The sequence below is a fragment of the Diabrotica virgifera genome, chromosome 5, assembly GCF_917563875.1.
Source record: "Diabrotica virgifera virgifera chromosome 5, PGI_DIABVI_V3a".
Taxonomy (NCBI): domain Eukaryota; kingdom Metazoa; phylum Arthropoda; class Insecta; order Coleoptera; family Chrysomelidae; genus Diabrotica; species Diabrotica virgifera.
Genome location: NC_065447.1, coordinates 55408499 through 55696856, shown reverse-complemented (window position 1 = coordinate 55696856; position 288358 = coordinate 55408499). Strand labels below are relative to the sequence as shown.

The 288358-nt window shown below is 33.8% G+C and overlaps 2 protein-coding genes across 2 annotated transcripts; one reads left to right on the top strand and one right to left on the bottom strand.

Moving 5' to 3' along the window:
* The first annotated feature begins 132776 nt into the window (after positions 1-132776).
* LOC114339127 (pre-mRNA splicing regulator USH1G) lies at positions 132777-232289 on the top strand. Its single transcript, XM_028289761.2, has 7 exons — positions 132777-132993; positions 187829-187972; positions 209241-209520; positions 212593-212856; positions 221637-221950; positions 229940-230052; positions 231912-232289. The coding sequence occupies exons 1-7, from the start codon at positions 132971-132973 to the stop codon at positions 232160-232162; spliced, it is 1389 nt and encodes a 462-aa protein (XP_028145562.2). The 5' UTR covers positions 132777-132970; the 3' UTR covers positions 232163-232289.
* A 7457-nt stretch (positions 232290-239746) lies between these two features.
* LOC114339117 (eukaryotic translation initiation factor 3 subunit D) lies at positions 239747-276318 on the bottom strand. The gene is made up of 9 exons (XM_028289751.2): positions 276006-276318; positions 274530-274792; positions 263194-263305; positions 257973-258082; positions 255483-255621; positions 249309-249469; positions 245835-245966; positions 242952-243319; positions 239747-240229 (listed from the first exon to the last, which is right to left on the bottom strand). Exons 1-9 carry the CDS (start codon positions 276205-276207, stop codon positions 240031-240033), a joined length of 1686 nt encoding a protein of 561 aa, XP_028145552.1. The 5' UTR covers positions 276208-276318; the 3' UTR covers positions 239747-240030.
* Positions 276319-288358: the final 12040 nt, after the last annotated feature.

The window sequence follows — 288358 nt, the reverse complement described above, 5'->3', positions numbered from 1 at the left end:
TAAAAAAAAAATGTCAGGAGGGGGGGGTGGGGTGGGGAGGCCAACCCCCTTTTTCACTTAGATTGGTCGTACTAACTCAGGAAGCTTCAGGGGTTCATGTACAGTAATTTTGCTTATTAAGGTGAATCATAATATTTATGATCAAATGTTCATAAGTTCTATGCATAATTCTATAAAATACATACAGATTTTTTTATATTGTCTCGTATAAATAATAAAAACGTGGTATTATAAAAATAAATATTTTTCAAAAACAAAAAGAATTTTCCGCGCCAGGATTTGAACCCCGATCTCCTGAGTGAAAGGTAGGCGCCAAGTAAGCAAGTCCATTAAATGTTCTGAGTAACGTATATAAATATTTGACATTTAAGCTGTAGCGTTGGTCCATCAACTTTCATGTTTTACCTTTTCTTGCCTAAAATCCCCGGTTTTGGGCCAGCTGACACATCATTTGTTAATAAGCTTTGGAGCACCTACCTAAATAATAAGAAACCAGCCATGCTAAAATGCTCCGGTCAAATTTGACACTACCTCCCTGGCTATTATTAAAGGTTAAACCTAGTTAAACTCTAGGTGCCAATAATTCTGAAAAAGTTAATCCTCCTAGGTGAGTTGTTTTCTATGTCAGAGGGCGCTAGACTGAGTCCTTCTAGGAATTTTAGTCGTTTCCAGAACAGTCTAAGCAGTTCTATAGTATATTTTCTGCCGTTTCTTTTTTCTTGTCACAGAAATGACAGTTCTCACTGATTTGCCCATTTTTGTAGATGATATCTCAGCGGGCAGTACCAGTGAGAAGGCCAGTGACCATTTTTATATCTTTTTTACTCATTTCGAGAAGGCGGTGTGTTGCACTAGGCGACACCTTTATGAGCCTTTTTGCTTGCCTTTGTCCTGGTGTGTTAAGGCTGTATGACACTATACATTTTCTTGTATCATTTCTAATATCGTTTCTGATATGTCAAAAAAATGCATAGTGTCATACACAGATACAAGAAACGATATCAGAAACGATACAAGAATTTGTGTCAGGCACAGATTATTGTACAAGAACTGCGCCAATTTCTGCGCAAAGAGCAAAAACGTAAAACCTGCTGGTAAAACATCTAAAATGTCATAATTACTTACTCATAATGGCGGCTGAAATGAAAATGGGATAATGTATTGATGAATTTATTTGTGTTTTTGTAGGTATTATTTATAAATATTTTATTGATACTTAATATACCGTTTGGTATGGACTACTGTTCTACTAATAACCATATATTATTTAGCTCCTAGTAAAGTTTAAACATGTATAACTTTGGGTTTCATGTTGCATAATTTTTTAATAGAGGAAAATACAATAGTTCCTAATTTGGATCAAACTGAAGATAATTCTAATGCAAATATTTTAGCACAAATATCAAAACAAAATAAAAACACAAATAATCAACCTCAGTCAACGTAAAATTCTGGTTAACATTAAAATGTTAATTATATAAAAGTTTATAAATTTTATAAAATATTTAAAATCAGCTGTGTCTGTAGATGCAGTACTACCATAACGTGACACAGGGTGAAAAACAAAATTTCGACCAATCACGTGCCGAATTTCATACAATTTTCGATACAAGAACTTGCATAGTGTCATGCAGGGCACAAATGTACGTACAAGAAATGATACAAGAAAATGTATACAAGAAACGATATCAGAAACGATATTAGAAATGATACAAGAAAATGCATAGTGTCATACAGCCTTTAGACCAACATAGTTTTAGTTTTGGGTTCCCAGGTCCGGAGTTTCTTTCTGATGTGGCGTTTTGATGGTCCACAGAAGGGTTCTGGACCTTGGAATGGAGTATTAGCCACATATGTTGCTAGATCAGCTTCATCATTTCCTGCAATTCCCTTGTCACCTGGCACCTACATCTAAAGTTACAAATGTTGCGTTCCAACAGCTTCTTGAGGGATTGTTTAGAGTCCCAAACCAACTTTTACTCACGACTAAATGACTTTAGAGCCTTTAGGCTGCTTGATAAAATAAAGACTTTTGCCCTACGAGTGTCTCGGTTGAGACAGTCTTGGACACTAATGTCTATAGCATGTATTTCTGCCAGAAAGATAGTTGAGGCGCTTCCAAGAGGACTGGATAGATTGAAATTGAGCCCAGTAACTCCTACTCCTGCTCTTTTATGAGTGAATCTTCTTCTAGCTTCGGTTTAACTTCTTCGTCATCTGGGTGATTTTTTATGGTCACTTCATAAGGTGTTTTAAAGTCGAATTTGACTGGGCCTGTCAGCTTGATCTGTCAGCCTGTCCTTCGAATCCAATGGAATTTCTTTCAAGATTTTTAGATGGCCCACTAGATCTCCAATTTTCATTATTTTTGTCTGTCGTAGCTTTAAAGCGGTGGTTACTGAATCCCTCCTTATAGAGAACTGCAAAAAAGGACGGTTCGCGAATTTACAAAAGCTATACTAATTCAGTTATGGGGGCGACTGAATTCGAGTAGTTTTTGTATGCAGAATATTAGTTACATATTCTAATCTATTTCGGTCCAGAAATTAACTGTATTGGTGTAGGATTTGTAAGCGAAATTTTTGATTATTATTGAGTAAATGTCTATACTGTTTCAGTTATGTAAGTAAAACTAATCAAGTATTTAGTTAAGTGGATTTATTATTGTATCATAAAATTTAGATATGTTTTGAACATTAAAATGAATAATATATTTGGATATGAATAAAAATTAAAAACAAATGAATAACTACTAATGTACGAGTATATACATGTCCCTGTAAGTTGAAACCCTATGGAAAACTTTTTTATTATTGATTTAACGAAAAAACGATATTCTTCATAAAAAGTTCTGCATGGTCTAAAACCTAAGATGCAATCATCTGATTTTTTCCGATATATCGAAAACTATTAGAGATTTTTTGGCATTCTTATAGCAGGAACATTTTAAAAATAAATTATAGTTAAATTTGTGCACCCCATAAAAATTTTATGGGGGTTTTGTTCCCTTAAACTCACCCACACTTTTTGTACGTTCCAATTAAATTATTATTGTGGTACCCTTAGTTAAACACAATGTTTTTAAAACTTTTTTGCCTCTTAATATTTTTTCGATAAACCAGTTTTAATCGAGATAGACTTCTTTTTTAATATGTTAACATAAAAATTTAATGGGGGTTCTGTGCCTTTAAACCCCCCAAATGTTTGTGTACGTTCCAATTAAACTATTATTGCGGTACCATTAGTTAAACAGGATGTTTTTAAAAATTTTTTGCCTCCTAGTATTTTTCCGATGAGGCACCTTTTATCGAGATGTGGCTTCTTTTCTAATATGTTTTAAAATATACCTCAAACTGTAATTTATAAAAAAAATTTCATATCATTACCAGGTCTCTACAATCGTACGTAACAGTATACAAATATGTGGTGGATTTGACAAATATTCAAAATATCTCAAAAAAACTAGCTTTTCCAAAAAGTTATAAGAGGCAAAAAAGTTTTAAAAACGTGTTTAACTAATAGTACCACAATAATAATTTAATTGGAACGTACAAAAAAGTTTGGGGGGTTTAAGGGAACAAAACCCCACAAAATTTTTATGGGGTGCACAAATGTAACTATAATTTATTTTTAAAATGTTCCTGCCGTAAGAATACCACGTATCCATTTTCATTAAAAAATCTTTAATAGTTTTTGATATATCGGAAAAAATCGATTTTTATCTTGTAACTTCAAAGGGCTGTAACTTTTTTTGTATGGTCATTTGGACTAAGGTAAGTTAGGTTCAATCGAACTATTTTTGGTCCCAGAATATGTAATTTAATTTATGACCTGTATTTTTGTTACACCCTGTATATTATTCATTTTAATTTTCAAAATATACCTAAATTTTATGATATAGGTAATAATAACTCCACTTAAGTAAATACTTGATTAGTTTTACTTACATGACTGAAACAGTATAGACATTTACTCAATAAATAATAATCCTACATCAATACAGTTAATTTCTGAACCTAAATAGAATAGAATATGTAACTAATATTCTGCATACAAAACCTACTCGAATTCAGTCGCCCCAATGACTGAATTAGTATAGCTTTTGTAAATTCGCGGACGGCGAAGCATCGTTTCTAGAGTTGCAATGTTGACATTGCCCCTGTGATTCCCAGACAAGCTAGCGGCTGCACTTGTTGCAGCTTGGCTTTAGCTGTTGTTTGTTGTGTTTTTGGTCACCATAATAGTGATTTTTTTTAAATCTATATGATGCCGAAAGGCGCTGTTACCATGGGGGTGGTTGCCACCCCATCTTGGGGGTGGAAATTTTTTATTATATTTTGACCGCAAAAGTTGATAAAAACATTCATTCTAAGCAAAAAATGTTCCATACATTTTTTTTATAAAATTAATAGTTTTCGATTTATTCGCTATCGAAAGTGTTACTTTTATATCGAAAAAATCAATGTTTTTATTTACGAATCACTCAATTTTTGTCGTAGAAAAATTTTTTTCAAACCAAGTGCTTGTGAATTAAATAACCTACAATTTCATATTTAAACACTTTTTCGTATTTCTGATGCTAATCTTTATATTTTGAAGAAAATGGCATTTTTTACTAAACTACAAAAATTCGTTATTCGCTTTTAACTCCAGTTTTTTTAAAACTAATGATTCTAAGCCAGACAAACATCTAGAATCTATTAGTAATACATAAATAAAGAAGAATGAATAAGGCCAATGACTAAAAACACAGCTAACTTACATTATTATGCTTCCAATTCGATTTCTCCTTTGTTTTTTTCAAAAGAATATATTGATTTTTTAGCCGTAACTATTTTATTTTTTATCTTAGAAAGCTTGGTAAACAAGAATTTTGTAGGTTTTTACAAGATCTATAAGCCTATTAATATTAAATCTTTTCAAAATCCTCAGTCGCAAAAAGAGGTGACTTTGAAAGGGTTGGTAAAGGTGGCTTTTGCATGTTATTACAAGTTTTAATTGTTAATAGCTCACTTAATTTTTGCCGTAGAAAATATTTTAGCAAACCAGCTGCTTGGGAATTAAATAAGCTACAATTTCATAATTAAACTAAATTAAATTTTTTCGTATCTCTGATGCTAATCTTTCGATTCTGAAGAAAAAGCCTTTTTCCAAACTACAAAAATTCGTTATTCGCTTTTAACTCCATTTTTTTAAACTAATCGGTATAAGCCGGTCAAACTTCTAGAACCTATTAAAAATACATAAATAAAGAAAACCAAATAAGGTCAATGACTAATTTTAATTAGGGTGGTGATTAGGAGGTTGCTTCCGATCACTTTTTCGATTAAAAAAATAGGGACTGACATTCTTTTCAATATAATTCACTTAATGTTTAAGCTAGAGACTGTTTTATTTTTGTAAATAGATATTTTTAAATACTTTCAAATTATCATACAGAAGTAAAAAACTTCTTTTGTACAATGGTATAAAAAAGTTTATTAAAAACCATTAAAAGTCACCCAAAAGGATTCGCAAAACGTTTTCGATCTTGATCAGATCATCTTCAGTGCGTTCTGCTTAGTAAATGAAACTAGCAACTTGTTGGTTGGTCTGTGTCCATTAAACTGGCAAGAACCACAAGTTCTTATCGAGCAAGAAACCATGTTGCCTTTTGAGCACTCCTAACACATTCAATCTTTTAACATCGACTTGGAGTCGCTATAAATATCGTATAAGTATCATGTAAACCATATTTCTCGATGTTACCAATTTCATAAGGTTGCTAGTTTCATGTACTAAGCAGAACGCACTGAAGATGATCTGATCTAGATCGAAAACGTTTTGCGAATCCTTTTGGGTGACTTTTAATGGTTTTTAATAAACTTTTTTTATACCATTGTACAAACGAAGTTTTTTACTTGTGTATGATTTTTTAATTACGGTATACAGCCAGCTACTGGGATTTTCCCATTGATTTTACTTTAAAATTAGTTTGAACAAGGTATCCTCGAAAAATGCATAGTTTTCCCGTCTTTTGACTTTGAAACTACAATATTTAATATTTGACGAAGAAGAGCTAACATATAATATAGTATAGCTCGATTACTATTGGTTTTAAAGAAAATAAAAAAAAACGGTTTTGTTTATTTTTTCAAAAGGTACATTTTTGCCAAGTAAAGTTGTTTTGATAAAATGAAAACTTTTGGAGTTAATAGCAGAATACTTATTAAAAACATCGATTTTTTTATATAAAACTAACACTTTCGATAGCGAATAAATCGAAAACTATTAATATTATCAAAAAAATGTATAGAGCGTTTTTTGTTTAAAATGAATGTTTTTATCAACATTTGCGGTTAAATATAATAAAAAATTTCCACCCCCAAGATGGGATGGCAACCACCCCCATGGTAAAAGCGCCTTTCGGCATCATATAGATTTTAATCCTTAGACAATCCTCTACTTGTTCTCAAATTTTCAAGCAAATCTATCCATTCTATTAAAATTGCGAGGTTCTGTCCTATTTTAAGTTTCATTACTTGGACTATATGTAGTTTTGCATTTTCTGTCTATTTTTACAGCAATATTAGAAAAATTAATATCAATCTTATATATTTTTGTCAAATTTTTAAGATAAATTAATTAAGATATTTGCAGTTTGGTACATTTTACGAAGTGTTTGTATTCTTACTCTTATATGAATATAAGAAGTAAGAAATAGATACAGCCCACTATTCCTTTTAATGATTTAGGAAAATAAAAGAGAAAATTTTAAAAATAAAATAAAAAACCAAAGATTCTAAAAAATAAATGTCATTATAAAAAGTATTATTAGCACCGCTCGGTATTACAAACCATTTTGTTCATTTTTGGATACATACCTACTTACATAAATTCATTTTGATATTCATAGGTTTTCACGATTTCACGTGTATGTTTTAAAATATTTTGTCGGATTTCTTAAGTAATGCATCTCAACTTTTAGTTCATCTATTTGCTGGATACTCAATCGTACCTCTTCTTCAAATATATCTTTTGTCCTTGTATTGATTCTAGTCGCAAGTTTAAGGTGGTGCTGTTCCAACTTTCTGTATTCATATCCTTTTATCATGTAAATCCGGACCCAACTGACTTGAATATAAACTAGTTTTTTTTGAAAGCTAAGTTCTTGGATTGCTGTACATAGTCTAAACCTACACCTCTATCAATGCCTGTTTAAAATCCATGAACTTCTGATGAAGCACACGATCAAACTCCCAGCACTTTGCCGTTATCTGGTCAATGTGATTATCTGGTCAATGGTAGAGCCACTCGGATATCTACCCACTAGAGCCACTAGAATCCACATTGATAATCTCCAACGTTTTCATCTGTAAAAAATAGAAAATTCCTTTTTAAAAGTTATATTTAAAAAATCTCTAAAAGGGGTTACATCACAGAACAGAACGTTCTCGGAATACTAATTCCATCATCAGTGTTTAATTCTTAAAAATAAGTATAACCTATTTAATTAAGACAAACGTGAATTCATATTTTGACTAAGGTTGAAAAATTGCAAAATGGTTATACTTACAGTAATATAGGTACATGTAGACCTGGATCCCGCGTACCAACAAAAAAGTTGATAATAGCAAGCTGAAAATTTGTTAAGCGCTGGTTTCCTCGAAAGCGGTGCCGACAAACTACGACCGTAACACTGCGATGAATGACGTCATAAAAAACTGTACCATGCAAAATAATAGCGGTGGTTTCTAAGGATGCGTTGAAAGCCACCGCTTGCTGAGTTTGCACATTCCATTGCCGCAGTGAAGAACCTTGAATTTTTCACCGTAATCTGACGTAATTCATCGCATGAATGACGTAAACCAGCGCTTTAATAGCTTAACGGTGTCCAGTCGGACAAACTTTGATGTACCGGAACACTGGAACAGGGGAAGTTTTAATTGTGGAACAATATAAAAATTTGGAGCGTCAGATTACGAAATCGTCCCATGTATTTTGTCGGACAGAACTTCCAATTGATTTGTTACCATTTCATTAAACTCTAATGTAAAAAATCAGACTGGTGTTTATCACCGACTGGGCATTTTAATGAGTAGAACACGAAGAACATGTCAAATGACAGGAATTATGTTGGTTACTAATAGCAATCTGATTTTTGCATGAGAGTTTAATGAAAGGGTAACAAATCAATTGGTTGTTCTGTCCGACAAAATACATGGGACGTTTTCGTAATCTGACGTTCCAAATTTTTAAACTGTTCCACAATTAATACTTTCTCTGTTCCAGTATTCCCGTATATCAAAGTTTGTCCGACTAGACACCGTTAAGCTATTAACAAATTTTCAGCTTGCTATTAATCAACTTTTTTTTGGTACGCGGGATCCAGGTCTAATGCCTGAGCCACCAAAATGTTTGGGTAAAAACCCTTTAAATGCTATAAAGTTTTAAAATGTGTTACATAATGTTATTAAAAAGATGTGATGTTGAAAATATTCCTGGATTTAACCTGGTGAACCTCACATAATGGACTCGAATATTGGCCACTAAATTTCAAGGAATTTTTAAATGGTGTCAAAAACAGACTGTCGATGTACCATGAGAAACTGTAATTTTATGTATTGTTACTTCAGCAAAAAATAGCCTTACACCTAAAGGTAGAAAGGCTTAGGACTAAGTAAGTAAGTAAGTACTTCAGCAGAAAAATTTAAAATTTATAGTAATTTCTAAATTAATAACAGTATCAAATATCCATATGTTGGGGTTAAAATTATTCTACCCTAAATATACACGATGTAAAATGTTTTCATCAGTGTATGTTTGGTTCTTTCTAGCAGGATATTTATTTGCAAGGACTTTGGAAGTGGTATTTAGGAGAGTTATTTTTGTGAATTGGTACAATAACCCTTTCTTTCCATTCATCTGGCATCATTTTTTCTCGCCAAATACCTTGAATTAACTTGTATCTAGATCTGTACAACGCTTCTCATCGGTGTTTTAAGCACTCTGCGAGTACACCATATTTTTATGTTTTTTAATTGCTTGGTGCAACGCTAAACTCGGCTTTGGAAAAGAAAGACAGACAAAGTTAGTATGCAATTTGAAAGAAAGTGAAGAAAGTATAGAATATAGAAGAAGGAAGGAAGAAGAATAGAATAGAGCACTGGCTAAGTAGCTCGAGAAACAAGAGACTAAAAAGAAGGTGGGATTCGAGGGCCAGAAAAAGGAATAAAATTAAAACAGATTTCTTTCTGAAATAACTTGGGCGTGAAAGAAGGAGAGCTGGAAGAATAAAACAGAAATAAGATCAATAAAACCAGACAGAGATCCTGAACAAACTAAAATGGAGGGCGCCAGACTTAATCTTCAGCAAATTAACAAATATATAGATTAACTAAACTTTCCTAATATAAAATTTATGTTGTTTCATCCTAAACCAACTACCCTTTTGAAGTAAAACTGGAAAGAGATATGTAATAAGCAAAAACGAATTCTACTAAATTATTTATTGTAATTTTCACAAATATAGTACAATTTACAAAAGAAAATATACAATGTTACAATGTGATACATATTATAGTTAGTAAATAATTGAAAATAAAAAGCCCTAGTGAGATATGATGGTTAAAAAATAGAATAACCTATCAGTTTTTATGTTTGTACTGTTCATTGAAATTTAAATAAACCCAAAAAATAACATACAGGAATATTTGAGATATATATTTTACCGCTTTTGACAAGTAGCGATAGAAAATCCTGGATAAAGTCTCCCTGAAGACCTAAGTTGGCTAAAATTCACATCAGCGATCACCACACCGTGGTAGAGAGAAGTTCAATGGAACGTGACCCATAAATTCACGTCCGATAGAAGGAAACCATTCGATTTTCGGAAACGTCTAACCATAGACCATTTCAGACAGCCTCCAACCAGAAAGTAAGCCTATTTACTTTGCAGAAACGGAAAGTTTCCAGGTACGGAAAATGTGTAGAAAATCCAATAAAAACCAAAACCAAAAACCATAAGACCAAACTCTAAAATCTGAACTCCAAAATCCAAAATCAAAATCCAAACGGAAACCAAAATCCAAACGGAAACCAAAATCCAAACGGAAACCCTGAAACAATAGAATATTGTTTAGGATTTAGAAAACTAAAGTGACAATTTTTTACCGGGATAGAAAAAGAAATGAAAGAATTATTACCTTGTACAATGGATCTTCTCACAAACCACTGCTTGCCACGACAGCTAAATGAAGACAAATCAGACATTAGTGGTCTTTCAAAAACGAACTTTACAAAAACTAAACGACGTATAGAGGTGGGGACGGATATATTTTTGGTAGAGGCTTTGTAACTGTAGCATTCATTAGGTTACTTCTTCGTATGTCGGTTATTGGTCTTTTATTTCAGCTGTATGCACTTCTATGTTTGACCGTTTGACGTATTTCTGCTAGATTTGTCGTTTAAGAATTGATAAAAGTATTCCTTCCAGGTTTTTAGTATTTCCTTGTCATCAATAATAAGCTGTTCGCTGTCGTTCTGCCAAATATGTTACCTAAGAATAAAAATGTTCTGCAATTTGAAAGTAAAGTATTAAGAGGAACGTGTCAAATCAAAATTGAAAATAAAATTACTATACCTCTTAAAATACCGAAAATAATAAATTTTGCGCAAAGAATGATTGAGTAGTCTCGAATAAGCTTTGATGAGAAATAGTGAGATGTCATGATTGTTACACAATAGAGGTTTGTTTATTTATAAAGCAATTTCCGTCGACAATTACGAACGGCTCCTAAACAAAGGCACGATTGTACAAACAACAAACAATTATTAATTTCAAACAACTAATAAATAATATTGTCTTCTCTATTTGTTATCAATTTCTGAAAGTTAAACCGATTAACATGAACTCTTGTAATAAGCCATTGAGAACGTTTATTAATTATAATCCAGTCAATCGGTCCTTAAAAAAATACCAACAAGACATTTTTGGAAATCAGTCAATCTTGTTTGGTTGGTTCAACCTGATGGTGAATCTGAGTTTCAAATAAAGTCTACTCTCTATTGTTCTATATAACAGCACTGCAGGCCTCAGGGACCCATGGCTTGAAATTTTTCAACTATTTTTCTCCACTTTACTCTGTCCAGGGCAACTGTCTTCCAATTTACAATGCCATCCCTTTGTAGATCCTCTTTGGCTGCTTCCAGCTACTTTTTTCGCGGTCGACCCTTCCTTCTTATTCCTTCACCTCTTAACTGACATCCTTTCCACATGTCCCAGTCAGCGAAGTCTTCTAGTTTTAACCAGGTTACTGGCTTCCCAAATATTTCTTGAACTTCCGCATTCGTCCGTCTTCTCCATTCGTTTTCTCCCACTTTCACATTACCGAAAATCTTCCTCAGCACGCTCCTTTCCCATATTTCCAATGCATTTTCTTCTCTCTTATTCATAACCCAACACTCACTACTATACAGTACTGTAGTATCACCATACTATATAACCGCAATTTTGCTGCTCTTGAGATAAGACTACTTTTTAAAAGTTTGCACAATGCCCCAACTGCTCGTCTTCCCTTCGCAATTCTTTTTTCAATTTCTGGAACTTCATATCCTTTCTCTGTTGCAGTCATCCCTGGATATTCAAATTCTTTCACTTTCTCGAAACAATATTCTTTTCCATCGTTATTTATTCTAATTTTCAAAACCTGTTCTTCATTTAGTGTATCTCCCATTTCCATAAATTTTGTTTTGTGTTCGTTAATAGTCAGACCGTACTGCTTAGCTTTTCTTTCAAAAAGGTAAAATACTCTTAGCAGTTCTCTTTTTCTTCTTGTTATCAATACTATGTCGTCTGCATATGCAAGTACCTGAGTTCTTCTATCATGGATCGTACATTGTGTTCTGATCCCGCTTTCCCTGAATATTGCCTCTAATACACAATTGAAAAGGACAGTTAACAGAGGGTCTCCCTGCTTCAAACCCCTTCGTACTTTGAAATTTTCTGAGAGGCTACCCTCCAGTGCTACTCGATTTTCTGTTCTCTTCAGTGTCATTTTCACTAGTTTGACCAACTTCTCCGGTATCCCAATTAACCGAAGTGCATGATACAAGACTTTTCCTTACGACTGTATCTCTATTGTTCTACAGCTATTTTATTATGGAATTTTATTATTATTTATTATTCTTATGGGGATTAATAGTCCTGTCGCCAGGGGGGGTACAACGGCCTCCTGTATTCAGATGGACTTACCCAAGTTTTTTTATGTATTTTGACCTGTAGAACACGAATTTTTTGGGTAACAGTTGATCCGGATGTCGATAAGATTGTTATAAACCAAGAAGTTGAGGAATCACATAACAGCAATTTCTCGCAAAACAAAACATTTTTTTGTATTTTTTGGGCCATTCTAACCAAAAAATGTTCCTACAAATTTTTTCGTAGGATGCATAGTTTTCGAGATAAAGGCGGTTGAACTTTCAAAAAATCGAAAAATTGCAATTTTTGAACCCGAATAACTTTTGATTAAAAAATAAAATAGCAATTCTGCTTACCGCATTTGAAAGTTCAAGTCAAATTATATCGGTTTTAATTATTTGTATTGCTAAAAATGTATTATTTTATTGTTAAAAAAAGCTATAAACACCTAGTGCTTCAGTGATGTTTTTAATGATTTCTCATTTAAAATCGAACGAGTAGGTAGAAGAGGTAAAAGTGCAAGCGAGGCTATTTCTACGTAGCATGCATAAAACGCATGTATTAGGCACGGGAAAAACTATGTGTTTATAGCTTTTTTTAACAATCAAAAAATAAATTTTTAGCAATGCAAATATTCAAAACATATATAATTTGACTCAAACTTTTAAAGGCGGTAAGCAGAATTGCTATTTTATTTCTTGTTCAAAGGTTATTCGGGTTCAAAAATTGCAATTTTTCGATTTTTTGAAAGTTCAACCGCGTTTATCTCGAAAACTATGCATCCTAAGAAAAAACTTGTAGGAACATTTTTTGGTTAGAATGACCCAAAAAATACAAAAAAATGTTTTGTTTTGCGAGAAATCGCTGTTATGTAATTCCTCAACTTCTTTGTTTATAACAATCTTATCGACATCCGGATCAACTGTTACCCAAAAAATTCGTGTTCTACGGGCCAAAATACATAAAAAAACTTGGGTAAGTCCATCTGAATTACGAAGGCCGTTGTACCCCCCCTGGCGACAGGACTATAATCACAATTTCCGTTTAAAACACCTACGTTAATTTTGACGTTTCGATTTCCAAATGCAAAGAGGATTTGCGCCATCTTAGACTTGGTCTACGGACATAATCCTGAGGCCTACTACAATGACTTTAGAATTATATCTAATTTATACTATAAACAACGAGCAAAAGTACGTGTTAACGATCAGCTATCAGAGGAAATTGAAATCAGACGTGGAGTGAGACAGTGATGCGTGTTGTTGCCAATTCTTTTTAATGCCTACTCGGAAGAGATCTTGAAAAAAGCTCTTGATGCTGAAACAGCTGTAATGAAGGTAAATGGAGTTCCCATTAACAACATTAGATATGCGGATGACACTGTCATCTTAGCTGAAAATAGTGGGGATCTTCAGATGCTGGTGACCAGAATAGCGGAGTTTGGACAAGAATACGGTTTAACAATGAACGCCAAGAAGACAAAGCTTATGAGAATATCAAAAACTTAAAGAAATAATGAGAATCTCTTCATAAACGGATCCAATATCAAACGAGTCAACCAATATGCATACCTTGGAACAATGATCAACTCCACAGGAGATTCAAAATACAGGAAATCAAAATCAGAATAGAAAAGGCTAGAGCAAATTTTAACAAAATGAGAAAAGTGCTCTGGACAAGAGATTTGAAGTTGGAGCTAAGAGTTAGGTTGGATAGGTGCTACGTTTTCTCGACTTTGTTTTATGGAATGGAAGCTTAGACCTTTAATGCTGCATCAATGAAAAAACTAGAATCATTCGAGCTGTGGGTTTACAGAAGAATTCTGAAAATATCGTGGACAGACAAAGAGGTTCTGAAAAAGATGAATAAAGAAATGGAAATCTCAAATACCATCAAAACAAGAAAATTGGAATATCTCGGACATATTACACGTGGAGAGAGATACAACTTGCTCCAACTGATTATGCAGGGAAAGATTCAAGGAAAAATAAGCATAGGAAGAATGGTACGGATGTACATCAAATGAACTTTTCAGAGCAGCCGTCTTTAAGATCCGAATAGCTATGATGATTGCCGACCTCCCTCGCGGAGATGGCACTTAAAGAAGAAGGCTTGGTCTCCGAAATAGACGGGAGAGTGTACGTCAAGTAGAATATGATTTATTTACAGCTAGAGGAAGAGAACTCTCAAGAAGAACAGTTATTCAAAGATTACTTGGAATGGGACTGAGAGCTTACCGTCCGCTTCGGGTGTTACCTTTGACACCACAGCGTAAGGCTCGATCCTTAGAATGGTGTATAGCTCGGCAAAACTGGAATGGCCAATGGAATTTTGTCTGCTTCAGTGATGAATCTAGGTTTGTTTGGTTGGCTCTGATGGGCACCTAAGGAACGCCCTTACTTTCGAGGTGAGTAACAAAATATAGACTTGATTGTTGAACGTCATACAGCAAGACAACAAAGCACTATGGTCTGGGGTGCTATATATTCGGGAAGTAGATCCTCTCTAGTTCCAATTAACAGTAATCTGACAACTCGAGAATATATTGGTTAAGTACTGCAACCGGTTTTACATATTTACCTACAAACCATTCCAAATGCGATCTTTCGACAGGAAAACGCAAAATCTCATATTGCCCGTGAAACCGTGGAATAGATACATCAATCTGGTATAGAGAATTTGGAGTGGCTATCAAGATCAGCTGATTTTTCACCCATTAAACATGTGTGCGATATGGTAGGTCGAAACCTAAATGGATTGCCACGTCCTCCAGCCAACTTAGAAGACCGGTAGTATGCCATAAGAAGCTTCTGGATGAGTACTCCACAATATGATATAGAGCACTTAATACGATCAATTCCCCATAGTGTAACTCACTGCCCCATAGTGGAAATCAAGGGGGAGCCACTCATTATTAATTTTTCGACGAAATTGGCCTTGCAAATTTGGTTATTTTTATCAAATAATAAATAATAAGAATATTATAATGTATACGTCCATAAATAAATATTTAAAAAATATATGGATCTTCTTCCTTTTTGTATGAAGGCTTTAAAGCCTGTTTCTTCTTCAATATTAGCCTCCTAAATTGTGTAAGTTTTCGCACCACCTTTTTCTTGATCTGCCAATACTTCTTCGTCGATTTGGTGACTTATCTCGTGCTATTCGTACTATCCTATCCTCTCCCATTATACTAATGTGTTCGTTCCACTCCTGTTTCCGTTTTGTCACCCATCCATTTATTTCTTCTACATTGCATGATATTCGTATGTTTTCGCTTCTCTCCCTATCCAACAGACTTTTCCCTGATATTCGTCGGATTATTTTCATCTCTGTTGTTTCTAGTAGTCGTCTCGTTTTAGATGTGTCAGGTCTTTTCTCCGCCGTGTATGTCAATATAGGTCTAATTACTGCTTTATAGATTCTTGCTTTTGTGTCTTGTGTTAGGTGTTTGTTCTTCCAGATTGTCTCATTAAGAGATCCCGCCACTTACTTGCTTTATTATTTTCCCATCAATTTCGATTTTACTTCGTAGTGGGTATTAACATACATACATGGGTCATATATGGGTCATACACAGTGGCGGAATTAACAGGTCGGCAAAAGCGCGCTTGCCGACTGGGCCCCCCCCGACGAAAGGCTTTCAGGGCCTCTCTTGCTGAAAAATACACCTTCGATTTCTTTTTGTTATTTTTTTGTTGAAAAAATGTTTCGATGAGTCCCTTGTGAACAGCACAAGTTCAATTTTCAATCAGGGGACCCCTGTTATCAGAATAATTGCCTGATAAATATCGTAAATTAAATATAAAATAAAATAACTTTTGTAATCAATCAATTATTTAAAACGTCTACGATTTTCTCAAAGTTTGTTGAATATTTCTGACTTTTCAAAAACGTTCTAGTGGGGCCCCCGGGTGCCCCCGCGCATCTAAATTCAGTTGACAGTCAACTGACCATCACTTTCGAAAGTTGGAATTGCCGCGACCAATCATGAGAATTCACCGAGCATGCGCGGGAACTATCACTATAGTTACTGCAAGTTACTGTAGTACTGGATGAGTAATTTCTACGACTTCTGTCGAGTTCCGTGTCAATCGAGTTCGTTTATCATTTATCCAGTGTTTATGGACAAGTGCCACAGTGGTTTTCAATGTAAATTGTGAATTTATTCGATAAAAAAACCTGATTCCAGATACTCTAGGTATGTACATTAATAATTGCTGCGTGTGAGAATTTTGCTTACTATAACTATAACATAACCTAGTAATTTATATTTTTCCATGGTAGATCTGATTCTACTATATATTTTGTTTAAAACTTTTCTTTCATAGTGATCTGTGCGTACATCATTCAATTACATGATGCATTTTAGAATAAAAAATAAAAACAATGAAAAATATAGTTGTAGAAAGCAGAAAATTCGTAATTCCAGTTTTGTTCTTCAAGAAAATTTTTATGGAGAGATATCCGATTTTTTTTATTCCCCAGAGCTGACGTTATTTTTAAGCGAAATTTCATAAAAGTTATATATTTATTAGCATAAAATTACTTTAAACCAAGCTTTTTAGTATAATTTTGTTAAATTAGATGTTATGAATGGATAAATGAAAAACAAATTATCAGATATCATGTATGTATGTCATTTAAATATTTTTAAATTTTTATTTTAATAAAATCAAAATTTCCAGAGTTTCAGCAAACAGTTGTTCTTTTATAATTCAAAAATTGTCTATTAATGGTTTTAGATGACATGGAAAAAACAAAAGAAAAAAGTGGATTTGAAAAGAGAAAAAAGAAAATTGGAAAATGTTGGAATTGACCCTAAGCAGACTAAAGTCAGTAACTTCTTTCCAACTTCAACACCAAAGTCGACATCAGTTGAAGTTCAAAACAACGATGAACAAAACTCCACGGAAATCGGATTTCTTTCAACAGAACAAGAATTCCTATCCGCCAGTTCATCTACCAAAAGTCATACCGAATCAAGCAATGAAACATCATCTACAAAATCACCGCTCATCCACCCAGAAATTTATATATAATGACGAAGGTATGGTATAATTCATACAAATAGTATAAAATAGTATATTCATACAAATTTTTGGTCCTTATTTCGAAATGTTTATTGAATATGAAATTTAGAGCTGTGAAATCTTGAAAAATGCTACTTCATTTAATATATAAGTTTACATTAGTACGAACATTGGAGTAGAATTTGAATGTAGACTTTTTTTCAATTTCTACAAAAACAATTTAAACATTTTCATAAAGCCTCTACGATTTAGTATGATCACAGATTCCGTACTACATCAGATAACTGTTTTTTAATTTTGTTTTTTTTTACTGTTACAGAAAACAAGCAGGAGAACAAGAAAATGAAGAGCGGATACAATGAACCGATAAAAACTGGACCTGAGACTAGTGTTAGTCGAGTAAAATCCTCCGTTGACAGAAGTGTTAATGACCAATCGTTTTTTAATAATGAACAAAAAGATAACTTCGCACTCACTGATTCATTTGATAAAGAACCAATGTCCGAATCTGAACTATTCCTTTCTGCGAATGCACCGCCAACAGTTTCAAAATTCAACAATGACAAAGGAATTTATAAAAATCAGATTTTAAACGAAGATCAGAAAATAATGCTTTTACTTGCTGGCCCTTGTCAACCTACAGAAGCTGATATGCCCACTGGCCAATTCAAACTCACAGGAAATGGGCGCCATTTTAACTCGCAGTATTATTATAAACGTACGCACAAGCCTTTCGAAGAAAATGATCTTAGCCCTTGGTTGTCATACTCGCCGACTCTACATCATGCTTATTGCCATTATTGCTGGCTATTTGGAAATGAGGATACGAAAAAAAGTATATGGTGCACTGGTTACACGGATTGGAAACATGTTCAGAAATCCATTTCAATACACAGTTTGAGCAAGACTCATCTCCAGAATGCAGTTGCAGCAGCAAGTTTTCTCAAGAAAGCTGATATCAGTCATCAACTAAATCAGCAAATTAGCGAAGAAGCGAAAAAATGGCGTTACGTCCTGAACATTTTTTTTTGATACCATAAGAACTTTGTCTGGCTTAGGTGTCGCGTTTCGAGGTCATCGTGAAAAAATGGATGAAGAAAATCCTGGTATATATTTGTCTATCATCAAACTCATCTCCCGACATAACTCGACTCTACATGATCACATCGAATCCTCGAATCGGATAAAGTACTTGAGCAAAACGATTACATTCGAATTATTGAATATCTTGGCTGATCAAACGCGAAATTTTATTATTAATGAATGCAAAGAAGCAAAATTTTTCACACTGATCGCTGACTCAACAACTGATGTTGCTCACTTGGACCAAATGGCTATATTGGTGCGATATGTTACAATCCAAAAAAATGAGACAGGAGCCAAGATACTATGCATCAAAGAACGTTTTTTATGTTTCATTCGAATCAAAAAAGGGGATGCTGTCTCGATTTCTCATAACATTATTTGGGTCTTGTTTGAAAAATATCTATTCGAAAAAATTTATCTATGTGGTCAAGCTTTCGATGGTGCGCCCGTTATGTCAGGAGAGCTGAATGGATTACAAGCGCTTATCAGGAGATATGTTAAAGAGAAGGCCTTCGTTCCGTACATCCATTGTACAGCGCATCAACTCAACCTGGTTTTATCTCATGCAGCTGAAAGATTCGCCAGCCCTTCAATCAAACTCTTTTTCGCAACACTACAGCGAATTTTCAACTACTTCTCGCAGTCTCATCGGCGATGGGAAAACCTTTTGGAAGAAAGCAAAAATCTGTCTCAAAATACAACATCTTTCGGCATCCAACTTCTGGAAGAATTAAAACTAGAACTTTTTGAGACCAACTCTGACTGTCGAAGAGAAACACAAGAAGAACAGTGTGCTGTGCCATCAGAAGATATCGAAAGCGAAGCGCTGTCACAGAAACGAAGACTGCACATCAAAGGCTTGAGTGCTACTCGTTGGTCTGCACGGCTGAAAGCAGTAGAAGCAATTATCCAAAATCTTTACTGTGTTGTCAACTGTTTAGAACGAGAAACATCGAGAGATAAGGCTACTGGAGAAGATATAATGGACGCAAATTCTCTACTTTCGGCGATCAATTGCTATTTTTACTAAACCTGACATAGTGGCATTCAGTCCTATCATTCATTGACATTGCTGAAGTGCAATTACAGAAAAAAGAAGTTGATCTTTTGATGGCTCAAAATTGGCTCGAAAATGTAATGAAGAACTTGCAAAACTTGCGTGAGGAGAGCAAGTATGATTCTTTCGTTTTGAAAGCTAAATCTCAGTGGGAGAAGATGGGATGGAAGAATCCGGATTTTCCGATCATTAGACAACGACGAACGAAAAAAATGCCAGAGTTTCCCGGAGTGCTGCAGTTTATTGCGTTTATTCTTGACCCTTCCCGTCAGCACTGCCAGCGCTGAACGAACAATGAGTTCATTGAAGAGAGTCAAAGATCGTCAACGTTCTACAATGAGTGCAGAAGCATTGGACGATTTCAGCATACTTTTCATCGAACAGCAAGTCGCCAATCAAATTGATCTGGATGCAACCATCGAAGTTTTCGCGGAGAAAAAAGCGAGAAGAGGATTCAAAAATAAATAAATTTTCTCGATGTAAAAAAGAATACAACTTTTATAATGCTCGATGAATAAATGAAAAATTTTTTATATTCATTAAATTCTTAAAACATATATCTTTCCATGGAACACCTGACACAACATAATTTTCTAGGGGGGGGGCCTGAAGAAATTTTGCCGACTGGGCTTTTTTCTTTAAATCCGCCACTGGTCATACATTTCGTTTTTTCTGCTGATATCATATTGTATTTCTTGGCTGTTGCATAACATAATATTTGGATTTCTTTGTTTGCCATTCTGTAACCAGGTTTCAGGTGAGAACTGAAAGTCCGTGGTGTACAGACGTGTTTACAATTGCTCTCTAAAATATATAGTTTCGTGCCATTGATTGTTTTTAATTAATCAAACAGTAAGTCTTTTTTGGATCTACTACATACATTAGTTTAATTAACAACTTCAAAAAAACATAAACCTGCACCTCATTAGAAGAATGTCTTCAAAATCTCTGTGCTTATATTGCAATAATTTGTTAATGGAGATCGATAGCCAGGTCTCTTGTCTAAGTTGCAACAAATTATGCCATAAAATATGTGCTCGATCAGAATTAAATGGTTGCAATGAAACATCCGTATCATTTGAGAACTGGCATTGTAATACCTGTAGACCCTCTCCGAATAACATTACTCTTCAGAATGAACCATCTATGTCTTCAGCCTCGCTACTCAGCAACCATCAGTTTGATTTACTTATGGACAAATTATCCATTCTCACAAATTCTGTGACAGAATTAAATAACAAGTTTTCTACACAATCACAAATGCTTGAAAACTGCATGAAGGATGTATCCGCTCTTCGTGATGAAAATAATCTTCTTCGTGAAAAAGTTAGTTCCTTGGAAAAACTAGTGAACTCTCCAACTCCGTCACAAGATGATATATATTACGAAACTACTCAGCGTTTGAAGCGGGAAAAGAACGTCCTACTCCTAGGAGTTCCTGAAAGATCACCCGAAGATGACGCTCGCATAATTAAAGAAGTAATTACGCACTTATCTCCGAATTCTGCGAATTGTATCCAGTCCGGCTATCGTCTTGGAAAAAATACTAATAATAACAAACCTCGTCTTTATCGTGTTATTTTTGGGACTCCTAAGGCTGCATTGGACGTTTTGAGAAACAAGAAGAATATTTCTCGTAATTTATATCCTTCAGTTAAGATAATCTCTGATATGACACCTAAACAGCGTCAACATCTAAATGATTTACGTGCAGAACTAGAGTTACGATTAAAAACTGAAACAAATCTCACTATTAAATATGTTTATGGAGTTCCGCAAATCGTTCAAATACTATCCAACAAAAGAGTTCGCGAGGAAGAGTCTTCACCTAACCGAGAGTCTGGCCTAAAAGTTGTAAAACCTGCCTCCTCGAAATCTGAATAGCAATCAGTACACATTGTTTTTTGGAACTCACAAGGAATTAATAGTGTTAATGACTTTTTAAGTGATTTCAATGATATACCCATTCTTTGTTTATCGGAAACATGGGTTATTACCGAAAATATAAAATTTTCAAATTATTTATCTACTTACTCATGTGCCAGTTCAGTTGCCATAAAAGAAAAATCCTTGGGTAGGGCTAGCGGTGGTCTATCAATTTTTTGTAATCCCAACCTTTCTTCTGTTTGTATTGATAAATCACCTTGGTGGATCTTTTGTTTAATATCTAGCAATAATTATAAATTTGTAGTCTGTAACGTTTATTTTAAACCTAGTCTAAGTATTGAATATTTATTGTCACTATTTCAGGAGGTGTTATCTAATATTTTAGAGAAATTTAATGATACACCTATAATTATTGGAGGAGACTTTAACTCCCGTGTTTCAGACAATGACGTATCCCCTCCTGAAATATTTGAAAACACAAATTTTTTTGACGAGAGACAAAGTTTAGATACTGTAATTAATGCAAAAGGTAGATGCCTTCTTGATTTCATGAATTTTAACGGGTTCTGTCTGTTAAATGGTAGGTGTATTTCTGATCGGCCTGCAAAATTTACTTTCGTCGGCCCTATGGGCAAGAGTACAATAGATTTAGTTTGGGTAAATAACTCACATTTGCACTTTGTTAATGATGTTTACGTAAATACAACGTGTACTTTATCAGACCACTTTCCTGTTTCATGCTTTATAACTCAAACGTATCTCTCACCTATGAAAGAAACTATAATAAAAAATAAAACTATTTTTAAGTTAAATGAATCTTTAGTTTTGTCTTATAAACTAAACATGCAAAATTCGGCGGGGGTGCACATAATTCATGATGTCGAAATGGCAAACAAAAACCTGTTGGATAATATTTATAAAACAGCTGATAATCTTGGGCTGTCAAAAAGTATAATCGCTCCTAACAGACCTAATAAACACAAACCGTGGTATGATTGTCAATGTAGAGATCTAAAGAAATCAGTTAAAAGTAAACTCAAAATTTGTCAACAAAACAATTTCTCAAATCAAACTAAAAACGAATACTTAATTATTAAAGCAGAGTATAAAAAATTATTAAAAGTAAAAAAAACTGAATTTCAACAAAATATTATTGGTAATATTTCCAACTCTACTGATTCAAAAACTTTTTGGTTTCATATTAAAAGAGCTCGAAATATTTCAAATAGTTACATATCTTTACCTGCTGCAACATGGGAAACATTCTACTCTGAAATTATGGGAGCCGGGATAGTGGACACAACCCTCTATTTCGATGCGAGGAATCCGTATTTTGATAATCCTATTACCACCAATGAAATTTACTTAGCTTTAAATTCCTGTCAAAACAACAAAGCTCCAGGATCTGATAATATTCCCTATGAGTTTTACAAATACTTACCAAATAACTGGATCTTATACCTTAACTCATTTTTCAATACTATCTTCAACACTTCCACTTTTCCTAATAGTTGGTCGAAAATTACTCTAAAAATGCTCCACAAAAAAGGTCCCTCTAACGATCCTTCCAATTACAGGGGAATTGCTTTAGTAAACTGCATTACTAAAGTATTCATGCAAATTATTTTGAACCGTTTAGTCAATTGGGTAGAATCGTTTAATATACTTCCCGAATCCCAATCTGGTTTTCGTAAAGAACGTGGTTGTTACGATAATGTCTATACTCTTACATCCATCATTCAATTTCGTCTCCGATTTAAAAAGCGCAAGCTATTTGTATTGTTTGTTGACTTTAAGCGGGCTTTTGATTGCATTAACCACGCGTTGCTCTGGTCTAAACTTTTTGCTTTGGGTATTAGCTCTAAAATTGTACTTCTACTTAAATCTTTCTATTCTAATGCTACCTTTAGGGTTAATGCTGACGAGCAATATACTAAATCGTTTAACATTTGTGAGGGCGTGTTACAGGGAGAAGTCCTCAGTCCCTTGTTATTTGCGTTATTTCTTGCAGACATCGAAGATTTTTTTAAAAGCCGCGGAGCAGAAGGCATCAATGTTAATAACGTAAATGAAACTCTTATGCTTTTATACGCTGACGATTTGGTAATATTAGGTCACTCGGAGATCGATATATCAAAAAAATTAAAAATGTTGGAGGATTACTGCAAACAAAACAAACTTACTGTCAATACTGCTAAAACTAAAATTATGTGTTTCTCTAGGGGTCCTTATAACTTAAAAAATAATATTAAATTCACTTTCAATCAATATCCCATTCTATTAACTAACACCTATAATTACCTTGGAGTGACTTTTGCCTCTTCGTCTCTATTCCGTGAAATGGCAGATGTGAGTAATGCGAAAGCTAAACAAGCAACTGGAGCACTTATACCTGTTCTAGCTAAACTTAAAATTGACTGCATGCAAACGAGGCTACAACTTTTTGATGCATTAGTAACAAGTACAATCTCCAATTGTATTTCTGTATGGGCACTCCGTTATGTAGATGTTCTCGAACAAGTTCAAGTACAATTCCTAAAACGAATTCTTATGCTTCCCATATCCACACCCGGTTACATAGTCAGAGTGGAATGCGGCAGAGTCAAACTCTTGTATAATATATTCAAGTGGACACTAAACTGGTTAAAGAAAATTTATATGATGGACGATTCCCGTTACCCCAAAATGTGCTTTTTTCGTCAACTACAACTGATGGAGACCGATAGCAGGTATAACTGGGCAGCGCAGGTAAAATCACTTTTTACTTTTATTGATGCTGAACCTATTTGGAATAATCTCTCCCTTCATTCCCTACAACTGAATAGAAAAGCCTTGTTAATCAAATTTAAAAATAAGCTCTCAGAATTAGATATTTCTCTTTGTCAGCAATCCAATTTTCTCCCCTTATATAAACACCTAGCTCTTTCCGAATTAAGTCAAAAATACTTATGCCTAAAAATGCCCATCCAGATTACAAGAACTATTGCACAGCTTCGATTATGTAATTCATTCTGCTTAACGTTCACTTATAAGGATTCTACATATAAAATTAATCCTAATGAAATCTGTACTATTTGTAACAATAAGGAGTTAGAAACAATTGAACATATACTTTTTGATTGTCCAATATATTCTTGTATGAAACAATCATCCATTAATTATATAGCCGATATTGATACTGTAACTCATACCTTAAATAACATTACAGTGTATTCAGCTAAAATAATAGCTGGCTATATCTGGAATGTTCTAAAACTTAGGTCTTTCATCATAAATGAATAGTTAAATACGTAAATTATACTTTGTATCTTTAATTAATTCTTATATAACTCGTTGTTTTTTTTTTTTTTTTTATTTATTTCTTTCTTTTGTTTATCCCTAAAATAAACATATTGTGTGTTTCTTGGGATGAAAGAAAAAAAAGGGAAAAAAAAGAAAAAAAAAAAAAGGAACGAAATATTTGTTCTCACCCTTTCCATAAAATTGTAAAATTTTAAAAGGAAATAAATGTATCTATCTATCTATCTATCAACCATTTTTTTTATTGATCTTTGTCTGTATTCAATTATGAAAGTAGATGTTTTCGATGGTTTGTATAATATTGATTGGTAGGTACCCGCGGTAGCGGGTAGGTACCTCTCTATGATCCCGATAGAGAGCATACTTACTTCAGGGATTTAGCGCCCCTGCCCACGCGAACTCCTGGTTTTTTCCTCCATTTCCTATTTAGAGGTAACCAGGCCCCAACCTCAGTATTATCCTATCCAAACCCCAAATTCCTTCCCTAATATCCCCTCCCACCCACCAACCCGTCTGGCCAGCGTGGTGGGTTATGGCCAAAACCTCCACAAAACAAAAATGTCGGTTTCAACAGATATACGGAAGATACCCCAGGTGGGTAGGAAGTTTATTCCACAGTCCCACACCGATATAACGGTCTGCCTCGAGGATTCTGGGGGAGGCAAGTCGACATTGAAAAAGAAGAACAACAAGCAACTCCATATAGCAACTTACAACATCCGTTCCATGGCAAAAGACGAAAAACTCTACGAACTAGAAGAGGAATTAGGGAATATGAATTGGGATATAATGGGACTATCAGAAGTTAAAAGAAGGGGTGAAGGATATGTGGACTTACATTCAGGCAACAGGCTCTATTATAAAGGCAATGAAGACTATACATACGGTGGAGTAGGTTTCTTAATCAACAAGAAGAGAAAATCACAAATTCAAATAATTGACAGCATCTCAGACAGGGTTACATACATGATTTTAAAACTAAATCCAAAAACCAAATTAAAGATTGTGCAAGTTTATGCTCCAACTGAAAAGGCAACTGATGAAGAAATAAATACTTTTTACGAAGATCTTAAAACAGCTATAGACACCAACAGAGAATCCAAAATAATAATAATGGGAGATTTTAACGCCAACATTGGAAGTAAGATTGAAGACTCTGAAAGCAAGATTGGAAATTTTGGATTCGGCACAAGAAACACCAGGGGAGAAAAACTTATGGAATTCCTGGAACAAGAAAACATGTATGTTATGAATACCTTCTACAAAAAGAAACCAAACAGAAAGTGGACATGGGTTGCACCTAACGGAACCACCAAAAATGAAATAGACTATTTTCTCTCAAACAACAAAAGAATATTTGAAGACGTAACAACAATCAACAACGTAACAACGGGTAGTGACCATCGTATAGTTAGAGCAAAAATAAATATTAACATGAAAGAAGAGAGAAAAAGAATATTTAAAAAAACAACGCGAATAGATGCCTTTAAATTAAAAACAAATGAAGAGCAATTCCGAGAGGTCTTAGCGGATAAGTTCAAATATGATCCTTCACATAATCAAGATGAAATTGACGAAATTAACAAAAACATCAATAAGAACCTTCTCGAAGCCGGACTAAAGGTCGCAAAGAAAACAAGTACTAAAGAAGACAAAATAAGCAACGAAACTAAACAACTAATGACGGAAAGACGACAACTACTAACGCAAAACAAATGCCATACTCAAGAATACATAGAACTTAATAAAACAATTAGAAAAGAACTAAAACGCGACTTACAAAAATGGAACGAGAACTTAATAGAGCGAGTCATTGAAAACAACAGAGGCTTAAAATGTCTAAGACCGGCACTGGGTGTTCAAAAAATCATCAAAATTAAAGACGCCAATAGTAAGGAAGAGAAGGACAAATATAAAATTACAAAAATAGTCGAAGACTTCTACAAAAGCTTGTACAGCTCCCAAAGCCAGCCTAATGAATCAACAAAGGTGAACATCAAAAGAAAAATAAAAAACGTGGGATCAGAAGTACTACCAAATATAAAGGAATTCGAAATAGAAAGAGCTTTAAAAGAACTAAAAAATAATAAAGCTCCAGGACAGGACGGTATAATTGCTGAGCTCTTGAAAACAAGCAAAACAGTAACAATCCCTATACTAACAGAGCTATTTAATAAATGTCTTCATAATAGCAAGATCCCTAAAGACTGGAACGAAAGTCTAGTAATACTTTTACACAAAAAAGGGGACAAATGTGACCTACAGAATTATAGACCGATATCGTTGCTCAGTCAAGTATACAAACTATTCATGAGAATTATTAACAAGCGGTTGACCTACAAAATGGACAATTACCAACCAGTGGAACAGGCTGGCTTCCGCAAAGGATATAGTACATCAGACCATCTGCTGACAATGAGAACATTGATAGAGAAGGCAAATGAATACCAACTACCCGTATTTCTTGCCTTCGTAGACTATGAAAAGGCGTTTGATAGTATCGAGATGTGGGCCATAGAACAAGCTATTAATAATTGTAGAATAGATTCGAGATATAGACAACTAATACATAATATATATGAAAATGCAACTATGATAGTACAACTAGACGAAAATACAAATCCCATCCCTATTAAGAGAGGCGTGAGACAAGGAGACGTAATATCGCCAAAGCTTTTCAACCTAGCACTAGAAGACGTCTTCAAAACGACAAATTGGTCAACCTATGGCATTAACGTTAATGGCAAGAAGCTAAACCACCTCAGATTCGCTGACGACATTGTGATTATAGCGAGCTCATTCGAGGAACTGCAAATTATGATGGAGGAACTCGCAGGCAGCTCCCAATACGTCGGCCTGAAAATGAACATGAAGAAAACAAAAATAATGACAAACACAGATGACCCCAGATGCATAACTATAAATGGCAGTGAGATAGAAAAAATCCAGGAATATATCTACCTAGGCCAAATCCTGAAACTAGACAAAGAAAACCAAAGTGCGGAAATTAATAGAAGAGCAAGACTAGCATGGGCAGGATTTGGAAAACTTGGTTGGATACTTAAGAACCGCAAAATACCTCAATATTTGAGAACCAAAGTGTTCAACCAGTGCATCCTTCCTATCATGACATATGGGTGTCAAACCTGGACCCTAACCAAGGCAAATATGAATAAACTAGCCACAACACAAAGAGCTATGGAAAGAGCAATGTTAGGTATACGACTGTCAGATAAAAAGAGGAACGACTGGGTAAGATCAAAAACAAAAGTCGAGGACATAACAACAAAAGTTGCCAAACTTAAATGGAGCTTCGCAGGCCACACTGTTAGACAAAAAGACCAACGTTGGAATGCAACGATACAACATTGGAGACCTTACCAAAGTAAACGACCGAGAGGAAGACCACAGATGAGATGGGTTGATGATATTAAAAGAGTAGCCGGAACGAATTGGAAATATGTTGCTCAGGATAGAGACCGATGGAAGGAGTTGGGAGAGGCCTATGTCCAAACGTGGACGATAGAAGGCTAAGAAGATGTTTCTTCTATACAGTAAATATAGGACGTCTTCGACTTGAATGCGATCGAAAGCCTTTGTCAGGTCTATACGGCATATATATGCTGGTTTATTGTACTCTATGGCCTTTTCTGAAATTCAAAATTTCTGAAAAATTTATGAATTTATAAATCAAGAATGGTGGTCAGAGAATATGCAAACGTTAGTAAACAGGAAAAACTGCTTATCAAAAATGGATGTCAACGAGAAAGAAGAAAGATCACAAGAGATATACAAAATTAAATCGAGATGTAAAAAGAGAAGTAGTGAAAAGTAAAAATGAGATGTGGAATCGAAGATGTTCGAAGATGATTTGCTACCGCAAATATGTACAAAAATGCAAGAAGTGTCGTTAATGAAGGAAACTTTATATCTGACTCATTTCCAATAACAAAAGGGCTTAAACAAGGATGTTGTCTATCTCCGACCTTATTTAAAGTATATATTCAATCATCGCTAGAGCAGTGGAGGAAACGAGTATCCGAAATGGGAATAAACATAGGCAGTGGTAAATGTCTAACAACTTTATTTTTCGCAGACGATCAGGTAGTCGTAGCGAATGATGAGGAAGATATGGACTACATGTTTAGAAAACTAAAGAAAGAATATGGAAAATGGGGCCTCAATATAAAGATCTCAAAGACAGAGTATTTTAAAATGGGAGATGATTCAGAGTTAGAAATTAAAACCACAAAAAATGTAAAGAATATAAATATCTCGAATCTATAATATCTAAAGAAGGCAGTACCAAAAGAGACATCGAAAACAGAACGCAGCAGAAAAAAAAAACGGTAAACATTCTAAGCTCTCTACTATGGTCTAAAGACATTAGACAAACAACGAAATTTACAATCTATCTAATCTTGTTAGAGCCTATTATGACTTATGTGGCAGAAGTTTGGCAGATCACGAAAAGAGATTGAAAAAGAATAGAAGTAGTAGAAATGGATTATCTAAGGAGAGCGTGTGGTATATCCAAAAATATCACATCAGGAATGAAGATATTAGGAAGACAAATACTGTATATGCCAGTGTAGATAGAATTGAAATGAGACAACTAGTGTGGTATGGTCACGCGAAACGAATGAATGAAAATAGATGGCCAAATAAAGCTTTAAATTACATACCACAACAAAGTTGAAGAAGAGAAAGGTCTTCAGTTGCCTGGGAATAAAATGTACGGCACATAATGAGAGATAGAGCCATCAAAGAAGACGAATGTATGGACAGAAAACGACGGCGGTCGAAATGCTAGAAGCAGCAGAAGCTGTAGGAATATTTTCTTCTAAAAGTGCCTATCTTCTGAAGATGTTGGCGACCACATTGGCCCATCTTATTCTATTTACGGCAGCTCGAAATAGATCAGTTGACGTTAGACCAGTCCACTTTCTAAGATTGGCCAGCCAGGATATACGTCTACGTACAGGGTCTCTCCTGCCCTCAATCTTGTCTTGTAGAATCAACTGCAGCAGTCGGTATTTTTCATTAAGCATAATGTGGCCGAAGTAAGCCAATTTTCTGTTCTTTACGGTGTTAATTATTTCTTCGTCTTTTCTTAGCCTCTGGAGAATAGTTATATTAGTTGTGTGGTGTATATATGAGACCCTCAACATACGTCGGTAGCACCACACTTTCAAACTCCTCTAACCGTTTTATGCCATCTTCTGTCAGGCTCCAGCTTTTAACTCCGTATAGGAGAACACTAAAGACGTAACATCTAAGAATTCTTATGCGTATATTGACACTTAAAGACAAGTTGCACAGAATTTTCCTAAGACTGTTAAAAGAGCTTCTGGTTTTTTCAATACGAGTTTTTATTTCGTAGCTATGATCCCAAGTATCCTTAATGTTGCAGCCCAGATAGCATATTTTCTGTACTCTCTCTATGGGTGTTTTGTTTAGTGTAATTTGGGCGTTTATGTTGGTGTTTTTACTAATGATCATTATTTTTGTCTCCTTACAGTTTAGTTTTAGGCCGTATTTGTTTCTACATGCTTCTACAACATTATCCATGATCCTTTGGAGCTCCTGCGCACTATCTGCCAGGAATACTGTATCGTCTGCATATCTAATATTATTTATAAGTTGTCAATTTACTGCAATACCATCTTCTGATTCGTCCAAGGCCTCTGTAAAGATGTTTTCGGAGTATATGTTAAATAATGCTGGTGACAGTATGCAACCCTGTCTGACTCCTTTTTCGACTGTGAAGATTTCGGACAGTTCAGTTTCGAATCGAACTGTGGCTTTTTGTTGGAGATATAAGTTTGAAACGAGTCTTATATCCTTACCATCGAGTTCTGATGTTTTTAGGATATCGATTAGTTTTCCACGTGGGACTTTATCAAATGCCTTCTCGAAATCTATGAAACATGCATACACATCGCAGTGGACATCCCTGGCTCTCTGTATTAGAACTTGCAAGCTGAAAAGCGCTTCCCTCGTTCCGGGTCCTGCTCTGAATTCAAATTGAACTTCACTCAGCTGTTCTTCTAATTTGGTCTATATGCGCGAGTGAATGATAGTAAGGAGTACTTTAAGTACATGGCTCATCAAACTAATTAATCTATGTTCTTCACATTTTCTAGCGTGGGCTTTTTTGGGAAGTGGAATGAATATTGATAGTAGCCAGTCTTTTGGTAAGTAACCAGTCTCGTATATATTGTTGAATAACTTCGTAAGAGCTGTTATTTGTTGTGCCTCTAATAGCTTTAAAATTTCACCATGCACCTCATCAAGTCCTGGTGATTTCCCATCTTTAATCCGCTTAATGGCCATAGTTACTTCTTCGTTTGTTATTTCTGGGCCGTAGGATTGTCTATTTCATACGGACTTTGTGCAACATCTTCGAATAACTCTTGCATATATTCTTTCCATCTGCTTAATTTATTTTCAATTGTAGTCAAAATCTGACCTTCGACGTCTACGACTATGCCTGTATTGCGTTGTTTTCTGATGTTCTGTACTTCTTTAATCTTTTTGTGCATATGGAAATCGTCATGTTTGCGTTGTAGTGTTTCAATTTCTGTACATTTCTCCATCAGCCATGCTTCTTTTGCCCCTTTTATTTCTCTTAGTATACTCTTATGCAACTTTTTGTATTCATTGTCATTTCTACCTTTTAATTTCCTTGGCTCTTCCATTATCTGCAATAGTTTATCTGTCATCCATTCTTGCTTCTTTTCTCTTTTTGATTTAAGATATTCATGCGAAAGCGTGTTAATAGATGTCTTCATTTCGTTCCAATGTTCTTCTATGCCACTAGGAGCGTCTTCAACTATTTTCGCAAAATTCTTATTAATCTCTGTTTTTACTTTTTCCTGGATGTTATTTTCTTTCAGTAGTTTTATATCTATCTAGGAACCTCGCTTAATGCTTATAGATAGAAAAAAACATTTGTTCGTCTACATAGGTATTGCATTTTTTTGTTTAAATTATTTATTCTTAATAACTGAATGAACTAATTTTAGTAAAATTGTGGATTTACTGCACTATTATTGATATTTCCGCGGCGTTTCCCACAAACAAACAAAAAAATCACAATTATTACATTTATAATGACTTAATTATGAAATTGAAAACTGTAAAACATAAAATTTCATTGTTAATTGTACAAGAGCACGCACTAATTCTATTTTGTGAAACTTTGTCGGCATCGTAGCTATTATCAATATCTTCTTCGTGGTTCGCCGACGTTCACCTTTTGATAACAGCCATTTCAATTCAATTGAATACTTTGTTTTGTTTTATTGCGTTTCCGGTTGTAATATTTCTTGTTTTTTTTTTGTTTCATTCATTATCACCACAGCTGATTGTTTTAAAAGGTTCATTAAGTCATTATGTATTTGATAAACTTTATTCCCTTTCGTAGGGTCATGCAAAAATGATCGCCCTATTTTTTATATAAAGTTCTCGATTCGATAAAATAACGTTCAATGGGATAATAGGTCTCGATTTTATTTCGGTCAAAGGAATTTTTTAAAAACTTTAGATTAGAAAGCCAACATTTGTATAGTTTAACGAATAACTCGGCAGATGATAAGGACTGCTTTATTAAAAGATGTGATATACTTTTAAAATGACATAAAGTAAAATACAGTTGCAATAAACTAATTAAAACAAGATCCAATACGATAAGATACAATAAGATGCTTTCTGCATCTTTTTTTCTTCTGCTTTAAGTTCCATTATCTGTTGAAAGTTGAGCTCTACGAGTTAGGAAGGTAGGATACATTGTTTAGTATTACGAAGGCAGAATATTTTTTACCTTCCCACATTTCATCTGAACTGTGCTTTCTCTTCACATGTCCCATTATCATTACACAAAATTTTCACCTTTTGATGGTCATTTATATTTCTGGATCAGTTCCCATCCTCTTAATTATTTCTACATTTGGTGCTTTTTCTATTCATGATCTTCATAATATGATTTCTGTTCTCCTTCTTCAAGAGACCTCTCCGCGACAAAGGTCCACAATTAACAGCGTTACTCTAAAAAATTAATTTGATTTGCATCCACTGGCGGATCCAGGGGGGATGTCACGGGGTCATGACCCCCCCCCCCCCAAATTGTAAACTCACTTATCCTAGGGTTGGTAAGACTAAGTGACCTTGCATCAGAGAAATGTAATTAAACCACCATCAAGACCCATGACCCTCCCCAAAAAAAATTTCTAGATCCGCCACTGTTTGCATCCATACCATTCTCTCAGTATCCGTACCATACTTTTCTCTTTCCTTCAACCTTTTCCTGTATAATCAACTGAAGCAAGGTGTATTTTTGTCTATGTCTACCTATTTAAAATTTAGATTTTTTTTTATTCGTCGTTCTCGAAACCTCTTTGTTTATGACGTGTTCTGTCCACGATATTTTTAGAATTCTGCTATACGCCCACAACTAAAGTGATTCCATGTTTTCATTGATGTGGCATTTCTTCTTCTTCTTCTTTTTGTATAGACATGACTCTGTGGGTTTTTTCAATGTGCCTTTAGTAAGTTGTCGTTCCATCGTTTTCGTGGTCTTCCCACTGATCGTCTTCCTATTGGGGAACCTACTCTCGCTGTCCTTACTACTCTATTTGTTGTCATTCAGCTTATGTGGTCATTCCATTCTATTCTTCTGTTTCTTATCCAGTTATTAATGATGTCCAATTTGCATCTCCGTCGTATATCTGTACTTCTATTAGAGTCTTACCCTCGATTTTTCGAAGGGTTTTCATCTCCGCTGTTTCGAGCAATCTTTTTGTCCTCTCTGTGTCGGGTCGTGTTTCTACCGCGTATGTCATTATTGGTCTGATAACTGTTTTGTAAATTCTGCCTTTCGTTTCTTTTCCGATGTCTTTATTTCTCCATATTGTGTCGTTCAGGCAACCTGCTGCTCTGTTTGCTCTATTCACTTGATCTTCTACTTCTATTTCGAGCCTTCCGTAGCTAGATAGTGTGATGACAGATTGACAGAAAATATCAATTTGATTTAATACAGACACTCTATAGAGATGGTAGATAAATTTATCAACCGCCCTTGACTGATGGTCGATCTCAAATAATGTTTTAAGTTTCAGTTTATAAAAAGATCACTCAGCAGTGGCTCAGATATGGGGAGAGTGAGCAGAATGCGAAGAGCTATTGCTAAATTTGAGTAAACTGCAGTAAATTCGTTTAAAAATATAAATTTCAAAATTTACAAACATTATTTAACTCTAATAATAAAACACTGAAAACGTTTGTTTTCTATACTTCCACAGAATTTATTATAACTAAGTGACTACAGCTGTTTCGGCAGAGTGCCTTTCTCAAGTGATATAGTTTACAATGTGTTTGCCTTTTTAAGTTTTCAACTGAAGAGGTTGAGGAGTGTGGAGCTGTTTGTCTCGAGTTGGTCATTCAGAATTATATCTGTATTTTTCAGTTTATTAATTTCCATAGATTCTAAAAAAGATAGCTTAAGGCCTTTATTTTGAATATGCAGAATCTGAAACTCTTTATTGAAAGAATGATTATGATCTAGAAGGTGAAGTGCGTATGTAGAAGTGTCTGTTTTTCTATTGTTGAATGCCCTTTTGTGTTCTGCTATCCGTTTGTCAAAAGTTCTGCCAGTTTGACCGATGTACGTTTTCGGACAGTCACCACACGTTAGTTTGTACACACCACTCTGTAGTTGCTTTCTCTTTCGGCTTTTATTGTTCTTAATATATTTATCCTAACGTGTGGTGACTGTCCGAAAACGTACATCGGTCAAACTGGCAGAACTTTTGACAAACGGATAGCAGAACACAAAAGGGCATTCAACAATAGAAAAACAGACACTTCTACATACGCACTTCACCTTCTAGATCATAATCATTCTTTCAATGAAGAGTTTCAAATTCTGCATATTCAAAATAAATGCCTTAAGCTATCTTTTTTAGAATCTATGGAAATTAATAAACTGAAAAATACAGATATAATTCTGAATGACCAACTCGAGACAAACAGCTCCCCACTCCTCAACCTCTTCAGTTGAAGACTTAAAAAGGCAAACACATTGTAAACTATATCACTTGAGAAAGGCACTCTGCCGAAACAGCTGTAGTCACTTAGTTATAATAAATTCTGTGGAAGTATAGAAAACAAACGTTTTCAGTGTTTTATTATTAGATAAAATGAACTTCCATCAAGTAACGGTCGAATCCATAAATTATTTAACTCTTTTAACAAAGGCTGAAGCTGTATAATTTCTTCAATTAAATCATCTCCCCCTATATCTAGGTGATTATTAAGTCTCATTTTTTTACAAATTTCTACACAAAAGTTTTCATTGTGGGTGTTCTGTACTGTCGGTTAAATTATATAAAAATTTGAAAGAATCAACAATATTTTCCAATATGGAAAATCTTTCATTTACTGAAATTAGTGCTTGGTTGAGAACACAATAAAAGAAATGAACTTTGTATGACATTTTAGGATATAAAATCGGTTCGTCTTTATATTCGTAATCGTACTGTTTGGTTTTATTCCGACGCCGAACTGTTAGACCTGGATCCCGCGTACCAAAAAAAAAGTTGATTAATAGCAAGCTGAAAATTTGTTAATAGCTTACCGGTGTCTAGTCGGACAAACTTTAATGTACGGGAACACTGGAACAGGGGAAGTTTTAATTGTGGAACAGTTTAAAAATTTGGAAAGTCAGATTACGAAAACATTCCATGTATTTTGTCGGACAGAACTTCCAATTAATTTGTTACCATTTCATTAAACTCTCGTGCAAAAATCAGACTGGTGTTTATCACCAACTGAGCATTTTAATGAGTGGAACACGAAGAACATATCAAAGGACAAGAATCATGTTGGTTAGTAATAGCAGTCTGATTTTTGCAAGAGAGTGTAATTAAAGGGTAACAAATTAATTGGATGTTCTGTCCGACAAAATACATGGAACGTTTTCGTAATCTGAAGTTCCAAATTTTTAAACTGTTCCACAATTAAAACTACCCCTGTTCCAGTGTTCCCATACATCAAAGTTTTTCCGACTAGACACCGATAAGCTATTAACAAATTTTCAGCTTGCTATTAATCAACTTTTTTTGGTACGCGGAATCCAGGTCTATGTGTGCCTGGTTGAAAAGTAGGGCTCCACGTCCAGTTTCTTTGCAGTTAGCAAGAATTGTTTTAAGAGCGTAGGCGCAAAATTTCGCGCAAAATTGTTTTTAAATGAATTCATTTTTTTGGAACTCTAAGAAAACTAATAAGAATTTTTTAAAAATTTAAACGCGAAATGAAAGATTAAATTATTACCGAGTGCAGAAAGTCCCTTAGAATAACCAAAAATTGAGATATTTGAAATTAAAAATCACACTAATTTTTTTTACTCCTGTAACTTAATAAAATATAGGTCTAGATCCCGCACAAGAAAAAAAAGTTGATTAATAGCAAGCTGAAAATTTGTTAATAGCTTAACGGTGTCTAGTCGGACAAACTTTGATATATGGGAACACTGGAACAGGGGAAGCTTTAATGGTGGAACAGGTTAAATATTTGGAACGTCAGACTACGAAAACGTCAGATGTATTTTGTCGGACAGAACATCCAATTGATTTGTTGCCCTTTTATTAAACTCTCATGCTTTAATATGAGTGGTGTCTATCACCAACTGGGCAGTTTAATGAGTGGAACACGAAGAACATGTCAAATGATAGGAATTATGTTGGTTAGTAAAAGCAGTTTGATTTTTGCATGAGAGTTTAATGAAAGGGTAACAAATTGGAAGTTCTGTCGGACAAAATACATCTGACGTTTTCGGAGCCTGACGTTCCAAATTTTTAATCTGTTCCACAATAAAAATTTCCCCTGTTCCAATGTTCCAATATATCAAAGTTTGTCCGAGTAGACACCCTTAAGCTATTAACAAATCAAATTTTCAGCTTGCTTTAATCAACTTTTTTTTGGTACGCGGGATCCAGACCTAATAAACATTATAGTTTTCATAGACTTACGGCCCTCGGTAATAATGCAATATTCATTCTAGGTTTAAATTTTTCAAAAAAACTTATTAGTTTTTTCAGAATTTGAAAAAAACATAAATGAATTTAAAACACATTGGCGCAAAATTTTGCGCTTATGTGCTTAACTCTTCTAAAGCATTTAAGGTAGGCTACATATTCATTTTTTTTATTGTAATTTGCTAACGAAGTTAACACTAATTATATTTAAATAGGGTTGTAATTAATATGAATATTTAATAATTTAGTATTCACCATATCGTTAGAGTCACTTAACTTACAATTAACTTATAAAAAAACCGTTGTATTTCGAGAACTGACATAATTCAAAATGTTGATTTGTTTTCTTTGTTAAATCAGATATCACTGTTTTTGTGGTTTTGCTTGTTAGGTACACAATTAGAAACATTCACTTATCGATATTCTTCGTTTTTAATTTATAAACCGTTTAAAAGTTACAGTTAAATAAAAAACTCAAAAATCAATTTTTGTCTCTCCTGAAAAAAGTTGTATTTTTAGTTGTGACACTTTTCATCTCGATGAGCGATATAATAGTTTAGAAAATCTCATTCTAAAGAGAAAGTATTTTCAAGAAAGTCGTATGTTGAACGTTTTCATCTACAATGCGTCGTTTTTTCGCGATATTGAAAATAATGAAAAAGTCGTTGTTTTGCTAAAAAAAATCATTGTAAAGATTATGTTTGCAAAAATAATAAATAATCTTAATTAGGATAATACGCCTTATTTTATATTAAATTTGCGCGCATGTGTAACCTGTCTCATTCGTTACAGTACATAAAATCATAAAATATGCTTTCTTCTAATTATTTCCACTAATAATTGATTCTTTAATAATTTAGTATTCACCATATCGTTAGGGTCAATTGACTTACAATTTTTCCTTTTAAATAGATTGCCTTTTCAACGTAACACTATAACATTTCTATCATCCACAAGGAAAAGAAAGAATTTTCCCGTAGCTGGTTGTATACCATCAATAAAATTTCTATCATATTCGACATCAATTATCATCCTCATCATCAGTGGTATCACAGCTCTTTATGAGCCAAAGTCTTCGTCAGAACAATCCTTATTCACCACTGTCTCTGGATACCCTTCAGCATGTTCTAATTCCAGTAGATTTTGGATTGTCCTCTAAGTTGCCTTGATATCTAAGTTTTGCTCTTCCTCTGACTCGTTGTCCAATCGACCCTTTTTGGTCACTTTTTTTACTGATGCATCTTACTCTCACCTGATAACATGCCCTATCCATCTAAAGCTACGTGTCCATTTACGACAAAATAGTCTCGAGAGCAATCTCGAAACTGCATTCACAAATGAGCGGTGTAAAATCAAAGGCGGCAATCTCCACTTTTCCTTCTTTTGAGTTAGGGACGCCATCTTATGAGCCTTAGTAGGGAGTACTTTTCCCCTCTCATTATGTGGCCTAGATATTCCAGTTTTCTCGTTTTTATTGTTTTTATAACTTCCCATTCCTTCCCCATCTTCAGCAAAACATCTTGATTTGTTACTCTATCTGTCCACGGTATTTTCCACATTCTCCACATTCTCTGGTCTGGTCATTAATATCAGTGAACCAAACCCCTAAATTATATTATTGTTCAATATCAAAATATATTTTTCTTTACTAAGTAGCCGGCACAATGATGTTTTATTAGTTTCAAAACCGGCAATGTCCTTATATATCATTTTAATATCTGTCAATCTCCAAGCATTGCAAACAAAAACGGCAATCTCCAAACTAAAATATTAAAAAAAAAGGAAAAGAAATTATTTATTAAGCCCCTCTTTCTGGACATCCGATCACAAACCAAATTGTATGTGATTGTTTATCAGTTTTATTTTTCTAATTTCATTTTGTTAGTTTCTACAGTTTTTCGCGGTTTCCCAAAATTATGAAAATGGGAGATTGCCGACTTTGATTTTACACCCCTCAAATGACAGCTGTGAGTTGAGACATGCTGTGACTTATCGCCGAGACTCTACTTGTCACAAGTGGACATGCTTATTTATGATCTCGAGATCTAAGGGGCCGTCCATTAATCACGTGTTGTTTTTTTTGGCATTTTTTAACCCCCCGCCCCCTATATCACGTGAATTTTTTAGAATATACAAAAAATCTATTTTTTAATATCTATAAAATACACGTATAGTAGGTAGATAAGTAACATCTAATTTTTTTTATAAAAAATTAAAGACTAAAATAATAACGTTTAGAGGTAGACAGAAAAGTTGCAGGTTGTTTTTGACTGACAAAAATAATGAAATAAATACGAAAATAGTATATTGTGCAACAAGTGCAGAAAGGTACTAATTTCTCACGAGTTTGAAAAGTTGCGGTACGAGCGCAAGCGAGTGCCGCAATTCAAGCGAGTGAGAAATTACCTTTCTGCACGTGTTTCACACTATACTTTTTCTACAAGCACAGTTTTTCCTAAAAATAAAAATCACAATTTCCAAACGACGATTAATTATAATAGGTACCTATGTGATAAATTTTAAACTGTATTTAATTAATACCTACTAATCAATTTAAATTCCTTATACCTAAATAAATTGCACAGAAATCAGTTAAAAAATTAATGCACTGCCTTAATTTGTTTAAATTTAAACAATTATTACACATTATTGACATTATATTTATGCAGTCACGGATTTACACAAAACGTACTTCATTCGACGTCTCTTGCACAGGTTGCTAAATCCTTATTGGTTATTTGATAATTATAAAATGTTTAATAAGAATAAAATTGTAAAATAAAACAGTTGTAACATCCATAATTTAGTTTCTATGCTATAGTTAAATATAATAATTGTCTTATAGGTTATATATTTGTCTAAAGTTTAACCACGGATGTAAACAGAATATAACGTTACTCAGAATGAGGTAGTCAACTGTGCAGAAAAGAACTTTGCGGCACAGAAACGTCACTTTTCTGCACACTAATGTCAAATATCTTATACTGTGAGAAAATATCAAGTTTGCTAACATAAAACCGTGCAGAAAAGTGCACTTTAAATAGTGGTTGTAGAAAAACATTTTTGTACTAAATTAGTATTAAATACTAAATGTATTATACATAAACATTATTTAATGTACGGTATCCTCGGATCACTAATGAGCAACATTTTCTGCAACACCAATAACTGGATAAGCATCTAGCAAGTCAGTTGTTGGCACAGTGCTTTGTTGAAGATCAACATCGGTTTCATCAAGCCACTTGGCGTCATTATTTTCGCGCACTACGCAGAGAATCTCTTTCGATCTACCGTTCGATTGTCGCTTGAGGATGCAGGAAGGACGAACATTGTGCATCTCTAGAGTGTTATTGCTCAGTTGCTTGTGACAAGTATTCACAGGCGCTTTAGCCTTTTTCTTTATACAGAAGTCCAGTGCACACCGCTGACATGTCCTTTCAAAAGTATCTGATGATTCTTCTGCAGGCTAGGGCAATACAGGTCATAAATCAATTTGCCGAAGCCTTCATACATTGGAGTAATTTCGAGAGACCGTCGCAGAAGAAATGGAGCATGATGGATCTTGTCATCATGCTCTTGAGGCTCTGGAATATATAGGCCACCGGACGACTGCAAAATTGGGTAAGGAGGTATAACGAAGCGTTCCGAGAACTCCGCATATTATATACCTAAAGCAAATATTGATTGACTTTCTCACACATGCTCGCTATACCACTGCTGGGAAGACAAAATCTGGAATAAAACGTTCAACAATGTTATCTGGCTTGACATACTGCTATGACGCCATGGCCGTCAATAACCATATTACTCCATACTTCTGAGAGAACTTCACCAGCCTTCTGAAAGTTATTTTTTCAAGGTCATGATCTTTTGTTCCCCCTTGTTCATCCAAATGGGTTCCATAAGAATCATGCGAAAGTGTAAGTCCAGATAATTCCCGGCTGAAAGGCGCCGTTCTTCTCTCAACGCGATTGAACGCGCTTATACCAGGTGCATTTGTAAAGATAAATATTGCTCTAGCTCTAGATTCTAGATCATGCTTGACAAAGTTGTGTAGGGCATGAAGTATTTATACATGAGCTAAAATATTGAGTTTGTTAATAGAATAGTATAATATTTTGATCACCCCGTACAAAATTTTGTAACAATAAACATATGTTTGAATATGTCAAATACTCTAGAGTTAAGATCCAAGAAGAAGCGTGCCTCCGATTCTTAGATAGATTCCTAGATATTCAGTGCCAAAACAACAGAATAACTCTCACCACTTTACCAATTTATCAGATAGTAGGTATAAAAGCCCATATCGAAGACGGCAGAGTCCTGACGTTTCAGCACCTGCAGTCTGAAAACGAGGGGTACTCATCCTCATCCATGGACGAGAAAGATGGCTTCAAACAGCCTAAGAGCAGCGACAAGAGGAAGAAGAGGGAAAAGAAGAAAAAGAGCGAGGAAGAAACAAGGAAAGAAGAGAAGAAAAAAGAGGAGCCCATGGAAGACGAGATAGCAGAAACCAACAGAGGTACCACCAAGCGTGGAAAAGAAAGCGACGGTGAGGCAGAGGTTATGTCGGAGAAAATAACCAAGACGAACCAAGACGGCGATTTGAGGAAACTCCTGGACGAAGTGACGGCACAGAGAGACCAACAAATGACAGTTATAAACGGAATGAATACCGAGATGGCCAGGATGTCCGAAGAGATTAGACAATTGAGGGGAGAATTGACAGCCCAAAGAATATTCTTCGAGGACCTCCTCGCACACGCACGGAGCCAAATTCCAGTAGTTTCCCAGCCAGTTACCGACACTACTCAACAGAGGACAATCGCTGAAACCCAACAGAAGCCAGTTTCTGAAACTCAGCAGCCGATCCCTGAAGCCAAAAAGCCGTCAGCGGGCGAGAGGATCCAAAAAATCAGAGGCCAAACTCCAAAGAACAGAGAGGAATTCCCACCACTCCCAGAAGACGAGAAGAGAACATGGGAAGATAAAGCCAAATCCGCCATGAGTGCCGCTTCACCAAAAGCGCAAAATTCCTATAATCTGCCCCGAGGACCACCCCCCATCCACCCAACTACAAGCACAAGTGGAGATGCGCCTGCCGCACGGCACCCCAGTGTTACAGAGACGAACATGGAGACAAACCAAGAAGAAGAAAACACCGCGTTGCCTGAACAACAGGTAACCCGCACAAGAAAACCGCCTGTAATAAAATTACAGAGCGTCAGCGAAACAGGGGCTATCCTCAAAATAGCCCAATCACAAAAAGTGATCACTACCAACAGGATCTCCAGGAGCGGACGAGAAACCCTCATCCAGGCGAATAGCCCAGATGATTACAGAAAGATGACGCATATCATCGAAGAATATGCAAAGTCACTGAAAGACAGGAGACTCCAGTGGATAGCCTTCCCATTCGAAGAGGAAGTCAAGCCAAAAATGGTAATAAGAGGGCTACCCACCAACACGACAGAAGAGGAGATCAAAAACGACATAGCAGTGCAGTACAACATCGACTGCCAAGCTGCAAAAAACATGTCGACGAGATCAGGTCCAAGACGACAACTTCCAATGTTCGTCATAACCCTGAACAAGGAGGACGTCGAGGCGGCGAGGCGCATCACCAACTTGTGCCATATGAAGGTCGTGGTAGAAGACCTTCGAAAATCGACAGGACCAACGCAGTGCTTCAACTGCCAGGGATACCACCACGCCCAGAACGCGTGCCACAAGGACCCTAAGTGCGTCAAATGCGGTGAGGACCACCCCACGAAACAATGCAAGAGGGCCAGAGAAGTCAAAGCCACTTGTGCCAATTGTCAAGGCAGCCACCCGGCCAGCTACAGAGGATGCCCCAGATGCCCTACATGGGGAAGACCCCCACCAAGGAGGCCACAACAACAGCCACAAGCAAGAAGACCGCAAGCCACCGGGATATCCTACGCCCAGGCCGCGCAGAACGCACAACAACAACAAACAGCGATCCCTGACGAGGACTACTTAGTCAGAATAGTGACTAGGGTAGTCAAAGAGGTCATATTAAGCACCAGGGAGGCACAGAAGTAATGCTGACAGACAGGGGATACTTGAGGATAGGCTCCTGGAATCCAGGAGGAATATCAACAAACCAGAACATCATGGATGAAATCGCAAGTAGATACGAGATGGACATCGTAGCAATCCAGGAAACCAAGTTAACTAACAACTTTAACTTAAAATTCCCTGGATACGATGTATACAGGAACGACCACACCAGAAGATCAGGAGGAACGGCCATCTTAGTAAAAAAGGGAATCAGACACACCAGTTTCACGACTCCACCACTGGTCAACATGGAGGCTACAACAGTAGAAGTGAAAATGAGGCAAGGAGCAGTAAGAATCACATCAGCTTACGTAAGACCACAAGACCCTTTAATGGACGATGACCTAGATGCGTTCCTAAACATCGCCGAATCATCCATCATAATAGGAGACCTGAATGCAAGATCCCCCATCTGGAACGACAGAGCTACGAACCGAAACGGACGACTACTAAATAGATACATAGAAAACAATGAAGACACAATAGCAATGGGCCCAGAAGAACCTACCCACTACCCAGGAAATGGACTTCCAACCCATATCGACATAGTTGTGGCCAAAAACCTAGGACTGCAATCAGAATTAATTACGCTGAACGAAGGATCAACTGACCACCACCCCATCCTACTAGAGATCGGAACATGGGAAGAGACAAACCCACCAAAAAGAACAAAAAAGAAAATAAAGTGGACAAACTACAAAAGACTAGTAAGTGAAGGAATAAATATAGTGCCAGTGATAAACAATCCAGAAGAAATAGAAGGAAAAGTCCTAGAGCTCGAAAACATCATACAAGAGGCAATCAGAAGCAGCACAACAGAGGAAGAAGTCGAGATCTACATGGGAAGGTTCAAAGATATTCCACAAGAAACACAAGATTTGATAAGGGAAAAAAATAGAGCAAAACAAACAGCAAGAAGAACAAGAAATCGAGTAGACAAATCCTGGGCAAATATTTTAAACAGAGAGGTCAAAACGGCCCTACAACTCCACCGTAGTAAAAAATGGGACAACTTTGTACAAGAAACGGAAGAACAAGACTCAAACATGAAAAATGTGTGGAAACTCCAGAAAATGTTGAGAAGCGACAGAAAACCCATCCCCCCACTACATGGAAGACACGGTATGGTATACACCATAGAGGATAAAGCAGAGGCGATGAGAGCTACACTCGAAAGGGAATGCGACCTAAACTACCACCAAGATGAAGACGACGACTTCCTGGAAGAAGTTGAAGAACAAGAAGAAGGACCAGAAGACCCAGAGGACTTCATTCTCCCAACATCACCGGAAGAAATCAACGAACACATCAAAAACAGTTCGCCGAGAAAAGCGCCTGGCTTAGACGAAATAACAAACAGAGCCCTAAAATATTTGCCCAGAAAAGCTATAGTGTACTTCACAAACATAGTGAACGCGATACTAAGATACAAGATATTCCCAAACAGATGGAAAGAGGCCCATGTCATCATGATCCCAAAACCTGGCAAGAACCACACATTCCCGCAGAACTACAGGCCAATCAGCTTACTTCCAGCGATCAGCAAGATAGTGGAAAGAATCATTCTAAGCAGACTGCAAGCGGAAACGAACAGGCTAAATATCATCCCAGAAGCTCAATTCGGATTCAGAGCAGAGCACTCCAGCGAGCTACAAGTACTCAGACTAACCGAGTACATAGCAGCTGATTTCAACGACAAGCAGTACACTGGAGCAGCGTTCCTGGACGTAAGTAAAGCGTTCGATAGAGTCTGGCACAAGGGGCTCTTATACAAAATGCGTGATTACGGGTACAGCGGGGCGATGACGAGACTAATCTCGTCGTACTTGGGCGGCCGGACTTTCAGGATTCGGATAGGACAAGTACTGTCCGAGCTCGGAAACCCGGAAGCTGGAGTACCCCAGGGAGCGGTCCTGTCACCCCTGCTGTACACGATATACACCGCTGATGTACCTAGAACACCAGGTACCCTCATGAGCCTCTACGCCGACGACACAGCGATAGCGGCCAAACATAGAAATGTAGATATAGCAGTGACCAACCTGCAAACAGCGTTAGAAGAAATAGAAGAATGGAGTATAAAATGGAAGATAGCCATCAACTCAGATAAAACGCAAGCGGTTCTATACAAGAAAGGAAGACAACAGCCAGAGGAACAGCTGACGGTGCAGAACAGACCCATCGAGTGGAAAAACGAAGCTAAATACCTAGGAGTCATCATGGACAAAGGATTAACCTTCCAAAAACACGTAGAAGCCACAGTCCGGAAGGCCAACATAGCAAAAGCAACACTAAGAGGACTCACAGGCAGGAAAAGCAAACTAAGACTGAAAACAAGGTTAAGACTGATCAATAGTATAATCCTACCGGTATTAACATACGCGTCTCTCGCATGGGGACATGTAAGTAACACACACAAGAAGAAGATCCAAGCAGCCCACAACAACAGCTTAAGGGAGGCCGCCAGAGTCCCAAGATATCTAGCTGAAAGATTCCTGTTCAGAGAACTCCAACAGGTGAGAGTCACCGAAATCATAACAGATAAGGCAAGGACCAAATTCGCGGAACTGGAGCACCACCCAAATTACATACTGCGAGAGACGCTAAGGTATGATGAGTTCCACCGATGGAAGCACAGACGTCCGAAGCAACAAATAGTGGGATAAGAGTACAAAAGTGATAAGTGATAGTAGTGAGTTCGTAGCTCGAAAACAAGTGCCGAAGACAGCGTTACATACGAAGATCAAGTACCACGACCGCCTCTAAGGTAAGTGAATTTTAGAAAATTACAGAAGGGCATAAGCCCCCAAAAAAATATAAATAAAATAAAAAAATGGCGAAAGCCCCCAAAAAAATTATAAAAAACCATAAAACACATACAAACTCGAGCAACGAGTCATCGGGCGGAGCCCACTAGGGCTCAGCACGATGACTCGGGGCCCAAGCAAGCAATTTTTAGTTCCGCGGATAAGTAAGAAAGAAGATAAAGGCATAGAGCGCATCACGCTGGCCTAGTTTTTTGCATTCGATTAGGGTACCACAATGGAATCTTATTACCCAGGATTCCATTGTGAAGAGCATTTGGCTACGATAGTTGTGCCCTCATCGCGCATCAGCGTGCTATGGGGGGGGGGGGAAGGGATGGCCTGGGGCATTGGAGCGAGGTGGGGTGATCCCTGTTTACACTCGGGTCAAAACACCTCGCCCCAATGAATTGTTACACCCGAATGTACTCCTTCGAGAGGGTGGACATTCCCACAGGTCGGGTTAAATCAAATTGCTTGCTTGCTTGCTTGCTTGCTTGCAGAGTCCTGACCAGTATTTCTAAGTGGAAACATCTGGTGGTGCATTCAAAACAAAAGAGTTCGTAAGAGTCCTTTCTAATCTTAGGCACTTAAAATAATAATTACCATGTAAAGTATCCCGTGTCGCTACAGAAATTTGGGTGAAACCAAAGAAAATTAACGTGTTGTTGGTTTATATAATATTAGAATTAGAAATGATTTTTTTATCAGTCACACCAATGCCAATGCCACTTTCGATTTTTGTGTGCATTTGACGAAAAAATAAATACATGTAACGCAACTTTTCAGTTGAGTGCATTTTCCTTAAAAAATAAATACACGTGATATTATTACTAGACCCCCCCCCTTGTGATGTTTCGTGATTTTTTATAGAACCCTCCCCCCCCCTTTCGAGCCTCACGTGATTAATGGAAAGCCCCTAATCTCCTGTCTTCTGTCTATGCCAGAAGAGTTGAGACTAGTCTCAGGTTGGTTTTTAGTGAAAAAGTAAATATTGACTTGCTAAAAAATGAGTGTGCGATATTGGACCGATGATGAAATTTTGCAATTAGTTTTTAGGAATAGAAAGAATTTTTATGAAAAGTTATCCACAAATTATACAGAAACCGCAAAAAATGAGTTTGATGAGTTTTCAATAAAATTTAAGAATTATGAATCAAACGAAATAAAATGAAAGTTAAACAATTTAAGTTTATATTCTCGAAAATCGGCGGTTTTACTAAATCTAAAAGCAGTGCAGCCTGCTCAGTAGACATTCAAATACAATTTTTGAATTTCTTTTTATCTTCCAACCGCATCTCATTTATACCCTATTCCACGAACATACGACTGCTTAGGATTATCTCGACAACGAATATTTTAGTGTGCAAATTATGAAGAACGAAAGTAAATTGCAAAATACATTCTTGTTTATTGGAACAATTATTAGAGCCATTAACTTTCGCACTTCTTATGTTGCACACTAAAATATTCGTTGTCGCGTTAATCCAAGACATTCGTATATTCGTGGAATAGCCCATACGAGAGCTTAACCAGCTCTCAAGTCAATTCGATGATCCACCCATTTTCTCACCCAACACTTCTTTTTTTTTCTCGCTATTTTTTTTGTTTTTGCACAATCGTATACGCAATTATAAATTTCGGCAAGATTACCTGCCGAAACGTTGATTTTTAAATGGAAATATAAAATCTAGTTCCGATTTTAACCTTAATCATTGAACCTAAACCCAAGAAACACTATTATAATAATTTAGAAATTCTTATTCTAAAGATAAGTATTTTCAAGAAAGTCTTATTTTGAACGTTTTAATCTACAATGCGTAGTTTTTTCACAATATTGAAATGAATGATAAAAGGTCGCTTTTTGCTTAAAAAAAAGCCATTGTAAAGGTTGTGTTTGCAAAAATAATAAATAATCTTAATTAGAATAATACACTTTATTGTATATTAAATTTGCGCGCATGTGTAACCTGTCTCATTCGTTACAGTACATAAAATCATAAAATATGCTATTTCCACTAATTATATATTTAAATAGTGTTGTAATTAGTATGATTCTTTAATAATCTAGCATTCACCATATCGTTAGAGTCAATTAACTTACAATTTTTCCTTTTAAATAGATTGCCTTTTCAACGTAGCTCTGACTATAACATTTCTATCATGTTCCACGTCAAATATAATGAACCAAATTCTGTATATTTCCTGATTAACATATTCCGCTCCTTCCAAAATGATAACCTCTTTTTATGATGTATTTTAAATTTCCTATGATTATGAGTGTTATATATCACCTGGTCCGCTTTATTAATACGCGGTGTATTATAGGAGGCAGTCTTCGCTGGTTGCCATCATTATAATTAAATTTTTGGCTGCGGTTCAATAAAATTATTCAGGTAAATACAATATAAACTCTGCATATTACAAAATGAACAGGTGCGGACTCCTTTTTTTATATCTTGTTACTGTTACACATAAAAGAAAACACTTGAAAGAGATACCTTCTTTATGCGCCGCCTTCTACAGCCTAAGGTTGGCGACCATCAAAACGATGGGTTTCTCTGTTTTGTGTCGCTTGTTATTTGGAACCATTCTCTTAAGTTTCCCAGCCAGAAATATTTCTTTCTGTCCACACCTCATCCTCCTTTAGATTCGGTTAGATTATGTGAGGTCGTTGAGGCCATGCAGCCTCTCAGCAATTCGACCTATGAATACCTTAATATAGTTAAACTCTAGGATGCCAATACTGCTGATGAAGTTGATGAGCCTCCTAGCTGACTTATTTCCTGTGTCAGAGCCAGTGGCGTAGCTAGGGTGGGGCGGAGAGGGCGCTCTCCGCCACGGGTGTCACTCGTTCGGGGGTGACACCGAGACACCGGGTGAGTCCCAATCACAAAGCATGAATAATTTGTAACTTTACTCACTTTACAATCAAAATACAATTGGATATTATTTTGTGAACAGACGAAACCGAGAAAAGTCGAGGTCAAAGAGGCATTTCTTGGATTTTTTACGTTAAAAGCAAAAAACCAATTGATCTAAGAAACGAAATTGTCAAGAAGCTTGAAATTGGTGGTTTAAATATTATGAAGTACCGTTCACAGGCATACGATAATGCAGCTGTTATGAGCAGCGTGCATGGAGGAATACAACTTATTATTAAAGAAAAAACAAAAAGGCTATTTACGTTGGATGTATTGATCATTTAATTAATTTATGTGGCCAGCACTATTTTGCACACAATAAACAATAAACACAGCAAAGCATCTGTTAAGCGACTATCCACAACGCGTTGGTGTGCTCGCTATGCTGCAGTTAAAAGTTAAAGTATTGGCCAGAACCCAGAACATTTTGATAGTGTTGTTGCTGCAATTGAGGAATTATATCATCATCAAGAAAATTTAGACACTAGAGGTGTTGTACATAACCTTATGCCCGCCGTGTGTAAGTTCACATTTCTTTGTTATTTTTTAAAATAATTAAAAGCATAACCGTTGATCAATCAGCGATCAAAATAGGAGTACTTCGTCTTTATATTGAAGAAAAACGTGGTCATATAGATGAAGCAATAGATTTTGCCACAAAAAGATATGAGGACGAAGACATTCCCACCGAAAAACGAATTCGACATCAAAAACGAATGGATGGTGAGTTAGCTACCGATACAGGACTCACACTTCATGCCGAATTTCAAAAGGATGTGTTGGAATGTTTTAACCTATCCAATGTTAAACTCGAAACCAGATCAAAGTCCATTCATGATGTAGCTTCATTGTTCGAATTTGTGCAGACATACACTTTGCTTTTCACGAACAGTGAACAGTTAAAATTAGCTGTTTCAATATTTTGCGACTTTTACCATGAAGAAGTATTAGAAGCAGACCTTTTCCTGCTAGAAATATCAAGGTTCAGAAGACATTTACAAGCGGCCAATATTACAGCCTCTAAATGGTCAGCTGTAGACTTTTTAAAATTCATTGTGGAATGGAATCCCTTTCTTATTTAGTGGTCGAATTAAAATTGTTTATGACCATTGGTGTATCAGTTGCTTCATGTGAGAGAAGTTTTAGTAAGCTAAAATTAATCAAGATTTACACGGGAACAACAATAACGCAAACAAGGCTAAATGAGGAGCTTTTTTGCAAAACTGCATAAATCCACTTTTCAAAAATTTTCAGGAGACGTAAAAACGTGTTGCAGCTGTTGTACTAAAACTTAATTAACTAAACGTTAATTATCATTATTTTTATTGATTTGCATTAACAAAATATAGCCATGTATCTGTTGGAGATATGGCGTTTTGTAAAAAAAAGATGGGCACAGCGTGGCATGGCGTGGCTACGCTACACACTGTCAGTGCGACCCGTGAATAGTTTTAGAACTAACGAATATTATATTTTGTTTCACGAATCAACATCTAATTCTAGAGGATACTTTTAAAACCAAACAAAAATAGTAGAGGGATATTTCTGCAGACCGGAGGATTTATGCAGTTTTGTAACACAAAAACTAATTTTAATGGTTAGCTAAAGAAGGAGATGTTAAGTTTTGTATAGAAAAAGAGTGGACATGCGGTAAAGGATTTTGAGTGGATTAATTAAGTTTTGTGGAAGAAACGTGATTGTTAGGCTCATTTTAAGTGGAAAATATTAACTTTTAACACATGAGACTTATACACAAGATCTAGGGCGGGCCAAACTCTCGAAATTCAACAAAACATATATTTTAGCCGGAAATGGATTTATGCAGTTTTGTAAAGAATCTCCTCAAATAACATCGGTGCAATTTCATTAACTATAATTCTTTTTTTTTTTTTCGTTATTCAAAACATACGTTTATCGGATTGTCGTTGACTTTCACAATCTATATTTTTAGAATTTGGGGTGACACCATCCATTACCGCCCTGGGTGTCACCCATGCTAGTACGCCACTAGTCAGAGGCCCTAGACAGACCTCTTCCAGAAATTTTAGTCGCTTGCAGAACAATGCTACGCAGTTGCATAGTATGTATAGTTATAATGTTCTGCAGTTTCTTTTTCCATTTTCGTTTTGTCCATATTTTGAGATGATATCTCAGAGGGCAGTGACCAATGAGAAGGCCCGTGACCATTTTAATACCTTTTTTACTCATTTCGAGAAGGCGGTTTGTTGAAGTAGGTGACACTTTTATGAGCCTATTTGCTTGCCTTTGTTCTGATGTGTTATCCAATATAATTGTAGTTGATTGAGTTCCCAGGTCCGGAGTTCCTCTCTGATGTGGCTTTTTGATAGTCCACAGAAGGATTCTAGACCTTGGAATGAGGTATTAGCCCCTTCTTCTAATAGGCTGTCAGTTTCCTCATTTCCTGCAATTTTATTGTGACCTGACATCCACATCAAAGTTACTTTGTTGCGTTTCGCCAGCTCCTTGAGGGATTATTTACATTCCCATACCAACTTTGACTCACAAATAAATAACTTAAGAGGTTTTAGAGTAGCTTGGCTGTCTGATAAAATAAAGACTTTTGCCCTATGAATGTGTTGGTTGAGACATTCATGTATTTCTGCCTGAAAGAGAGTTGGGCCGTTTTCAAGAGATTTGGATAACCTAAAATTGGGCCCAGTAACTCTCAGTCCTCCCCATTCATCTATCTTAGTTCCATCCATATCTTATATACCATATGAGTGAACCTTCTTCCAGTTTCGATTCAACTTCTTGAACCATTTGGTGGTTTTTTATGACCACTTCAAAGGGTGTTTCCATTCGAATTTGACTGGCATGTCATCTGTCGGCCTGTCCTTAGAATCCAATGAAATTTTTTCCAAGATTTGTATGTGGTCCACTAGATCTCCAGGTTTCCTTTCCAAGGGAGGAAGGCTCAGCATCGCCTCTAGAGCTGCAGTGGGGCATGTTGACATTGTTGTTTGTTGTGTTTTTGGCCACCATGCAATTGATGCGTATGACCATGGTCCTATTAATCGTTTTATATGACCAGAGGCTCTGGAGAAGATTTTTTCAATATGACTATTCCAGGTGAGTTTTTGATAGTACTCTCCAGATATTTTACTTCTTTGGAATAAATAATGGTGATGCTATTCATAATTGGATCCTGTAAATTGTATTTACATCTCCTTGTGAATCGTGTCAGAGTCGTTTTGCTGGGATTGACATTTAAGCCCTCCTTCGAGCACTAACTTTTAATTTCGTTAAGAGCAGTTTGTATGAGACTAGATATAGTTGCCCCTAACGCTTGCCCCTAATTGTAATAACTAAATCATCTGCGTAACATTGGTAAACCAGAATCATAAAATTTAGTAAGGAAGGCATCCGTGACCAGAAACCACGGCTGGAGCAATAGTACCCCCCCTTGAGGGCACCCATTTACTTACTTTTGTCACAGTCACGGATTCTCCCCCAATACTAGCTGTGATGATTCTGGTTTTTAGCTACTTATGAGAGTTATATATCACTTGGTCCATTTATATTAATACGCGGTGTATTATAGGAGGCAGTTTTCGCTGGTTGCCATCATTATAATTAAAGTTTTGGCTGAGCTTCAATATAAAAATAAAAGATAACTACAATATAAACTCTGCATATTACAAAATAAACAGGTGTGGACTCTGGAATTTTTTTATGATATCTCTTTACTGTTACACATAAAAGCAAATACTTGAAAATGACATCCTTCTTCTTTATGTGCGGTCTTCTACAGCCTATTTGTCGACCATCAAATCATCATTTAGCTTAGCGACCATCAAACGATAGGTTTCTCTGTTTTGTGTAAAAGTATTATGTTTGCTGCTTCTGGTATTTGGAACCATTCTCTTAAGTTTCTCAACCAGATTTTTCTTTCTGTCCAAACCTCTTCTACCTTCATTCTTGCCTTCCACTACAACTTGTTGCAGATTGTACTTATCATTACGGAACACATGTTCCGGATATGGCACTGTTTTCCTTTTAACAGTTGGTAATAATTCCATCACCTTACTTATTCGTATCAATACCTCTATGTTCGTAATTCGATCGGGGAGATAAGACGGAGAACAGGAGTGACGGATGCCAGAGAAATAATTATGACTCTAAAGTGGAACTGGGCTCAATACATAGCTAGAATGTCGGATAACAGATGGACACAGCGAATAATACACTGGAGACCAAGACAAGAAGCATATCGACGTAGAAGTCGTCCGCCAACCAGATGGTCTGATGACATAAACCGGATCGACAAAAATTTGATGCAAACAGCACAAAACAGAAATGCATGGAAAAGACTGAAGGAGACCTATATCCAGCAGTGGATAGATTCGGGTTGAATGATGATGATGATCAATACCTTTGTATTGGTCACTGTAACGGTCCAAGGTATTCTCAGTATGAGCCAATACAGGCACATTTTTTGAGCCTCTAACTTTTTATGAATTTAGATCTTGCTAATTCAATTCGGATCTTAATATCTACGTCTGGGTCCCACTCACCATTTATTGTGTATTATCCCATATATTTTAATGCTCTTTTTAATAATCACCATACCTTTAGTTTTCTTGCTGTTCCAAATTGGCTGCCTGTAATATTTATGCTGCACTATAACAGCATCTGCATATCGAAAATTACGTATGAGTACTTATGAGTATAACATTGAGTACGGGTACTTACGAGTACCCATTATTATTGATGCTCATAAAAAGCAATGGCGAAAGAATTCAGCCGTGTCTATGTGTCTAATCCAGCGTTTCCCAACCGGTGTAGTGGGTCGCGGACAGGTTTCAGGTGGGTCGCGGCTTGTGTCTTACAGTAGCTGAATAACGTAGATATATATCATCATGGGTGAGGGATGGGTCGAGAATATGAAAAAATATCAGAAGGTGGGTCGCCAGACATAAAAGGTTGGGAACCACTGGTCTAATCCATTCAACCTTTCAGAGCTGACGAAATATGCCTAACTCGACCTGAGTGCTGACTCGATTTTTCGCTGTATTTACATTGTATTGTTTTGGTCGAGCTGGCCCTGGAATATTATTAATCTAAACTAACGTTATAAACACTATTTTATCTACATACTCAATAGAAAAACAACTTGTTTCAGTCAAAGTCAAACAATACTAACCTACTACTCTAAACGAATGTTGTGCAAATCTGCATAATACGCCTGAAGCCGTCATGCGCACCTGTCAGTTGTAACGGTATGACGTCTTTAGGCGTCATCGACATTCAAAATTCAAAGGATTAAGAAATGATTGTGCTTTGACTCACCATAATCTGGATACTTTATATTCCAATACAGATTTTTTTTATACAAATACAGATCCAATACAGATTTTTAATAATCTAGATGTACTTAGTGACAAGTCCTGAAAGATGTAATGGTTCTATTGGTTTGTCATGTTTGTCATGTTTTTTAGTGTCGAACGCTTTCTTATACTCGATAAAGCGGGCGTTAACATATTTTTGTCGTTAACATATTTTTGTTGATCCAAGCATTTTTAATTTAAGACTTGCATTGCAAATATATATCTATACTAAATTCAAAATCAAGATGCAGTAGGAATAAACAAACCAAGACACGTTAAATGCTACTAGGAGCACTTCCGAATCATAATTTACAATGTATAAACTTTGAAATGGTATTTCCCATGTAGTCCAGAGAAATAAGATTTTTCTCGTGACACATCCCCCTCCAGGCCGAAACCAATTTTTTTGAGTAGTATGGACATCTATATTAATAACCCTTATGCTTCCTGCAGCCGATTTTGATGATATACATAGTTATAAACAAATGAAGATCAAAAATCGGTAAATTTTCGCTTTTTTCGTCTATAACCAAAAAGTTAAGCATTTTAAACAAATTAGAGGAGAGTAAGAAACTCATAAATCGTCTAAAAAATTTCAATATGGCGCTCGCTGAATATGTCTATCTTTATTGGTTGCTTGGAAAATTGCAAAATAAATCATAAATTTTGAGTTTTTATAAATATTCATAACTTATGTAAAAATTAACTTAGAACCTTCTTATTACACGAATTGCTGAGACTTCTTGTGCTTAAATTACATTTTAACTTTCAAAGCAATTGGTCAAATATGTAGTTTAAAAGTTATTTAATTTGTTTATCCCAAATTCATTTTTTTGCAACACTGTAAGTCAGAAAATTATGAGGTTACAATAAGACTTCTGACAGTTTATAGAAAACGAACATTTATACTATTGACTTAATTTAAAAAAAAAATGACAAAAAGTAATTAATTTTAAACAGTGTAAAAATATTTTGCAAAAACACGTTGATTTTTTGCTTACTTACGTATAAACAATTAAAATAACTTTTTAACCGTTACCCGTAGAAAACTTATTATTCATTTTTAGAAAGATTGAAGTTTTATACACATTTAGAAATAAAAATAATTGTTCTAAGGCAATTAGGGACGAAGTTAGTCACCCCCCCCTTTTTTTAATTCACATGTTTTGCAAAATAATTCTGCAGTATTTAGAATTATTTTTTGCCATTTCTTTTTAAATAAATTAATAGTATAGATCTTCTTCTATCATAAACTATCCAAAGTATTAGTGTAACTTCATCATTTTCTGACTTATAGCGTTGCAAAAAAAATAATTTGGGAAAAACAAATTAAATACCTTTTAAACTATTTGACCAATCGCTTTGAAATTTAGGGTATGATTTAAGCATCAGAAGTTTCAGGATTTCATGTAATAAGAACTTTCTAAGTTAATTTTTACATAAGTTATGAATATTTATAAAAACTCAAAATTTATGATTTATTTTGCAATTTTCTAAGCAACCAATAAGGATTGACATGTTCAGCGAACACCCTATTGAAGTTTTTTATACGATTTATGAGTTTCTCACTCTCAAATTTGTTTAAAATACTTAACTTTTTTGTTATAAACGAAAAAAGCAAAAATTTACCGTTTTTTGATCTTTATTTGTTTATAACTATGTATATCATCAAAATCGGCTGCAGGACACATATAGGTTATTAATATAGATGTCCATAATACTCAAAAAATTTGGTTTCGACCTGGAGGGGGTTGTGTTACCAACAGGATATTTTTTCCCTTATTTCTCTGAACTAATGATCCAGATCATGATTTGGGATTTACAATGTATATACATTGTAAATTATGATTCAGGGGTGCTCCTAGTAGCATTTAACGTGTCTTGGTTTATTTATTTCTACTGCATCTTGATTGTAAATTTAGTATAGACCCAGCAAGACCAAGTAAATGTCATTGGCACATATCTACTACGCTTAATTTGTTTGTATTCTCCTTCTTACTCGGTTCTACTGCTGCCGATAATGATGATATTTAATTTATGATCTTCCTTACTCAAAAAGTCAAGAAATGGCCTTAGTGGTAGCCATTATGATCGTTGTGCCAATTTAAACTTAAAAAAGGAGACGCATTTTTCAGTTTAAAATATTTACTGTAAATGTAATTGTTTTGTTGTTCAAGTATTTTGCTTTTGTTTAAGAGGGATATTCCCATGAAAAGTGGGACAGATTTCCGTCTCTGAGTCCTATAATGAGCATATTTTTACCATTGCCTTAAAGATTTGGTATGTAGTTTTGCTTGTAATATCGCTGCTCCATATAATCGAGTGTAATTGTCGTTTCATTCTTTATTTTGCTTATTATATTCGTTCTGGGTTGTTTTCTCCTACTTTTATTCTACATTAATTTTCTTCGCAAAGGGATTTTACACTAGTAAAAGTATTTATAAAGGTGTTTTCTACTTCTTGATTTTCCATTGCTTTCCACAGATTGATGATTGGGACACTGTCATAGGTCTTTCGGAGATCCACAAGTACCTACATGCAATGTGCAATTCCAAAAAATGGTGGTCCCAAAAAATTACAGTGTGGTATACCTACACGATGGACAGACAAAGTCAAAATAATCGCTTTGAATTGACTGCAGGAAGCTCAAGATAGACATAACTTCAATAAAGGTAGGCCAATTTCTCTTTGAGTACTGAGCATCATTCAAAGTTTTAAAAAATTTTTCTTCCCACTATCACACCTTTTTCTGAATGTCGAAGATTTTTTATTTGATAATTAAATTAAAGAAGACAAGTAATCACTGTTTTAAATACAATTACACATTTATTTTATATAAACCAATGTACAATTTACAATCGGTCACGGTATGGAGTTATCTCTTTAGACCGGTACTGAATATAAACAGTGCGTTAAACAAAAATAATGAATAATTTTCGTATGAAGCAGGTGAATGACGGCTATAAATTAAAAAGTAATTAATTTTGAGGACGTTAACTGCAAACTCCACACCCAGTTTTACCTGAACGAACAGTGGGCGATTCAAATTTTGAAAAATAGGTTCCAGGCGCGATATACCATGCCCAACAGATGATCAATTTCTTCATTTGGATGCTCCACTACACAGTGCGTGGTCAAAAGGTGCGAATGATAGACTTTTGATAACTTAATTTGTAATTTATTAGTTGAATAATGGACTTTGATGCATACTAAAAGATAAAAAATTTGAATATGAAATTATTATATATTATATTAGACAAAAATCCAAAAAATTTACATATTAGTCTCCAAGATAATTGACAGGAAATAGAGAAATTAAAATAAATAGTATATAAGTATGGAGAACGGTAAGGGTTTTATACCGATCGAAGACAATTGTTTGGAGGAGGAGCGGAGCGACGACTCCAATTATTGTCTGAGATCGGTTATCCTTAACGTTCGACATGCTTATAACGTTTTTTGCAAGATTGATACCATTATAAATTATAAAAAGTATATAAAACTTCGTCCATTACAAGTAAAATCAAATCATTTCTTCTTAAGATACGCCAAAGGAAAATGTTGTGCTCAAGTAATAGGGAAAGGGGGTTTGAGACCAGACATGGTATATTGGACTTATAACATGGTGGTAAAAGCCACAATTACATATGCATCAGTGGTATGGTGGCCAAAAGTGCAGCAAAAAAGTGCCATCATCAAATTAAGCAAGCTGCAAAGACTTGCTTGTCTCTGGATTACGGGGGCTATGAGGGGCACACCTACGGCAGCTATGGAGGCACTACTGGATCTCCCTCCTTTACATATAACAATAAGAGGTGAGGCGAGAATGGGCTATTATAGACTGCGAGAAAACCTGAGCAACGTACCAGATAAATCAGGACATAGTAAAATAATGAATGAAATTAATGATGCCGAATGGATGATGATTTCTGACCATATGACATCAAGATATATGCCTGAAGTACCTTTTCAAGTGGACATTTGTCCACGAGACGAATGGGACAGAGGAAACTCTCGACACAGACTGCAGGGTTGCACCTGGTATACGGACGGGTCTAAAACTGCAGACGGTTCGGGCGCAGGAATATTCTATAGTGGTGGAAATTTCAACATTTCTATTCCACTGGGGGAATGTACCTCCGTATTTCAGGCAGAGATTTTTGCAATCTTGCAGTGTGCAAGAGAAAACAACCTGAGGGAATTCGAACTGCAGCGGGTTAACATATGCACAGATAGCCAAGCAGCCATTGGGGCTCTTATAAGCCCTAAGGTGAACTCTAGGCTGGTGTGGGAATGTCGACAAGAACTTGATAGACTGGCACAACATAACAGTGTTATACTGGTATGGGTTCCAGGTCATCGGGGCATATACGGCAATGAAAGAACTGATGCACTTGCCAAGAGAGCATCAGCTACAAAATACCTGGGTCCAGAGCCGGCCGTGGGAGTGCCAAAAAGCACCGTCCGCGAACGAAAAAAAGCCTGAATCCGAAGCCAACACAACTCACACTGGGAGAGTGTACCCGGTCAAACACATGGAAAAATGTATATCGGACGGACATGTGCTAGTAGAGCTGAGTTACTGCTGAAAACAAGCAGGAATCAGCTCAGAGTCATAACAGGTTTCCTCACTGGACATGCGCCAGTTAAGGGTCACCTACATACAATGGGGCTGTTTCATGGAGACTTGAGCTGCAGACTCTGTAACAGAGAACCTGAAACAGTCAACCATATCTTGCATGACTGTGAGGCATTGGATCGGAGGCGGCAAACACTTTTCGGAGACATCGAAATGACTCCAAATTTATATGGCACCCACCCACTAGACCTGTACAAGCTGGTACAGGGTTCCAGAATTCTGGAATGGGTTTCATAAACAATGGAAGATGTACAATAAGCCAAGTGGCTGCAGTACAACCGGTTCACAACAGACGGCTTCCAGGTGAAAAAAATAGGGAAAGGGGCAATCGGGGGCTGGCCTTCTCAAATTGCCAAATTCTTAAATTTGCCTAATCCCGAGAACTATACTGGCCATTAGTTCAGGACATCAGAAACGCTTTCGGCTAATAAAGGTGTTGATGTCCTCGGATTAAAGCGTCATAGAGGTTGGCGTTCATCGACAGTGGCAGAAAGCTATGTAGAAGATTCTCTTCAAAATAAAATAGATTTTGCCGAAAAAATATTGTGCAATACTAGTAATACTACTAATGTATGCGATTCTGCAGGAGTTTCTGTTAGAAGTGAAACCACAGCCCAAACAAGTGGGATTTCATTAAATAATTTAACAAATTGTACCATAAGTTTCAATATTAATAAATAATTCGTTAGTTTTCTTTATTCTTTCAAAAAATAAATTAAAATTAAAAGATTTTTTAACTCGACGGTAAGTGAATTACTTACCGTCGAGTTGGAGTACTTACCGTCGAGTTGCTAGTAAATGTCACCTACTGACGTAAAATCTGTCACGGTAAACAGTCAAAAATGATCAATCGTGCAAAAAATTATTTTAATTCTTAACGTCAAAGTATGAAATAACTGTTATAATACAGTAGACTATCTCTATAACGAACACGGGTGTTACGAGGTTTCGCTTATAACGAGGTACACTAGATGTCCCATGAAATTCCTATTGAACTATAACACCTCTATACCGAGGCATATTTGGTTATAACGAGGAAAAATGAAATCGATGAATATGTTTCTTTACCTGTTTTTGGCGTGGTGATGGCTGTAAATAAATACCCCAACTACCAGGAATGAGCAACATCTGTGTACTTATCGAGGGCAGTGCTGTAATAAACCCCACCGTCTGTAATAAACTTCTTCCTTCCTGTTTATCTATCGACCGATTTTGAATATTTCAGGTTTACAATTTATGATGGCCAAGTTTCATTGTTGAGATATACCATCGACACCTAATAAACTACGTAAGAGGCATCGAAATACATATTTCAGTAGTGGTGGTATGCACAATATTATTGTTGTCTGATATAACGATATCCCCTTATAACGAGGTAATTAGTCCGCCATTTCAGTCTCCCCGTCAGGGAGTCTACGTATAATATAAAGTGGTGGTAGAACGATGAAATGCAACAGAAGGTTAGAGAGCAGAAAGAGGCTAGAAAGAGGTATCCTAGGTCTAAAAGAGAGGAAGACAGGATGTAGCAAAGAGGAAACACAGCATTTCTAAAGCAAGGTACAAGTTATCAAAGGACTTAACTCACGTGCGGCAGATTAAGTATACGGATAGGGTAGTATTAAGATCCGACGTTAGAATTAAGCAAAGATGTTCAGTATTTAAATCAAACTTACCAAACATTTTAAAGGCAAAAACGGTCGATCAGTACGTGTTGCCATTTCTGACATACGGAACTGAAACTTGGGCTTTCAACAACAGCATAGTCCACAAACCTCAAGTGACTCAGAGAGCTGTGGAACGGAGAATGCTCAACATTAACCTGAGTGATCGCAAGTCCAATGAAGAGATAAGAAGACGATCAAAATTAACAGATATGATCTAGAAGGTTGCCATATTGAAATGTAACTGGGCAAGACACATAGGAAGAATGGATGCAAACAGATATGAATGAACACATCTAAGAGCGGTTTACATCCGACGATGGATGAAATAGCTGTTGATGATGATGATGAAAGATGGTCTGAGTTCTTTGAAAAGCTGCTAAATAAAGACTACCAGAGGAAAGACAGAGGATACAGTGCTCCAAATAAGAATGTAATACCGGGAAGAACGAGAGATGAGATTGTCGAGGCATTAAATAGGATAAAGATTGGTAAGGCAGTATGATCTGAAGGAATACCTTTGGAGGTTTAAAAGGCTCTAGGAGAGGAAGGGGTTGATGTTTTGTGGCGAATGATAAGCAGGTTATATATGAGGAAGAAAGGATACCCAATGCATGCAGGGAGAGAGAGAGTGATGGTATAACTGTAAGAATTATAAGAAATATAGAGGGATAAAGATAATGTTACATACAATGAAACTAAAGTAAGCGAAATTTTTTTAAAGCGGAATTTAAGGAGAGCAATATGAATACTAGAACAGTTTGGGTCTATGATGCCATGAAGGACGACAATGTCTTGTTTGCTTAGTTAATAGATACATACGAGGAGACATTTGGTATTTATAGATCTTGAGAAGGCGTAAGGCACAATTCCTAAATAAGAGCTATGGATGTATGACAGAGAATAACGTAAAACTCGTGAAGGATATGTATGAGGAAGCATACACGAAAACAAGGACTTATGTCGAATTGACCAAAAGATTTTCATTAATGCTTGGTTTGCATTAAGGATTTTAATTGAAAGAAAAGAGAGGATGGTTTAGATTTAATCAACTTTCGATTTTAATTGAGTCCCTACATGTTTAATCTCGTTATGTATGTAAGTACTGACAGAGAAGGTAAGGGAGGAGGCTCCTTAATCAATGATATTTGCTGATGATATCATGTTAGAATAGAAGAGCAAAGTAATGTTGGAGGAGAAGTGGAAGGGTAGGAGGCGGCTATTGAAGTGAAGGGTTTAAAGTTTAAAGAGACGACCTAGAACTGGAAGGTGTCTACACCACCCGTGTTGAGCTGCCCCCCCCCTCACTTGCAAAAATTAAAAAACAAATAGCCCTGATTTATGAGCTATTTATGAGCTTTCATATTCCGCAAACTAAAAATTTTGAGCTCGTTCCACTGAGCAGGAATTTAATACTTTAGTGGGGGGGCTGAGTCAGCCCCCCCCCTCACTACTTAAAAATAGGAATATTGAATCGGTTTTTGAGGCAGAATTACGAGCTATTTATGAGCTCTTGAAATTATATAGTTTCGATTTTTGAGCTCATCCCCTTCACCCCCAAACAACCCTTTAATTTATTTAACTTAAGAGAAAAATGCTGAGAAAACTTAAAATATATCGTATTGCGGATATAATTCCTATAGCTTATATACTCTAAGAATAAACTATTAAATCACGTGCATTTCGATTATTGAGCTACAACCCCTTCGCAAGAAAACCACCCTATCTTCCCGGCTTAAGAGGAAGTTGTACTTAAATGCATTAAATTAATTATTTGGCGACTACATATCATTTAATAATTTATAAGTTTCCACATTACGCGCATTTAGATCAGTAAATTGCAATTTATTTTGTATAGTGCAGTCACTGAAGGTAAAAATCAACGATTATCTTCAATTTCGGTGAACCTTCATCGATTTTCACGAAAATTGGTCAGTGGTTAGAGAATACCTCAAGAAACAAAGGTGACATGGTACCACCTTGCGCCTTTACCCTGAGGGTGGATACCGCCCCTTCTCGTGGTTGAAAATTATTTTATAAAAAATAACTGCACAAATCCATCAAAGAACAAATTATAAGCAAAATTTATTATATAAAGTTATTAAAATAAGTCAATACTTTTAAAGTTATTAAAGATCAAAAATTTTAATTATTCGTGAAAAAAATGCATGTTTTGAAGCGGTTTTTCGTAAATCACTGAAAAACTGTAAGTTTTTACAAAATAGTTAATAGTACTTTAATTCGTATAGCTTATATTCTAAGAATAAACTCTTAAATCACGCGCCTTTCGATTATTGAGCTACAACCCCTTCGCAAGAAAACCATCCCATATTCCCGGCTTAAGAGAGAGTTGTACTTAAAATAATTTAAATTAATTATTTGGCGACTATATATCGTTTAAACATTTATGAGCTCGCAAAATATACGCATCTCAATTATTGAATTGCCAGTTTCTTTCTATAGTGCAGTCACTGAAGGTAAAAATCAACTATGACCTTCAATTTCGGTAAATCTCCATTCATTTTCACGAAAATTGGTGAGCGGATTTTGATGCTATCAACTTTTTCTGGAGCTCTTTTTGATAGGTATTTCTAAGTACTTTGACAAGTATTTAGTACCTAAGTGTTATAAAATGCATCTCTTTCCCGTTATTTAAGCTTGAATCCTTAGATTTGAACAGTCGCAGAAAAAATATACATTTAATTCCCAATAACTTACTTTAAATTAACATTAAAGGGTTTTTCAAGTAAGCAATTTATTATATTTTTTATTAGCTTCAATTTTAGTGATGAAAACTTTTTTGTAAAAACTTACAATTTTTGAGTTACTTATGAAAAATCGCTTTAAAGCATGGATTTTCTTTCACAAAAATTTAAATATTTGATCTTTAATAACTCAAAAAGTATTGATTTATTAATAACATTATATAACAAATTTTGCTTACACTTTGTCCCTCTCTCGATTTGTGGAGTTATTTTTAATAAAGTAATTTTCACCCCCGAGAAAGGGTGACATATACCACAGGCTAAAACCGCAAGTTGTTATTGTCAATTCGTGAAAATGAATGAAGATTTACCGAAATCGAAGGTCATAGTTGATTTTTACCTTCAGTGACTGGACTATAGAAAGAAAATGGCAATTCAATAATTGAAATGCGTATATTTTGCGAGCTCATAAATTATTAAACGATATGTAGTCGCCAAATAATTAATTTTAATTATTTTAAGTACAACTCTCTCTTAAGCCGGGAATATGGGATGGTTTTCTTGCGAAGGGGTTGTAGCTCTATAATCGAAAGGCGCGTGATTTAACAGTTTATTCTTAGAATATAAGCTATACGAATTAAACTACTATTAACTTTTTTGTAACAACTTACAGTTTTTCAGTGATTTACGAAAAGCCGCTTCAAAACATGCATTTTTTTTTTTTCACCAATAATTAAAATCTTTGACCTTTAATAACTTAAAAAGTATTGACTTATTTTAATAACTTTATATAATAAATTTTGCTTTTAATTTGTTCTTTTATTGATTTGTGCAGTTATTTTTTATAAAATAATTTTCACCCCCGAGAAGGGGCGGTATCCACCCTCAGGGTAAAGGCGCAAGGTCACCTTTGTTTCTTGACGTATCCTCTAACCACTGACCAATTTTCGTGAAAATCGATGAAGGTTCACCGAAATTGAAGGTAATCGTTGATTTTTACCTTCAGTGACTGCACTATACAAAATAAATTGCAATTTACTGATCTAAATGCGCGTAATTTGGAAGCTTATAAATTATTAAATGATATGTAGTCGCCAAATAATTAATTTAATGCATTTTAAGTACAACTTTCTCTTAAGCCTAGAAGATAGGGTGGTTTTCTTGCGAAGGGGTTGTAGCTCAATAATCTAAACGCACGTGATTTAATAGTTTATTTTTAGAGTATATAAGCTATAGGAATTATATCCGCAATACGATATATTTTAAGTTTTCTCAGCATTTTTCTCTTAAGTTAAATAAATTAAAGGGTTGTTTGGGGGTGAAGGGGATGAGCTCAAAAATCGAAACTATATAATTTCAAGAGCTCATAAATAGCTCGTAATTCTGCCGCAAAAACCGATTCAATATTCCTATTTTTAAGTAGTGGGGGGGGCTGACTCAGCCCCCCACTAAAGTATTAAATTCCTGCTCAGTGGAACGAGCTCAAAATTTTTAGTTTGCGGAATATGAAAGCTCATAAATAGCTCATAAATCAGGGCTATTTGTTTTTTGATTTTTGCAAGTGGGGGGGGGCAGCTCAACACGGGTGTCTACACCTTCATATACTTAGGCTTTCTGCTATTTAAAGATAACAATGTCAGTGAAGAAATAGTGTCAAGAATTGTCAGTGAAGAAAAGAAGAATAGTGCTCGCCAGTAAGTGTTACTATGGCTTAAGAAGACAGATGGCCTCAAAAATACCTGGAAAATTAAATTGACTGTCTACAAAACACTAATAAGACCAGTGCTATGGTACAGAAACTTGGTCACTTACACAGAATGACCAAGAACTACTAAAACGTTTTTCTTCTACACAACTTCTATACAACTTTAAGTTGTATAGAAGTTTTGGAGAACCTGACGTTGTAAAATTCATTACGGTAGCATGTCTTATATGGATAGGGTATGTAATCAGGCGAGAGGAAGATGCCATGGTCAGAAAAGTTTTTGACCGAAGAGGGCCGATAGGAAAACGAACAAGAGGAAGACCGAGACTTAGGTACCAAGACAAATTAGAGAACGATTTAAAATCTGTTGGGATCAGAGTATGGAGAAAAATTGCCAGAGACATGTGCGAATGGAAGATTGTTCTGAAGAAGACTTTGGCTCATAAAGAGCTGTAACGCCACTGATGATGATGATGAAGATGGTACTTAGGTCTTCTAATTATATGGCCGAAGTATTATATTTTTCATCTCTTTATAATGTTTATGAGGAGACGTTCTGAATTCATAATTTTAAGAACATATTCATTGGAAGTTAAGAACACATTCATTTAGATGCAGAGTTAACAAAGAAAGAAACGAAAGACAACAAAGAACAAACAAATTGAACCTGGGAAAACTGAAGATTCAGGAATGTAGAAGTCGCAAATGAGTTAAGGATGCTAAAACTACACTCCATAGACGGCAACTGGAATAATATCAAAACAGCAGTACTGACAGCAGCAGCGTCCACCCTGGGAAACAAGAAAAAGGGTAAAAGAGGAGCATGGTTTAATGACGAGTACAGACAAGCAATAGATGAAAGAAATGAAGCACACAAAATGTATATAACAAGAAGAACACGGGAGAAACCACCATCATTTGAAGTCGCAAAGCAGACATAAGAAGATATATGTAAAAATAAAAAGAGAGCCTATGAAAATGGACAAATAGAAAAAATGGAAGAAAATTTCCAAAACAACGAAATTAGAGGGGCTTACAAATACCTAAAAAAGATAAAAAGTGGGTATAAACCTCAAACAAGTATATGTAAAGATGAAAGTGGGAAAATAATCAGTGACCAAGAGAAAGTCGCAGAAACCTGGAAGCATTATTTTCAGACCCTACTTGGGACACAAGTAGACATGGACGGTGAAATGGGTACGAATTACATGGAAGAGAATGAAGTAGACAATGGAGTAGAAACTCCAACCACAGAGGAAGTTTTCGAAGTTATTAAGGCCCAGAAAAAAATGAAGCCCTTGGAGTTGACGAAATACCAGCAGAATTGTATAAGGTAGGTGGAAACCATCTAGGAAGTCACATTCACGCGCTCATTAAAGACATATGGCAAAAAGAGGAAATACCCGACGACTGGAAGAAAAGTATAGTATGCCCGATCTATAAAAAAGGAGACAAACTCCAGTGCAAAAACTATCGTGGAATTTCTCTACTATGTACAGCATATTAAAGTCCTCACGTATATTATAAACCAGCGGCTCCAACCACTAGCAGAAAATATTATTGGAGAGTATCGGACGATCTTCCGACTGGGAAGATCGATACTGGATTAAATATTTACAGTCAAACATATCTTGAGCAAATCATGGGAACACGACATTGATGTCCACAACGTGTTTGTAGACTTCAAAAAGGCCTACGGTTCAGTTAAAAGCAACAAACTCTACAATTATATATTGGCTGAATTGGTAATAGCACACAAGCTAATTAGTCTCATTAAAGCCACAATGGATGAAACTGAGGCATGTGTACGAATACAAAACCACCGGACAGACTTTTTCAAAATTTCGCAGGGACTAAAGCAGGGAGATGGGCTGGCCCCAACTTTGTTTAACCTGGCACTGGAGTATGCGGTTAGGCAAATGCAAACTGGATGAGGAAACCTACTGACCAACCGAACGGTTCAACTGGCCGCTTATACCGATGATATTAATATTATGAGTAGAACATCAATAGGAGCACAGGAAACATACGCAGAGTTAAAAATGCAAACAAAAAGGCTAGGTCTGGAAGTTAACACAGAAAAAATAAAGAAATATAGTCCTGCAAAACATTATACATCAAGATGACATTGAAACGGTTGGAAAGTTTACATACCTGGGAGTAGAACTATATGCCGAAAGATCAGGAGATGGAGAAATACGATAGAGAATAACGCAGGCAAACAGAGCTTACTTTGCCCTCTTCCATATATTTCGGTCTAAAAATGTCCACCGAAATACAAAGATGAGAATCTATAAAACCTTAATTCGACCAATTGCATGCTATGGCAGTGAAGCATGGGTCCTGAAAGAAACATCCAAAAACAATACTAGGACCTGTGAGAGAAAACGGAATCTTCAGAAGTCGATACAACAACGAGCTTTATCAACTTTATAAGGAAACACCCCTGTCAGACTTCATTAGAATACAAAGGTTGCAATGGGCCGGACATGTGATAAGAATGGGAGAGGATAGGCTACCAAAAGGAGCACTGAATGCTAGAATGCAGGGAAAGAGACCGGTTGAAAAGCCAAGAAAGCGCTGGGAAGACACAGTAAACAACGACGCACAAACTCTTTTAGGAGTCCGTGTATGGAAAAGAACAGCCACAGACAAGCAAGGGTGGAGGCAAAAAATAAAGGAGGCCAAGGCTTAATTTGGGCTGTAGTGCCGTAGAAGAAGAAGAAGAAGAAATCATTGGAAGTGTGCCAAACTCGCTAATTTTTTAGAATCTGCCCATAAAATCACAATCCCAATGCTTCTAATTTGTTTAGCATTGTTGATTATAATAATTCAAGTCTCATAACCATTGATAAACATGATAGAATGTACTTACAAAGAGGTAGACTTAAGTAAACTTTCTCTATTGTAAAGATAACTATATATTAAGCTAACCATTTCTGAATCTATTTAAGCGTATAATTTTTTCTAATGCTTTTTAACAACCTACAAAAGTGGAATGTAAAAATCCCATAATTGATCATAAACACGTAGAACTGAGAGCGGCCCCAAAGCGGTCACCTCTTTGTATCATTAAAATAATTAATTCTGAGATTTCAAAGAGGCATATTTCATCCTTTAGAGGCAGATATTTCAATTACAAAAACACCTTTCTTCTTCTTCCTTCAGTAGGTGGACCGGTCAAGTCAACTGCTTATAATGCTCGTGTACCACAACTTAATTTCAGATATCTATTCGACGTGAACGTTGTGGCTCGGATGTTACCTTTAGGTGATATTTACCTGACATTAAGTGTAATCAAATAGTGGTATCCTTCATGGTATACGGGTAGCGTATCAATAGTTTTGCAGCAACTAAATGGTCGAAGACTATAATTTCTTTTAATGTTAATTAATTATAAATTTATACTCTGGGCTAATTATCAAGATACAAGGAAAAGTTATTTACCAGCAATTTTATTGCTGGAGTCGAATCTTATTATATTAATAATATGGGTATGCAAAGTCCGCAGATAGTGTGCTACTTTTTTTATAAATAAAATGGCGCCCAAAAATCGTGTTTTTTTCAATTTTTGCTCTATAACTCCAAAGATTTTAACTTTGCACCAAAAACGCCCCAATAAAAATTCACCGTAATTAAATTCTGCATAGAGACGTGTTTTTCCCGATTTACTTCGACGAAAATTTTCCCCGGAAAATGCGGGTTTTTCCAACAAAATCTTTAATTTTCAACTAAAATTTTAGGTAAGTAATTGTTTATCAATAATTAAATAACTTGGTAATATAAAAGCTCTTTTCACATAGAGTATAATTACAGAAGCCGATGGAAATTGAATAAACAGTTTAGCAACAATTGAATTGTTAATTAAAAATTTACGGTCGCTATAATAACCACAAAAATTATGATACATAAGAATAACTATGATTTTTGTATAAAAAGACACTGTACCAATTCAATGTACTTCACAGAATTAAAATTGAACTATTTAGGTGGCCCCAGGAATATTTTAAAATTATAAACAATTTTTTGGCTTATATATAAATAGAATATCTCGGGAATTATTATATTAAATTAAATTAAATTATGAAAACGGTATTGGAAAAAACGCGGCAGGACGCTTCTTTTAAAAGAAAAAACGTTTAATTGTGATGAGTGGTTTCTCAGATCCAACCGGTCAAAGTTGACCGGTATTTACGGCAAAGATATCAACAATAGGATCATAATTTTTGAACCATCACCTTTTTATTTTTGTCCTCTTTCGTTACACCAATTTTTATATCTTTAAAGTACTCATAACCTATATTATTATAATAAAAACTATCGATATTACGAGTGAAAATTGCCAAGAATAGCAAAATTCCAATCAAAAATAAAAAAATTAAAAAAATAGGTTGGTGAAAATGTAATATCAAATTTCAAAATCGGTATACGTTAAAAAAATTAATTTTTTGTAAAAGAATTTGTTGGAAAAACCCGCATTTTACGGGGAAAATTTTCGTCGAAGTAAGTCGGGAAAAACACGTCTCTATGCAGAATTTAATTACGGTGAATTTTTATTTATGTGTTTTTGGTGTAAAGTTAAAATCTTTGGAATTATAGAGCAAAAATTGAAAAAAAAACACGATTTTCGGGCTCCATTTTGTTTATAAAAACAGTAGCACACTGTCTGCGGACTTTGCATACCTACCTATATTGTTAATATATACAATCATAAGATTCGATTCCAGCAATAAAATTGCCAAAATTGGCCTATTCTCCGATAATCTGCCAGACAATTAGTGAAATTACACATAACATAAATCAACAAATCTTTTTTTACATGATAAATGATAAAACAATAATAGTAACACCTTCGTAAACTTTTTTTATTTAAAAAAACACGTTTTAACCTAGTAAGGTTATGAGCGGAGCGGTAACAGCTAATTGCACTTTGCTTAGTAAATTCTTCTTCTTCCTCTTTATAAGCAAGTCTGCTTGTTCACTGTTGGATTGATACATCTATGGAAGGTTGTCACTAGTGATGTTGATTATAGTTACTTTCGAGAATTCGTTACAAATCGTTACTTTTGTATAAAGTAATCATTTAGAGTATTCGTTACTTTGATTACTATGATTACTTTTGTATTTGAGTACCGGTATCATAATATGAGGTAATCATGATATTATCGAAAATCGTATTTCTCAGTAGGTAGGTATTTTGGATAGGTATTTCGATATAACAAGTAATCATTTACAGTATTCGTTACTTTGATTACTTTGATTACTATGATTACTTTTGTTACTTTTTTATTTGAGTACCGGTAATCATATCGAACATCATATTTCTCAGTAGGTAGGTATTTTGGATAGGTATTTCGATATAACAAGTAATCATTTACAGTATTCGTTACTTTGATTACTTTGATTACTATGATTACTTTTGTTACTTTTTTATTTGAGTACCGGTAATCATATCGAACATCATATTTCTCAGTAGGTAGGTATTTTGCGGAATGGGACGTTTCGATGCCGCCGGTTCATCGCCGGCCGTTTCGATGCTGCCGGTTCATCGCCAGTCCATTTCATCGCCGTCATATCTCGCATTTCCTAGAATTCTTAATCAATACTAAAAATAACTAATAATTGTAACTGTCGAAAATTCGGAAATATATCGGATAGGGATAAATTGACTGGCGATGAATCGGCCGGCATCGGCATCGAACTGGCGGCATCGAAACGGCGGCGATGAAACGTCCTAGACCCGGTATTTTGTATGCCCCCTAAATGCCCTGGTCTAATTTTAATAAAACAATGCAATACATACAAAATTAAAGTTGTTGATCATACTGTAGAAACATTATCATTTCCACATTTTTCCGGTCAGTCTAGAAAGTAATAAAGTGTACTGGTTGTAGATACAATAGTCGTTACTCGCTCTGTTACGATTGGTACGAAGTAACGAAGTAATCAGAGTAATCAAAGTATTCAAAGTAATCAAAGTAGATACAATAGTCCTTACTCGCTCTGATACGATTGGTACGAAGTAAATCAGAGTAATCAAAGTAACGATTTGCCTCTCTGTATATTAATCGTTACTTTCGGTATTCGTAAGTAACGAGTACTTTGTAACGAATAGTTACTTTTTCAACATCACTAGTTGTCACTCCATCTTTTGCGCGGTCGGCCGATACTTCTTTATCTCTTGTTATTTTGACCACACGTGTCTCCACCATTCTGCTTATTTGGTTGTTCCATTCTCTTTTTCTGTTTAATGTCCATTCGTTTATACACTGTATGTTACATTTTCTTCTCATTCTGTATCCTCTTCCTTTGTTGACGCTTTTGATAATTTCATCCACGGTTAAAGTGAAGGGGAAGAGCATAGAGCTCAATGAATCCACCTGTCTTATTCCGCTACCTATATCTATAAGTTCTGTAAGTTCTCCATCTATTCTAATTTTAATTTTGTTGTTTTGGTAGATGTTTTCAATAGTTTTTAGGATGTCTAGGAAAACTTCTCTATTATACAGAAGATGGATTACATGTTTGGTCTTACTTTGTTAAACGCTTTCTTTAAGTCAATTACGTCAATCAGACATAGAAATGCTGGTATATTACACTCTAGTGGGTTCTCACTAATTTGCTTTATGACTAATATGCATCTGTACATGATCTTCCAGTACGAAAACCCTGTTGTTCATCTTAGTATTTAGTTCATCTTAGTTCATTTTGCATTTGCGTGAAGTATGGCTTGGTAAATTGCATCAATAGTCCAGTCGAGATGGCATTTGACCTTGCCTGTCGATCTACCACAAATCTGATTGTTCTAACCTTTAGGAGTGGTCAATAGTAGTATAATTTTAAAACTCGCTTAATTTTAAAACTTAAAAAACTTAAATTTTTGAAAATAGGATTTCCTATAATTTCTCTTTTGTATATTTTTTCGTGCAGTCAATATTTTCCGAGTTAGGTTTGCTTTACTGTCATTTATATGGAAATAGCTTGCTTAAGTGTTATTTAATTTTAGTATAATCCTTGTTTAAAGTATTTTAAAGTATTCACTCCTCCTCCTCAGTCGTTTCCTCATTGCTGAGTGTCGTGATTCCCTATAATACGAGCAACTATAATCTCTTTCTATCGGCTTCTGTCCTGAGCTGCCCTCATGGATTCAGAGAATGTTTTTCCACTGGCTTTCTGTACTTGATCCGTCCATCCAGTACGTGAGCGACCTCTACTTCTGCGCCCTTCAACGTTTCCCGAAATTATGCCTCTCAAGATTATCATCACTTCTTCTTGCAATATGACCGAAAAATTTTAAGACGGTGGAGAGGCAAATAGAGGAAAGTCGAGTCTGAATATTAAGCTCTTGGAGGATTGAGTGATTTGTTCTGTGTTCCGTCCATGAGATCCGAAGCATTCTTCTCCAGCATCACATTTCAAAGGCGTCAATCCTTTTTCTGTCGTCCGATTTCATTGTCCATGTTTCGGATCCGTAATTAAATATGGGAAAAATTAGGGCACGTACTAATCTTATTTTGGTGTTCTTCGACAAGGAGCAATCTTTCCAGATTTTCGATAATCGACTCATAGCGTTTTTAGCCATGCCTATTCTCCTACGTATTTCTGTTTCACAAGATCCTGTATTACTGATGTAGGATCCTAGATAGTTGAACTCGTTAACCACTTCAATCTGGTCTAAGGCTCCTGTTGTCTGAAGTGAATTTGAATAATCTACTATCACAATTTTTATTTTTTGTTTATTTATCTTGAGACCACATCTATTCCTTTCGGCTCCCACTAGCTGCAGCAGGCTGGACATTTCTTCTTCGGGTGCAGTTATTAATGTTGTATCATCTGCATATCTGAGATTTGAGATCTTCTTTCCTGCGATAGAAATACCGCCATTTCATTTGTCGAGTGCTTTTCTCATTATATATTCCCCATAGAAATTAAAAAGACTTATGGTTTTCAATTCTTATTCTGGTTTCACTGTTCTCATATAGGCTTTTCACCAGAGCTGACAGATAATCAGGAACCCCCATCTCATGTAGAACTTTCCACAAAACTGTCCAGTTTATACAATCAAATGCCTTCTGATAATCCAGAAAGCAGATAATCATCGGAATTTTGAATTCTCTTGCTTTCTCAATGAGTTGTTGCATATTAAGAATTTGCTCGCTTGTGCCTTTACCCTTCACGAAGCCTGCCTGTTCTTGTGGTATTTGTCTATCCAGGTATATCTGCATGCGACACTTGATGATTCTCAACAGAATTTTACTTGGGTGTGAAATTAGTGAAATGGTTCGGTAGTTACTACATTTTGTGGTTACGCCTTTCTTATGAATGGGAGTAAATAGTGCGGTACACCAATCACTGGGCCATTTGCCGATTCTCCATACATGATTGCACAGTCTCCACATTAATTGGAGGCCATGTTCACCCATGTTCTTTAAAAGTTCTGCCGTGTTGTCATCGCAACCAGGTGATTTATTTCTTTTAAGGTGTTTTATGGCTTCATCGACCTTAGAATATCTGGTTCTAGGGTTGTTGTTGAGACTTGCAGTGCTGTTATATGATTAATGTTAGAGGTTTCAGTTTTATAGAGTTCTGTGCAGTATTTCTTCCAAGTCTCCAGAACCGCATCCATATCGCTTACCATATTACCTGTCTCATCCTCTAAAGTATTCACTAAGGTTGGACAAATCGTCTGTTAGAGTTGTCTCGGGGGCTTCAAACTTCTTATATTGAACAGCTAGAGCTAGCGTATCCACATTATTATACTTTAAAAAATCGTAAAAAATTTATATAGAATACATTCCTTCCAGACTATGTTGTAGGCAGCAGGTAAATGGAAGATTTGCTAAATCGAAGCTATGCCACGATCAAATGTTTTCTTTTTGTTTTAGAACCAAGCCAGTATGTGTGTATGTAGAGGCACTTAACGCCTGTGCAGCTTTGGCTATTTGGCTTCAAGTTCGCTCGCTTGTTCTGAGGGTAACGTGTTTAGGATTTTTGGTCGCGTTCTATTATTCAGTCTCTTTAGTAGTTTGTAGCAGCAGTTTAAAGAGTCTATTAGTCTGTAACTATCTGGCTTATCACGTGGCTTGTTTGGTTTTGTTATGGCGATTATCTTTGAAGTTTTGAAAGCTTTTGGGCCGATCTCTATTCATAAGATATTTGAGCAGAATTTTGTAAACCATTTCTGCTTTCTTTTGCCACATCGTATAAGAAAATTTTGATGTATTTCGTTAAACGCTGGTGCTTTGCCTGTTTTGATATCAGCCAGAGTAGTTTAACGTTCCTTGTTGATAAAGTGACCAGAGAATTATGTGTTAGATGGCATTATTGATGTAGTCTGCTTAATTCTTTTTTAATATATCGTGTGTGTGCTGTTGTTCTCGTGAAGACCTAGACATAGAAATAATTCTACAGGCTGTCTGGTTCATCCTTACCAGCGGAATTGCTACATAGGCATTATATAGTTGGTCACATTCATTTTTCGGTTCCAGGATGTATTTCTTTCGGACGCCTATTGGGATCGATTTTTTAAATGTGGCAATAACAGTGAGGGTAAATTTTTACTGATTATCTTCTGTAGCTGGGATCCATCTTATAACCTTATCAAGATTTTGCTTCTTCATTTTGCTCCAGTTTGCTTTCCGAAAATTCCATCTTGGGAATGGATCTAGCTAAGGGTATTTAAATTTGTGTTTCGGATAAAATAGTTAAAAGCACGCAAATAAAGACAATTACGTGTCAGGATGTCTGAGGGATGTCATCTGCAAAAATACAGATATGAGTAAGACCGATCATGACGTACGCTATAGAAACAAGATGTGACACAGCAGAAACCAAGAGGATACTGAGAACATCAGAAATGAGAACTTTGAGGTCAAAACTAGGAAAACACTGAGAGACAGAATACCGAACGACAGAATAAGAGATCTCTGTAACTGTAACATACAAGACAGAGAAGACGAGAGTGGAATCAGCATGTGACGAGAATAGACAGCGAGAGAATAGCCCGTATTGCCAGAGATTTGAAGCTAACAGGCAAGATACCAATAAAAAGGCTCTTTAAAAGGTGGCAAGTTAGCTGGCAGACAACATCACAGTTACGAATACAAGCTTAAAATCGGTTAATAACAGGCCAAAAGGCCTAATGTAAGAAGAAGAAGAAGATAAAATAGTGACTTCCTAAATCACTTTCCTGATTACCTGATTAGGAAAGTGATTTCCTAAATTTCCTAAATCACTTTTCTAATTATTATTGAGTGCTTGATTTAGAGTATTTTGTACTGTCTATCTATGATGTCATATATGATTTAAATTTCCCTCTTCAGCCCAATTTACAAGTATATCTCCGTTTTGGTCATTCCTGTTGTATTTCCAGATAGTACAGTGACTATTAAAGTCGGATAGATAGAGTCCAGGATGATCAAGTATCGGTAGTACTTCTTCACTCCATTTTACTATGGGGGTTTATACACTTTTGTTACTGATATCTCTTCAACTTAATGGTTATGCTGTGTATGCCATTTTTGTTCGGAGCTGTTATTCACTAGGTGGACATCTTCTATTTTACATAGATATGTAGCTAGTTCCAACTACTTTGGATCTGAAGTTTGAACCTGATGATGGACTGATTAGTCCGAAAACGTTTGTTTTGTACTAGTGATGTACCCACTTTAATCCAACTTGGATCTTTTTAGAAAAAAAAATTTAATAAATTTATATACCATCTACCTACAAGAGAAGTTTTACTTCTTTAGTAATTTTCTATTGTGGTATACAGCCAATGAGAGGAATTTTTTCCATTTTATTTTATAAAAATGGTGTTGATGAAACCAAAGAGAACTTGCATAATGAAATTACCCATTTTGTAACGTTATGCCAAAGAGAACTTGCATAATGAAATTACCCATTTTGTAACGTTATGCCAAAATTTAAATAAACATACATTTTATGAAAAATTTGATGACTTTACTGCAAATTTATTTCACGATACTAATTTCTAATGCGTCAGGCGAGCGGCTTTTTCGGCTGTATAAAAGATAAAAACATATTTAAGGTCAAATTTGGGCCAAGAAAACTTGGACGCATTATCACTATTGTATATAGAAAATGAAGGACTGGAGAAACTGAATTGTGATAATATTATATGGCAGTTGGCGAATGCCAAGTCAAGAAAAAAAGTGATCTAATTTTTGTCTTTATGTATTTTTTAGAAAATGTATTTTTGTTTGTCATGTGTTGTTTTGTGGAACTTTCTGTTTTTGATTTATGTTTTTAAATGTATTTTTTGGATTATTTTTTATAATAAGTCTCCCGTTTTATACCGCTGACGCGACTTTGCGATTATAACAGGGTAGTCTGCTATATCTAGGGCCCAGTGGCGTACTAATAGATCAGCGTGCCCTGGTTCCAGTTGAGATGCGGGACGGCTCGCCCAATAAAAACACACATTGTATATCAAAAGTTTTTAATAAATATTAAATATACCTAAATCAGCATATACATATCATAAAATATAATCATATACATATTTATAAAAACTCAAGCTAATTTATAGTCCATTTACTCAGGCTTTTGCTATAATTTTTAAGAAACCGCTTGGATTGGCATTAGATTTGGCGTACACATGGCTAAAATGTCAAAAAAAAAAGTGATATTGTGCCGATGTGTGTTTTTACCCTGGGGGTTAGTTTTACCTCTTATCGGGGTGAAAAAACATACGTTCAAGATAAGTCCGGAATTGAATAAACTGACTAATTCTAAGTAACTTTAGTTATATAGTGTTTTTTCACTAAGTCAATGCTTTTTGAGTAATTTTCGGGTGACTATGTCTATTTTTCAACAAAAGAAAAACACGTTTTTGAACTGGTTTTCTCAAATAATTCAAAAAGTATTTTATCGAAAAAATTTTCTTATTACAAAAATATAGCTTATAAAAAAGTGAAAAAATTGTGTATATACGAAGGCTGTAGACTGTAGACTCAGTAGGAGCAGAGTTGTGGGTAATAAAAAGTAGGTTCTTATTCGTCAAATTTCAAAACGAATATTTCAACTTGAAATAACCAAAAAATGAAGCACTTTTAGGAAAAAATTCTTTAAAGTCTTTAAAAAAGCTTTATTTTTATTTTTTTTTAAGTTTCTAGCATCAAAATTAAGTATGTAACGCTCAAAATAAAGTCCATTGGTCCATTGTAAGTTATTGGTGATACCAAAAATCTCAAGTAGTAAAAAAATATGGGTTTTACTATAGTGAGTATTTTGGATTTTTTGTTTTCCTGAAGAAAAAAATTGGTTAAGATATGGCTGTTCAAAATTTACATACACTCGTGATTAGTGACTCGTTTAAGCCCATTTAACTACATCCTTTTCAAAAATAAGCACTTAAGTACTTGCTTTTTTGGTTATTTCACGATAAAATATTCGATTTGGAATTTTACTAGTAAGAACCCACTTTTCGTTAGCTACAACTCTGCTTCTACTGGGTCTACAGACTTGATACCTACATACAACATATTTTTCACTTTGTTATAAGCTATATTTTGCTAATAATATTTTTTTTACAAAATACTTACTTTTTGAATTATTTGCGAAAAACTGCCTGCAACGTGATTTGTTTGTTGAAAAATAAACATTTTCACTCGCAAATAACTCGAAAAGTGTAAAAAAAATTGTATAGAAAAAAAGTTGCTTAGAATTAGTTAGTTCATCCAATTCCGGACTTATTCAATGTGTTTCTTAATACATTTTGGTTTTTAAATTTTTTGATGAATTGGTAGGTATTCATCGTTTTTATTTATAAGTAACTACCTACACAAAAATTAAAATTTATTCAGTTAGTTAGATTTCCTAGTGTGTACTTGTATAGTTTAAAATGTCCCCGTCAAATTAGAACCAAAAGAAGCAAAAGCGGTATTAAAGCGTGGTTCCACGCAACCCGCGGAACCATGCTCAGTACGCCACTGCTAGGGCCTACGGTGTACAAGGAGGGTAACAGGGCCAGTGCTACGCTTCAACCGCCTATTATTACCCCTGGTTTTACTCAAATTACTCATTTTATTCAGGCTGAGTCGACCTGGGGCCCATGGACATTTTAAAAATGTCTAGTTGTTCTTGCCGACGCTGGGATTTGAACTCCAGCCCACCAGCACGCGAGTCTAGCATACTACCGCCTGAGCTACGCCGGCCCGGGATTATTTTTTACGTTTGTTATTCTTCTCGCTTGTTTAAAAAAAATTATTTTATGGATTTTACAATAAACCTTTATAGTTAATGAATGTGTTTTCTTGTTAAAAAACTGACAACGAATAGGAATAAATAAGGCCCCTAAACCTCCAGCGCCCAGGGCCCGAAGTTAGATTAACCCTTAACTACAGACATCCCAATATTATCACGTAACTACAGACTCCCGGTATTTTTTAGCGGTCATTATAAAATAGAGTCAAAATATAAAGTTAATAATAAAAAACAAAAACGTTTTGCATTACATATGTGTTTTTATGGAGTCTCTAGATATGGGAAAATTGGTAAAATGAGTGTAGTATGGTATAGTTAGACCCAAACCCAGACATCCAAAGTGATAGTTATCATCCAACACCAAATTGTTCTATATGATCCACATAATGTCCAGAAAAAAGTCACACCATTTTGAGCGTCGGGTTTGGGGGGGAGAGGGGGGAGAAATCTGCAAATTCGTAGTTTTTTACGTTTTTCGTCAATATTTCTAAAACTAAGCGGTTTAGCATGAACAACCCTCTATACAAAATTGTTCTACATTAAATTTGAAATAAAAAAGGCCCTATGCATAACTCTTCTAAAATGAATGGTTCCAAAGTTACGGAGGTAGTATAGTATAATTGGTCCAAAAAAAGGCCTAACCCAGACATTCAAAGTAAAAGTTTTCCTTTAACACCAAATTGTTCTATATGGTCCACATATTGTTCAGTAAAAAGTTACACCATTTTGAGCGTCCGGTTTGGGGGGGAGATGGGGGAGAAGTCGGTAAATTAGTAGTTTTTTTAAGTTTTTGTCAATATTTCTAAAACTATGCTTTAGCGTAAGGAATGTTATATAGAAAAATATTCTACATAAAATTTCAAACTAAAAAGGTTCTATACATAAATGTTATAAAATCAACGGTTCCAGAGTTACGGAGGGTGAAAAGTGGAGGTTTTCGATACTTTTTATATTCACCGATTTCTCTCCCCTCTTCCCCCCAAACCCGACGCTCAAAATGGTGTGACTTTTTTCTGAACATTATGTGGACCATATAGAACAATTTGGTGTTGGAGGATAACTTTCACTTTGGATGTCTGGGTTTTTGGTGTATTTATATCATAAATATTGCCCAAAAAATATAAAAAGTATCGAAAACTTCGATATTTCACCCTCTGTAACTCTCGAACCGTTGATTTTATAACAATTATGTATAGAACATATTTTGTGTTAAATTTCATGTAGAACATTTTTGTATATAACATTGTTTACGCTAAAGCATAGTTTTAGAAATATTGACGAAAAACGTAAAAAAACTACTAATTTACCGGCTTATCTCCCATCTCCCTCCCAAACCGGACGCTCAAAATGGTGTAACTTTTTACTGAACAATATGTGGACCATATAGAACATTTTGGTGTTGGAGGAAAACTTTTACTTTGGATGTTTTGGTTAGGCCTTTTTTGGACCAGTTATACTATACTACCTCCGTAACTTTGGAACCATTCATTTTAGAAAGATTATGCATAGGGCCTTTTTTATTTCAAATTTAATGTAGAACAATTTTGTATAGAAAGTTGTTCATGCTAAACCGCATAGTTTTATAAATATTGGCGAAAAACTTAAAAAACTACGAATTTACCGATTTCTCCCCCCTCTCCCCCTCCCCAAACCCGACGCTCAAAATGGTGTGACTTTTTTCTGGACATCGTGTGGACCATATAGAACAATTTGGTGTTGAAGGATAACTTTCACTTTGGATGTCTGGGTTATGCCATCTTTTGGATCAACTATACTATACTATGATTTTAATAATGTAATACAAGATTTTTGAAGAATAATCTATTAAACCAGAATTTTGGTAACATTTTTGGTCTATTGAAACAAACGGCCATAAATGCTATGGACAAAAATTTAAACTTTTTTTTGACAAATAAACGTAACATAGAATCACAAAGGAAATATAAAATAGCATCCACGAAAATTTTTACATCCATGAAAAAAAATCTGCAAGGGGTAAAATTGTAATAAAATTAAATGGCAATTCCATTTTTGCAAAGTGGCCTCAAAATTTTTATCTTCAAATTTAACCTTCATTGAAGGTCCAGTATGTCTTCCACAGTTCATTTCTTTACTTTTTCCCCAAAAACACAAAAAAATAATGTAAACATTTCAGATTTACAAATATAGTACTCATATAAAAATACTCCCTTAACACAGACATCCGGTAATTTTTACCGGTTAAGATCTTTGATGTGTACCAGAAAAGAAAATATTGACAATACACAATACACGCTTTGACTAGCATTGTTATACAAACTACCCGAGAGGTACAGAGACACATGAACTTGTAAGTTGTGAGGTTACCACGAAATCCACATTTTGGGAATGCCCGCCGGTAAAAAATACCGGATGTCTGTAGTTAATGGTTAAACCGGCACTGGTTATCTAGAAGAATTTTTGAAATCTGTTAATATTGTGAACTTACTAAATGAATCATTAAATATGTACCAATATGAATTGGATTGCTAGCTTAATTAAATAAATTCTAATTGCCTTGAGAGTCTATTGAAAAAATACATACATTCGGTACTAAATTATTAAGGTAACTAACAACTATTATAAGTCAAAACTTCGCGATGACCCTCGTAGTACACTCATATTTCACAGAACATTAAACTGTCATGGAGTCTAATAATATAATATAATAACTTAATCTTTCAGAGCCTTTAGCTGAACCCGCTATGGGTATAATGCGGTGAAAATTCCTTTAACAAGTTCGTTGGGTATTAAAATTTTAAATTATAAGTGCGTTAGTCGCTTAAAAGCCATGTGTGACTGTTACAAATATGGTAAATATACAGGGTGTTAATATTCCATGCGAAAATATAGTGTATAATTTAGAAGTAATAGAAACGCTAAGAGAGTTCCAAGTACCAAAAGAAATGATAAGATTATACTAAATTTACAATCAAGATGCAGTAGAAATAAACAAACCAAGACACGTTAAATGCTACTAGGAGCACTCCCAAATCATAATTTACAATGTATATGTTACCGTAAAAACCCGATTTCAGTTAAAACTCGAATTTACTAGGAAAAACTAGTTTTAACTATGGGCTTTAGACAATTCTAGTTTTAACTAGTGAAAATTACAACTATCAAATATTTTCAGTTAATCCTAGTTGAAATTTTTTAGTAATTTCCAGATTCAAATAAAAATCAGTAAATAATTTGCTACCGCGGTTGTTTGCAAATAATTTTTCTAAAACGTAAAATACTGGACAAGATCATAAACGTAAAAAATGCCAGTCCTTTTGACCACGTTGTTGTGCTATTGTTTTGCATCCAAGCTGCTAACATTTTCTCAACTTGGTTAGCTCGCTCGACTGAACCTTTACAGGCCAGTATGACATTACCTTATTTATAACTGCATCAACAAACTCACGGCCATTATTGGAACCTCTTGTGGTTTCATATCGATCAAATCTACCTAACAGCGACTATTCATTTCGACACAAGACCATATAGGTTTCGACACAAGACCATTCTTCGCTTTACTCTTCTTCCGTTAACAGGTTTTATACATTGATATAAAATTATTGAACATATCAATTGTCATATTTGCGTATTTTCTGGCGGTTTCATTCTTCAATCTATCTCAACCTCCATGACCCATACCAACGTAGGCTGCTTCAATTATGTCAAAGATATCTTCAGCAGGTACATAATATTTGATGGGTTCAGTTCTAGAAGCCAACTTTTTTATTTCGCCAACTTCAACAATTCTAAAGCATTTTGGAGGTTACTTGGCAGACAATTATTCCGCAATATTCCGCATCTTGTACTTCAGCCATTAATTTATTATACATGCTTTTGGTCGCAACATTGTAGTGACTTTCTTTCTTCTCGCTCTGTTCCTTTTGTAAAATGTTTTCCAAAAAACGTTATTTCCACGTTCTTATATCTCTGCTCTCAACCTGATCTTCGACATTGTCACTCACGGTGAATAATACACAATAGTGTAATATAGAGGAGTAATTTAAATTTACCGCGCCGTAATGCTTGCTTGTAATTGGTCCAAACGCGAGCAAGCTTACTCCACTAAATTATGAAATTTTGACATTTATAAAATTTTGACACTAATGACATTTAAAATTAATAGGTTAATTAAGTTATATCGCCGATTTTTTGCGTTTTCTGCGTTACTCCTTTAATTTTTAGATTGCTAGTCTACTTTTATATAAAAATCAGTTCTTTTTAGAACTCTTTAGCGTCGTATTAGTATAATATAATATTTATTGATTACCGTCGAAGGCCGATATGATCAACCAAAAAAGAAGATGGATCTGGTTATTTTTCTAGTGACATTATTGGGTGTGAATCCGTCTGTTAAGTTTACTCCTTCTATTTAAAAAATGAACTATAGTTTGTTACCAACCAGCAGCCTTCGTCACTAACCCTATCCCGAACAAGCCAAATCGTGTTTTTTGTCTCGTCTCGCAACTATTTTAACTGGTATTCACTAGTAATTCCATTAAAAACTAGTTTGAACTAGTATAAACCATTCTAAATGAAATGTGTTCGAGATTTTTAGTTTTAACTAAATTTAGCAGTCAAATCTAGTTTTGACTATGACTAGTTAAAACTAGAATTGTCTAAGGCACATAGTTAAAACTAGTTTTTCCTAGTAAATTCGGGTTTTAACTGAAATCGGGTTTTTACGGTAAAATATATATATTGTACATCCCAAATCATGGTTTCCAAAGTTTACACATTGTAAATTATGATTCGGGAGTGCTCCTAGTATCATTTAACGTGTCTTGGTTTGTTTATTTCTACTGCATCTTGATTGTAAATTTAGTATAGTAAAAATTACACATAGAAAAACCATTTGTGCTGTGAAAAGCAATTGTACAGTCTCAGAAGAATTCGAAGTGGAAAAAGGGGTTCGTCAAGAAGACCCATTGTCCACTTTGTTATTCAATATAGCTCTGGAAATAATTGTAAGGGATAGTGGAATAAATAAATCGGCAAGTACGTGACAAATTCAAAACCGAAGTAATAAATGCCAAAAATCAAAAATGGGAAGACAAATGTGAGGAGTTGGACACATACATCGGAGGGAGAACATCTAGAGAAGCTTGGAGATTTATCAAGAAAGTAAGAACCAACAAAATAGAAGAAACTGTAATAAATCCTATAACAACAACGAAATGGGAAGAGCATTACAAGTCACTATTGGTAGAAAACGGACCAAAATACCACATCACACAATATAGTCGAAGTCACAGGACAACCAATTAATATAAACGAAGAACAGACCAAAAAAGTAATATCCTTATTAAAAACGGCCGCGCCCCAGAGCCGGAAGGAATATTCCCAGGGCCAGGAATAATTCGAAAGATAACTTTAAAATAACGGACATAACGAACATAGTATGTCTAACAAATATATTCAATGCGTTATTTAAGCTTTTCTTCTATTTACTGTACTGGATTCTAAATTTTAATTTTGTGTAATGTTACTACGGGACTTGCCGAAAAATGTATAATTTTCCTACTCTCACAAAAAGCATCAGATAATCATTAACTTTATATAAAACTACAAATCGACTATCTAGCAGCTAGCATATAATAATACATCAGTTTTCAGAATAAGTGAGCTGCGTTCCAAAATACACTCGCTATGCCATCATAGGCACTATGCCATCATAGGTGACTTTCCCCTACTTATAGGATATTGATTATGTATTTTAAAAAGGAACTACAACGTTAACAGGGTTTTATTGTTTCATATATTCAATGGACCTCTATATTTGAAAAAATCGCGGAGTGCTACTATTTAAATGGGTGCGTTTTTGAGAAAGGGGTGAATTAGTCCCTAGGCACAGGGCGAATTAGAGTGAGTTCTATGCACATTTAGTGCAAACACGTCCATGGGAAAATTGTTCCAGGTTAAATGTACTATCGAAATGTCACATTTTAAAGTCATAAACATGTTTGTTTACAAAAAAATATCCAAAAGAAAAGCAAGAAAAAACATGAAAGACAGCAATTTGGTTTTTGCCCCATAACTTTTTTCCATGGGGATATAGGTATAGGCATTGCTTCACAGAAAAAAACTTCCATCCTTCGTCTGGCGTTTGGTAGAAGCCCTGTGATTTTTCATTTCCAAAATATGATTTTTAAAATTTCGCCACTCACAGCGATTTTGGAATATTTTAATTGTTACTTCGCAAACATTGTTCTGTAACTTTTTTCTACGCATCTCTAGGTATACGCAATGGTACATTTAGTAGAAAGAGAAATAATGGAGAAAATGGCCCAAAAATGCTGTAAGCTGCGAATTTTCAAAAATCCTATTTCGGAAAATATAAATCCTAGAGACTTCTATTAAACGTCATTTTAAAGAGAAAGAATGTAAGTTATTTTTTGCTGAAGCAATGTCTATACCTATATCCCCGTGGAAAAAAGTTAGGGGGCAAAAAACAAAATATTTTTGACTTTAAAATGTAATATTTCGATAGTAAATTTAACCTGAAACAATTTTCCTGTAGACGCCTTTGTACCAAAAGTGCATAGCACTCACCCTAATTCACCCTGTGCCTAGGGACTAAATCACCCATTTCTCAAAAACGCACCCATTTAAATGGTAGCACTCCGCGGTTTTTTCAAATTTAGAGGTCCGTTGACTATACGAGACAATAAAATCCCGTTAACGTTGTAGTTCCTTTTAGCTCTCTTATTTTGAACATATGTAATCAATAGCCTATTAAGTTCGAGTTTTGTTTAAAATAATTTAGTTATTAGTTAGTCTTACAATTGCCCTAGGTCTTAACGGCCTGTTGTGCGTAAAAAAACTTTTACATAAGAAAACGGTCGGGGTCTTTTGTTAATTTTAAATTAGCATATTTTATCAAGTCATTTTGCAAATTTTATAACAGATGTAACTAGCGTTACCAGGTGTCCCGATTTGCGCGGGACGTCCCGATTTTCAAGGGTCTGGGGACGCGTACCGATTTGTACCTGATCGGGACACTAAATGTCCCGATAAATTTCACCAACGAAAACCAATTTCAGCATGACTTGTAGTGAATTTTATAACTATGTTATAAAAAACAAGGCACTCCAAAAAGGCAAAATCGAATTAAAATATAATTTTAATAAAAAATAAATAATTTACTTAATCCACGATTTTGTTTTGTAATTTCGTCTGATTAGTATGATTATGTAGGATTAAATACAAACTATAGAAACACCATGTAGTTCAGTAAATGAACGCGAAATACGGCGATACCGTGTAATTTTCAGGATCAACTCCGAATTGCATGAAAATTTGGATTTAGGTTCTACTTACCCTCCACTTCAAAGTTGAACTTGTGCTGTTGGTTGCTTTTACTCGGGGGGTGACAGTCATCCCTAGTCGGGGGTGAAAAATCGCGCGTTTAAAATAAGTCCGGAAATGGATAAATTCTAAGCAACTTTAGTTCTATAAAATTTTTAACTTAGTTAATACTTTTTGAGTTATTTGCAATTGAAAATGTTTATTTTTCGACAAAAAATCACGTTTTCAGGCGGTTTTTCAGAAACAACTCAAAAAGATCGAAAAAAATATTCATAGCAAAAATGCATATAAAAAAATTTGTAATAACCAAAACATGAAACAGTTTTCGGGAAAAACCCATGAAAACTTTTTTTAAGGTGTTTAATAAAGCTTTATTTTTATGGTTTAAAAAAGTTTATAGCATCAAATCTAAGCGAGTTGTGCTCAAATTCAAGTTGACCACTTTTTTTTGGTAAAAAAAAATCGTAAAGATCTCCCAGTATTTAGCACCCCAAATGAAATTAATCGTTACCGCTTTACAAACAATTTAGTTTACTTATGTATTTTTTATATGATCTGTAAGTTTCACCGGTTTGAAGGGCTTATTTTTGAAATAGTCATAGTTGAAAGGGCCTAAACGAGTCACTAATCACGAGTATATGCAAAATATGAACACCCATATCATATCCAATTTTTGTCTTACAGAAAAACAAATTGAAACTATCATATTTATAAAAGCAAAATCTACATTTTTTACTCGAGATTTTTCGTATTACGAATACTTTTTTAGTTATTTTGAAAAAAGGGCATTTTTCCATTATTTTAGATCATATTTTTACTATAAAACCAATTTTTTTTCAAAAATAAGCACTTCCAACCGGTAAACCTTACAGATCGTATAAACAATACACATATAAAGTATATGGTAAAGCGGTAACGATTAATTTTATGTAGGTTGCTAAATAAGAGGAGATTTTCACGATTTTTTTTTAACAAAAAAAGGGGCCAACTTTATTTTGAGCGTAACTCGCTTAGTTTTAATGCTAAGACTTTTATATAAAACAAAAATAAAGATTTTTTTAAACACTTTAAATAATTTCTGATAAGTGCTTCCCGAAAATTGCTTCACTTTGTGATTATTTCATGTTGAAATATTCGATTTTGAATTTGGCGAATAAGAGCGTATTTTTGATGAGCTACAACTTTGCTTTTACTGGTTTTATAGACTTTCTGAACACACATTTTTTTGTTTTTTTTTATAAGCTACATTTCTGCTAAAAATATTTTTTTCCATAAAATACTTACTTCTTGAGTTATTTGCGAAAAACCGCCTGAATAAGTGGTTTTTTTTATCGAAAAATAAACATTTTCAATCGCAAATTACTCGAAAAGCGTTGACTTAGTTAAAAAATTCGATAGATCAAAAATTGTTTTAAAACGCGCATTTTTTCACCCCCGAGGATTGGTAACTGTCACCCCCAAGTAAAAGCAACCAATGGTACAAGTTCAACTTTGAAGTAAACGGTAAGTAGAACCTAAAACCAAATTTTCATGCAATTCGGAGTTGACCCTGAAAATTACACTCCAATACGGTCATTTACTGGGCTATTGTTGTTTATTTGTCCCGATCTACAGCCCTAAATCCCGATTTGTTTTACCTTATGTACCGATTTAAAACAAATCGGACCTGGCAACACTAGATGTAACCCTTATACTTGTAGTGGAAATAAGAAACAAAGTTTTATCACACACACTAACAACGATATTAATAATTATTAGCTACAAACTTTTATTAATCACTAACATACGTTTTTTTAACATACTAATTTAAAAAAGTTGTTTTAAACGACATTAAAAATAATTAGCCAGGATACTTCGCATAATTAACAAATTATTCATAGTATTTATGGCTCAAAAACCAATCACAAATGAATACTTAATGACAAACCCAATATTACTAATGCAGAGAATAGTAATTAACACTTTCCAATAGTTTACAAAGTTGATTTATTAGCCGTCTATACAAAATGAATAATGTCATTCGCTTATACCCGCCGTTTTAGTATGTTATTTAATTTGTCCTAAGTTGAGCTGCGGTGAATTGATTAGCAGAGAATGGCAACGATAAGTTACGCATAAAGTTAATTTCACTTAGTTATGGACTTTTGCGTAATGTCTTCATCTTGTACTTACAATGTAAAGGAATTAGAATTTGAAAGAAGTTTCGGCATAAAAAGCAAAGTGCTCAAAATAGAACACAATGGACAAAAATGAGGGAGGCCTATGTCCAGCAGTAGACGCAAAGGGCTGGGTGCTGGTGATTATGATGATGATCAATAATAGAAATAATAGGGGATAAAAAAATATGAAAAAAATATTTTTAAGAAACGCTTCTCTTTAGTTAGGAGTGACTAAAATAAACTTATAAAAAAATCAACTAAAAAGCAAAAAATAAAAAAAATTGAAAAAATCTAACACATTCGTCAAAGAAAAGCGTGGCGCGTCTTCATCGAATAAACGGTTTTCGCACCACGCTTTTCTTTAACGAATGTGTTAGATTTTTTAATTTTTTTTTATTTTTTGCTTTTTAGTTGATTTTTTTATAATAAATTTTAGTCACTCGTAACTAAAGAGAAGCATTTCTGAAAAATATTTTTTCATATTTTTTTTTTTTAATTTTTAGTCTTTTACTTTTTAAACATTAAAATATATCGTCATGTTTATTAAAATATGTATAAAACATATTATGTACAAACATGAAAAGTAGTCGGAATCGGCAAAAAATTTGAAACTTTATTGTTTATTAATGAAGCATAACGTAAACAATTAATGTAAAAAGTGAAATTATGTATAGTTCATATAATTAGCTACAATCTGTAAAAGTTTCAAGTTTCTTCATTGTAAAAACAAGAGAATTTAAGCATTTTCCGTTAAAATCGTTTTTTTTTATTTAAACAATTAATAAACAAAATAAAGTTAATTGACTATTCGTGTATTGTTCCTGCGAATGCACATGTCTGCAAATTTTTAGTCATTTGCATTAAAGAAAAGGCAGTCAAATTAACGTCCAAAGATTTGACCCAAACGATTGAACTAAAGAAAAGCGTTTAATTAATTAATACGACAAAACGAATTCTAATGTTAATTGTAGCACAAAACGTCTCTACCGGTGGTTTTTTCTAAGACTACGATAAAAAAACGATTTTTTTGAATTCGAGTTTTGGTAAGTTTTGTTTCGTATCGTATTGAAATTTGACACGAATAAACGCCGATTTATATATAAACAAATATATGAGCATTCAAAATTTGAAACTTTATTGTTTATTTATGCATAACATAACATAAGCATAACATAGCATAACATAAACAATTAACGTAAAAAGTGAAATTATGTATAGTTCATATCATTAGCTACAATCCGTAAAAGTTCCAAGTTTCTAAATTGTAAAAAACAAGAAAATTTAAGCATTTTCTATTAAAACCGTTTTTTTTTATTTAAGCAATTAATAAATACAAACTTTTTTTATTGACTATTCGTGTATTGTTCCCACGAATGCATATGTCTGCAAATTTTCATTCATTTGCATTGAAGAAAAGTCAGTCAAATTAAAGTCTAAAGATTTGATGCAAACTATTGAAGTTAAGTAATAATAATAATAGAAAAAACATTACAAAAATACATAATTACTGGCTAATGTGGCTAACTGACCGTTGTGTGCACTATTTATTATACAGTGTGTCAATTTAAAAACTTACAATCACTCACCCCCATCAACCCCCTAGGCCCCACCCACCACAACCCAAAAAGTTTAAATTGCAAACCCCTACTTGTGATATATAATTGAAGAGGCTATAAAAAATGCTATCCAATGGTATAAACAATAATTATACAGGGTGAAGCAATAATTGTGAAACTTTGGCTTAAATGAAAAATTTAATGAGGTTTTGTTGAATTGCAAATTTGATAAAAATGTCAATTAAGTAAATATTTAATGTGAATTCCGTTGTTTGGTAAACAATAATACAGCCTATTATCAAATTCTGCACGAAATTTGGCAAATGTTCTAGTAATAGGGCGACATGCTTGAGTAATTCTTTCTCGCAATTCCCCAAGTGAAGCAAGTTGAGTTTTATAAACAACTGATTTAACGTAACCCCATAGAAAAAAATTATATACTATTCTACTATAAAAAGTACCATCCAATGGTATAAAAATTAATTATACAGGGTGTTAATATCAGCTGGCTTACTATGACTTTTGTATTTGTAATGCTATCTCTCGGACTATTATTTTAAATGGTAAATATCCGCTGGAACTTTTTTTTGTTGAATTAAAACTTAATTTGCTATTTTTACCTTAAATCAGTTGTTTATAAAACTTAACTTGCATCACTTGGGAAATTGCGAGAAATAATTACTCAAGCATGTCGCCCTATTACTAGAAAAACATTTGACAAATTTCGTGCAGAATTTGAAAATAGACTGTATTATTGTTTACAAAACAACGGAACCCACTTTGCAAATTTATTTAATTGACATTTTTATCAAATTTGCAATTCAACAAAACCTCATTAAATTTTTCATTTAAGCCAAAGTTTCACAATTATTGCTTCACCCTGTATAATTATTGTTTATACCATTGGATAGCATTTTTTATAGCCTCTTCAATTATGTATCACAAGTAGGGGTTTGCAATTTAAACTTTTTGGGTTGTGGTGGGTGGGGCCTAGGGGGTTGATGGGGGTGAGTTCTCTTTCATGCCATTTTAGTTCCCCCTTACTATCCTAGAAACGGTTTCAAGCATTTTTCGTTTTCAGCTTTTGTTCGTGAGATATAGCCATTGTAAGTTTTAAAATTGACACACTGTAGATACAGGTAGGGTGGTAGAAGATATATTCAATAAATGTGATCCTTTATTTTTCAATAGTTTTGAATATACGGATTGGGAAAGAATCTAACGTTCGAATGCACCTTTAATGGGGGCAACAGAGACAGCCGTATTTAATTTAAATTAATAAGTATAATAATATAAAGTATATAAAATAAAGTATTTAAAACGGTATAAAACATATTTTATGGGAAGGCTGGGCCACCAAACCAATTCGTTTCGTAGGTTTGTGGTATGTCTATGTCAGAACAACGTTAAAAAAAAATAGAAACAATAATATATTTAATTTTTTGTAAACGAATATAATAAAAACAATATTAAAAAAAACTTAAGTAAAAAAATATTATCTTCGCCCATTTTAAAATAAAGTGAAAACGTTGAATTATTACTGCCTGTCTGTTCCAGAGACAAGGAACACAACTCCTCCTTTATTAGACCAGATAGAATATAGAAGGAAAAATAAAGTAGAAATAGTAATAAGGGTAAAAAACTGATTTCATAGCACCAATTTGGATTTCGAAAAAGCAGAGAATACTTAATTGAGCAGGTACACAGATTAGTTAACCAAATTTACAGGGATTTGAACGGTAAACGATATTGCTCAGCAGCGTTCTTGAATATGTCACAGTAGTATAGAGGCTTACAATTTACAGTAAAAGCCCACTTACCCTATCTTCACTATCTATGTACTATTAAAATCTTGCCTATCCTACATTTCTTCGTGAAAAAAAAGGAGTGAACTTACTGAATCACATCCAATATATTCTGGCGTTCCTCATGGTAGTGTCTTGAGACCTATATTGTTCCTCCCTTGCCTTACAGCTGATTTGCCAAGAACAAGAACCACCACTGTAGCAACATTCACTGATGATACGGCGGTCTTGGCATCTCACACCGATCTGGCCTCAGCCTCAAAGAACCTTTAGACAAACCTTAACAAATCCAAAAGTTACTAAAAGCATGGCATATCAGAGTTAATGAAACTAAATCTACACAAGTGGCATTCACTTTACGTAGAGAAACATGTCCACCAGTAAAGATTAACAACTGCCCACTCCCACAAGGTGATAATGCTAAATATCTTGGCCTGCATTTGCAGTCCCGGATTAAGAATATTGAGACCCCTAGGCAAACCATGCTATGAAGCCCCTAAATAAACCTGTATCTTCTCCTAAAACCTCGGATAACCTCTCCATCTCCGAGCGGTATTCCTTAAATAAGTGGATAACTCTATCTAGTGCTGCTTGGTGTTTTAAGGACTAGATCGTGGCGAATGGTATTGCTTAGTCGAGTTTCATTTTACCATTTGATCATAACTTCTCAACGGTCACCCCTCAGAGACCTTCCAGTAGTTGTAACCCGCCCCCCCTCCTTAGGATCATCCTGGTTACGCCTATGCAACAGTGGGCAGAGGCTGAAAAAAGTTGTTGTACACGGACTGACCAAACTCAAAATGACCAAAATACGATATTGCTCCAACGCAACGCACAGTAGCACTTACTCCAAAGAAAATTAAGTGAGTGTGCGGCACATGATATGTAAATTGCAAGTTTGTTAATTTTAGATAAATGAGCCTGGAGACTGCATGACATGTTTGCTGCATTGTCGTATGAGTGTCTCCTCATCTTTTAACATCAATGCCATAGTCCAGCGTTTCCCAACCAGTGGGTCGCGACCACACTAGTGGGTCGCGGGCAGATTTTAGATGGGTCGCGGCGTGGTTCTTACAGTAGCTGAGTAGCGTACATTATATTATATCATAATAAGTGAGGGATGGGTCGCGAATATGAAAAAACATCAGAAAGTGGGTCGCCAGACATAAAAGGTTGGGAACCACTACCATAGTCGTTTAAAAAGATTAAAACAGCAGAAGAAAGATTGTCTCCACTTTGGCTACTTATGGGTATGAATGTGAGAAAACGCTCATGCACTTGACCATCAGATGAACTAACATAATAATAGTTAACTGGGTCAATGTGAGACAAACCTGATGTTGAAATGACACTTAAGAAGTAGTATTCGGCTTCCTTAATTTCTTCAACTATTGTATTCAATGTTTCGGTTATTTTATCGCATAACTTTTTTGTCTTAAATTTTTAAGCATTTTTGACACTTGATAATTAAATTATGAGGTATTCTAGTACTAAAAGTTAATTTTGCTCTAAGGGGATGGGTACGTATTTTCGGCTGCAATGCTATTCAAATGGGGATTTATTTTTTTTTTTGAATCCTGAGAAAACTAATAAGTATTTTTGAAAAATTTAAACGCCGAATGAAAGATTACGTTCTTACCGAGGGCCGAAAGTCCCTGAAAACTTCTATAATGTTTATTTTAATTAATTACAGGGGTAAAAAACTAAGAGAAAATGTAGTATGATTTTTAATTTCAAATATATCATTCAAAAGAAACTTTTTATTCATTCTAATGGACTTTCGACCCTCGGCAATAAAGTAATCTTTCATCCTGCGTTTAAATTTTTCCAAAATACTTATTAGTTTTCTCAGGATTCGAAAAAAATTATATTTAAAATACATTGAAAACTTTGGCAGGCGTCAAAATGTTCCTTTTCTCTTAAGTCGGTAAAATACACCGTCTTTTTTTTTAAATTTTCAAAATTTTTTCAAATTCAATAAACGAAAAATTTTCAAATCGATTTTTCTAGAAAACGGTGCATTCTATCGCCTTAAAATAAGAGTGTCTTTTGGTACTAGAATACCCCACAATCTAATAATCCAGTGTCAAAAAGGTAAAGACAAAAAAGTTATGCGATAAAATAAAAGTTTCCGTACACAAAACGGGCGCCTATGACCGGTACTAGAAATTCGTAAATAATGGAATCGATTAATCTCTGGAAGATAAATAAGCGTACCAGTTTTCGTTTTTCTAAATCGAAGCGTTCTGGAGGTATTTAAGAAACCCTAATTACCAGGCGCCATCTTCAAATAGCTCTAGCTCCCTTAGGAAGCATTTTCGGACTAGGTGAATTGGCTTAAATTGTCTTGAAATTAGCTGCGGAACCTCCTGTCTTCGTTAGTCGGGAGAGTTTCTGGACACCCTGTATAAAGGAAACAAAGAGGAAGCATATGTTTTACCTCTATAAGACTCATTTTTAATTTTTCTTTATAAAGGTGTTACAGAAACCTAAACTGATCGGAGAATTGTAATTTCAGTTAATATTAGACACGCTTTATTACTGAATAATTGTGGGTTCATAAATAATCTTTTAACAATAGAATGTTGACAAGTGATTAGTTATCTTTATTCTACATGGAAAACTTGGGATAATATATTTGCGAACAAACTTTATCGTTTAATTTAAAATGAACGATACCTATTTAAGTATAAATTTAATGAAGAAGTTAAACTCTAATTTGCATTATCATTATATTATCTATACATTTCTAATTTACTAATTTAATTAAAGCGCAACTAGTATTTTAATATTTTCTGAGAATATACATGAGACGACGAAAAAAACTTAAAAAGCGCATCCAAAGCCATTAATCTTCCATCCAACGATAAAATATATTCCAAATCCACCTTCCAATTAAAAGCCAATAACATTTTAATGATACATCCGTTATTAAATATTAAACAGTTGATTAACCGTTTAATAGATAAGTGAAAACGATTAAAGCAAACGCTTAATTTTTCTGTTTCACACCAAAGTGTCGGTAAATATAGGTTTTGTAAAAGGCGAGAGTTGAGGCTGAACAAAATCGTGCTGTAGATACAAATCAGTACGCTGCGGTACAGTGTGTGTGCAAAGAGGCCTTTGGCTTTTTTCCTTTTATCGCATTCGTATCTCTCTCTTGTTTTAATTTTGACGGTTTATCTAAATGTTATTACCGGTGCGGCACTGCTATCACGAGATTTGTAACGTATACCACTACGGAGCTTTGGGATAGATACTGCGCGTGGATAATACCCAACTTTTTGGCTGCATCGCGTCGTGATCGTTTTTTAATAAAAACCATCTTCGAAATATTTTTATTACACATTTTTTACTGATTTAAATTACGATAAACTTGTAACCAGAAATTTTGTACAGCGCTATTTATATCTAGACTAATAGAACTCTTCGAATGTTTAACAAAAGATCAGTATACCTTGTTTTTTTCCTTAAACTGTAATAAGTCTGTGGTCTTAACGAAGACCAATAGTTTCCTTATTGGCAGTTTTAGGATCCCTTCTGGTTCATATCTCAATTGACTCAGTAAATTCTGGGATTACATCACTTTAGGATATTGCAATGGCATATTATATTCACCTTACCACGTTTGTCACTTTGTATGGTGGTTTCTCTCGCTTATAGAAGATCGTCAAATTGTTTCAGAGTTTTTCAATATCCTTGATTATTTTTTTAGTCTGGATTTGCCCTTGAGCGGCTCTCCATTTCTTTAGATGATTCCTTACCAGCCATTTCTGAACATCGTTTTCCGCAGCATCTTTAGTGATGCCACAGAAAGGTTCTGGGCCTTCAAAAGTTTCTTCTAGTCTTGTTTTGCCAACCTATCTATTCGTTCAATCCCATGTACACCTTCATGACCTGGCATCCATATTAAACACAATTTATTGTCTTTGCCATGTTGCTGAGGATATATTTGACGTTCCTCACCAGTGTTGACTTCGTCAGTGGGTTCTTTACTTCCAAAAGAATACATGTTGTAGATACAAATCAGTACGCTACGGTACTGTGTGTGTGCAAAGAGGCCTTTGGCTTTTTGCTTTTATCGCATTCGTATCTTTCTCTTGTTTTAATTTTGACGGTTTATCTTATGGTAGGGGAGCCCAAGCAGGGATTTTTGCAGTAACTCGAGCGCGTCAGATTATCATATGGGGAGAAACCTGGGGCGAGTCACAAAGTTTCACAAGAAAAAAGCGAATATTTCGCGAAATGAACAATAGATCTAAAAACTAAAAAATACGTACTCAATATTTGTCAAAAATCTATCGAATGATACCAAACACTACTCCCCACGGAGAGGGGTGGGGGGTAAATTTAAAATTTTAAAATGTTAGGAAATAAAGAGTCTAATGGTGATAATCTTTTTGAAGGTTTTATTAACTACAGTTTGTGGGCGACCGGTTTCAGCGTTTACAATTTGTACGCCATCATCAGGCCCTTAGAAACTGAACAAAGCTAAAAAATAAATGAAGCTGTGTTAAAATACAGTTGCCCTAGTTTAAGTTTTAGGTGTTAGGTTTAACAATAGGTAATAAAACACAGAAGGTGTCACAAAGGTGTTCGAATGGACCAGTACTAATCTGATGTCAACTGTCGTAGTCAGTAGTCAGTATAAAGTATTAATAACTACAAATATTGGTACTTACATATCAGTACAAGAAGTATACAATGTACAATCTGGTGTTAGAATTGTAACAAAATAGCCCCTGTGTCTTACTAGATTTCAAACTCATATGGTCTTCTAAATGTGTTCATTGGTTGCCTAGGTGTTCTTAATTGTATCTCACTTAATTGTAATGTATGTGTGCGAGATACTTAGTAGTTAATTTTGTGCAATGCCAGAAAAAACTCACAAAAATATATATGACAAAAAACAAAGATGTTACTTGACTGCACAAACGAAAAACTGTTTGTCATTTTTCGTTTGTGCAGTCAAGTAACATCTTTGTTTTTTGTCATATATATTTTTGTGAGTTTTTTCTGGCATTGCACAAAATTAACTACTAAGTATCTCGTACACATACATTACAATTAAGTGAGATACAATTAAGAACACCTAGGCAACCAATGAACACATTTAGAAGACCATATGAGTTTGAAATCTAGTAAGACACAGGGGCTATTTTGTTACAATTCTAACACCAGATTGTACATTGTATACTTCTTGTACTGATATGTAAGTACCAATATTTGTAATTATTAATACTTTATATATCAATACTGACTACAACAGTTAACATCAGATTAGTACTGGTCCATTCGAACACCTTTGTGACACCTTCTGTGTTTTATTACCTATTGTTAAACCTAACACCTAAAGCTTAACCTAGGGCAACTTATTTTGACACAGATTCATTTATTTTTAAGCTTTGTTCAGTTTCTAAGGGCCTGATGATGGCGTACAAATTGTAAACGCCGAAACCGGTCGCCCACAAACTGTAGTTAATAAAACCTTCAAAAAGATTACGAGCATTAGACTCCTTATTTCCTAACATTTCACAATGTGCTCATACCAGCAGCTAGTTCATCATTTTAAAATTTTAATTACGAATCCCGCGATATTTCGCGAAATGAACATCAGATTGAAAATCTGAAAAATACACTTATTTAATATGTTTGAAAAATCTATCGAATGGCACCAAACACGACCGACCCCCCACGGAGATGAGGTGGGGGTTACTTTAAAATTTTAAATAGGAGCCCCCATTTTTTATTGCAGATTCGGATTCCTTGCGTAAAAATAAGTAACTTTTATTTGAAACATTTTTTCGAATTATGGATAAATGGCGCTATAATAGGAAAGGAACGATTGTTGGAAATGGAAAATTAAATTAAAAATAGAAAGTCCCCACTAAAATGGAAAACTTTACTTAACTTTTTTTGGTTTTAGAACCTACTATTCACAACCACAACCCAATAGGTCCCCAAAGCGCTCGAGTGACTGCACATTTAGCATACTTTCCTCCCCTACTATTAATGTTATTACCTGCGCGGCACTGCTATCACGAGATTTGTAACGTACACCTCTCCGGAGCTTTGGGATAGATACTGCACATGGATAACATCCAACTTTTTGGCTGCATCGCGTCGTGATGGTTTTCCAATAAAAACCATCTTCAAAATATTTTTTTTACACATTTTTCACTGATTTAAATTACGATAAACTTGTAACCAGAAATTTTGTACAGCGCTATTTATATCTGGACTAATAGATAGAACTCGTCGAATGTTTAACGAAAAATCAGTAATGCCTTTGTACCATACCTTGTTCTTTTCCTTAAGCTTTAATAAGTCTTCAGTTTATAATATACAGTTTTCTTATTGGCAGTTTTAGGATTTCTTCTGGTTCAAAGTTCAGTTGACCAGTAAATTCTTGGATTACATCACTTAGGACATTGCATTGACATGGCATAATAGTATATTCACCTTACCAAGTTTGTCAGTTTGTATGGTGGTTTTTTAAACGGCAATATCCAGTAGACGTTTGTTCTCTCGCTTACTGAGATCTATCAAATTGTACCAGAGTTTTATCAATATTCTTAATTATTTTTTTAGTTTGGATTTGCCCTTGAGTTGCTCTCCATTTCTTTGAATGATTCCTTATGAGCCATTTCTGAACTTCGTTCTGAACCTATCTGTTCGTCCATACACCTTCATGGCCCGGCATTCATATTAAACACAATTTATTGTCTTTGCCATGTTATTGGGGGTATATTTGACGTTCCTCACCAGTGTTGACTTCGTGAATGGGTTCTTTACTGCCAAAAGAAAACATGTTGTAGATACAAATCAGTACGCTACGGTACTGTGTGTGCGCAAAGAGGCCTTTGGCTTTTTTGCTTTTATCGCATTGGTATCTCTCTCTCTTGTTTTAATTTTGACGGTTTATCTTATGGTAGGGGAGCGCAAGCGGGGATTTTTGCAGTAACTCGAGCGCGTCAGATTATCATATGGGAAGAAACCTGGTACCCTGTAGATGTACCTCTACCATACAGGGTGTCCCAGACTAATTTATCCAGGCTATACTTCTTAAACTAATAGAGATTTTCGAATGGAACAAAAACTGATGTATTCTATTTGTAATGCACTTTAATATTGCCTAGAAAAATCACCCCTAACTTTAGTTTTTTTTACAGCACCCTGTACATTTTTTTATAGTTTTGGATATGGTTTTCTGTCGTCTATTCAACATATTTTTTCAAAAAAAATCCTACGAGTCGAAAATCGTCGATTCAGAGTGCTGGATTGCGCTCCCTGTTCTAAGTGAAAAATAATGATTGTTTTGCCTTCGCATTGCAACTGAACAAAAATGGTATACATTTTTATTTTAGTTTATATTAGTATTACTCCTATAGAGTAACTAGGTCCATTTTCCGTTGGAACTTTACCAACCTGCAGACGGGGGTTGTGAATTGCAACTTTTTAGAATTCCCTCCTTTATCTTCACTGCAGCATCTATCTGGCTTGCAAATTTTAGAAGCCTTGGAGGTGTTACCAGGGAAATGGGCCAATAAGTTTTCAATTTAAAAATCTTTTAGTAATATTTTTAATAATTTTCAATATTATTTATGATGCTATTAGGATTGAAAACTTTACCTTTCATATTTAAACATTTTTTCGTATCTCTGATGCTGATCTTTCTATTCTGAAGAAAATGCCATTTTTTCCAAACTACAAAAATTCGTTATTCGCTTTTAACTCCATTTTTTTTAAACTAATAATTCTAAGCTGGTCATACTTCTAGAACCTATTAATAATACATAAATAAATAAGACCAAATAAGGCTAATAACGGTGCTAATAAGGTCGGTGATTAGGGGGTTGCTTCCGATCACTTTGTGTAATACATAAATAAAGAAGACCAAATAAGGCTAATAACGGTGCTAATAAGGTCGGTGATTAGGGGGTTGCTTCCGATCACTTTGTCGCTAAAAAAATAGGGACTGACATTATTTTCATTATAATTCACTTAATTTTTGAGCTAGAGACTTTTTTATTTCTGGAGATAGATATTTTTAAATACTTTAAATTAGTTTCAAGAAGTTATCCTCGAAAAATGTACAGTTTTCCCGTTTTTGACTTTGAAACTACAATATTTAGCATTTGACGAAGGAGAGCTAATATATTATAATAAAGTATAGCTCGATTACTATTGGTCTTAAAGAAAATAAAAAAACTGTTTTGTTTATTTTTTCAAAAGGTTCATTTCTATTAAGTAAAGTCGCTTTGATAAAACGAAAACTTTTGGAGTTATTAGCAGAAAACCTTGATTAAAAACATTGATTTTTTCGATACAAAACTAACACTTTCGATAGGGAATAAATCGAATACTGTTAATTTTATCAAAAAAATGTATAGAACGTTTTTTGCTTAGAATGAATGTTTTTACCAACTTTTGCGGCCAAAATATAATAAAAAATGTCCACCCCCGAGATTGGGTGGCAACCACCCCCACGGTAAAAGCGCATTTCGGCGTAATGTAGATTTTGATCCACTACCTATTCTCAAATTTTAAAACAATCGATCCATTCTGTAAAAATTGCGAGGTTTTGTCATATTTTAAGCTTCATTACTTGGACTACTAACAAATAAAATGGACAGTTATCAGCCAGTTGAAAAAAGGTTTTGGTTTTAGTACCGCAGATCATCTCCTCACTATGAAAATATTGATAGAGAAGACAAATGAATACAACCTAGTGAACCTAGATTTATGTTTAGCCTTTGTAGACTATGAAAAAGCGTTTGATATTGTCGAGATATGGGCGATAGAAATTGTTTTGTTATCACGTAACAGAGTACCTGCGTTTTCCAAACCTCTCCCTCCGAATACTTTTTTGTTTGCCCTCTGCGTCGACGAAAAAATTTAGAAATTTATTCCTGGTTTTGACGAACGGTACCTGCATAGGTCTTGTTAAACATCTATTATGATAAACTTCTATTCTAGTGAACAACCTTGCCTTGAATGTGATATTATAGTATGGGTGTTCTGCTAATAGTATCTGATTACATGAGAAGAAAAAAGTGTACATCATGATATTCATGATATTACAATATGGGTTATGCTCATTTGTCCACATTTCTCTTTTAGAAATATTGTAGTATGTATTCCACATATTACCAGAGAACGGCAGTTCTCGCCAGTGGCACACACCAACACCCCTCTTCACGCGACACTATATATACGTACACGAAATTTTCGATTTTCTAAATCTGACGGAATTGAAAATTTTACCAACTCCCATCTTAAAGTTCAGGAAAAGACTCACCCATTCATATATCAACCATCCATTTTGGTCGAAGGGTGTGAATTTTACGGCCCTTCCTATTTAGGGCCTGTTTTTCGTTCTCGTCCCCAAAACTTCCAAAAACTTCGAAAATTTAAGTCCAACCTTTACGACTTCTAACAGTACTGATCATTACCTTTCCAACGCATGTCTAATTTTGAAAATCGGTTATACCATTCAAAAGTTACCGAGCTCAGAAATATGACTCAATTTCTATTTAAATAAGGGAAAATGTTTGTGGATATAAATGTATGTATGTGGCTGGAAAAGTTAAACCGATCTTATTATTTTTTTCTGTGTTTAAAGAGGGGGTCAGGGCCGATTCAGAACCGGTGTAGTTTGTGACTTTTGATGACCCATAAGCCAGCTATAGGACTTGGTAGATAGAAAACGGCATATTTTTTGGGGGTATATATCTTCGGTTCAAGAGGAGACAGGAGAACCGCAAATACACCAAATCAATGAAGTTGAGTTAAGATTTCATATTGTGTCCAAGCCGTCAGGATCAGACATACTCACGGCTCAGTATCGCCGAAAAACTGAAAAACTAAACTTTTAAAGTTTTGGTTTTTCGACAATTACTCAAAATTTCAACCTACGAATTGCGCCAATAACTAAACGTTTGTAGAAGGACTCTATACGAATCTGACGGTGTATACCTCATATCCGAAAAAATTCGAATTTTTAAGTTATAGGCTTCATAAGTATGATCAAATCTATTTCCCATGGGAAAAACGGTTTGTCAAACTCAATAATTCCTGTCATAGCTTCAGTCATCATACTTGACCTTAGATGCATCAAATACTACTGGTCAATACGTTTCAAACTCATGTTTAGTGATCAAAATCGGTTAAGCCGTTTAGAAGTTATTAAGCTTCTTCTTCTTCACGTGCCATCTCCGCGACGGAGGTTGGCAATCATCATGGCTATTCTGATCTGTTGCTGCTCTAAACAGTTCGGTTGATGTGCATCCGTACCATTCCCTCAAGTTACGCAACCACGAAATTCGTCTCCTTCCTACACTTCTCTTGCTCTGGATTTTCCCCTGTATAATCAACTGAAGTATGTTGTATCTCTCATTACGCATAACATGTCCCAGGTACTGCAGCTTTCGTGTCTTGATGGTTTCCAATATTTCCAGTCTTTTGTTGACATTAAACTTTATTTTAACTTTATTTTTTTTTTTTTTGTTATTAAGCTACAAAAGTATAATAAAATTAACGATTATTATCGAAATAGTTTATGCAGTTGTAGTGGTTACGACGCTAAATTTGATCTGGCAACGGGCAATCCGAGTTCATTAACCGGCCATCCCAATAATTTTTTTCAATCTATTTCGAATAGAAAAAAATCTAGTGTAGGTACATTCGATGGACACTAGGTCATTTGGGAGATAATGCGACAAAGGCGACCATTTATAAAGCTTAACGTGTAATCGAGAAAAATTGCATTCAACTTCATACATTTAATTTATAAAAAAACTTTGAAAAACTCCTGATACAAGAATAAAACCGCTAAACGCCGTAAAAATGAGTGGCGCATACAATATTCCAGCTACAAAAGATCTGATATGAATATTGCGTGGCGCGAAAATGTATTTTCATTTTGATGCAAAATAAAATTTTAGTTTTATTTTAAAAGATTTTTCCATAATACTTGCTAAATTTGAAGTAAACGAGCCACAAAAGAGTTTAAAAATTCAAACTGTATCAAAGTTACTCTTTTGTGGCGCGTTTTACTTCAAATTTAGCAAATATTATGGAAAAATCTTTTAAAATGAAACTTAAATTTTATTTTGCATCAAACAGGATTGGAAAGAAAAACAAACGTGCTTTAATAATTATATGAGTACCTAAGCATAATTTGTTTTAAGAGTACCTAAGCATAATTTGTTTAAAAATTTTTAACTCCTTATAATAATTATATGAGTACCTAAGCATAATTTGTTTTAAGAGTACCTAAGCATAATTTGTTTAAAAATTTTTAACTCCTTTTGTTGCTTTCACATCAATCATGCGCTACTTATCCTTGGAGTTTTCAATTTTAGAAGAAAAAACCTGAGAGGTGTGGTTCGAATGTATTTATAAATTAACAATTACACCAACAGTGTAATTAACAATACATATTTAAGGCGATCTATTGATCGCATATAAAGGCATTTTACAGTTCTTCCATAATAAATTAAATAAGTTGATTGTTATCGGACTCATTCCTCACGCTTTCGGTATTCTATTACCTCCGATATCAAAGAGAGATATAGTTTAGAATTGCCTACGTTTAGTTTTCCCATATAGACACCATAATCGATAAATAAACGAGTTAAGTACATTAAAGAGTTAATCATGCACAGAATAGGAGAGTCTGTAATTAAATTATCTAATACCGATCTTAACAGCTGCTAAATCAAAACACGAGAAAATCATTTTTGCCTTTAAGTAAAATTATGTTTTGTTGTGAATATTTTTTAATATTTGATATAAATTTGTATCTCTTCAGATAGCATTACAGGAATATAAATATTATGTTTATGGCGTGAAGAATATTCATAGTATGTACATTCATATTCATACAGGAGTTTCAATATTGAATAGGGGCACTTGCGGACGGATCATTTGCGGACAAGACAAATTTGGGGGCATTTGCGGACATGATGAAAGATTATATTTTCAAGTAAATAAATTGTTAAGAAATATAGGTGTTTCCGTACAATGTTTCCAACTGCAATAATTAGTAAATAATAATAAAAGAAGTAAAAAATCATGAGCATGAACTTCCTTTCGTGATTTATCAAGTTATCTAACAAACATTGTTGATCCAATTTTGAAATATCCTATTTTTTAGTTACAAATATCGAGCATAATAATTTCCTGAAATAGGTTTTAAAAATAAGTTTTCCTTTTACATATTATTATAAAGAGCTAATTAGTGCAGTCACTGAAGGTTTTCACCTCCGATTTCGTTGAACCTCAATCCACTTTCATGAAAATTGGTGAGTAGTTAGAGGATACCTCAAGGAATAAAGGTGAAATGATGCCAACTTGCGCTTTTACCCTGGGAGTGGATGCCACTCTCGGGGGTGAAAATTATTTTGTTAAAAATAATACCATAAATCGATAGAGGGATAAATTCTAAGCAAAATTTGTTATATAAAATTATTAATATAAATCAATACTTTTTGAGTTATTAAAGATCAAAGATTTGATTTATTCGTAAAAAAAAATGCATGTTTTAAAGCTGTTTATCACGTATACATAACTCAAAAACTATAAGCTTTTGCCAAAAAGTTTTTATTCCTTATATTGGCCCAAGTAATGATTTCAAGAATTTTGACCTGTTTAGAATGCATATTTTTGAAAAAAAGATATAATTTAAAAAAATCAGAATTTTTAAAATTATCGTAATTTTCATTTTCTTTTGATAATAACTGTAAAAATACTCAATATACGTAAAAAATTATATACAACCAAATTTTATTTTTTTTTCTGTATTTAATATTTTACCTTTTTTACTATTTCTGTATGGTGAAAAATAACCGAGATAGAAACGTTTAAACTGAAATTTTGCTACGAGAACCATGTAACCGAGGCCATTTAACCTTTTATTTTTAAAAAAGTATGGGGTTAAAAAGATTAAATTCAACCTGCTTTCATAACTCTTGGAATTATCTTTCAAATGGTTTTTAGTTGAACCTGATATCGTAAAAATTAACAGAGTTATTTAAAAAAAACCATAACATTTTTTGGAAAAATTTTTAAAAGATAAATTTTGAAAAATTTTTGGAGCATAAATTTTAATACTATCAACTTATTCCGGGGCTCATTTGATAGATATTTCTAAGTACTTTGACAAATGTCATTTTTTTTTTTATTTAAATTTATTTTGCAATCTGTTGAGTGTCAACAATAAACAAAAGTAATTACATTGACTAAGGACAAGAAAGATTTTACCCACTGGCAAAATCAAAGTACAATTTTTATAAAGTTCTGTACAAAATAATTACATTTCATAACTACTAACTCATTAGTTTAAAAGTTTACTCTAAATGGTAAGTCCAATGGTTTGAACCTCTTTAACCTACGCTGTTCTTGGGAATTGTCTAGGAGGTTAAGTGCAAACTGGTTTTCATGATCCTCCAACTTGGCAATGTAAGCAGCGCTACGTTTTGTGATGACTTCTTGTACCGTATCAGTTTTAAGGTCTCGATGAATAATTCTGTTGTTGATGTACCAAGGTGCATTAGTGATGGTTCTGAGGGTTTTTGATTGGAAGCGTTGGATGATTTCGATGTTGGAGTGACTGGCTGTTCCCCTTTTAACCTTTTATTTTTAAAAAAGTATGGGGTTAAAAAGATTAAATTCAACCTGCTTTCATAACTCTTGGAATTATCTTTCAAATGGTTTTTAGTTGAACCTGATATCGTAAAAATTAACAGAGTTATTTAAAAAAAACCATAACATTTTTTGGAAAAATTTTTAAAAGATAAATTTTGAAAAATTTTTGGAGCATAAATTTTAATACTATCAACTTATTCCGGGGCTCATTTGATAGATATTTCTAAGTACTTTGACAAATGTCATATAAGTTTATGTTTTAAATGCATAAATTCCCGTTATTTAAGCTTGAATACTTAGATTTGGGTACTCACCAAGAAAAATATACATTCAATTACCTATAACTCACTTTTAATTAACATCAAAAGGTTTTTTTAGTGAGGAGTTGATTTCATATTTTATTAGCTTCAATTCTGGTAATTATAAATTTTTTGTAAAAACTCATAGTTTTTGAGTTATTTATGAAAAATCGGTAGAAAACCTGCATTTTTCTCACGAAAAATTAAAATCTTTTATCTTTAATAACTTAAAAAAGTTTTAATTTATTTTAATAATTTTATAGAACAAATTTTTCTTAAAATTTGTCCCTCAATCGAATTATGGATTATTTTTAATAAAATAATTTTCACCCCCGAGAAGGGGTGGTTTCCACCCCCAGGGTAAAAGCGCAAGTTAGCACCATGTCACCTTTGTTCCTTGAGATATCCTCTAACCACTCACCAATTTTTGATGCAAATCGATGGAGGTTGAACGAAATCGGAGGTAATAGCTTCAGTAACTGCACTAAATATCCAGATCCAGTGCCATGAATTTGAAAAACCAATAATAGTTCGGGAAATTTCGGTTTCTTGGATACAGAAAAAACGTTGCAGGTAAATGACGGGACGAGATTTTGACTAGGTATTAGACAACAAAAAAGAAGGAGCAATATTGTGTTTTCAAGTTCCATCGGCAAGGAAACTTTAGCAGCATGCTCAGATGGGACGTTAAAAAGTTGCAGCAAACAATTTAAACAAATATAGACAATGCATGCCACCTTCTCAAATGCCTCAAAAATATGGGCCTGCAAGTAAACGAGGAGAAAACTAAGATGATGGCATCAACACCCAACAATAGAGCCAGAAACATAGGTCACCAATTCACGGTTGATAAATCTACCTTTGAAGTGGTGGACAAATTCACATACTTAGGCTCCCTGATCACCAAGGAGAACGTCATGACGGAAGAAATCAAATGAAGGATAATCCTAGCAAACAAACGCTATTTTGGACTGAGTAGACATATGAGAAGCAGAAACTTAAGCCAAAAAACAAAAATAACCATATACAAAACCTTTACACAACCAGTGTATAGGCAGATGAAAACCTTCTGCTTATATTTGAACGAAGGATCCTATGAGGAATATTCGGTGGCATTTGTGAAAATGATGTCTGGAGGAGGAGGTACAACTAAGTGGTATACCACAGTTATAAACAAAAAGTTGGTGGTAAAGACGTAGTATCTCTTATAAAAATAGGAAGACTAAGATGGGCAGGACATCTAGCAAGATCACAGCAGAACAACCCTCCTAGAAGAATCCTTATGTCACAACCTGTGGGAAGTAGAAATAGGGGTAGGCCAAGACTCAGATGGAAGGATGGTGTGGATGAGGATGGGAGAAAAATAGGCGCAGCAAACTGGCAACGGTTGGCAATGGATAGGACTGACTGGCGTAATACACTTGGGAAGGTCGAGGCTCTGTCATAGGGTTGTAGCACCATTGATGATGATAAGACAATGCATGCTGATATTGGTAGTACAACACAAGAAAATAATACAATTCCAGTTATCTATACTTTACTAAACCACAAAACTAGTAACATACATGAAACGTAGTTCAATATTCTCAAGGATGTTGTTAAATGGAATTCCAAAAACAGTATCCATCAATTTTGAACAAGCTGCCACTGCTGCCCTTAAAAATGTGTTTCCGTGATTAGAATCAGTGATTGTAACTTCCACTTTAATCAGTGCCTTTGGCGGAAAACACAAAAACAAGGTCTAGTAACGGAATATAAAGAAAACGAAGAAATCAGGTTGAGGCTACGGATGTGTGATGCTTTAGCTTATCGTCCAACTGAAAGCATAGATAATGGTTGGCTACGTTGACTGCGCAAGAAGATACATAACATAATCCCAAGCTTGTGCATATTGTGCAATTTTACATTTATTTTGTAGAGCAGTGGTTAGAGTTAGAGAATCCACCTATCACACTAAACTATTGGAACTGTTATCGTTATCGTAAAAGACATATAACGAATAATTCTGTGGGGGATAAAAAAATAAATTAAATAAATCAATAATAAAGAATACATTTATCAAAGAACTGGTGTATATATACACATAAACAATATACATATATAACCGGTTCTATAGCGTTCTACGCCTTCCGGTACCCAGTCGCCAAGCCTGTCGATCTAGCCAGTCCCTTTCTTGTAGATTTCTCTCTGACATGGCTTTTGTAATTCCTTGTTTCCAGGAGGTCGGTGGCCTTTCTCTTTTCCGTTTTTCTGGCGGTATCCATTTCATTGTAATTTTTGGAAGTCTTTCATCTCCCATTCGTTGAACGTGTCCATACCAGGTGAGTTGGTTCCGTTGTACCTCTTCCACTATTGTTTTCTGCTTACCTACTTTTTCTCTGATCTTTTCATTTCGAATATGGTCACATTTCGATATTCTGGCAGCTCTTCTAAAAAATCCATTTCGGTAGTAAGCAGCTTATTTTCGGATTTTTTTGTCATTTGCCACGCTTCGGAGCCATACGTTAAAATTGATTTCATAATAGCGTCGTACATCCTCATTTTTGTTTTTAAGGTTATGTTATGTTGCCACAAGACAGGTTTTAGGGCTTTAGTAACCTTTCTAGCCTTCGTCACTATATCATCTATACTGGGTTCTGTTCTTCCACTATTTGTTAATTTAATCCCTAGATATATATACTCTGTACAACCCCTGATGTAGTCACTTTCGTCAAGATCTATGACTTCCTGTTGTAGTTGGTTAACGATGTGTAGATATTGTGTTTTCTTTATGATTACCTCTAAACCCCATTTCATGTATTCTTCCATCAATTTTTTCGTCATATATTCTAAGTATTCCTTATCTTGGGCAACTACCACCTGGTCGTCTGCGTAGTTCAAAGTTTATAGTGTTATGTCTTCGATTGGTACATACACCCATACCACTGTATTTCTGCTTCCAAAGTCTGAGAACACCGTCGGTATATATTTATTAAAAAGAATGGGAGATAAACAGCACCCTTGTTTAAGGCCTTTTGTTACTTGGAAGCTAGTTGACAGATGGTTACCTCTCTTTACCCTTGACATAGAATCTTTATAGAGGAATTGTATGGCTTTGATGACAGTTACAGATATGTGTGTATTGTACAAAACCTCCCACAATTTTTCCACGGGCACTGTGTCATATGCCTTCGTTAGGCCGATAAAAAGTAAAAGATATTAAGTAGTAGAGACCTCAGCCTAGATCTTAGAAAGCGAGTACTAAAATGTTATGTATTTTCTGTTCTTTTGTATGATGTGGAGACATGGACTCTCAATAAACAATGCCTCAATAGATTGGAAGCATTTGAGATGTGGACGTATCGAAGAATGCTGAGAATCTCCTGGACAGACAGGATAACCAATGAGGAAGTACTAAGGAGAATACAGAACAGCAGGGAGGTACTGGATTCCATCAAAATAAGAAAACTTCAATACTTGGGTCCTATAACACTTGATGACAGATATGAACTCCTAAAATTAATTATACAGGGAAAGATTCAAGGAAGGCGCAGCATAGGTAGGAGAAAAATATCCTGGCTGAGAAATCTCAGAGAATGGTTTGGATGCAGCTCAACTGAACTCTTTCGGGCTGTAGTATCAAAAGTGAGAATAGCAATGATGATTGCCAACCTTCGTCGCGGAGATGGCACGTAAAGAAGAAGGTAAAAGAAGGAACCTATATACAGTAAGTAGGTAGCCTTTCAGACTAAGACACCGGTGTCAGCCACCGGTGTTCAATTGCAGCAAAGCATTGGTGAGCCACTAAAATCAGTCAGACACTCAAAAGTGGCTCGTCTGTAATCGTTCATTTAAAACAATGATTTGCTGCCGGTGGCGGACACCGGTGTCAGACACCAGTGTCTTAGTCTGAAGGGGTACTCGGGTACTTAAATGCAAGGATTCAAAAGACTATTCTTATTTTTGAAAATACGGGAGATATAAAGAGATGTTTAAAAACATTTGCTTTTATCACTACGTTTGAAAGTTTGAATAAAAATGTTACATACCTATAAGGAAAAAACACAAAATCAAAAAAAATATAAAAGAATAAAATATACCTACAATTTAAAAGTCGCTTCACATCTCCTGTGTATAAAACAAAAAAAGAGCTGTTAATTCTTTAATAAATTTGTACTTGTACCCGCCACTGTAAATCACTTTATTCGTTCAGTCCTAACGTGTTCTGCGGTATAATTGAACTTTGAAATATTGCCTTATGCTCCGCCTACTCTTTGGTCGCGGTTTCTTTAGTTTCCACCTTCCTCCCACGATAATGGGTATACTCACTCTCCTTTATTTCTTTCGATATGCTCACTTAATGCCAGCTAAAACGACAAAATCGTCTGAAAAAAGAAAAAGGGACTAATAGTTATTATAGGTAGTTCCCGAGGGTAGTAATTTTAGCCACTGCGTTTTTATTTTTCTGAAAAATTCAAGATCAAGTGCGTTTACTTCAGGACCGGATTTTAAAATGTTGGTAGGTGTATATCGATTTTATACTGGGATATTTTTGGAGTGGCGTCAAAGGACCCCGCACAAACCCTATGGACAATAGGTCCCAGTGGATTTCGTTCATACTTTGGGAAAATACTCTTTGAAGCATCCTGATAAAAAGTTCTCATGTGCACAACTCAATCGTATGAAGGATTTTTAAGATATAGAGGTCCAAACTCGGAAAATTATAAGATTTACGGGGTATTCCAATTCCGTGAATTACTGATTATTTGGCAACATGTAGAAGTTTGGATCAAGGAAAAGTCTAGTAGTCTAGGATTTTTTTCTGGCTATCCAATGGCGGTCTTTACTTTGACCTTGACCTTCAACGGACGTCATCTTCTAGAGTTTCGAGGGTTTTAGGCATTAAATTGATATAAACAGATTACTCATGGGTTTTTGGGATCGCAAAACACGAATATGCCATCAGAATTGCCCTTCGGATGACGTGGTGGCCAGGGCCACTGCAAGGGACGTCATCTTCTAGAGTTTCGATGGTTTTCGGCATTTAATTGATGCAAATGAATTACTGGAGGGTTTTTTGAGGTCGCTAAACACGAATATGCCACCAGTACCGACTCCCGGAGCACCTGGTTTCCAAGGTCAATGAAAGGGGCTCCTGGAGTTTCGAGGGTCTTTGGTACTACATTGATGCAAACGGATTAATTATAGGTTTTTGGGGTTGCTGAACACGAATACGTGATCACATTGTGCCGTAGGCACAATGTGATTAGTGGGTCGGATCTGATAGTGTATGCATGTTCAGCAACCCCAAAAACCTAAGAGAAATCCATTTGATTCCTCCGAAACTCCAGAAGATAACCTGTCTTAGGCACCAGGTGCTCCTGTGTCTGTGCTGATCACGTATTCGTGTTCAGCAACCCCAAAAACCTATAACTAATCCGTTTGCATTAATGTAGTACCAAAAACCCTCGAAACTCCAGAAGCCCCTTTCATTGACCTTGGAAATCAGGTGCTCCGGGAGTCGGTTCTGGTGGCATATTCGTGTATAGCCACCTCAAAAACCCTCCAGTAATTCATTTACATCAATTAAATGCCGAAAACCATCGAAACTCTAGAAGATGACGTCCCTTGCAAAGGCCCTAGCCACCACGTCATCCGGGGGCAATTCTGATGGCATATTCGTGTTTAGCGATCCCAAAAACCCATGAGTAATCTGTTTATATCAATTGAATGCCGAAAACCCTCGAAACTATAGACAATGACGTCCGTTGAAGGTCAAGGTCAAAGTAAAGGTCGCCATTGGATAACCAGGAAAATATCATATACTACTAGTACTTTTCCTTGATCCAAACTTCTACATGTTGCCAAATAACCAGTAACTGACGGAATTGGAATACCCCGTAAATCTTATAATTTTCCGAGTTTGGGCCTCTATATCTTGAAAATCCTTCATACGATTGAGTTGTGCCCATGAGAACTTTTTATCAGGATGCTTCAAAGAGTATTTTTCCAAAGTATGAACGAAATCCACTGGGACCTATTTTCCATAAGGTTTGTGCGGGGTCTTTTCTGAAAAGAATAAAAATCAGCTAAAACGAGAAAATCGTCTGAAAAAAGAAAAAAGGGACTAATAGTTATTATAGGTAGGTAGTTCCCGAGGGTAGTAATTTTAGCCACTGCGTTTTTATTTTTCTGAAAAATTCAAGATCACGTGCGTTTACTTCAAGACCGGATTTTAAAATGCAGGTAGGTATGTATATCGATTTTACTGGGATATTTTTGGAGTGGCGTCAAATTTCTGAAAAGAATAAAAATCAGCTAAAACGACAAAATCGTCTGAAAAAAGAAAAAGGGACTAATAGTTATTATAGGTAGTTCCCGAGGGTAATAATTTTAGCCACTGCGTTTTTATTTTTCTGAAAAATTCAAGGTCAAGTGCGTTTACTTCAGGACCGGATTTTGAAATGTAGGTAGGTATGTACATATATCGATTTTACTGGGAGTGGCGTCAAATTGCTGAAAAGAATAAAAATCAGCTAAAACGACAAAATCGTCTGAAAAAAGAAAAAGGGACTAATAGTTATTATAGGTAGTTCCCGAGGGTAATAATTTTAGCCACTGCGTTTTTATTTTTCTGAAAAATTCAAGGTCAAGTGCGTTTACTTCAGGACCGGATTTTGAAATGTAGGTAGGTATGTACATATATCGATTTTACTGGGAGTGGCGTCAAATTGCTGAAAAGAATAAAAATCAGCTAGAACGACAAAATCGTCTGAAAAAGAAAAAGGGGCTAATAGTTATTATAGGTAGTTCGCGAGGATAGTAATTTTAGCCACTGCGTTTTTATTTTTCTGAAGAATTCAAGATCAAGTGCGTTTACTTCAGGACCGGATTTTGAAATATATGTAGGTATATCGATTTTACTGGGATATTTTTGGAGTGGCGTCAAATTTCTGAAAAGAATAAAAATCAGCTAAAACGACAAAATCGTCTGAAAAAAGAAAAGGGACTAATAGTTATTATAGGTAGTTCCCGAGGGTAGTAATTTCAGCTACCGCGTTTTTATTTTTCTGAAAAATTCAAGACAAGTGCGTTTACTTCAGGACCGGATTTTGAAATATATGTAAGTATATCGATTTTACTGGGATATTTTTGGAGTGGCGTCAAATTTCTGAAAAGAATAAAAATCAGCTAAAACGGCAAAATCGTCTGAAAAAGAAAAAAGGAACTAATATTTATTATGGGTAGGTAGTTCCCGAGGGTAGTAATTTTAGCCACTGCGTTTTTATTTTTCTGAAAAATTCAAAATGTAGTGCGTTTACTTCAGGACCGAATTTTGAAACGTAGGTAGGTATGTGTATCGATTTTACTGGGATATTTTTGGAGTGGCGTCAAATTGCTGAAAAGAATAAAAATCAGCTAAAACGACAAAATCGTCTGAAAAAAGAAAAAGGGACTAATAGTTATTATAGGTAGTTCCCGAGGGTAATAATTTTAGCCACTGCGTTTTTATTTTTCTGAAAAATTCAAGGTCAAGTGCGTTTACTTCAGGACCGGATTTTGAAATGTAGGTAGGTATGTACATATATCGATTTTACTGGGAGTGGCGTCAAATTGCTGAAAAGAATAAAAATCAGCTAGAACGACAAAATCGTCTGAAAAAGAAAAAGGGGCTAATAGTTATTATAGGTAGTTCGCGAGGATAGTAATTTTAGCCACTGCGTTTTTATTTTTCTGAAGAATTCAAGATCAAGTGCGTTTACTTCAGGACCGGATTTTGAAATATATGTAGGTATATCGATTTTACTGGGATATTTTTGGAGTGGCGTCAAATTTCTGAAAAGAATAAAAATCAGCTAAAACGACAAAATCGTCTGAAAAAAGAAAAGGGACTAATAGTTATTATAGGTAGTTCCCGAGGGTAGTAATTTAAGCTACCGCGTTTTTATTTTTCTGAAAAATTCAAGACAAGTGCGTTTACTTCAGGACCGGATTTTGAAATATATGTAAGTATATCGATTTTACTGGGATATTTTTGGAGTGGCGTCAAATTTCTGAAAAGAATAAAAATCAGCTAAAACGGCAAAATCGTCTGAAAAAGAAAAAAGGAACTAATATTTATTATAGGTAGGTAGTTCCCGAGGGTAGTAATTTTAGCCACTGCGTTTTTATTTTTCTGAAAAATTCAAGATCACGTGCGTTTACTTCAAGACCGGATTTTAAAATGCAGGTAGGTATGTATATCGATTTTACTGGGATATTTTTGGAGTGGCGTCAAATTTCTGAAAAGAATAAAAATCAGCTAAAACGACAAAATCGTCTGAAAAAAGAAAAAGGGACTAATAGTTATTATAGGTAGTTCCCGAGGGTAGTAATTTTAGCCACTGCGTTTTTATTTTTCTGAAAAATTCAAGATCAAGTGCGTTTACTTCAGGACCGGATTTTGAAATATATGTAGGTATATCGATTTTACTGGGATATTTTTGGTGTGGCGTCAAATTTCTGAAAAGAATAAAAATTACCAAGGTTCTGAAACTGTTTTCTTGTGGCATGTCTAATTTAAGTAAGTATTAGGTATATTTATATTGGATTGAGCCACAATTATTGCTATAGATATCTAATGAAAATTACATTTTTAATTAACTAATGTTTTGACGTTTCGATTTCCACTCCGGGAATCGTTCTCAAAAAAAGAAAAGAAATTATTCTTAAACAAGCTGAAAATGCGAGCATTATTATAACGAAAACTTTGTTTATTTACGTATTTAAATTTATAATATAAAAAATTTCTATTATGAAAAGTTGTTTGGTATTAAAAGCTATGTTTTAATATGCAATTGTATCCTTCTAATTTAAATATTGTAAACTATAAAGGTACTTTACTCTCGAGCGAAATTCATATTTTTTTACGTACCTCGAATAAAATTGATAAAATTTAATCTACGATGGTTGCATCTTAGATTTTAGACCATGAAGAACTTTCTATTAAGAATAACTTTTCCTCGTAAAATTAATAATAAAACAGTTATAAATGAAAATAATGCTCTTCTTCTTCTTCTTTTATATAGGCAGTACTGCCTGTTTTTCTTCAACGGTGCCTTTCATTCTGCCCCTAAGTTGTCATTCCATCTTTTCCATGGGCGTCCTATACTTCTCCTGCCTAACGGTGACTTGTCCCTGCTATTCTTACTATCCTTGATTCAGACATCCTGCTTATGTGCTCATTCCACTCTTCTTTTCTGTTCTTTACCCAGGTAGGTATTTATATTGTCTACTCCACATATGCGTCTGATTTCCTCACTTCTTACCCTATCCTGTAGTCCTTTTCCAGCAATCCTTCTTAAGATCTTCATTTCGTTGGTTTCCAAATGTCTTCGTGTTTTGCTTGTATCTGGTCTTGTTTCGGCTGTGTAAGTCATAACTGGCCTAATAACTGACTTATATATTCGGGCCTTTGTTTCCAATCTTAGGTGTTTGTTTTTCCAAATTGTGTCGTTTAGGCACCCGGCCGTTCTACTGGCTTTAATTATTTGGTCTTTTACCTCTTCTTCGATATTGTTGTCGGCTGATAGATTAATTCCCAGATATTTGAAAGTCATTACTTGTGTAATTTGATTGTCTAACTCCAATTTGCATCTTATTGGTTCTTTGGCAATTACTAAGCTTATTGTTTTTTGGGCTGATATTTTCATATTCATTTCTTTTGCATTAATGTTGAACTCGTGCAATAATCTTTGTAGGTCGTCTTCGCACTCTGCTACTAACACGGTGTCATCAGCGTAACAGAGTATTTTTATCTCTCTATTGCCCATTTTGTACCCTCTTTTTTTCTTCACTTGTTTTATTATTTCATCCAATATTATGTTAAACACTAGAGGGCTTAGTGAATCTCCTTGCCTGATTCCTGTGTTTGTTTCTATGGGTTCTGTTATTATTCCATTGACTTTCATTTCTATTTTATTTTTTACATATGTTTTCTATCAGTTTTATGATATCCAGTGGTAAATTTTTCTCATATACCTAGTAGGTGTATGGATTTAATTGGATTCTATCAAACGCGTTCTCTATGAAACAGAAAAAGGCTGGTTTGTTATATTCTAATGATTTCTCCGCTATTTGCCTTATCACAAAAACTGCATCGTTACATGATCTTCCACTTCTAAATCCTTGTTGTTTATCCGATATATTTATGCACGCCATTATTTTCTCCATAAGTATTTTTGTTGTGAGTTTCAGTATAGTGCTCAGTAAATGTATCCCTCTATAGTTACTGGGGTCTGCCCTATCACCTTTCTTTTTCTTAAATAACGCTATCATTTGAGTGGTTCTCCATTCTTCTGGAAAATGATGTTAATATTCGTAATTTGAGAAAAATTTTCAAATATTTTTCTTTTATTAGAAGGATGTACAAGTAATTGCATATATTAGAACATAGTTTTTAACTCCAAACAACTTTTTGTAATATCAATTTTCAATATTGTGAAAAATAAAGATAGGTAGGTACTTTAATCTTGATTGAACTTCATATTTTTTGACATACCTCGTATAATATAGATAATACATATTTGATATCTGATGGTTGAATATTCGGTTTTACACCATACAGAACTTTTTCTGAAGAATAACATTTTTCGTAAAATTAAAAATAAAAAAATTTCCCATAATATGTGTCCAACTTAAGTAGACACGCTACACGCTGTATATAATAATACATAATATAATATACATACTACATAATATTATATATCATTGAGTAGGCAGCTCAAATAAAACCAGCTTTGCTTTTCACAATCATTTCACCATCCAAAGATACCATTTTATTTGTATGACTCCATCTTTAAATGAACATTCCAAATACTCTGTTTTTGTCCTACTAAGTTTTAAACCTTTTTCCTCCAGAGCTTGTCTCCACTGTACCAGTTTTTGTTCTAAGTCTCTTTTACTATTTCCTATTAACACTACATCATCAGCATACATTAGGCACCATGGTATGCTACCCCGTAGTTTCGCTGTTATCTGGTCCAAAACTAATGAGAATAAATAAGGACCGAGCCTTGGTGTTCCTATTTTCACCTGAAATTTATCAGTCTCTCCCACACCTGTCCAAACACTAGTCGTTACTCCCTTATACCGTTGATTGATGTATACACCCATATTAATATTTCAATCAACGCTCATACATATCTCTCACAATCTTTACATATTCGCCAGGGACTCCTTTCTTATTGAGTGCCCACCACAGAATCTCTCGAGGAACTCTATCATATGCTTTCTCAAGGTCAATGAATACCATATGAGCGTTGGTCTCTTTATTCCTGTATTTTTCCATCAGTTACCTTACAATGCAAATTGCATCTGTTGTTGATCTTCCCTGCATAAAGCCAAATTGATTATCGGATATTTCGGTTTCTTCACGTATCCGTCTATCAATTACTCTCTCCCATATTTTTAGTAAATATATTTATTATAATTTTTGTGTCTTTGGATTTGTCTTCCTCGGGAGTAACATAAGTATTATTATTAAAACATTTATATTTGTTATACTTCACTTCGTCTGTATGTTACCATGAATTGTCATTATGTCCGAGACTACACAAACAGAGGGCTCGTAGCAGAGGCGTGCGGTCCATGGAAGCGGTGGAAGCACCGCTTCCCTATACTTCCATATAAGAAAATACATAAATTATTAATTAGTATTTAATTATCAAGAATATTTCCCTAATCTAAGTAATCTATTATGTAACTAATAGGCATTGAAACATTATTAAAAATTGATCGCATACGAACGGTCTCAAATAAGCACACAATTCAACGATTCAGTCCGGTCCTGACGGAAGCGCATCTCAAAATCGCTGCTTGTCATGCATTTGTCCCGTTCAAAAATTGGTCAGGGTTTAATAACCTCACCCGCTAGTCATGTTCCTTTCACGCGAATTTTTATACGCCTGGAAGCGCTCGTTCGACCGCTTCCGATTCCGAAAACGAGATGCGAAGTCTGTTACTGCTGCTATAAGGGGTAGGTATTTAGGTACAAATGGCTCGATTTCAATTTTTTGCTTAATATTTTTACTAATATTTTATTTGACATTTTGAGATTTTTCCTTTTACTGATATTTTATAGTACCTACGACATTTTACAAACGAAGTCAAGTGACATTTTGTATAAGACAATTTGATGACTTATGATGATTAAAAAATGAGCTGTTTAAAAATATTTGGGATAAAGCTGAAAATATGGGCTTCGAACCTAAAAGAAAAATAATGATGATTGATATTGTCGGCGAAAGAGATACCTATCGACGATTATACATCGAAATTTTTGATAATATTCTACAACAAATGAATTATCACTTTGAAAATTTTAAAGAAATAAAATATGTAGAATTATGTAATTTTAATATGTGTAATTATAATTCATTAAAATCTCCCACAGAGGTATGTACCTATTTAATTCAGTACGATTAAATTATGATTTTTTTTATATTCTAGCTTTGAATTCTCAGTTAAATGTCATTTATAAAACACCTGAAATTAGTGATAAAGAAATACTTAGGAATCGGTTGAATTTTTTGAATACGACTGGTTTAAATCAGTCTCTGTGTGAAGTGGGCAAGTTGTGTGAATTAAGTAGTAGGTAGATACTAACTATCCCAGCTACAAAGTGCATCAGTTGAACGAAGTTTTTCAGTAGTATTAAAACGCATCAAAAGTTTTACAATAAATTTTACAAGTGAAGACAGACTTTCCAAGTTAGCCCTATTATCCATTGAAAAAGAGTGCATTTATTAAACAATTATCAGAAAATCCAAAATTTTACGAGGATGTTATCGACAAAAAATTTGCATTGGTTGATAAGAGAATAGGACTCAAGTATAAGTAAATAAGTGTCATATTGTTAAAAGTTGTGTGTTATGGAAGGTGATTCGAAATCGGAATATAAAAACAATTTTGAATAGAACTCTTTTTTTTTTAAGTTTAAAGAAACCAAGCCTGGGGCAGGGACTCGACCCTGAGCAAGCAGTACAGATCGATGATAAGTCACTAGATATACGATATACTAAGTCACTAGAGTCACTAACCTGCATTGATCGGGGTAGGATTTCGTTTGAGTCCTTGTATCCAGGACTCCCACATAATAAGCACTTTGCTGATAGAGAGCCCGCATATAGCGCATCAGAGTGCTATCGGAGGGGAAGTGGATAGTATGAAGCATTGGGGCGGGATAGAGTGACGCCCGCTTATAAGAGTAAATCCTCCTTGCCTCAATGAATTTGTATCACCCGAATCTCATTCTCAAGGCGTGTGCATGTCTCTCAGACTGGGTTAAACACTATACCTAATTTTTTGTAGTTCTTGTTTTTAGTCGATATAAGTTAACAGGTAATACATTAGGTATACACCTATTAAGTAGGTATATATTTTGATCTCGACCATCGTAAGAAAATATTTGTTAAACCCTTATTGAATCGCTTCCTCTTCCGAAAATGTCACCGCACACCACTGGCTCGTAGCGTTATTGGTATAGCATTCGGCTAGAGATTGAGAGGTCTTGGGTTCAAATCCGGACCATTTCTGTCCTTTTGTATTTTTGGAAAGTGGGAAACATTAAAATTAGTTTAATATTTAAAGAAAATAAAAATAAACTGTTTAAAGTAGATATATTTATTTCGTTGAAATCATATAATAGAAATATAACTTCTTACGTGCGTACAAAGTAAACACACATTCTTTTTTTAGATGGGGTGGAAAAGCTTTACTTATTTATATTTTTTATAAAAGTTTCTAGCATCAAAACTAAGCAAGTTACGCTCAAAATAAAGTTGGGCCCTTTTTTGTAAAAAAAAATCGTGAAAATCCCCCACTATTTAGTACCCCAGATGAAAGTAATTGTTACCGGTTTACCTACCATTTAATTTATAATATTTATTATATTATTATGTATTGTTTCTATGATCTGTACATGTACCTACATGACCGGTTCGCAGTGCTTATTTTTGAAAAAAATTGGTTTTGTAGTAAAATTTTTTGTATTTTGGAAAAAATGCCCTTTTTTCAAAATAGGTACCCTAAAAATATCAGTGATATGACAATCTCAAAGAGTAAAAAACGTAGGATTTGCTTTTTATAAGTATGTACATATTATATATTTTGGTTTTATTTTTTTCCATAAGTTTTATTTATAATATCTAATTATTATCAATAAAAATTATGGGAAAAAAATAAAAGCAAAACCTATATTTTCTTACTCTTTGAGATTTTTCGTATCGCTGACATTTTTAGGTTATTCTGAAAAAGGGCATTTTGTTCCAAAATTAAAAAAAAATTACTACAAAACCAAGTTTTTTCAAAAATAAGCACTGCGAACCGGTCAAACTTACAGATCACACAAACAATACAATTTAATAAAATATTATAACATGTAGGTACCAAATACGTACCAAGTTTATAACAATTGATTTGTTTAAATAATTATATTTGTACGGTTTTTGAGAAAAAGTAACTGTAAAAATAATAAGTATAATTCAAGAAAAATTAAGCTACATATAGATTTGATTTTCAAATAAAAAATGTATATGTTACAGTTCAAGTTGATTCTCAGTTAGAGTTGACTCCAACTAGTTGGAGTCAACTCCAACTGAAACGAGCAGTAAAAGTTGATTTTAAAAATTTAAATCAACTTTTACTAGTTGGAGTTGACTCTTCCTGGATCGATTCAGTAAATGTTGATTATACAAGAATCTCAAGTGCATTTTTGATGAGTGTGCGTTTCTTTGTTTTGACCGTTTCAACTACTTATTAGTATAGTCTGTAACGTCGCCCCCGTTAGGTAAATTATTCTGATTCGATTTTTTGCACAAACTTACTCAAAGAAATACATCCGTATAACAATCCTTATAACAAATACACAGGGTGTCACGCGGTACCGCGGTCGAAAAATTGTTTAACCAATTTCAGTAAAGTAAGTCAGTATAGTGACACTTTATCGAACGAGTCTGATATTACGAGCAGAGGAACAGACGCGTTCGATAAAGAGTATTGAGGTGGTGCGTACAAAATTTTATCGTCAATCATAAAAAACATTAACACTTACTTACAACTTTGAGGAAATTTTTTTAATTTTAGACGAAATAAAAAATTCGTATGACAGTAATGACAGTAATCACAGATGACTTTTGCATGATGGCCGGTTTTGATGTTTAATCGATAGTTTTATCAATATTGTATACCTACCTACCTAATTACTAAATCTGTAAAGTTTTGATTTATTTTGTATGAATATAATTGCGAAACACTACAGAATTTTACTTTTTGACATAAATTTTATCAATAATAAACATATCTTTTATCATAAATGAGTACAATAATGAATGATTTTAGTGACGTTTGGCGATAAACAAAGATTTTAAACAAATTCGCAAAAATACACACACCGGCAAAATTAGCCGAACACCTTAAAAATGGGACATGTTTGATGTCTCGAGTTTCCTAAACCACTGATCCGATTTGGATGATTCTTTTAGTATGTTATAGCCTTATTATTTAAGAATATCGTTGTAATAATATTGTTGCTAGACAGGTAAATATCATTTTATACCGGGTGTACAAATCATGCTGTGTTTTTTCTTAAAGTTTGGAACACCCTGTGGAATATTCTAGCACATGTAAAATATTAAAATTAACACTCGATTGTAGATTTAGGCTTTCTTAACATTTTTCTTTTTGATTCATTTACTTATGTGTGATAATAAAAAAGTTATGTGCGTTAACAACTATCCATGTTTTTCATCAATAAATCCTCATAGTAGGGGAGGAAAGTATACTAAATTTGCAGTTACTCGAGCTTTATGGGAACCTATTGGATTCTGAAGAGTATGTGCTAAAATCAGAAAAAGGTTAAGTTAAATTTTCCATAAAGTGGGGGACTTTTCATTTTTTAATTTAATTTTCCATTTGAAACAATCATTTTTCTCCGATTATAGCGCTATCTATTCATAATTAGAAAAAATGTGTCGAATAAAAGTTGCTTATTTTTACGTGAAGAATCCAAATCTGCAATAAAAATTGGGGGCTCCTATTTGGGATTTTAACTTAAATCCCCCACCCCACCTCCGTGGGGGTTCGTGACACCCCACGGAGAGGGGAGGGGGTAAATTAAAAATTTTAAATACGAACCCTGCGATATTTCGCGAAATGAACATCAGATCGTAAAACTGCAAAATACACCTATTCAATATTTTTCAAAAATCTACCGAATGGCACCAAACATGATCCCGACGGAGGTGGGCTGGGGGGTTACTTTAAAATCTTAAATAGGAGACATCTGTACAAACTGCAAATTTAGCATACTTTCCTCCCCTACTATGAGGATTTATTGATAAAAAACATGGCTAGTTGTTAAAGCACATAACTTTTTTATTTTCCAACATAAGCAAATGAATCAAAAAAGAAAATGTTAAGAAAGCCTACAATCGAGTTTTAATTTTAAAATATTATATATACTAGAATATTCCACAGGGTGTTCCGAACTTTAAGAAAAAAAGAGAGTATGATTGTAACACCCGGTATAAAATGACATGTACCTGTCTAGCAACAATATTATTACACCGATATTCTTAACTAATAAGGCTATAACTTACTAAAAGAATCACTTAAATCGGACAACAGGTTTAGGAAATTCGAGACAGCAAACATGTCCCATTTTTAAGGTGTTCGGCTAATTTTGCCGGTGTGTGTAATTTTTTCACTTCGTACAAATTTTTTTTAGATCCGTTGGGCCTTTTTTTCTCTAAAATTGACTGTTGTTGAGTTATTAGCTACTTAAAATTTGAAAAACGCCAAAATAACCATTTTCGAGGTTAAATAACTCGGTTAAAGATAATTATTATGAAAGTCGAGCGAGCGGCCGTGGAGTAACGGCATAATCGCTGGCCGTGGAGTAACGGCATAATCGCTGGCCTCATACGCCAGTGTACGTGGGTTCGAGCCCTGCTAAAGACAAACCATTTTTATTTCCAATAATGACACGAGCCGTCTCACCGTGCCTCGGAGAGCACGTTAAGCCGACGGTCCCCCTGGGCTAGTGTACATCGACACTAGTTACTTGAAACAGGGTTAAAGATGTAATTGGCGCCGGAACTGTTCGAAAAGCAAAAATGCCATACGATATTATATATATTGTGAAAGTCAGAAACTAAAAAAAATCAAAGATCAAAGCTACCTCTATAAGATCCTGAAGAAATTTTTGTCATTATTTCATTAATAAGATATTATTTTTAATTATCAACAATGAGCGCTAACCGTGTATTGAGGGCGGCCGTCAATGTGAGTGCGAGTGAGATTCGCCATTGGACGGCTGGAATGGTGCATCTCTTTAGCACTCACCATTGACGGCCGCCTAATACGCACTTAGCGCTCATTGTTAATAATTAAAGATAAAGCTTAGTAATAAAATAGTGACAAAAATTTCTGCTGGATCTTGTAGAGGGGGCTATAAACTTTGATTTGGTCACTTTCTGACTTTCATAATAATGAATTTTAACCGAGTTATTAAGCCTTGAAAACGGCTATTTTCGCATTTTTCAAATTTTAAATTGCGTATAACTCGACAACAATCAATTTTAGAGAAAAATCACAAAATACCTTTTTTTTGCTCAGAATAACCCAAATGATCTAAAAAAAATGTTCGAAGTGAAAAAATTATTTTTGTGATTTTGTCTAAAAAGAATTGTTTAAACAATTTATCGATCAAGATACTGCCTGGCACCCAGTAGATTTGTTATAAGGACCTCTTTTTGAGTAAGTTTGTGCAAAAAATTCGAATCCGAGTAATTTACCTAACGGGGGCGACGATACAGTCTAGACTAATTTGAACATATTCAGTAACATTTAATTTCTAGAATCGGCTGTTTGTGTGAATCAGAATCTACTTTTACTAAATGGCCTTGGGAAGAGTATACTTTTCCTAGTTGGAGTCTACTTTTACTAGTAAATGTTGAATATAAATCTTCATTTTATATTTATAATCAACTTTTACTGAAACCAGCCGTTAGAGTTGACTCCAACTAGTCAACTCCAACTGGATAATCAACTTGAACTGTAACATATATATTTAGTAATCTAAATTTTGAAATATTTTATTTTTAAATATAAAAACGAGACTTGTCGCGCCCTCTATCCGACACTAGTTATAATTACGATTGTTTCGCCTTCGGAGCTGGTGCACATAAAATTGTATTCTGTTATATAATTTTATTACCTATATTTTTATTGGTTAGAGGTCTCTTAACAACTTAAGCTAATAGGGTACGTTTATGTAATGTTGCCAAACCACAAAAAATAGCCGAAAGAGAAATGAAATTATTGCATTTTTACTAAAAAATAGTAAAAAACGAACAAAAATCCCCACACAAGCAGAAAAGAAAAACATCTTCCTATACATGTCTCTAGTAGTAATAGTATGATAGATCAGTTTATCTTAATTGGTTTTGGTGGTGCTTTTTGTTGATTTTAGCATGATGTACCTATGTGTGCATGTGTGTAGTGTGTATGTAGGTAGATTTTGTGTCTCTGTGTGTACGAGTGAGTAGATTATGTTCAATCAGCAAATTTTGTCACTATTAGGTACATAATCATTAATCTTCTTATTTTTAATAAAGACACAATATTTTGACGATTCTATGTAAACTTATGCTTATTTTTACTGTTCTTGTTCATCATCATCATCTAACGTCTGGGGTACCTATCCTGCTGGACATGGACCTCTCGCATACTTTTCCACTTGATTTTCCACTACCGTAAAACGGGGTTACTTTGCACTGAGCAGGGTAACTTTGCACCGAACGTGTAAAAGTATATTTTTTGTAAATATACGCTCAATTTTCTTTAGATGTTTGTACTACCTTTAGAACACATAGGCAACATCGCAATACATCAGTAAGACGCGCGCGATTGTCCCTGCGGTCGTTAGTTATTCATCAGTAACGATTCGAATATCAACCTTAAAAATTTATTATTTTCTGGCTTTGCAAAATCATACAGTACAGACAGTCACAGCGGTCAAAAATTGGTAAGTACACATCTAATGATATATACCATAACCGATTGCGATTTTTAGTTGTTAAAATAACGGTTTTAAACGAGGATAGCAATAACAAAAAAAACATTGTTAACATGTGCACTTAAGACGTGAAATTGGGTATACTTTGCACCGCCAACTTGCAAGTGGTGCAAAGTATCCCCAGGAGTAAAAGTTAAATAGAAAAATTGTTTTAGGAAATGCCCAGACATTATAAAAGGAAACTGGGATCTCGCAAATATGCAGACTACACAGAAGAAGATCTGAAGGCATGTTTGTCAGCCATAAAAGATGGCATGAGCACAAGAGTTGCAGCTGAAACCTTTAAAATCCCAAGGAGAACTATATTTTATAAATTAAAAGGAGTACACGCTGGAAAACCAGGATACCCAACAATATTCTCGTACGAAGAGGAAAAGTGCTTCGTACAATGTATTCAGCGCCTTAGTGATGTTGGTTTTCCTGTTACTGGGATGGAATTGCGGCAAATAATAAAGAGGTATTTAAATTGCCAAGGAAAAAATATTACTCGCTTTAAGGATAATACTCCAGGTATCGATTGGGTCAAATCATTTTTAAGTCGCCATAAGGACCTTACTGCAAGGATAGCCTCAAACATTAAACGAAGCAGAGCAGCACTCAATGCAGACCAAATGACTGAATACATTGAAAATTTAAGACAAACTATAACTGGTGTGGAGCCAGATGCTATTTTTAATTATGATGAGACTAACTTAACAGATGATACCGGAAAAAAAAGGTATTAACTAAACGTGGGGTTAAATATCCTGAACGAATTTGTAACTCTTCAAAAAGTAGCATTTCTCTTATGATGTGTGGAAATGCAGCTGGTGAGCTACTACCTCCTTATGTGGTGTACAAATCCAAGAATTTGTGGGACACCGGGACTGAAAATGGCCCCTCTGGTAAACGTTATGCAAATACTGCCTCTGGTTGGTTCGAATCACAGACATTTGCAAATTGGTTTAACACCATTCTATTGCCTAGGCTTAAAAAAATTCAGGGAAAGAAGGTCCTTTTTATTAGACAATTTGTCTTCTCATATTAATGTCCTGGATTTGTGTCGAAAACACAACATTCATTTTATATATTTGCCTCCGAATAGGACCCCCGTTACACAACCGTTAGATGTTGCATTATTTGCTCCAATGAAAAAGGCCTGGAGGGAAATTTTATCTCAATATAAGGAAACTCATGTAGGCAGTAGATCAAATGTACTTGAGAAACAGCATTTTCCAACGCTTTACGGTCATTAATCGAAAAAATACAAAAGAATGGCGATCAGATATTAAAGTCCGGTTAAGAAATGCGGTATCGTTCCTTGTGATGCAACACCACTCTTGGAGCGGTTAAAAACAACTAAGCGATCTAATGTGATAACTGATAGTGATTCAACAAATAATAAATCAAGTTCGTCGGATATCGAAAACACTTTCATTCAGTATTTAGAAGATAAAAGAAAGGAAGCCACAAAGTTTAAGACACAAGGGAAGAAAAAGAAAATAACTGTTCCGGCAGGACAAAGTATTGCCCATTCTGAAATTAGTTTAAAAGATCTAACTGAAGCATCTACTTCCACACCTCATAAAGCTGTTGAGCCAGAAATCGTAGATGATTCAGAGGAGAACAATGTTTTGGACGACCACTTTCCAGTAGGCAGGGATTCATCAGACGATGAAATAAATGAGGTGCAAGAGATGGAAGAAGAAAGCGAATTTAATGAAAAACTCGCCATTGGTGCCATAAAACCTCCCAAAAAAATTTCCAGACGAGGATTGTACATTGTTCCAGAATGCGACAAATTGTGGTGGGATTAGTTTCAAACTTCGTATTTTCACTATTGCCGTTATAATAAAGTTTATTCATTTAAAATGTAGCAATGTTTTTCCTTTTATGCTTCTTTCATAAATGTAGGTAGATTTAAATTTAAAAAATTGGCCACTGAATATTTTTTTGCATTTAATTGGTGCAAAGTTTAAAATCCGGTAGGATTACTATGCACCAGTAAGCATATTGTAGCCAAATATTATTAAAATATCGAGTGGTGCAAAGTATGACTCTTCTAGGGTATACTTTGCACCACTAATAAAACTAGGTTTTTCTTTTAATTATGCAATATACCTAAAAAATAGCTAAATTAAAAGCTATATTACGACCTGTTCAATAGATGTATATAATAAAAAGTTCAGATCTTCTTTCAAGTAACTTTATATCCACTCTAAGAAAAAAAAATAATAATAAATGGTGCAAAGTAACCCCGTTTTACGGTATCTGATTTTGCGGCAGCTGAATTCCATTTCCAAAAATATGGATCATGACTGAAAAGACAATAAACCGTATTAATAGGTTTTGAAAGAAAGATATTAAGGAGGATACTGGGACCCATTTGCGACAATGGTATATGCTGAAGAAGGTTCAACGACGGAGTTTTACCTACCAATATTACAAAGTATCCTCTATAGCAAATTATGCAAAAATACAAAGATTGCGCTGGGCAGGTCACCTTATAAGAATGGATAACGACAGAACACCTAATAGAACGCTTAGAGGAACTATGGTAGGACGTCGGCCAGTAGGAAGACCAAGGAAGAGGTAGATAGACGAACTGAGAACCCATCTTCTTCTTCTTCAAGTGCCATATCCGCGACGGAGGTCGACAATCATCATAGCTATTCGGACTTTGGAGATGACTGCTCTGAAAAGTTGTATCTCTTTCTACGTGTAATATGTCCGAGATATTCCAATTTTCTGGTTTTGATTGTAATTAAGACGCTAAAGAGATATTGAGGGTGGACAACTGGAGGAAAGCAACCAGGGATAGAGATACAGTCGAGCCAGCTTATTAGAGTACCGCTTATAGGAATATCCCGGTTTAAGGAAAAGAATTCTGAGGTCCCGAAACGTTTCCATTTACTCCTTAACAAATTTAACCGCTTATAGGAATACGTTTTATTAAAATAGTACCGCTTAATAGAATATTTTTCAACTAACCAAAAACTTGTTATGAACAATTTCCTACAAATTTAAATGATTTCTGGTTTATAGGACCTGTCGATAATAAATACTTTATTATGGGCACCAATTCTACCCTCCTTTAAACATTTACCGAACATAAAGTAGGTACTTTTTCATTTGTGTAAATATTCTTATTGCTCACCCACCACCCACGTCGTTGTCTGTTTAGATTTTTAGAAACAGTTAATTTAGAAGTCATAACCGCTTGTATAATAACCACTTTAAATGTATTATAAGAAGTTTTCTGGGGGGTAAAACCAAGGTAAATTTTTTAATTATTATATTTTAGAGCAACAATTGACTAATATTTTAGGTAACAAAAAAAATTAGTCTCAGATTACTGATTATTTTTCCAGAAAAAAAGTAAGTCTGCTGTATTAATAAGAAAATATGTATACCTATATCTAACCTATAACATAATTGCATACATTCATACTTATTTGTGCATGCACAGATAATGTAGTTTGGTGTTTTAATAAAATAAGTAATAGTTACACTAGGTACTGTATTATTGACATAAAAACAAATAAACCCATAATATTATACATATGTAATATGTACATAACGTACGTATGTACATGTACAAAGTGTGTTGTAGCATTATGATGTATATTCGGTACATTTATTTCTACCAGCCACCACTGATCGGTTATTAGAATATCTCAGTTATAGGAATATTTTTGCTTGGCACGAAGGCTATTCCAATAAGCGGGTTCAACTGTACTTAGAGGCGGATGCTGGGGGAGGCCAGGACCCGATTTGGTCTGTAGCGCCATAGGAGAGAGTCACCATTTGTAGTCCATTTGTAGTCACCCTTTTTGTCATCAATACATCTCGTCGGGAGTTGACCTCTGTTTCTATTACAGTCAATTCCAAAATGCTTGCCATCCACCGATCATCAACTGCTCTAGCTACATGAGCTGATGAGCAGTTCCTTTTTAATGTTGTTATTCATTCAACAATGTCTGCTATTCCTGATCTTTTGCGTATAGTAGCATTAGATATCTTTGACCTAAAAAGATACTTCATCATTCAAAATGCAGCCTAATCAGGTTTGTTCTTTTTTTTCAGCCTAAATTGTTCAGTTGTCTGGACTTATTCTGATCTCATGTCCTAAATATTTATAGGAGTCAACTGCCTCAATCTCTTTGTTTTCAACTGAAATGTTTTTGCTGTGCACTAAATTGGTCATAAATTTTGTTTTTGAAAATGTATTTTAAGGCCCATAGTCAGGTATCCTAGGCGTATTTTCACCATTTACTACTAACAAGCTAATTTTTCGTGAGTAGCTTCATTTTGACGACACCCAACTTTTTGCCTTACAACAATAATTTACGTATGTGGTAGATAACAAAGATAGCAGGGACAGTCAAGTCGGGTTAGACGAATAACAGGCCTAACCTTGCATGCCGAGCTGCCCCAAATTTTATTTTTCTAATCTTTTGGAAGGGTCAATACCAGTGTAAATTTAAAATCTCGACTGAATTCCGCCGTTGCGTTAGCCGTCATTTTGATTTTAAACGGGAACCGTTTTTGCTCAATATCTCCGCCATTTTCAACTTCTCGACAGAAAGTATAAGAACTAAATCGGCCCGAAAAAAATCGAGCAAAAACGGTTCTCGTTTAAAATCAAAATGACGGCTAACGCAACGGCGTAATTCAGTCGAGATTTTAAATTTACACTACTATTGACCCTCCCTAGAGATTAGAAAAATAAAATTTGGGGCAGCTCGGCATGCAAGGTTAGGCATATTATTCGTCTAACCCGACTGGACTGTCCCTGCTATCTCTGTTATTTACCACATGCGGAAATTGTTGTAAGGATAAAAGTTGGGTGTCGTCAAAATGAAGTTACTCACGAAAAATTCGTCAAAATGAAGCTACTCACGAAAATTAGCTTGTTAGTTGTAAATGGTGAAAATAGGCCTAGGATCCCTGACTACCACTCTTTTTGTGGTAGTATGTAGCTCTTGGGCATTATCTGCGTCTGTTCAAAGCTGTACGCAATGAGAACAATCCATCTGCAATATGAAAGGTCCCAGTATAATCATTTAGTCTAACACAAGCTGTAGCATGCTTACAAATGTATTTTATGAGGGATATGAATCGATGATCTATTCTACACTGCGTTAAAGCTTATAACCTTTCACTTTTGTTAACCAAGTCAAATGCTTTTTTAAAATCAACTAAGACAGGTATAGAGGTCTATTATATTCAACGGTATTTTCAGTTAACGACCTGATCATTTGTTCCATACCCATCCATATCTAAATCCAGCTTGCTCGCAAGATTGATAGAAGTCTAGTTTTTATGTTAACTTATTAGTTATAATCTTGATAAACAAATTATAAATAATGTGAGATAACAAGTAAATAGGTCTATAGTCCTTTAACTCTGTTATATCTATCTTTTTGTTTGAGTGAGTTATATAATTGTGTCAATGCTTTTAATACTGTATTTTCTTCTGTTTTTTCTGCCTCAATAACCTTTTTGGTCATCTTAGATGATCGTGTAGCTTCAATTCTTACACGAGTTGGATTTTGTAAGCACACAAACCAAGATCTTTCCGCAAAATATTCCCAAATGGATGGACATATTATATCCAACTGCTGTTCGCTGGCGGATAGACTGACTCAGGTCTTATTCTATGCTACGCTCTAACAGCAGCAACAACTTCTTCTGTACGCACTGTATGACGTATTTGTGGATGCGTATCATCATTTGGAGTAAAGGGATGCAGAGGATTTGTTAAACCTTTAGATTATCGTTTCTGTAATTTAAGGTTAAACCATTCTCTCTCTCTCTCTAATCGTTTCTAAGTAATGACGCTCTTCTTCGACCTGGCCCGTTTCTTCCGTCTACCTTGCCTTGTACTATTAAATTCAGTATATTTATTTTCTTATATTAAGAAATAAGTGCACAGGAAGTACGAAAAACACTCGAAATGCTGAAGAACAGAAAAGCTGCAGGTAAGGATGGAATACCAAACGAATTACTGAAATATTGTGGAGCAGCAGTGACAGAACAATTAAAAACATTAATCAACAAAATCATAAAACACAATAAAATTCCGGAAGAATGGAGAACGAGCGAACTAATTGTACTATTCAAAAAAGGAGATAAAAAGCAGCCAGAAAACTACGGAGGTATCAACTTGTTAAATACTACCCTAAAACTTACAACTAAAATCTTACAAGACGTAATGAATCAGAGGATAAGTTTAGCAGATGAACAACAGGGTTTTCGTACTGGAAGATCGTGTACAGATGCAATATTCGTCATAAGGCAAATTACTGAGAAATCAATAGAGTATAATAGACCAGCATTTCTATGTCTAATTGACTTAAAGAAAGCATTTGACAGAGTAGGACTGAAAGATGTAATCCATCTTCTGTATAATAGAGAAGTCCCTCTAGATATCATAAAAACTATTGAGAACATCTACCAAAACAACAAAATGGAAGTCAGAATAGATAAAAAACTTAAAGAATCTATAGATATAGGCAGCGGAATAAGACAGGGAGACTCATTGAGTCCTATGCTTTTCAATTTAATCATGGATGAAATCATCAAAAACGTCAACAAAGGAAGAGGATATATATGGGAAACAAAGAAGTAAAAATACTCTGCTACGCAGACGACGCAATATTGATGGCCCAATATGAAGATAGTCTGCAAAGATTAGTCCACAGATTTAACATAAGAGCAAAAGAATTCAATATGACAATTTCATCTCAGAAAACCAAAATCATAGTAATCAGTAAAGAACCAATTAGATGCAAAATAGAAATTGATGGTATCAGTATTGAACAAGTAATGGAAGTAAAATACCTTGGAATTACATTGTCAAGTTACGGAGACCTACACAAAGAAGTGAGAAATCAAGTACAAAAAGCAAATATATTGGCAGGATGCCTTAATAACACTATATGGCGAAACCGACATATTAACACTGGGATGAAGTCAAGAATTTATAAAGCCAGTGTAAGACCAATAATGACAGAAACAAGACTCGATACAGCCACAACACAAAGACTACTGGAAACGGCAGAGATGAGAGTACTGAGAAGAATTACAGGAAATACACTGAGAGATCGAAAGAGGAGCGAAGATATTAGATGACAATGTAACGTACAGTGTATAAACAAATGGACACTAAATAGAAAAAAAAGAATGGAACAACCACATAACTAGAATGGGGGAGACACGTGTGGTCAAAATAGCACGAAATAAATCACCAATCGGTAGAAGAAGTATCGGTCGACCGCGCAAAAGATGGAATGACAACCTTCATCCGTCAATGAACAAGCAGAATTGCTTATAAAGAGGAAGAAGAAGAAGATATTTCTTTTCAATAATTAATAAACGATTAGCAAAGGTTACAAGAGAAATAGTCAGGCAATATCAGTGTGGATTCACTTAAGGAAGATCGACTACAGACGTCATAACCACAATTAAGTAAATAATGCAGAAAGCATATGAACACAAAATAGAACTGGAAATGCTTTTTATCGATGTTTAACAGGCATTTGACTCAATAAAGAGACAACAGCTTATATCGGCACTAAAAAACCTGGAGATACCCGCAAAACTCATAAGACTTATCACAATGATTATGAAGAGAACTATGTTTAATATAGGAACACAAAAAGTCGAAACGGAAGAAATAATTGTAAATAAAGGACTAAAACAAGGAGATACGTTATCAACTACTTTATTTAACTTGGCATTAGAATATGCTATGAGAAAAATAAATAAAGGAAATCTAAAGGGTGGTGGTCAAGTTATTGCATACGCGGATGACATAGTACTAGTCACAAAAACAAGAAAAATAATGGAAAACATGCTGAATGAAATACTAGAACAAGGAGAGAAAATAGGATTAAATCTAAATGAAGAAAGGGCAAAAATAATGAGATTTGGAAATAAACCGAAAAGCGATGTCATCACAATCCGCAGAAATAAGTTTGAAGAAATGAAAAATTTTAAATACCTTGGGGTAACGATTTCCAAAACAGGAGATAGAAGATCTGAAATCGAAGAGAAGATTATTACAGCTAACAGGGCTTTCCATGCAAACAAAAAATTACTCAAAAGCAAAATAATTACGAAGAAGTCCAAAATTACCGTTTATAATTATAATAGAATAATTAGGCCTATATTATTGTATGCCGCAGAAACACTCACTATGACAAAAGAGAGGAGGAGGACTTGAGAATATTGGAGAGGAAAATGGTGAGAGCTATACTGGGACCTGTTAGATTGTCTGAGATAGAATACAGGATTAGGACTAACAACGAAATAAAACAAGGGCTGAAAGATGGAGATTTAATTTAAAAAATTAAACAGTACAGAGTTAGATGGTTGGGGCATATATGGAGAGCAGGTAGCGCAACAACCATCCACTCAATTTTACAATGGGAACCCTGAGTTAGAAGAAGACGCGGAAGACCTAGAATAAAATGGTTACAGGAAGTAAAGGAAGATTTACAAAAAGCAGGAATTAAAAACTGTCAGGGACAGACAGGGGATAGAAAGAAATGGAGAAGCATAGTCAATAGTATCGAGTAGCAGACTGGGGCTGATAACCCCAAAAAAGATGGATCTAGATAGCTTTTGAGCGACTCAACCCCACCTGGGGTATTTAGCCATTTTACTATTATTCTTACATTTTTTTTATGCTGGCTCGATACTTAATAGGATTATTCTCTTTGGTTGTTAATTTGGCCAAGGAGACTCGCTCAGCCCATTGTTATTCAATATGTGATGAATCAAATAATTCACGAAGTAAGAAAACGCATGGATACCATATCGTATGATATGATACCATATCGTATGATATGCCGGTGATGCAGTACTAATTGCTGATAACAAGGATGACCTACAAAGGCAGCTCCACACCTTCAATATCATAGCTAACAAACTTAATAATATGAGAATATCTGTAAAAACAACAAGCCGTATAGCAGAAGACTCGTTGGAAGGCCACCGAAAAGGTGAAAAGACAATGTACAGTCAACAACAACTGAAACAGAATAAGAGGCAGACAAACAGGAGTAATCCTATTAATTAGTAAGAGAAGGATATTAATTTGGTAACTGTAAGTCAGTAATGTATCAATCTTTGGAGATACAAGGAAATTTCACCAAATGATATGGCAACATCGCACTCGGAGTACAATTTCACCTGCCAGGTGGCTAACACAGGTGAATATGAATTAAATTGATATCAGTACCCCTTTTACCGTTAGGTAAATAGCAGTGTATTGTATTTGTGCACCGGATTTTGACAGAAATATATTGTATTTAAATTATTAAAGTGAGAAGAGTAGTATATTTAATACCGATGTGGTCATTGTAATTTTTCTTTTATAAATTTTGTTTAGTGTAGGAAGGAGTTTCTAGCAAACAAGATGACAACAAATAGGTTTCATAAGTAAGTATTTTAGGTTTTAAAAGATTACAAACTGGGTATCTACCTATGTGTACTTCAATCAAAATTTGTTTTATATAGATTTCAGGCTTTAGCTTTATATTACAAATATATATTTTATATGTTACAAGATAGCTGAATTTTCTCTATTTTATATTGCATATACAAGAGCATTTTTCTTAAAAAATATTAGCAAGAAATGCATAGAATTCCTAACATTATTGACAGCTTTAATGATGTTTGTATTAGGCGAATACCTAATTGATAGAAAGTGAAAATAATATTTATTGATTTTGATTAAAACTTTATAGATAATTTGTTCTCTATTTACCAATAATTTTTAGTCTATTTGAGATTATTATAGGATAAGATCAAGGTTTTTATTTGTTACAATAATATAGAAGTAATTACTTACAATCTTTATAATATCTTATCATCCATTTTAATATTAAGGCCCCGTCTCACCATCAAATAATTGACAGTTATTTGATCAAACTTGACAGTTAGTGACATAAAGTGACAGTTAGTATGTATAGTTTGTGTCACTAACTGTCAAGTTTGATCAAATAACTGTCAATTATTTGATGGTGAGACGGGGCCTTTACACTTTTCTCTGCGATAGGCGATATGTAAACTCTAAACCCTCCAGCGAGCGGGTGAGCCCCGTTAGGCTCAGTGCTCCTCACAGGCCTCACCTGACCCCTGACCGAACGTGTAATTTTCAACGAAAACTTTTCGTTTTGTAAATTCGCAAAATCTGTGTATTATTGCGTTGCCGCTCCTGCAATACTTAGAGCAGATTTATCGATGGATTCCTATGTAGTTCCTGAATGCAAATGTGAAAACGGCATTTCGATATCTCTAACCGTCTTCGAGATAATCGCCCTCAAAGTCTAAAATGTGACGTCACAATCCTTTTATTTTCTGCCGACACACTAAACGTCAGCTGAAATCGTTGCTAGTAAGTAGACTAGTTTTTTAATCTGAATTTGTTAAGCAAAGCATAGGTTATTTAGGTACATTATTTAAGTAGACACTTCGTGAATGTCAAACTAAATTTTAAATAAAGTTTTAATACAATATCAATGACATTTGATAGTGAATTTAATTATTATATAAAATAAATACGATGTTCAAAATTACAATTTGGGTATATTTTGAAAGAAATAATTTATTAACAATTTTAAAAAGGTTTATACGAGTATACGGCCTCCCCTTTAATAGGAGTACCTGATGATAAATGGACTGTTTCATTTGTTATTAAATGAAAATTGTTATTATAGTCAATTCGCTAAACTCAGATACAACTGGCTACTGATTTTAGTAGGTATTTTTTTTTGTTTTTTGCCAATTTTGCCAAAATTGGCAAGATTACTAATTATTTAGTAATTATTAACTATTTAGTAATTATTTTTTTGCCAAATTGGTAAAATTACTCACTAAAATCACTAGCCAGTTGCGTCTGAGTTTAGCGAACCGACTATATGAAATGTTGTTTGGAATAAAAAATTATGGTCTAATATGTGCAATTACATCCTTCTAATGGAAAAAAATATTTGAAGATTTTTCTCAAATTATGGATACCAACAACATTTTCATTTATAACTCTTTTATTTTTAATTTGACGAAGAAAAGTTATTCTTCATTAAAAGCTGTTCATGGTCTAAGATGTATGATGCAACTATCATATATCAAATTTTATTAATTTTATACGAGGTATATAAAAAATATGAATTTCGATCAAGAGTAAAATACCTTTATAGTTCACAACATTTAAATTATTAGAATGATATAATTGCACATTAAAACATAATTTTTAATTCTAAACAACTTTTCATAATAGCAATTTTCCATATTATGGATTAAAATACGTAAATAAACAAATTTTTCGTTATGATAATGGTCGCATTTTCAGCTTGTTTATAATAACGTTATGCTCCGCTTGATAGAAAATTACTATGTCGTTCCCCTAAATTTAGTACAGTATGTTTACATCGTACATTTATTAGTCCTTGGACTCACCATTTCAAAAAAATTATTACCTCCCTCTTGAGACTTTTTTATTGAGTTAATTATGTCGAGTCGGACAATTTTTCTATTTCGAAAAATTTTCGTAAATATAGAGGTTTCTAAACTTTGGTGCGTCAGACAACTGGAATGCATACTCTTTAAAATTTGTCGGCAAATATTACCAGTTAATTGTAAATCTCTTTATTAAACAATCCTGCAGAAATCAGCTGTGAGGGTATAAACGTAACATAACATAACATAATCGATGATCCTCTTATACCGTAAGGTGTCGAGGTGTCTTCTTTACTCGTTATTCTCTGCGAACTTACGCCACTTTTTTCGGTCCCTAGCTAATTCTTTGGCGTCCTGCCACGATTTTCCTCTATTCTGCAATATTTCCAACACACTGGTATTCCACGTTTTCCTTGGTCGGCCTCTCATGTTTTTCCCTATCGGCCTCGCTTCCCATGTCATTTTAACCTATCTGCCGTCGTTCATTCTAAATAAGTGCCCAGTCCATTTTAATTTCTTTTCATGAATTTTTTCCTTTGATGATTTTACTTTTAATTCTCTTCTAATATCTTCGCTACGTCTTTTATCGGTTCTCCTAGCTCCCATGGCTTTTCTTAAATACCTCATTTCCGCGGCTTGCAATCTCTTTTCTTGTTTGTCGTTGACTACCCAATTATCTGCTCCATATACAGGGTGTTTCGTAGGTCGATGGAAATTTTTTAAGGGATAATAGGGGACGCCATTTGCAACATTTTTTGCTAATAATGTATCGCTCAAACTGTTAAACCACTTCATAGCAGGTAGATTGTTTGTTAGCATAGCAGGTAGATTGTTTTTGTTTGTTATACGTTCGGAAAATGACGATAGCTGATGGAAATTGTATGCGAAGAGTCAGTGTTGTAGGTTTACATTTTTATTCCATTCGTAAAACAGGGAGGTACTAGTACGCCTAGATAATTTTTAAACGTGAAATAGACGGTTGTCGAATATTGACAAATTTAACTTTATTTCGGAAACCTTAACAGTTTGAGCGATACATTATTAGCAAAAATGTTGCAAATGGCGTCCCCTATTATCCCTTAAAAAATTTCCATCGACCTACCAAACACCACCCTATATGTAGTGATAGGTACCAGGGGCGGTTTCTCCATTGGTTCACTTGTGCAGTGAACACCCAATCAAATTTCATTAAAATACATATTTTTAAAAACCTCATAAATATCATTAAAATATTTTTTTAAATCTCATAAATATCATAGTATCATTAAAATATAACTGTATTTATTAATCACATAATTTGTTTGCACAACACCGCTACGCTAGATGCACGTGGTAAGTGCAGAATTCAAATTGAACCCAGCCACTATACAGTAACCCTATAGAAGAACGAGAGCTCTTAAATCCGTGAACCAGGGATTCTCCTATCTTAAAACATTGACGATTTGTGCACTGCACACAGAGACCGGGGCGAAGCGTTTCGATTCACAGTTTGGCATTTCCGGAGAAAAACTTGGTCCAAGAATGTGCAATAAGAAACAAAAAGTTTAAACATTGTTTTAAAGTTGAACAATATAGAAAAACTTAGTGATTATGTGGGTGTGATAAACTACATTCTTTATTTTGTTTTCCATGTTTAGTATTTTCAAAGGATAAAACTATAATTTCAATCTCGGTCTTTGGATACCGTTAAAATAAACGGATTTTTAAACAGTTTTGACAAATCCATTTCATTATTCGTAACTTCTGCCTCCACCTTCACCACCGAAGAGGCGCCATCATTCAGTAGGTATCATATTCTGCACAAAACAAAAAAAGTGTGTGACATCCTGACTAATCGGGTCAAAGATAGGTTTCATTTTACAGAACATCTTTTGGCGAGGCCCCAAAAATTTTTTGCCTGCGGCGCGTATTCACCGTTCGTATAATTACATTCTTTAATTGAACACCCTCCCTAAATTACCACGAGCCGCCACTGATAGGTACGTAAATTGTTTTAAATATTATCATTTTGGTTTTCCTTGTTATTTCTTTTTTATTTAAGAAGTTTTTATACAGCGAATGATATGTTCTTGTGGTTGCTTTTATCCTATTTCCAATTTCGTCTTCTTGTGTCCCCTTCTTATTTAAAATTATTCCAAGGTATTTAAATGTATCTACCTGTTCTATTTTTTTTTGCCTTGGATTTCAATATTTAGGTTAACATCTTTCTTGGATATTGCCATTACTTTTGTTTTTTTCATATTAATTATTAGATTGTAATTTTTTAATTCTGCCTCCCAGATTTTTATGTTCTCCTCCAGAGCTCTTTCAGTTCTTGCCACAATAACAATATCATCTGCAAATACACAGGCTTCGATTTTTATTTGTTGTAGGTTTCTGTATCCTATGGTATCTTTTTTTGTTTTTGGCCAGCACTTTTTAATTACTTCGTCTATTACACAGATAAACAGTAGGGGGCTCAATACCCCTCATTGGCTGACTCCGTCGTTATTTGTAAATTTGCTGGAAATAAGATTGCCTGTTCTTAACTGATTTATGATATTGCAATACAAACTCTGGATTGTGGTTATCAGTTCCATATCCACTTCCTTACTTGTCAAGCTTTGTCATATTCCCTCTCTGCTCACCATGTCAAAAGCTTTTTTCATATCTAGGAATCCCAAATATACCGTTTCATCTTTTAGTATGGCTTTTTCGATGATCTGCTTTAGAGTGAAGATATGGTCCTGGACGCTATGTGCTGGCCTAAACCCAATTTGAATATCTGCTGATCTAGGCTCGACTAAATTCCAGAGCTTTCGTTCTAGGATAATTTCGTAGACTTTTAATGTTGAACAGAGCAACGATATGCCTCTGTAATTTCCACATTCTCTCGAATCTCCTTTTTTGTGTATAGTAGGCAATATTATAGCCGTGTTCCAGTCACTCGGTATTTTTTTAGTTTTCCATGTTAGGTTTAACAGTTCATAAAGTTCCTTTTTGCCCAATCCTCCCAGATATTTCAACAACTCGGCGTCTAATCCATCTATACCTGCAGCTTTGCCTATTTTTAGTTGGGTTAAGGCATTTTCCACTTCATTCATTTGTATTTTATTGTCCCCAATTACAACGTGTTCTTCTGTGGTTGTATTGTTTAACTTTGCTGTTTTGCTGTCAGCTGTTGTCTTGTCTCTGCTTAAAAGTTCCATAAAATATTCTTTCCATCTTTCTATAATGTAGTCTTCTTCAGTTATTATATTCCCATTCCGATCTTCAACCTGTTGCAGCTTCATTTGTGGTTCCTTTCTCATATTTTTTAGGACTCGGTAAAATAATTTATTATTATGGGTTCTATTTTCTTCCATACTTTTACCAAAATCTTCCCATGCATTTTGTTTTTCTTGTTTAACCATTGTTTTAACTTTGTTTCTTTGGTCTTTATATTTATCGTAGACCAACTGATTTCTGTTTTGTATATACACTTTCCATAAACATTTCTTCTCTTTCACTTCTTTTTTAATATCTGCATTTCACCAGCTCGTCTGTTTTTTCTTGTTGTTTCTTCTTGTAAATCCACAAACGTTTTCTGCCGTTGTTAAGAGTATTTCTTTAAATCTAGTCCATTTAACTTCCACATTGTTTATATGTTAACTTTTATCAATCTGTTCAAACTCTTTTTCTGGTTTCAATACTAGGTTTCAACAATAGGTTTGCTACCTATTCCTGGTTTCAATATTCCTTAGTTTGTATGTCTTAATTCTTCCGCTGTAGTTTCTTGTAGGTTCCTGAGCCTTATCAACTTCGTTTCTGCTTATTTTAATTTTTCCTTCTAATAAATAATGATCACTACGTATTTCGAAGGTTCTCTTTACTCTAACATCTTTGATTCTATTTCTTGTTCCCCCCGAAACTATGATATAGTCTATTATTGATTTTTCATTGCGTTGGGGAACCTCTCTGGTTATTTTATGTATTTGTTTATATTCGAAGAAAGTGTTCGTGATGATTAGGTCGTTATTAATGCAGAATTCTAATAATCTTCTCCCATTTGTATTTATTGTTGTTTCTCCATGTTTTCCAATAGTTCCTTGCCATTTTTTGTTTTCATTTCCCACTCTGGAATTAAAATCGACCAATATTATAAGTGATCCCTCATAATCCTCAATTGCTTGTTGCAGTTGGTCCCAAAATTTATTTTTATTTTCGACATTATCATTTTCGCCTGGTGCGTATATTAAGGTGTATTCCACGAATATTCGACTGTTTTGGATTATCGCGACAACGAATATTTTAGTGTGCAACGTAAGAAGTACGAAAGTATTTTGCTCTAACAATTACTGCAATAAACAACAATATAATTTTCAATTTACTTTCGTTCTTCATATTTTGCATAGTAAAAGATTCGTTGTCGCGATAATCCAAGAGGGTCTTATATTCGTGGAATGGGGTATATAATTAATGTTACCACTTCATTTTTATTGCAGCTCATTGATACCTTTAACAATCTTTCATTAATAAACTCCCAATTTCTTATTATTTTTATATTGTTTTTGGGTATCAAACAAGCTACTCCTGCACAAGCCCATTCCGTTTCCTTTACTCCTCCAAAAATTAGCATATTATCATCTCCTATTATTTTAGTATCGGTGCCTTTCATAGGCGTAACCAGGATGATCCTAAGGGGGGGGGTTACAACTACCTGAAAGGGGGGGGGGTTACAACTACTGGAAGGTCTCTGAGGGCTATGGTGTTAAGCGTAGAGAGCTCAAAGTACATCCCAATGGGGGGGTTACAACCCCCAAAACCCCCCCTGGTTACGCCTATGGTGCCTTTCTTGTCTCTGTGATGGCTACTGCGCTGTAATCAGTGTTACAAAGATTTTCTATTAATTCCAATTCTTTACCACTTAATCCTCTGACATTCCATGTTGCTATTTTCCATATATCTGATGTTTTTTCATTACTTGTCTTATTTTCGTTTTCTACATTTTTTAAGTGCATTTTCATTTCCTTTTTCGTTGCCAAATTTGTCTCCTTATCAGGTACTTTTTATCATTAGTTTTTTGAATTTGTATCATTGCTTTCCTTTTTAATCGAGCAGGTTACCTTATCCTATTTTCATATTTCATCATTTACAATGATCTTATGATATCTGACTTTTACGAGTTTTCCTTGTGCTCTTTGTTGTTTTGCAACTTCTCTTAATTGTCTTTGTACGTCCCTTTCTTGGGTTGTGTAGTCATCATCTATAAAAATTTTTGTTTCTTTAATGTGTCTTAGCAATTTCTTGTTTTTCATTATCTCTGCCTTATCTTTGGATGAACATAATTCCACTTTTTCTATTTCGAAAAATTTTCGTAAATATAAAGGTTTCTAAACTTTGGTGCGTCCGACAACAAACTGGAGTGCATACTCTTAAAAATTTGTCGGCAAATATTACCATGTAATTGTAAATCTCTTTATTAAACAATCCTGCAAAAATCAGCTGTGAGGGTATAAATTTTATGACTCTTTATGATGCGTGCTCCCCCCTCCCCTATGGGAGGAATATGGAGTCATAAATCATGATGTTTTTGCGGGTTTGTTTGATAAAAATTAGTGTTGCCCAAAATCGGTCTTGATCTTGCAGTCTTGGTCTTCTTGCATTTTCGCAAGACCAAGACCAAGATTTACCGTGCAAGATTTGAGCAAGAACAAGACTAAGCCTGCAAGACTCTTGCGTCTTGCAGTTAGAACTGAGGGTCGTTTTAGGGAGTATATTCATCATCATCTTTCAGCCTTCTGCATCCAAAGTTGAACATAGGCCTCCCCTAATTTCTTCCAGTTTTGTAGATCTTGGACTTCCTGTAACCAATTCCCAGCCATCCTTTTGACGTCGTCTCTCCATCGTGTAGGTGGTCTACCATCTCTTCTAAGTTGTCTGTTATAAGAAGTATGTCGTCTGCGAATCGTAGGTGGGAGAGCCTTTCGCCGTCGACATTTATTCCTTTGGCGTGCCACTCCAATTGTTTGAAAGCATGTTCAAGTACTGCCGTAAAGAGTTTGGGAGATAACGTGTCTCCCTGTCTAATTTCTCTTTTGATTTTTATAGATTTGCTATCTGTGTGTAATCGGACGGTCATGGTTGCATTATTGTATATGTTCGCTATCAGTTTCGAGTATCGATAATCTCTTCAACGCTCTCATTATGCTGTTAATTTCTATCGTATCAAATGCTTTGCGAAATATATCCCGCTTTGCGGGAGTATATTAGTTCCTGTATATTCTTAGATACTCTATGAGAAGCAAAAAAATGTTTGATAAAAATTCAGACGACTTCTTCGTTCTGAAATTAATTGTGTATAAGTTTTGAGAATAGCCCCTCTAAATCATAAATTAATATTTTTAAAACTTTTTAAGAATCTGTCACCTTAGCTGATAAAAAATATACCTAATAAGTATTATTTAATTTTTTTCCTTATTCGTTTTCTAGGAATCTAAACACCACAAATCTTATCTGTATATAAAATAGTAAGACTATTATGTATATTTTTTCTGCAATGTGTGCAATGACATCATTGGGTTACACAAAATTTGCTGAATGAGTACGGCTAATATTTAAAAGTATTATAACCAGACAAATTAATAACAGATAATGCCAACTATACCGTGTAAACAAAATACCGAAATATTAAAATTTAATAACGATATACTGTCTTCGTCTGTGGTCTGCAACTTGGCACGAATGATCATTTACAAGTAATTAAAAACTTAATAGAAATGAGTGTTGAATATAACAAGCCATTAGTCCTGATATTTGTTGACTACTAAGCTTTTGACACCATAAGTCATTAAAAAATGTTAAAAGCCTTAACAGAGTGTCGTATAGATCATCGCTATATAAACATGATTAAATACATCTACCAAAATGCGACAGCAAGCGTGAAACTGGCAGATAAAGGACCAACGCATTTAAAATCAAACGGGGAGTGAGACAGAATTCGCCAAAATTGTTTACAACATTATTAGAGCATATGTTTAAGAACGCAAATCTGAGTGAAAAAGAAATTAATATCAACGGAGAAATACTTAGTCATTTGAGATTCGCTGACGATATTGTTCTTTTTGCTGACAGCATCGATGATGCAGTATCGCAACTGGAGAAACTATACCTAGCCTCCTCAGAAGTTGGATTAAAAATCAACCATACAAAAACACAAACCATGACAAATCTTGTGTTAAGAGAAAATATTTCAGTAAATGGCATGCCTATTGAAGAAACCACCTCTTGCAAGTACTTAGGGCATGAGATACGCATAGGAAGAGATAATCAAACTTGCGAACTAAGCCGCCGCATAGGACTCACTTGGGTGGCATTCGTCAAGCTAAGCTATGTCTATGCGTCTCAAAAGAAAAGTCTTTGATCAGTATGTGTTGCCAGTACTTACATTTGGTCCAGAAACTAACAATAACCAAGAAAGTGAGAAATAAAATTTGTTTTACAAAAAGAGCCATGGAACGCTCAATGTTAGGCATTTCTCGTAGGGATCGAATTACGAACAGGGAGATAAGACGGAGAACAGGAGTGACGATGCCAGAGAAAGAATTATGACTCTAAAGTGGAACTGGGCTCAATACATAGCTAGAATGTCGGATAACAGATGGACACAGCGAATAATACACTGGAGACCAAGACAAGAAGCATATCGAAGTAGAGGTCGTCCGCCAACCAGATGGTCTGATGACATCAAACGGATCGACAAAAATTGGATGCAAACAGCACAAAACAGAAATGCATGGAAAAGACTGAGGGTGACCTATATCCAGCAGTAGATATATCCGGGTTGAATGATGATGATGATAACGAATTTACTGTCTCCAACCATTCCTGTTGCTCCTATCGACATATACTCCTTTTTCGGCCTGTTAATTTTAAGTCCTCTATCTTCAATTGCTGTTCTCTAACCCTCCGACATCTCTAACATTTCTTTGAACTCCTATACTGACACGATATCATCAGCAAAAAATATTGACGAAGGTAAGCGAGCCTCCTCGCTTACCTTCTCATCAGTATATCCATAACAAGATGTCTGATGTCAAGATCCATAACAAGGTCTTTTGCCTATCGATGTCTCTCTCCAACCTTCCCTCTACAGTTCTATCCCAATTTTCATTGTGTGTGACATTAACTTTATCTCTCTATAGTTTTCACAGTCCTTAATGTCCCCTTTATATGTTTGTATAATGATACAATCACAATCAGACTCTCTCTCCACACATTGGGCATCCTTTCTTCCTCACGTATCCTACTCATAATTTGCCACAAAAACCAACCCCTTTCTCTCCTGGAGCCTTCTAAATCTACACAGGTATTCCATCAGATCCTACTGCCTTACCAATCTTCATCCAATTTAACGCCTCGACAACCTCGTCTCTCGCATCCTCTGTCTTTGGTGTTCTTCGTTTAGCAGCGTTCTAAATTCTAAAGTACTAATACAGTCGAACCCGCTTATTAGAGTACCGGTTATAGGAATATCCCGGTTTATGGATTATAAATTCGAGGTCCCGAAACGTTTCCATTTACTCCTTAATAAATTTATCCGTTTATTGGAATACGTATTTACAAAACAATACCAATGCATATTAGAATAATATTTTTCAGGTCGACGAATAAATTTTTACCTACAATTTCGAATTTCCTAAAAATTCAAATTATGTCTTGTACTATGGTTTCTCGCCAAGGGCTTCGAAGGCCTGTAGTGCTGTTTTATTTATATTATTTGGGTTTGTCAGATAGGTAATAAATATTTTATTGCGTTAAAATAATTTCCTTTGTCTAGAAACTATACATATTGCCACCCAGTTGCATGTTATAATTTTTTTAAGAAACAGTTCGGCCATCCTAATCGCTTGTAAAGTTGTAAAACGTTTTAGGGATGGCCAAACCATTTTAATTTTTCTAATTTATATAATTCAGAGGAACAAAAATGACTAGTATTTTGTGTAACAAAAAAACAAGCTACAATTACCGATTATTTTTCAAGACTAAATAAATAATTTTCTAATTAAGTATATTATGTATTTTAATACGAAAATATTTACATAATCTATATGTATATTGCATACATTTCATATTATTTACTGTATGCATCCACATAATATAATGTAATTTGGTTTTTTAATAAATACGTTACGCTATTGTATTATTGACATAAAAAGACCTAAAACCATATACATATACATAATATTAACATAGTATGTACTATTATTACGTAAATTCGGTAGGTACACTTATTACGGCTAGCCACCAATGATCGCTTATTAGAATATCCCGGTTATAAGAATATTTTTGCTTGGCACGAAGGCTATTCTAATAAGCGGGTTCGACTGTACCATATTTGCTTTATTTCAATATCGGCTCTTAACGCTCTTCCATCCGCACTCCTAATGTGCCGTACATAAGTTTGATGACTTGTCCATTGTTTCTGTCTTCTCTCTGACCTCAGAGAGGAAGACTGGAAGAATAGAGTAAGTAAGAGTATAGTGGAGGAATGGAAGACAAAAACGGCGAACTCATAATGAGAAAAAGCCGAAGGAGAGGAAGAACTATAGTAAACGGAGCCATAATTAATCGTTTTCTTATGGTAATTTGGCAATTGGTGATTTGGTGAACTAATCGAAGATGAATCAATATGACTGGCAGTTTTTGCTAAATTTCTTAAATAACTCATTCAGTGGCTTTTAAATCGTAGACTTTGCGTGGTCAAATTGTCGTTGAAGATGGTGAAGCAGCTTAATGTTTCTTATTTGGTGTATTAGTGGTATTACCTAAATATAAATCAGTGGCCTAAAAATGTTTGACTTAATTCTCACCAAAAAATACATATTATGCTTATGAAAAATGATATTCGAACGTCACTTGTACAGTCTCTAACGGAACCTTAGGTAAAAATACGGAAGCATTGAAATTATTATTCTTAGAACTTTTATCAAAGGTAATACCACGAGTCCTCTAAATTTTATCGATAAATTTTTTTGTTTTCACGAAAACTTCTTTATTTGGTAAAATTACGAAAGCAAACCGAATGATAAAATCACGAGTCCGAAGGACGAGTGATTTTATCCATTTCGGTTTGTTTGAGTGATTTTACCCTAAATAAAGAAGTTTAAGTATGAAAACGAAAAAATTTATCAAGCAAAATTTAGAGGACGAGTGGTATTTGAAAAGATTATTTTGTGAACCAATATGTATTATTAGTAAATACGGGCATCTGTGAAATATTTTTAAGACTACCAGGATCAATGTCTTAAGTAGGTTATAGATAAATTATTTTATGATTTAAAAATGAACCAATTTATTTATTATATTGTTAATAGATAAAACACTGTTTAAATCGAAAATGAACAATTATTATAACGTTTATGAAAAGTTTAGAAATATTTATTTTGAAAATAAAAACTGTAGAAAATCTGAGTATATCGTGGTTAGTATTTTTAAAATATCTATGTACCAGGGCTGTTCATAAATTAAGTTAGTAAACACAGGTATGTACGTATTATGTGAAATTTGGGGTACCTTAAGTTTTATCAGGGAAGAGACTGTTTTATCAAGGAAGAGGCTATTTTATCAGTATTACATTCAATGATTGGCTAGAACGACGCGTGGTGATTGGCTGAAAAAGCAAAAACGTCAGAATTTGGCAGGTGAAAAAAATAATCAAGGATAATATAAAATATATAAGATTAAGCTTAATCATTTACTTAAAATATAATATATTCTTCTAATAATATCATCGTTCCAGATAAGATAATAGTGGCTATCTACGGTTCTAAAAGTGCGTGAATATAATATCAGATTCTATATTATTAAGACCAATAAAGATAATGCTTTTGCTATTGTTGTATTTCACGTGATAACATTAAGCTTTTCCAGCAAATCGATAGATCATCTATCTATACACTAAATATAAATATTTATGGGACTATTTCCATAACTAAAATTTGTATTAGTATGGGAGGCAACTGTGCTAAATTTGCAGTTACTCGAGCGTTATGTGGACCTATTGGGTTGTGAAAATTAGGTCCTAAACCAAAAAAAGTTAAGTTAAGTTTTCCATTTTAGTGGAGACTTTCTCTTTTAAATTTAATTTTTCATTTCCAACAATCATTTTTTCTGATTATAGCGTCATCCATCCATACTTCGAAAAGATGTCTCGAATAAAAGTTACTTATTTTTACGTAAGGAATAAAATGGTAGTTCCTATTTAAAATTTTAAAGTAACCCCCACCATCTCCGTGGGTGGTCGTGCTTGATGTCATTTAATAGATTTTTAAAAAATATTGAACACGTATTTTCCAGTTTTTTGATCTGATGTTAATTTTGAGAAATCTCTTACCCCTCACCCTTGTCCATGAGGGGTCGTGGTCGTGTTGATATCATTCGATAGATTTTTAAAAAATATTTTTTCAAAAAATAAATAACACGTATTTCTCAGTTTTTCTATCTGACGTTCATTTCCCGAAATATTCGCTTTTTTGGAAACTTTTGTGACCTGCCCATTTCCTTAAGCCCCGCTCAAATCGTCAGATTTTTGAAATATACAATGTTCTGCATGTACATAACTTACCCTATCTTAATCTGACGATTTCGAGTTTTTCTAAGGATGCGTTTTTTCGGACCCCCCTTAACGAACTCCCCTATACCAAGAGGGGATTGGTCAAGGTTTATTATTATCAAGGTTTCTCCCCATACGATTTTCTGACGCGCTCGAGTAACTGCAAAAATATCCGCTTGAACTCCCCTACCATATCGTTTAGGTAGCATGTAACAGTTCTAATCGCTCTTAAAATGTGCATTATTTTCCCCTTAAGGGCATGGGAGCCAAATGTCGCCTGGCAAAATATTCAATGTGTTTTAAATGTATTCATTTTTTTAGAATCCTGAGAAAACTAATAAAGATTTTTGAAAAATTTAAACGCAGAATGAAAGATTACATTATTACTGAGGGCCGAAAGTCCCTGAAAACTTCTAAATACTCTGGGCTAATTAGAAAAATTCATGGAAAAGTTATTTACCAGCAATTTTATTTTATTGCTGGAATCGAATTATAAGATCCTATATATTAATAATATAGGTATGCAAAGTAGGGATGCCGGTTTTTGACAAAACACTGGTTTTCGGTTATACCGTTTTTTTTTGCTTACGATTTAACCTGGCGGTTATAACCGGCCAAAAAAACCGGTTATTCCAAAAACCGGTTTTTGGTTTTTTTTAATCCAATAGGTTACAATGTTACATTTACAATGCACTTTAGTTTGCGATAATCCACTCGACTCAATACTCGATATCAATATGATCAAAATTAGTACTATCGAAATAACATCAATATCAATATAAATAAAACACAATTTTTAATAAAACCATTTTACTCTATTAATTATTATATTGATTTATTATTTTATTATTATTATATATTTATTGATTATTATTAAATATAATATAGCGTAAGATTAATATTACATAATATACAATTTAACACAACCATTTCAACTTATAAAAAATTTCCCAGATTCTTTCAAATGGGATTAAAAAAAATAATATCAACATAAATATTTTACTTAAAAATAAATTAAATAATGCAATTTATCTTTTATTTTTACTACCATTAAAAAAAATTAACATGTACCTTTTAACTAATTTAATATTTCCTGTATGGGTGTATCGTTTTGAAAACGTAGGGAAATCCTAGGAGATTCGTATTCGTAATCGGTAATTCGATATTCATAGTCAGAACATTATTTTTGGTAATCAGAAAAAGTCATTCACCCACTTTCTGCGTCTACTTCAACCAGATCACTTCTTATGTAAATATTATGATTACATACCTTTTCAACGAAATATTATAAAACTTACAAAACTTAATAATTGTTTCTGGCTGATGTGAGTTTGCACTTTCAATTTGCTTTTGTATTTTTAAAATAAAATTTGAATTATGGTTTTGTTTGGAATATTACTTGAGAATAATAATTATGATTGGGATCCAAAATAATACCTAACCTAATCCTAATCACCGAAAAAACCTAATAACCGGTTTTTACTTTAAAAAGAAAATACCGGTTATAACCAAGACAAAAAAACAACCGGTAAAACCGGTTATTGCGAAGTAGAAAAAACCGGTTTTAGATTAAAACCGGTAGGTTTTTCCCATCCCTAATGCAAAGTCCGCAGATAGTTTGCTACTTTTTTTATAAACAAAATGGCGCCGACAAATCGTATTTTTTTTTTAATTATTGCTCTATAACTCCAAAGATTTTAACTTTACAACAAAAACACCCAAATAAAAATTCGACGAAGATAAAAATGAAATCTTAAATTTTCTTGATATACCTTTTTAAATGGATCTCCCAATCAAAAAATTTAAACCTAAAGAAATCCGAATGGTAATCATGGATGAAATCAACCCAAAAAGGCTCCTGGATATGACCTCGTCACTGGAAAAATCCTGCAAAACGTAACTAAGAAAACAATCATGGCAATAATACATATATTTAATGCAATACTTACGTATGCACATTTCCCCAATCAGTGGAAAGTAGCAGAGATCATAATGTTACAAAAACCAGGAAAAGACCCCAAAGAACTGAACTCATATAGACCCATTAGTCTCTTACTTATATTATCTAAGCTATTTGAAAAAATGTTTCTACGTCGATTAGAACCAATAATAGAAGAAACAAGATTAATTCCAAAACACCAATTTGGTTTTCGTAGCAAACATGGAACAATAGAGCAAACACATCGTATAGTCAAACAAATCAGCAATGATCTAGAAAACAAGAGGTACTGTAGTGCAGCTTTTCTAGATATCAGCCAAGCATTCGACAAAGTGTGGCATACAGGACTCCTCCATAAGCTGAAGAAAAATCTTCCGTATCAATATTATTTAATTATAAAATCGTATCTGACAGATCGCTTTTCATTAGTAAAACAACAAGATGCTCGCTCAGAACTATTTAAAATAAAATCCGGTGTCCCACAAGGTAGTGTACTTGGTCCCTTACTATACCTGTTATTTACTGCTGACCTACCTACAACTAGATTGACAACAGTCGCAACATTCGCAGATGACACAGGTATTATCGCATCTCACACAGACCCCCAAAGAGCTTCGTATAACTTAAATAAATAAACTTAAAATAAACACTTAAATAAAATAGAAAAATGGTTAAAAAAATGGAAACTAAAAGCTAATGAAACAAAATCGACCCACATGACATTTACCATGCGAAGAGAGAGCTGTCCACCAGTATACATAAACAACAAACAATTATTACAAGTAGATACAACCAAATACCTGGGCATACATCTAGATAAAAGACTAACATGGAGAAAACACATCTTCACCAAAAGAAAGCAACTTGGACTCAAACTTGAACAAATGTACTGGATTCTGGGTAGACATTCAAGACTGTCAATTGAAAATAAATTAGTGGTATACAAAGCCATACTTAAACCCATATGGACCTATAGCATACAGCTATGGGGCTCAGCCAGCAACTTTTAACTTGGAAATCATACAACGTTTTCAAAATAAGGCATTAAGAACCATAGTAAACGCTCCATGGTACGTCCCCAACGCAATAATAGAGAGAGACCTGAAAGTTCCCAGCACCAAAGAAGAAATCAGCAAATACAGTGAAAAGTATGAAGAAACACGGAGGGTGAAGTTTGCAGACTTAAGCGTTATAAACCAACTGACTTACCAAATAGATTTTAGATAAATTAGGACTATTTTAAGTTTTACTTTATTTTACTAGTAGTACTATCTATACATTTGTTGATAATTTAGAAAGGAAAGTTTTCATTGGAATTCTTACCTACATGTCATAGGCTAAGAAAGTCATAACTTTAACTGATTGTTCCTAACGGAACAGATTTTTAAATAAATTGGAGTAATACAAAAAAAAATTCACCGCAATTAAATTCTGCATAGAGATTTGTTTTTCCCGATTTGCTCCGACGAAAATTTTCCTCGGAAAATGCGGGTTTTCCCAACAAAATCTCTACTTTTTTTCAAATAAAGTTTTAGGTAAGTAATTATTAATCAATAATTAAATAACTTAGTGACATCAAAGCTTTCTTTATTTATAGCAACTTGCAATATTTTAGCAACAATTCAATTGTTAATTAACAATTTACGATCGCAATAATAAGCAAAATAATCATGATACATTGATCAAACTTATAAAGATTATAAAGATGAGATGCTTATTTAATATTTTATTGACAAAATATAAATTTTTCGTTTTTTTTTGCATAATCTTTAAATTTTGAAAAAAAAATAGTTATAATACGCTGATCTAATTAGTAAAGTACAAAGAAAGGTTATTCACTGAAAGGTTATTGCTGGAATCGAATATTATGATCCTATATATTAATAATATAGGCATGCAAAGTCCGCAGAGCGTGTGCTACTTTTTTTATTAACAAAATGGCGCCCACAACAAAATCGTGTTTTTTTCAATTATTGGTCTATAACTCCTAAGATTTTAACTTTACACCAAAAAAACACTCAAATAAAAATTCACCACAATTTAATTCTACATAGAGGCATGTTTTTCCCGATTTGCTCCGACGAAAATTTTCCTCGGAAAATGTGGGTTTTCCCAACAAAATCTTTAATTTTCAAATACATTTTTTGGGCAAGTAACTATTTATCAATAATTAAATAACTTGGTGAAATAAAAGCTTTCTTGGTATAGATTATAACTGCAGAAGCCGGTGAAAATTAAACGAATATTTTAACAACAATTAAATTGTTAATTAATAATTTACAGTCGCAATATCAACCAAAAGAATCATGAGACATTGATCAAACTTAGAAAGATTATAAAGATGTGATGCCTATTTAATATTTTGTCGACAAAATATAAATTTTTCGTTTTCTTGCATAATCTTTAAATGTTTAAAAAAATAGTTATAAACAAATTAATATTTCTCAGAAATTGTTTATTATATTATAATTTTAAAAAATACTTAAAATGCGTATTTCAAAGGTCTTGAAAATGAATTCTTTAAAAAAATTTTTCCAACCATTTTCAAAAACGTTATGAAACAGCAAAGTAAACATACGATTACTCCGTGGTTTATAATTTGTTTTAATTGTTTAAAAGCTTAAAACTGAGTTTATGGTACAAACTAATTACTCTCAAAAAATATCAAACATTAGTTCAATGGTTATATTTTAATCAAAGATTAAAAATGTTTTTTTTTGTAATTTTTAGCGCGAAAGTAGGCTTGATACAGAGCCGGAGCTAAACTGTTCAGTCGAAGCGACTGACACGCTTTAAACTCGCGCGAGTTGTGTATGTGGACGGGTTATAATACATCATTTTATTTATTAACTACTGTACGTCGCGCGGCGGTCGTCGCTTCGAGTGAAAATTTTAGCTACGGTACTGTATTAGTCTACTTTCGCGCGTGTAAGTTACAAAGAAAAATATTTATAATCTTTAATTAAAATATAACCATTAAACTAATAATCGATATTTTTTGTCAGTAATTAGCTTGTACTTTAAACTCACTTTTACGCTTTGAAAGAATTTAAAAAAATTATAAACAACGTAGTAATCGTATGTTTACTTTGCTGTTTCATAACTTTTTTGCAAATGGTTGCAAAAAAGTTTTAAAGCATTAATTTTCAAGATCTTTGAAATACGCATATTTTTTAAATTTAGAATATATTAAAAACTTTCTGAGAAACGTTAATTTGTTTATAACTATTTTTTAAACATTTAAAGATGATTCAAAAAAATTAAAAATTTCTATTTTGTCGACAAAATATTCAATAGGCATCTCATCTTTATAAGATTTCAAAGTTTGATCAGTGTATCATAATTATTTTGGTTATTATTGCGACCGTAAATTATTAATTAACAATTGAATTGTTGCTAAAATATTCGTTTAATTTTCACCGGCTTCTGGAACTATAATCTAAACCAAGAAAGCTTTTATGTCACCGAGTTATTTAATTATTGGTAGATAATTCCTTATCTTAAACTTTATTTGAAATTTAAAGATTTTGTTGGGAAAACCCGCATTTTCCGAAGAAAATTTTCATAGGAGCAGATCAGGAAAAACATGTATTTATACAGAATTTAATTTCGGTGAATTTTTATTAGGGTGTTTTTGGTGTAAAGTTAAAATGTTCGGAGTTATGGAGCAAAACTTGAAAAAATCACCATTTGGGGGCCCCATTTTGTTAATAAAAAAGTAGCACACTATCTGCGGACTTTGCATACCTATATTACTAATATATATATATATATATATATATATATATATATATATATATATATATATATTTATATATATATATATATATATATATATATATATATATATATATATATATATATATATATATATATATATATATATATATATATATATATAATGATAAGCTTCGATTCCAGCAATAAAATTGCTGGTAAATAACTTTTCCCAAAAATGGCCTATTCTCCGATAATAATCAGCCCAGACTATAATGTTTATTTTAATAAGTTACAGGGGTGAAAATAAAAAAGAAAATTTAGTGTGATTTTTAATTGCAAATATTTCATTCAAAAGAAACTTTTTATTTATTCTAAGGGACTTTTGGCCCTCGGTAATAACGTAATCTTTCATTCTGCGTTTAAATTTTTCAAAAATACTTATTAGTTTTCTCAGGATTCGAAAAAAATGAATACATTTAAACCACATTGAAAATTTATTCATTTTTTTCGAGTTCATAGAAAACTAATACTTAAGTATTTCTAAAAAATTTAAACGCAGAATGAAAGACTACTTTATTACCAAGAGCCGAAAGTCCCTAAGAATAAATAAAAAATTTCATTTGAATGAAATATTTGCAATTAAAAATCACACTTAATTTTCTCGTTTATTTTCACTCCTATAACTTATTAAAATAAACATTAAAGAAATTTTCAGGGACTTTCGGCCCTTGGTAATAACGTAATATTTCATTCTGTGTTTCATTTTTTTGTTAAATATTTATTAGTTTTCTCAGGGTTCGAAAAAAATGAATACATTTAAAACACATTGAAAATTTTGACAGGGGTCAAAATTTTGCATTTGGCTTCGTTCCCCTTAAAGTATGAGACTAGAAAAAATTATCTTTAATGGTATTTTACACATTTTGCCCCAGGCCTAGAAGGTCTATAGAGCATGTAAATATAATAGTGATATGATGAGCTTTAGAAAATCAATTTTAAATTAAGTTAATTCAATAAATTAATACTGATTGAAGAAAATCGCAAACTGATTGCAAACAAGATTATTTGGCTTTGCTCTAGTTGATCGTCTTGCATTGTGGGTAATTGTAATACCTACTTAAAACCGTTCATTTCTCTGATTTTCTGGTTTTCGCATGAAAATGTAGTAAACCGTTTAAATAATGGTACATGTAAATACTACATAATTTAGTCTAGGAAACAGAGGTTGAACTTCGCAAAATGGACACAAGCCCGATTTTATTTTTTTTTTCTGATATATCAAGGGGTGCTTATTATGAGACTAACTTTTTTTTTAATTTCACCCCGGAACTCCCCTTTTCATCCCTTTAAAGGGGGTAATTTGTGGTTTATGCGAAAAGTAGCCCTTCCTGACGTTTTTTGCAAAAAAGTTATTTAAATTTAGTAAATTGTAGAGGACTATATTTATTACTATTTATTTCCCGACAGCATAAATGTCTATCACCCACCGTTTAGCGGGGGTGGCGCCCCAAAGTTGATAAGTTTTTTAAAAAAGATGTTTTAAAAAAAATATTTTTCCCTAACTGTAATGGAAATCAAGAAAAAACCCTGCGGCAATTAATCACAAATAAGTGGCTGATTTTTGAAGTTATACTTCTTTAGGCGCGATTGAGATTGAGGGTGAATTTATATTGATCTGCGCGTATGCGCACACCGACAGTTTGGTATTAGTCTTTATACGGGCTCTGATTGGGTGTTGAAATGATCTGTCAATAATTGTTCAATATGGAGGTTATCGGTAAACAAAAATGTTGTATAATATATTAGTTTTTATTGTTGTGAGGACAGAAATAAAATCAAATTTATAATTATAGTGACTTTTTAAATAGTTTTGAAAAGCCACAGGTACGTAATTCTAAATGTTTCAGTTGTATTCCAATAAAAAATTATCTTCATACCTATTTGGAAAATGTAAAAAAAATAATGTACTTACCTAGTACTTGCTATGCTATACCCCTAGTAGGCAATGCTTTAATTTACATAATCTGATTACGAACAAACTTTCTACAAATTTTCATCTAATGTATCGTTTTCTTACTCTATATATTGTTGTATTTTAATTCGACAAAAATCAAACTAATAAAAATTCATGTAAACAAAATGTCAAAAAGTTGTTCAGTTTGTGTATATTCCCACATGACGTATACTATACGCGAAGGTTTGAAATCGCTTCCACTTTCGTACGGCGGGATACACGGGAAGTAGGTTCAAGCCCAATGCAAGTTATATCATTTTTTTATTTTTTTTTATAGATTCTATGATTGTAAGTATATTATTATATAATTTTTTTCAGAAAATACGTATTTAATTAAAATTGTTGGCAACAATTATTGTTCAGAAATCATTTGTGGCATTTTTCAATGTGTTTGTGTGTGTTTTATTCTTTTATTTTTTTTAATTTTTGGTATTGTTTTAATAAAATTTTTTGGAAAGTAGTAGAGAAACTGTTTAAAGTATATTGATTTCGTTGAAATCATATAATAGAAGTATAACTTCTTACGTGCGTACAAAGTACACACATTCTTTTTTTGGTATAGGTTTTATTTAAAGACAATTGCCCATTTTTTAATTACAGGGCGTTACATTTTAAAAAACCCCTTTTTATAACCGTCTGAACCACAACTTATGCTAGAGTAACAAAACTTTCAGTGATTATAGGTCTGGATCCCGCGTATGAAAAAAAAAGTTGATTAATAGCAAGCTGAAAATTTGTTAATAGCTTAACGGTGTCTAGTCGGACAAACTTTGACGTATGGGAACACTGGAACAGGGGAAGTTTTAATTGTGGAACAGGTTAAAAATTTGGAACGGTCACAGCACGAAAACGGCACATTTATTTTGTCCGACAGAACAGACTTAAACTCTTCGAACAGAGATTAAACTCTCATGCAAAAATCAGACTGCTATTTATCACCAAATGGGCGTTTTAGTGAGTGGAACATGTAGAATATGTCAAATGACAGGAATTATGACAGGTAATAAATAGCAGTCTGATTTTTTCATGAGAGTTTAATCTCTGTTCGGAGAGTTTAAGTCTGTTCTGTCGGACAAAATAAATGTGCCGTTTTCGTGCTGTGACCGTTCCAAATTTTTAACCTGTTCCACAATTAAAACTACCCCTGTTTCAGTGTTCCCATATATCAAAGTTTATTCGACTAGACACCCTTAAGCTATTAACAAATTTTCAGCTTGCTATTAATCAACTTTTTTTTCATACGCGGGATCCAGACCTATTACCCATGTAGAAGTATTATTTACAAATTTGTATAATGCACCCCAATCTTTTCCCCGGAACCACCCCAAAAAAAAAGGAGAATCAATAAAGAAAATAATCAAAAATTGATTTTGGGCCACCACTGTGGCTTTAGGGAGCAAAGAAAGTAAAATATGCATACGTCATAATGTGTAGCAGACAGTCTGTTCTTTTATTTTCGATAAGTACGTTATCAATAAAATGAATAGGTGACGAAAAAAAAAAACAAAAACTGGAGCCCACCAAAGCATTTTTGGGGTTTACGACGCCACTGTGCCGTAACGGTTGCTTACACGAAAAAAATGCGTAGAACCTTATTTGATAGAGAAAATAGTGGTCTTTAATTCTGTATAAGTTTTGTTTCAAAAAAATGCATAAGTAATGAGAAAATCGTAAAAACATGCTCGCCAAGGAATAGGGGTAGTTTCTGCAGTTTATTTTCAAGAATAGGGGTAGTTTCCGCAGGAATGTTGCAATAATCATATATATTGTTATGACAGTTCCGTAGATTGTTCCTACATAGAAAGAGTCCCTCGACGTGAAAGAAGAAGTAGTCACGTACGAGAATATTCTGGATGTCATGGAATAACCCAGAAATGTCTGGTGACATCTAGAACGTCAGAAAACTATATAAACATTATGTGTTTGACATTCTATAGTTCAGTTGTAATTCAGATTTAGTAGTCGACAGTTGTCAGTTTGTTAAAGTTTATATTGTATTTGAGTTTGAATAAAGTTACTTTGAAAAAGTTGTAACATTGGTGACAGCGGTGGGATTTAAGAGATATTGAAGAAGATATTGAGAATTGTTTATGGTAAATACCAGATCATCTAAAGTTGAGAAGGAAATGGATACATCCGGACCACCAGCATGGTTTTTAAAAATGAAAGAAAATGAAGAGAAACGTAGGCAAGAAGAGAAAGAAAATGAAGAGAAACGTAGGCAAGAAGAGAAAGAAAATGAAGAGAAGCGTAGGCAAGAAGAGAAAGAAAATGAAGAGAAACGTAGGCAAGAAGAGAAAGAAAATGAAGAGAAGCGTAGGCAAGAAGAGAAAGAAAATGAAGAGAAACGTAGGCAAGAAGAGAAAGAGGAAGATAAAAAGCTTAGAAAAGAAGAGGAGGAGAGGCGTAGACAAGCAGAGGTAGAAATTATGAATAGTTTGTCCCAAATTCACGAGCATTTTCAGTTAGAGGTAAGTCGAATTACTAATAAAATAGATATATTAGAAGAAAAACAAAACTGTTTAGATAATAAAATAGAACAACAACAAAATTATTTAGCAAACAAAATAGACCAACAACAAAATCATTTAGAAAATAAAATAGAACAGCAACAAAACGATTTAAAGCAGCAACAAAACGATTTGAAATATAGTTTAGAAAAACAAATAGTAGAGTTAGCAAACAAAATTAATACCCAAGCTTCTTTATCTCATATTGTTTCAGTTACTAATGTCGAATCCGAACAAACAGCCCTTTCCTCTTCCATCGTTGATCCAGGCATAATTAGAAGTAGCAAAATTTTAAAACCACCCACGTTTGATGGCCAAACAGCGTGGGAAACTTATCGTTTCCAATTTGAAGCTGCAGCTAAAGCAAATGGCTGGACTGAAAGAGAAATGGCAGCTTCCTTGGTGGTGTCGCTTCGAGGTCAGGCAGCAACCGTCCTTCAATTTCTTCCTCAGGATTCACCTAGTTATGACTCACTTGTTCAAGCTTTAGAAACAAGATATGGCCAACAACATCTGAAGCAGGTTTTTCAAAGTCAGCTTAAAGTTCGGTATCAAAAACATAACGAGAGCCTACAAGAATTTGAAGCTGATATTAAAAGATTACTACATTTGGCATACCCTCAGGCACCTAAAGATTTTCTTGAACAAATCGGTATACAGGCATTCATAGACGGACTACATGATATCGAAATGCAACAGGCTCTCCGATTACAACACCACAAAACGCTAAATGGAGCACTAGTTTCAGCCCAGGAGTTTGAAGCGGCTAAAAGTATTTCAAGATCTCGCCCAAGATTAAAAGAAATAAGATTTCGAGAAGATGAACAAGTCCCTACCACAGATAATCAACAACCTATTTTGTCCCAGATGTTGAACATACTCCAAAATCTTCAACAAAATCAACAAAAAGCTCAAAATCAAAACAGAAGATGTTTTAACTGCGGAAGAATTGGACATTTGCAGGTCAATTGTAGAAGTGGATCCCAAGCGAGAAAAGAAGAATACAATAATGATGTCAGAAGGTCGCCTAGATCGACATCCAGAAGCCCATCATATAGTCCTACTAGAAATATTAGTAGAGATAGGTATGTAAGAAGTCGATCTCCTACAACTGACCACAGATATTCAAACAATAGCCAGGGAAACGAATAAAAGTCGACACTAAGGGGCGGGCGTCGGCTGAATCTAATAAAAGCCCCCAAATTCGCAGTTATACTTTCAACAAAAATGAACAGAACTTATTACTTAAGGGCTACGTTGACAATCAAAAATGCACTTTTCTTATTGATACCGGTGCAACAAGATCTTTTGTTCGCAAAGAACTTCTGAACAGAAAACTACAGCCATGTAAAACAAACTTAGTTCTTGAAACAGCTTCAGGTCAAACTATTCCAATTCATGGAGAAGTAACGGCGACCATAAAGATTGGCAACACCTTGATAAAACACATATTTCTTGTAGCCGATATTAAAGATGAATGCATTCTTGGAATGGACATTATGCAAAACAAATTTATCATAGATCTTCAAAATAAAATTTTGTTTATTGAAAATGAAGAAATAGTCCTAAATTTTGAAGAGTCTACACCTCAAGTAAGAGTTATAGTTAGTGAAGATACAGAAATTCCTCAAAATTCTGAAAGTATAGTCCTGGCGAGACTGAGTCAAAAACCTGAAGGTTTACATTTCGGCGTTGTTGAAAGCGAGGAACTTGTTAATGACGGAATCTTGATAGCCAGATGCCTCGTGAATGTAGATGAGATAATTCCAGTAAGGGTTGCTAATTTGTCCAAAAAGCCTTTTAAGTTGAAGAAAGAACAACAAATAGCACTCTGTACGCCAATAGAAAAAATAATCAAGTGCGAAAAGTATTTGAAAAAGAATACAGCTTTAAGTTACCAAGTTGACGCTAACCTGGCGAAAGAACTGATCAAAAATGTTGATCACTTAACAACTGAAGAAGTAGAAAAAGCTAATGAATTTATTAATGAAAACTACGACATTTTTGAATCCGAGAAATCTACAGGGCGTACTAGTCTAGTTCAACATAGAATCGATACTGGAGATGCAAGACCAATTCGTCAAGCCCCACGCAGATTACCGTTTGCTAGACAAAAAGAAGTTGAAAACATAATACAAGACATGATAAATTCCGATATCATCGAAGAAGCTTCCGGCCCCTGGTGTTCACCAGTAGTCTTAGTAACTAAGAAAGACGGATCTACTCGTTTTTGTGTAGACTACAGAAGATTAAACCATGTTACACAAAAGGACAGTTATCCATTGCCACGAATAGATGATACACTAAACACTTTTTCAGGTGCTAAATGGTTTTCGACTCTAGATTTAAAAAGTGGCTACTGGCAAGTAGAAGTACATCCTGATGATCGAGACAAAACAGCTTTTTCAACTGGCCGTGGTCTCTACAGGTTTCAGGTTCTACCATTTGGTCTTTGTAATGCTCCAGCTACGTTTGAACGCCTGATGGAAATGGTTTTAAGAGGACTTACTTGGAAAACATGTCTAGTATATCTTGATGATATAATGATTATGTCCAAAACCTTTGATGAACATCTGAAAAACTTAAGCGAGGTATTTGAAAGACTGCGAAATGCCAACTTAAAGCTTAATTATAAGAAATGTTCACTATTTCAAAGAGAAGCGTACTATCTAGGACATATCGTTTCAGCAGATGGAATTAAAACTGATCCAGAGAAGATTTCAGTTATTAAAGATTGGCCTAAACCAGGAAATAAAAAAGAAATTAGAAGTTTTCTTGGACTCTGTTCATATTACCGAAAATTCATAAAAGATTTTGGCCGCATCGCTAAGCCTCTTTATCGACTAACCGAAAACAACATTGAATTTGACTGGACACCGGATTGTCAAAATGCCTTCGTAGATTTAAAAAAACTACTTACAATAGCACCTATCCTAGCCTATCCACGAGAAGATGGAAAATTTCTGTTGGATTGTGACGCATCTCAGCATGGTATTGGCGCTGTTTTATCACAAGAACAGGAAGGTGAAGAAAAAGTTATTGCATATTTTAGTAAAACCATAGGAAAGGCAGAAAAGAATTATTGCGTTACCAGAAAAGAGCTCCTAGCTATTATAAAAGCCCTAGAACACTTTCATACCTTCCTTTATAACAGAAATTTTACAATCAGAACAGACCATAGCGCTTTGCAGTGGCTAATGAATTTTAAAAAGCCAGAAGGACAAGTGGCTCGATGGATAGAGAGACTCCAACAGTATAACTTCGACATAGTACATCGAAAAGGGCGTCTCCATAACAATGCCGATATTCTTTCTAGGCGACCCTGTTTAGAACGACAATGCCAGTACTGTAAAAGACTTGAAGAAAAAGAGAGCGTAACTGAAGAAGTAAGTCTCTGCATGACCACGGTTGAACAGGAAGAAGATAATGATCAGACTTCCCTGGAAAACATTAAGAAGAGTCAAAAGAAAGATAATGACTTAAGAGTCATACGAGAATGGCTTAGAAATGGAGTAAGACCTCTTTGGCAGGAAATATCTAAATATAGTCGAATTATAAAGGCGTACTGGGCTCAATGGGAATCTTTGCATCTTTCGAATGGTCTATTATATCGGAAGTGGGAAAGTCCCGATGGAGTACGTATAGTTCAACAAGTGGTACTGCCAAAATCACACATTAAAAGTGTGTTGCAAGAACTTCATAGCAGCCTGTCTGGAGGACATTTTGGGGTAAAAAGAACACTGGCCAGGGTTCGAGACAGATTTTATTGGATCAATTGTCGCCGAGACGTAGAAGAATGGTGTAAGAAATGCGACTTATGTAACGGTAGAAAAGGCCCTAGAACAAGAAGTCGTGGTAAAATGGCACAATATCTTTCCGGAGAGCCTTTTGAACGACTTGCAGTTGATATTGTCGGTCCACTTCCAACGACAGAGAGAGGTAACAAGTACTTAATGGTTGCAATGGATTATTTTTCAAATTGGCCTGAAATTGCACCTCTTCCTAATCAAGAAGCGACGACTGTAGCAGAAGCATTCATAACACACGTCGTATCAAGACATGGAGTTCCTTTAGAGTTGCATTCTGATCAGGGACGAAATTTTGAATCCGAATTATGGCAAGAATTAATGAAAATCTTGGGTATTAAGAAAACTCGAACTACGCCTCTCCACCCACAATCAGACGGAATGATCGAAAGACATAATAGAACTATTTGTCAATACCTCTCAATGTTTGTTGCTGATAATCAAAAAGATTGGGATACCCTAATACCTCTATTCCTGTTAGCCTACAGAAGTTCTGAACATGAAGCAACCGGTTATTCTCCATCAATGATGATCACCGGAAGAGAAATGAAGCTTCCTCAAGATCTTATTTTCGGAAAATTGCCTACCTGTGAAGAAGAACCTTCATCCCTGACGTACCTAGAAAGCTTAAGAGAAAAACTGGAAAAAGTCCACGAATTTGCTCGTAAAAGTTTGAAGCTTCAAAGTGATAAAGCCAAGTCCAGGTTCGATGTGCAAGCTACAGGGACAACTTTCGAAAGAGGTGATCCAGTATGGCTATACAATCCCACACGCAAGAAAGGACTTTGTCCGAAACTTCAACGAAACTGGGAAGGCCCGTACACCGTCTTAAAGAAAATAAATGATCTGGTCTACCGCATCCAGTTTTCAGCGAGAAGTAAACCCAAGGTAGTTCACATTGAGAGATTAGCCCCATATCATGGAACTGATCCACCCTGTTGGCTTCAACCAGACCCTGATAGACCAGTTATTCGAGGCGAATAACTATAAAGGAGGGAGCAGTGTTATGACAGTTCCGTAGATTGTTCCTACATAGAAAGAGTCCCTCGACGTGAAAGAAGAAGTAGTCACGTACGAGAATATTCTGGATGTCATGGAATAACCCAGAAATGTCTGGTGACATCTAGAACGTCAGAAAACTATATAAACATTATGTGTTTGACATTCTATAGTTCAGTTGTAATTCAGATTTAGTAGTCGACAGTTGTCAGTTTGTTAAAGTTTATATTGTATTTGAGTTTGAATAAAGTTACTTTGAAAAAGTTGTAACAATATTTATGAAACACCCTATTGACGTCTCTATGCCCTATGCCCATATGAGTCAAAAAGCAAAAAAAAAAATTCAACCCCCCATTTTATTTTTTTTTTCTTGGCTACAGGGGTTGAATCAAGAAATCGCTTTTGGTGTCCATGCATGGGTAATAAGAACGTGCACAAAATGATATATGAAGCATTTTAATAAAGGGCATGGTGAGTGAAGGATTCCAAGAAAATCACTTTCTTTATTAATTCTCCTTTTTTGGGTGGTTCCGGGAAAAAATAGAGGTGCATTATTCAAATTTCTAAATAAAACCAGTACGTGTATAATTATTGCTGAAAGTTTTTTGACTCTAGCATAGGTTCAGATGGTATAAAAAGGGGTTTTTTAAAATATAACACCCTGTAATTAAAAATAGGCAATTACCCTTAAATGAAACCAATATCAAAAAATCAGCCACTTATTTGTGATTAATTGCCACAGGGTTTCTTCTTGATTTCCATTGCAGTTAGGGAAAAATAATTTGTTTTGGCACATCGTATTCTCTAATACATTATTTCAGTTTCAGTTAGTCTTCTAGGAATGGCCCCACTATATTTTCATCTTCCTGTCCTGTGTGACTGTTAAAATCTCCAATTAGTAGAATATCTTCTTTTCCTTTGTCTTGTCCAATACATCTTTTAGTGCGTTAAACAGGGCCCCCGTAACCGGGCGTGCAACGCGTTCGACGCACGCGGGCGCAACCCCGAAAGGGCGCCAAACCGAACGTTTGGTTAAGAAATATTTATTTTGAATGAGATCAGTTTTTATTCAATTTTAATTTTAATATTTTCATGGACTCCTAAAGAAATCTCAAAAATGAAATAGGTATTGTTTTATTACTGTAAAAATTATTTAAAATCTAATTTTATATTTTTATAAACCTTATTTTTATATTTTTGAATGAAATCATTTTTTATTCAATCTTAATTTTAATTTTTTCATGGACTGCTAGAGAAATCTCAAAAATGAAATAGATATATTGTTTTATTACTGTAAAAATAATTTAAAATCTTATTTTATATTTGGTGTTAATAAGCAATAATTACTACTACATATTACTGTATTTTTAAAAACAATATAATATCCGAATGTGTTTTTCAGTGGTACTCATATTAATGAAAGCTGGAACCCTAGTACAGAAATAAAAAGTAGAATTGCCAAAGCAAGAACAAGTTTTATGAAATTTAAGAAAATCCTGTGCAGTCCTGATCTAAATTTGGAACTTCGCATAAGAATGGTTCGATGTTATATATTCCCAGTACTACTTTACGGGGTTGAAGCATGGACCCTGACAGAATCGCTTTTAAAAAACCTAGAAGCATTTGAGATGTGGGTCTACCGCCGTATTCTGAAGATCAGTTGGGTAGAAAGAGTCACAAACGAAAGGGTTTTGCAACGTTTAAATAAAAGTTGTAAAGTAGTGAACACGGTTAAAAGGCGCAAATTGGAATACTTTGGTCATATAATGCGTCACCCAGAAAAATATGACATACTTTTCACCTTGTCATGCAATGGTTTGGGAAAACTAGCACTGAACTATTTCGTGCGGCTGTAAATAAGACAATGATTGTTAATATGCTGGGCAACATGAGAGCCAACGATCGACAAACGGTCTCGGCACCTTAAGAAGAAGAAGAAAGTAAAAAATAAGATTTAGGGTATGGTGCATAGTTCCAAATATTATTCAATAATTATGGACTGTACCCCAGATTCAAGTCGTACAAAGCAAATAAGCCTAATTTTGAGTTACGTTGTATTAAACGATAATTCTAAAAAAAGTTCAAGTACAAGAGAGTTTTTTAGCTTTTCGAATAATATTTGACACTACAGGGGAAGGGTTATTTAATTTTGTAGCTGAACTATTACAAAATTTAAATATAAAAGACATGAGAGGTCAAGGGTGCGATATCGGTGCCAATATGCGTATATGATAAGAGTAGGATAATCGGATAATCCTCTAGCTTTTTGTTTTGTTCCACGCGCTGCCCATAGCTTAAATTTAGTAATGAATGATGCTGCTAAAGAGTCAAATAAAATAGTAAACTTGTTTAATATAGTACAAGATCTTTACGTATTTTGCTCTTCATCCACAAAAAGAAGGGATATTATAAAACTACATGTTCCTGAGTTATATCTAAAACCCCTAAGTGATAGAAGATGGTCGAGTAGGATAGAAGCTATAAAGCCATATAAATTTCATATAATTAAAATTTGTGAGAATCTTACAAATAATATGAGTATAGCAGATGATGATACCTTTAACATAGAAATTAGACAGTATTATACTAAATTTACAATCAAGATGCAGTGGAAATAAACAAACCAACACACGTTAAATGCTACTAGGAGCACTTCCGAATCATAATTTACAATCTATATACATTGTAATTCCCAAATCATGATTTCCAAAGTTTATACATTGTAAATTATGATTCGGGACTGTTCTTAGTAGCATTTAACGTATCTTGGTTTGTTAATTTCTACTGCATCTTGATTTTAAATTTAGTGTAGAATGATTGATCAAGTCCTAAGTTCGTTAAATAGTAGATTTGATATGATGTTTGGTTATGATCATTTTTTTGGTTTTTTAGTGACATTATTACATTAAGTGACGATGATATTTTAAAAAAACTGTCTTGCTCTTCAACAAAAGCTAACTGACGTAGTAAAAACTGTACTTATTACTAAAAACTATTAATAATCAATATATATTTGAAAATATCTAACTAAATCTCTACCAAATATCACTTTTTCATTAAGAATCCTCCTCGCTTTAAGTGTCTGTTGCTTCTGGTGGTGAAAGATTATTTTCAAAATTAAAGTTATTAAAAATTATTTGAGTTCTACTTCTACTGTGGTAGAAGATTAAGTAAATATTATCTGGTTTGGTAATATTAGCTATATAGCAAGAGCTCGTCAATAAAATTGACTTTGAAGATAAGAGAATTTGGTGCCGTCAAATCTAGAAAAACACCCATTTAATTAAATTTAGATTTAAACTATCGCATTCTAGATTTAAGAGCGTAGACCCAAAATTTTGGACCAATGTCTTTTAAATGTACTCTTTTTTTAGAAACCTGACAAAAATAATAAATATTTAAAAAAAATAAACGCAGAATAAAATACACTAAGCGCCAAAATTAACGCACCACCTTAAAAATTTGACATTTTTAATGTCTCATATTTCCTAAACCTATTGTCCGATTTTAGTGATTTTTTTAATGGGTTATAGCTTTATTCTTCAAGAATATCTACGTAATAATATTGTTGCTAAACAGATAAGTATCATTGTATACCGGTTGTAACAATGATAGTGTGTTTTTTCCTCAAAGTTTGGAACACCCTGTGGAATATTCTAGCGTATATAAAATATTGAAATTAAAACTCAACTGGAACCTTAGGTTATCTTAACATTTTGCTTCTTGATTCATTCGCTTATGTTGGATAATAAAAAGTTAGGTACCTTAACAACTAGCAACGTTTTTCATCAATACAGGGTGTTTCTAAATAAGTGCGACAAACTTTAAGGGGTAATTCTACATGAAAAATAATGACCGTTTGCTTTATAAACATATGTCCACAAATGCTTCGTTTCCGAGATACGGGATGTTGAATTTTTTCGTACAAACTGATGATTTATTTATTGCTCTAAAACCGGTTGAGATATGCAAATGAAATTTGGTAGGTTTTAAGAGGTAGTTATTGGGCATTTTTTGGCATACAATTAAGAATTTTATATTCACCATTGTCGTGCATACGGGTAATATGACCGGGTAATATGACCCGTATGCACGCCAATGGTGAATATAAAATTCTTAGTTGTACGTCAAAAAATGCGCAATAACTACCTCTTAAAACCCACTAAATTTCATTTGCATATCACAACCGGTTTTAGAGCAATAAATAAATCGTCAGTTTGTAAGAAAAAATTTAACATCCCGTATCTAGGAAACGAAGCATTTGCGGAAACATGTTTATAAAGTAAACGATCATTATTTTTGCATGTAGAATTACCCCTCAAAGTTTGTCGCACTTATTTAGAAACACCCTGTATTGATGAAAAACGTTGCTAGTTGTTAAATTACCTAACTTTTTTATTATCCAATATAAGCAAATGAATCAAAAAGCAAAATGTTAAGATAACCTAAGGTTCCAGTTGAGTTTTAATTTCAATATTTTATATACGCTAGAATATCCCACAGGGTGTTCCAAACTTTGAGGAAAAAACACACTATCATTGTTACACCCGGTATAAAATGACACTTATCTGTTTAGCAACAAATTACTACGTCGATATTGCTGAAGAATAAAGCTATAAAATATTTAAAAAAATCACTAAAATCGGATAAGAGGTTTAGGAAATATCAGACATTAAAAATGTTCCATTTTTAAGGTGGTGCGTTAATTTTGGCGCTTAGTGTATTACATTATTACCAAGAGCCGAAAGTTCAATAGAATAAACAAAAAGTTTTTTTAATGAGATATTTATAATTAAAAAATCATACTAAATTTTCTCTTTTTTTATCCCTGTAACTTATTAAAATAAACAATATAGAAGTTTTCAGGGACTTTTGGGCCCTCGGTAATAATGAAATCTTTCATTCTGCGTTTAAATTTTTCAAAAATATTTAAGTACATATTAGTTTTCTCAGGATTCGAAAAAAATGAATACATTAAAAAAGCATTGGCCAGGATTGCGCCTACGCTCTTAACTAATATATTAATTATTTTATTTGATTTTTTGCCACCGTCAGCAAATCAGTTACAAGAAAAATAAAATTTGAGTTCTTGAAATTTCTGTTGTTATATTACAAGTAAAAAATAAAAGATTATAGATTTTATTCATAAGTGGATATAGTAGATTTAAGGGCGCTAAAATATACGCTGCACGCGGGCGCCGCTCAGCCTTGCGGGGGCCCTGGCGTTAAAAAAATCTTCCTTTTCCCTTAAAGTCGCATTGTCAATCATTGCAAATACTCCAACAATTATATTGTTGATTGTCCAAATATGTTCATCCTAATTTCCATTATTCGTTCATTTATTTGCTGGTAATTTTGTGTGTGTTTTCTCCATTTATTTTTTATTAATATTGATACTCCTTTTGTTGCTCTTTCATGTTGGCGAACCCCACTCCATATTATGTGTGTGTATTTCCCTATAATTTCTTCTCCTTGACCCTTCTTTTTTGTTTCACTTAAGAGTATTATATATGTGTTCCTTTGTTTGATGTTATGAAACATAAGTACTTGTAGGGGAGAGTAGTACACAGTGAAACAAAAAAAAGTTTTTGAATTCAAAAAATTTATTTTTGAATTAAAAGGAAATTTTTCAAAGCAGTATGTTACACTAACTCTTTCTTAACATTCTAAGAACGAAATTCTAAAAATTCACATAATGAAAAAAGATAAAACTTAAAGAAAAAATACTGAAAATGGTTTCACTGTGTACCAGAATCGGTTACATACTATATGTAGTGTCTTAAGAATAGGTTTTGACCACGTAAAACTCTTATCGAACATCTAACGATCCAAAGTCAATATTATTAAATTTGTAATAACCAGATTATTGCATTTTTTGAGCACATATCATCGTAAAGTTACAAAACTAATATTGTATCTCTCGGCTGCTTCATGTAGAGAATAATTTTCCTCTAATACCAACTTTGTGGTATCAGCTATTATATATGGAGGCATTTATTTTCTAGCCATCTAACATTTTTGGTAATAATTTATAATATTACGGTACCTAGACAATGAAACGCATATTGATTCAGTGAATTTGTACTCTACTAGCTCCCTAGTGGGAAAGTTTTGGGGTAGTTTTGATTTCTTTCATTATATATGGATTTTGGGCTGCTGAATCCGAATATGAGGTTTGCGGACAAAATTTCTTGCCGGAACATTGAAAAAATCGCGAAAAAAGCGAAAAATTTCAGCTTTTTTCCGCTTTTTTGCTCAAATCTCGAAAACTGTTAACTTTTAGTAAATGATCTGTTAACAGAAATTAAAGTACTTAAAATTATCTACAAATATCACTATTTACTTTTTTTTCAGACGAACAGTTTGGTCTAAAGTGCAAGTTGAAAATTGCCAATTTTTAACGGTTTTGGCAAAACCCACTTTTTACATTCCAAAACTTTAGTTTTTATTAGAATGCTGTCATTTGATAAATTTCTCCTAGTTTTCTGTACAAATAATAAATGTTAGTTCATAATTTGAATATGGTATGTCTCCTCTCACAGCTTCCATGAATCTATTCCATCCTAAAATACCGAGAATGTCTCTGCTTTTCCCTTGAAGCTATAGAAGATCAGGCACAGATGGAGTCACAGTTTCAGTTGATGTGAACATTCCCTTCGGATCTTGATTTCTGATAAAGCTTGAGGTTTTGTCCTTTCAAAATGTATTAGTTGAACAGCTCTCTGACTTCCATAAACCTCAATTGCGGGTTTAGTTTTTAGCCGAGGAATGGATTGGTTAGGAGCTATTGTATGTTTTGGTGCAATACAAGAAATGCCACCCATGACGTAAAAAATGTGGTATCCGTCGATTGTATGTACATTAACCCTTTCTGTCCCAACGCAGCATACAGGGTGGGGCATTAGTGTGACAAAGTCCAATTACTCGTTTCTCGTAAGAGATACGAAAAAAAGTTATTTAGGTAAAAGTTGGGGCACACATGGTACCATAATTTAAAAATATTTTCAAATATACAGGGTTGTCCGTATTGACAGGGTGACACAAACTTATGTTTTTTTTAATGGAACACCCTGTATATTTTTACATTTTTGGATTCTCTTCGATGTTTCCTTTCTTAAAATATATGGTTTTGTAATATTATACGAGGTAGTTTAAAAGATAATTACGTTTTTTTGTTAATTTCGTAGCAAAATCTACACCCTGTAGAATTTTAGTGATTTGACATCAAATTTTTATTTTATGTTCAAACGATTTTTAATATAGTCTACTATTGTTAAACATTAACAGTATAGCGAAATGTTTAATTTTAGTATACAGGGTGGGTCGAAACTCGGAATGAGTATTTTCTGAGTTTTCTTAAATGTAACACCCTGTATTTAAGTATTTTAAGGAAATGATATTTTATGGTACCTTTTTATTTCTTAAGAATTCCCTATGCCTAAGTGCTTTAGTTTGTAAGTTATTCGTGATTCTTTAAGCCAAACATTAATTGTAAGAAAAATTACGTGAAATTTTATTAGGTGGCTGTGAAAATATTTAATCAAAAATAATTTTTGGAAAAGAAAATACATCATAATCTAGTCTGATCCTTAATTTATTACTATTGGATGAAATATCCAAATAAATTCGTAGTTAAGGTTGTTGGTGCGCAAAATATTAATAAAAACATACAATATTCTACCTAGTCGGCTATGACACTAAATTTCCTTAAAAATTTGATATTATACTATTTTTATAGGTCCAGTTGCTTTGTTACCATTACTAATATGTATTTTTCTATGAGAAACTGATTAATAAGATTTTGGTGCTAGTGGAATATAACAAAAATGTGCTACTAGCAATAAGAATTTTTTATCAGAAATTCCCTGATAGAAGACAACTAAGAAGAGAAACGATTAAAAATATACTAGAACGATTTCAACGGACTGATCACTTAGATTATGATAAATCTGCTCGAATAAAAACTATTGTAAGTGAATAAAACAACAATTAAATGTAATCCTTAGTGTCACTGAGGATCTGCATATTAGTACAATCGTTCTTACAATCTAAGTATCTTTTCTGTTGAAACCGTTTTAGTATACTTTCAAAAGTTTCTCTTTTTGCTTGTCGTATATCAGGTAATTGCTGATGCTACATTTTTATTGCAAGTAGCTCATTTTTGTTATACTCTCCTAGCACAAAGACATTTTAATCCGTTCCTCATTAGAAAAATTAATATTAGTAATGGTATCAAATCAACTGGAACTATATAAATAGTGTAATGTCAAATGTTTAAGCAAATTTTGTGTCATAGCCAACTAGGCAGAATTTTGTATGTTTGATTCATATTTTAAGCACCAACAACCTTAACTACGAATGTATTTGGATATCTCATCCAATATTAATAAATTAAGGATCAGGCTAGATTAATATGTATTTTTTTTTTCGAAAAATTACTTTTGATTGGATATTTTTACGGCTACCTAATGAAATTTTACGTAGTTTTTGTTGCAATTAATGTTTGCTTAAAAAATGACGAATAACTTACAAATTAAAGCACTTAGGTATAGGGAATGCTTAAGAAATAAGAAAGTACCATAAAATATAATTTTATTACAATACTAAAATACAGGGTGTTCCATTTAAGAAAACTCAGAAAATACTCATTCCGAGTTTCGATCCACCCTGTATACTAAAATTAAACATTTCGCTATACTATTAATGATTAACAGTAGTAGACTATACTAAAAATTGTTTAAATGCAAATAGAAAATTTGATGTCAAATCACTACAATTCGACAGGGTGTAGATTTTGCTACGAAATTAACAAAAAAACGTAATTAACTTTTAAACTACCTCGTATAATATTACAAAACCATATATTTTAAGAAAGGAAAAATCGAGGAGAATCCAAAAATGTAAAAATATACAGGGTATTCCATTTAAAAAAACATAAGTTTGTGTCACCCTGTCAATACGGACGCCCCTGTATATTTGAAAATATTTTTAAAATATGACACTATGTGTGCCCCAACTTTTATCTAAATAACTTTTTTTTGTATCTCTTACAACAAACGAGTAATTGGACTTTGTCACACTAATGCCCCACCCTGTATATATGTCAAAAAGTGGATCTGTATTCCCAGCCGCGGTATATATACGTTCAAGGTGTTATGGTCTCAATTTACCAAAGCCGAAAATATACGTTACTTATAAAATTTTAGACTCATTGGTCATGCCTTAAAAATATGTCCGAAAATATTAGATTATTCTTCCCAAAGCCTCAAAATGTTGACACCTAAGACAGGTCATGCGGACCCATTGCCGTATATATTGGTGCACATATTTTGGATATATTATATTTTAGCACTGGTGGCAACGCTTATAGGTAGCTCCTAGAAGGTGAAGCGTTTAGTCCAGAAAGCCACTGCGCATCCGCTAGGAAAAATATTCTAATTCGGATTTTTTGCACAATATTACTCAAAAAGGACTCCTTTTAACAAATTTGCATGTTGCCAGGACCAAAAGGTGGTCAAAAATTTTTTAAACATTTTTTTTTGTTTTTTTCCTAAAATTATTTTTTTTGCATGGAAAAAAGTTTTTTTTAGGTTTTTTGGATCATTCCAAACAGAAAAGGTCTTTAGTGATTTTCTCTAAAAATGATAGTTTTTGACATATGTATAATCAATTAAAAATTGAAAAATTGCGAAATCGGCCATTTTTAACCCTCAACAACTATGTGAAAAACTGAAAATTTTAATGTTGCCAAGGTAGGTAGATATTCTTTAAACATCGATTGATGAAATCCCGAAGAGTTTTTTGCAATACAATATTCAAAACTCCTTTGTTTTTTAATTGCTAATCAAGCGTGCGCGACACTATTTTCCACCGACAGTATGGTGCAAATGAAAGGAATAAATTCGTTATTTCGTAAACCGGCGACTTTAAGGAAAAATGCTGAAACAGGTCGATTTTTATTTTTAAGTTATGATATTGTGGCATATATGGTATACTAGTGACGTCATCCGTCTGGGCGGATTAGCAATTAAAAAACAAAGGAGTTTTGAATATTGTATTGCAAAAAACACTTCGGGATTTCATTAATCGATGTTTAAAGAATATCTACCTACCTTGGCAACATTCAAATTTTCAGTTTTTCACATAAACTAAAAAAAAAAATAAAAAATGTAATAAAAAAATGTTAAAAAATATAATAAAAAAAATAATAAAAAAAACAGAGTAAAAAAAACAGTAGTACTAATAGTTTTAAATTTAGATACTAAGCATATATTTTGTAAAAGAGAGAATTCAAAACACATTGACTGGCCAGTTGGTTGCTTAAACCAGTGCCAATAAAACATAAACACACACACAGTTTTTCACATAGTTTTTGAGGGTTAAAAATGGCCGATTTCGCAATTTTTCAATTTTTAATCGCTTATATGTCAAAAACTATCATTTTTAGAGAAAAGTCACTAAAGACCTTTTCTGTTTGGAATGATCCAAAAAATCTAAAAAAAACTTTTTCCCATGCAAAAAAAATAATTTTAGGAAAAAAACAAAAAAAACGTTTAAAAAATTTTTGACCACCTTTTGGTCCTGGCAACATGCAAATTTGTTAAAAGGAGTCCTTTTTGAGTAAGATTGTGCAAAAAATCCGAATTAGAATATTTTTCCTAGCGGATGCGCAGTGGCTTTCTGGACTAGTTTGTAGCCACAGAAAAGACCAGAAAAAAAAAGAAGCGAATCGAGATATATGTGTGCAAGATGCGGAGTCGGCCTTTGCGTAGTGTCATGTTTTGAGGAGTACCACACAAAAGAAAACTTTCAATGTTAATTTACATTACATTATTCTTTTTAAGTTAGTTACATTTTTTCAAGTTGGTTTTGCTCTCTGATGCGTACTTTTGAAAAGAAAAAGTTGGTTAAAAAACTCATAAAAAACATGTTTTGGTCATTTATTTGTTTATTTATATGCGACGTATATATAAGGCAATTGGACTCTAAGCATGAAAAAACCTTTGGGATTGAGACCTGGCATAGAAAGGGGTTTTTTTTTCTTTTTTTCTTTTATGGCATAGACTTGGGTGTCAATTAGCCAGTCACAACTTTTTGTTTTCTATTCATACATAAAGAAGGCAGTGAGATCCTTAGAAGAAAGGATTAAAATCAGCGTTTTCGTACACCTGTTGTGTAAAACACAGCTTATCAATTTTCTGCGGATCGCCTGCGATTGCTGACACTTCCAGATAAGCAACGAGCTTGCTGCTCAAAGTCTTGTAGCGGCAGTAAGGCCCAGATAGTTGGTCTCACCATTCCTTGCAGGGTTGGCCGTTTTCCCTACAAAAAGTACGGCTCAAGAAAATAGGTTGATGTAGTTTCCTCTTTGGGGTTTTGTTCATCCTATACAGAAGCTGTTCGCCTAGAAGTGTCAGCATTCGCAGGCGATCCGCAGAAAATTGACCTGCCATGCTTTACACAGCAGGTGTACGATAAGACTGATTTTAACGTACATACAATCGACGAATACCACACTTTGCACGTCATATGTGGCATTTCTTGTATTACACCACAACATGTAGTAGCTCCCAAGCAATCCATTCCTTGGATAAAAAAGAAACCTCCGCCTGAGGTTTATGGAAGCCAGGGAGCTGTTCAACTAATTCATTTTGAAAGGACAAAACCTCAAGGTTCACCAGAAATCAAGATAACAAATCCGAAGGAAATGTTTACACCAACTGAAACTGTGCCTGATCTTCTGTGGCTCTAAGGGAGAAGCAGAGACATTCCCGGCCTCTTAGGACGGAATGGACTCATGGAAGCTGTTACAAGAGACATACCATACCTATGAACTAACATTTATTATTTGTGCAGAAAACTAGGAGAAAATTATCAAATGACAGCATTCTAATAAAAAATAAAGTTTTGGAATGTAAAAAGTGGGTTTTGCCGAGACCGTTAAAAATTGGCAATTTTCAACTTGTACTTTAGACCGAACGGTTCGTCTGAAAAAAAAAGTAAATAGTGATATTTGTAGATAATTTTAAGTACTTTAATTTCTGTTAACAGACCATTTACTAAAAGTTCATAGTTTTCGAGATTTGAGCAAAAAAGCGGAAAAAAGCTGAAATTTTTCGCCTTTTTTGCGATTTTTTCAATGTTCCGGCAAGAAATTTTGTCCGCAAACCTCATTCGGATTCAGCAGCCCAAAATCCATATATAATGAAAGAAATCAGAACTACCCCAAAACTTTCCTAGTCAAAACACAATTTTATTGAATCATATCACTGTGTACCACATAACGTGGTTTCTGTGTGTACTAATAACCTACTCATACAATAAAATTTAAAATTTTGCTATGTGAGTCGTTATCTAACAAATTGTGTTTTAAGTTACATTATTACTAGAGAGCGGAATATATGCAAAGTGCATATAGATGCATATATTGCATATTTTCAGACAACAAACACAACATTGCATATTTAAGCTAAACACGATTTATTTTGCATATTTTAAAAATAAATTATATAAAAGTTTAAAATTTTCCTCTCTTAGTTGAAATTTTATAACTTCGATATGAACGAGCTCGTTATTTATCTATCTATCGCTCATCTGGACTTTCCCTTTACTACCTGAATTTAACAATTATGGGTGTTCCCGGAAAAATATTATTTTATTAGCGTAGCAAGTCGTAGGTACCTACCTGCTTTTAAGGGTCTAATAATTATTTTGTCAGTTTCCGGCCAACATTTGTTTAAAGTAAACGTTGTATCATATTTAATGTTTTTGGAGTGATTGGTATATATTAAATTTAAATATGTCTACCATTCAAAAAAGTGCTTGGATAAAGTGTTTTCCCGAGTTAAAGCTAAGTGGAGACAAAGTATTTTGCAAGGCCTGTTCCAAAATCGTAAGTTACATTCATTTTCACATTTCATTTTTTAAATGAGGAACTGACAAACAAAAGCATCATGTCCCACAAAAGAAATTTTTCTGGAAAGAGTGTTTTTATTCGACAAATTCGCTTTTACTTCTATAAAGACGGACATAGAGAGAAGCATCAAAATACAAAAATCCATCAAATTGTAGACAATTCCGCTTTTGTTCTTCAGCTTAAGTAACGTACTTTGTTCTTTAAGTAACGTAAAATTGCTAAAGAACTTATGTTCATAAAAGTTAATTTTAGTTAAAAATAAAATTTTTATTTTATTTTTAATTTTAGTTTTTTACCAGATCTAATAAAGTCATTAGAACAAAGGAATTTACAATTAAGTGATTCGGTTAATCTTCTTAACACTTTTTCTGCTCATTGTCAAAAAATTCCCGGAAATACAGGGATTACAATTATAAATAAATTAAAAAATGTTTTAGAAAAAAATGAGGGCTTCGATTGTTTGAGGAAAGTTGTACGTATTTTTGAAGGCAACTTTTCTGAAGATCTTACGACTTAATATATTGTTTTATTTTTCAGTATTTTTAATATGCATTTGCATATTTAGACAAATTTAGAAAAAATACCTGCATATTTGTAGTAAAAGTAATGCATATATATGCGCATATTTTGGTAATGTTGTGTTGCATATATTCCGCTCTCTAATTATTACATAGGTAAGATGCCATTTTAATAGTAAGAATGCTTGAAATCGGCTGTTAATAAATAAAAAAAATACATGTCAACTACTGTTATTAAGTTATTACATAACTTTACAAAACATAAAATCCAATTACTATTAGCAAAACTTATTCCAAGCATGCGAACGCTCACAACAGCATTCGACTCTACTGGGCAACTGTAGATACATAAATAACTTAAAAACTTAAAAATAAATTTCGGTGTTTCACTGTGAACCATGTATCACTGTGTACCACTTTCCCCTACTTGTATGTTTCCTTTGTTTTGTTTACCTTTGTCATGCTCCGTTATTAGGTATTCAGTTTTCTTTCGGTTTAGTTTCATTCCATTCTTTGTATATTCCTGTTCCAGTTTTTTTATCATAAACCTGAGGTCATGTTTGGTCGTCATCAAAACTTAGGTTATATAGGTATGCTGGAGAAAGAGGAGGTGAGTTTAGTTGGTAGGCGATCCGGCACGGTGAAGCGTGGCGGATTGAATCCAACACACCTGGAACACCTTCCCAGACGGTCTTTAGAAGATTCTCACCTCCCAAAAAAAAAAGGTTATATAGGTATTTGTTTCTTACTGGTATGCCCATTCCTTCGGACTTTATTTTCCATGGTTTCAGGGTTTTTGTCCAGGAATATTTTGAATAGGATACGGAATGTGGAACAGCCCTGTAGCAGACCCTTTGTCGCTTTAAATGGGCTGCATTTTCTATTGCTCGTTTTGATAGCTACTTTGTTATTCTTGCAGTGCTTTTATTAATATTCACGGAACTTCGATGTCTTTCATTGCTTCCATTAGCTTGGGTTCTAAGTATCGACTCATAGGCCTTCTTAAGATATACAAAAGCCAGATGGATGGATCTATTTTTGTCTATTATTTTTTCTTGTAGTTGTTCGACAGTGTAAATGACATGTAAGCATGCTTTTCCCGCTGTGAGAATTATATTCTAATTAATTATTATTATTTTATTAAAAATTTTTAGAAAGCCTATAAATAGTATTCGCGGTGTGCAAGTACTTGGAAGGGATACGCGAAACGATCGTGCGCGAATAGCGAAGAAAAATTGCAACTTTCTTAAATAATTCATATTGTCAATTGAAATTGTCAAATTGACGTACATTTCATACCTATTGTCATTTAAGAAGAAAAATTATATATTGCTCCACAATATTGATATGATATGCAATTATTATATAAAGGTAAATTTAATTAATTGTATTTTGCTTGCAGTACTGCATTTTAATAACTAATTTTATTTACTACATACAATTATTTACGTTGTAATAACATAACCTAAATCTTATTTTTTCTTCTTATTATTTTTTTGGACTATGACCTTGACAATTATCCAGTAACCAGGACCGTATGATTGGCCAATATAATTAAAAGTGCGAATAAAAGTGCAGAGCGTAGAAACCAGGTGTCGCTTTTCCGAACTTGCACGGTCCCAATAGTAATATTGTTACCTAGGATGCAATATATATTCTGCCGTGCTTAGCAAAAACGCCGTTCTGCAAAAATCTGAAAAAATTAGATTTATACATTTTTCTAACCCAAATGTGCATATCTATCTTATTTGCTTACTCAAAATGACGTAAGCCAAAATACATTAAACACAACGCATTTTATGCCGTATATGCAAAAATGTTTATGGATACTTAGAATAAATGCGTCATCTGAAAAATACTTAGACAAAACGCCGTATTTAAATGTCACTTGCCGCGTTTATCCTAAGCAGGCACTAGATGCGGCGTTCTGCCTAAGCATTTGACAGATTTTTACAGCATGTGCAAAAATTTTAATAAGGTTAGTTTGTTGCTATTTTTCAACGAGACCGGTTGTTTGATATAATTTTTTAAATATGTCAAATAGAACAAAGTTAATACTGCAGAAGGCTATTTCTTTATCAACAGAAAATCTAAACACATATGTTTGAGTTGTTGGAGATCAAGAAATAATGTGTGGTTCTAAAAACAATGCGGTACTACTAAGTGAGACAAATACTTCCGTTAAATGTGGAATTTCCTGAGGTATAGGGGAGTTTCCCATGTGTATGTACCTATATTGTTGTCGATGCGAGATTCTATTATTACGTTACATCAGGCATTTTAAACAGCGCAAATTTTATAAAGCTTGTCCGAAATATGAATTTTGGTAGGAAGTATTTTGGTCGTGTTATAAAAGTTTGGCAGACAGCCAAATTATACGTGTGTAAAAAATATATTTAGTATATCAAATAGTAACAATCAAATAGTAACAATCGAATAGTAACAACATGGAAGAATTCATAAAAGATTTGCGAGAAAAATTGGACAGAATGGAAACAAGGGATACGAGGATAGAGCAAAAATTGGATGGAATCCAAGAAGAGCTTAAAGAATTAAGAAATCAAAACCAGGAGCTGAAAAGAGAAAATATGCTACTAAAGCAAGAAATGAGTGAAATAAGAGCAGAAAATAAACAAATGAAAGCTGAAATTAAAGAAGTGCGAGAAGAAATGGAAACGCTAAGCAAACTAAAATTTAAGGAGGCAGTGCCAAAAAGACTAAGCGACCTAGAGGATAGAACGGAAAGAGAGGAGAAAAAGAAAATTGAGAAAAACGTAATAGTCAGGGGAATTAAAATAGGAGAAGAAAATGTAAAAGAAGATCTAGAAAATTTACTAAAAATAAAACTCAACGTTGAAGCTAAAATAGAACAAACAGAGATAATTAGACCAAGAAATTCACAGCCGTTCATAATAGCAAAATTGGAAAATATACAAGATAAAAAGAAAATAATGGAACAAAAGAAAATCCTCAAAGGTACAAAAATATTTATCGACGAACAAAGAACCTATGAAGAACGAAGAATACACAGGCAAGTTAAGAAAAGAGCAGAGGTGGAAAAGGAAGCAGGGAAGAAAGTGAAGATGGGCTTCAAAAAATTATGGATAGACGATCAACTTTGGGAATGGAATAACATAATAAAAGACTTAAAGCTGAAGTGTACTGGAAACAACAGAGAAAATCCAAAAAACTGAAAGAATCAAACCAAAGGATAGTGGAAACAGACCCGGCTAAGGAAATGGATAATGATAATAATAAAACAATGTACAAGAAAAAGAGGAATAAAATTAACATGAATAAAAGAGCTAAACCCATTAAAATTGGATCATGGAATATCCAGACAATGCTAAAAGTAGGGAAAATGCAGGAAATTGCTTTAGAAATGGAAAAATACGAACTAGAAATACTAGCACTACAGGAGATACGATGGAATAATGAAGGAACAGTTAAGAAGAAAAACTTTACTATGTATTACTCAGGAGAAGACAAACAGGGGAAAAATGGAACAGCTTTTATGGTGAGCAAAAGAATGAGAGAAAAAGTTATACATTTCAAAGCTATTAATGGAAGAATCTCCTACATCAGAATCGAAAATAAACAAGCCAATATATCTTTAGTTAACTGCTACGCACCTACCGAGGAAGCACACCAACAAGATAAAATGGAATTCTATGAACTTTTAGAAGAAACCTGCGAAAATATTCCTAGGAACGATATCTTAATAATACTGGGAGATTTTAACGCGCAAGTGGGAAAAGAGAGCTACAACCAAAATGTAGCAGGTAAAGAAACGATCCACAATGTCACAAACGATAACGGGGCAAAAGTTTGCAATCTGGCAGCAGCAACAAATACCTACATCGTCAGTACGAAATTTATTCATAAAAGGGAACACAAGATAACCTGGATGTTACCAGGGAGATCAGATGGCAACCAAATAGATCATGTTTTGATTTCGAAAAAATGGACAAAGATAATACAAGATGTGAGATCCTTTAGAGGAGCAAACGCTGACACTGACCACATACTCTTAATAGCCAAAATGAAGATGAAAATCATCAAAGCTAATAATAAAGTAGGAAAAAGAAGGAAGTGGAACTTAACCAAATTAAAAGTGCAACAAACAAAACAAGAGTATTCAGAGGAATTAGTACAAAAACTAAAGAGGTACAATGGCACGAACGTAGAAGAGGAATGGAAAAATATAAAAATGAGCATCATAGAGGCTGCGGAGCAAACCATAGGACCTCAAGAAAATAAAAAAACTAAAGAATGGTTTGACGAAGAATGTCGATACCAAAGTCAACTGAAAACGCTGGCACGAAACAAATGGCTTGAAAATAGCGGACAAGAGGAAAGAGAACAATACCAGAAAGAAAAGAGAGAAGCGGCCAAACTTTATAAAAGAAAGAAAGAGACATGGATCTCAGATCAGATGCAAGAGATTGAAACAAATAATAGAGACAACAAAAAATTGTTTGAATATATAAAACAACAATATAATGGTAACAAAGTGACCAGCAAAATAAGCAAAAAAGATTGGGAAAATCACTTTAAAGATATAAATACAAGCAACCAAGCAATCGACACAGAAGAAGAAGATATAACAGATAACCGAGATGAAGAAGAAGATGCACCTACCTACCAAGAATTTATAGAAGTAGTAAAACAACTAAAATCTGACAAAACTCCAGGACCAGATGAGATTAACAATGAACTTATTGCAAATGGAGGAGATGACCTTCTAAACCGTATATATAAATTAATGGTCAGTATATGGGAAAAGGAATACATGCCTGAAGAATGGAAGAAAGGACTCATTATACCAGTTTTTAAAAAAGGAGACCCAACGCTTTGCAGCAATTATAGAGCAATTACGCTATTAAATACAACATATAAGATCATGACAACAATTATAAGAAATCGGCTAACCAGATACACAGAAAAAAACTTAGGACCATATCAACAGGGATTTAGAAAAGGGAGATCAACAATTGATGCAATCCACGTTTTAACGCAAACAATCGAAAAAAGTTACGAACATGGCATAGAATTGCACATATTGTTTATTGATTTCCAGCAGGCTTTCGACAACATCTACAGAAAACAGCTATTAAAAGAAATGAAAAATATGAATATACCTGCAAAATTAATAAGATTGACCAGAATGACAATGATGGACACAACAGCAAAGGTCAAAACAGTGGATGGTGAAACGAAGAATATCAACATAGAACACGGGGTAAGACAAGGTGACAGCCTATCGACAACGCTCTTTAATATAGCCTTGGAGGGAGTAATTAGAAACACAGGACTAACAAAAAAGACAATAATCCAAAGTTCTACACAAATAATAGGGTATGCAGACGACCTAGGGTAGATAGCCCGTGACAAGAGAAGTCTAGAAGATGCACTGCTAACATTGACAAGAGAGGCAAAAACCAGGGGGTTAATAATTAATCAGAAAAAAACAAAATACTTAATAAGTACGAGAAATCAAGACCAAGTAAATAGAATAAAAGAGATAAGAATAAGTGATAATGTATTCCAAAGGGTTGACTGCTTTAAATACTTAGGAGTGATAGTAGATGGTCAAAACAGAAGAAGCATAGAGATAAATGAAAGAGTTAAAGCAGGGAATAGGGCATTCTGGAAATACCACAAGTTACTTAAAGATAAAAACCTAAGCAAGAAAACAAAGACAAAGATATATAGAGCGGCAATTAGACCAGTCATCACTTATGGAGCAGAAGCAATGTGCCTTACAAAAAAAGATGAAGAAAAACTGAGAATAATAGAAAGAAAAATTATTAGAAGAATACATGGCCTAATCAAAACAGATCAAGGAGAAATACGAATTCTGATGAATCACGAAATAAGAAATCTAATGGAAGGAGAAGATATAGTGAGATTCATTAAAGCACAAAGGTTAAAATGGTTTGGCCACATCCAACGAAGAGAAGCAGATGCACTAATTAGGCAGATAACAAATTGGACGCCAGTAATAAACAGACCTAGAGGAAGACCGAAAATAAGATGGAAAGACCAACTGCGAGAGGATATATCCAATATGGAAATTACAGGCTGGAGAGAAAAAATACAGAATAGGAAAGAATGGAAACAGATTACAGAAAAAGCAAAAAAACACGAAAATCTATAAAGGATAATGAAGAGGAATTATGCGGACCAATCCACTGCATGAAATGGATTAAAAGAGCTCATGAACCTGAGCGACCTATACTCTATACTAGAGTGACCGGTCTATATACAGGGTGAGGCAGATAACTGGCCTATTAGAAATATCTCGAGAACTAAAGGCAACAGAATCATGAAAATTTGTATAAAGGGGTTTTGAGGGATGATCTATTAAATTAAAATATTTTCATCAATTTTCAACTTCCGGTTATACCGGAAGTTGCTTATAACTTCGTTTTTTTAAATGGGACACCCTGTATATTTTTACATTTTTGGATTCTCTTTGACGTCTTCTTTCTAAAAATATGAGGTTTTGTAATGTTATACAGGGTATTTTAAAAGATAATTACGTTTGTTTATTAATTTCGTAGCAATATTCATACCCTGTAGAATTGTAGTAGTTTGACATCTAAAACTCTACTCACGACCAAATGATTTTTAATATAGTCTACTATTGTTAAGAATCATTAGTATAGCTAATTTTGAAATTTTAGTATACAGGGTTGGTCGAATCTCGGAATGAATATTTTCTGAGTTTTCTTAAATAGAACACCCTGTATTTTAGTATTGTAATGAAATGATATTTTATGGTACTTTTTTATTTCTTAAGCATTCCCTATACCTAACTGCTTTAATTTGTGCTTAATTGTTAATCGCACCAATAATCTTAACTACATAGGTATTTTCATAGCTAAACCATTATTGGTAATTTTAAGGATCAGTATGGATGAATATGTATTTATTTCTGAAAAATTATGTGTGATTGAATATTTTCACGGCCAACCTAATAAAATTTTACGTATTTTTTGTTGAAATTAATGTTTAGCTTGAATCACCAATAACTCACAAATTAAAGCAGTTAGGTATAGGGAATACTTACAAAATAAAAAAGTACTATGAAATAGCATTTCATTACAATACTAAAATACAGGGTGTTCTATTTAAGAAAACTCAGAAAATATTCATTCCGAGTTTCGACCAACCCTGTATACTAAAATTTCAAAATTAGCTATACTAATGATTCTTGACAATAGTAGACTATATTAAAAATCATTTGAACGTAAGTAGAGTTTTAGATGTCAAACTACTACAATTCTACAAGGTATGAATATTGCTACGAAATTAATAAACAAACGTAATTATCTTTTAAAATACCCTGTATAACATTACAAAACCTCATATTTTTAGAAAGAAGACATCAAAGAGAATCCAAAAATGTAAAAATATACAGGGTGTCCCACTTAAAAAAACGAAGTTATAAGCAACTTCCGGTATAACCGGAAGTTGAAAATTGATGAAAATATTTTAATTTAATAGATCATCCCTCAAAACCCCTTTATACAAATTTTCATGATTCTGTTGCCTTTAGTTCTCGAGATATTTCTAATAGGCCAGTTATCTGCCTCACCCTATATATATATATACATATATATATATATATATATATATATATATATATATATATATATATATATATATATATATATATATATATATATATAAAAGTACATAGCTAAATCAATGTCTAATAATTAATAATTAAAAATAAACTTCATCGTAAATGTTAATCGTTTCTGGAATGTTTTTAATTTTAAAATGCAAGAAACGCCCCTTAGCGGCAAACTTATTAATTCCAAAATTATTTCCAGCATTTTTTTTGTCCATTTTCATGACACACTTTTATAAAAAATGTTTTTCTCCTTTTTCATCGTTATATTTTATTTATTATACAGTAGACTCTCTCTATAACGAGAACTGAAATGACAGACTAATTACCTCGTTATACACGGATCTCGCTATATCAGACAACGATAATATTGTGCATGCATATGAATATTTATATAGTTTTCTAAAATATTAACTTTCTATAGTGAAGCCATTCGGAGCAATATAAGATATTGTTTCCTCGACAATAAGACTCATAAATTTAAATTTTTTACAATATTCAGTATCGGTCAATAGATAAACAGAACAGGAAGAAGTTTATTATAGGTAGGCGGTGGATTTTATTACAGCACTACCCTCGATAACCGCACAGATGTTGGGGATTTATGTACACAGGTAGTGGGGTATTTACTTATAGCCATTACAGCGCTAAAAATAGATAAAGAATAATAAAGATACATATTTAACGATTTCATTTTTCCTCGTTATATCCAAATATGCCTCGTTATAGAGGTGTTCAGTTCAATAGGAATTTCATGGAACATCTAGTGTACCTCGTTATAAGCGAATCCTCGTAATAACCGTGTTCGTTATAGAGAGAGTCTACTGTATTATAAAATAAGAAAATGCTTAGCTCAAACACAGTACTGCTAGAAGAAGTTAATTTAGGTATGTAGTATACTTAAAAAGAACGCAGTAACATGAGTTTTTAGAGTAAATAAGATATATTTTGCCAATCTTGTGTATAAATATGAATTATATGATATTTATTATGTATATAAAGAAGAAAACAAAAAAAATCTAAATAGTTTTCAACGGCTAGACATTTAAACAAAAACCGATTTTACTCAAATGTGATCTCTCTGCAGATACTGCGTTTTGGCTAAGCACGGCAGTATTATTGATGGGTGATGTTATCGTTAAATTCATATTTCGCTTGTTACCTTACTTCTGATAAGCACAGTCAACATCATGTAAACAAACCCATATGTCTAATAAGGACTGTGAGCTTAGTTATATTTCAAATATCATTTCATCAATGAGTACTAGAGAAATAATGGATATTTCGTAATGGCACGAGATAACAATTTTAATAAAGGTAATTTTTATTAAAAAATCCTTTAAGAAGGTATTTGTTAAGAAGAACCCTTTCTGGCTAAATCACAGACCGTTTTAGCAATGAATCTTCCATCTTCAATGCTGCTACTGGGAATACATGTTACATGTTTAAAGCCTAATGGTTCGTTCGCTGACGGTAAAATATTGCAAAACCTCTGACTTTTAAAGAACCGCGTAGATTGACATGAAATTTGCCATACACATAATTAACATGTCAAAGAAAAAAAGTGATATTGTGCCGATGTGTGCTTTTGCCACGGGGGTCAGATTCACCCCTTCTTGGGGGTGAAAAAATATTCGTTCAAAATAAGTCCGGAAATGGATAAACTGGCTCATTCTGAGCAACTTTTATTCTATAGCATTTTTTCACTAAGTTAATACTTTTCGAGTTATTTGCGAGTAAATATGGTCATTTTTCAACAAAATAAAAACATGTTTTGGACTGTTTTTTGCAAATAACTCAAAAAGTAAGTATTTTATCGAAAAAAAACATTCTTAGCAAAAATATAGTCTCTAAAAAACTGAAAAAAAAGGTATGAATGAGATCCCTAGACGCAGTAAAAGAAGCGTTCTAACTAATGAAAAATAGGTTCATACTCGCCAAATTCCAAATCGATTATTTCAATGTAAAATAACCAAAAAATAAAGCACTTTTTAGGGAAAACTAATTTCAACTTTTTTAAAGTGTTTAAAAAAAGCTTTATTTTTGTTTTTCAAAAAAGTTTCTAGCATTAAAAGTAAGGAAGTTACGCTCAAAATAAAGTTGGTGTCTTTTTTGGTAAAAAAATGATGAAAATCACCCTCTAATTAGCATCCCAAATGAAATTAATCGTTACCACTTCACAAGTTGCTTTACTCGTGTATGTATTGCCTATACAATATGGTGCAAATGTTTGGAATAAATTCGATATTTCGTATGCCAGTGATTTTGGAAAAACCATGAAACAGGTCGATTTTTATTTTTGGACGACGTCCAAATGGACGTCGTCCATTTGGGATTAATGATGATTTCGATTTTTTTTTTCATTTTCATGTCCATTTTCAATAAAAAATCTCTAAGTGCTGTAACTTTTTTATGTGCACATTTGTACTAAGACAATTTAGGTTCAATCGAACTATTTTTGGTCCCAGAATATGTGATTTATGACCTGCATTTTTGTTACACCCTGTATAATTAAAAAAATTAAAAACATTTTTTGTGTTTAGCATTTAGATAACAATTTGGAAGATGATTAATTGATCCAATTGATCTTTGCCGCACTTTATTGCTGTAACAGATTAGTTAAATCTAAAAATACTTACCTAAATTAATTCTTTGTATTATAAGTATAAGATTAGTCCATTGAAATTATGTTAATATGTATCTTGTTCTATTTTTTCAGAACTATAGCAAATTTCTAACGCCTCCACTTATTAGACCAGTAAGGATCTGTTTTTAAGTGGATGTGAGAGGTGGCATTCAGATTTTTGCGGATAAAGTTAGGTGATAACTTCGTTAATAATAATTGATTTATGCTCCTTCTCAAATATGCCCGGAACATTAATAAAAAAATTCAAATATTTAAAAATTTTGAATAACATCGATTTTTTTCTACTTTTTTTGTTTATAACTTTAAAACGATTCATTTTGGATCAAAGTCGTATAGTGATAAAACAAAGATAATTAAATTTTCTATCAGATGCGATTGGTTAAAAATGTCTTAATTTATCACCCTTGCTGCAAAATAGCAATAAATATAAAATAAGGGGGCAAAACAAGCCTGTCATTATTCAGTGATTTTCCATCACTTAGGTTACACTTGGAATCTTCCTAATTCGCTTAGAAAATTTTTGTAATGTGATAAAACCGTACATCAAATTTCATTAAAATTGACTTACTAGATTTTGAATAATAATTTTGCAATCAAACTTTTTTTAAAAAATTAAAATTTTTTAAAATCTTGCACAACAAAAACTAGAACATACAAAGATTTGTCAATTTTTTTACATATAAAGAAGCACTCCACCTGTCTAATGCACTTTACAGAATTGAAATCGGATTATTTAAGCAGCCTCAGCAATGTTTTAAAGTTATAAACAATTTTTTGGCTTATAAACAAATTAGTGCTGTGGCCAGGAGGGGGTGCTCCGCGCTCCTTTATTTAGATGGACTTACCCAAGATTTTTATGTATTTTTTGACCCGTAGAACACGATTTTTTTGGGTAACAGTTGATCCGGATGTCGATAAGATTGTTATAAACAAAGAACTTGAGGAATTACATAACATCGATTTTTCGCAAAATAAAACATTTTTTTGTATTTCTTGGGTAATTCTAAGCAAAAAATGTTCTTACAAGTTTTTTCGTAGGATGCATAGTTTTCGAGATAAACGCAGTGGAACTTTCAAAAAATCGAAAAATTTAAATTTTTGAACGCGAATAACTTTTGATTAAAAAATAAAATAGCAATTCTGCTGACAGCATTTGAAAGTTTAAGTCAAATTATACCGGTTTTAATTATTTGCATTGCTAAAAATGAATTTTTTTTATTATTAAACAAAGATATTTGTTTATAAGCCAAAAAATTGTTTATAAGTTTAAAACATTGCTGAGGCCCCTTAAATAATCCGATTTTAATTCTGTAAAGTGTTTTAGATAGGTAGAGCACCTCTTTATATGTAAAAAAATTAGCCAACTTCTAAATGGTCTACTTTTTGTTCAGAAAGATTTTTAAAAATTTGAACTTTTTTAAAAACATTTAGATTGCAAATTTATTATGCAAAATCTATTTGGTCGATTTTAATGAAATTTAATACACGGTTTAAGTATGTTACAAAGAATTTCTCAAGTGAATTACTAAGGTTCTAAGTGCCACCAAAGTGGTTAAAAACATTGAATAACAACAGGCGTATTGTGCCCCCTTATTTTGTATTTATTGCTATATTGCAGAAAAGGTAATAAGTTAAGACTTTTGTGACCAGTTGTATATTATACAAAATTTAATTATCTTTATTTTATTTCTCTACGACTTTGTTCCAAAACGAATCGTTTTAAAGTTATAAGCAAAGAAAACAGAAAAAAATCGACGTTTTTCGAAATTTTTAAATATTTTAATTTTTTTATTAATGTTCCGGGCATATTTGAGAAGGAGCATAAGTCAATTATTATTACTGAAGGTGTCACCTAGCTTTATCTGCAAAAATCCGAATGCCACCTCTCACATCCAAAAATAGACGTTTTTTCACAGATCCTTACTGGTCTATATTTAGATATATTAAAATCACTTATAGTTCAGTAGTAGATTTACTGTAGGCACACTTCAACAAATTCCGACTTGTAAATTGAAGGGTACAGGCAAAGAAGGTGCTATGTCAAAATAATAAGTTTAGAGAAAAATGGTTTTAAAGGTTAAGACTTTCTGGTGTTTGTTTATTATTTATTGACGAAAACTCGTTTATGTACTAGATCTGCTGGAATTACAGTGATGGCATCAACCTACGTGTACACAACATGACATAGCACTTTTTTCGCCGGGACCGCGCGGACTTGCCACCTTCTTAGCCTGATTAGAGGAATTAAAATATGTTGTTATACCTGACTCAATACGTTCATATCGGTGCTGACACGTTCATATCGGTGATTGATTTATAGAATGGTAGTCGAGATCGCTGGCTAACAGAAGGAACCAGAAACTAATTTTCTGCAAAAATTGACATAGCACCTTCTTTGCCTGTACCCTTCAATTGTAAAATAATTGTCATCATTATCTTCTCGAAGAATTTGAATTTATAATGACGTTTGTTTCTTGCCAATTGCAAGCATATACATTAAAATATGTACTTTACCTGGTATCTTTTGTTACAGAGCTGCTAAGGATGGAATGTTAGAGGTCTTAAAGGAGACAACATCGAGAGACTGCAATACAAGAGATGAGCAAGGCATGACACCGACCTTATACGCCGCATTTTATGGAAATTTAGATGCTTTGAGGTTACTATGTGGACGAGGGTAAGTATTCTAGCAAGAATCATATTGATCTTTCATTCTGTCACTGGCTATCCGAATGTGTTGCCGGGCAAGTTCATGAATGTTGTTCATTCGTAACTTCAGGCGGTCGACATGTCCTTCGCCACATATCGTCACATATGTTCTTCGGAATGTTTGCAGCCAAACTCTAGGTTGCAAGCAAACGAACTTCACGGCTCAACATCAGGCAGATTGAGGGCTGACCTGTATTTTTTTCACGGCCGAGCGGTAGGCCATTAGGAATAAATGAATGTGCTGGTCTCTCTGATGCTCGGATACAACTTTGGACAGGTGTTTACTCATCGTTCATTCTCTCGATCATTCCATCTGATTGAGGATGCAGGGATGTCGTTCTGGTCTTATTGACACGAGTCATCTGCTTGGTCATGCTGTAGCTGTTGAGGCTGCCATTGCTCATTAATGACGGTGGTTCATCTCACAGGGCAAAGTCGTTTCTCTACGTTAAGACGGTGATTACAACTTTCACAGCATGACCGTCTGAAGGAAGCTTTTGTATTTAAACGAACTCTTCCAGCCCTTTTCGCACTTCTCTTCGGCATCGTGTTACGAACCACTCTCCATATTATTTCCTCAAAACGTTCATCCCTTTGCTTATCGCATTTTTCCGCGGTTAGTATCTACTCGACAGTTTCGTGAAGCTTGGCTATCCGCTTCGTGTTCCACTGCAATAGCGAACGCTTCATCTAAAACTTTCGGTCTTGCTAGTTGTAAAGCTTTCTGAAGTTCACTCTTTCTCAACCCATTAACGAAGATACCTACATCAAATTCTTTCAAAATGCTGTCTGGCCCCTCCGTATAAGCCAACCGCACCACACGAGCAACATCTGCTTCAAATTGTTGCAGATTCTCACTTGCTCATTGAATTTTACTTCTCAGTTTTGCTTTGTATACTTGTTGTAGATGGGGCACTCCAGGAGTGTTTTTCCAGACGAATGAACAAGGTCTGGTAGCATTTTTCTTAGCCCTTAGGAATTGACCTTAATATATCTGCAGCATCACCTAGTAGAGCAGAAGTCAAGGAAACAGCGTTTTCTTGTTCGGTCCAGTGATTAGCGGTCGCAATAGCTTCAAATTGTCTAAGGTATATGGACCAAGAAAATGGTGGCAATTTGGATCTCATATGATGCAACGTTTCCTGTCAGGTTTCTGTCATTGATTACTATGCTTCTGTCATTATTCCATTGACTGAGACCCCAGGATATTTAAAGTATTTTATCTTTTCAAACTCCCAATATTTAATCTTGTCACATAATTGTATTTTGTCTTGAGCATATTAGGTATTTTGTTTTATTTTAATTTATTGCCAGACCCTTCTTGGATGCTTCTTTGCACAACTTCGCAAAGTCTTCCTTTAAACTGTATACATTTCTGCTAATCAATGCTATGTCGTCAGCGCACGCCGCAAGTTGCGTCGTCAATAATCATGTTTATAGTTGTCTTCTCATACTATCGTAAAGTCGTAATACGCAGGTATAAGGATTAAATCGGATTTATTCTTATTCATAACTCCGGGACAAGTGAGCCATGTACAATTGTAGCACATAAGTAAAAACCGGACAAGTGCCAAAATGTTGGTTTTGTGGAAACGCCCGGGTTTTACTTTAAGATGTCTATGATATATACACGTACTACACGATCTTGTGGCGTTCTTTAGAACTACTTTCTGAGCAGTTGTGAAGTTAGCCCACTTTATACAGCATCGGGCTTGGCACATATACCACTTTTAAACAATAAAAATATATTTTCAATTTTTGGCACTTCATCATAATCATCACTGGCTCGACAGCCCTTTCTGGGTCTTGGCCTGTTCTAGGATTCTTCTCCATTTTGATCTGTTTCGTGCTTTTTTTCTCCAGTTTTTTATTTTTAAGGTTATTATATCATTTTCTATTTGTTCTAAATATCTCAGCTTCGGTCTTCCTCTTGTTCTTTTTCCTACTGGCACCTGTTTGAATATTTTGTTTGGTATTTAGCCTTCTTCCATTCTTTCTACATGTCCCATCCAACGCAGCCGTCCTATTTTAATGAATGTTATGACATCCGGTTCCTGGTATATTTCGTATAGTTCAAAGTTGTACCTTCTTCGCCAAATTCCGTTTTATTTTGTGCCCTTATATATATGTGTCGCAAGATTTTTCTTTCAAAGGTGGCTAGCAATGTTTCCTCTCTTTTAGTGAGTGTCCAGGTTTCTAAGCCGTATGTGAGTACCGGTCTTATTAAGGTTTTGTATATTTGGCATTTTGTTTTCCTTGCGACGTTATCTGATCTTAGTTGCCGAATTAAGCCATGGTAACTTTTATTGGCAATAAATATTCGCCTCTTCACTTCCTCTGCTACGTTATTATCAGACGTGACAAAGTTTTTTACCCCCTCAATGTTGTATTCTCCTATTGTTATATTTTGTGACTGCCTTATTTCTGTGTTTTTACTTACCTGCATATACATATTTTGTTTTGTTCTGGTTGATTTTAAGGCCACTATTTTTGTGCAGCTCGTTCTATTTGATTGAATGCCTCTATCATTTCTCTTCTTGATCTTGCGATTATGTCAACATCATCTGCAAATGCTAGTATTTGCACGCTTTTATTAATGATTGTTCCTCGAGTATTGACTGTTGTGTCCCTCATTATTTTATCGAGTACGATGTTGAACAAGATGCATGATAGAGCGTCTCCCTGGCGTAGTCCCTTTTTTACATCTATTGTTTCCGTTAGTTCGTTTTGTATCCGGATTTTACTTTCTACTTTTAGAGATTCTTTTATCAGTTCTATTAGTTGTGTTGTATAGTGTAGGTACATAATTCTGCATAATTCTGCGATTAATGTTTTTTAATCTCAAAATGTAGTCAGAAGATATAGAATCACATTGGTTTAGAGTTTAGCTGCCTTTAACTGCCTATGCATTACTGGCAGTTGTTTGAATACAGAAGTGTGCATATTATATGGTTCTGGCGATTGTTACGTATGTATGGGCGGTTCTACCTAAGCAATAAGTTCTAAATAGTGTACTTCAAAAAGAAAATGTATTGGAAATCAGCAATTTCAAAAGTCCCTTAAAAAATATGCGTTTAAAATAAAATTTTCTTATTTCTTTGGGCCACATTGGATCCGCTAGTTTATTTTTCAAAAAAATAATGTCAGATTTGTAATCAGCGACCTTAAACTACCAAATTGGACAAAAAAATTTGCGGTTTGATTGATATTTTCAATTTTTTACCGCCAAGTTGGATCCGCCATTTTGCTTTTCAAAAAAAAATAATGTCAGATTCGTAATCAGCGTGCAAAACATCCTAAAGTACGAAAATAATTCCGAAGTGTAATTTTTTTTGTACGCGGGATCCAGGTATATTACATTATTATCATAAACTTAGTTATTAAGAAAATTAATAATTACGAAAAAGTTAATTATGTTTGCATTAAATACACTGCGCGCAAAAATTAATGCATAATTTTAAAATTATAATTTCAGTTGTAATCAAAAATTTTTGTTTGTTCTTTTCTGCTTTGTGGTTGCTTTTAGAACATCTGAAATAAAAAAACTGATGGTATCATGGCCGATTCAGAACCGGTTTAGTTTGTGACTTTTGACTACCCATAAGCCAGTTATAGGACTGGTTAGTTACAAAACGGCATATTTTTTGAGGGTATATATCTTAAGTTCAAGAAGAGACAGGAGAACCGCAAATACACCAAATCAATAGCATTGAGTTAAGGATTCTACATATTATCATGCACTCACCGTTTCAGGCACGTAGCGTTTAGTTTCCGAAAAATATTGATTTTAATGGTTTTAAATATGAACATTGCATACTGTCCGGAGCGTATGGTATCAGACATCTCTTTGTAAAATCAGTTTTTCGGAGACTACGCTACGTGCCGGAAACGATGAGTGTACGATAATATGTAGAATCCTTTAAGCTTTCAAATGGTGCCTAAGCGGTCAGGATCAAACATACACACTGTTCAGTATAGCCGAAAAACTTAAAATTTGAAAATTTAGTTTTTTGACAATTACTCAAAATTTCAACCTACGAATTGAGCGTTTGTAGGACGATTCTAGACGCTTCGAACAGTGTATACCTCATATCTGAAAAAATTCGAATTTTCAAGTTATAGGCTTTATAAGTATGATCAAATCTATTTCGTAAAGGAAAAAGTAGTTTTTCAAGCTCAATAATTCATGTAATACCTTCAGTTATCATACTTGACCTTGGATGCATCAGATACTACTTGTCAATATGTTTCAAACTCGTGTTTAGTGATCAAATTCGGTTACAACGTTTAGAAATTATTGAGCTCCAAAACTATAATCCCTTTAACCATTATCGCCGAAATGGTTTATGTAGTTGTAGTTGTTATGGCGCTAAATATGACTAAGCAATCATTCCGGCCAGTTCATTTGCCGGCCATCCCAATTTTTTTTTCAATCTATTTCGAATAGAAAAAAATCTAGTGTACATTCGATGGACACAAAGCATTATATTTAAAAAAAAGTATGAGGATGGGATATGAACTTGGATTGCCCTATCAAAGTTTAGTGTCATAACCACTAGATCATTTGGGAGATAATGCGACAAAGGGAACCATTTATAACGCTTACGTTTAATCGAGAAGCATTACATACAACTTCATACATTTAATTTATAAAAAAAACTTTGAAAAACTCTTGATACAAGAATAAAAAACCGCTAAACGCCGTAAAACTGAGTGGCGCATAGAATATTCCAGCTACAAAAGAGCTGATATGAATATTACATGGCACGAAAATGTATTTTCATTTTGATGGAAAATAAAATTCCAGTCTTATTTTGAAAGAATTTTCCATAATATTTGCTAAATTTAAAGTAGAACGCGCCACAAAAGAGCTTCAAAATGCAAACTGTAGGGGAGACTTGGACAAAACGGGATACAATTCTTGTTTATTTTTATTACGGAAAAAATGTTAAAGAAATAATGATATTATTATTTTTTATAGGTATAGCATTTATTGAAGCACACAAAAAACATATTTTTAGCTATTTTTAATGACTGGAAAATAGTAAAAAAAAAATATTTATTAAAGTCCTGCACATCCCGTTTTAGCATACCATGGTTGGATAAAACGGGATAGGTTCACAATATTTAATTTTTTGCATAAAATTATCTAAAAACTATATTTAATTAGATATAAGACTGCAAAGCAAAATTTACCTTTGAAAAAACAATATCTTCAGTAGTCAGAAACTTAAAAATAGGCCTTTTTTATGTTTTTTTGCAAAATGGGAAATAAGACCTTTTATTTAGGACTTGGTCCGTGTATCAGAACAAAAGTCGAAATTGTTGTTCTTATGTTGTTTGTTGTTCTTTTCTGCAGTATGAGAACACGCTTTATAGCTATTTAAAAAATTAATAGGCCAACAAATAAATAGGTGGATAAAACGGGACATAAAAAACTGTATCCCATTTTATCCAACTTAGAAGTGTCCCGTTTTGTCCAACTCAGACATTTTTCAAAACAAAAATGGCTCCTGCCTAAACGTGAAAGTAAAATTAGATGGACTACACATAAGAATATTCGTTAATGAGTGCTTAATTAAATGTAATAGTCACCGGAATTATATGTTTAGATATGTAGGCAATATAATGTAGAAAACAACGCACTTAAAAGTACAAAGTACCAAAAAAATAGAGTCAAACAATTCTAAACACAACAACTTTTCATAAAATAATGGCATCGAGGTAAAACGAACTGAGAATGTTAAAATGACGACTGAGAACAAGTTTTCGTCGTTGTCCGATTGATAGCAGCACTAGTTGGGTCTCTAGGCTAGGTATCCCGTTTTATCCGACTATCCCGTTTAATCCAACTCTCCCCTATCAGTTACCTACTCGTTGGTGGCGCGTTTTACTTCACATTTAGCAAATATTATGGAAAAATCTTTCAAAATAAGACTAGAATTTTATTTTACATCAAAATGAAAATACATTTTCGCGCCACGTAATATTCATATCTGCTCTTTTGTAGCTGGAATATTGTATGCGCCACTCATTTTTACGGCGTTTAGCGGTTTTTTATTCTTGTTACAATATACCGGAGGTAACAATAATATATTATCACAAAAATCGAAACATTACAATTATTATTATTTGATTTATCAGGGTTTTTAAAACTCTACGTTAATTTTGGCGCGCAGTGTATTTTTTAATTAACGTATTAAAATATCATAGTATTAAAGTTTCGGAGAAATCAATTTTTAAGCAAAATATTAACGTTTGACGTAGGTATAGATAAATTTATTTTGTAATCAAAATTAAAAATGACTAAGAATTGTAAAGATCTTAAACATAATTAAACAGAATTTATCTGAAATAGCAATACGATAAAATATATTTAAAATTGATCTGGTTTATCAGTGATTGATTGCACATACCTATAATCCAAGCCAAATTCGTATGATTAAAAAATTTATCTAATTAATACATAATTGAGTACACAAATTATTTGTTTCTGAATGAGATATGTTTGTTTACAGTCATTTCTATAAAAAGAAGTATTAAGAAAAAAATTGAGAAGTCGAATAAAGCAGCATGGTCAAACTGTTTATTTGTGTTTAAAGGAATAAATAGGCGTAGGCTGTTCTGTACAAGATGTATAAAAGGGTCTAAGGGTCCCCATTTGTTTTACTGTTATTTAATATACACGGTTTGTCCTTCTTATTTAAGTGCCTTGTCATCCAGGAACATGGGCGATAACCCTTGGATATAATATCTCAAAGACAAAATAATCGACACTGCAAATGACTATACAACAACCGTTTCCTTAAATCGTAAGCCATGGATATAGTGATGAGCAAAACAAGAACAAGACCAAGACCAGGCCAGTCTTGGTCTTGGTCTTGTTCTTGCAAGCTTGGTCTTGCAATAGCCGGTCTTGTTCTTGGTCTTGGTCTTGCTGCAAGAGTCTTGCTGGTCTTGCTTTTTTGGTAGTAATAATTTGAACCAAACAATTTCGAATAAAATGTATGTACATTGAAATAAATAAAGATGTGAAGAATGAAACTATACTTTTTGGTTTAAAATTTTAAAAGAATGTAGAATGAGTTTCGAACGGATACCAATTTTAACATTATACATTCACCTAATTATTTCATTAAAAAGAAGGTTTATTTTCAAATTTCAATTTTAAGTTGAATTGAGACACAACCTGCTTCTTATAATTACATTCAATAGAATATGATATAAAAGAAAAAAAAGGAAGAAAACAGAAAAAGTTATTAGTTACATTTTATTTTATTTGGAGGAAATACGCGCTTCATTTAATTATACATACTTATTATACAAGGCAAAAGCAAAACTGTGTTTTTATGTGGAGAAAAAATTTAAAAAACCTTCAATTTTAATCAGATGTAAAATTCCTATTGAAGTGATGTATCGAACGTGAACACTTTTTATTTTCACATATTTTTGGATTGAATACCCATTATGATATTTAAGAAGTTGAAAATATTCGGATGTGGGTAGTAAAAACTAGAATTTAAACACATTGAAATGATTCGCATGCATTTCAAGTGCGGCACATACTATTTGTAGTACTGGCCCTTTCTGGGAAAAACCTAGATTCTTCCAAAGAGTTTTCAACTATGAAATCAGTAAAATTCTTTACGCGTTTGTCATCCGGGATTTTCACAAATAATTTAACTTCCAACTTTCGTTGATTATAAAAAATTAATCCAAAAAATAATTTTAAAAATTTCCCAGTATCGGAATGTTTGTCATTGTATTCAGAAACTGAACCTAAGCTTGTATTTTGCGATACCAAGCTTGACACATTACAATCGACAACCAGTTATTTTTTATTCAGGCCACAATGTTTTCACAGCATTGTGAATCCCTTTTCAAAAACTTAGTCCTGTCGCCAGGGGGGGTACAACGGCCTCCTTAATTCAGATGGACTTACCCACGTTTTTTTTATATATTTTGACCCGCAGAATACGAATTTTTTGGGTAACAGTTGATCCGGATGTCGATAAGATTGTTATAGACAAAGAACTTGAGGAATTACATAACAGCGATTTCTCGCAAAACGAAATATCTTTTTGTATTTTTTGGGTCATTTTAAGCAAAAAATATTCCTACAAGTTTTTTCGTAGAATGCATAGTTTTCGAGATAACCGCGGTTGAACTTTCAAAAAATCGAAAAATTGTAATTTTTGAACCCGAATAACTTTTGATTAAAAAATAAAGTAGCAATTCTGCTTACCGCATTTGAAAGTTTAAGTCAAATTATATCGGTTTTGATTATTTGCATTGAGTCGCCGCTACATGATCCTGAAGAAATCTGTGTCATTAATTTACTACTAACCTGTTATTTTTAATTAATAACAATGAGCGGTTAGATCGTATTGACTCCGCTGTAAATGTGAGTGCGAGTAAGATGCACAATTGGACTGCTGGAATGGCTTCTCTCTCGCACTCAGAATTTACAGCGGCCGCACACGTGCATGGTGCTTATTATTATTACTTAAAAATAACAGCTTAGTAATAAAATAATGACAAAAATTTCTTCAGGATCTTGTAGGGGGGGCTTTAAACTTTAATTTAGTCATATATTGACTTTCATAATAATAAATTTTAACCGAGTTATTAAGCCTTGAAAATCGCCATTTTTCGTTTTTTTCAATTTTAAATTGCTTATAAGTCGAAAACGATCAACTTTAGAGAAAAATTATAAGATACCTTTTTTGTCCAGAATGGTCCAAAAAATTAAAGAAAAAATTGTTCGGGCAAAAAATATTAATTCTTGCAATTTGATTAAAAAAAAATTGTTAAAAAAAATTGGCCCACTTTTCACGTGGGCGACTTCTTGAACCTTATTCTGGGATATCTCACGAATGTGATTATGCAAAAAAATCTCATGGGAATATTTTTCCCTTCGAACCCGCCGATTTCGCCTTGTCTACATTGTTTAAGGTTTAATACAATGTCAGTATATATTATTGAACTAAAAAAAAAATAAAGTTAAATAATAAAAAACCAATTCCGCAAAAAAGTGCAAGAGTCTTGCAGGTTGGTCTTGGTCTTGCGTAGTCTTGTAAGGTTCGGTCTTGGTCTTGAATACCTGGTCTTGGTCTTGCAAACCAAAAGGCGGTCTTGGTCTTGGTCTTTCTGCAAGACCAAGACCAGTCCCGCTCATCACTACATGGATAAGCGCCGGACTCCTTGCGATTTGTAGTCGCGCGATTGTTTTGTCGCGAAGATTTGCGACTAAATAATCGTGGATTGACTTGTATTTGAAACAATGTGTTCAATCTTCGCGACAAAACAATCGCGGAATCCGGCGCTAACTGATGGTTATTGGACTGTGACTTAGACGTACCACAAGAATGGGGATCAAGTATTCCAATACCCCTCTTCAAAAAGGGAGAAAAATCGGAACCAGAGAATTACAGAGGAATTAATTTATTAAAGACAAAATTAAAATTAACAACCAGAATGAAAACAAACAAACTGAATAAAATTGTATATTTGCAGAAGAACAACATAGTTTTAGGTCAGGAAGATCATGCACCGACGCTATATTTATAATGAGGCAGGTTCAAGAGAGGTTATTAGAATACAACAAACCGGCATATTTATGTTTCGTGGACCTTAAGAAGGCATTTGATAGGGTCAAATTAAAGGAAGTTATCCATTTATTGTACGCAAGAGAGATACTTCTAGAAATAATTAAAACTATCAAAAATATCTTCCGAGAATTAAAAAAGGATACCAAATGGGAGAAAAACAACTAAAAATAATCTGCCATGCAGACGACGCAATAATAATTTCTCAAAGTGAAGATAATTTACAACGTATGCTGCACCAATTTAATATAACTACTAGAAAATTCAACAGGTTAATTTTCCCAAAAAAAAAAGGCCAAATGAAGGGTTATAACAGGAAATCTAATAAGATGTAAATTAGAGCCGGAGGGTCAGATAATAGTAACAAGTCATGTAGTTTAACATTTAGGCATCACACTATCTAGTTACGGAAATCTCGAAGTAGAGTAGTAAGGACAAAAAAATAGAGTAGTAAGGACAGCGCTCCATAGGAAGACGATCAGTGGAAGGACAGCGAATACGATGGAAGGACAACTTAGATGAGACACATTGAAAAACAGACAGTCATGTCTACACAAAAAGAAGAAGAAGATCTCCTCCGAAGAGTTGAGTTGGAAAGCGTTAAAGCAGGTCTTAAAGTTAATAAAAACAATACGAAAATAATGGTGATAGACAGATTCAACACTATTCAGCTGAGTACCCACTTGCAAGAATACCAGATAGTATACAGCTCATTCTCTCGGATCTACAAGTATAACTAACAGTGGCAAGTACTTAGCAGAAGCTCGGAGACGCATTGGTATGGCAAAAATTACGATTAGTCAACTAATTAAAGTTTGGAAATATATATTGTATTTCTCTCTTTTTATAAGATTGATCAGCCAGTTATTATTTTAATTAATATATATATATATATATATATATATATATATATATATATATATATATATATATATATATATATATATATCGGTTTTAAAACGTTCTCCTACGTCTTCCGATGCCTAGTCGCCATTCACTTCGGTCCATCCAAAGGTCTTCATCCAATTCTCTTTCTCTCATTTCTCGATTTATGCCTTCTCTCCAACTCAGGCGGGGTCTTCCTCTTTTTCGTCTACCATGAGGGGTCCACGTTAGGATTTGTTTCGGGAGTCGTTCTTCGGACATTCTTTGTACGTGTCCATACCATCTAAGCTGTTTGGTACTAATGTCATCTACTATTGTGTGTTTCACATTCATTATTTCCCTAATTCTGTTGTTGGTTACCCTTTCTAATCTTGATTTTCCTGCTGAGCGCCTCCAGAAATCCATTTCTGTTGCTTCAAGTTTTCTCTTGTATCTTTCTTTTATTTGCCATACTTCACTGCTGTAAGTGATTATACTCTTAACAATTGTATTGTATATTCTATGTTTGTTGTTGTTTGATATTGACTGGTCCCAGAGGATGCTATTGAGAAGGGTAATTGCTTTTCTTCCCTGGTTGTTTCTTTCTTCTATCGTCCGGTCTACGCTTCCTTCTTGTGTGATGGTCATACCAAGGTATTTATATGCGTCGCAATGTTTAATAATTTCGCCATTCCCCAGTGTAAGGTCCTGCTGTGTCCCACCGATACACATATATTCGGTCTTCTTTATGTTTATTTCCAAACCACCTTTTTTGTACTCCTCTATTAATTTCCTTGTCATATATTCTATATCATCGTAGTCTTGCGCTAGTACAAGTTGGTCGTCTGCAAATGACAAAGTGTATATTGTATTGTTGCTGATCGGTAATCCCATGTTTTTGCATTTGCGTTTCCAAAGTTTTAGAGTTTGTTCGAGGTAGATCTTAAATAATGTCGGTGAAAGGCAGCACCCTTGTTTTAGGCCTTTGCTAATTTGGAATCCTCTCGATAGCCTGCTTCCAACTTTCACCCTTGATGCAGTTTTGGTATACAATTGTTTCGTCGCTGTTATTAAATTTGCGCTTATATTGGTTTTCTCTAATGCTTCCCATAATTTGTTTTGTGGGATGCTATCATACGCTTTTCTTAAGTCCACATATAACAGATGCACCTCCTGGTTGACGGCCAGTTTCTTCTCAATAATCTGTGTAATACAAAACAGATGGTCAACCGTTGATCTCCCTGCCCTGAATCCTGCCTGTTCTTCAGCTTCTATATCTTTATATTCGTTTTCGATTTTATTTTTAATCAGTTTTCCGTATATTCGGCTGATCGAGTTCGTTACAGCGATGCCTCTGTAGTTGTCACATTGATCCCGTCTGCCTTTTTTATGTATGGTGGATATCCATGATGTCTTCCATTCTTCTGGGATTTCCGCTCCGTTGATGCATCTTTGAAAGAGTTTAGCCAGGTTTTCATATAATTTTGTTGTGCCATATTTTATTAGTTCAGCTGGTATGTTCCCTGGTCCTGGTGCTTTGTTATTTTTTAAAAACTTACATACTTCTTCTACTTCTTTTGTTGTTACCCGTAATGGTGAGGCTAAGATATTTACATTGCTGGTATCACTGTTATTTAAAAATTCCGCTCTGTCCTCATTTAGGAGTTTTTCAAAATATTCGTCCCATTGATCCGGTGTGATTGCTGATATTATATCTCTTTTCTTTTCCTGTCGTAGCGATTTTAATACTTTCCAACTTTCTGTACTTCTCCGTCCTCCTAAATGTGTGTTAATCATGTTACACTTTTGCTCCCAAGCCTCATTCTTCTTTTGGCATATCATTTTTCGCACTTTAGCTTGGACCCTCTTGTATTCTACCTTATCGGCGTCGGTCCTTGTGTTCAGAAATTTTTTATACTTCTCTCTTTTATTTTTAATCTCTTGTTCTATTTCTTCGTCCCACCAATACGGAGTTTTTCTGTGGTTTTTTATTTGGAGTCCGAGGGCCTCTGTTGCTGCTTCCTGAAGACATGTTTTTATATAATGATAATGCTCTTCATTGCTGGTAAATTGCATGGTTTCTAACTTTTTATCTAATCTACTCCTGTATAAATCCCTCACGCTTTCTTGTTCTAAGCTGTTTAGGTTGTATTTCTTTTCTGTTAATTTTTCTATTTCCGCTGCAGCTTCTTTTAAATCTCTTGCTCTATCTATTCCTATTGTGAGCTTTGTTTTTAATAGATGGTGGTCACTGCCGCAAGTGGCTCCTCTATATACCCGCACATCCTGTACAATCAATTTAGTCTTTTGTCTTATGATTGTATAGTCTATGATTGATTTCAGCCCTCGGGTATTTTGTGTCCATGTATATTTATGGATATCTCGGTGTTGGAAGAATCCGTTTGTGATTTTCATATCATTTTGTTCGCATAAGGCTATTAGCCTAGTACCATTGTCATTTATAGCTTCTTCACCATATTGGCCTATGACTTTATTGTGCTGTTTCTTGCCTGTTCTACTGTTTAGGTCCCCCAAGATTATAATTTCTCGTGATCTGCCGATATTTGCAATTTCTGAATGTAGCTTTTCAAAAAAGTCGTCCTTAATATTCACCAGTGCATCATCGTTTATATTTTAATTAATTAATTACTTAATTATTTTAATTATTACTCATGTAAAACAAAACCAAAATTAAACTGAATTCTCTCATAAATTTTATTCTCAGGACTATTTTAATTTTAATGCATTACCTTATAGTCCATTAAAATGTTACATTTTTTAGTCCGTACCTTGCATTTCTTAGAGGAGTCATTTTTATTTATTTAATGTGTAGGGGGAATCAGTAGAAGCTTAAGTTCAAGTTTTTGGGGTCGCCATCCTTGTCCCCCGGTCGCCATCTTGGAAATGGGGTGCAAAAGGGTCTCGCGCTATATCTCGTAAACTACCAACCCTACGGAAAATCTAGTTAAACATAAAATGAAGCAAATTAAATTTTCCACAATTTTGTTTCTATTACTTTTTATCGTCAAGTGACCAACAAAAAATATATAACCAAAAATATGTAAATTTTTTTTAACAAGTTTCCTTTTGGATGTTATAAGTTTTTTTCAGTTCATTTTAAAATAAAATAACATTATAGCAATTTTGTAGAGGGTTTTTCAGCGAACAATTTCCACTATAAAGTTGTTAATTCTATTTATTTATATAGGTTTTACAGCGCTCCAAACTTGACCAGATTCTCGAATGCTCATAGGGATACAATAAAAACAAAAGTTAGGCTTACTTTTCTATCTATATATATATTTTTTATGGGTCTAGGACGTTTCATCGCCGCCGTTTCGATGCCGCCAGTTCGATGCCGATGCCGGCCGATTCATCGCCAGTCAATTAATCGCTATCTGATATATTTCCGAATTTTCGACAGTTACAATTATTAGTTATTTTTAGTATTAATTAGGAATTCTAGGAAATGCGAGATATGACGGCGATGAAATGGACTGGCGATGAACCGGCGGCATCGAAACGGCCGGCGATGAACCGGCGGCATCGAAACGTCCCATTCCGATTTTTTATTCATAGACTTTATTATGATTTTAACATTCCTATGCTATTAGAGAGTTATTGCCAACGTCTTTTAAGTCGACCTGTAATAAAAGATCCTTTATTTTGACATATAAGCATGCGCAGTATTGCGTCTTTTATTTTTGTCTTTTAATAAAATACAGGCCGCCTGTATTTAAGGAAAATTAGAGGACACCTTTATTTTAATAAAAGTTCCTTTATTTTGACATAACGTGTCAAAAATGTGAAGAAAGGTGTAACTTCACTTGTATTTTGAATTTATCTTGTCGCTTCTTTGGATTGATAATTTATGTATTGTGGGATTGATATTTGATTAAACTTTCATCATTAAAGTTGTATGTTGGGTTTTATTTATTAAAAACAACTCTAAGTAATATTCTGAGATATAGATTATTGATGTTTTGACCCAAACGAATATAGAAAAGAACATTTTATTGAAGCTTGAGTTATTACAAGAAGTTGTAAAAAGGAATATTACGTAAATAATTTTAAATTGTTACTAATTACAATGATCAGACTTAAAATATCAGTAACTCATTTATTAAACTCAATATATTTTACATTTTTCTATAGAAATAAATATTTATTGAAGATATAAGAGATTGAAGATATAAGATCAATAAATTTTAATGAAAGTTAGGATTTGTCAAAATTCTAGATTCAAAATAGAGTTCTATTCAACAGATATATAACAACAGGTTAACAAAATAAAACAAAGGTTCAAGTATTTATTTTTGAAAATTTAATCTTTTATAGATTAGAATCTATAAAGTTTTTAATCAAAAGTATTAATACACTTTCATTTTCATGCCATCTTCTTCTTTTGGTTCTTATCCGTTTCGAATGTTGGAAATCATATAGCAATCGTAACCTTGCTAGCTGCGATTCGAAACAGTTCCATTGATATTCTCCCTCTACCAGGTCTTCGCTTACCTTTGACTGTACCTTGCAATATGTACTGCAGCAGGGAGTAACAGTGCTGATTTATCATATGTGTCCCAGATACTGCAGTTTTATGCGTTTAATGGTAAACACAATCTCCAATTCCTTCTTCATTCCTCCTTGTTCGTAATCCATTTCATGCCATCAGTATTTGTTTATTTAAACATTGCCAAAAAAATTAATAAAAACCAGCATAAAGCTTAATTCTTCTATTATCTTTTTGTATATCGGGAAGTTTATCTGACAGATTAGAGGTCTTTTCATTTTCAGATAACTAATTATTGGGAAGTTTATATAACAGTATCCTTAGTATCTGTCTGTTCAGCTCCGGATAACTAGTTAACGGGAAGTTTTTCTCTGTCAGATATCTATTAGTATCTAATCTGTCAGATAAACTTCCTGATAACTAGTTATCCAGAGGTGAAAAGAAAGAAAGAGAGGGCCATAATGGATAAAAGATCAAACGCCAATAGCATGTATGTACATATTTATAAATTTATTATTTAAAACCTGCTAATGATCATAAAATACTTAAAATCAGTCACCAATATAATATTTATATTTATTTATAAATTTATTAACAAACTGCAGTCCAATAAAAATAAAATTAGTTTAAGCGCTAGCTTTAAATGTCGAACAATAATTTTAAACAAACACACACACAATTTAGTCGCATTAGATTAGCTCCTGGTTGAAAATGTACTGCCACAGCTTCTATATCAATATCAACAGCACACTCATTTGCCAGTATTTCAACGTTTTCTCTATTATGTACTACTGCAATATGTAAAAATGAACAAGCTGATATTATTCTTTGAATAAAAGGTAACTTGCATCTCATTACATATGGTAAAATGGGAAATCTCTTCACAATACCAAATGTTCTTTCAATAACAATTCTTGAAGGGATTTGTGATGGATTATAAAAACACAACTTCTGTCTGAAAATTCTGGAATGGTGTCATTCGGTAGTTGTAGTTGAGGAATGGATATCCACTATTCCCTAATAATATATTCTCCAGAAATTCGCCATTACATATACCCATAATGCAAAAGTATTTAAAAACTCCTAAAATAGTATTTCCAATTTATTGCACTTCCATATTATTGAACGATGAGTATTATGGGATATATTATGTTGTTCTCTAAACATCTCTAAATGACAAAATAATTAAATTTAACGTTTTACTCTTCAATTATCTTATTTTAATTTATATCGACAAATGGAATTTTATAGGTTATTTTTATATTTACAAAAATATTTTATGTCATTTGTCAAAATAAAAGATTCTTTAACTGCATTTGCAATACCACTCTTTTAGACCCGTCCTGTATTTGTCCTTTATTAAAGTATCCTGTAATAAAGGATCCTTTATTTGCCGGTGGCAATAACTCTCTATTATTAATCTGTTTTTGACCTTTCTTCCCACTATAAAACTTATAACTCTAAGCATATATAGAAAAGGCCCAAGAAGTTGTTTGAGGACAAATTCCCCGCTTCAGAAGAAGAATGACGCAACCGCAAAATGCAAAATTCTTAAGCAGAGCAAAAAAACGATTTTTGATATCAAAATCATAAAGTATGATAAAATTTAGCCATTCACCACACCGTGGTCAGGATCTCGAGATATAAGCGTTTTTTGGGGTGTGCCGCTTGTATATGCAGTAACATAACTTTTTTCCTATTATATGTTTTGACTTAAAATTTTCCAAAAAAACTTCTTCATGAACTATATTTTATTGTTGTGTTGGTTAAAATTATAAACTAAAAAGTTTGTCACTCAACTTTTTTAAGTAAACATGAAACTAACGAAATATGATGACAAAATGTTAATAAATTAACAACTCCTTTTTTAATGTGTTTAAACATTTTAGACAAATTTCATTGTTATCTACATACTTCAAAGATGACACAGTAAAATTTTTAAAAGGAAATATTTACAGCGACCAAAGATACAGCGAGGTAAATTTGAAAAATCATCAAAATTGATTTTTGGCATTTTTGTATAAAATTTATTTTTTTAACATGTTCCACTAACTCCAGATAAAAATAAACTTCATATTCTGATTCAGCGACCTCGAAAACATAAAAATAGACCAAAATTGATCATTCACCTTAAATTTGATTTTCATGGTTGGCATAACGGTTAATGCCGCTCGTCTAATATATAGATATATAATAGAAAAGCATTATTTTTCTACGAGAATTCGAGAATCTGGTCAAGTTTGGAGCGCTGTAAAACCTAGATAATAAATAAAATTAAACAACTTTATAGTGAAAATTGTTTATTGAAAAATCCTCTACAAAATCGCTATGATGTTATTTTATTGTGAAATGAACGTAAAAAAAGTTATAACCTCCAAAAGGAAATTTCTTACAAAATTTTCTCTTATTTTTGTTTATAACTTTTTTGTTGGTCACTTAACGATAAAAAATAATAGATATGAAATTGTAGAAAATTTAATTTGCTTCATTTTATGTGAAATTAAATTTTCTGTATGGTAGCTAGTTTACGAGATACAGCGTGAAAGCCCTTTGCACCTCTTTTTCCAAGATGGCGGCCGGGGGACAAGGGTCTCAACCCCAAAAACTTGATCTTAAGCTTCTACTGAACCCCCCTACACATTAAAAAAATAAAATTGACTCCTCTAAGAAATGCACACTAAATGTAACATTTGAATGGACTATTAGGTTTGTGGCGTCTAGTATCTCTAGTTGCTTACTTCATCCAGGGACAAAACAGGGAAATTAAACACACTCGATGTCATATAAATGTTATAAATATTTTTTATTTATCCAATATACCATAAATATAAGATTTAAAAATTATACTAAAATTTAATTCTGTTGCAACTTTTTCTCATCTAATAAATAAAGCTTTAATTCTGATATCTCCTTTGTTTTAACAAAAATTTTATTTAAATAATTCGTTAGACTATTCTTACAAAAATACTAAAATTTACTTTTCTCCTTTTGAATTGATTACTTATATCTTCTTGAAATTTTGGAATGACTAAATTCTGCTATAGAAATGCTCAATACAAAAAATAAACAAATATGGTGTGGATATAAAACAAACTCTCTCCGTTTCACAAAAATTCTAACCTTTTTGTTTCTTCGTTACTTCTTCTTTCTGGATTGCGCAGCCTTCGATTCTCTCACACTTGCTCCTAGGATGTAGCGAAAGGTCCTTCTCGTCCAAACTGCTTCAACAACAAACAAACAACGGGACTCGCTCGAAATCTCTATTCAGTTTTATCTCTGCTCGATATCTTGTGCAAATTGATACCCATTGGCTACTCGTTCTAGACAGAACAAAGGAATCCCCTCGGACACAAGGAAAATTAACTTCTCAACTCGGTCAACGATTTCGTTTCGCCACGATCTGCTCGCAAAGGCCAATTTCACCACTTTACACCGACTTCTCACTTTTTAAAAAAACTGGACTGTCCTCTCCAGATATTAATTACACAGTGACCATTTTTTCTCTCCTCAAAATCAGACTCAACACTCTCATCCCCACCATCTATTATTCTCCGCCAATCACAAACATCCTGTCTACCCACTTCATCCATGTTTTCATTTCTTAAGAACCCGTTTAATTTGTATACAACTTTTCCATTTTGTTAAATTCTAGGAGATACCAAATTACTTTTCGTTGTTTCAATATGCTAAACAAAAAACCTTATATTCTAAACTCAATAAATTTGTTTATTGTCTTTCCTTCTACGAATCATTTACAAATGTCCTATTGTCGATTCCAACGCGAAATAAATGTACTTTCTAATTTTTACCGCATAATTGTATATCCGTTCAAAGAACCATTAACAAATCACTTAACGATTTCACCTTCTGTGAAAACACTGGTTACTAGCTAAATTATAATATTTACAATTTTTGGTCATATACAGGGCGATGAAGATTTATGATCTCGTGGTCTCTGTTATAAATTTATTTTCTAAAATTTTCCCATAAAATTGTACAGCAATATATCTCAAAAAATCAAGATGAAATTGGTAAATGCAGTCGTATTCTCAATATATCTATACAGGGCAGAAACTTGGATTCCTTCAAGTACGAGAACCCCAAAGTTGTCCATACCTTGGACAACTCATCGTATAAACGTTTCCGTACATATGAAAGCTCTTGCATAGCGGCGCTGCAAGAGCTGCATAGTGGCCCTTAGCGTCAGCGCGCTGGCGCTAAGGGCTTTCAATAGTTGTAAGTAAATTATCTATAAATACAGTGGCGCACCCAGGGAGGGGGGTTTGGGTGTTAAAACCCCTCCCAGGGCATATAAAAATATACAGGGTGTAACAAAAATACAGGTCATAAATTAAATCACATATTCTAGGACCAAAAATAAATTGATTGGACCTAACTTACCTTTATACAAATATGCACATAAAAAAAGTTATAGCCCTTTGAAGTTATAAAATGAAAATCGATTTTTTCCAATATATCGAAAACTATTCGAGATTTTTTAATGAAATTAGACATGTGGCATTCTTATGGCAAAAACATCTTAAAGAAAATTATAGTGAAATTTGTGCACCCCATAAAAATTTTGTGGGGGGTTTTGTTCCCTTAAACCCCCCAAACTTTTGTGTACGTTCCAATGAAATTATTGTTGTGGTACCATTAGTTGAACTCACTATTTTTAAAACTTTTTGCCTCTTAGTATTTTTTCGATAAGGCAGTTTTTATTCAGTTGCGGCTTCTTTTTTAATATGTTTACATAAAAAAATTATGGGGGTTTTGTTCTTTTAGACCCCCCAAATGTTTGTGTACGTTCCAATTAAACTATTACTGCGGTACCATTAGTTAAACACAATGTTTCTAAAACTTTTTTGTCTCTTAGTATTTTTTCGATAAGGCACCTTTTATCAAGATGTGGCTTCTTTTTTAATATGGTTCAAAATATGCCTAATAAATAAATTTTCATACGATTACCAAGTCTCCATAATCGTATTTAACCATTTAAAAATATGTGGTGGATTTGACTAATATTCAAAATATCTCAATAAAAACTGACTTTTCGAAAAAGTACTAAGAGGCAAAAAAGTTTTAAAAACATTGTATTTAACTAATGGTATCACAATAATAATTTAATTGGAACGTACAAAAAAGTTTGGGGGGTTTAAAGGAACAAAACGATTTTCGTTTTCGAAAAATCGATTTTTATTTTGTAACTTCAAAGGACTGTAGCTTTTTTTATGTGCATATTTATACTAAGGTAAGTTAGCTTCAATGAAACTATTTTTGGTCCCAGAATATGGTATTAAATTTATGACCTGTGTTTTTGTTACACCCTGTATAAAGAAATAAACGAGGAAATAAAGCACTAAAATCGCCTAAACTTCTAACTTTTTTCAAGTAATACGGATTGTTATGGAACCTTTTGCATTCAATTCGGGAGAGCTTCAGGAAAATTCTTGAACACTTGGCATGAGGAACAAATTCAAATTGCATTGTTGTAGGCGGAAAATGAATTTTCCAAAGTGCATCTTAAAGTGTTCACAAAATAAAAATTCACAACTCGGAAAATAATCATGGGAATGAATTCAATTTTCATATTCGGGGGTTTTTGAGGTCGCTGAACAGGAATATAGGATCGGCGAAGCTGTAAGAGGTACCTGGTGCCTTTATTTAATGTAAATTCTGCATTTATTCCATAATTTCTGGCAACTAATCTAGAATCTTCAACAATGAAAGACCATGAATTTTTGAAGTCATTGGTCTGGTGCCGGTAAAATGTACCGGCTGTACCGCCCTCTCGGCTGGCCCGACTACTAGTATAATACTACTATGACTATACTTTATAAAATCACTTTAAAATTATTTTTCTACAACCGTGTTAGAAATGCAATTTTTAGCACTCCATACGAGCGGTAAAAATGCTACTTTAAGGCACTAGTGCTTTAAAATTTTTATGGCACTGTAGTTCGTATTGACCGTATAGGAAATTTTGATGTAATGTCAAAAAGTATAAAAATGGAATGTCAATCAAGTTCAAGTAAAAGTTTTTGTAGATATTGTCCTGTAATTAGGTTTGTAGAAAAAATATTGTATGATATGCGTGTTAAAAAGTACATTTTTAAGGCACTCATGTGAATTGCAGAACTCGCTTCGCTCATTCTGCAAACTTTCACATGCGTGCCTTAAACGTGTACTTTTAACACTTAAATAACTATTTGATTACATTAATTTTAACAATAATATTTTAATTATAATTTTAGCGGAAACCCAGACAAAGCTGATCTGTTCGGCAATACGGCCCTTCATCTAGCAGCTGCACAAGGTCACAAACATATAGTAACGTTTCTAGTCAATTTTGGTGCAAACATATACTCCATGGACATCGATAAAAGGACTCCACAAGAACTCGCGGGAATCAACAACAGAGATGATATTTTAAGATTTATAGATGGTATCCAAGCTAAAATGGAAGCAACAGATAAGAAAAAAGCTAAGACTATGCAAGATAAAGCCAAAGAAGAATACAAAAAGCGAATGAAAGTAAGATATTTTATTTTCGTATCCCTATTATCTTTTCTTATTTTAGGTTCATATTGCAGAAACTGTAAAATACTTCTTCACCCTAAAAAACCGATTACATAGAGCGTTTAAAAGTACCTACCATATAGGTACAGGCTGTTTCATTGGTAAGCTGAAATACTTGAATGGTTAATAGAGGTCACTATAAACCTCTATTATAGATAGAGTACTACCTACTATAGTAGGTTGTAGATATACTACATTTATTGCGTCACCGATTTTTATAACCGAGTTACGGGGTAGGTATTTTATCGATTTTGCCCATTTGGCCCATTTGCCCAACTAGAACCACGTTGTATATTTTTTTGATATTTGGTTCACATAATGTCTCATTTAGAACCCAAACAACCCAACTACTAATCACAGGAAAAATCCAGGTCCGGACTAAAAAAATATAAATTCATTGTGACCTTAAGACAACACCCTGTATATTGAAATTTTTAAAATCCGTTTGCATATTAATTTGAAAAGTGCACAAAAAACTAAGTTTAATGGTTTGCTTCAATTTTTTGGCCAGACCATTTAATGACTTTAATTTTGAAATTATATTGAAATTTTTAAGAACTCGGATTAAAAAGCTGGTATTGTTAACTTGTAATAATAAATTATTATAGTTAATGAACAAATACTTATTTTAAAAATAATCAATACTTATTTAATACAGTGGAACGACCCATTTAGTAATCACAAGAAAAATCTAAGTCCGGATTAACAAAAAACATTAAGTAATTGTAACCATGAAACATCACCCTGTAGGTATATTGAAATTTTCAAAATCCGTTTGCATATCTGAAATGAGCACAAAAAAATAAATGTAGTGGTTCTCTTCCATTTTTTGCACAGACAATTTAATGATATTAATTTTGAAATTATATCGAAATTTTTAAGACATCTGAGAATCCTAACAAAAATTTCGACATAATTTGAAAAGTAATGCCATTAAATTGTCTGCGCAAAAATTGAAATGGACCATTAAGCATACATTTTTGTACTCTCTTCAAATGTTCAAACAGATTTTGAAAATTTCAATATACAGGGTGTTGTATCAAGCTCACAACTACTTTATATTTTTTTGATCATCCGGACCTGGATTTTTCTTGTAATTAGTAAGTGGGTCGTTCCAATGTAATAAATAATTATTGATCATTTTTAAAATAAGTATTTATTCATAAACTCTAATAATTTATAATTAAAAGTGCTTTAATAACCTGCTTTTTAATTTCAGAATTCCTAAAAAATTCAAGTCATTAAATTTTCTGCCCAATAATTTAAAGCGAACCTATAAACTCAGTTTTTTGTGCTCTTATGAAATATGCAAACAGATTTTGAAAATTTCAATACTCAATGTGTTGTTTCAATGTCACAATTACTATATGTTTTTTGTTAATCCGGACCTGGATTTTTCTTGTGATTACTAAATGGGTCGTTCCAATGTAGTAAATACGTATTGATTATTTTTAAAATGAGTATTAATTTTCATAATTTATTATTAAAAGTTAATAATATGTTTGTTCCAACAAGCGGCCAAATCAGTCAGAAACTATCAGCAAATAGTCCACCACCGCGAGTAGAGGGGGTAGCACTGATGACTGTATTATGTTCTCTCACTTACCAACTGTTTGCTGATGGCTTCTGACTAATTTGACTGTTTGTTGGAACAGACCTATTACCAGCTTTTTAATCTAAGAGTTCTTAAAAATTTCAATATAATTTCAAAATTGAAGTCATTAAATTTTCTAGCCAAAAAATTGAAGCGAACTGTTAAACTTAGTTTCTTGTGCTCTTTTTAAATATGCAAACAGATTTTGAAAATTTCAATATACAGGGTGTTGTTTCAAGGTCACAATTTTATAATATTTTTTAGTCCGGAGCTGGATTTTTCTTGTGATTAGTAGTTTGAGTTCTAAATGAGACATTATGTGTAATAAATATCTAAAAAATATACAAGGTGGTTCTAAAGTTATGGTCCAGAAAGAAATAGGCAAAATGGATAAAACACCTTGTAACTCGGTTTAAAAAATCGATTAGGCAATAAATGTAGTACATATAGAACGAACTTTATTGACCATTCAAGTATTTTCGTTTCCCAATGAAACACCTTGTATAATTGTGGGCGTAAAGACCGCAATTTTTACATTTGTCAATGTATTGAGAAGACGGATAAGTAATTTTTGTAAATTAATAAGAAAATATCTGCCTAAGATGGGTACCATCCTTGGCGAATCGTTTGTATCTCATGCTGTCCAGAAATCAGCAGTAATTGTTTTCAGCAGTAATTCAGCCCTACTAGCACATGTCCGTCCGATATACAACTTGCCATGTGTTTGACCGGGTATACTCTCCCAGTGTGAGTTATGTTGGCTTCGGATCCAGGTTTTTTTTCGTTCGCGGACGGTGCTTTTTAGCACTCCCACGGCCGGCTCTGGGCCCAGGTATTTTGTAGCTGATGCTCTCCTGGCAAGTGCATCAGCTCTTTAATTGTCGTATATGCCCCGATGACCTGGAATCCATACCAGTATGACACTGTTATGTTGTGCCAGTCTGTCAAGTTCTTGTCGACATTCCCACACCAGCCTAGAGTTCACATTAGGGCTTATAAGAGCCCCAATGGCTGCTTGGCGATCTGTGCATATGTTAACCCGCTGCAGTTCGAAGACCCTCAGGTTGTTTTCTCTTGCACACTGCTAGATTGCAAAAATCTCTGCCTGAAATACGGAGATATACTTTCCCAGTGGAATAGAAATGTTGAAATTTTGAAATCAGGTTGTTAAGCAGCTTTTAAAAATATAAAAATATACAAGATGTTCTATTAAAAATAAAGCTTATAAGCTTGCGTACATGTAAATGTATGTTTAAAAAGCACACATTTATATATAAAAATCGACATTTTTTTTATTATTAAAACAAGGTCTGAAATAATTGTATTCCATAAATCTTGAAAAATGTTTAATTGGTTACAATTTCTTGTCTTAGATATATTTTCTGTTCATTGATTGAAGTATTATTTATGGTTTTATTTTTGTTTATTTTCAGAACTTTAATAAACAAATGGCAAAACAAGAAAAGCAAAACGAGAAACTAGAAAGGCGAAAAACGAAACCCTCAATGATGTCAACTTGGAAGTCAAAATTTATCGGCGGATCCATGTCCAACCTAGCTGTCGACAATCAAGCAGAAAGAAGACCCACTTACAGTTCGATTATAAGCGGTACGGTTAAAGGAAATATGAGTACCGTACAAAGGAAAATTTTAGCCAATAAAAATAATAGATTAGGACAAAATGGCGAAGAATTTAGAGTGAGTATAACTAGGTCTATCTATTTATTGCTCTTCATTTGTCCAAAGTTGAACGTAGGCCTCCCCCTTATTTTTCCATTCTACTCGGTTCAGTGCTAATCCTGTCCATCTGGCCCCTGCGTATCTTTTTAGGCCATCCGACCATCTCATCTGTGGTCTGCCTTCTCCTCTTTTATGGTCCCAAGGTCTCCAGTGGGTAATCGCTTCATTCCATCTTCCGTCTCTTTGTCTGCTGTTGTGTCCTGAAAATTTCCATTTGAGAGTAGCTGCATGTTTATTTACGTCTTTCACTTTGGTATTTTTCTTTTATCACTTAGCTTGATACCCATCATCTGCCTTTCCATTGCCCTTTGAGTCTTAACCATCTTTTCCATGTTTTCCTTTGTGAAGGTCCTTGTCTGTACTCCATATGTAAGTACTGGTAGAACACATTGATCATATACTTTTGTGCGGAGGTATTGGGCATATTTCTGGTTTTGCAGGATATACATCATTTTTCCGAATGTCACCCATGCGAGTCTTATTCTCCGTTTTATTTCTGCTGTTTGATTTCCTTTACTCAGTTTCATTATTTTCCCTAGGTACAGGATTGAAAAAAACATGTTTTTTTAATTTTATATAAAACACAATACATGTTTTTTTTTGTTTTAAACGTTTTTTTTTTTTGTTTTAAACATCTTTTATTTTGTTTTTAAATTTTATATTTTAAACAAATAAAACATGTTTAAAACACATGTTTTTTTATCTTTAACATTTTTTTTTTTGGTTTTAAACATGCGTTTTTTATTTTAAATTGTATGTTTTGAACAAATAGAACTTAGAAAAAAACATTGTTTAAATCATATTTTATTAACATAATATTAATAATTTTTATTTTAACTTTTCTTTAACATAATAGATAAGAAAACCAATTGCAATTAGAAGCTATCGCCTGGGGGAACTCCAGACTTACTATTTATAAATTCGAATTGCAAGAACGCCTACTGTAAATTATTTTGTGGTGTTTAGTATTTTTTTGAAACATGCAAATGGCGAATTTTTATACATGATACGAAGGAGCGTATGGAAATGGCTTTGACCCCAGCTCATTTTTTGGCAAATTTGCTTGATAAGCGCTTTAGTGGAAATAAACTTACCTTCCATCCATTATAAATTATCATCCAGGAGCATTGTCAATTATTAATTACCAGGCAAAGTGTGTACCCTTTAAACCATACGTTTTCTAAACATTTAATTGAGAATGTAATATGTACCAAAGACTTGGTGGCGTTCAATGAAAAATATAAATACTACAGCATTGGAACTTGCTCAACAGCTCCACACAGCTAATGCATTGTCAGCCAACACAGAAAGACTCTTCTCCTCAACATACGGTTTGTCATTCCAAACTGCGTAATCGGCTAGGCAATGTCAAAGCTGCCAAGTTGGTTTCAATTTTTAAAGAGCTTAATTGCATCAGTGATGACGTGACTGATCAGATATCAGATTGACAATTTTGGATTACAAGATAACTGTGAGACTGGAACAATTTTGAGAAATGTATTAACTCTTGTATGCAAAATGTTTTAAGTTTTCCAATTTTTGTTAAGTTCCGGTTATTAATAAATAAATAATGTTTGTTAGTCCATTCTTTCACGGTTTATGCTCTAAATTTTAAACAACCGCTTGGATTGACATGAAATTTGGCATACGCATAGCTTACATGTCAAAGAAAAAAAATGATATTGTGCCGATGTGTGCTTTTGCCCTGGGGGTGAAAAAATATAAGTCTAAAATAAGTCCGGAAATGGATAAACTGACTAATTTTAAGTAACTTTTGTTCTATAGAGCTTTTTCGCCAAGTCAACACTTTTCGAGTTATTTGCGAGTGAATATGTTCATTTTTCAACAAAATAACTACATTTTTAGACGGTTTTTCGCAAATAACTCAAAAAGTAAGTATTTTGTCGAAAAAAATGTTCTTAGCAAAAATATAGCCTGTAAAAAAATAAAAAAGATGGTGTACGCGTTAGGTCTCTGGACCTCGTAAAACCAGAGTTATAGCCAATGAAAAATAGATTCATATTCACCAAATTTCAAATAGAATATTTCGAAGTGAAATATCCAAAAAATTAAGCACTTTTTGGGGAAAACCCATTATAATTTTTTTAAAGTGTTTAAAAAAGCTTTATTTCTGTTTTTATAAAAAGTTTCTAGCATTAAATTTAAGTAATTTACGCTCAAAATAAAGTTGGTCGCTTTTGTTTTGGCAAAAAAAAATCGGGAAGACCACCCCCTAATTAGCAACTTAAATGAAATTAATCGTTACCGCTCCACAAATTATTTTACTTATGTTGTGTTTATATGATCTGTAAGTTTCATCGATTCAAAGTGCTTATTTTGGAAACAATTTGGTTTTAAAGTAAAATTTTTAAAAATTTTAATTTTGAAAAATATGCTTTTTTTCAAAATAACTTAAAAATTGTTAGAGATACCAAAAATGTTAAAAAACAAAAAAAGTCAGCATTGCTTTTCTGAATATCATGTATTTTTTTGTTTTTCTGTTAGACAAAAATTGATTGAGATTTGGTGTTTCTAAATTTGCATACATTCGTGATGAGTGACTCGTTCAATCCCTTTTAACTACAGCCCTTTCAAAAATAAGGACTTTGAACCGATGAAACTTACAGATCATATAAACAATATATACACGGGTCAAGAAACTTGTAAAGTCGTAACGATTAAGTTCATTTGAGATACTAATTAGGGGGTGATTTTCCCGATTTTTTTACCAAAAAAAAAGGGAGTAACTTTATTTTGAGCGTAACTTGTTTACTTTTGATGCTAGAAATTTTTTTTATAAAACAAAAATGAAGCGTTTTTTAAACACTTTAAATAAGTTGTAATAAGTTTTCCCCGAAATGTGCTTAATTTTTGGTTATTTCACGTTAAAGTATTCCATTTGAAATTTGACGAATATGAACCTATTTTTAATTAGCTATAACTCTGCTTCTACTAGGTATAGAAACATGATATATCCATAATTTTTTTAAATTTTTTACAGGCTATATTTTTGCTAATAATGGTTTTTCGACAAAATACGTACTATTTGAGTTATTTGCAAAAAACCGTCTAAAAGTGTGGTTATTTTGTTGAAAAAATGAACATATTCACTGACAAATAACTCGAAAAGTATTGACTTAGTGAAAAAACTCTATAGAACAAAACTTACTTAAAATTAGTCAGTTTATCAATTTACGGACTTACATTGGACGAATACTTTTTCACCCCCAAGAGGGGGGTGAAAAGCACCCCCGGGGCATAAGCACATATCGTCACAATATCACTTTTTTTCTTTGACTTGTTAGCTATGTGTATGCCAAGTTTCATGTCAATCCAAGCGGTTCTTTAAAATTTACAAGTTTTGCAATATTTTACCGTTAAAGAACGGACTATGTTGAAAAGTTTTTATAATGTATTTGAGAATTTTTTCCTATTTATTTATTATTTTAATCCAGACAATGGGAAAAAACCGCTTGTTTAATTTAAGTGTTCTATAGTTATTTATGATATAAGTGTTAAAAGTACACGTTTAAGGCACGCATGTGAAAATTTGCAGAACGAGCGATAGCGAGTTCTGCACTTCACATGAGTTCCTTAAAAATGTACTTTTTAACACGCATATACTATATTTTTTCTACAAACGTAATTACAGAACAATATCTACAAAAACTTTTACTTGAACTTTTACTGACATTCCATTTTTATATTTTTTTGACATTACATCAAAATTGTCTATACGGTCAATACGAACTGCAGTGCCTTAAAAATATTTAAAAGCACTAGTGCCTTAAAGTGGCATTTTTAACGCTCGTATGGAGTGATAAAAATTGCATTTTTAACACGGTTGTAGAAAAACTGTTTTAAACATACAGTGATGAGCGTGCTATTCTCCTTTTCATGAACATTTTTCAGTGCGTCACAAATTATAGAAAAAAAGGTAAGTCCGTGATAATACACATTTATGACATTTATTCTAACGTGACATTTTAGTTAAATCTGACAGTTGTCAAATTTTATTTTCAATTTGGAATAAAACCAAATCAATTGTGTCTATTGCATTTATAAAATGGTATTTTCTTTCATTTGTATAGTCTTATAAATTGTACAGATTATATTGATAATATTATTATTTTATTTAATAAATAATTCTTTTTTGATTATGGCGCCATCTATCGACAACTAGAATAATCACCGAACTAGAATAATTACCGAAGTATTCCCAGACGTGCCTTTTTTTCTGTCACATACAATTTAATGCGTTAGAGAGAAATCGAAAAACTGTGACGCACTGAAAGATGATCATGAGAAAAAGAATAATAACCGGCAAAATAGCGCAAAAGATGGAAAGCATATTAAATTGTAAGATAAAAAGAAATAAAACTAGTAGAGTTGTTAAATTTAGCGAGAGTAACATATAAATTGATATTATATTGATTGTTTCCCACCTTTAGACGTATCAGAGAAGTATGTCAACTAAAACTGTCACTGTGACAGTGGCATTTCTCAAATTCGTTCGATACGTCTAAAGGTGGGAAACAATCAATTTAATGTCAATCAGAATCTATAAGTTACTATCGCTAAATTTAACACCTCCACTAGGTTCATCTCTTTTTATCTCACAACTTAAGTTGAGGTTTACATATAATTATATGTTTTCCATCTTTTCCGTTATTTTGCCGGTTATTAGTGCGCTCATGACTGTATATGCTTTTTCTCATGAGCAATTTTCAGTGCGTCACAGTTTTGCGATTTCTTTCTAACGCATTAAATTGTATATGACAGAAAAGAGGCACCTCGGTGATTACTTTGGTAATTATTCTAGTTCGGTGATTATTCTAGTTGTCGATAGATGGAGCTATAATAGAAAAAAATTTATTTACTAATTTATATAATATATCTACGAATATAATCTGTACAATTTATAAGACTATACAAATCAAAGAAAATACCATTTTATAAATGCAATAAGGACAATTTATTTGTTTTTATGCCCAATTGCAAATAAAATTTGACAACTGTCAGATTTAACTAAAATGTCATGTTAGAATAAATGTTATAAAAATGTATATTATCACGGACTTACCTTTTTTTCTATCATTTGTGACGCACTGAAAAATCCTCATGAAAAGAACCATACCTACACATGTTTAAAACAGTTGTTTAAAACAAAATGTTTAAAATGAAACAACCCTGCCTAGGTATATGAACTCCTTGACTTTCTGTATTGTACTTATTCCTATTTGTATGGTTGCGTTGTCCTTTTCTACGTTCATCATATATATTTAGTTATTGTGTAGTTCATTTTTAGACCTATCTTTAGTATAAATTGGTAGTTCTTCGTAAATGGTAGTGTAATTAGAAGCTAAAGAAATATCTCAAAGAGCAGTGATTTGGGGCTTCACCTAAATATTGGAAAAATAAAGTGGATGGAGGTATCAAAAAGACAAAGGTTCATACAAACATCTGGTTATCAACTCATTGAAAACTGAGATATCGAGCAAGAGATTTGTGCAGGGATTTAACAGTCAGAGCATGCTTGTTTACAATGAAACCAAAGGACACCGCAACACTCCTTATGGAAAAGCGGCCTCGGTCAAATTTAACGAAAGTTTGATCAATAATAGTGTGTAAATTAAAAAAGTCCATGGGACCTAGCTCTGAAAAACTATTATTCTGAAGCTACAGCCTTCTGCAGTTATTGGATTCAGGTGTTTAATGTACGTCAAGTGCACTACTTCACAGTTGAGTGAACGAAAATCAGAAAGATTTTTTGACAGAGACTCATTTCTTTCATGCATATTTGCGTGCTGCATATAAATCCGTAGTCAAAACTAGACGCATCGTATTTTAGTCTTCAGAAAACCTCCAAAAAGACCTCAGAAAACTGAAGAAAAGCGATAGAAAATATGCTGCTAGAGCGACACAAGAATTATCATGTTTTCATGAATGCATCACACTTATCCAATACCACTATAACTGCAATTACGCCGTATCTTCAGAAAACTACTGAACATCATACATTGACGGATTTACGGGGAGGTGAGGATAGGGTAAGTCCTTCCCCAACACGGTCCATAATAATTAAAAGAAAAAAAATAAATTAACGTACAGAAGATAATTGAAGGTGACTTTGCCATGAAACCCGATTTTGCCCTACAAAAGTCAAATTGACTTGTTGGCAATCAGCATGGTTTCGAATGCTTGCTGCTATTAGAAATCGTCCGATTGTAGATTTATTGAACCACTTTCTTAGGTTTTGAAGCCAGGATATGCTTCTTCTCCCTTATCCTCTCTATCCAAATACTTTGCCATGAAGAATGAGTTGCACTATGTCATATTTATCTCTCTTACTATACTGCTCCGAATAAAATAAACTTTGTTTTTTCAAGAAAATTATGAACGCATGCATAATATTAAAAAACATGGTGGAGGTTCCCAAAAAGATCTTTATAAACTGAATTGCAAAAAAACGAGTATTGTTAACTAAAAAATAGTAAAACAATGTTGAAAGTACTTGAAAATAGGACAACTGGATGAACTTGCTGCCATTCTAATATTGAAAGAATACTGAATGGACTGCTTTTAACTATAGAAGCGTAAACACTGATCTTCGGTATGTGATACCGCCAGAAAACTTTACATCAACCTAGCTGAAAGACTAAACCATACTAAAACTGCAGCAGTTGGGAGGAGGTACACAGATGGCGTTTGAAGAAATATTTTATAAAATAAGTTTTACAACAAAATATATTTTCGGCGAGGCATGGCATACCACATATCAGCGGATAGGAGTTAAAGAAAATCGAAGAATACAAATAAAAGAACAATCTACACTAGTACACTCCATAGATACTTCTATGTCGCTTATATCAGTAGCGACATACTTTCTTAATTATAAATATAGTCCATTCTTTCACGGTTTTTGCTCTAAATTTTAAAGAACCGCTTGGATTGACATGAAATTTGGCATGCGTATAGCTTACATGTCAAAGAAAAAAAGTGATATTGTGCCGATGTGTGCTTTTGCCCTGGGGGTGACTTTCACCCCCTCTTGCGGGTGAAAAAATATATGTCCAAAATAAGTCCGGAAATGGGTAAACTGACTAATTTTAAGTAACTTTTGTCCTATAGAGCTTTTTCGCCAAGTCAACACTTTTCGAGTTATTTGCGAGTGAAAATGTTCATTTTTTTAACAAAATAACCACATTTTTAGACAATTTTTCGCAAATAACTCAAAAAGTAAGTATTTTGTCGAAAAAAACGTTCTTAGCAAAAATATAGCTTATAAAAAAGTAAAAAAAATGGTGTACGCGTTAGGTCTCTAGATCTCGTAGAACCAGAGTTATAGCCAATGAAAAATATATTCATATTCACCAAATTTCAAATAGAATATTTCGACGTGAAATATCCAAAAAATTAAGCACTTTTTGGGGAAAACCAATTATAACTTTTTTAAAGTGTTTAAAAAAAGCTTTATTTTTGTTTTTACAAAAAGTTTCTAGCATTAAATTTAAGCAAGTTACGCTCAAAATAAAGTTGGTCACTTTTGTTTTTGCAAAAAAAAAATCGGAAAGACCAACCACTAATTAGCAACTTAAATGAAATTAATCGTTACCGCTCCACAAATTATTTTACTTATGTTGTGTTTATATGATCTGTAAGTTTCATCGATTCAAAGTGCTTATTTTTGAAAAAATTTGGTTTCAAAATAAAATTTTTAAAAATTTAAATTTTGAAAAATATGCTTTTTTCAAAATAACTTAAAAATTGTTAGAGATACCAAAAATCTCGAAAAACAAAAAAAGTCAGATTTGCTTTTCTGAATATCATGTATTTTTTTGTTTTTCTGTTAGACAAAAATTGATTAAGATTTGGTGTTTCTAAATTTGCATATATTCGTGATCAGTGACTCGTTCAACCTCTTTTAACTACAGCCCTTTCAATAATAAGGACTTTGAACCGATGAAACTTACAGATCATATAAACAATATACACACGAGTCAAGAAACTTGTGAAGTAGTAACGATTAAGTTCATTTTTTACCAAAACCAAAATGGACTAACTTTATTTTGAGCGTAACTTGTTTAATTTTGATGATAGAATTTTTTTTTATAAAAAAAAAGAAGCTTTTTTTTAAACACTTTAAATAAGTTGTAATGAGTTTTCCCCGAAATGTGCTTCATTTTTGGTTATTTCACGTTAAAATATTCCATTTGGCTTTGACGAATATGAACCTATTTTTCATTAGCTATATCTCTGCTTTTACTAGGTGTAGAGACGTGATGTATACACCATTTTTTTTAAATTTTTTACAGGCTATATTTTTGCTAAGAATGTTTTTTCGACAAAATACTTACTATTTGAGTTATTTGCGAAAAACCGTCTAAAAGCGTGGTTATTTTGTTGAAAAAATGAACATATTCACTGCCAAATAACTCGAAAAGTGTTGACTTAGTGAAAAAACTCTATAGAACAAAAGTTACTTAAAATTAGCCAGTTTATCCATTTCCTGACTTTCTTTGGACGAATATTTTTCACCCCCAAGAGAGGGTGAAAACCACCCCAGGGCAAAAGCACATATCGGCACAATATCACTTTTTTTTCTTTGACGTGTTAGCTATGTGTATGCCAAATTTCATGTCAATCCAAGCGGTTCTTTAAAATTTAAAGGTTTTGCAATATTTTACCGTTAAAGAACGGACTAATATTCTATCTATTATATACATTCTTATTTTTAGGTAAGCCACATAGAAGATGGAAAGCTAACTATAAACTCTCTCAAAGGTATTACCCGAGATTCGGAGGTATTATACGGGGGTACTCTAGAAGCCGTAGGTTTTAAAGAAAGAGGGCGTTTGGATAGCATATTTAATGAAGCCGAATCTATAACGTCCATGCCTACAAATCCTACAGCTGCTCCTCCTCCTGGTCGTTTGACTAGATCCTTATCACAACCCGACTTTTTGCAAGAAATGAGGAAAAACGCCGAGGATAAGATGCAAGAACCAGCCAGTATTTTTATTAGACCAGGAATAGGAAGTATAGTCATTAGGTAAATATGTTTTATTATAATAAGGTTGAAAAGTATTGAGAGTATAATCAGGACGTGCATCAGATCTTTATAGATTTCAAACAGGCGTATGATTCAATTAATCGTGCAATATTATGGAAGTAAATGATCGAGCTTGGCGTACCCAAGAAACTAACTGCGGTAACACAAATGTGTATAAGTAACTCCTTTGCACGCCTTAGAATAGGGGGAAAGTATCAAATGCTTTCTACGTAAATTCTGGACTGAGACAGGGAGATCCGTTGTCCCCATTGTTGTTTAACCTGGCCTTAGAATATGTCATGCGAAAAATTTATCCAAAAATCAAACCAGGCATAACTGCTCGGGGTGCAAAAATTATACTCGCCTTTGCCGATGACGTAGATGTAGATTGTGCAGTGGCACAATCAACATTAGAAGTTAACCATATTTTCTCGAGTTTTGAAGAAACTGCATTAAACATCGGTCTAAAAATAAATGAAGACAAAACGAAATACATGGTCCTCAGTGGCAGCTCGTGGCTTTAGGGACAGGGTCGGCAAGGTTTTGTCTCCTCAGATAGGTATGCCATCTCATTAAAAGACTTCAATTTCATATGAGATTTTTGGTTTTTGTTTTTTTTTATTTTTTTTTTTTTTTTCATTTTTTCCTATAAATTTAGAACCTAAACCTGTTTATAAATTAAGTCTAGTCTATGTACGTCATTGTAAAATTTATTATTGTTTTGAAGGGATTTTAAGTTTTTTTTTCTATTGACATTTGAGACAAGTTTGACATTCTCTCTTGTTTCATGGTGTTTCAACAATACATTTTGACTCTTTTGAGACGAGAGAAATCCCGTTCATTTGTGGCAGAATTTGCCCACATTTGAGCACAATAATTTATTAATTTCGGGAACAATTTGTTGTACCTAATGAATTGCAGTATATAAAATTATACATATTTTGTAACTTATCCCACCTTCCGAAAATATTTGGATCAGCATATAAAACTGTTAATCCATTTTCTTATTTTATTTGATTAAAGAATGATGGATAATTTTTAATGAACTTGTCTAATAGATATTTTGAAAATTCTTTGGCTTAACTTTTAAATTTTGAATCGTCAAAGACGTCAATTACTTATAACAGTGAGTAAATAATAGTTTTGCCTGGTACAATAGTTTTAACTTTTGCCTGGAGACCATACAATTCACCGGACATCAAGGCAGCGCCGTCATAAATTTGCCTTACCAATTTATTTTTGATATCAAAAAATTTTAATCTGTCCTTTAAAACACCAAAATTATATTCTGTCTTATGGCTTCTACTCACATCTGAAAATCTAAAAACCTCTCATAAATATTAGACGTAACGCGTATCGAAGAACAATTGATACTTTTGTGAATGACATGTTACCTCTATCAGTAGTTTCGTCTACTTCTACTGAAAAGGATCAAAATGTAACTACTAAAATTGATTCTTTCATTCTGTGCTGTTTTAGGTACGCCGCCAAATGTCTTCGAGTCAGAAAGTAAATTAGAAAATTCCATATCGTATTTGTTAAACCATTTTATTTGTTCTCTATAATTAACTTGATTTAACGAATGCTCCGATTCATCCTGTCCCCTAAATGGTAATTCCTAACAACTTAAAAAAATTACAATATCAATAATTAAACGACGTAAAACTACTTACAGTATTTCTCATGATCATCTTTCAGTGCGTCACAGTTTTTCGATTTCTTTCTAACGCATTAAATTGTATGTGACAGAAAAAAAGGCACGTCGGTGATTACATTTCGTCGGTGACATTTTTATAACATTTATTCTAGTTATTCTAGTTGTCGATAGATGGCGCCATAATAAAAAAATAATTTTTTTTAATTAGATAATAATATTACAAATATAATCTGTATAATTTATAAGACTATACAAATCAAAGAAAATACCATTTTATAAATGCAAGAAACACTTTGATTTGTTTTTATTCCAAATTCAAAATAAAATGTGACAACTGTCAGATTTAACTAAAATGTCATGTTAGAATAAATGTCATAAATGTGTATTATCACGGACTTACCCTTTTTCCTATCACTTGTTACGCACTTAAAAATGATCATGAGAAATACTTTACCTATTTCATAATTTTATCCCGGGCGCGCTAGAAAGATACGTGGCTAGGTACGTGCCTTGCTGCCGTTGCAGATCACCGCTCGGCAGATTGGTATCTGCCGTACTTGCCATTGAAATGAATACGGGGAATGTATAATTGGTTGCCTATCGGCTAATATTCCATAATTTCTTATTCAAGCAAATCGTCAATCTGGGACGGCTTGCCGAAGCGGCCCTATCGCAATGGGGTGCATGGCTATAGGATCATTAATAAATTTTAAAAGTCTCTTACGCACAGCGCACAAGGATCACTTAACGTATCGGATCGATCGAATTCTTTTAAAAAGAAGGAATAAAATTTAGTCTGTATTATCTCACAGATATTTTTTTTTTATTTCACAGAAACGAATATCATCAACTCTGATTAAATTAAATATTTAAAAAAATCTGTGTCCATAAATGTGTGGGTTGGCACTGCCGACCCTGACCAGCCGCCACTGATGGTCGTCTCAAAACAATAACGACGGCGAATAAGGCAAAACATTACAATAAACGATCATAACTTCGAAGTGGTTAAAGAATTTAAATATCTAGGAGCAACAATCACAAATGACAACACAATAGAGCGAGAAGTTGAAACGCGAATAATGGCCGGAAACATATCTTGAAATGAGGCGCAGATATAATAACGAGTTAGAGTCTCTATTCAGAAAGGAAAATGTAGTCAGATATACATATAAACGCCAATAGACGGCAATAGTATACGTGTCAAAGACTCACGAAGAGTTGTAACGCCATTGATGATGATGATAATAAGGTGAACCTAGGACAAATAATCCCTGGACAAATAATCCCGGATAAAAAATCCCCACAAATTATTCCTGGACAAAAAATCCCCAAAAATTATCCCTACAAATAATCGCCAGACAAATAATCCCCGGACAAAAAAATACCCACAAAAAATTCAGGTCAAATAATCCCCACAAATTTTTTGGACAAAATATCTCCACAAAAAATCCCCAAGAAATATTTGCTGCCAAATAGTGCCCAAGAGATTGAAATGTGGACATATTGAAGAATAGGCCCGGTTTGGGCTGTAGTGCCACTGGATGGATGGAAATCACATTTTTGAAGTCCATAAAACTGTCCTATTCATAAATACTATTAGTATAAAATTCACTAATCACAAAAAGTACCGCATAATTTTTGAAACAAAAAATAATTTTTAATTTTTAGCAGAATGTTTTACTTATTTTTAGATATTTATTTTGGATATTTGTGTTCGAAAAATTTAATCTGTGCACCATGTCTGCTTGAGTTTTCAATGAGGAGGTGCTTTCTTACAAAAAATGAGTAATATAACGTCAGACTGGAGTACCTTACACTTCCCAGACCCCTTACACTGCCTGGGGTAATTGCAAGGTGGATCGAGTAGCTCTGCGATTACCACAGCCGGTCCCAAGCCCGGATAAAATGTGGAGGGTTGATTGGCAAGGTTAGCAACCTACCAATCGGAAAAACGAATACTGCTCAAAGAAACAATGTGAAGGCTCGGAACCGGACTGATCATATGAAGACGACCATGGCGAGAAATAAGGACAAAAGAAAAACATTGATGAGAATTACCACATGGGACATCATATCACTCAACACTAGCGATCAAGAAATCACTTAAGTATTAAAAGAGAAACAAATAGATATATGCGCTCTACAGGAAACAAAAAAGAAAGGAAAAGGACAATCAAGATTAGGCGAATATATACTAATCTACAGTGGAGTAGCAAAAGAAAACAGGGCCAAAGAAGGCGTAGCATTACTAAAACATCAAAAATACCAAAATCACATCAAAGAGTGTCAATATATATCGGAAAGAATTGTCACAGCAAAAATTACAATGGAAAAGGAAGACCTGAACATCATCGGACTATACGGCCCAGAAAATAACAAGCCTCAAACAACAAGGGAAATCTTTTATGACGAATTACAACAAGTAGTAGATCAAGTTAGAGGGAAGATGATAATACTGGGGGATTTTAATGCTCGAATAGGTAACCAAGTAATACCCGGAATTAAGCAAAAACACAATGAAAATGTTAAAAACGAAAATGGAGAACTGATGATAAACTTCTGCACAAATAACGAACTTAGAATAAACAACACATTTTTTGACCACAAAGACCAACACAAATATACGAGTACATTCAATAACACCCGTGGACAAAGATCTATGATAGATTATGTTGTAACCAACAAAGATATACATCCATAAAAAATAATCGACGTAAGATGTCTCAACTCGGCAGATGTAGATAGCGACCATAGCCTAGTATTATGTAAAATAGGAATCATTATGAAATATTTCACACCTAAGAGGGCAGCACCAACACAAACAAAAATCAAAGTCGAAGGACTACATACGGAATCCACGGAATACTTATACAGGAAAAGAATATCAGAGAAGATTGCTGAGTAATGTGCGAATAAGTGCCAATTCGGTTAGAAATAGATTAAGAGAATTTAGAATCAGAGCCAGATTGAGTGCTACTGTTCCACTGTTAACGAGGGCACATCGTATGGCACGTTTAAGTTTTGCACCAAGACATGCCGATTGGAAATTAACGACTGGGCTAATATTCTTTTTATTGATGAGTCAAGATTTGCACTTTGTTGATCCGACAGTGGAAAGTGTCTTATTTTGCGGTCGCGTAACTGAAAGTGCATTGTTATTTATCATCCACAAGATAAGATACCTTAATACCTGCAGAAAGATTTATGAAGTGCCGATTCACAAAATCTCTTTTCTCACTCTCCTCAAATTAATTCTCCAAACTCAATTGGAGTACTACTGGAGTATTTCGGACATGTAATGAGAGGTCCCTAATATAGGTTGCTACAAAATATCATGCCAGGAAACATAGCAGGCAAACGCAGTCCAGGATGAAGAAGAACCTCATGGTTGAAGAACTTGCGAGAATGGTATGGTGTTCATATGTGTGTGTGTGGTGTGTGTGTGTGTGTGTGTGTGTGTGTGTGTGTGTGTGTGTGTGTGTGTGTGTGTGTGTGTGTGTGTGTGTGTGTGTGTGTGTGTGTGTGTGTGTGTGTGTGTGTGTGTGTGTGTGTGTGTGTGTGTGTGTGTGTGTGTGTGTGTGTGTGTGTGTGTGTGTGTGTGTGTGTGTGTGTGTGTGTGTGTGTGTGTGTGTGTGTGTGTGTGTGTGTGTGTGTGTGTGTGTGTGTGTGTGTGTGTGTGTGTGTGTGTGTGTGTGTGTGTGTGTGTGTGTGTGTGTGTGTGTGTGTGTGTGTGTGTGTGTGTGTGTGTGTGTGTGTGTGTGTGTGTGTGTGTGTGTGTGTGTGTGTGTGTGTGTGTGTGTGTGTGTGTGTGTGTGTGTGTGTGTGTGTGTGTGTGTGTGTGTGTGTGTGTGTGTGTGTGTGTGTGTGTGTGTGTGTGTGTGTGTGTGTGTGTGTGTGTGTGTGTGTGTGTGTGTGTGTGTGTGTGTGTGTGTGTGTGTGTGTGTGTGTGTGTGTGTGTGTGTGTGTGTGTGTGTGTGTGTGTGTGTGTGTGTGTGTGTGTGTGTGTGTGTGTGTGTGTGTGTGTGTGTGTGTGTGTGTGTGTGTGTGTGTGTGTGTGTGTGTGTGTGTGTGTGTGTGTGTGTGTGTGTGTGTGTGTGTGTGTGTGTGTGTGTGTGTGTGTGTGTGTGTGTGTGTGTGTGTGTGTGTGTGTGTGTGTGTGTGTGTGTGTGTGTGTGTGTGTGTGTGTGTGTGTGTGTGTGTGTGTGTGTGTGTGTGTGTGTGTGTGTGTGTGTGTGTGTGTGTGTGTGTGTGTGTGTGTGTGTGTGTGTGTGTGTGTGTGTGTGTGTGTGTGTGTGTGTGTGTGTGTGTGTGTGTGTGTGTGTGTGTGTGTGTGTGTGTGTGTGTGTGTGTGTGTGTGTGTGTGTGTGTGTGTGTGTGTGTGTGTGTGTGTGTGTGTGTGTGTGTGTGTGTGTGTGTGTGTGTGTGTGTGTGTGTGTGTGTGTGTGTGTGTGTGTGTGTGTGTGTGTGTGTGTGTGTGTGTGTGTGTGTGTGTGTGTGTGTGTGTGTGTGTGTGTGTGTGTGTGTGTGTGTGTGTGTGTGTGTGTGTGTGTGTGTGTGTGTGTGTGTGTGTGTGTGTGTGTGTGTGTGTGTGTGTGTGTGTGTGTGTGTGTGTGTGTGTGTGTGTGTGTGTGTGTGTGTGTGTGTGTGTGTGTGTGTGTGTGTGTGTGTGTGTGTGTGTGTGTGTGTGTGTGTGTGTGTGTGTGTGTGTGTGTGTGTGTGTGTGTGTGTGTGTGTGTGTGTGTGTGTGTGTGTGTGTGTGTGTGTGTGTGTGTGTGTGTGTGTGTGTGTGTGTGTGTGTGTGTGTGTGTGTGTGTGTGTGTGTGTGTGTGTGTGTGTGTGTGTGTGTGTGTGTGTGTGTGTGTGTGTGTGTGTGTGTGTGTGTGTGTGTGTGTGTGTGTGTGTGTGTGTGTGTGTGTGTGTGTGTGTGTGTGTGTGTGTGTGTGTGTGTGTGTGTGTGTGTGTGTGTGTGTGTGTGTGTGTGTGTGTGTGTGTGTGTGTGTGTGTGTGTGTGTGTGTGTGTGTGTGTGTGTGTGTGTGTGTGTGTGTGTGTGTGTGTGTGTGTGTGTGTGTGTGTGTGTGTGTGTGTGTGTGTGTGTGTGTGTGTGTGTGTGTGTGTGTGTGTGTGTGTGTGTGTGTGTGTGTGTGTGTGTGTGTGTGTGTGTGTGTGTGTGTGTGTGTGTGTGTGTGTGTGTGTGTGTGTGTGTGTGTGTGTGTGTGTGTGTGTGTGTGTGTGTGTGTGTGTGTGTGTGTGTGTGTGTGTGTGTGTGTGTGTGTGTGTGTGTGTGTGTGTGTGTGTGTGTGTGTGTGTGTGTGTGTGTGTGTGTGTGTGTGTGTGTGTGTGTGTGTGTGTGTGTGTGTGTGTGTGTGTGTGTGTGTGTGTGTGTGTGTGTGTGTGTGTGTGTGTGTGTGTGTGTGTGTGTGTGTGTGTGTGTGTGTGTGTGTGTGTGTGTGTGTGTGTGTGTGTGTGTGTGTGTGTGTGTGTGTGTGTGTGTGTGTGTGTGTGTGTGTGTGTGTGTGTGTGTGTGTGTGTGTGTGTGTGTGTGTGTGTGTGTGTGTGTGTGTGTGTGTGTGTGTGTGTGTGTGTGTGTGTGTGTGTGTGTGTGTGTGTGTGTGTGTGTGTGTGTGTGTGTGTGTGTGTGTGTGTGTGTGTGTGTGTGTGTGTGTGTGTGTGTGTGTGTGTGTGTGTGTGTGTGTGTGTGTGTGTGTGTGTGTGTGTGTGTGTGTGTGAAAAAATGGCTTGGATGCGAGTCCGTTAGCCACAGATTTTTATTTTATTTTTACCTCAATTTATTAGTTTTGTTATATTTATACGTATTTCACTTAAATGATGTTCATACAAGCATGCTATTTAGGGTGGCAGTGAATAAAATTAACATAGCTATGATGGTAAACAACGTTCTGAAAGGACATGTTACATGAAGAAGAAGAAAACTCAATTACATACCTATTTGATTTTAGATTTATTTATATCAATTTACACCGTTATTAATCAATATTCAGAGTTGGCGCAATGATATGAATTGAGACAAATTTATTTTATTATATTTTAGTGACATTACATTTTCCATAAGATATATTTACACCTTTAATAATTAATTAAACACCTATACCAATTACAACAGAAGTTTTTTACTTCGGTGTCAAATATTTTTATAGTCGTCCTAATTACCTGAAATGTTAGCTTGGTTGAGGTTCTCCGTGCACTAGCCTTTAATTCATCTGATTTCTTCTTATATATTATCTATCGACGGATTTATTCTTATGGCACAGATTGAAAAACAATATTTATTTTAATTCATCTAAAATATATCAAATATTACCTTTTGTTTTAGAAAAAGCATCACACAAAATTCGTTTGGTAAATTTTACGGTAATCATGAAGAAAGTTCTATAGGTTCTGGAGAAAGTTATGGTCCTCGTCAAATAACAGACGATGAACTCTCAGGTATGTAATTAAATATTTTATATACAGTATGCGGCAAAATAAACAGTACCGTAAAATGGGGTTACTTTGACCGTTGGGGTGAATTTGACCAAAAACATAGAAAAAGATCTATTGTGATATACTTCAGCCACCCTGTATAATTTTTTAAATTATTTTTAACGATTCAAATTTATAAATATCTAAGAATTCATTTTTAAATTAAAAAAAAAAAGGAATTAATATTTCAAGGGTTGTTAAATCCACCGATATAACCAATTAAGAAAAAATGGTTTAAAAAACGGTCAAATGAACCCATCCTAAAAGAAAAATAAGTTTAACAGGCAAAAAGCATATACGGTCAACATATAAGCCAAATGGGGTGAAAGGAATTTTTTAATGTTTTTTTTTTTCTAAGTCATGATTATTTTCTTGTAATTATAATCTAAGCTACTGAAAGTAGACGCCTAAACCCATAACATATTTGCATATACAAAAATGTAGCAAAATTTAAAATATAATTTTTATAGGATTAAAGTACAAAATCGGTCAGTCACCCCAAATTACGGTACTGAAATGAATATTAAAATGTCGATGATTATTTATACATTTATATTTAGTATACATGATATAGCAAACATTATGCACGACTACGTTCTCGATAAAACAGATGTTAAAGATGACCCATGGCACGAACAAAATCATTAATTCTAGTCCACAATTCCGGAATGTCGGACGATAAATCGGTCTGCCTCGTTTAGAATACCCAGGTGGCGCTAGGTCTAGTGAATGCGATGGGTATGGAAAATCACTGGCACGCGAAATAAGGCGATCCCAAAAATGATCGCGCTGTGTTCAAAGGACTCCCTGGCCGTTGGCCGTGTAAAGCAGGCCGCGCACTGAATCGGCTCGGCTAAGAGCAACCGGCAGATTTTGCTATACATGGAAATAAATGAGCCACCGCGCACCGCCTAAGAACGTTTGACTGTAGAACGTTCTTAGGCGATGCGCGGTGGCTTATTTATTTCCATGTATAGCAAAATCGGCCGATTGCTCTTAGCCGAATGCCGATTAAGTGCGTGGCCTGCTTAACAAGTTGCCCCGTCTTGCTGAAAACATTGTTGATTTTAAGTTGATTGATTCTCACCTTAGATGTGTGTTGCGCCAGATAGTGTGTTTAAGACATCCTGCTATTCTGTTGGCTTTGTTTATTTGTTGGGCAACTTCCGCTTCTGTATCTTCATAACTGTGCATTGGTACTCCCAGGTAGCTGATACTTCTTTCTTTCTGGATTATTTTGCTGCCCACTTCCAGTTTGCACCTTAATGGATCTTTAGAGATTACCACACTTTTTGTTTTATTTATTGATATTATCATGTTGAACTTTCTTGCTGTTATATGTACATATTAAATTTATATAAAAGTCTCTGAAGGTCATAATTCACTCTCTGCAATAAGTATGGCATCATCTGCATAGCATACTAGAGATAATTTCTTCACCCATTCTGTACCTTATACTCAGGTTTTTGACTTTATGAATAATTTCATCCATGATGAGGTTAAACAGCAGCGGAATCAATGAGTCTCCTTGACGTATGCCTCTTTCCACTGGCATCGGCTGTGTTAGTTCGTTAATTAAATGCGAAACTACAATTTTAGTATTTATTTAATGTATTAGTAGGGGGAAGGGGAGGTGAAGGGTTAAAATTGCGCTGAGGATGCCCTTTTTTATACGTTTTCAGATACACGCTAAAAGGTTTCTGCCAAGTCTTTTTAGTTCTTTTAGGGCCTTGTATCTTAGGACTCTGTAACGGCCCCTTACCACTCATAAACGATACCCTTGGTCTTAGCACATATTAAAATTTTACCATATTGTATTTCAGATACTGGATCCAGTGAAGACGAAAATCCTCACGGTCCTTTGGAAAGATTTTTAACAGCCTTTGGACTAAGAGAATACCTGGACACACTTGTACAGCAAAAAATCGACTTGGACACTTTGATGATTTTAGAAGAAAGCGACCTCAAGAGTCTTAATTTACCCATTGGTTCTCACAGAAAATTGGTACTTGCAATTAACGAAAGAAAAGCTGCCTTGGAAAATCCCGGAGAAGTTAAGGATACGATGCTGTAAATAGGTGTAAAATTATGTATAAAATATTATATTTAATATATTTATGTCTATTTTTAATTATAAATGCAAGACGTGCTTTCTTTATTCTGAATTATTATGGGTAAAGTAATAAAGTTGATTATTGAGCTGTTGTATTTATTTTTTAACGTATTCATTTTTACAATTATTATTTGTAAGTAAACAATAACCTACCTGAATTAAGACACGAAATAGAAATCAGTTTTCAGGAAGTAGAGATGGCCATAAATTCACTCAAAAATAGAGACGGAACCAGGACCAGACGGAATAACCAACGAGCTTCTAAAATACGGAGGAGAAAGTATAACCCTAGAGATGACAAAACTTATACAAAACTAATATTGCACTGCAAGATACCAGACGCATGGAGAAACAGCATAATGATACAAATGTTCAAGAAAGGGGACAAAGAAGACCACAAAAATTATAGAGGTATAAATCTACTGAACACCGCACTTAAGCTAACCACAAAATTCCTAATCAACAACAAGGATTCAGATCCGGAAGATCCTGCGTAGACGCCGTATTTGTACTGAGACAAATCACAGAAAAGGCCATTGAGTACAATAAACCAGCATATCTGTTTTATAGACCTGACAAAGGCTTTCGATCGCATCCAAGTCGAAGACGTCTTACATTTACTGTATAGAAGAAACATACCAATCAATATACAAACCATTGAAAACATCTACTTTCATAATCGAATACAGGCAAAGATAAATAGAAAACTAACGCAGTTTATACCAGTACAAAGCAGAGTCAGACAAGGTGACTCGTTAAGCCCACTGCTCTTTAATATAATAATGAACGAAATAATAGAAGCAGTACGTAAAGGTCATGGTTACAGAATGGGGAACAAAGAAATCCAAATATTATGTTATGCAGACGACAACGCCGCATTAATCGCCGAGACAGAAGACGATCTCCAAAGATTAACACACATCTTCAATACAACAGCCAAGAAATACAATATGATAATATCAGCAGAAAAAACCAAATGTATGACAACATCTAAATACCCACTACGATGTAAAATCGAAATTAATGGGAAAATGATAAAGCAGGAAGCAAGGTTTAGATATAACCAGTTACGGAGATGTTGAAGAGAAAGTACGACAAAGCTTAAAAGCAAGTAAAGCGGCGGGATCTCTTAATGACACAATCTGGAAGAACAAACACCTAAGACAAGACACAAAAGCAAGAATTTATAAAGCAGCAATTAGACCTATTGACATATACGGCGGAGACAATACCTGACACATCTAAAACGAGACGAATACTAGAAACAACAGAAATGAAAATACTCCGACGATTATCAGGAAAAAATCTGTTGGATAGGGAGAGAAGCGAAAACATAAGAAGATCATGCGATGTAGAAGACAAATGGATGGGTGACAAAACGGAAACAGGAGTGGAACGAACACATTAGTAGAATGGCAGAGGATAGGATAGTACGAATAGCACGAGATAAGTCACCAAATGGACGAAGAAGTATTGGCAGACCAAGAAAAAGATGGTGCGATAACTTAAACAATTTAGGAGGCTAATATTGAAGAAGAAACAGGCTTTACAGCCTACAAACAAGAAGGAAGAACTAAACAATTAAAAACTAATATACTTTTTTAAAAACATAAATATTTGAGACCTTTCGAATAGAATGAGACTAAAAATTGTCCATCTAAATATTGACAAATAGACCAGGGCGGATGTGTAAAAATATTAGTACATTTGGACGTTGAGAGGTGACTCAAATTTTTTTGCAGAAATTGCTTGAAAATAACTAAAATAATAATATTTGAGTTATCCTCCCTCTCAAAAAGGTCCGCAACATTGTTTAAATAATCAAAATGTCAAAAAATGAAGGAAAAATTTGACTTTTTTCTTCGTTTTTTGATTATAACTTTAAAAGTATTCATTTCCGAGAAAAGTTGTACTGACATAAAAGTTGCATAATTAAATTTCCTACAATATAAAATTGGTTAAAAATTTAAAAAATAGTCACCCTTGTTGCAAAATAGCAATAATTGCGAAAAAACTATACAAAAGCATTTTATGTTTTTTTACTGCTACACTTAGGACCTTCATATTTCACCCAGAACAACTTTATGATACAGTAAAACAATACTGTAAATTTCATTAAGATCGGTTCAATAGATTTTGCAAAATAAATTTTGCAATTCAGCTTTCGCAAAAAAAAATCATTTTTTTAAATTGTTACAGGACTGAAAATAAAGCAGATAGCAAGTTGAAATTTTTTTGCGTATAGAAGTGTACTGTACCTTTTATTTGCAATTTGCAAAATTAAAATCGATTAACTGCCACGGCGTCAGTAATTTTTTTAAATAAACATTAATTATTGGTGCTACGCGCAGGACAGCAGATAGTTTGCTCTGATTGGGCATTTCAATGACCTTTGATAATGATTGATACATTTTAATTTTTATTACATTTCGATATAAATAAATAAATTTGTTTATTGCAAAATAAAAACACATACTCTATCCTTTGAAATAACAAAATAGCAAAAACTTTCTTTGTTCATATATTTTAACTTATAGAATAAAAGTTTATTATTTTTATATTAGAGAATTAAAATATTAAAATACAATAAAATATAGAATAAGAAAATAATCTATTAGATAAAGATTAGAAGAAATTTTGGTGGAAATCAACTTGTGTAAATCGAACACCGCTGTCCTGCGCGTAGCACCAAAAATTAATGTTTATTTAAAAAATTTCCTGACGCCGTGGTAATTGTTCGATTTTAATTTTGCAAATTGCAAATGAAAGGTACAGTATACTTCTATAAGCAAAAAAAAAATTCAACTTACTATTTGCTTTATTTTCTGTCCTGCAACATTTTTAAAAAATGAATTTTGTTTGCGACAGCTGGATTGCAAAATCTATTAAACCGATCTTAATGAAATTTACAGTGTTGTTTTACTATATCATAAAGTTTTTCTGGGTAAAATATGAAGGTCCTAAGTGTAGCATAAATGGTTAAAAAACGTAAAATGCGAATACTTGTTTTTGTATGGTTTTTTTGGCAAGTATTGCTATTTTGCAACAAGGATGACTATTTTTTAAATTTTTAACCAATTCTTTATTGTAGGAAATTTAATTACGCAACTTTTATGTCAGTACAACTTTTCTCAGAAATGAACAGTTTTAAAGTTATATTCAAAAAACCAATAAAAAAATCGAATTTTTCCTTCATATTTTGACATTTTGATTATTTAAACAATTTTCCGGACCATTTTGAGTGGGAGAATAACTCAAATATTATTATTTGAGTTATTTTTAAGCAATTTCTACAATAAAATTTGAGTCACCTCTCAACGTCCATCTCAAAACAGATGAGCCCTGGACTAAAAGCACCTATGCCTATACACTTGAAAATATTCTGTTTTCTCTCAAAAATGGGATAAACAAATATAATTTTTTTTGAAATTAATCGACCGATCATTTTTATTGTTTATTTTAATAATGATAAATAATTGAACTTTTGGTCTTAATTTGCAGCAACTTTTTTGTTTAAATTTATTTTTTTAATTTAGACAGTCTGATTTTAAAGAGTAAGTATTTTCAAGAAAGTCGTCTGTTGAATAGTTTCACCTACAATGCGTAGTTTTTTCACCATTTTTAAGTGAATGAAAAGTCACGTTTTTTGCTTAAATGTTCATAAAAAACCAGGACGCAGTAAAAAATTTAGATACGAGATCGTACGTCTCTTCTATTCAGTTCCCCCAGATATTCCAGTTGAAAAATAGCGAGAAGTAAAATTTTTTAAAGGTTTCGTTTCCTGCGGGTTTTATTTTTGGAGTTAAGGGTATTGGTATGGTTTGAAATCAACATTTCAAGCATATTTTTTGTGATGCTTTTTAAACCATTATACAATTATTTTATTTTTAAATTAAATAAGAATCTTAAGTACAATTACCAGAGAACGGCAGTTCTCGCCAGTGGCGCACACCCGCAACCCCTACACGCGACACTATATATACACGAAATTTTCGATTTTCTAAATCTGACGGAATTGAAAATTGTACCAACTCCCATCTTAAAGTTCAGGAAAAGACTCACCCATTCATATATCAACCATCCATTTTGGTCCAAGGGTTTGGATTTTACGGTCCTTCCTATTTAAGGCAAGCGTCCACAGACCCGCATCGTACGCAACGGATTTTAGTTTGCCTTGTACAGAAACTTATGTAACCGCGTCCACTGATCCGCATCGTACGGATCGCATTATCGATTGTCAAACTAAAATCCGTTGCGTACGATGCGGGTCTGTGGACGCTTGACTTTAGGGTCTGTTTTTCGTTCTCGTACCCAAAACTCCCAAAAACTTCGAAAATTTAAGTCCGACTTTTGCGGTTTCTAATAGTACTGATTATTACCTTTCCAACGCATGACTAATTTAGAAAATCGGTTATACCATTCAAAAGTTACCGAGCTCAGAAATATTACTCAATTTCTATTTAAATAAGGGAAAATGTTTGTGGATATGTATGTATGTGTGTGGAAAAGTTAAACAGATCTGAATTTTTTTTCTGTGTTTGAAGAGGGCCGAGTCAGAACCGGTGTAGTTTTTAAATTTTGACCACCCATAAGCCAGCTATAGGTAGGGTTACCATACGTCCGGATTTCGTCCGGACAGTGTGGATTTGAAAGACATGTCCGGATTGGCGTCCGGATATGAGAAATGTCCGGATTTTTTCTTTGCTAGAAAAATGGAAAACACTTGGCCCAACGCTGGGAAATTTCATTCTGCACAGCACCTAGTTAAGTTGGTCGCACTGCTTGTCAACAGCGCACGAGCACGAGCAGACAATAATCGGTTGACAGCTAGTTGAGTTACTGTAATGACTACTGTGTAATTAACCGTGTCTTCGAGCTGTGAGATATTGATATAGGTTATTTAAGTTTAGTTTTTTGAATAGATTAGTTTAGTGTATCCATATATTTTTTAAAATGCCAAAGCTTAAATGTGTTTTTACTGACAAACTTAAAGAAGAATACAAGTTTCTTAGTAGCGAAACAGCTACATGTACAATGTGAGGTAGCATGTATTAGAAATATAAGATAATAAAAGATATAAACTATTTTTATTTTAACCGAACCGAATTATTAGAATAATACATACAACGAAATTAAGAGACGTTTTATCTACAAAATATTAGAACAGACTAAATACCAAACACAGAACTAACAAAGTTCTTACATTCATATGTAACATGACACTTTTACGCAAGAGATGTATCGAATTAACTTATGCTTTCGGAGAAGTCGGCGTGCCCCTTGAAGACTGCATGTATTTACTTTAATGCTAACAAAAATAATAATTATAGTTGAATATTAGATTCCAACAGCAACAGTCAAATTCACATTTTACATTTTCTACAACCCCCTGGACTAGCCCTGTCCGGATTTGGCCTTAATAAAATCTGGTAACCCTAGCTATAGGACTTGGTAGGTACAAAACGGCATATTTTTTGGGGGTAGGTATATATCTTCGGTTCAAGAAGAGACAGGAAAACCGTAAATACACCAAATCAATAGTGTTGAGTTAAGCTTTCAAATGGTGTCTAAGCCGTCAGGATCAGACATACACACGGCTAAGTGTCGCCAAAAAACTGAATGACTAAACTTTGAAAATTTTAGTTTTTCGACAATTACTCAAAATTTCACCCTACGAATTGCGCCAATAACTGAGCGTTTGTAGAAGGACTCTAGACGAATCTGACGGTGTTTACTTCATATCCGGGAAAATTCGAATTTTTAAGTTATAGGCTTCATAAGTATGATCAAATCTATTTCCTATGGGAAAAACGGTTTTTCAAGCTCAATAATTCCTGGAATAGCTTCAGTTTTCATACTTCACCGTAGATGCATCAGATATTACTTGTCAATACGTTTCAAACTCATGTTTAGTGATCAAAATCGGTTAAGCCGTTTAGAAGTTATTAAGCTACAAAAGTATAATAAAATTAACGATTATTCCCGAAATGGTTTATGTAGTTGTAGTGGTTACGACGCTAAATTTGATAAATTAATGAACTCGGCAATCCGAGTTCATTAACCGGCCATCCCAATAATTTTTTTCAATCTATTTCGAATAGAAAAAATCTAGTGTACATTTGATGGACACTAGATCATTTGGGAGATCATGCGACAAAGACGACCATTTATAAAGCTTAACGTGTAATCGAGAAAAATTGCATTCAACTTCATACATTTAATTTATAAAAAAAACTTTCAAAAACTCCTGATACAAGAATAAAAAACCGCTAAACGCCGTAAAAATGAGTGGCGCATACAATATTCCAGCTACAAAAGATCTGATATGAATATTACGTGACGCGAAAATGTATTTTCATTTTGATGGAAAATAAAATTTTAGTTTTATTTTAGAAGATTTTTCCATAATATTTGCCAAGTTTAAAGTAAACGCGCCACAAAACAGTTACAAAATTCAAACTGCATCAAAGTTACTCTTTTGTGGCGCATTTTACTTCAAATTTAGCAAATATTATAGAAAAATCTTTTAAAATAAAACTAAAATTTTATTTTGCATCAAAATGAAAATACATTTTCCCGCCACGTAATATTCACATCAGATCTTTTGTAGCTGGAATATTGTATGCGCCATTCATTTTTACGGCGTTTCCGGCGTTTACGGCAAAAAAAAAAGTTCCAGGAGAATATTGAAAAATAAGCCAACGGTGGCAAATTTTTATAGACACCTAAAAAAATAGATTTTGAGGTGGACATCAGAACTCGTCACGGGATTATGTGAAACAAAAAATTAAAACGCTGTTGAATTTTTATTTTTAATAATTTTTAGTTCTTAATATCACTCGGAAGTAAAAAAAAAACGAAATTCTTTGTAAAAAAGGGGTGAAAATCAACATATTTATTATTACTTAAAAAAGTAAGCATAAAAACAAATATCTAAATACATAAAAAAACATGCATAAAATCAATAATCTCGACTGCGTTACTTGAAATGTCCAAAGAAAATATATGCAAAATTTCAGGTGGATAAGTCGAGTAGGTTTTGAGCTACAATGTCAACCGCCTGAAAAAGCAGTTTTGAGAAAAACGCATTTAAAGTTTTGACAACTCCGTCTTTTTATTTGTCTGTCAAATCGTAAAGTGATGCATATCGGAATATGTTTTTCAATCGCGGAGTAATCTACAAAAGAGAAGAAGAAAAGTTGTAAAAAAACATTTTTCACTACGCTTAAACTCTCTCTCTCTGCTGGACCTCGATTTTTGACACTTCGCTTCGTTATCGATCATTCGCTATCTATACACTAAACAGATACGAAGCGAATACGTTCGATAACGAAGCGAAGGGTCAAAAATCAAGGTCCTGGCGAGAAACCACGGCAAAGTGAATCGAAGGTAGGTATATTCAACATGCTGTATCTTTAATAATTTTATTCCGACCAATTTGAAATTTTCAGAGTATCCTCGAGGTATCCACTTTCATTTAAAGTATTAAAAAATAAATAGAAATGTCAAACCATACCCCCTCCCTCTTTAAATAAATATCAAACATCAACGTATATGCAAGTTTTATTTATCAAATAGCACATATATAGCACTACATGTGCCTATTGCGTATCTAATATTTAATTTCATTTTCATTAAAAATTCCAATATAACCAAATACAGATACCACAGCAGAAATTCCATAAAAACAGATAAACCTTTTGATTTTTGTTGTTATTTGTGTATGTACCATTCTTCGTTTCCCCAAATTGGTTATTTATGTATGATTTATATGCTTGGTTTATGGTTTATCTCTTTTTATCGAATTAATACCTAACACTGCAATTTTCTTAACGTTTGGAACTAGAACTGTAGGAATACAATGGAAATGCTGTAGAGCTTTCTGGGACATCGTCGTCAGATTCAGTTTCCCCGTCGGATTCAAAAGTGTTATCGGGAATATCATAGAGACGGATCATGGGCTTATTTGGATCCTTCATGATCAAATATTTTCCATCTTTCTGCTTCATGACAATATCCACGATGCACCTAAAACACGTTTTTATTAAAACTTCAAAGTATGTATTATAAATGAAAGAAAGAAATCACATTGAGAACGAAAGAGAAGAATGCGGAACAGCTAAAATCACAAAATATCCGAAGAAAAGTAAATGGTGGACAGCAGAAATACAACGCAAAATGAAAGAAAAAAAAAAGAGGCTTGGAAAAAGTATCTAAAAACCAAATCGGAGGACGATTACGAAAAATACAAAATGGCCTGAAACGACGTTAAACAAGAAATAAAAAACGGCAAAAAGCAGTCCTGGGAAGATTTTGGACACAATATGAAGGAAAACTATTTTAATAAACAGAAATTGTTCTATGGTGCTTAAAGTAGCTAAGACAAAACAAAGCACCTAGATTAAGAAATATAAGAGATAAAGAAGGAAGTAAATTAACTACAGAAAAAGAGATAATGCAAAGATGGAAGCAGTACTTTGAAGAGCTAGTAGAATGGAAACAATATCAACCAGAAATAAGAGAGGAAGACTTGATGTAAAATAGAGAGGATATGCAACAAACTACAAAAGAAGAAATTACGGAAGCCATTGACAAATTAAAATTCGGAAAATCTCCAGGACAAGATGAAATCACAGCTGAAATGTTAAAGTACATGAGTGAAAATTCAAAAGAAAAATTCCGAGACCTACTAAATGAATTAATCAAAGTAAAAGAAATACCATATATTAATCATATACCAGATATATATCTGGCCCCTGATTTTAATTCAAATTTCGGCTCAAAACAAGTCGCAATCAATATGGCGACGTTGAAATGCGACTGTGCGAGCCTTGTGGATTTTAGTTGAACTAATGAAATGATGTCATGAAATAGCGACTTATCGAAATTGCGACTCCAAAGAAGTGGTTGAAATTATAATTTCGAGTCGAAATTATTGTGACACGGACATGAATGAATGGCCGAAAGAGAGGTTAGGTTTAGTTTAGGAGATGTCTTTTGTTTGTTTCTTGCAAGGAAAACTAAAGCAAAAGGTATTAATATGGCTGGGTTTTATGGAAATTTGCTGGTTTTGGAGGAATTAGATAGAATAGTATTAAATTAGAGATATAATAATTGAGAATGTTCACAACGTGAAAGATGTAAGGTAATAATCTGGGAAAATTAGTATAAAACAAGGAAAATTATGTACCAGCTATTTTATTGCTGAACATGCTGGAATCAAATCTTAAGTTTTCATATATTAGTAATATAGCTATGCAAAGTCCGTAGAAAGTGTGCTATTTGGTTTATAAACAAATTAGCGCTCCGAAATCGTTGTTTCGATTGTTGCTCTGTAACTCAGAAGATTTTAACGTTAAACCAAAAACACTCACATAAAAATTCACTGTAATTTAATTCTGCACATACATATTTTTTTCGATTTCCTTCGGCGGAAATTCTCGGAAAATTCGGGCTTTCCAAACAAAATCTTTAATTTTCAACTAAAATTTTAGGGAAATAATTATTTATCAATAATTAAATAACTTAGTGACATAAATGTTTTTGTTATGAGTGTCTTGAAGATATGAAAACCGGAATAAAAAGGTAATGGTTCAAAGATTGAAATCCTGTTGTTTATAACTGTCGCAAATGCCGGTCAAATTTGACGGGTTATACCTGGAACCAGTCAATTCGATTTTTTTTTTCTTCGAAGAAGAAGCCGTGGCCTTTTCAACAGCGTTAACTTAATTTAATTTAATCTGATATTTTCTGAGGGGTTCCCTTTGTTTATAAGCCAAAAAATGGTTTCTTTATAACATTCCTGAAACCGCTCAAATAGTCCAATTTCAATTCTGTAAAGTACGTTGAATAGGAATAAAGCTTTTTTATACGAAAATCATAGTTATTCTGGTGTATCATAATCTTTCTGGTTATTATTTCGACCGAAAGTTTTTAATTATTGATAAACTATTGGTTAGATTGTCGCCGGCCTCCTGATATATAATCTACTAGGTATAAAAAATCTTTCATGTCACCAATTTATTTAATGTTTGATAAATAATTACTTTCCTAAAATTTTAATTGAAAATTGCAGATTTTTTTGGAAAACTCGGATTTTCCGAGTAAAATTTTTGTTGAAGGAAATCAAAAAAAAACTGCAGAACTAATTTGCGGAGAATTTTTATTTGAGTATTTTTGGTTTAAAGGAAAAATCTTAGGAGTTACAGAACACTAATTAAAAAAAAAAGAAGATTTGGGAGTGCTAATTTGTTTATAAATAAAATAACACACTTTCTGCGGACTTGTCATACCCCATATTACTAATATATGCAATCTTATGATTCGATTTTAGCAATAAAATAGCTGGTAAATAACTTTTCCCAAAATGACATTTTTTCGATAATTTGCCCAGACTATCAACAAACGTTGCGGTGGTTGCATAGCCAATAAATCCAATAAACAGGAGGACCAACCCAAATTCTGAGCAGTGTCAAAATTATAACGTTAATATCCCCATGCTCCATGGTCAGTAGTGTTTGCACTATCACTAATAATAACTATGAAAAAAGTTTTTTAAATGTCAATTAACGTTAATCTGTGTGAGCGTAGTTTCTGAAAGGATTATCCTATTATTATAATATTATAAAGTAAAAACGTTATCCCTTATTTATTACTCAATGCGCATGACAAGTATAACGTTTTACGTTTAACGTACATAAAAAAGTAGAGGGCCTAAAAAACTCTCTTAAGTCATAAAAATTTAACATACCTCAAAATACCCCAAGCGTTATCCATGTTCAAGTTAATCTGTGTAGCGAATTCGTGTGGTTTATATTGTTGCGTTCCTAGAATAACATGTTTGCTGTTATCTCTGACGTGGGCACGAGATACATAACCGAACTTAATTTGATCGCTTCCAGCCAGAAGTGCCTGGACGGTCCATTTAGCCAGTTTGCAAGCGTTGTTGCGGAGCTCGTTAGCTAGAACGGCACCTCGTTGGGTATCCAGTTTTTGGCGCCATTCGACGCCGTTGGCCAGTTTGGAATCCCATTCGTTTAGGGCCTTAATGGTAAGGAATTGGAGTTCACCGTTGGGAGATTGGACTACGGCATCATGTTCACAACGGGCAACCAATGTCTGAAAAAACGTGATGTGTCAAATAGGTGAAAAGTTCTTAAATGTAAGTTAAAAGTAGAATGCTACGTCAAATAAGTGTCGGGTCTAACTAGTAAAGCAATTTACTATTTTATTGGGAAATAAGCCACAGTTTAAGTTAAAAATGAAATTTATTGACGTTTCGACTTCCACTTCGGAAGTCGTTATCGAAATATAAATAAACTTTGTTTGTTTCTTAGTAAAAAATTCTTCTAATAATTGAATTTAATCTGACTAATTCATATCGGCAATTCAGACATAGTATGCATTTTAAAGTAGATGACTTTAAAATGATCTTGCCAATGAGTTCCAGTCCCTGGAACGACTTTATTGAAAGATAGTTCATTCGATTACATGAAATCAACTTTAACTTAGAGCTCAGGCACAAATATTGTACGGCTATCCCTCTAGGGTTGTATTTACCTTTCCCTTCCACATCACACAAAATTAAGAAAAAACAGTTTGACCAAAAAAATAAAATATATTAGGGGGGCAGCCCCCGTTATGATGTACTGATATGAAAAATAAATAACAACCTATTCTCTGTCCGGTCGAATATACGTGGAAAATTCCATAAAAATCTATTCAGTCGTTCTCGAGTTATGTGTTGGTAACTAACATGACTTTCTTTTGTTTATATAGATGTAAAATATTTAAATAGCTGTTAAAAAATAACGGTTAGTGATAGAAAAGTGAAAATTTAGGGTTGTATGTATCTTTACGTTCCACATCATATAAAATTAAAAAAAAAAGTTTGTCCGAAAAGATAGAAAAAAATATGCGACATAAGGGGGACAACCCCCTTATGGCGTACGGGTATGAAATATAGATAACAACCTACTCCCAGTCCGGTCGAATATACCTGCCAAATTTCATAAAAATCGGTAAAGTCGTTTCGGAGGAGTATGGCAACAAACACTGTAAAAAAAGCATTTTATACATATAGATGTAAAAATTTTGTTGGCTACTAAAATTACTATATGAAACTGTATAAACCTTCCCTGAACTTCTAGAAATAATACAACATCAAAATTAGCCAAATCGGACCAGCCATTCTCGAGTTTTAGCGAGACACACGAACAGCAATTGATTTTTATATATAAGATTGTTTTAAGTTTTTCGGATAGTCCTTTTATATATTATTATGGTATTGATATTTTCCTCCTATTATTTCTTGTGAATGTTATAGGATCCCCTTCTTAATAATATTTATTTTTCGATTGCAGAATTTATCGATGCCGCCCTTGTAAAACGATTTATCTTTGCATTCAAAATAGGCTTCAGTTTCGGCAATTATTTCCTCATCGGAGTGAACGGCCGTATCTCAGCGGCAAGGTACTGGCTTCATGACAATGACATTTTCATTTCTGAAAATGATACGAGCCGTTCATCTTGCTTCGAAGGGTACATTAAGCCGTCGATCCGAAACAATCCGAAAGGATCTTCCCGGCCAAAATGCCATACGATATTATCATTATTCTCATCGGAGCGATATCTCTTGCCATGGAACATTTTTTTAGATGGGAAAAAAAGGTGGTAGTCAATGGAGCTCAGATCTGGACAATACGGAGGATGCGAATGCAATTCAAAATCCAATTCGGGCATTTTTGCCATCGATTTCACACACTTTTAACACAGTGCATTGTCTTGGTAAAACAGGTTTTTCTTCAACAAATGAGATCTTTTTTTTTCTATTTCGGTATTAAAATCAAATAGTCAATGAAAATAATTCCTTGCGGGTCCCAAAAAACCGAGATCATAACCTTTCCGGCGGATCGTTAAGTCTTTGGTCATTTTGGACATCTTTCTCCAGATGCTATCCACTCAGATGACTGCCGATTTGGTTCCGGAGTGAAGTAATGGATCCGTGTTTCATCCATTGTGACATATCAATGCAAACTCATTCCGATTAAATATTGCCAACATTTCGCTGTTGCTTTTTTTCCGGTGTGTGAAAACATGGCACCCATTTGAAAAAAAAGTTGCTCATACCCAAATGCTACCCTCTGACAACTCAGCTATATGTTGCAAATTCACTTTGCAATTTTCCATAAGCGCTTTTTCGAAATTTTCGGGAATAACTGCCTCATTTGGACTTCCAGAGTGCTCAGCATCATTGGTGTCGATACGACCGCGTTGGAATTCAGCAAATAATTGTTTGATGGTTATAATCGATAGAGCATACTGCCGGTAATACTTTTTGAGCCACTGCTCTGTTTGGATAATTTTCTTTCACATTAAATAACAATGATAAATCAACGCATGAAATTGCTTTGAATCCACTGTTTATAAAAATCACAAAAGTAGTGTCACTACAAGCACTGTAACTCGATGAATAATAATCTGATCTGAGTGACACGAAATTTTGACAGTATGCTTTTGAAAGTTGACACTTCCAAAATATCATGTGATAATTAATTAGAGTTGCCATCTCGTAGTTAGGTGTGGAACTTATTGTCTGGCGAATTAAATAATGTTAAGAGACACTAATACTCACAATTCCTCCTCCAAGATCCCACTTGCGGTATCTATAAGCAACACTAGCAATTTCTCCCTCCTCTTCTTCTGATATGAATGGGTTTGGATCATCAAACTTGTACCGTGGTTCATTTGCACCTATTTTCAGTACCTACAAAAAAATGTTCATTAAAATATGTAAATGATTAATTAAAGAGTGAAACTGCAAAACATTAGACCGCATTATGTGACTTCATAGGATTACTCTGCAAATTATTTTCACAGAAAGGGTTACGGTTACCTCGTTGGAGATAATTAACAGGGTCCCTAGAAACATCAACTTCGCCACAAGTATTCTACAGTGTAATTAGATTAGAGTTATTGTATTTCTTGCAGAGATTTATACAATCTTGTATTGACATTGAAAGGAAGTATCTATTGTTCTTAAATGTGGTCTAGAGGTAACGAAGTATTCAACTCAAAGAAGATAATCACAATAATTTTATTAAAATATTAAATATTCAATATCGTTAAAATATTGGACGCGTTTCAGCCCAACACGAGTCATCATGCCAAGAACTGGCCTACAATACATTACCTAATTATTAATTAAAAACAGCATGGAGGTACAACGTCCACCTCAGTCAAGAAACTTACCCACAGGAAGAATCGATTAGGTTCAATCAGTAAAATTCACGTACACAAACATATTAAAAATTTTTGTAAAGATTTACATTATTGTGTTTCAAAAATAGTGGTCAAGGTGGAAAGATGTGTTGAAAACGTGTTCTTCTAGAGGAACCATCTTGTGAACGATTTGGCACTTCACCTTCTCACACAAAAATATTGTTCACAAGATGGTTCCCCCAGAAGAACACGTTTTTCAACACATCTTCCCTCACCAACCACTATTTTTGAAACACAATAATGTAAATCGTTAAAAGAATTTTTAATATTTGTGTAAGTGCATTTTACTGATCGAGACTAATCGATTCTTCGTCCTTCTTGTGAGTGTTTCTTGACTGAGGTGGACGTTGTCCCTCCATGTTGTTTTTCATTAATAATTTGGTAATGTATTGTAGGTCAGTTCTTGGTTTCCTGTAATTGCTGATGATGACTCATGTTGGGCCGAAACGCGATCAATATTTTAACCTTTAATATCTTAATAAAATTATTGTGGTCTTCTTTGAGTTGAGTACTTCGTAATCTTGTATTCCTCAAGAAAATTTAACAGGAAAATTTTCGAACTTAAACATATCAATATGTACCGGGTGTCCCAATAAGAATGGCTCTCGGCCATATCTCAGGAACCGTTTATAGTACAGCTTTGAGAAAAAAATATGTATAACAAAAGTTGCCTCGGGAAAAGCCTGGAAATTATTTTCATAATTGTAGGTCCACCGCTAGAGGGAGTAACTGAATATCAAAAATTAAAAAATCAAAATGTTACAAAATTTACCTAATGAAAAGGTAAATCCAATCATCATATTCTTCATAAAATTCTGCGCATATTTGATTTCACAAGTTTAAGTCTACCTTTGCAAATAACAGGTGGGGGTGAGTGGGAACCTTCTTATGAAAAAATGGCTGTAAGTCCGGTTCTGCTAAATCGAATTTTGCAGAAATCGGCATTATTTAATTACTTTCAGAAATCTAGTTTTCTTTGGAAAATATTAAATACAAGTATGCATTTTTAATCCTGTATTACAAAATTAGACTAAATTAGCAACATAATACCGAAAATCGCATGTCGATACCTTTTTTATATCTCGAGATATCTTAAAAAATGTATAAATTCTAAACATAACTGTTACTGTCACCGGTAAACGAGGTTAAGGAAAAGTAGTGTGCTCTGGAAAAAACAAATAAACATTTTCCAGATGTAAACGTATATAATTAATTAAAACAACAATAAGACAAACAACACTATAAAATATAACAAAGAAATAAAAGCAACTACTTACTTAGTCTTAGTGACTGTCTAAATGTTCAAATTGTTGCCCATCATTTTCGATGCAAGCATTTAATCTTTCAAGAGTAGATTGAATAGCAACAGATTTAACTGTTTTAGACTTTTATTTATGGGGACGGATTGAAGATCTTATTTTTGCCGCTAGGCCCACTACTCGAGAAAACATTATCTAGAATCTAGAGAATACGAAGCGCCATTCAAAGCATTGCGAAAGCAGAAATTGAGACTGCTGTTCAATCTACTCTTGAAAAAAAAATCATCGAAAATGATGGGCAACAATTTGAACATTTAGTTCATCACTAAGTAAGCAGTTTCTTTTATTTCTTTGTTATATTTTATAGTGTTGTTTATCTTATTGTTGTTTTAATTAATAATATACGTTTACATCTGGAAAATGTTTCTTTGTTTTTTCCATAGCACACTACTTTTCCTTAACTTAGTTTACCGGTGACATTAACAGCTGTTTAAAATTTACACGTTTCTTAAGATATCTCGAGATAGAAAAAAGGTATCGACATGCGGTTTTCGGTATTATGTTGCTAATTTGGTCTAATTTTGTAATACAGGATTAAAAATGCATACTTGTATTTAATATTTTCCAAAGAAAACTAGATTTCTGAAAATAATTAAATAACGCCTCCTAGCTTGCATATTACTTATTAGGCTATTTCGAAAATAAGACACTTACATTGACGAAAAAGAGCTGATTTCAACAAGACCAAGTATGCAAAATTCGATTTAGCAGAACCGGACTTACAGCCATTTTTTCATAAGAAGGTTCACACTCACCCCCACCTCTTATTTGCAAAGGTAGACTTAAACTTGTGAAATCAAAAATGCGCAGAATTTTATGAAGAACACGATGACTGGATTTCCAGTGCCCTTTCATTAGGTAAATTTTATAAAAAATTTGATTTCTTAATTTTTGATACATATTCAATTACGCCCTCTAGCGGTGGACCTACAATTATGAAAATAATTTCCAGGCTTTTCTCGAGGCAACTTTTGTTATAAATATTTTTTTCTCAAAGCTGTACTATAAACGGTTCCTGAGATATGGCCGAGAGCAATTCTTATTGGGACACCCGGTACAGATAGTCAGCTGCTATGTGGACTAATATAGGAATGCCGAACACTCGATAGACTGTTCATTGCCAGTATGATTGCCAGGTCATTGCGGAATACATGACAATGAAAGAGCTGATGAACTTGTCAGAAGCGGATCAGCCACAAAATACTTCGGTCGAGTGCCGATCATATGAGTGCCCAAATGCACCATATGCAACTGGAAAAATCGCATTTGCAACAATTTCAGTTCTTACCATTGTTGTCAAAAAGTTTAAACTGGCGGAGATATTGAACAGAACCCGTTATTTAAATTCAAGATGGCGACTTACGCGGCTGTCAGCGGCGATTTAAATTTATACTAATATTAATCACCCCTAAAGGTTAGAACAATAAAATTTGGGGTAGCTCACCATGCGAGATGAATAAAATGATCCCACTGGACTAAGTTTTAATTTTCGGAAATATGTTACTTACTTGTTGGCTGAAATTGTGGTTAATGAATGTAGCTTCCAGAGCCAAATTTCTTGGTGAATTTAAGGAGTTGCCATCATCTTGAGGGGGCTCAACCGATGTCTCATTTACAGTCAGTAAATCAAATTCTGTGTTGTCTCTCTTGTCGAAAAATAGTTTGTCGCCTAAAAAAAGTGTTTAGATAATATATTGCTGAAAAATTTACTAAACTGATTGACAGTGAAGCAGTTTTGTAAGATTCCCAATATTCATAAAATCTAGAAAATAGTTATTTACTAGATGGTTTGTCTGATAAGTAACCTCATTTGAAATGAAAAACATGTTTTCCAGAAAATTGTTTTATTTTATTCAATATAGTCTCCTTTAGTCTTAAGTCTAAAAAGGTCTTACGTAAAAAATACGATATACAGGGTGATCCATTGAGAATGCCAAATCTATGAGTTGTTGTAGATGGTAGACCTCAAAATATTAAGATTTAATCCAAATCACTTAAGAAAATTTGACTCCGTATTGAGTTACAGGGTGTTTTATTTAAAGATTTAAAAACTATTTGTGTCCAGTACTTTAAAACTATTTGACATATCGTCATTGACACATCGTATTGAGGCGTACGACAGGGAAAAGTGATTCAACTATTTTGATTGGGAAATAAGCGATAATTAAATTGAAAAAATAATTGTATTAACTTTTCGACGCCCAAATCGGATGTCGTTGTAATATTTTGTATTTTGACAACGACATTCGATTTGGGCGTCGAAAAGTTAATAAAATTATTTTTTCAATTTAATTGTGGCTTATTTCCCAATCACAATAGTTGATTATAAAAATGCCACAAGGAAATAGCTTCAGAACATTAGGAAAAAGTGAATATGTAGTTGGCTCGTTCCAAATTTTACGCCACTGCGACGGAATTGCTATGTTAGTGTAATTTTTAGATCCTCCAATACTTTCTATGTAACTGACTTCTTGATTAGTAAGGATCAAGTCATTATTTTTCGAGATATTTGAAGTTAAAAATGAAACGGCACAATTATTTTGATTAATAATGTATTGTGCCTCTTTTATATATTGTTTTGATTCTACTTATTTTCTATAATATGTAAGCATTTTAAAAATTACACTTACCTTTATTTTCTTTAATTATTATTATACAGTGCGTCCATAAAGTAACGCATAAATTCATTATTTCGTAAACCGGCGACTTTAACGAAAAATCCCAACACAGAGCGATTTTTATTTTTAATTTCCGATTTTTTGGCATATATTTCATACTAGTGATGTCATCCATCTGGGCGTGATGACGTAATCGATAATTTTTTTATTGATAATAGGGGTCATGTGATAGCTCATTTGAAAGGGTATTCAATTCTCTATTCCATAATATAAACATTAACATAATTATTTATACAAGGTGTTCAAAAAAACATTTTTTTAATTAAAATAATTGAGACAAAAAGAAGAATGTATGCAATTTATCTAATTTATATTACGTTTTAATATTGTCAGAAAACAGGAAACACAGTGTTTATTTAACAAATAATTATTGTTTTTCGCTTAAATTCAATGTTAAAGCTGTCCCGCACTTGCTTCTTGCCAGTTTGAACATTTCGTTTAAGCGAAAATCAATGTTTATTTGTCAAATAATTTTTTTTCCTGTTTTCTGTCAGTAGTAAAACGCATTGTGAATTAAATAAATGCCATACATTCTTCTTTTTGTCTCAATTATTTTAATTAAAAAAATGTTTTTTGAACACCCTGTATAAATAATTCTGTTAATGTTTATATTAGGGAATAGAGAATTGAATACCCTTTCAAATAAGCTATCACATGACCCCTATTCTCATTTAAAAAAATCATCGATTACGTCATCACGCCCAGACGGATGACGTTACTAGTATGATATATATTCCAAAAAAATGTAATTTAGAAATAAAAATCGACCTGTTTCGTAATTTTTCCTTTAAGTCGCCGGTTTACGAAATAACGAATTTATGCGCTACTTTATGGACGCACTGTATAATAACTCTTTGATTGGGCTAGCTCAAATTAATAAAATTATCTCAGGGTTTTACGTCATCCAATCGCAGAAATGCAAAACCAATACTCAGAAAAAACTCATGGAAAAAAATAAAAATCGAAAGTAAAATATAACCGTATATTAAAGAAAAATTGATTATACCAAAGAATTAAACACAAATTTTAATAATAGAATAAACTGTAAAAACAGACAATCTATGAAATAATTATGCAAATGAATGTAAACGAATATGACAAATACCGCAAATTATTTAAATTAGAAATTATCCAGTATTGATACACACTTATTATAACTATTATAACTGGTCAACAAAAGTCGATTTAAAAAAATTAAGAAATTGTTTATGTAAAAGTTTATGTCCAATTACACTGGAGTCTTTATGGAGACGTCTGTCGATGAAACCAAAGAAAATCGAAATCCACGCACCAGAGAATATTGATATAGTGAAATCTAAGTTTGAATACCTTGGTACAGCTGTTACCTCTTGTCGTCACTGAATTTACTGTTAACTTAAAAAAAACTTTTACTTAGTACTTTGTGTTTACCGGTGCCTATAAAGATTTGATTAACGAAGACCGGCACTTTTAACTTTTCCTTCAACACTAATTTCCCTTTCAGCTATCCAAATAGACTGTGCCCTCTTCTCTCTTGCCAAAAACTGTCTTGGATGACTTCCCCTTCCATCCATCACATCCCTTCAGTTCTATTGGCCAACACCCATCGACCTCTTCTTCATATCTCACTGTATCCAAATTACCAATTGTCATTACTTTTCATATTTTCTAAGAAATCGGAAATGACGACTCTCCAAGTAGTTCTGGTAAACTCCGATAACAAAACGTCTTTCGTATACAAACGCTTTCGCCGCGAATTGTTCTTAAAGCACTCTCTATTGAATTTAAACGCACTGAAACATTTGTCCAAAATTCATAGAATTATTTTACCATTATTAAAAGAGAAACTTATATCTAACAATACAATACTGATAATTTCAATCGGTACCTATTTTACAGGGTGAATGAAAAAATTAAATAATTTTAAAAAATGAACTATTCTAACGTAATACAAATTGACAAATTTTATGCATACAAATTATGATACAATTAAGTAGTTACAGGTTCTTCTTCTTCCTCTGTGCCTTTATTTATCTATGACAATATATTATATCTTGTGTCGAACCCGCTTATTAGAATACCGGTTATAGGCCTATCCCGGTTTAAGGAATAGAAATTTGAGGCCATCAACGATCGGTTGGCCATTTGAGGCCATCAACGTCAAAAGAAAAATAAAAAACGTGGGATCAGAAGTACTACCAAATATAAAGGGATTCGAAATAGAAAGAGCTTTAAAAGAACTAAAAAATAATAAAGCTCCAGGACAGGACGGTATAATTGCCGAGCTCTTGAAACCAAGCAAGACAGTAACAATCCCTATACTAACAGAGCTATTTAATAAATGTCTCCATAATAGCAAGATCCCTAAAGACTGGAACGAAAGTCTAGTAATACTTTTACACAAAAAAGGGGACAAATGTGACCTACAGAATTATAGACCGATATCGTTGCTCAGTCAAGTATACAAACTATTCATGAGAATTATTAACAACCGGTTGACCTACAAAATGGACAATTACCAACCAGTGGAACAGGCTGGCTTCCGCAAAGGATATAGTACATCAGACCATCTGCTGACAATGAGAACATTGATAGAGAAGGCAAATGAATACCAACTACCCGTATTTCTTGCCTTCATAGACTATGAAAAGGCGTTTGATAGTATCGAGATGTGGGCCATAGAACAAGCTATTAATAATTGTAGAATAGCGAGCTCATTCGAGGAACTGCAAATTATGATAGAGGAACTCGCAGGAAGCTCCCAATACGTCGGTCTAAAAATGAACATGAAGAAAACAAAAATAATGACAAACACAGATGACCCCAGACGCATAACTATAAATGGCAGTGAGATAGAAAAAGTCCAGGAATATATCTACCTAGGCCAAATCCTGAAACTTGACAAAGAAAACCAAAGTGCGGAAATTAATAGGAGAGCAAGACTAGCATGGGCAGGATTTGGAAAACTTGGTTGGATACTTAAGAACCGCAAAATACCTCAATATTTGAGGACCAAAGTGTTCAACCAGTGCATCCTTCCTATCATGACATATGGGTGTCAAACCTGGACCCTAACCAAGGCAAATATGAATAAACTAGCTACAACAGAAAGAGCTATGGAAAGAGCAATGTTAGGTATACGACTGTCAGATAAAAAGAGGAGCGACTGGGTAAGATCAAAAACAAAAGTCGAGGACATAACAACAAAAGTTGCCAAACTAAAATGGAGCTTTGCAGGCCACACTGTTAGACAAAAAGACCAACGTTGGAATGCCACGATACAACATTGGAGACCTTACCAAAGTAAACGACCGAGAGGAAGACAACAGATGAGATGGGTTGATGATATTAAAAGAGTAGCCGGAACGAATTGGAAATATGTTGCTCAGGATAGAGACCGATGGAAGGAGTTGGGAGAGGCCTATGTCCAAACGTGGACGATAGAAGGCTAAGAAGAAGTGTCGAACCCGCTTATTAGAATACCGGTTATAGGCCTATCCCGGTTTAAGGAATAGAAATTTGAGGCCATCAACGATCGGTTATTAGAATATCCCAGTTATAGGAATACTTTTGATTAGAATATCCCAGTTATAGGAATACTTTTGATTAGCATGAAGGCTATTCCAATAAGCGGGTTCGACTGTATTTTAGTAGGTACGCCCTCTCTGCCAAGTATGACAAGGATATGTCAAATAGTTTTAAGTACTATATACCCTGTTTTCAAAATAGGAGTAATTTACCGCGCAGTAATGTTTGTAATTGGTACAACCTCAGGCAAGTTTAGTCTACTCCACTGTTAAAAATTTTGACACTATTGACATTTATGAAATTTTGACACTATTCAACTATCGTCGTTGCGCGAGCAAAATCTGCTATGTGTAAAAAACTAAATTTTACAGGGAAGACATAAAACTGTGATTTTACCTCACCTGAACACATAGCAGATTTTAACCAAATGTTTATAACTTGGTTAATTCTATTCATAGCCTATAGCAGATTATACCAATGTATTAAGAATTAAATTTTGAGAATTTCTGTGCTCATATCTCAATTTCACCAAAAAATGAAAAATGTAGGTACATAGCAGATTTTACCCGAACAACGACGCTATTTTAAATGGGAAATAAGCCACAATTTTACTAAAAATATTATTTTATTAACGTTTTATCGACGTCCAAATTTAATGCCGTTGTCAAAATACAAAAATATTAATAAACAAAAATGTAGTTGTTGTAGTAAAAGAATCTTCTAATAGTTTACTTCATCTAATTTAATTTAATTTAAAATAGTTGATTACAAAAATGCCACAAGGAAATAGCTTCAGAACAATATTTGACACTATTGGCATTTCATAGGTTAATTAAGTTATATCGGTGATTGTTTGTGTTTTCTGCGTTATTCCTTTAATGCATAAATTTTTAGCCTGCTTTTATATAAAAAACAGTTGTTTTTAGAACTCTTTAGCGACGTATTAGTATAATATAATATTTATGGATTACCGTCGAAGGCCGACATCATCAACCAAAAAAGAAGATATATTTGGTGATTTTTCTAGTGACATTATTGGGTGTGAATCTGTTTTTTGAGTTTACCCCTCCTGGTTTAAAAACAGGGTATAGGTACAAATACTTTTTAAATTTTTAAATAAAACACACTGTAACTCGGTAAGGAGCTACATTTTTTTAAGTGATTTGGGTTAAATCTTAATGTTTTGAGGTCTAGAATATACAACTCATAGATTGGACATTCTTAATGAAGCACCCGGTATAAGGATTATATTGAATAAACATACATGTGTGTATACTGTTTTTAGAAATAAAAAAATGAATTATGTACATAAAATTACTCTTCAGTCATTAAAACAATGAATTTAGAGCTCACGACAAGCACATTAAACATTATTTTTATTAAAAAAATCCTTTTCTGATTACATGTTTACACGTTTTTCACATCTAAAATTTACATTGTATTTTGATTTTACGTTTGCTCCACTGGAAATTATAGAAGTGCCTAAGCATTACTGACCTATTTTTTCAATAACAATATCCCAAGAATAATTGGAACGAGTACAACACATAATGGTAGCCAAAATTGCATCTGTAGCATATACATTGCCTTCAGTTTTTGTCAATTTTCTGATAACTGGATCGTCTGTAGTAGTAACCTAGAGTCAACATAAAAAGTGGTAAACAATTTTCTTGTAATTAATTTACTTTTAAAATGATGAAAGGGTTGCTGGTGTGAGCACATCGCACTATCAGTGCAAAACTGTTGTAAGTCAAATTAAGTAAATTTCGAGATACTCGAAATTTGAGGTACTCTAATACAGTGTATGGTATTATAGACCAGTAAGGATCTGTTTTTAGGTGGATGTGAGAGGTGGCATTCGGATCTTTGCGGATAAAGTTAGGTGATAACTGCGTTAATAATAATTGATTTATGCTCCTTCTCAAATATGCCCGGAACATTAATAAATAAAATAAAATATTTAAAAATTTCAAAAAATTTCGTTTTTTTTCTACTTTTTATGCTTATAACTTTAAAACGATTCATTTTGAAACAAAGTCGTATAGGAATAAAACAAAGATAATTAAGTTTTCTATCAGATGCGATTGGTTAAAAATGTCTTAATTTATCACCCTTGCTGCAGAATAGCAATAAATATAAAATAAGGGGGCAAAACAAGTCTGTACTTATTCAATGATTTTCCATCACTTAGGTTACACTTGGAACCTTCCGAATTCGCTTAGAAAATTTTTGTAATGTGCTAAAACCGTACACCAAATTTCATTAAAATTGACTTACTGGATTTTAAATAATAATTTTGCAATCTAAACTTTTTTTTAAAAATTAAAATTTTTTAAAATCTTGCACAACAAAAACTAGAACATACAAACATTTGTCAATTTTTTTACATATAAAAAAGCACTCCACCTATCTAATACACTTTACAGAATTGAAATCGGATTATTTAAGCAGCCTCAGCAATGTTTTAAAATTATAAACAATTTTTTGGCTTATAAACAAATTAGTGCTGTGGCCAGGAGGGTGTGCTACGGGCTCCTTTATTTAGATGGACTTACCCAAGATTTTACCCAAGATGTCGATAAGATTGTTATAAACAAAGAACTTGAGGAATTACATAACATCGATTTTTCGCAAAATAATATATTTTTTTGTATTTCTTGGGTAATTCTAAGCAAAAAATGTTCTTACAAGTTTTTTCGTAGGATGCATAGTTTTCGAGATAAACGCAGTGGAACTTTCAAAAAATCGAAAAATTGCAATTTTTGAACGCGAATAACTTTTGATTAAAAAATAAAATAGCAATTCTGCTGACAGCATTTGAAAGTTTAAGTCAAACTATACCGGTTTTAATTATTTGCATTGCTAAAAATTAATTTTTTTATTATTAAACAAAGCTATTTGTTTATAAGCCAAACAATTGTTTATAAGTTTAAAACATTGCTGAGGCCCCTTAAATAATCCGATTTTAATTCTGTAAAGTGTATTAGATAGGTAGAGCACCTCTATATATGTACATAAAAAAATTAGACAACTTCTAAATGGTCTACTTTTTGTTCAGAAAGATTTTAAAAAATTTGAACTTTTTTAAAAACATTTAGATTGCAAATTTATTATGCAAAATCTATTAGGTCGATTTTAATGAAATTTGGTACACGGTTTAAGTATGTTACAAAGAATTTCCTAAGCGAATTACTAAGGTTCTAAGTGCCACCAAAGTAGTTAAAACGTACAACAGGCGTATTTTGCCCCCTTATTTTGTATTTATTGCTATATTGCAGAAAAGGTAATACGTTAAGACATTTTTGACCAGTCGTATATTATACAAAATTCAATTATCTTTATTTTATTTCTGTACGACTTTGTTCCAAAACGAATTGTTTTAAAGTTATAAGCAAAAAAAGCAGAAAAAATCGACGTTTTTCGAAATTTTTAAATATTTTAATTTTTTTATTAATGTTCCGGGCATATTTGAGAAGGAGCATAAGTCAATTATTATTACTGAAGGTGTTACCTAACTTTATCTGCAAAAATCCGAATGCCACCTCTCACATCCAAAAATAGACGTTTTTTCACAGATCCTTACTGGTCTATTAGTAAAAATAGAAAATACACGGTTTCGTTTTGATTTAAATCTGTCTTTTGCCATCCCCCGATAGCGCTATTTCTAGGTCTACCTGTTGTCAAGAAGGCTATGCAAGAAGACAAATTTACATCAAAACTTCCATATTTCTCGGTACAAAATAAAACTATTTATATCGGAGTAAGGTGAGAAAAATTTTAGGTGTTGACCATTTATGATGACGATGTAAGAGATAAACAATGAAGAATTGAGCATGATCTTATACAGATACGAAAAATCTGACAAAAGAATTTCAGTAAAACCCTGAACTAACAAAATCAGAGCATGAAATAAATGGTAAAAGTTAAATGGAGGGAAATACTTGACCAAGCTGTAGCCCTAAAGCTTGCAGAGCTAAATATACTTACAGTATGGAAAATTCTGTTGACACTTTGTAGGGCTTTCTCATTTTTAACATTGACACGATCGTAAGACTTATCGTAATATTCCAGTTCACCACAGCACAAAACATCGTCACCTAAAAAATAAAAAACATTAAATATTAAAAATAAAAATATTAAAAAATAAAAAAAAACAAAACAAATAAATAAAAATACTATAAAATAAAAAATCGTAATAAAATGAATAGAACTAAATAAAAATTATTGTATTCCAATGTACCATGTATTGTAATATCAATGCTTTATAAAACTATAAGGAAACATGAATGGAAAAAAATCTAACAAATTTGCACATGTTATGTTACAAAGGATAACAGAAATTTTGCGTTCATTATATGGGAAACATTATATGGTTTTTCATCCTTTGCAGACATGACTGCTGCGTGGCAAAGTTTCTTTGTTAGAGATATGTTGTCAAGCTTTTTTGTAATCCAAATTCTTTGCATTTAAAGCAATAAGTAGAATTGAAAAATAAAATCAAAATTTAATACATTAAAGTGTGTAATTTTGGGTAATAATAATAATTATTAAGGAGCTCTATGTTGTAGCGAAGCTTAAGGGGGTATTAGTACGCTATGGTCAAAATAGGTGGCCAATTTTTAAACTAACGTTTAACAGTTCTTTGAATAGATGGCAGCACGTACATATATTTTATTATTAAATTTAGTTCTCTGAACGACACCGCATTGATGCCATGTATTGCAACTTAGGCTCGGCACATCTCGATCTTAATCGTACTTTGTATTTACAGACGACAGTTGTTAATCCTTTCTTTACCTGCCTAGGGTAAATTCTCATTAATAGATACTAAACGTTCATTCATTTGGATATAGTTTATTATTTAATATTGTATTATACGGCAATTCGTAATTCTTTACCTGCTCAAAAGGATTTATTTCAAACTAAAGAAATTTGCAATTATTTGAAATACAAGTAAGTGCCTATCTAAATGACCAAAAAAGAATTATGCTAATTCTCAGAATGAAGATCGAGTATAAAATTAGTATTTTTAATAAATGTAAAATACGTAAGTCAATTGAAAAACAGAGTCACTACAATAACTTTTTTCATATTGAATGTTTTTTCAACAGGGAAAGTTTTTTCCTCGGAAAATTTCACATTTTCATTTCATTTCTCATTTCAACATGCGAGGCAGAATAATAATTAGCCTAATGAACCACTTACTTAAAACATTTTTAAAAGTAATATACTGCAGAATACCTATATAAAAAATGCGAAGAACAAGTATCACGGACAAAGATTTGATTCCGCAATGCCTTGCCCTTAGGCACCCGAGAGGCTCTATTGACTGTCTAAGTGCTATATATTTGTTTTATCGACTATAAAAAGGCATTTGATAGAGTACAACATGATAAGCTGCACATACTCATAAATTATCTTGGAGGAAACTGGATTAGATGATAGATCTAAACAACATTAGATATGCCGATGACGCAGTAGTTTTTGCAGATAGCCTAGATGATTTGCAAAGAATAATGTCGCGCATATAAGACATAAGTAGTGAACATGGAATTTCAATACGAAAAAAAAAAGAAAGTAATGGTAGTCATTAAGAGCGAAATATATTACATACACGGCTTTTGGTTAACCAACAACCAATTGACAGAGTGGACAGCTACACATACCTTGGTACCTACATAAACAGTCAATGAGACCACTCTAGTGAAATAAAACAACGCATAGGAAAAGCGAGATCAGCGTTCATAATGATGAAGTCTCGTTTCAGAAGTCACATTTACCACTTGTTAACAAAATTTCGGTGCTACTTCGGTATGCGGTCTACGGCAGAGTTTCTAGTTTGTATGCGGTCTACCGTCTGATATGCGATCTACGGCAGTTTAGCTGATTCGGCATGCGGTCTACGTACAAAAACAAATTAGAGAAACTATTACAAACTTTTTATTTATTATTTATATTTATACTTTACTTTACTTGTCATACTTGTGCTTTACTTCACACTTCACGTGTTATTCTGTCTAAATCCCGAACCGAGGATTAGCGGCGTGTAATTTGGGTTGCCTATATAAACTTGAATCAACGGAATGGGCCTTGAGTGTTAATTTAAAACGATGAAAAGACCGTTTAGTGATAATAAAAAGGGTGGGTTGTGATTGCGCGCAGCGGTCAAATACCTCCTGCCCTGCGGTTCTCTCACTCTATACCCGTAAGTTGGGTTTGGACCGAAGGGTTAGGTCTTCCTCCTTTCAGGCAAAAACCGATATTTATGCGGTTGCATGATATTTAATATTAAAATAGTATTGGATGTGGTAGAATGTAGACTCTTTGTATAATTACCAATTGAACAGTGAAGCTGTTAGTAATAATAAAATAGTAATGTTTGTAATAGTTTCTCTAATTTGTTTTTGTACGTAGACCGCATGCCGAATCAGCTAAATTGCCGTAGACCACATATTAGACGGTAGACCGCATACCGAAGTGGCACCAAAATTTCTATTATCAGATCCTATGTATTTTCTAGATTATTATACTGAGTAGAAGCCTGGACTCTTTCCGAAACTTCTTTAAGAAAACTCAAGGCATTCAAGATGTGGTATTACAGTCGCATTTTAAGAATTTCGTGGATGGGTCGTGTGACTAATGTTGAGGTCTTACGTAGAATGGGCAAGGAATGCGACATTATTAACACACATTATTATCAAAGAGCGCAAAGTAGAATATCTTGGCCATGTTATGAGGAATGAATAGAGATTGCCGCTACTCATTCTTCAGGGCAAGGTATTGGGAAGAGAGGACCAGGGAGAAGAAGAATATATCTGAGAAACTGGTTCAATACCTACATCGACAAACAGACTATTCCGAATAGCAGCATGCAAAGTTAGGATAGCCATGCTGATCGCCAACATTCGGAACGAATAAGCACCGTGAGAAGAAGAATATCTCATTTTAAATTCTTCTTCTTCTTCTTCATGTGCCTCGTCCGTTGCGGACATTGGCACGTTAGTCCAAACTATTGGCGTAAGTTTTGAAGCCATGAGTGTCTTCTTCTTCTGGGTCCACGTTTGCTCTCTATTTTACTCTGTATTGTCAGTGGCAGTATACGATATTTATCATGTCTCATAATATGATCGAGGTATTCAGGTTTCCGTTTCTATTGTGAAACAGATTTCTCATTTTTGTTTTCTCCTCAGCGCAATACCTCTACGTTGGTAGTGTGAGTCGTCCAGGACATTTTGAGGATAAGTCGGTACACCCACATTTCGAATACCTCTAGCCTTTTCGATAATGTTTCCGTTATTGTCCAGGTCTCTGCTCCATACAACAAGACTGGAAATACATAGCATTTTAGCAGCCGTATTTTTAGTGGGACAGATATGTCGCAATGATTGAATATATTTCTCATGTTAAATGTAGCTCTGGCCTTTTCAATTCTACATCGTATTTCGGTTGTTTGATCCCATTTCTAGTTGACGACTGTTCCAAGGTATACATATACTTCTACGTGTTGAATTGGTTTTTTATTTTCAATTGTCTGGCAGGTTTTTGAGTTTTGCTCACCAGTGTCCATTTTTGTTTTATTTATGTTGATGGTTAAAATCTCTTTTTTCACTCGCTCTTTGTAGGTACCCGGGTATGACAGGCCTGTCGATACTGCTAGCAACCACAACTGTATCGTCTGCATATCGGTTTATCTAATTATTACTCCAGTAAATTTCAATATTTTTTTTCACTTACGGAAATATTTGACATAAATTAATCAATGATTATACAATATTGTTTTGTCTACAATGTTTTTATTAGGATAATGCCTCAACAAATACTAATGGCCATTGGCATGTGTAATGTGTGTAAAAATGTCGACGTCATCGTCTTTACAAAGAGACGCTAATTGTATCCGAACAATGCATTATTTGCGGCCCTATAAAAATTAAATTTGCCAGAAAGTGAATAAAACTGAAATTGTTTTTAGATCCGCCCCACATAACATACTAGAGCTTACTTATGTTATTTATGTATTATGTCAAAACTAGTATAATCCCCCAGTAAACACTTTGAGTCATTTTGAACCTCGTTTAACTTTCAACCATTCGTATAACGTCACGGTTTCAAGCATAAAAAATGTATATTTGTATTGTTAAGACACTGTGACGTTATACAATCATGATTGAAAGTGAAAGTCAAACAAGGTCCAAAATGCGTACTGGGAGGGGGTGGGGCCACTTTTCTAAACAAAACCGCGTGATTCATCGTATTTCCCTGGTTACAAAACTCGTTTTCAATTGTTTGTAGATTTTCTTAAAATCCGGCAAACGCGCATCTGTCTCCATTTAATACATCACTGCTGCCATCTACTAAATGACACGTGAACTCATCTTCTCATCTATTAAGTGACAGCGGAACTAATTTATCACTAGAAAAATGCCAACTTATTGCTGTAATTTCAACAAAATCCCCAGATTGCAGCTTTTAACTAAAATTTTTACTTTTAGGTACAGTTAATTTAAAAATTATGGCAGTATGGACAATGAAATTTTGTTTAAAATAAAGCTTTTTGCATAGTTAATCGTTTCTGGTAGTTATTTTCCACCCAAGTTCAAAAATTATTATGCAAAACGAATTTTTATAGCAAGTTACTAAGTAAGTTATGACATGGACTCCTTTATGTACAGTTATAAAAAATATACTGCTTTCTTTGGAAATTTTAACTAGATACTATTAAAATAGAAAGTCTACAGTTCACGTACATACCCCTAAGTTGAAGATTGGTTTTGAAATAGTGACGGTAACTGTACCTAAAAACTATATAAATTTTAACATTGTGTCATACCACCTTAATCACCTTTTGTATATGGATGATTTGAAATTAATGGCTTCCACCTAGATCAGATGCTAAAAACTGTAGAAACTTTCTCAAAATTATATCAAAATGCACTTTGGAATAGAGTCATGTTCCATGTTCTAAATATAGTCAGAGGAACTGTTCGGCCTGGAGGTTTTAATATGCAAGATGGCCAAAACATCGATGCCATCTTGCCTCATGATCAAAATTGATCATAAGCAAATGAAAACCGAACAAACTGCAGAGTTCGTATGAAGAGTAAGACAGCTAAATCAGTCACATCTTCTTATCTAATCATGGTAAAAATTTGTTTAAGTCATTAAATATGTACACGCTTCGCTACTCATTTGGTATTTTTTCACTACTCACCATCCTTAATTCCTGGCAGAGACAATTTTCCAAGTCTGGGGAAGTCCATTTCTTCAATAGTACTCCAGTCTGGTCTTACAGTAACTGATGCATCCCTTATTTTTATTTGAGGCTAAAACAATAATTATTGTCATTTTAACATGATATTTACAGTATGCCAATATTCTGCTACATAAACAAATGTTAAAGTTAAAATAAAAAAGATATCCTCATAGCCTGATAACAAAAAAGTACTATGTTAATGACTTTGACCTAGCTAGACAAGTTTTATAGATAGGCTTACCATACATCCTGGTTTGACCGGGACTATACCGGTTTCTAGACATTGGTCCCGGCCGGTTTGGTACTCTATCCCGGTTGTACAAACTAGAGACCACAAATTAAGTAGTGGTTCATGGCACCGATTTATCAAAAACGTTTCGTAAAAATAATGTCTATCCTTGTCGGAGTGGTACTCACCGGAGGGAACGCAGACTTTCAGATACAATTAGTGTCTCTTTGTAAAGACAAAAGAAGAAACAAAAGAAAAAGTATGCAAATCAGATTTTTAACTATTTTGCAAATTAATAATTATATTCGTTAAAATGGCCAGCGGAGGCCCATATAAGAAGGGGGGCCGGCAAGAATGGAGTAGGTACCTATGAAAGTAACCAAACTAAAGAAATGGTACAAATGATGCGTGAAACTCTGACAAAAAATGAGGATATGATGGTCGAAATAAAAAACCTGTGCAGAGAGCAAAGAGAAACCTTGGATTGCATCAGAGAGTTGGAAAAAAAGAATAAGGACTTAGAAAATTGACTCAATGAAGAAAATGAGAGAATAGAACGAATTGAGAAAGATAAAAGAAGAAAGAACATAATAATTAAAGGCTTAACTTTTCATAGCAACGATAACAGGTCTACTAAACACAAACTAGAACAGTTCATTAAAGCAAATATTCAGCTAAAGGTTGCAGAAATGGAAAATATAACGGATAAAATGTCGGTATTAAGTAACAAAAGTAAACTTAGAAACATAACAGGACAAGGAGTTTAACAGTTTTAATAATTTTTTAATTAAATCAGGAAACGTTCTAGCACAAATTTTAAACATCATTTTCTCGATACTTTGCTTTTTTGACTTATGACACTGTTTGAGCGGAGGTGTGACATGCATATTTCATACTACAGTGGAACCTGCTTAATTCGAACTTCCATAATTCGAAATCTTCTGTAATTCGAATTTTTATTTTGGTCCCTAGCATTTCCTAATAAGTAATGGTAAAAAGTCGTGAATAATTCGAATTATATTTTGGATAATTCGAACTTTTCTGCTATCTTTTCTTAATATCTTAGAATCTTTTGTCATTACTGAGAAGCTAAATTCTAAAAAGCAGCTAAAAATTTCGGATCTCTTTGGAAAAAAATAAAGTCCATCTTTTTTATAGCTTGCAAATGTTTTAATTGGTATTTTTGGCCGAATTTTGTTAGCCCATTTTTTTAGGTTGACAAAACTCGGGCAAGAATAGGAACAAAAACATCTCCAAGCAATAAAAATGATCAACTACTGTTTTTTTGCTGATCAACTACTGATATTTATCATTTGCAGATGTTTTTGTAGCTAATCCTTGTTTTTGTATATTTATTTTTTAATTCGAATTTTTGGATAATTCGAATTTTTTTAACGGTCCCCTGAGATTCGAATTATCCAAGTTTCACTGTATCTAAGATTACATGCTTTCTCTATAGACAAATGTGTGGTCGACAGACAAATGCAGACAAGTCACTTTTTAAGTTTTAAAGTTATAATTAATTAAATAGAGTTAAAATTTTGATGATGAAAAAGGTTACTATTGGATACCGACCGCGGAAATGCAGGACATCGTAACTGAAAAATTTGTATAAAATGAGTTACTTCGGTTTTTGCTTTAGAATAAGTGTATCGGCACCTATTAAACAGCGGTTACAGCTGGGAAAATTTCCGGAAGGCTTCCAGAAGGCTTTCCCAGCTGTAACCGCTGTTTAATAGGTGCTGATACACTTATTCTAAAGCAAAAACCGAAGTAAAACATTTTATACAAATTTTTCAGTTACGAGGTCCTGCCTTTCCGCTGTCAATATGGAACTACACAACAATTTATTTTTCTGTTTTATTTCAGCAGTACAGTAGAACGTCGATAATCCGGACGTCAAAAATCTGGACCGTCAATAATCCGGATTTGTATCTAGCAAAAATATCTGATTCTTTTAAACTAAATTAAGAACTTAGCTGCGAAAAACGAACCTCTACCGCAGTTCAAAAATATTTTACACATTTTTTTAAAAGCCTAAATAAATAGTGTCTGATGTTTTTACTGTACATATGTTGCTATTATAAATTAATTACAATACAGTGTTTAAACATAAAAAAATGTTTTGATCAATTTCACCTCTAGACAATTTTCACTACTGTACAAGAGAAAACATAAAATTTTAAAACGTTTGTTGTACTTTAATGTGTATACTGGCCGTTTTTGAGGTAATTTCGATAATCCGGATAATTTGATAATCCGGATGGGGTCCGGTCCCAATTAATCTGGATTATTGACGTTCTACTATATTATGTAGTTAATTTTTTATAGGCGTTTTTGAAGTTATACTTCTTTAGGCGCGTTTGGGAGTAACTTTATATGTGCGCGAATTCATGAAAATTCTTGGTGCTACGCGCACGTGAAACATTATACGTTTGCTCTGATTGGGTATTACAATGACCGATCAAAAATTGTTCAATATGGCGGCTATGTGTAAAAAAATCTTATATATTAGTTTTTATTGTTGTGAGGACAGAGACAAAAGTAAGTTTATAGCTGCAGTGACTTTTAAATAGTTTTTTAAAAGCAACAGGTACTTAATCGTAAATGTTTTAGTATTTTAATTAAAAATTACATACCTATTTGGAAATGTAAAATGTAGTAGGTAGTAGGTAATGCTTCGATATACATAATTTGATTTTGTTTTTAAAAGCAACAGGTACTTAATTAAAAGGTAAAGTATCAAAAAGCTAGTCAAAGCGTACACACCTTAATTAGCCTTCCTGTAAATAAATCAAAATATCTTAAGTTAAACAGTGAAACTAATTATAAATTTAGTATCAATTTATAGCAAATTTTTGTGGTATCTCCTGCATTCACAGTGTTTTTAATACAATTGTGTAATAGTGGGTTAATCTGCAATTAACAGAAAATAATTCAGTGTTTTTACCCTTTTTTGTGGTAATTTGCAGATCACAAAAAAACTGAACTTGTCCATTATCTGTAGGCAATTGATAAAGCTCATTAGTGTGCAGGACCGGCTTTTAAATTTTAATTTAGAAAATGAAGTGTATGGAATGCAAGAAAGATGGTACTGAAGAAGAAATGTTTTATTGTGATAGCTGTGACCGCCCAGTTCACAAAGATACTTATTGTTCTGGTCTGTGTTCATCAGAAATTAGGGTTATGGAGTTAAAGAAGAATCGTGTTCTGCAGTTTTTGTGTCAAGAATGTAAATCTGGAATGAAACTTGTTCCAAAACTATTCAAATTAATTGAAAAACTGCAGAATGAGGTTAATGATATGAAATTGCAGAATTCTAAAAACCAAGAAGAGGATATTGTAAGTGAGGTTTTTGAAAGACAAAAGAGAATGAACAACTTAATCATTCATAATCTAGGTGAATCTGTGGATAGAAGAAATGCTGTATCTGATGATTTGGCTACTGTGACCTCAATTTTCAAGGATATTACTCAAGAGTATATTAAAGTTGTCAAAGCTGTTAGATTTGGTAAGAAAAACAAAGATGGTGCTCGTTCCCTAAAAATTGTATTAACAAATTCTTTTGATGTAATGAATATTTTAAAAAATAAGATTCACGTTGCCAAAGCAAAAAAGATATTTATAAATTCTGATCTAACTCCCCAGCAACTCAACAAACTCAATAAAGTTAAAGAGGATCTCAAAAAACGCCAAGAACAAGGTGAGAAAGATTTATTTATACGATATGTTAAAGGTATACCTGAAATTTGCAAAAATCATAATTCCACACAAAAAACTAGACACAACGAAACATATAAGCTCACCTCCTTTATTAATTTATTATCAAAATGTTGGTGGATTAAGAACTAAACTAAAGTCTCTGGAAATTGCCATAGCTCAATGTAATTATCATATAATCATTTTGGTGGAAACTTGATTAACTTGTGATTATAGCGATGCAGAATTAGGACTTATTGGTTATAATGTGTTTAGAAATGATCGCAATCCTGCTGCTACAGGAAAAACTAGGGGTGGAGGTGTCTTGATTGCTGTTAAAAATGACATAAGTGCGCAGAAAGTGATAATCCGTGATTGTGAAGTAGAACAAATTTTTGTATCACTGAAAATTAATAATAAGTGCATAGTTATGGGTGGAGTTTATATCCCTCCCGTATCCGACCTAAATGTATACATGTTACATTGCAGTTCAGTTGAATATGTTATGGAGAAGTGTGGAAACTTGGTACTGTGTGGTGATTATAATTTACCAAATGCTTCCTGGAGTAATGACAACTTTGGATTAAATGTTGAATGCCCTGATGACTCTCCTGCTGTGTATTTGGCCAATTGTTTTGGTTATTTTAACATGTTTCAAATAAACACTTTACCTAACAGTTGTAATGTCTTTCTAGATTTAGTATTTACAAATTTAAACAATGTTGATGTAGTTATTCCACTTGATTCGCTATTTGATAATAGTATCCATCATTCGCCTATAGTTGTAGAATTAACTGGTTTTGAAAAGCATTATCAACTGAACTACGAGGAATTTTATTATGATTTTAAAAATGCAAATTATGTCGGATTAAATGATTATTTTGCAAGTATTAATTGGGACTTACTTTTATCAGATGATGTGAATTACAACTTAGCAGTATTTTATGATTTTATGTATACAGGTTTTGACTTATTTGTTCCGATCAAAAAATTTAAAACAAGTTCATTTCCGATTTGGTTTAATGGTAAATTAAGGAAGTTGATATATTTAAAAAAGAAAATACATAAGCAGTATAAATTATTTGGTAAAAGGGATGATTATTTAAGATTTTCTCAGTTAAGAGATGAATCTAAACAAGTCTCCTCTCAATGTTATACTAACTATTTGAATAATATTGAGAATGGGATTCTATCTAATCCTCGACATTTTTGGAAGTACAGTGGAACCCCGATAAGTCGGCCCCCGATAACCCGGAACTCCGGCTAACCCGGACCGATTTTTATCAGACAAACATTTCAACAATAAAAATGTATTGCTGTTACAAAATCTCGTGAACCTAATTCATTCATTTGGTGACGTCAATATACGAACGAAACGATTGATGAATCCGACATTACTGAAAATATCAGGGTGCAGATGGGACCCTGTCGCGCAATTCACAGCAAATAAAATAGTCGTATGTTTTTGGCTTCATTTTATTTCGTTTATACATACGCATTTTCAAGGTTCACGAGGTTTTGTTCCAACTCTATGTAATATAATATTTGAGAGATAATGGAACCGGATTGAACTACATATAACATAGTAAAAATGACTCATGGTACACCACATTCATTGTCGAAAACAACATGCACCTGTATTATCCTTTATTTTTTTGAAACTGTCTGTGTTAGCATTGTTTAGAAAAGACTATTAAAATTCTTTTTTTAACAATGGTCTTAGTCATCACTTTTATTAAATAACATAACATCAGAGACGGTATTATGTGTAGTAAAGTCGTATTATTGTTCGCTTCCGTTTTGTAATCGTTCGTAAATTTATTCAGATTTTGTGTTTGCGTGTCTTTTGTCTATAAGGGCAACAAAACGTAAAAATGTTGTAGTGACAATGGAAAAGAAACTAGAAGCATTAAGTAGAATTGATAAAGGTGAATCTTGCAGCATTATATTATGGTGTTGGTACATCTACAGTATCGGATTGGAAGAAAAATAGAACTAAAATCGAAGAATTTTTTTTTCAAAATGATAACAAAAGACAGTTTAATCGGTGCAAAGCTAATAAAGCTAAGAATGAGACTTTTGACGACGCTTTGTATGTGTGGTTTTGTGTGGAATGCGAACGTGGTTTACCAGTGTCTGTGTGACAATTATAACGGAGTTTATCTGTAAGCATACCATATTTTATTAACTTTTTACCATTTTCTCCGGCTAACCCGGATTTTCGATAACCCGGATCGGCCGCGGTCCCAATTAATCCGAGTTAACGGGGTTCCACTGTATATCAATAATAAATGTAAAAGTTATAATCTGCCATCTAATATGTTCTACGGTGATAGTACAGGTGATAATGCTCAAGACGTAGTTAATTTATTTAGTAAGTTTTTCTCAACTACATATTCTAATTCTAAAGTTAATCAGATCCCAATTTTTAACTATCAGCAGAGTGTAAATGTGAATAATTATAGTATTGGGCTCTCAGACATAATTTATAGTGTTTTAAAGATGCCTTGGAAATTATCGCTTGGACCAGATTGTTTGCCAGCTTATGTTCTCAAGCATTGCATTTTTACTCTCGTAAAACCTATCTGCTACTTATTTAATTCCTCACTGAGTACTGGCATATTTCCTGATTTTTGGAAAACTAGTTATTTAACACCAATTTTTAAGTCTGGTAATAAAAATGATGTTGAAAATTATCGAGCGGTTTGTAACTAATCTGTATTACCCAAACTTTTTGAGTGCCTTGTAAATAACTTTTTGACATGGAATTGTAAAGATGTAATTGATGTTGGACAACATGGCTTTTCTAAAGGTAAGTCTACATGCACAAACTTAATATTGTATACTAATTTCATTGCTAATTCAGTTGAACAGAAGGGTCAGGTTGACGCTATCTACACAGACTTCTCTAAAGCCTTCGATAGAGTTAACCATGATCTGCTTATTGCTAAATTAAAAGGCTATGGATTTGGAGGTAAAATAATTGAGTGGATAGGTAGTTATATATCTGGTAGATGTCAGTATGTTAAATATGGAAACTGTTTATCTCAACGAGTATCTGTAACCTCAGTAGTTCCTCAGGGGTCTCATATTGGGCCTCTCTTATTTAATATATTTGTTAATGATATATCCTGAGTTTGTAAATTATGATTATTGTATAAATAATGTACCATTAGAGGCACGTCATAATATTAAGGATTTAGGAATTAATTTTGATTCTAAATTAACTTTTAAATATCACATTAACGAAACTTCAGCTAAAGCTTTAAAAATGTTGGGATTCATTCTAAGAAACTGTAAACAGTTTTCAGTACAAACTTTAAAAATGTTATACTTTAGTTTAGTTCGATCAGTTTTGGAGTTTTGGTTCTCTCATTTGGTCTCCTTCATATAATAGTGACATCTACAGTATCGAGAGAGTTCAGAATAAGTTCTTGAGGGTATGTGCTTACAAGATTGGTTTTATTAGAGAACAATACACATATGATGATATACTGTCAATACTAAATATCTCACCACTACATCATAGAAGGTGTCAAGCGGATTTATGTTTCCTTTTTAAGATTATAAATGGATATGTTCAAGATCCAGAGTTACTAAGTTTAATAAGTTTTAATGTTAATACTAGAAGAATTCGTAACACTGAGATTTTCAACATTCCATTCCACACTACAAATTATGGTCGAAATGAACCCATTACAAGAATTTTACGAACTGCCAATGAGCACAGCAATAGTTTAGAGTTATTTGGAATATCTATAGCAACATTTAAGAAATCAGTTGAGAGATTTTGAGCATTATATAACTTAATAATAACTTAAGCTACTACTTTTATTGAATTTTGTTTAATTTTAATTTTGGTTTTTTTTAACGCAACCTATTGAACCTATGCTTTGTAAAGGTTGACGTAGTATTTTTGTAAAAATGGTGTATCCATAAAATAAATAAATAAAAAAAAATTGTATATGTTTTAGTATTTTATTAAAAAATTACATACCGTAATTTCGGGTGACTTTGGCCCGCCAGGGTGACTTTGGCTCATTTTGAGAAAAAGATATTTTAGTAACTAGGGCATTTGTACAATAAATTATCAAGTAAATTTCATTGTACCGCACCATCAGTACCATATGAACTGTTTGAAAATTTTAATACATTATGCTAATACTTGTTATGTTACGAAAAAAACGAATTTCTAAAATTTGTCATTCCACATAAGATTTTTAGACTGCAAAAATTGGTTGGCAACCAATAATGCTTCCAAGAGTAAGAATAATTTCATAGTGGCATATTGAAAATCTGTGAATTCTTAACCTCCGTGCATCGTTATTTCAGTCTAAACATAGACAGTAAGACAGTCGGATATTATTTTGCAACGTGCTACAAAATTTAACGGTTTTCGGGTGACTTTGTCCCAGTTTGTTGATTGTTGGATTTTGGTCATTGGTTGCTTCTATATTAAATCAAAGTAAGTAAATGCTGATTTTAAATTTGCTTTTAGCCTTGTAACAACTGCAGGGTCTATTAACTTTATACCATTAACGACGTAAGTAACCTTAATTTTTTTAGATGCCCTCCAATTTAGAAAAGTGTTGCTGCTGGTATTAGAAATTATGGAAATTACACGGCAGACACATTTTCCAGGAAAATTCGATGGATTTGTAAGAGGTAGTAATAACTGTTACGGTTGGGTGCAAGTAATGGTACTGGGTGAAAGAAGTTTATGGCAATGGCCCGAAGTCCCCGTAAGAAGATCCTACCACTTGGCTAATTTTGATTTCACTGAGCCATTGAAACTTGGAGATAACTGATATTTCTTTCCAGATTAAAAAAAAAGCTTGTAAATCGTTTTATTGTTCATTTTTGTTAAGAAATGAGGTTTTTTGTTAACCTAGGGTCCTATGTAAAGTTTCATGTTAGTTTTAGTTTTTCTTTGTTTGAAATTTAAATAAATTTTTTTTTCACCTAACAAAATGTTTGTTTCTGATTCATCTGGTAGAGTCACTTTAACCCAAACAATAATAATCACAGAGAATAAATATAAAATATAGCTTGAGACAAAGTCACCCGACACTAGCGGGTGACTTTGCACACCACATTTTTATTTTTTTTTATAATAAAGGAAGCGCTTCTTTGTGTATTCGTGTAATTTTTCTAAAAGAGTAGTTATAGACTCAATACCCATAAATAAAGAAACATACTTTTATGTATTCAAAAAACTGAAATCTACATTTAAACTTCGAAAGTGAGTCAAAGTCACCCGAAATTACGGTACCTATTTGGAAAATGTAAAATGTATTAGGTAGTAGGTAACGCTTTGATTTACATAATTTGATTACCAACAAAATGTTTACCAATCTTAATCTACTATATTGTTGTCTTACTCTATGTTTTGTTGCATTTTAATATTTTATTTACACAAAAATCAAACTAATTTTATTAAATTCGGACAAAAACAACTGCCAAAAAGTTTAAAACGTTCAATTGGTGTGTCTTAATGGCTGAATTTTAATGTGCCTTGATTCACAACCTAATTACCCCCAATATACACGGGCTCGATACCCAATGCAAATTTTTATTTTTTATTATAAATTTTATGATTGTAAGTATATTTATTATACACTCGGGTGCAAAATTAACCGGACACCTTAAAAATGGGCAATTTTTGATGTCTCGCCATTCCTAAACCTGTTGTCCGATTTAAGTGATTTTTTATTATGTTATAGCCTTATTCTTTAGCAATACCGTTTTAATAATATTGTTGCTAAACAGATAAATTTTCATTGTATACCGGGTGTACCAATGAAACTGTGTTTTTTTCTCAAACTTCGCATCGCCCTGTGGAGTATTGTAACATTTACAAAATACTCAAATTTAAACCCAACTATAGCCTCATGTTTTCTTAACATTCTGTTTTTTGAGTCATTCGCTTATGTTGGACCGTTAAAAAGTTAGGTACTTTAACAGTTAGCCATGTTTTTTATCAAAACAGTATGTTTTTAAATAAGCATGGCAAACTTTATGGAGTTATTCTACATGAAAAAATAATGACAATTTGCTTTATAAACCTATGTCCGCAAATGCTTAATTTCTAAGATAGAGGGTGTTGAAATTTTTCTTATAAACTGACAATTTATTTATTGCTTTAAAACCGGTTGAGATGTGCAAATGAAATTTGGTGGGTTTTAAGACGTAGTTATTATACAACTTTTGACATACAAGTCAGAATTTAATATTCACCATTGGCGCGCATACGGGTAATATGAGCTGTCATATTACCCGTATGCGTGCCAGTGGTGAATATTAAATTCTTAGTTGTATGTCAAAAAATGTGCAATAACTACGTCTTAAAACCCACCAAATTTCATTTGCATATCTCAACCGGTTTTAAAGCAATAAATAAATCATCAGTTCGTAAGAAAAATTTCAACACCCCCTATTTCAGAAACGAAGCATTTGTGGCCATACCGTTTATAAAGCAAACTGTCATTATTTCTTCATGCAGAATTACCCTTTAAAGGTTGCCATACTTATTTAAAAAGACCCTGTATTTATGAAAAACATGGCTAGTTGTTAAATTACCTAACTTTTTTTATGGTCCAATGTACGCGAATGAATCAAAAAACAAAACATTTAGAAAACATGAGGGTATAGTTAGATTTCAATTTCAGTATTTTGTAAATGCTAGAATATTCCACAGGGTGATGCGAAGTTTAAGAAAAAAACACAGTTTCATTGGTACACCTCGTATACAATGAAAATTTACCTGTTTAGCAACAATATTATTAAAACGGTATTGTTAAAGAATAAGGCTATAACATATTAAAAAATCACTTAAATCGGGCAACAGGTTTAGGAATTGTGAGACATCAAAAATTACCCATTTTTAAGGTGTCCGCTTAATTTTGCACCCGAGTGTATATTTTTTTTTCGGAAAATACGTATTTAGTTAAAATTTTTGCCAACAGTTGTTCAGAAATCATTTTTTTTTTTGACATTTTTCAATGTGTTTGTGTGTGTTTTATTCTTTTATTTTTTTAATTTAATAAAAATTTTTGAAAAGTAGTAAGTATTCAAATTAGTTTAATATTAAATAATATATAAAAAACTATTTAAAGTATGTTGATTTCGTTGAAATCATATAATAGAAGTATAACTTCTTACATGCGTACAAAGTACACACACACATTCTTTTTTAATTATTAAAAATGTTTTTCAAAAATCGACTTGTCTACTTTTGTCCACTGACCACACAAATGTTTTGCCACAACTGTGTGCTTAGGAGAGCTATAAAACATGTCATATCAAAAGGTGTTAAAAGCCTTGGGAAATTCCTTAAATGTAAGTAAAATATGAACATTATACTTACACGACCTTGCCCCCATCTCTTGACTTGACTTCTCTTGTATGTGTCCCTTGTCTTAACACCCTTACCAAGAGCTTGCATGCCACCACCTTGCACATTAGCTCTACCACCCCTTCCGCGCATATTACGTTGATTAGCACGGAATCTACCTCGCTGGTATGGAGGTTTCTGAACTCTGGTAGTGTCCACCAAATGGAAAGTGCTTTCATCTTCATCATGGTAATACGCATACTGGCTACCTGAGCCAAATTGGGAAGCATATTTATCTGTCGAAACACAAACCACATTATTTAATATTCAACAAAATAAAAACTCAAATCATTTTTTAACCCTTAAGTACTAACATCTTAAATCAATGGCATAAACACTAACTAACCGCCTGACAGACGGGTATAACATTTTAGTGGTAATTTTTGTTTTTGTTAAACATTTTAATGCAAAAAATTATCTCGATGACTTACTGAAAGTATTGATTATCTAAAAAACACAGTAGTTAATCTCGTTTTTCTGTATTTATTAAAATAAAAGACATTATAACAAGAATGGAAGGATTGTTTGTGTAATTTTTTACTCCTGACAAAAAGTGTGATAAAAATTAAACAAATTAAAGAATCTTAATACAAATTTATAATCGAGTTAAACAAATAGTAAGAAAAATGAAAATAATAAGGTTTTTAAAAAATGTTAAAACAAAAAAAAACTGACAGGTACTACACTTAGTACAGTGTAGCAATGGTAGTCAGTGACAACATTTTCATCACAAATTGATTCCACTTCGCTTATGTCGTCTTCTACCTCATAAAACCCTTTCAAAAGAGGTTCCTCAGGGTATTTATTCCCTTATTTGATGTTTTTTGACAAACTGGGGCACATTATGTGTAATGACGAACTGGGCACAAATACTAACACCCCGTCTATTAGACGGAAGTCACACTTTGAGCCTAAATATCTTTCGAATAAAAACTTGCAGCAACTTGCAGAATTCAGTAGGTACTACTAAAGGATCGTTTAAACACAGCGATAAATCAAACAACTTATCAAGGTCAATCGAGTTGTTGCAACTTATCATTGTGTGTAAACGGTGCATCGCACAACTTATCAAAGTTGGAGTTGGGTTGAAGGTGGTATCGCATTGAATCGCAGCGTCTAAACAGCGTTTCAACTTGTCATCACAACTAGTTGCTGTGACTTGTCGTTGTGTTTAAACGACGCTTAAAGAACAAAGAACAACCCAACTTGAAAAGTCATAAACGGGTGACCTTCAAAATTTTCTAGGAATAGAAATATCCCACTTTAGATAAGCGATGCCGTCTGAAAGACGGGGTGTTAGTACGTAAGGGTTAAGTATTAAAAATATTCGCTTATTATCACCGGGGTAAGTTGCGTATACACTCTCATTTTTATTGAGGTTATGTTTTAACATATGCACCATTAATTATATTGAATATGTTGCATTACCACAATATAAAAATAACTTACTAGCATATTTTTTATCTTGAAATGCAGCTCCAGTCCAATCACTAATTTTGCCTAGCCGATCACCTTTACTAAAGGGTTGGTAAGGCATATCCTTAAACTGATCTGGCACTTCACAAGGTCCCCATCCGGCTTGATTGTCTTGAATTACAGGCGCCACAAAGTGCGGAGCCTCTCCTCCTGAGCTATAATCGGTCATAGTCATTACTTCACCTAATTAATTAAAAACAACCACCTAAAATATTTCAAAGCGTTAAACCTAAACTGCCTTGAAATTGGAAAAGGTTCGATGATGTATGACATGTACTTGACATGTAGGTGTATGTAAAGTGACAGTTTGTTGACAGAAGGTGTAAACCGATCCTAAGATATATATGATTCGTACAGTATAAATACCGATACACGTCATTCGTGTCATAGCCAGTAACGTCACATGATTTCAACACGAAATATTCAAGTGGCCTGACTGTCTCTGCGAATACTTATTGTGAATTATTCACAAATGTTTGCGCTTTGATTCTAAACTTGTTGACAGCGAACTGAACGGATGGTTGTTTAGGTTAAAATTTGACATTTTGCTTGCTTGGTTTGAACGTAACCTAAAATAAATTTTCTCAATAAATACGTTTTTGAATTTATTTTTTTTATTAAAGGAAAAAAGAAAATTTATTTAATAGATAATAACGTAGCAGAATGTCTTCAGTAGCCTTTATTTTATATATAAAACCCTTATCAATATATTTTACAATATATACAATTTAAATTCCCGCCATATTTCAACACGTTTGCAAAGTTCAACTTAAATATGTTATGTTTGCAAAAATGACGACCGCTTTCCAAACATGTTTGACGTTAGCAAGTCGTTCAGAACCATAAAGCGCAAACTGATTGCCAACGTTTGCATCTGGTGAACGCGCCCATTAATAGCCTTCCAGCGGTGACATAAACGTCAAAGACCTGAAATGCTCTATACTTTATTTCACGTTAAGAACGGAACCACCACGGCATAGAAAAAAGTGTTGCGATTTGGTAGAATGCGATCTTACTCTTTAAAAAACATGTCACGTATTTCAGCGCCATCTCAGCACCTGGTTAAATGGAAGGATACTACAAATCTGGCCTCCACATAAGTGGTGTGTAGCTTCGACATGATAGGTGTGAAATTTTAAACGCTCTTGTTGTTGATTGGATAGAAAGGGTGCCATAATCTAGCCTCCATGCTAGGTACATAGATAGCCTCCATACGGTACTTCCAATATTTAATATTTTATTCAATTGGAGAATAAAGGTAAAACACAAACAACTTTTGTTTCTTACTTATTTATTTATAAAATAATGTGACATTTTACATAGAAATATGAGTATTTAATTTGGATTAAATAAATGTTTACTTGTTGAACTTTTCCACCGTCTGCACACAACAGCTGATTAGACCTAACAACAAAACGCGAAATAAAGTGTGTATTTTAAAACTGTTGGATAAACAGTACCTACAATCAGAAAAACTTACCTTTAAAAAGATACACGATTACAAAATAACAAAAATATTAAAAAACACGACTGCATGAATATCAGCTTTTTATGGTGACACAAACACAACACATAACCACAGAATAACTAACCATATGGTTAGTTATTCTGTGACATAACCGACAACCGACCCATAGAGGTATATATTAACATAGAGGGAGCCTACCTTCCGCGCTTCCTGACGACAAGATCTCAGGGACTGGTTTGCTGCATCTCTTTCTAACACATTGTATCGAAAATCTATGATGACATTCAGTGTGATAATAGGCACGGAAGAGGAGGACAACTGTAGCAGCTTTACTATGCGTAAGAGTGAAACAGCACTAATCCAAATAAAAAAGATGGTGTCGTCACTTCGCTCTGAATGACACTCTCTCTATGCTAATATTTAACTCTATGAACCGACCATATAAAATAACATGAAAATAACTGAACGACAACGAACGAACGAACACGAACACTGAACACAGATTCACAGATAGCGCAGGATTTGTCAAAAGTCATGTTCCACCAATCACAATGCCGACATCAGCGCCTCTGGCAAAATGGAAGGAAAATAAATACGATTACATGTTTTTTATTAGAGTTCTTGGGGCATGCACCACGGAACGCTTGGCTTATGCCATAGCCACCATAGAAAAAAGTGTTGTGTGATTTGGTAGAATGCGATCTTAAGGCGGCTGCACAATTGCCCGGGAACGGGAACGAGAACGGAAACGGGAACGGGAAAAAAGTTAACCTCTATGTAAATTAATGTTGTAGATGCACAATAACCGAGAACGAGAAGCTGTCCGGTAACGGGAACGGGAAAGTTGACCATGTTTCAACTTTCTCGTTCCCGTTGTATTCCCGGAACCAATCAGAAGGCAGTATTAAAAATACTGTCAAATGCCCAATAAAAATTTGTTATTAGAAGTGTGTGATCAAGTTTTATTGACAATTTTTATACATTTTGCATTAAAATATAGTACGTGTACTTATATGGTAACTAGATACAATAATAATATAAATATTTGAATGATATGCTTTTTATCTTTATGCTGACAAACCTTTGCGATTGCACACATATTGTGTAAATTAGTTCCAAGATTATAAAAAACGAAAATATTATAAAAGCTCGTCATCAAATAAATCCATATTTTTAGAGTTCACAGACATGTTCTTTTAATAAAATTAGAAAAAGATCGTTCCACAAAATTTATTTTGAGAAGAAAAATAATTAATAGCACAAGTGACAGTGACACAAAACAGCTGTTTACCATTTAATTAGGCATTCCAAATCACGTGATATAATATCTGCTGGATGGCGAAACTGTCATCCATAGGCGTATCCAATGTTTAAACCACTTCATATTTAATTTGCTATCACAATTTCACAAATTTCGCTACACAATTAACAAAAAAACAAAACCAAAAAAAATATTCTTTACAAATTTGTCAATATTCAATGTAAACATTAGATACGCCATGACCACCCCCCTTAACTATGTCTATGGGCATGTCAGTTTAGCCATCCACCGACCACCACTGACAGTTCATTGGAATCCCTAATTGTGAATCTGCTGATGCCATTGATATAAAAACACTCAGGATAGAACCTATGAGCAAAATTCTGGCGTCCAAAGTAGCTGATAAAAAGTAGCTAATAACTTGACATAACAATGGCCGACTCTTGGTTTCCGGAATAATTTCTTGATTTACCAACAGGAATGCATTAAATTATTGACTTAATATTTCCTTAATACATAATTTTACCTGTTTTACAATGTATTTTACATTAAAATATGTCACCAAATAAAATATTTATTATTTATTAACCACAAAAACACCTGTCAACACCAACTTCACGTCAGAAATTGTAAACAGTATGTGACGTCAGTTCCGTCGCAGATCAGATGCATGTAAAATTATACACAGTAAAGGCGGCTGCACAATTGCCCGGGAACGGTAACGAGAACGGAAACGGGAACGGGAAAAAAGTTAACCTCTATGTAAATTAATGTTGTAGATGCACAATAACCGAGAACGAGAAGCTGTCCGGTAACGGGAACGGGAAAGTTGACCATGTTTCAACTTTCTCGTTCCCGTTGTATTCCCGGAACCAATCAGAAGGCAGTATTAAAAATACTGTCAAATGCCCAATAAAAATTTGTTATTAGAAGTGTGTGACCAAGTTTTATTGACAATTTTTATACATTTTGCATTAAAATAAATGACGAACGACGATTGATTTCTTTATTGGAAAAATGTCCTCATCCGTATGATATTGATATAAATCATAGTACGTGTACTTATATGGTAACTAGATACAATAATAATATAAATATTTGAATGATATGCTTTTTATCTTTATGCTGACAAACCTTTGCGATTGCACACATATTGTGTAAATTAGTTCCAAGATTATAAAAAACGAAAATATTATAAAAGCTCGTCATCAAATAAATCCATATTTTTAGAGTTCACAGACATGTTCTTTTAATAAAATTAGAAAAAGATCGTTCCACAAAATTTATTTTGAGAAGAAAAATAATTAATAGCACAAGTGACAGTGACACAAAACAGCTGTTTACCATTTAATTGTGAATCTGCTGATGCTTTCAGTTTCCGTTCTCGTTCCCGGTCAATTGTGCAGCCGCCTTTAGACCGCTTGGCTGATGCTTTCAGTTTCCGTTCTCGTTCCCGGTCAATTGTGCAGCCGCCTTTACTCTTTAAAAAATACGTCACGTATTTCAGCGCCATCTCAGCACCTGGTTAAATGGAAGGGTACTACAAATCTGGCCTCCACATAAGTGGTCTGTAGCTTCGACATGATAGGTGTGAAATTTTAAACGTTCTTGTTGTTGATTGGATAGGAAGTGTGGTGTAATCTAGCCTCCATGCTAGGTACATCATAGCCTCCATACGGTACTTCCAATATTTAATATTTTATTCAAGTGGACAATAAAGGTACAACACAAACAACTTTTGTTACTTAATTATTTATTTATACAATAATGTGACATTTTACATAGTTTGGATTAAATATATGTTTACTCGTTGAATTTTTCCACCGTCTGCACACAACACCTGATGGGAACCATTGGACCTAACAACAAAACGCGAAATAAAATGTGTATTTTAAAACTGTTGGATAAACAGTACCTACAATCAGAAAATTTCTACCTTACAATCAGAAAAACTTACCTTTAAAAAGGTACTCGATTACAAAATAACAAAAATATCAAAAAACACGACTCAATCAGCTTTTTATGATGACACAAACCCATCACATAAACCGACCATATAAAAGGTTTGTTCGTAGAACCTTAGACAAGGAAAAAAGAGAGGACGGGTAACACTCATTTAAAACACACGTTCCAAAAGTGAAGCCAGTTTTTGGTTTGTTTGTCACCAGAAACATGGCGGTCACGTCAAAAATAACAATGGGTTGCCAGTGGTGGGTGTTCGTTGAAGGTTAAAATTTCATAAAAAATAAAGTAAATCATCATCTAAAATTCGTAATAAAAACATATGTATGTATTGAAACATATGTACGTAATATGAGCAACTTAATAAAACATTTACCGTACACAAATTCTTCATTTTAAATACATTTCATGTTTTTATTTTAAATACTCAATGCATAACAATACCCCAAAGATACGTCGATGATCAAAATCTCTGGTGTCGGTTTGGCTTCACTTTTGGTCATAGGATTACTCGTCCTCTCTCTTTCCTTGTCTAAGCGTAGAACGATCAGCAATCGTTGCCAACCATCAGACGCATGCGTGTTCCTAGTCTACGATCTCTAACTGTTAACTGCGCTGCGCGAACTGTTAACTGCGCATGCGTCTGATGGTTGGCAACGGTTGCTGATCGTTTGGATCGTACTACGAACAAACCTAAAATAACTGAATGAACGACAACGAACGAACGAACACGAACACTGAACACAGATAGCGCCGGATTTGTCAAAAGTCATGGTCCACCAATCACAATGCCGACATCAGCGCCTCTGAGAAAATGGAAGGAAAATAAATACGATTACATGTTTTTTATTAAGTTGGATTTATAGTTTGACGTAGCGTAGACGTAGACGCAACGTAGACGTAAGAAACGGACTGGAGACGGAAGAAAATATTATGTCAATTTATAGATCGACGTAGCGGAATTTTTGCGCATGAGTAGAAAGAGTAAACAATGACTTAATTCTAATTCAACAACATAGCCTATAAATTATACGAACAGTAAACAAACTTTGTGTTTATTTATTTATACTTATACTATTATTTATTATAATATTTATCTGTTTTGTGTGTTACATGGATTAGGAAATAAACGAAAGTATGCTCTTTGGTGCCGCATGCCGTGGGATTTCCAACTATTTTGTTCCATTTCCTGGTCTTTAAATGTTTATTGGATTTACCTATCGTATAATATGTGTGGATAACCACGAATTAGGCTAATAACAACTCTTATTTATCTGAAATATTGAAATGACTGTATGATATATTTTTATTAAATTAATAACTTAACATCCATTGTATTAACAAATAATTAACAAAATTCGAATATGTTGACAATCAACTTTTTACACAACACAAGGAATGAGGGGGCGGGGCGGGTCCACTTTGAGTGACAGAACAAAATTCTGCCTTATGATTGGCCAGACGGAAAAAACGCACTGTAAAAGATGAAAGTTGGTCATCTCTTATGTTACGTTACGTTTCTCTTACGTTCCGTCAGGCGCTTGCGTTCATCTATAAACACGAGTACACAAAATTCGGTGTTGATCTTTTCCAGTGCGTCTCCGTTGCGTCTACGTCTACGCTACGTCAAACTATAAATCCAACTTTAGAGTGCGCGGGGCATGATAGCCACCTTTACTTAACGTAAAGGTGGCTATGCTTATGCAGATCAGTGTTGCCAAAAGGTTTGTTCCAAAGCCACATCACTGGTTCCAACACGACCAAGAACCGTCAGATTACCGTTTCGTTACTAGATAATTAACGTTCCATGGGAACGAATTAATACGTTCCATGGTATTGCGCAGGACGGTTTCTGGGTCGTGTTGAACAAACTATAAACCTAAAACTATCAGGCACGTGTTGTAGTTTGCCGATACGATACGATAGAAGCGATCATTCTCGATACAATAGAAGCGACAAGCGGCGCGCTTATATCGTTCATAAGAAATACGTAGCCGATTATATTTCCTGTTTGGGTCTTCTGTCTTAACACATCATACCTTGATATCTCTTGCAGGATCTGGTTTGGGTCATCTTCTAGCTCAGCAAATTTTGTTCTGGCTTTTTCCTGAATCATATCCACTACTCTGTATTTGTTTTAGGTCTCTGAATAGGAACCGTTCGGCGACGCATCTGGGCACGTTTGCAGCTTCTCTGAGGCAGTTGTGTGCTACTTTGATCTTATTGTTGTTGCTTTGATTTGCGTGTCCCATGCATAATATGTAATGATTGGTAGTATGATGCTGTTTATTAGTCTTAATTTCGTTTTCATGTCTAATTTGCTTCTTCTTCCTGTGAGTCCTCTTAATGCTTTAAGTGCTCTGGCCGTTACTGTTTTCTGGGCTGTTCCGTTAACATTAGTGTGGATATTAGAACTAGGTCCATTGTGACAACTAGATATTTAGCTTCGTTTTGCCATTCGATGGGTCTGTCTTGTATAATTTGTCGTTCTTCTGGGATTTCTCTTCTCGCACCAACTAGATACAAAAAGATAGGATGAAGGAGGAAATTTTAGATTAAGTGGAAGAAAGACAACGACATAAAAGATAATCAGATGTACAAAAAAGTGGATAAACAAATAAAATACAAAATTAAGCAAGCGACAGAAGATTAAAAGAACAATGCGCAGAAATAGAAGAATACCAGGCATCTTAACATCAATGGCTGATGCGTTAAGTGAGACACTAGACAGAATACATCAATGCATTGTTCAAAGACAATAGAACAGAAGGAACTAGAAGGTGGTGCGGTTTTAAAGTTATAAAAAGAAGAAATTCAAATGGCATTAAAAAACAACAAAAATGGTAAATCAGAAGACTTATTGAACATCTTTTTGATTAAACCCTAAAAATATAACCGCTAAATACTGCAGTGAATACAGAACAATATCATTATTCATATTCTCAAATTATTCTTGAAAATAATATATTATGTTCGTATAAATAAAAACTGGAAGAAGGAATAGCTGATAGTCAGTTTGGGTTCAAATACAGACTAGAAATCAGAGAAGTCTTATTTGCTTTTAATGTGATAGCTCAAAGATGCAGGGATATGAATATGGATGTGCATGTTTTTTGAAAAAGCATTTGACAAAGTAAGACATGAAAAATTAGTCCAATTCCTAAAGACAAAAAGAGATTTATAATAGCAATCTATTATAATTTGTAATGAATCTAGGTCAGAAATTTAAATCAGGAGAGAAGTTTGACAGGGATATATTATGTTTCCATTTCTATTCAATGTATATAGGGAATCCATTTTTAAATAGGCATTACTATCTGAAGGTGAAGGAATAATAATAAAGACCGACAAAAAAAATCAATTTATTTTTAACGTAAAAAGTGATCCTAGCGCGCAGGTGAGCCCAACTAGTACTTGCATTTATCCGATTACTGAAATAATCGTCACGAAACTGTCACTGGACAATCACAATTTTTGTTGGAATAATGGGAAGGACGATGCGATAAACGATAATTTGTTTGTTGGAGCGTATTTTGTTTACTGCGCAGGAGCGTGATTTATATATTGAAAAATGAGAAAATCAGAAGATGAAGGCACAAATTTGTCTGACAGCGGCTCACAACGAAGAGATAAGTCGTAAGTGATACCTAAGTAGAAAAAGGAGTATATTTTTTCTTAAATACGTACGTTTTATAGCTTACAATCCCATGTAAATGATAAATAGCAATAAAACAATTCTTGTTTCTTGCTTTCACATTATTTTCAATTCTTGATCGCTTTCGAGCGTGACAAATTATAGAAAGATAAAGTAAAATGCCGCTCGAATTATCTCAAGTGTGCACATTTTGGCCAGTTTAGCGCTCTCGAGTTAACTCGAGTGTGCACGTTAAGGTGTTAATTAAACAACACAATTTCTGTAAAAAATATAAACTAAAATGAATATAAACAAAAATACTAAATATATGATAATAAAAAAAACTAATAACATACAAACAAGAAACAAACATACATTTGGGAGATGTGACGATAAAAAGGATTAAAAAATGCAAATACCTGGGAATCTTGATTTCAGAAAAGAATGATCAAACAACAGAAACACAAATCAGGATAGAAATAGCAAAAAATGCATTTGTAAAAATGAAAACAATTCTCTGCAATAAAGATTTTATAGTGGAGTCACTGAAGGTGGATATGAGCTATTACCTCCGATTTCGTTGAACCTCCATCGATTTGCATGAAAATTGGTGAGTGGTTAGAGGATAGCTCAAGGAACAAAGGTGACATGGTGCCAACTTGAGCTTTTACCCTGGGGGTGAAAATTATATTCTTAAAAATAACCCCATAATTCGATAGACGGACAAATTCTAAGCACAATTTGTTATATAAAGTTAGTAAAATAAATCAAACCTTTTTGAGTTATTAAAGATCAAAAATTTATATTTTTCGTGAGAAAATGCATGTTTTTAACCGATTTTTCATCAATAACTCAAAAACTATAAGTTTTTACAAAAAAGTTATAATTACCAAAATTGAAGCTAATAAAAAATTAGATAAACTCCTTACTATAAAAAGCTCTTAATGTAAACTAAAAGTGAGTTATAGGTAATTGAATGTATATTTTTTTCGGTGAGTACCCAAATATAAGTATTCAAGCTTAAATAACGGGAGAATGATGAACTTTATAACATAAACTTATTAAACATTTGTCAAAGTACTTAGAAATATCTATCAAATAAGCTCCCGGACAAGTTGATAGCATTAAAATATGTGCTCCAAAAATTTTTCAAAATCTATATTTTATAATTTTTTTCAAAAAATATTGTTTTCTTAACTCTGTTAATTTTTACGATATCATGTTCACTTAACAACTTTTTGAAAGCTAATTCTAAGGGCTATTAAGGCACGTTGAACTTAATCTTTTAAACCCTTTACTTTTTTAGAAATAAAAGGTTAAATAGCCCCGGTTGCATGGTTCTCCCAGCAAAATTTAAGATTTAAACGTTTCTATCTCAGTTATTTTTTACCCTACAGAAATAGAAAAAGAGGTAAAATATTTGGTACAGAAAAAACTAAAATTTGGTATATATCATTTTTTACGTATACTGAGTATTTTTGGAGTTATTATCAAAAGAAAATGAAAATTACGATAATTTTAAAAATTCTGATTGTTTGAAGTTATATCTATTTTTCAAAAATATGCATTCTAAACCGGTCAAAATTGTTGAAATCGTTACTTATGCTAAGATAAAGAAATTCTTGTAAAGATTTCTATAAATTTTAATTTTTGTTGAAATGGCATGTTTTATTTTTCACTTTTTCCTAAAAAATTCGAAAGGGTTCTATTATTTTCATCATAACTTGCTTAAATTTAATGCTATTAACTTTCTCTGGAGCTCATTTGATAGGTATTCCGAAGTACTTTGACAAGTGCTTAGCAGGAATATTTTATAAAATGCACCGTTTTCTAGTTATTTAAGATTGAATACTTAGATTTGAGTACTCGTCGAAAAAAATATACATGAAATTACCCATAACTCACTTTGAGTTAAAGTTAACATTAGTTTAGTTCTTTAAGTAAGGAGTGTATTTAAATTTTTATTATCTTTAATTTTGGTAATATGTAATAACTTTTTTGGAAAAGCTTATAGTTTTTGAGTCATAAGTGAAAAGCAGCTTTAAAACATGCATTTTTTACGAAAAAATAAAATTTTTGATCTTTAATAACTCAAAAAGTATTGATTATGTTAATAACTTTATATAACAAATTTTGCTTAGAATTTATCCCTGTATCAATTTTCACCCCCGAGAAGGGGTGGCATCCACCCCCAGGGTAAAAGCGCAAGTTGGTATCATGTCACCTTTGTTCCTTGAGGTATCCTCATGTTCCAATTATCATGAAAATCGATAAAGGTTCAACGAAATCGGAGGTGAAAACCTTCAGTGGCTGCACTATTAGATAAAACTGAGAGTAAAAGCTCTGAGATGTTACATGTTTTTGATACTGCAATATGATAAACTTGAAAGCTAGATACTGAAGCAAGAAAACATAAATAAGCTTTAATCATTTGAAATGTTATGTTACATATAGACAAGGCGAAAACGGCGGGTTCTTTGGGGAAAATATTCCCATGAGATTTTTTTGCATAATCACATTCATGAGACATTCCAGAATAAGATTCAAGAAGTCGCCTACGCGAAAACTGGTCCAAATTCTTTTTAACAATTTTTTTAAATCAAATTGCAAAATCAATATTTTTGGCTGGAACAAATTTTTGTTAGGTTTTTTGGACCATTCTGGATAAAAAAGGTCTCTTATAATTGTTCTCTAAAGTTAATCATTTTCGAAGTAAAAGCATTTTAAAATTGAAAAAAACGAAAAATGGCGACTTTCAAGGCTTAATAACTCAGTTAAAAGTTATTACTATGAAAGTCAGAAAGTAACGAAATCAAAGTTTAAAGCCCCCCTACAAGATCCTGAAGAAATTTTTGTCATTATTTGATTACTAAACTGTTATTTTTAAGTAAAAATAATGAGCGCCATGCACGCATAGGCGGCCGTCCATGATGAGTGCGAAAGAGATGCCATTCAGGAAGTCCAATGGCGCATCTCACTCGCACTCACATTTACAGCCGCGTTAATACGATCTTACCACTCATTATTAATAATTAAAAATAACAGCTTAGTAATAAATTAATGGCACAAATTTCTTCAGGATCGTGAAGTGGGGGGCTTTAAATTTGATTTAGTCACTATCTGACTTTCATAATATTCATTTTTAACCGAGTCTTTTTTTTGTACTGATTCTGGCCTTGGTTTATAACCTTTAGCCACGTAATTAAATATAAAATTATTATTCATTCATAAGTACAAAATTGTCCAGTATACACTTAAAAATAAAGAATAATAAAAAATAAAACTTACAAATAACAATGTCTACTTACTATGTTAATAAATACAACAACTATGCTAATTTTTTTTCTTTTTTTTTCACTACGGTAGGAACTAAATCCGATTCATCCTTGCGGAGATTTAGAACCTCTTAGTGATTTTTTTATTTATTTATTTTTTTTCTATTTTTAATTTTTTTTTAAATATTTTTTTTATTATTATTTTTTTTTTAATCTTTTTTTATTTTTTTTTAACTATTTTTTATATAAATATATATATATATATATATATATATATATATATATATATATATATATATATATATATATATATATATATATATAAAGAAGTTTGGTATTATTGACTGATAATATGTAGACTTTAGTTTTTTATTGAGGTTGCAGTCATTTATTTCTAAGGGGCAGGGTAAGAGAAACTCTGTGTTATAATCAAGCTTTCGCAAAATTTATTTGCTTCGTCAGGATTAGCTAAAATTATTATATAGTTATAAATAAATACAACGAAATGAAAGAACATTGCATAAAAATTAGTACAAAAACTTACAACGTGAGGCTTGTTCCTTAATTTGACATTTCTACAAAACATAAAATATCTAAAAAAATCTTTATCCTAATGGTTTTCAAGTTCCAATGTTTTAATTTTTACAATTCATGATAAAAAATATGATTTATTAATTTAGTTCTAAATTTGACTAATGCCAGAAAGACACTTAAATAATGCCAAAA

What these genes read in the sequence shown, in the direction of transcription:
- LOC114339127 (XM_028289761.2), top strand. Translation starts at nt 132,971, where the DNA reads ATGACAACAAATAGGTTTCATAA. An exon ending in ACAACAAATAGGTTTCATAA is followed by an intron (nt 132,994 to 187,828) that starts GTAAGTATTTTA and finishes CTTTTGTTACAG; the next exon opens with AGCTGCTAAGGATGGAATGT. An exon ending in AAAATGGCGAAGAATTTAGA is followed by an intron (nt 212,857 to 221,636) that starts GTGAGTATAACT and finishes TCTTATTTTTAG; the next exon opens with GTAAGCCACATAGAAGATGG.
- LOC114339117 (XM_028289751.2), bottom strand. Translation starts at nt 276,207, where the DNA reads ATGACTATGACCGATTATAGCTCAGGAGGAGAGGCTCCGCACTTTGTG. An exon ending in ACCACAATTTCAGCCAACAA is followed by an intron (nt 245,967 to 249,308) that starts GTAAGTAACATA and finishes ATTTTTTTGTAG; the next exon opens with GTACTGAAAATAGGTGCAAA. An exon ending in GGGATCTTGGAGGAGGAATT is followed by an intron (nt 243,320 to 245,834) that starts GTGAGTATTAGT and finishes ACGTTTTTTCAG; the next exon opens with ACATTGGTTGCCCGTTGTGA.